The 288,358-nt window shown below is 42.6% G+C and overlaps 2 protein-coding genes across 5 annotated transcripts; both read left to right on the top strand.

Annotated features, from left to right (window-relative positions):
* The first annotated feature begins 120,609 nt into the window (after window positions 1-120,609).
* On the top strand, window positions 120,610-227,684 carry spred1 (sprouty related EVH1 domain containing 1). 4 transcript variants are annotated; one of them, XM_067991375.1, is made up of 8 exons: window positions 120,610-121,231; window positions 146,231-146,405; window positions 179,885-180,053; window positions 185,754-185,806; window positions 201,115-201,276; window positions 204,315-204,734; window positions 225,013-225,109; window positions 227,341-227,684. In XM_067991375.1, exons 1-7 carry the CDS (start codon window positions 121,206-121,208, stop codon window positions 225,088-225,090), a joined length of 1,083 nt encoding a protein of 360 aa, XP_067847476.1. In that variant the 5' UTR covers window positions 120,610-121,205; the 3' UTR covers window positions 225,091-225,109; window positions 227,341-227,684. The 4 variants fall into 4 exon arrangements, with proteins under 4 accessions (XP_067847476.1, XP_067847475.1, XP_067847472.1 ...); XM_067991374.1 differs by lacking the exon at window positions 227,341-227,684 and adding an exon at window positions 225,450-227,234; XM_067991371.1 differs by lacking the exons at window positions 225,013-225,109; window positions 227,341-227,684 and having other exon boundaries at window positions 120,612-121,231; window positions 204,315-209,159.
* Window positions 227,685-230,666: 2,982 nt separating this feature from the next.
* On the top strand, window positions 230,667-275,478 carry fam98b (family with sequence similarity 98 member B). Its single transcript, XM_067991370.1, has 8 exons — window positions 230,667-230,942; window positions 236,287-236,435; window positions 244,294-244,428; window positions 248,591-248,772; window positions 248,857-248,937; window positions 261,120-261,236; window positions 272,919-273,086; window positions 274,672-275,478. Exons 1-8 carry the CDS (start codon window positions 230,905-230,907, stop codon window positions 275,041-275,043), a joined length of 1,242 nt encoding a protein of 413 aa, XP_067847471.1. The 5' UTR covers window positions 230,667-230,904; the 3' UTR covers window positions 275,044-275,478.
* Window positions 275,479-288,358: the final 12,880 nt, after the last annotated feature.

Here is a 288,358-nt window from a genome sequence, read left to right as displayed (position 1 = left end):
AACCGGGTGACTTACCTGCCATTGTCCAGCACTGATCCTGCTGTCTTGAATTTTAACCTGCTCTTCTGAGCAGGCAGTGAGGACATCTGCCTGAAGCAAGTGGGGTCCTTCTTTAAATAAGCATATTTAAAATATGTCATTGGACACCGATCGAGTATAATCGGGCCCCGACTGCAATTTTAACTGGCCTGAATGGAGAAGCCTGTTCTGGCTTTCCCGCAGGTAAAAACAGCGGAAAGAGGATCTGGGGCCAGAAGTGGCCCAAACAGGTAGGTTTTTTTTTAACCACTCCTGAAAGTTTAGGCCTCCTCTGCGGTGGACTCACCTGCCTTCCTGAAAGTAAAACCCTCCCGAAACCCCATCCCTGTGACTTACCTGGGTATTGGCGACAGTTCCTTCGGTGCCGGCCAATGGCCTTCTGCCGCCCGAAATATCGGTCGCGCCCACCGTTTCAGGCAGGCAGCTCACCAGGGGCATGCAGATGTGGCCCAGGTGTTGGAATCGACCAGGCCTCACTCTTAAAAGGTTTGGGGTTTTGGCCCTCACCTCCCTCCCTACCTGCCCGATTCCTGCTCTGGGGAGCTTAAGTGTCACCATGTATATCTGCTCCACTTTTTTCCATGTTCTGACTTAAGTAATTTATCATTATGCCAGCTGTCAGTCATAGCACCAAAAGTAGCTTTCAAAATAATGCACACTTGTTTTATTTATCTGTAGAAAATCCTGCACATAGACAACTTTTCTAGCTTTATATACTAATCAGGATATATCCTGTGCCACTTGAATGTTAATTGCCTCACTTAATTACTGGGTAACTGCATTGCCCTGTGGATGAATTGAACATAAAACACCTAGAAGATGTTTGATTCAATTCATCCTCTTTACTGAGTTAGCTGGTCTCACCTGCTATAACAAAGCAACAACAACTTGCATTTATATAGTGCCTTTAACATAGTAAAACGTCCCAAGGTGCTTCACAAGAGCGTTATCAAACAAAGGAGATATTAGGAGCGCCTTAAAGGAGGAGAAAGAGGCAGAGAGGTTTAGGGAGGGGATTGCAGAGCTTAGGGCCTAGGCAGCTAAAAGCACAGCTCCCATGGTGGATCGATGAAAATCGGGGATGTGCAAGAGGCCAGAATTGGAGGAGTGCAGAGATCTCAGTGGGTTGCAGAGCAGGATGAGGTTACAGAGATAGGGAGGGGCAAGGCCATGAAGGGATTTGAAAACTTGGATGAGAATTTTAAAATTGAGGTGTTGCTGGACACTATAATTTCCCTCAATGTCCTAGGGCTATGGAGGGATAAAGTGGTCCACTCTTAATTGTTACTGAATTACTCCTCAAAAGTGTGCATTTGTGAGCCTTGGGTGAGGATAGGCTTGGACTTGGCTGTGATATCTTCAATGGTCAAATGACCTGAATACACTCACTCGCTGCTCATTTATCAGGACTGCTCAGTTGGTTGAGCCACTGAAAGGGCAGCTGGAGTCCATGGAAGCGTATTCCAGCAAGATTTGGTTTACTCAGGAAAGGAAGACAGAAAATGGAGAAGGGCGATAGAATTTCATGTCCTTTAACCTGCCAGCTTCAAAATCACCCATGATAACTCTCCTGGGTGCATCTGTCCACTGAGTTTTCCTTCTTTTAAATGCTTTCCTGTGGGGATCAGCCAAAGGGAACTGAACTTTCAGAACAACAAAACACTGTAGTTCCCCTTATGGATCAGTTGATAATGGTTAGGAGTATCTGAGTCATAAAGACCAGCTGTGATCCAGGTTCATACTTTGGTGATGTATTGAATGAGCTGGTCTCAGCTGGAGCAAAGGTTGGACTGTCCTAAATTAGGGAGGGGAACATCGGCAATGAGTTCCCACTGTCCAGTGGAAATGCATTTGGGGGAAGTGTGGTAAGGGTAGGATATGGCCCACCACTGTCTAGCTGCCAAATGCCCTGCCAACACTTGCTGTCGTGGCTCAGACCTAAACCACTGCCACTTAGCCAAGGTACCAAAGACATTCACTGCTCATTGAATCATATCCCAGCTTTCAGGAGGAGAGAAAATTGGCAGAAAAAGAAGGGAGACCAAAAAGTTGAAAGAAAAAGAACTTGCATTTGTATAGCACCTTATCATATCCTTGGGATGTCTGCACTTCAGAACCAATGAAATACTTTTCAAGTGCAGTCACTGTTTTTACGTAGGCAAAGGTGACAACCAATTGCACTGAATAACCATTTGAATGTGCTGACCCCAGAAAATAGCCAGAGGCCGGTTTAATGTGGCATGGGTAAATGTTATGTTTGTACCAGTCCAGTCCTGGCACAGTGCCAGCGGGACTGGAATATCTACCCCCCTGCCTACTGCTCAACTGTCAATTGTCACAGTGAAGGGATGACAAAATATATAGTGTGCTGTGTTGCTTTTTCTTTTACTTTTAATATAATTTGCTTAAACTGACAGCAATACATTTCAAAGATACTACTTCAGGAAATTTTGCATGGCAATTTACAACTTTTTAGCTGAATATGTACCACAGGTGACTTGATACATGTGTAGGCAAATCATTGATCCATATCAAGAATAACAATGGTCTAAAGGTGAAAAATTGAAGCAGTGCTGGGTTCAGTCCCTGTGAAGTATTCCAGCTTCTGACAATATGAGAGGAATTTTACTGGTAACTATTATTTTAAACCAAATACAAGCTAACCGTATTACTGGCACGTTTCAATGAATGAAAAATTGTAAAGCTGTGGGAATAACAATATAAAAATTTTAACAACAACTTGTACTTATTTGGTCCCTTTAACATAAGAAAATCCCAAGGTGCTTCACTGATAGTCTTAAGGAATATGGACTCCTAGGAGAGTTTGGGAGGGGTGACCAAAAGCTTGTTCAAAGAGATGGGTTTTAAGGTGGTTTCTAACGAAGGAGAGAGAAGTGGAATTGGGGGAAATTTAAGGAGGGAATTCCAAGGGGTAGGACTCAAGCAGCTCAAGGTTGTGCCACCATTGATGGGTGAAGGGAGGGATATACACAAGAGGATGGAATCTGAAAAAAGTAGACTTCAGAGGGGATTTTAAACCTTAGGCTTTGGGGGACAGGGAGCCAAGATAGATCAGTGAGGACTGGGGTGATGAGCAAGCAGGACTTAGTGTGGGACATATCATGTATAGCAGAGTTCTGGACATGTTGAAGTTCAGAAGTGCTGTCCTAGCAAGCAAGGCCCTATACAGAGAAATGTAGATATTGTCTGCGATAAGTGACAACTTTGGCAAAACATTCCATTCTTAAAAATGAAACTGACTTGGACTTAAGCACCTTTTTCATTCACTGACCAGTTATCAACTTTTTCAAATCTTTAAATGTAGCAAGTATAGTTATTCGAATTAGGGATTTTTTGCCACTTCACTTATATAAAGGAGACAATGGTGTATTAAAAAATTATTGGTGAAGACCCTGGTGCTAAAGAGATATAATGGCCCCAAAACTCCTGGGTGGTGGGATGGCTTAAATCAGAATTTGCACCTTTGCAGGGACAGCAATTTCTGATGGGGCCGATTTACTCCAGGGTTCCACTGCAGAAGCACTCTGGAATAAGTTCTGTTGACTATCAGAGTGTGCTGAAGAAGTGCCACCCTCTCAGTGGCAGGCACATGCAGATGACAGAGTTAGGACGGGATGACATCACCGGTCCTAAATTCTGGGACTATCACCTTCCCATCCGCCCTTGGGAATGTGCACCGTTATTTTGAATTTGCAGGGATCCATTCATCAAGATGGAAGCACGTTGTTGAAGGAATGCTGCTCAGTAAGGTTGCTTGTGGAGTCTTTTGGCTAAATCTTGGGATTCACTGCAGGTTTTGCAAAAAAAAAGCACTCTTACATTCAGGATGCCTTATGCTACTTTCTGTATTAGTCTTGGAAAGGATTCTGTTTCAAGACATTTACTGAACTAGGATCTGAGGGCTATACAGTGGGCTTCCCATTGAGAATCCCACTCTACATGATCAAAATGCTAGAGGAAAGGGAGCAGCAGAAGGCTGTAAAGTAAGCCTGATTAATCAGGCAGTATTAGAGGAGAGCAAGAGCACCCCGGCACTACCCATCCAGCAGGATGTATTGACCCAAATGCACTTTACAAGACTTGTCCTAGGAGCTCTGTCTTAGGAGGCTGCAATTTAGTCATGAAGCTTTGAAGGAGCTCTGTTCACTGCCGCAGCCAGATCTACAACCAAGGTCCATGGTACATACAGGCAATTCAGAGCATCCATTGTGTCTAATGCTCTGCCAGCATCCTTCTCTTCATGGCAGGACCCCTGAGATCATCATCCATTTGCTCTGCAGCCACATCTTACGCCTCCAGTCAACTCCAGGCTCCACTTCCACTTCTGCTTCCTTGTGCTTTGTGACTCACTACATGTAAATTCTTTATCTATACTATCTGTACCCCGCTAGGTGGGCAGGCTGCAGTGTGCAAGGGAGAGGGTGAATGACCTGGTGGGTGAGTGGTTGCCAATGTTGTCAGAGGTAGAGGGGACTGCAAGGTCTTGCTCTTCAGCAAAGTTCTCCGCTGTTTCCTGGCTTCCAGTCTCTGGAGGAAAAAGAGTACTGTTAACTTTGGTGTGCTTCAGCAGCATTCTATCTTAATCAACAACTTTGTGGATTTCTTTTGAGGAAAGTGGTAGCTAGTGAAGAGATTAAAGAATACATAGAAACATTAAGAAGAAAAGGTAGATGTCCCCATGAAACCACTGAAGGCATGAGACTCCCTTAAGTCCATTCCCAATTACCAGGCCAGAATGGAAGCCAATTATGGCCATTGCATCCTCCTCATGTAGTGCTAAATGCCGGATATTGGCTCATCCTCCTCCAGTATCCTGGCGGTCCCTGACATTGTGTGCTGTCTTCTCCTGTAAGAGGAATGCATAGTGTTAATAGATTGCTGCAGTCTCCAGATCCTGCAAACACAATCAGCCAGGTTTTATGGACTTTGTGGTGCTTTTGGTGGGTGTCAGCGATCAAGGGCCTAGGTTGTTAGGTGCTAGTATGCATTACATTTAATATGCCAAGTGATTTTGCTTCTGGGACAAAGGATATGGTGCCATGCGATACCCGAAAGAGCACTGCTTAACTATTGTTCTAGGGAATAACAATGTGTTTCTCTGTGATTCGTTTATCTGGCCTTTTATTCATTGGAAAACATTCTTACATTTGCTAGGGAGGTCATTAAACTTCTTCTGACACAGCAAGGTGATCTTGGGGCTATGGACGACCCATTCACAGCCACAACCACTTCCTTCCACATGGCCCATGCAGCTGAATGTGAAAGCCTTTTCCCTGTTGCTCCAACAAGTGCATCCTTCCATTCTCTCATTATTTACGAGCAGCAATTCCACATCAACCTCTGAAAAGTTAGAAGCTCATCTTTAGCTCCAGGCAGTTCAGACTCTCTTTGAAGAGTCTGCCTATCCTTTAAATTGCATCGAACTCCTTAAATAGGGAAGTTGGACTCTTGCTCCGCCCCCTTCCTGAATTTCTCAGGGTCCCCTGGTATTTCAGGCCCCCGTGATTCCTACACTTGTCCTGCTGGTATTATTTAAGCTAGCTGACCGAGGAATTTTTAATGGGGCAGTCTCCTCCGAATTTGACAAGGTACCCCAGGAATTTCCAGGTCGTTGTTAAATCAACAACAGCAACTTGAATTTATATAGCGCCTTTAATGTAGTGAAACGTCCTAAGGCGCTTCACAGAAGCGTTATCAGACAAAATTTGACACCGAGCCACATAAGGAGATATTACGACAGGTGACCAAAGCTTGGTCAAATAGGTAGGTTTTAAGGAGTGCCTTAAAGGAGGAGAGAGAGATAGTGAGGCGGAGAGGTGTAGGGAGGGAATTCCAATGCTTGGGGCCCAGACAGCTGAAGGCACGGCTGCCAATGGTGGGGTGAAGAAAATCGGGGATGCACACGAGGCCAGAATTGGAGGAATACAGAATTCTCAGAGGTTTGTAGGTCTGGAGGAGGTTGCAGATATAGGGAGGGGCGAGGCTATGGAGGGATTTGAATACAAGGATGAGAATTTTAAATTCAAGACATTTCTGGATCAGGAGTCAATGTTGGTCAGCAAGAACAGGGGTGATGGGTGAATTGGATTAGTGCCAGAGGACTTGCGGAAAGCTAGTGTTATTCCTATATTTAAAAAGGGAGATAGAACAAATCCCGGGAAGTATAGACCAGTTAGCTTAAAGTCGGTGGTAGGAAAGATAATGGAATCATTACTCGAAGATGTAATAGAAAAACATCTAGAGAATGAAAATATAATAACGAATAGTCAGCACGGATGTCAGAATGGAAAGTCATGCTTGACCAACCTATTGAATTTTTTGAAGAAGTAACAGAAAAAGTAGACAAGGGTAATGTTGTAGATGTAATATATTTGGATTTTCAAAAGGCCTTTGATAAGGTACCGCATTGTAGACTCAGGGGACCTATAGTAGAATGGATAGCAAGTTGGCTACAAAACAGAAAACAGAGAATAGGTACTCAGGCTTGCAAAAGGTGAGCAGTGGTGTTCCACAAGGATCAGTGCTGGGACCACTGTATTTCACAATTTACATTAACGGTTTGGATTCGGGAATCAGAAGTACAATTTCAAAATTTGCAGACGACACCAAATTGAGGGATGTAGTTAATACAAAGGAAGAATGTATCAAAATGCAAGAGGACATGAATAAACTTGCAGAATGGGTGTGCAATTGGCAAATGAATTTCAATATTGATAAGTGTGAAGTGGTGCATTTTGGTAGGAAGAATAAGGAGGCCACATATTGCTTGGATAATAAGAGTCTAAATGGGGTAGAGGAGCAAAGGGATCTAGGGGTACAGATACACAAATTACTAAAAGTTGCAACGCTGGTTATTAAGGCCGTAAAAAAAGCAAAGTAAGCACTGGAGTTAATTTCTAGAGGGATAGAATTGAAAAGCAGAGAAGGTATGTTAAACTTGTATAGAACCTTGGTTAGACCACACTTGGCGTACTGTGCACAGTTCTGGTCTCCATATTATAGAAAGGAGATAGATGTATTGTAGACGGTGCAAAAAAGATTCACAAGGATGATAACAGAACTGAGAGGATATACTTATCAGGAAAGGCTGAACAGACTGGGGCGCTTCTCTCTAGAAAACAGAAGGCTGAGAAGTGATCTGATTGAGGTCTTTAAGAATATGAAAGGGTTTGATAGGGTAGACGTAGAATAAATGTTTCCACTTGTGGGGAATCCAAAACTAGAGGTCACAAATATAAAATAGTTGCTAATAAATAGAAACTTCTTTACCCAAAGGGTGTAAGAATGTGGAATGTGCTACCACAAGGAGAAGTTGAGGCAAATAGCATAGATGCATTTAAGGCAAAACTAGATGAGTACATGAGGGGAAAACGGAATAGAAGAGTATCCTGATAGGGTTGGGGAAGTAGGGAGGGAGGAGGCTCGTGTGAAGCATAAATGCCGGCATAGGTAGTTGGGCCAAATGGGTTGTTGCTGCTCTGCAGTTTCGATGTAACTCGATGTGACTTGGTGCGAGTTAAGTTACGGGCAGTAGAGTTTTGGATGAGCTCAAGTTTACCAAAGGCGGAAGACGGGAGGCCAGCCAGGAGAGGATGGAATAGTCAAGTCTGGAGGTAACAAAGGAGCGGATGAGAGTTTCAGCAGCAAATGAGCTCAGGCAGGAATGGAGATGGATGATATTACGGAGGGGGAAGTAGGCGGTCTTGGTGACGGGGTGGATATGCGGTCAGAAGCTCAGCTCAGGGTCAAATAGATGTCAAGGTTGTGAACAGTCTGGTTCAGCCTCAGACAGTGGCCAGGGAGGGGGATTGAATCGGTGGCTAGGGAGCAGAGTTTGTGGAGGGGGCCGATGACAATGGCTTCGGTCTTCCCAATATTTAATTGGAGGAAATTTCTGCTCATCCAATACTGGATGTCGGACAAGCAGTGCGACAAATCAGAAACAGTGGAGGGGTAGAGAGAGGTGATAGTGACGTAGAGCTGGGTGTCGTCAGTGTGCATGTGGAATTGGACATTACGTTTTCAGATGATGTCGCCGAGGGGTAGTAAGTAGATGAGAAATAGGAGGGGACCAAGGATGGATCCACGGGGGATTCCAGAGGTAATGGTGGGGAGCAGGAAGAGAAGCCATTGCAGGAGATTCTCTGGCTACGACTGGATAGATAAGAATTCAACCAGACGAGGGCAATCCCACTCAGCTGGACAACAGAGAAGAGTCATTGGAGGAAGATGGTGTGGTCAACTGTGTCAAAGGCTGCAGACAGGCCGAGAAAGATGAGGGAGGAGAGTTTACCATGACCACAGTCACATAGGATGTCATTTGTGACTTAGGTAAGGGCCGTTTCAGTTCTGTGGCAGGGGCTGAAACCCAATTCGAAGGATTCAAACATGGAGTTGTGGGAAAGTTGGACACCGATTTGGGAGGTGACAACACATTCAAGGACTTTGGAGAGGAAAGGGAGGTTGGAAATGGGGCGGTAGTTTGCAAGGACAGAGGTGTCAAGAGTATTTTTTTGAGGAATTGGGTGATGACGGCAGATTTGAAAAGGAAGGGGACAGTACCTGAGGAGAAGGAACCATTTACAATATCAGCCAGCATGGGAGCCAGAAAGGGAAGTTGCATGGTCAGCAATTTAATCAACAGTTTAACAACTTGCAGGGTGATAGTTTGTGGGCAGTAAGTTCCTTCAGATGGCATCCTGTGCTCAAGTGGGACGTCTCTTATTGGCCAAATCATTTAGAGATGTCTCAAGCATGTTTTGGATTTTTTTGTCTTCACCAGCAGAATTTGAATAAGCCTCTGCTTTTATCATATTAAATTTACCTCGTTCCTTTTGCTTTTTAAAATTAATTGTTCTTAGTATGTTCATATATTATACTTGCATTAGTCAATCATTTCCTCTCCATTCTTTGAGTTTGGTTAAATATCTGAGACTCTGTGACATTTGAATGGAATTATGTCCAGGCTTTGATTTCTTTTGTGAAGCTTTCACAATGTGCATTTTCATCAGTTAAATTGATTCTGATCATCAAAAGAATATTTCTTCCCCAAATGCTCTAACTTGCAAAACCAAAGCCCTGTAGTGCTCAATCCAGCAACTCCCTTACACTAAGATATCCTTTCAAGGCGAACTGAAGGCATGAGATTAGAGACTAGAGACATCAAGAGGTAAATACTACAATAGATAAGTACTTACCCCAGAAGTTTCGCAAGTCGCTTTTATCTTATATATAAATTTGCTTTGCTGTCCCATTTACAGGGCTTCTCTGTGGGGCATTTTATAAATCTGTTTAACAAGACCTGAACACACTGGAATGATGCAACGCAAAGAACATATTGCGAGTGTGTTCACTCAGACCTATTAGTAGCAATGAGCTTATTGTGCTTAATGTCTCTTTTTAGATTGTATCCTTTTTTTTATTTTGTTTCATTTTTGCTTGCAGGGAAGTAAGAATTCTCATTCTGTGGTGAGTATTCAGATCTGAATAAATACCAGAATAAAACACTGCTTTCCAGCTCACTCAATACATTTGTATTAATGCATACATGCAGAGGAAATAACCTTTTTGAGAATTTCTTTTAAAAAATACCACCCCAGCATGACTTTTAATTGAAGAAGAAATGCTTTGAAAGTTGCCCTGGCTGAAGTGTGTCTCATTGGTTGTGAGTTGCTCCATTAAAGTAGTGGAGGTGATTGGGAGCACATATCAATTGGTGGTACCTCAGCCCATCTTTAAGCAGCAAAATGTTGGTTTATATTAGGATGACAGCCTCAAGAAAGTAAACATTTTTTAAATCACTTGTGTAAAGTGTGTTTTTTTTATTTTAAAAAGGTCACCGATTTACAGTTGAATGTACAGAGAATGATTGTCTTAGTGGGTGAATGCACCATTTGTGGTATAGATTAGTGATCAATCACACAGATTAGGAATGCCCAGTTATCTGTCCTGCTCTATACTGAGGTAGTTGATCTCAGCTGGGTTAGTTATGGAGGAGCTACAAATATTCTCCATGTCCTATAGAGGAGAAAGATCTCTCATGATACTTGTTCCTGATAACTATTCGGTGACCTATGCTGAAAAGTGCACATTTGTGTAGACACTGGGTGATGACGGGACTAGGCTTGACTGCAATGCTCTGCACAATTGAACAACCTGTCAATACTCATTGTGTAAAATCATACTTGAAGAATGGCCTCTTTAGCAAGGCTCTAGAAAGGTCCTGATGCTTATGAACTGTTCTCAACATGAATACCAGCTTCAAGTAAGATGGGGAAATTGGAAGAGAGGGGGAAGAAAGAGAAGGAAAACAATATGTGAGCAATAACAGAAGAGTTAATATTATTATTGATCTTTGTTTTGTATGAGAAAACTATGATACTGCTATTAATATAATTTTTTCTTTCACTCATTTAAGGGAATGAAATTCTACCTTAAAATCCATATTGAAATTATGAAGTCCATAGCAGTAAAGTACTCTAAAATGTATGTTTCACAACTTAATGATTTGTGCTAACTGAATTTTTACAAGTCACTGCTGCAGTCCTTCTGCCTGAACCGTTACTTTATAAAGTGTAGCTTGTAACTGAAATGTCATCCAGTACAACCAACTAAGTCGTGCTTCTGATAATATCTCCACATCTAAACTGAGATGGAAGGAACAGCAATTGAGGCTGCTCAATCTACTCCTTATACTCCTAATATTTAAATGAGAAAGCTAGAAACTCTTTCTATTTTAGCAGACTAGTCAGACATGTCCTAGAGCAGATTTTCAGATGGAACAAATATTTCAGAACAATTATGTTTAAAAATAAGAATTCCTAGTTATATAGGTCTGGAATTTGTAGTTTACTGATCAAAACCATTGAAACCATTTGTCTGCTGACATTTTAAAATTGCACCATTGAAGGGGACAGTGTCTGTATTCATGTCACTATTAGTAAGGAGGATTGTAAGATATTCATACACAGTCCAGTTCTGGGTTCATCTGCTTTATTTTCTGCTTATGACACAAATCCATGAATCATGTCTTTGTGAGAGGACTGAGATAGAATGGAAGCAAGCAACAGATAGGAACCAAGGAAATGGCTTTTAAAATGTGTAAATATTTTAACAGATCTTTCTTTTTCTGGACTTTGTACTGTTTAGCACAGAAATAAAACAAACAGTATTGCTATTTTGGACAATAGTAACAAAGACTTTGAAGTGGAAGTGCTCTTAGCAATATGTACAATTATTCACATTTTCCACTCTGTTCCAATACCATTTCACAATATGGTTATTGATATTAAACTCCTCTTTTAGATGCTGAGCATGTAATGGAATCCTGATATCCTTTTGTTTTTTTTTTTGGGGGGGGGGGGTGGTGCAGGTGGCTTCATTTTCTCAACAAGATGATAATCAGTCCCAGACTGCTGCTAAACATGCTTGTAACCTCCCACTAGAAGATACACACGAGGGCTACTGGCCCTCTGCTGGGTTCCTCCCCCTGTTAGTCTGTTTGAGATTAGGCCAATTCCCTATGCCATAGTTGTGACAGATGGGGAATGTTTTTCACCAACTTATTGGGATTGATCACAATGCAGTAATACCACTGCAATATGGCCAACATCTGTATTTATTATTTTGTGGGTACAGAATGCTCTCCAGATGGTAGACTTAAAGAAAATAAGTTGGTAGTATGATTGGGCTAATCCTGTCTCTCATTCAATATTTCTCTTGTCATGACATTTGTAACTTTTCCTTGTTACACAAATAACTATTTTAGAAACTATTTAAGAAATGTAGTGGTACATCTGAATTAAAATGATAGATTACAATGTTCAGAAGTTTCCTTAGTAAGTAATGTAATTTGAGAGGTTTTGTAGATCAACGTATTTCCTAAATCTACTTCAATATTTAACATTGAACAGCTGAAGAAAATGATTTTTTTTCTAAACCAAACATATATTTTGAAAATTACAAATAATTCAGCATTCATAGAAGTAAACGTTAACTCTGGCTAGATAAAATATTTCAAAATGCTATGAATCCCAGAAATAACAAAAATTGTACAATTTTTCTTGTATACTATTCCAGTATTCCTAGTGTAACATATCTGTTTAATTTGATTCATTCAGTTGAAAAGTTTGTAATAAAAACTCAGTGATATCAGCACCCAATGACAACAGTCCATTTTTCCACAGAAAGCATCTAGACAAAAGGTGGTTCATTAGCCTGTTGCATGAAACATCTCATACCCATTGTGTTGGGAAGTCTCTTGTCCTGGGGGCCCGGCAGGGGTTGTCTGTCAGGCTTTCCCTTCTGGGTGAGCACAAGGAGATGAAAACAGAGATAGAAATGCAAGCAATCAGACAGGCCCAGCATAGGCTGCATAGTCATTCATTACTGGTTATTTTGTTTAAGGAAAGCAAGATGACCCACTGATGGGCAATGTAGTATATTCATTATTTTGCACAATTACATAAAGATAATTTGTACTGATTGAATTAAGTGAGTCTGATGATAACTGTTGCTCTGTATGATCGCTCACATTGAAATAAAGCAGCTTGACGATTCGTATCTGGCATCAACTTACCAGGTGTTTTCTTGGTCTGCCTTCAAAGAGATTGGAGAAGCATGTGGGGACACATGAAAAAAGACAGGAATATCCAGTTCACATGAGAATGGGGTATTGTTGTTACACCAGGGTTGTGTTATCATACAATTAGTTATTGGGCAGTGTGAGTCTACTACAGCACATAAGGGGTGTACTCATAGGAGCAACTGACATCACTGAAGCCAAGAAATTATCTACTGCAGGCCTGAATTTGTAACAGATGTACTCTTACAGATTTTATAATCTCCTTGCAATAAAGGAGAAATGTCACAACTTCATAACTGAAAGAAACAAAAATTTGTACGATCTCCAATAGCAGGCCAAACTATCAAATGAATATTACCACAGTATTCCAAGTTCACAGTTTCTGAACAAGGTATCAAAAATTATTTCCACTCCAAAAAAAACCTGGAACAAATACAAAGCGAATAAAGGGAGTTCCAGTAGCAAGAATCACAAGCAACAGATGACAGTTTGACATTGCTTAAACAATGAGTGTAGGTCAAAACATGTCATAAAACCAGCAAATAAATTCCACCCAACAGTGTCACTGGGACTTAACACAATCACGGCAAAGACCAGTCTCTAACATTACAATCATACACATCTATCATTACAGCAACATCTTCATTCAAGTATATAATAGATAAATACTGCCAGAAGAAATCTCTTATGAAGTGACGCAGTAGCACTATAATCTATAAACGAACAAGGTAAATCTATAACAAAAGCAAAATACTGCAGATGCCGGAAATCTATACCTTTTTTTAAAAAAAAGAATCGACCTCATCAATTAATTTCAGAATAATATCTTAGAAGCTGACTTTTTTGTATTACAACTGCATAAAACCTGACCCATTTTTCCATTTAGAAGTGGAAATAAGGCTCATCATCCAGTTCAATCTGCTATTGATGTACAATCCAAGAAAGGGGGACCCCCTCCAGATTGGTAGGCTGGATTCCTAAATTAGTATCCTCATTCTATTGCTGTCCACAATGAGCTGTTCTTTGAACTTAGGGGAACAAGAATGAGATTGACTGGAAACTTGGACAATGGAGAAGGGCAGGCCAGAATGTTTAAAGCAAGATAGTCACCAAGCAATAAAAAAGGTGGGCTAGAAACTAACAGCTGGACCATTCAAATAAGAGCTCTGGCCTTAAATAGAGTGAGATATCAACCAGATCCAATACTCCAAGCCTCAGATATATGCAACTGGCACAATTTCTTACCGATTTGCAATTGTTAGGAATCTAGGTACTTAACTAGGGAGTGAAAATCTCAAAGAAATGATTGGGGCTAGGATGCAGACAAATATTTTACAGAGATTTACTGATTTAGTACCATTTGGGTTTGGTTTCCCACAGATTAGCTGCTATGCAGAGACTATTCTCAGCATCAGTGTCATGGCATGAATGGGCAGACGTTACTGCTCTCTCGGGATGGCAGCACATACAGGACCTCCCACCAGTCCCATCCAATGACTGTACATGCAACTGAAAGAGATCAGAGGCTGGCAGCTCATGCACCCCAGGCCTCTATGGTAGTAGGCTGAGCAGCCATAGACTAGGTACACACTGCCTTTATGGCCTCTGTCATGGGGGCCTTCACTGAAGGTGTACCTGGGTCTGCCACATGCTCCAGGGTAGATTGCAGTGAAATGAAGCTATCCATTTCTGTACCAGTTATGTAGGTAGTGGACTCCCCCACCTTGTCATGTCATCTCCCGCACAATGTTTTTTTAAACCCCTAATGTACTGTGACAGAAGCCATTGCCTTGTATGCTTTATTAATGTATATTTGGTCCTCCAGTGTTCTGTAACCATCTTTCCTTTAAAATCAGCCTCCATGAGATTTGGATCTCCAAACTTTTCAGCCAAAGGGTGATGAATCTTGACCCTCTGGCCAATAATGCCTTCCTCCTCATGTTGCACCCACAACTGCTCATGATTTGTACATAACCCTCCGAACTCCACTTTGGCTCACCCTATATTTCCCCCAGAATGGATGACCCTGTCTCTGAGCTCGTGCTTGGGAAGGATAGATTGAGTGGTGACTAATGCTCGGAAGTGAGGGTCTGGATTATTCTTCACGTACATCTGGAGGATGAAAAGAGACAGAGGTTTTCGAATGGATTGCTGAGACATAAAATTCATGCCATTTTCTGTACAAGTTGTGGCATCAATGTTTCATGATGTAATTTGATGACAGGTATTGCAGTGTATCGTAGGGTGCGAAGGAAGAGAAGCAAAATGTTAGAACAAACCTTCAGCTTTCTCACTTGTGACCAGATCCTGAGAGTAGGTGAGGAAGAAATTTGCTTGTCTCCGAAAGATTGCTAAAGTAAGTGTGCTCACACTTTGCTTAACTTTACAATATTGCCTTACAATGCAACTGAATAGCACTTCATTGCAATCTCAGTGGAGCATCACAGACAATGCACAGTTCGCTTGGGTAAATGGGCAAATTTTTCTGTGATTAAAGCTGTTTTTTTAAACCCCTAATGTACTGTGACAGAAGCCATTGCCTTGTATGCTTTATTAATGTATATTTGGTCGATCTCACTGTGTTTAGAACATTCTTAGTTACAGTTTAGCAGTACAATGTATTAATGTAAACTATAGTTGTTAAGGCTGGAACAGTGCACGTGACTTTGAAACAACCTGTGTCCACAGCAAAATAACTACCACTCGTACCTTAGGAAGGGGGGAGCAGCTAGTCAATGGCGTCAATGTTAACCAGCTCCAGGGTTCAGGGCAGTGGAATTGTTCCATTATCGGAGAACAGAAAGGTATACAAACTCCTCCCATAGGTTTTTAGGCAGGGAAATCTGTTGATCTTACTCACAGAATCAAATCTGTAAGACAGCCCATTAACCAGGCCTGCTGAAAGAAGCTGCCCCTCCCTTTCTCCGATCTACATGCTGAGTCTGTGCAATTTTCTTAACTGTACCTCAATTACTAGGGATCAAAATATCTATTTGATTGTTGTAAATAAACTGTCACATTTAGGGATTTTGGATAATTTTTTTTCCTTCATGAAAAAGATTTGGGAATGAGTTATATGTGTTTCAAAATGGTGAATTCGCACAGGTTTTTTAAAAAAAACAACACAGGTGCAGTCATTGACGTTCTGTATTAAAGCTAGACAAGCCAGTTTGTGGAATGACAGAGCTCACCATCTGCTGCAAACTGAGACAATAAGGCCCCGATATTTACGGGGAGGCCACGGGGAGGGGGGTTGGTTGTAGCGGCCAGGAACCCCAGAAATACGGGTAACGCAGAGGTCCTGCTGAATTTAATGGCAGGACCTCATTTGATCTTTTTGTCTCTGTTTCTCGGCCAGCAGCCAGCCAGATTGAGAGGTTGGCTGGCTGTTGGGCGGGAGGGCCCACGGAACAAGGCCACTGCCATAGAGCGGAGAGGAGGGAGGGACAGATCGGGGGTGGGACTGGGGGGGGTGGTGGAGAGCAGGTGGGGCTTCAAATCGCGGGGGGAGGGTTTCAGATCAGGTGGGGGGAGTTTCAGATCGCAGGGGGGGTCTTCAGATTAAGGGGTAAGCTTCAGATCGCCGGTCCTGGGGGGCTTCAGATCGCGCAGGGGAGGGTCGGCGATCATGGGGAGGAAAGCAGGTTAGCTTGAAGGGCCAGGGGGGAAGCACTACTGCTCCTCCTGATGCACAAGCAGTGTGGGAAAGGCACTTACCTGCTGGATCCAGCCGTTCTCGCCTCCCTCCAGCTGTCTGGGTTTCCCAGGGCTCAGGAAACCTGCCCACAGCCGTTAAATGTAAAACTCTGGTAAAATTTGAGGTATGCAGCCTATAAAATATTTAAGTTACTGACCCGCCTCTTGACGCCTCTCCCAACCCACCTCCATTAAAACCAGATGTGGACATAGGCGGGTTGGGGTCGGGTTTCAGAATTTTGAAATTTTAACCTCCCTCACCCCTCTCCCGCCCGTCGGGGATTAAAATTCCCTCCAAAGAGTGAATTGTCTCATCCCAGGCCTAGTAAGCCAGAATGGGCCTTCTGATTTTAAAGAATAGCAAGAGATATTTTCTGTAAACCTGCATCCCAAGGCAGGAAGGAGAGGCAGCAAATTTTATTGATAGGCCTACTGTGAATCTCTGAACAAGGAAGAAGTCAAGGGGACTGCTGTTCTGCTCACTGTGAACGCAAAAATATGGGGTAGAATTTCATATGGCCACTTCCATCAGGTGAGAAGCAGATAGAGTGAGCTTGCTGCCTGCCCAATGGAAGTGGTCTGAGTCCCAACCCGTTTTCATGGTCTTGTCTCGTTAACATTCTGTGGTGGGTTGCTGGCACTCTTGGAGCAGTTCACTGATCGGAGGGGGCAGATAATCTGGCAGCTCTACCGCGGAGCCTAGCTGGCCCAGGTAGGTTAAAGTGGGGGGAGGTGAACCCAGGGGAGGGGCTGTGGAGAGTTGGACCGCAGAGATTTGGGCAACAGGGAGGTTGATTTTTGTGGTCCAGGAAGAGATTTAATGCTCCTCCTGGCCCCACAGAAACCATTTACAAACCTTTCTTATCCACTTTTTTTGAACGACCTTCAGCCGTCCCTTTAAGGATCAGTGGTTAGGGCACAAGCGCCAAAGGGTAGAGAGTGCCCGGCGTGTGCTTTGCTCTTTGGCACATCAAACTTGCAACTATTCCAATTGGTGTCATAGGAAGCTGATTTGCATGAGCTAATGAGGGTACTGGCTGGGCTGTCCATTTCAGGGCCCCCATCAAATGGCAGAGACCCAGATGTTGGCGGGAACAGGGCAGTAAATGCTGCACTGCTATCTTGATCACAGTACTGCCCATTCTTGCCTGGCAGAGGGGATAGGAGGAGAGAGACACATGAGCAAGTCAGTCAGCCAAGACCTAACGAGGAGAAGCTCGCTCATTGTTAAATTCAAAGCCAGTCAGCATCATAACTTGTGACAATCTTTTTTTTACAACAACAGCATAGTTTTTCCTTCCCGAACATACTTCAGTCCAGCTACAAATAAGAAAAATTGCACAGACTCATTGCATATTGGAAGGAAGGGGGAAGGCGTCTTTCCAGGATCAAGTTAAGTGAGCCCACTAATAGTGATATGTGGCATATTATTATTATTTTTCTTGTTCTCAAGTAGAGTTCCGTCGTTAGTTGAACCAAGGTGATTTTTGATTATGACTGTTACTCTGTACAATGAAACCTGTAAATTATGGACACCTAAGGGACTGGCAAGAGCTGTCCTTTTTTTGCAGATATCCTTATTTTCAAAATGGTCATTTTATATACGGTAAAAATTTTCCCAACAATCTTGAAGAACCAGCTGAGATCATGATCAACACCTAATCAGCTGCAGTAATGCTAAAAACTTCGGTTTGGAAGCAGATATAACAACAAAACTGATGTACTTGTACAGTGGAACAGTACAGTGTCTTTACAACACTCTCAGATGACGGACCACATAGGGTCAGGTGTGTGATGCATCTTCTGGGTCTGCGTGGGGTCAGGTGTGTGATGCATCTTCTGGGTCTGCGTGGGGTCAGGTGTGTGATGCATCTTCTGGGTCTGCGTGGGGTCAGGTGTGTGATGCATCTTCTGGGTCTGCGTGGGGTCAGGTGTGAGCGCATCTTCTGGGTCTGCGTGGGGTCAGGTGTGTGCGCATCTTCTGGGTCTGCGTGGGGTCAGGTGTGTGATGCATCTTCTGGGTCTGCGTGGGGTCAGGTGTGTGCGCATCTTCTGGGTCTGCGTGGGGTCAGGTGTGTGATGCATCTTCTGGGTCTGCGTGGGGTCAGGTGTGTGATGCATCTTCTGGGTCTGCGTGGGGTCAGGTGTGTGTGCATCTTCTGGGTCTGCGTGGGGTCAGGTGTGTGATGCATCTTCTGGGTCTGCGTGGGGTCAGGTGTGTGATGCATCTTCTGGGTCTGCGTGGGGTCAGGTGTGTGATGCATCTTCTGGGTCTGCGTGGGGTCGGGTGTGTGATGCATCTTCTGGGTCTGCGTGGGGTCAGGTGTGTGATGCATCTTCTGGGTCTGCGTGGGGTCAGGTGTGTGCGCATCTTCTGGGTCTGCGTGGGGTCAGGTGTGTGCGCATCTTCTGGGTCTGCGTGGGGTCAGGTGTGTGATGCATCTTCTGGGTCTGCGTGGGGTCAGGTGTGTGATGCATCTTCTGGGTCTGCGTGGGGTCAGGTGTGTGCGCATCTTCTGGGTCTGCGTGGGGTCGGGTGTGTGATGCATCTTCTGGGTCTGCGTGGGGTCGGGTGTGTGATGCATCTTCTGGGTCTGCGTGGGGTCAGGTGTGTGATGCATCTTCTGGGTCTGCGTGGGGTCAGGTGTGTGATGCATCTTCTGGGTCTGCGTGGGGTCAGGTGTGTGATGCATCTTCTGGGTCTGCGTGGGGTCAGGTGTGTGATGCATCTTCTGGGTCTGCGTGGGGTCGGGTGTGTGATGCATCTTCTGGGTCTGCGTGGGGTCAGGTGTGTGATGCATCTTCTGGGTCTGCGTGGGGTCAGGTGTGTGCGCATCTTCTGGGTCTGCGTGGGGTCAGGTGTGTGCGCATCTACTGGGTCTGCGTGGGGTCGGGTGTGTGATGCATCTTCTGGGTCTGCGTGGGGTCAGGTGTGTGATGCATCTTCTGGGTCTGCGTGGGGTCAGGTGTGTGATGCATCTTCTGGGTCTGCGTGGGGTCGGGTGTGTGATGCATCTTCTGGGTCTGCGTGGGGTCAGGTGTGTGCGCATCTTCTGGGTCTGCGTGGGGTCAGGTGTGTGATGCATCTTCTGGGTCTGCGTGGGGTCAGGTGTGTGATGCATCTTCTGGGTCTGCGTGGGGTCGGGTGTGTGATGCATCTTCTGGGTCTGCGTGGGGTCAGGTGTGTGATGCATCTTCTGGGTCTGCGTGGGGTCAGGTGTGTGATGCATCTTCTGGCCTGCATTGTCAATGGGGTTGCTTTTGGAAGCAGGGACAGCGGCTGTGAGGTGATTCAAACCCTGATACCGGCATGGACAAAAAGGAATCCACTAACAATCCATCAGTCATCACGACCTTCAGACTCAGATACAGTACATACTTTGAACATTTTAAAGTGTGACGTCGGACTGTGTCCTGTGTTTTAACATGTGAAAAGGCTTGGTACATTGAAGGCTGTCCGTAGTTCATAATTTGTGAGTGTCCGTAGTTTCAAAGAGCCTCTTTTATCTGCTACAATGTAAGTTATTTGGTACTGTCAATAAGCATCTGTTTTTTGCAGGTATCCATTTTTTGGGAGTGTCCATTTATACAGGTTTCACTGTACATTCATTAGGTGTTTGTGAACCAGAGAAGCTGGTGTTTCAGTCCAGCTTCAAAAAGATTGGCGGGCACATGCAAAAAACATGGGGGCGAGTTTTTGCAGAGGTCTCCCTGCTCGTCTGCTGTAGATGGAAGTGCTGCAGGAACCCTGGGATAAATGGAAGTTACAGTGGACGAACAGGAGAACCTCCGTGAAAATTCACCCCCCACCCCATGATGTCAAGTTCAGATCACGAGGGGGTCCTATTGTTACATCCCCGGATTACGTAATTGTATAATTAGATATTGGGCCGGGCAGGCACATGCCTGAAGGTGAGACCCTCGGACTGCTTACAGGAGTGACCAGCGCCGCTGTACCCAAGCAGGCCCAAAATTTGTAACATAAACCTTGTTTAATTTTTTTTAAAATCTGCTCTGACGATTGTTAATTGTTTTGCATCACCTAGAATTCAGAGCGTTGTGTGAAGTTGGTCCTAATTTCCTCTCTAGTAAATAGGCCTTCTCCCCTTACGCAAGTTAAATCTTATACAAATTTTTGTCACAAGCACAATAAAATTATTCGTCACCTAAACTAATATTGTAACTGAAATTGCAGTCCTTACATAGGGGGTGTAACCTTCACGTTTTAAAGTGCGCCATTTTATATTTAAGCCAGAATTTTCCACATAAAAATAAAACCGCATGGTGTAAAATGGGGCAGCTTTAAAGTAAAATAAAATAGACGAGCAACTGCAGTTTCTTTACTCAAAGTAGGTCTATCTATATAAACACTTGTCACACGAGGGACAAAAGGGTTTTTTTTGTTAGTGGAAAATCAGAGTCCAGTGTAAAGAGGGTTACCCCTGCCATGTGGCTGATACCCTAGTATTGGGTCTGAATTATGATGGAAGACTGGAGAGATTTTAACTTTTCAGCTTCGAAAGGAGACAACTGAGAGGTGATCTCATAGAGGTATATAAGGTAGTTAATGGTATGAAAAAAGGGAACCTGGAATATTACTTTAAATTAAACTGTGGGAGTAGGACAAGGGGACACAAGGGTTCAAACTATTAAATGGTAATTTTCGGACTGATATGAGGATGTTCTTCACATACAGTGTGATCAACACTTGGAATGGACTTTCAAGCAGAGTGCTGGAAGTGAAAACCCTGGAATCACTTAAGAAGCAACCAGTGCAAAAATAGGGGGAGTGTACAACTCTTCTGGATGGATGGGCCAAATGGCCTAAGTCATCCATAAGTATCTTGTGAATATAGAACATTGCTTGAAGTAATTTAAAAACACTAGGGTACATTCTGTGCTCCTGAGCTTCCAGTGGAGAGTGGTGCTCTTAGTAAGAATTGGCTCTACTATCTCAACCTGGGGTGAAAAAAATAAAATTCTCCATTTGGTTCAGTACAGAACCTTACTATACATTAGTACAAGTAGGGTTTGCCCTGAGGTGAATATTTTTATTATTTTTTAATCACAAGATAGATACAGGTAATGAAGGCCATTTGGCCCATCTTAGTTAATTCTTCCATAATATAAATAACTTGCATTCTGCCACTCCCAACACAACTAGATCTTGATTGAATCTAAGGTTTTGACCTCTATTGCCATACTTGGAAGACCATTCTTCTCTGCACCATCTCCAAGGATTAAATAGACCAGTGAATGTTTCGAGTTCTTCAAAACTGTTTAAAGAAGGGTCTGAGCCCGAAATGTTAGCAGATCTGGTCTCTCTCCACAGATGCTGCCTGACATGCTGAGTGTTTCCAGCATTTTCTATTTTTGTTTCAGATTTCCAACATCTGCAGCTTTTTGCTTTTCCATGGATTGAATGTTTGCCATATGGCTTAGTGACCAAAACTGAACATAATACGCAAGATGTAGGTTGACATGGGCACTGTACATTTTTAACATGACATTTCCTGACATATACTTAGCTGATCTAGCAACATAGTTTGGAATTCCATTTGATTTGTTTATTGCTGCTCCACAGTGATTTAACATGTTACATGCTGAATCTACCATCATCCCAGATCCTTTTCCATTGCACCATCCATAGTATATGTGTGATACTCATTTTTCTTTCCAATGTCTGGTACATTGCACTAGTCTGCACTGAATTTCATTGCCACTAATTTGGTCATTTGCAGATTTTATCTTATTTTTACACCCTTGGCTGCTTCCTCTGACTCGACTTTCCTCCCCCCTCTCCAGCTTAGTTTCATCTGCAAATTTGACTGGCTTGTTTTAGGTTTCTGAATCCAAGTCGCTAACATAGATTAGGAATTGTAGAGACCACTGCACCGATCCCTGCAGCACACCACTCAGTACTTTCCTCTCCAGCTTGACTTTACTCCCATAACAAATACCCACTATCATCTTTCAGCCAATTGCTTACCTATGTAACATAAGGAAAATCTTTTTTACACAGCGAGTGGTTAGGATCTGGAATGCACTGCCCGAGGGGGTGATGGAGGCAGAGTCAATCATAGCCTTCAAAAGGGAACTAGACAAGTGCTTAAAAGGAAAACATTTGCACGGTTATGGGGAAAGGGCGGGCGAGTGGGACTAGCTGGATTGCTCTTGCATAGAGCCAGCACGGACTCGGTGGGCTGAATGGCCTCCTTCCGCGCTGTAACTTTTCTATGATTCTATGATTCTATATCCAGTGCTTTCAATTTCAGTGGCAGCCTTTCACTGAAGGCATTTTGGAAATCTAAGTACAGCATGTTATATAATTTCGTACTTATTCTATGCAACCATAAGGTCTCACTTGATGTTTTCCCCCTCCATGGGAAAAAAAAACTATAATTGGTTCCAACATTAAAATGAGATGTTACTCAAAATCATAAATGAACAAGGTTTCACTAATTGGTAGTAAAAGTTTAAAAGGCAACATTTAACACCTTTGTACTGACTTCAGCTGGAAGATAAATATACGATTTCCTTAACAAAGTTATGAGTCCTAGATTAAGTAGCCAAACCCAAGAATTTTGTTTGTAAAAAATGTCAGGGAAATACTACGTCTCAATCATTCTGTTGCGTAAGTAACTGCAGCTTTTCATCCCCTGATTAATGCAGACAGTTTTATAGTTGTACATAATAAAGTCATTTTCTAGCTGCCAATATTGTTCCACGTGTCTCCTAAAACATGCTGCAGAGAAACAGCATTTGGACCAAAGATTCATTTTGATTCTGTTCTCATATGCCCACTGTTGTATCTGCAGGGCCTGCAAAATGTAACTGCTGCAGCACAAGGAACAAAGACACTATTCAGTATGGAGAACAGCTTCCCTTCCGCACCACTGTGACCACAGAGTAGTCTGGTGCTACATGTTATCTGATCCACATAGATTCCCTGTCACAAAGAATTCAGTTTCATCATTATATTCAGTGTATTCTGCTTAAAAGCATTGTTAGAATAAAGAACCCATAAAGTTGACTATCTGTTACTTTTGACTCTTGGGTATATTGTGTTTATAAATGACCCTGTTATCTGAAAGGCTACATTTATTACTCCGCTGTTAAGCACCCTCCCCCAATCTTTGTGTTAATGGTACGTGCCAGAGTTGCAGAAGTTGTATGAAGACATTGTCTCTAATCTGGCTGCTTTAAAAATCCCATCACAAGGGTCATTTCCTGACTTTTGTGGGACGTTTCTACGGTGTCCACAAGATTCCTGTAACCTTGAGTGACTTTGCACAGCATTCTTTCATCCTGCAAATTTAAAACCATCATTATTGAAAATTGGACTGTAAATCTAAGTACACCATACATGGTCTGCATTTCCTTTTATTTCATAAATATATTAAGATCAATTTGAATTGGCCTAATACGTGTCATTTTATGATTATAGCTCTACTTTACAGTGTTTGAAATGTGAGGAATGTATTCTGTATTAATTATAGTTTTGCAAAATGTTTTAAATATCTGTTTTGGATCTTTGAAAAAGTGTAAGTGCAGTGTTAGAAATCTATGCGTACACCTAGGCTGAGAGAAAATGCTTCAAAAGTGATTGACTCTTCAGTAAGGTGGGCTTTTTCCTAAATTGCCTATTAACTTATCAAAACGTTCTACTTGATAACCTAAAGCCAAATGAACCCTCAAAAAGAGTTAAAGACACTTTTAGTACAGATGAGTATTGGGATAGGGAAAAGACTAATTAATAGGCCACAGTGGGCCTGATGCATGAAAGAACAAAACAATAAAAGATCAGTAATCATACTGGAGACACACTTGTAAACCAGCAAGTTGATTTCTTTTTCTGCTTGTCAAAATACCCCACCCTTCACCTCTGACTAGTTTGTATGTTAAGTTTTCTATTTGTATATGGGTATAGAAATAATAATATATTCCACGTAAGACACTGTTAGCTAAAATTAAAGCTCATGGAATTGAAGACAAATTATCGACCTGGTTAGGAGATTGGTTGGGCAGTAGAAGGCAAAGAGTAAGGATAATGGGTATGTACTCGAAATGGAAGGAAGTGACTAGTGGTGTCCCACAAGGATCTGTGCTGGGGCCTCAACTATTCATTATATTTCTTAATGGCCTAGATAACACAATGGAGAGCCACATATCCAAGTTTGCCGATGACACAAAGATTGGTGGCATAGGAAGTAATGTAGATGGAAGCATAAAATTACAAAGAGACATTGATAGATGAAATGAGTGGAGAAAACTGTAGGCAGATGGATTTCAACATAGGTAAGTGTGAGGTCATCCATTTTGGACCTAAAAGGGATAGATCCAAGTATTTTTTTAAATGGTGAAAAGCTAGGAACAGTGGAGGCCCAAAGAGATTTAGTGGTCCATGTACACAGATCACTAAAATGTAGTGGTCAGGTACAAAAAAATAGTCAAAAGAGCTAATGGAATGTTAGCCTTTATAACTAGAGAGTTAGAATATAAAGGGGAGGAAGTTTTGCTACAGCTATACAAAGCCCTGGTTAGATCACATCTGGAGTACTGTGCACAGTTCTGGGCACCGCACCTTAGGAAGGATATATTGGCCTTGGAAGGAACGCAGTGCAGATACACCAGAATGTTACCAGGGCTCCAAGGGTTAAATTATGAGGAGAGATTAAATAAACTAGGCCTGTAATCTCTGGAATAGAGAAGGTTAAGGGGTGATTTCATTGAGGTTTTTAGAATTTTGAAAGGAATCGATAGAGTCGATAGAGAGAAACATATTCCACTTGTGGGGGAGTCTAGGGCAAGGGGACATAACCTTAAAATGAGAGCCAGACCATACAGGAGAGAAGTTAGGAAGCATTTCTTCACGCAAAGGATGGTATAACTCTCTCCCACAAAAAGCAGTAGATGCTAGCTCATTAATAATTTTAAATCTGAGATCAATAGATTTTTGCTAGCCAAGGGTATTAAGGGAAATGGAGCCAAGGTGGGTGGATGGAGTTAGGATACTGATCAGCCATGATCTGATTGAATGGCAGAACAGGCTCGAGGGGCTGAATGGCCTACTCCTGTTCCTATGTTCCTATATTCTACAATCATCTCAAATCGAAAACAAAACAATTATTGAAACTGTAGTGATTTATCTGCTTAAACAGTGACTAGATTTCTAACAGTTGAACTCTTGTCAATATAAAAGTCCAAATGGGCATTCAACAAAACATTTGTTAAACATTATGGGATAGAGCTACCGCTTCTTTCCGTTAGTTTTGCGCCCATGTTCCAGCGCAATCGGCCAAACCAGCGCAAAAGATCGGGGAATTTTAAACGTAAGTGGTTTACACCAAAACCATTTACTTTAGGGTTCTCTGCTATCTTTTACACTGGCTTAAGATTCAGTTCACCCGGATCAGGCCCCACCCACAAAATTGGCCATGCCCCCCAAGTCCACATTGCGAGTTTCCACTGATTGCGCTGGTTAGGGAAGGCGCTTCAAATTGCGTTCAATTTCTTAGGCGCACAGGCACTAGTAGGCACGTTTTAAACATTTCTGCACATCAAAAAATACTTAATTTAGTAAGAAACTGACTAGTGTACATCAATGAAACTATTAAATGGTTCAATATAGATTTTTTACAGCCATTTTCAGTGATTTAAAATCAGGTTACTCACACATGGAGGGCTAGCTACTCTTATTAAAAATGCTTTTTTTGGTGATAAACCCATTTTCAGCTGTATTAATAAAACTGCACCAGGTTACCACTCTTAAATAAATCAATGAATATTTTTTAATGTGAAAAAGAAGGAACGATTACACTCTATTACACTGCCCGATTGAGCTGGTTCATGGAAGATTTTACGTTTGTGATTATGCAAATACATTTTAGCGGAAACATGAACTGTAACCTAAGCAATGCAATTTCGGGCGCACTTTCGTCACAAATTCCTGATTGCGTCCAAAGTGGAAACTTTACCCCTATGTGAGAGTTGATACAAAAGATTTTTTTAAATTTATATTTTCAACAAAGACAATTCTGGTTTTGTACACTCAGATTTTAAACTTGCTGGTGTTTGAATTTTTATTTTTCAATCCTTTCAACTTTGCCCTGTGTAAAACTGAAACAGTTTAAAATCTGTTACACCATCAGCCTGTGAAAACTTTAGTAAGCCTAGAATTTTCCCTTGAAGGAGGCTCTACTTTTTCTACTCACCTTATTTCTTGAGCATAGTTGGTCTTATATAGTATTGAATGGGAAAGGGAGAGGGAATGGTGTCCATGGGCTGATTATGCAAGCTCCTGGTTGCCATCTCAGAGCAACATTGGTAATGATCACCCGTCTGCACTCTCTGGTTGTATGACTGAGAAAACCAAGAAACTCCTTCTATGTATCATTTTTAAAAACTAAATAATAGTGTTAATGTCATTTTGAAGCCTTGTTTGATACTGAACTTAAAATCATGGAATTTTACAGCACAGAACGAGGCCATTCGACCCGTCGTGCCTATGCCAGCTCTCATTCCCACATAACCAGCTTTTTCACCGTAACCCTGCAAATTAGTCCTCTTCAAGTACATGTCGAATTGCCTTTTGAAAGTTCCTATGGAATCTGCTTCTACCACCCTTACAGGTAGTGCGTTCCAGATCTTAACAACCCTCAGCATGAAAAAATTTCTTCCCATTCCCGCTCTAGTTCATTTGCCAATTATTTTAAATCTATCACCTCTGGTTACCAACCTACTTGCCAGAAGAAACAATTTCTCCCTATGTACATAGAGTTACATTGAAACTACAGCACAGAAACAAGCCATTCGGCCCAACTGGTCTATGCCGTGTTTACGCTCCACACGCGTCTCCTCCCTCACTACTTCATCTAACCCGATCAGCATACCCTTCTATCACTTTCTCCCTCATGTGCTTAACCAGCTTCCCCTTAAATGTATCTGTACTATTTGCATCAGTAGATGAATGTGTGGCTGGAGAGATGGTACAGGAGGGAGGGCTTTAGATTCCTGGGGCTTTGGGACCGGTTCTGGGGGAGGTGGGACCTGTACAAGCCAGATGGGTTGCACCTCAACAGGGCCGGGATCAATATCCTTACAGGGAGGTTTGCTAGTGCTGTTGGGAAGGGTTTAAACTAGCTTGGCGAGGTTGGGAACCTGAGTGTAGATTCATTTGGGACAGAATCAGAACTAGAGATAGAAGGCAGAAAATTAGTAAGTGACTTAGGAAGGCAGAGGAAACAAAGGTTAGAAAATAAACAGGAAGGGAGTTTGGCAGTGCTTAATGGTGTACACCTTAATGCAAGGTGTATAGTGAATAAGGCAGATGAGCTGTGGGAACAGCTATGTAGCATAATGGTTATGTTACTGGGCTAGTAATCCAGAGACCTGAACTAAAATCCAGAGTCATGAGTTCAAATCCCGCCACGGCAGCTGGCGAATTTAAATTCAATTAATTAAATTCAATTAATTAAATAAAAATCTGGAATTAAAATACTAGTATCAGTAATGATGGCCGTGAAACTACCGGATTGTCGTAAAAACCCATCTGGTTCACTAATGTCCTTTAGGGAAGGAAACCTGCCGCCCTTACCCGGTCTGGCCTATATGTGACTCCAGACCCACAGCAATGTGGTTGATTCTTAATTGCCCTCTGAAATGGCCCAGCAAGCCACTCAGTTGTAAAATCTCGCTACGAAAAGTCATAATAAGAATAAAACCGGACAGACCACTAGGCACCGGACACGACAACGGCAAAGCACCAAGCCCAGTTGACCCTGCAAGGTCCTCCTTACGAACATCTGGGGACTTGTGCCAAAATTGGGAGAGCTGTCCCACAGACTAGTCAAGCAACAGCCTGACATAGCCATACTGACAAAATCATATCTTTCAGCCAACATCCCAGACTCTTCCATCACCATCCCTGGGTATGTCCTTTCCCACCGGCAGGACAGACCCACCAGAGGTGGCGATACAGTGATATACAGTCAGGAGGGAGTGGCCCTGGGAGTCCTCAACATTGACTCTGGACCCCATGAAATCTCATGGCATCAGGTCAAACATGGGCAAGGAAACCTCCTGCTGAATACCACCTACCGTCCTCCCTCAGCTGATGAATCAGTCCTCCTCCATGTTGAACACCACTTGGAGGAAGCACTGAGGGTAGCAAGGGCACAAAATGTACTCTGGGTGGGGGACTTCAATGTCCATCACCAAGAGTGGCTCGGTAGCACCACTACTGACCGAGCTGGCCGAGTCCTGAAGGACATAGCTGCTAGACTGGGCCTGCGGCAGGTGGTGAGCGAACCAACACGAGGGAAAAACTTGCTTGACCTCGTCCTCACCAATCTACCTGTCGCAAATGCATCTGTCCATGACAGTATTGGTAGGAGTGACCACCGCACAGTCCTCGTGGAGATGAAGTCCCGTCTTCGCACTGAGGACACCATCCAACGTGTTGTGTGGCACTACCACCGTGCTAAATGGGATAGATTCAGAACAGATCTAGCAGCTCAAAACTGGGCATCCATGAGGCGCTGTGGGCCATCAGCAGCAGCAGAATTGTATTCCAGCACAATCTGTAACCTCATGGCCCGGCATATTCCTCACTCTACCATTACCAACAAGCCAGGGGATCAACCCTGGTTCAATGAGGATTGTAGAAGAGCATGCCAGGAGCAGCACCAGGCGTACCTAAAAATGAGGTGCCAACCTGGTGAAGCTACAACTCAGGACTACATGCATGCTAAACAGCGGAAGCAACATGCTATAGACAGAGCTAAGCGATTCCACAACCAACGAATCAGATCAAAGCTCTGCAGTCCTGCCACATCCAGTCGTGAATGGTGGTGGACAATTAAACAACTAACGGGAGGAGGAGGCTCTGCAAACATCCCCATTCTCAATGATGGCGGAGTCCAGCACGTGAGTGCAAAAGACAAGGCTGAAGCGTTTGCAACCATCTTCAGCCAGAAGTGCCGAGTGGATGATCCATCTCAGCCTCCTCCCGATATCCCCACCATCACGGAAGCCAGACTTCGGCCAATTCGATTCACTCCACGTGATATCAAGAAACGGCTGAGTGCACTGGATACAGCAAAGGCTACGGGCCCCGACAACATCCCAGCTGTAGTGCTGAAGACTTGTGCTCCAGAACTAGCTGCGCCTCTCGCCAAGCTGTTCCAGTACAGCTACAACACTGGCATCTACCCGACAATGTGGAAAATTGCCCAGGTATGTCCTGTCCACAAAAAGCAGGACAAAGCCAATCCGGCCAATTACCGCCCCATCAGTCTACTCTCAATCATCAGCAAAGTGATGGAAGGTGTCGTCGACAGTGCTATCAAGCGACACTTACTCACCAATAACCTGCTCACCGATGCTCAGTTTGGGTTCCGCCAGGACCACTCGGCTCCAGACCTCATTACAGCCTTGGTCCAAACATGGACAAAAGAGCTGAATTCCAGAGGTGAGGTGAGAGTGACTGCCCTTGACATCAAGGCAGCATTTGACCGAGTGTGGCACCAGGGAGCCCTAGTAAAATTGAAGTCAATGGGAATCAGGGGGAAAACTCTCCAGTGGCTGGAGTCATACCTAGCACAAAGGAAGATGGTAGTGGTTGTTGGAGGCCAATCATCTCAGCCCCAGGGCATTGCTGCAGGAGTTCCTCAGGGCAGCATCCTGGGCCCAACCATCTTCAGCTGCTTCATCAATGACCTTCCCTCCATCATAAGGTCAGAAATGGGGATGTTCGCTGATGACTGCACAGTGTTCAGTTCCATTCGCAACCCCTCAGATAATGAAGCAGTCCGAGCCTGCATGCAGCAAGACCTGGACAACATCCAGGCTTGGGCTCATAAGTGGCAAGTAACATTCGCGCCAGATAAGTGCCAGGCAATGACCATCTCCAACAAGAGAGAGTCTAACCACCTCCCCTTGACATTCAACGGCATTACCATCGCCGAATCCCCCACCATCAACATCCTGGGGGTCACCATTGACCAGAAACTGAACTGGACCAGCCATATAAATACTGTGGCTACGAGAGCAGGTCAGAGGCTGGGTATTCTGCGGTGAGTGACTCACCTCCTGACTCCCCAAAGCCTTTCCACCATCTACAAGGCACAAGTCAGGAGTGTGATGGAATACTCTCCACTTGCCTGGATGAGTGCAGCTCCAACAACACTCAAGAAGCTCGACACCATCCAAGATAAAGCAGCCCGCTTGATTGGCACCCCATCCACCACCCTAAACATTCACTCCCTTCACCACCGGCGCACTGTGGCTGCAGTGTGCACCATCCACAGGATGCACTGCAGCAACTCGCCAAGGCTTCTTCGACAGCACCTCCCAAACCCGCGACCTCTACCACCTCGAAGGACAAGAGCTGCAGGCGCATGGGAACAACACCACCTGCACGTTCCCCTCCAAGTCACACACCATCCCGACTTGGAAATATATCGCCGTTCCTTCATTGTCGCTGGGTCAAAATCCTGGAACTCCCTTCCTAACAGCACTGTGGGAGAACCGTCACCACACGGACTGCAGCGGTTCAAGAAGGTGGCTCACCACCACCTTCTCGAGGGCAATTAGGGATGGGCAATAAATGCCGGCCTTGCCAGCGACGCCCACATCCCGTGAACGAATAAAAAAAAAAGTTAGACACGTGGAAGTACAATATCTTAGCTGTTACAGAAATATGGCTTAAGGAGGGGTAGGAATGGCAGCTCAGCGTTCCTGGTTACAGGGTTTTCAGACGAGATAGAGAAGGGGATAAAAAAGGAGGGGGGTGGCAATTTTAAAGAAACAATTACAGCTCTGAAGAGGGATGTTATGTTAGAAGGATCATCAAATGAGGCCATATGGGTTGAGCTAAGGAACAAAAAAGGGGCAGTCACACTACTGGGAGTGTACTGTAGACTCACAAACAGTCAGAGGGAAATAGAAGAGCAAATATGTAGGCAAATTTCTGAGAAGTGCAAAAACAGTAGGGCAGTAATAGTAGGGGATTTCAACTACCCTAATATTAACTGGGACACAAATATTGTGAAGGGTGTAGAGGGCGCAAAATCCTTAAATTGCATTGAGGAGAACTTTTTTAGCCAGTAAGTAGCAAGCCCAACAAGAGAGGGGGCAGTTCTGGATTTAGTTTTAGGAAATGAGGCTGGGCAGGTGGAAGGAGTATCAGTGGGAGAGCATTTTGCTGGTAGTGATCATAATTCAGTTAGTTTTAGCATAGTTATGAAAAAGGACAAAGATTGAACAGGAGTAAAAGTTCTCAGTTGGGGAAAGGCCAATTTTATTAAACTAAGAAGTGATTTAGCAAAAGTGGACTGGAAACAGCTATTTGAAGGTAAATCAATGTCAGAGAAGGGGGAGATTCAAGGAGCGCAGAGTAAACATGTTCCCACAAAGAAAAAAGGTGGGGCTGCCAAATCTAGAGCCCCCTGGATGTCAAGGAGCATACAGAGTAAGATGAGGCAGAAAAAGAAAGCTTATGTCAGACACCTAGAACTAAATACTACAGAAAGCCTAGAGGAGTATAAACAGTGCAGGGGTGAAATTAAAAAGGAAATTAGGAAAGCAAAGAGAGGGCATGAAAAAATATTGGCAAGTAAAATCAAGAAAAACTCAAAGATGTTTTATAAATACATTAAGAGCAAGAGGATAATTAAGGAAAGAGTAGGGTCTATTAGAGACCAAAATGGTAACCTATGCGTGGAGGCGGAAGATTTTGGTATGGTTCTTAATGAATACTTTGCCTCTGTCTTCACAAAAGAAAGGGACGATGCAGAGATTGTAGTTAAGGAGGAGGAGTGTGAAATATTGGATGGGATAAACTTAGTGAGAGACGAAGTATTAAGAGGATGAGCATCTTTCAAAGTAGATAAATTACCAGGGCTGGATGAAATGTATCCCAGGCTGTTAAAAGAAGCAAGGGAGGAAATAACGGAGGCTCTGACCATCATTTTCCATTCCTCACTGGATACAGGCATGGTGCCGGAGGATTGGAGGACTGCTAACATTGTACCATTGTTTAAAAAGGGGAGTGAGGGATAGACCGAGTAATTACAGGCCAGTCAGTCCAACCTTGGCGGTGGGCAAATTATTGGAATCAATTCTGAGGGACAAGATAAACTGTCGCTTAGAAAGACATGGTGTAATCAAGGACAGTCAGCATAGATTTGTTAAGGGAAGGTCGTGTCTGACTAACTTGATTGAATTTTTTGAGAAGGTAACAAGGAGGGTCGATGAGGGTAGTGCATTTGATGTAGTCTACATGGATTTTAGCAAGGCCCCACATGGCAGATTGGTGATTAGATACAAGCCCATGGGATCCAAGGGAGAGTGGCAAGTTGGATCTAAAATTGGCTCAGTGGTAGGAAGCAAAGGGTAATGGTCAACGGGTGTTTTTGTGACTAGAAATCTGTTTCCAGTGCGGTTCCATGAGGCTCAGTACTAGGTCCCTTGCTTTTTGTGATATATATTAATGATTTGGACTTAAATGTAGGGGGCTTGATCAAGAAGTTTGCAGATACTACAAAAATTGGCCGTGTGGTTGATAGTGAGGAGGAAAGCTGTAGACTGCAGGAAGATATCAATGGACTGGTCAGATGGGCAGAAAAGTGGTAAATGGAATTCAATCCGGAGAAGTGTGAGGTAATACATTTGGGGAGGGCAAACAAGGCAAGGGAGTACACAATAAATGGGAGGATACTGAGAGGCATAGAGGAAGTGAGGGACCTTGGAGTGCATGTCCACAGATCCCTGAAGGTAGCAGGACAGGTAGATAAGGTGGTTAAGAAGACATATGGAATACTTTCCTTTATTAGCCGAGGCATAGAATATAAAAGCAGGGAGATTATGCTGGAACTGTATAAAACATTGGTTAGGCCACAGCTTGAGTACTGTGTATAGTTCTGGCCACCACATTACAGGAAGGATGTAATTGCACTAGGGATGGTACAGAGGAGAATTACGAGGATGTTGCCAGGACTGGAGAATTTTAGCTATGAGGAAAGATTGGATAGGCTGGGGTTGTTCTCTTTGGAACAGAGGAGGCTGAGGGGTGATTTAATTGAGGTGTACAAAATTACGAGGGGCCTAGATAGAGTGGATAGGAAGGACCTATTTCCCTTAGCAGAGAGGTCAATAATCAGAGGGCATGGATTTAAAGTGATTGGTAGAAGGATTAGAGGGGAGCTGAGGAGAATTTTTTTCACCCAGAGGGTTGTAGGGGTCTGGAACTCACTGCCTGAAAGGGTGGTAGAGGCAGAAACCCTCAACTCATTTAAAAAGTACCTGGATGTGCACCTGAAGTGCCGTGACCTACAAGGCTACGGACCAAGTGCTGGAAATTGGGATTAGGCTGGGTGGCTCATTTTCGGACGGTGGGGAGACAATGGGCTGAATGGCCTCGTTATGCGGCGTAAATTTTCTATGATTCTACTCCTTGTAGTAGTGCATTCCACACTCTTACCACTCTGTGGGTAAAAAAGTTTCTCCTGAGTTCCCTATTGGATTTATTAGCAACTAGTTTATATTTATGTCGTCTGGTTTTGGACTCCCCACAAGTGGAAACATTTTCTCTGCGTCTACCCTATCAAACCCTATCATTATCTTAAAGACCTCTATCAGGTCACCCCTCAGCCTGAGCCGCAGCCTGTTCAGCCTTTCCTGATATGTATATCCTTTCAGTTCTGGTATAATCGTTGTGAATCTGTTTTGCACCCTCTCTGATGCCTCTGTATCTTTTTTGTAATATGGTGACCAAAACTGTGCATAAAACTTTGGTCTAACCAAGGTTTTATACAAGTTTGACATAACTTCTTTGCTTTTCAATTCTATCTCTTTAGAAAAGAACCCTAGTGCTTGATTTGCCTTTTTTATGGCCTTATTAACTTGCGTCGCTACTTTTAGTGATTTGTGTATCTGTACTCCTAGATCCCTTTGCTCCTCTATCCCATTTGGACTCTTATTATCCAAACAGTATGTGGTCTCCTTATTCTTCCTAACAAAATGTAACACCTCACACTTATCTATATTGAAATTCATTTGCCAATTATAAGCCCATTCTGCACGTTTATTAATGTCCTCTTACATTTTGACACATTCTTTTTATTAACTACTTCCCCCAATTTGGTGTCATTCGCAAATTTTGAAATTGTACTTCCGATTCCCGAATCCAAATCGTTAATGTAAATTGTGAACAACAGTGGTCCCAGCAGCAATCCCTGTGGAACACCACTTCCCACCTTTTGCCAGTCTGAGTAGCTACCCTTGACCCCTACTCTGTTTTCTGTATTGTAGCCAACTTGCTATTCATTCTGCTACCAGTCCCCTGACTCCACATGCCCTGACCTTAGCCATGAGTCTACAATGCGGTACTTTATCGAAGGCCTTTTGAAAATCCAAATATATTACATCTACTACGTTACCCTCGTCTACTCTTTCTGTTACTTCTTCAAAGAATTCAATAAGGTTGATCAAGCATGACCTTCCCTTCAGAAATCCATGCTGACTATTCTTTATTATATTTTTGTTCTCTAGATGTCTTTCTAGTACATCTTTGAGTAAAGATTGCGTTATTTTTCCTACCACCAATGTTAAGCTAACTGGTCTACAGTTCCCTGGACTTGTTCTATATCCCTTTTTAAATATAGGAATAACATTTGCTGTCCACCAGTCCTCTGGCACTATTCCCTTTTCTAATGAATTTTTATATATATGTAATAGTGCCTCTGCTATCTCCTTCCTAACTTCTTTTAATGTTCATCGATGCAATCCATTTGGACCAGGAGTTTTATCCTCCCTAAATGTGATTATTTTATCAATTATCTCCCCCCTTTCTATGTTAAATGTTTTAATATCATTTTTGATCTCTTCTTCTAACATCCTGCCCATCTTGTTAGACTCCCTAGTAAATGCAGACATTTTGGGCCAGATATTAGCACCCGCTATCAGGTGCGTTCCTGGCGGTGGGGGGGGCTCCGAAAATCGGGGAATCCCAGAGCGGGTCAGGAGCCCACTCCAACCCACCCACTTCCGGGTTCCCCACAGACGCGCCAACGTGCGCGCACAGCCCCCGCATGTGGGACTCCCGCAGGCAATTAAAGCCGGCGGGGTGCCACTTAACAGTATTTATCTTGCTATTTCAGGTCGTTTACAGACCTGATTGACCTGTTTTATTAGGAGGGGTGGGATTTTACAAACAACTGGGACTGTTTCCTGTACTGGGGGAAACACTCCCAGTTGAAATGGACGTGTTGCAGCCATCAGCCTGTGGCAGCTGCAAAGGTCCATTTGACAGGTGGGGTGGGAGGAGACCCTCACTCATTGCAGGAGGCCACTCTGTCACTTGGGACAAAGTTTGGCCTCCACCACCCTCCTCCTAACAATCAAATTCACCAACTTGCACACTTACCCCGGGGTCCAGAGACATGTACCTACCTTGCGGACCCCCTCAGATGTACATCTTTCGGGTGGGGGCCGCCATAGCTGCAGTCATGACCTCCTCGGAGGGCGAACAGCATCACCAGCCTCGCCGGCCACGCCGTCCACCTCTGACACGTGGAGCCCCACAACACAGTGCTGTGACATATCCACCTGCACAGCAGGAGGGACGGCAAAGGCAGAGAGAGATGCGTCGCAGAGGGCACTACCCTCGCCACAGGGTCCACAGACCGAGGCTCAGCTTCCTGGACCTCTCTGAGCAGCAGTGCACATGGAGGCTCAGAGTCACTCGACATGTAGTCGTGGACATCTGCAGCCTCCTTCATGCCGAGCTGTTCCTGGCTGGCCCGAGCACCATCTTCTTACCTGTCGCTGTCAAAGTCACCACTACCCTCAACAACTTCTCCTCCGCATCCTTCCAGGGTGCCACCGGGGACATCGCCGACATCTCTCAGTCGTCTGCACAAAAGAGCCCTGCAAATACACCTACACCCACTCTGCAGTGACACAATGGGTGGCATCAGGTGTGGGTATTCATTGTGATCCTCAGGAAAGGGCATTATTGCACAAACCAGACAGGATTCGCAAAGACATGGCAGTAGTGGTGCCAATATAATATGTGATGTGAGTTGGTCAGAAAGTAAATATAAGTAAAAACCATGACAAACCCTCAAACATCCTTGTGCATTCCCTTCATGCTCACAACACGTTTGCCTTACGCTGCCTACTGCACATATGTGATGCATGCCCTGTGGCTGAAGCACAGGTAGTGGCAGGTTGAGTGAGGATGACCGTGAAAGAGATGCATGAGAGGGTGAGTATGAGATAGAGCCATGAGATTGTATGAGGATTGGGTTGAGTGGTAGTGGTGGGATGAGTACTGGTGAGGTGAGTAAGTGCAGGTAAGATGAGGATGAGCTTTGAGTGGGTATGAGGAGTGATGTGACAGAGTAGTGTTGGCAGTGCAGAAGGAGATGTGGGGTGGGGGCGGTGATGTGGCAGACTGAGTGTAGGGGAATGAGTAAGTGTACTCACTTTGGCTGACCTACTTAGGTCATTGCAGCGCCTCCTGCACTGTATGCAGGTGCGCGATATGTTGGTGGTGCAGGTGACCTCCTCTGCCACCTTGAGCCAGGCCTTCTTGGTGGCAGAGGCAGGCGGCTTCCTCCCGCCCGCCAGGGGGAAGATCTCTGTCCTCCCCCCTCCTCCTCACCCCATCCATTGATACCTGGAGTGAGGCATCATTAAATCTGGGAGAAGCCTTCCCCCTCCATGCTGCTCCATGCTGTAATTTTTCCTATTTGTTGCAGCATCTGTCAGTGGAGGACTGCCCCTTTAAATAGAGCTCCTCCAGCTGACAGACCTTACTGCGCATGCGCAGTCCGCCCGACGCGCAGATCAGCAGTGGGGAACCCTGAAGACCAGGTAAGTTGATCCAATCAGCCTGCGATCGCGCGAGGGGCAGACTGATTTCACCGGGTGCGTTACCCACGCGCCCAATCAGCACCCCCCCACCGCCGCGAACCCGCAGCCCTGGTAATATCGAGCCCAAATTAACTATTCAGTATTTCTGCCATTTCACTGTCATTACCTGTGAGTTTATCTTATGCCTCCCTCAGTGGCCCTATCCCTATTCTGATTTTTTTCTTTTGTTATTTATGTGTCTGTAGAATATTTTACTATTTCCTTTTATATTCCTCGATAATTTAATCTCATAGTTCCTCTTTGTTTTCCGAATTGTTTTTTTGACTTCTTTTCTAACCTCTTCATATTTTCTTTTGTCTTCCCCTCCTTTATTGTTTATATACTTACAGTATGCCTTTTTCTTTAGTTTCAATTTTACTGTTATCTCTTTATTCATCCATGGTGTTTCATTATTGGCTAGTTTGTTCTTGTTTCTTGGAGGAATATATTTCTCCTGAACTCTATTGATCACCATTTTAAATATTTCCCACTGCTGTTCTATTTCTTTGTCAACATTTTTTTCCAGTTTACCTGCTCTATCAAAACCCCTCATTATTTTGAATACCCCTATTAGGTCTCCCCTTGATCTTCTCTGCTCTGGGAGAGAACAATCGCAGCTTCTCCAATCTCTCCACACAACTGAAGTCCCTTATCCCTGGAATCATCCTGTTAAACCTCCTCTGTACCCTCTCTAAGGCCTTGACATCCTTCCCATAGTGTGGTGCCCAGAATTGTACACATTACTCCAGCTGAGGCCTAATCAGTGATTTGTAAAGGTTTAGCATGACTTCCTTGTTTTTGTATTCAAGGCCCCTGTTTACAAGGCCAAGTATCCCAGACACTTTCTTCACCGCCTTATCAACTTGCCCTGCCACCTTCAAAGGTTCGTGAATATGCATCCCAAGCTCCTTCTGCTCTTGCACCCCCTTCAAAATAGTACCATTTAGATTATACTGCCTCTCCATGTTGTTCCTCCCAAAGTGCATCACTTCACACTTATCCACATTAAATTGTATCTGCCATGTGACTGCCCATTTCACCAGTCTGCTTATGTCCTCCTGAAGTCTGCTACTATCCTCCTCGCTATTTACTACATTGCCAAGTTTTGTATCATCCACAAACTTCGAAACTGTATTCCCTATACCCAAGTCCAGGTCATTTATATAAAACAAGAAAAGCAAAGGTCCTAATACCGACCCCTGGGAGACCCCACTGCATACTTCTCTCCGGTCAGAAAAACATCCATTCACCACTCCTCTCTGCCTCCTATCCCTTAACTAATTACGTATCCAAGTTACCACTATCCCTTTACTACCATGTGCTTCTATTTTCTGACTAAGTCTGTTATGTGGTACTTTATCAAATACCCCGTCAAGTCCATATATACAACATCTACTGCACTACTTTCATCAACCCTTTCTGATACTTCATCAAAGAACCCAAACAGGTTAGCCAGACATGATCTGCCTTTAGCAAATTTGTGCTGGCTGTCCATTATTAACCCATGCTTCTCCAAGTGAGATTTAATTTTGTCTTTGATAATAGTCTCTAGTAGTTTACCCACCACTGACGTTAGACTGATTGGCCTGTAGTTACCTGGTTTATCCCTCTCCCCTTTTTTGAATAGGGGTGTAACACTTGCATTGCTCCAGTCCTCTGGCACCACTCCTGTATCCAAAGAGGATTGAAAGATTGTGGTCAGAGCTTCTGCTATCACCACCCTTGCTTCCCTCACCAACCTAGGATACATCCCATCTGAACCAGGTGACTTGTTAACTTTGAGTGATGCCAACCTATTTAGCATCTCCTTTCCATCTATTTTTATCCTATCCAATGTCTCTACTCTTTCCTCTTCTACTGCAACATTAACTTCATCCTCTTCTTTTGTGAAGACAGGTGCAAATAATTCATTCAGTACCTCAGTCATGCCCTCTGCCTCCATAAGAAGATTTCCTTCTTTGTCCCTAATCTGCCCCACCATTCCTTTAACTATCCTTTTACTTTTTATATGTTTATAAAAGATTTTTTGTTTCCCGTTTATGTTACCCACTAATCTTTTCTCATATTCTCTATTTGCCCTTCTTATTTCCCTTTTCAATTTCCCCCTGCACTCTCTGTATTCTGCCTGGTTTTCTATTGTATTCTGTACCTGACATTTGTCATAAACCCCTTTTTCTGTTTTATCTTAACCTCTATTTCCTTTGTCATCCAGAGAACTCTAGCTTTGGATGCCCTGTCATTCCTCCTTATGGGAATATGCTTTGTTTGTACCTGAACTATCTCCGCCTTGAAGTCCTGCCATTGCTCATTTACTCTTTTCTTGACCAATCTTTGTTTCCAGCCCACCTGTGCCAAATCCCTCCTCAAATCATTGAAATTGACTCTTTTCCAGTTGGGTATTTCCACCTTTGATTTTTTTTTTAACTTGATGCTGAAACAATATTAAAATTGTCAGCTTACACCACATCCTGAAATCGAGTGCAACTCTTGTAGGATGTGTCTAAAGTTGATGTCCAGTGATGGTCTTCACCTTTAGACATTGCTATGTTAAGCTTTCTTGAAGTCATTTGAACAGAATGCAATGTGTCATTGGATAGAATATAAAGCTAATCTTCAGTTGACCTGCCTGACCTCAAGTCCTGTTGGTCAGAGATGCCACGTTTAATGTTTAGAGTAACTGTTAAGCATTGCTGTGGTTTGGACCCTACTCACAATATGTAGCAATGATATCCATGGCAGCAATTATGGTAGTAACAACAACCATTGCTGACCCATTCACCTCCTCCCTCCCCCCCCCCCCAAAATCCAATCTCCCCAACAGCTTGTACCTGCTGGCCAGCTCTGTGCTGAAGCTAGCCAATTTTCCACCATCCAAAACCGACGAGCTGCAACAGAGCACCCATGTGATGCCCACACCTCGCTGATAAAGGTCAATTGAGGCCCGAATTTGAAAATGCCTTGGGCCTTCTGACTGTGGCCTTGGGCGGGCGCCATGGTTACACCGCAGACTTCACACCTGTTTTGGGCCAAAGTTGAAAATCCACTACCTAACCTCTTCCAGAATGGGTGGGTGAGCTTGGGTTGTTGGAAAACAAAGAAAGAAGAAGAAAGAACTTGCATTTATATCGCACCCATCACAACCTCTGAAGGTCCCAAAGTGCTTTACAGCCAGTTAAATACTTTTTGAAGTGTAGTCACTGTTGTAATGTCGGAAACGTAGCAGCCAATTTGCATGCAGCCAGATCCCACAAACAGCAATGTGATAATGACCAGATAATCTGTTTGAGACTGAACAATTGTGCAGTCATCTTTGGTCATGTGACTTTTGGGTTTCTTGTTGATAAAGCGAAACTGCAACACTACAGCTAGGATGTAATCTTTTATGAAAGTACTCTGAAAGGCCAATTTGAGTACTTTAAAAACAATTTTAATATTTAAAAAAATGTCAATATAGGAGTGCAAAAAACAACATCACAATAAATATTGGCCAGGACACCAGGGTGAACTCCCCTGCTTTTCTTTGAAATAGTGGCCATGGGATCTCTTACATCCACCTGAGAGGGCAGTCAGAGCTTTAGTTTAACGTCTCATCCTGAGCATCCATCAAGCAACTATCTAATTGTCTTTTAAAAGAATGTACAGAATCTGCTACAACAAAAGACTTGCAAGACTTTGCATATTATTTGCAAAGACTTTGCTTGTATATTAGAGACATTAAACAAATATTACTGTGATATTTATTCATTATTACAAAGGACAGCAAGCATTATTATATCACTTCGGAGATTAAGCGTTTCTGGCCCAATGAGGAAGGAGGCATTGCTGGACTTGGTTCTGGGACAGAATTAGCAGTCACTTGGACAAGTATGGATTGATTAGGGAAAGTCAGCACAGATTTGCTAAAGGCAAATCGTGTTTTACTAACTTGATAGAGTTTTTTGATGAAGTAACAGAGAGGATCGATGAGGGCAAGGTGGTTGATGTGGTGTATATGGACTTTCAAAAGGAGTTTGATAAAGTGCCGCATAATAGGCTTGCCATCAAGATTGAAGCCCATGAAATAATGGGGGCAGTGGCAGCATCGGTACAGAATTGGCTAAGTAACAGGAAGCAGAGAGTAGTGGTGAACAGTTGTTTTTCAGACTGGAGGGAGGTGCACAGTGGTGTTCCCCAGGGGTCGGTACTAGGACCACTGCTTTTCTTGATATATATTAATGATTTGGACTTGGGTGTACAGGGCACAATTTCCAAATTTGCAGATGACACAAAACTTGGAAGTGTAGTGAACAGTGAGGAAGTTATTGATAGACTTCAAGAGGACATAAACAGGCTGGTGAAACTTAACGCAGAAAAACGCAAAGTGATACATTTCAGCAGGAAGAACGACGAAAGGCAATATAAACTAGAGGGCACAATTCTAAAAGAGGTACAGGAACAGAGAGATCTGGGGGTATATGTACACATATCATTGAAAATGGCAGGACAGGTTGAGAAAGCGGATAAAAAAGCATACGGGATCCTGGGCTTTATAAATAGAGGCACAGAGTACAAAAGCAAGGAAGTCATGATGACCCTTTATAAAACACTGTTTTGACCACAACTAGAGTATTGTGTCCAGTTCTGGGCACCGCATTTTAAGAAAGATGTGAAGTCCTTAGAATGGATGCAGAAGAGATTTACTAGAATGATTCCAGGGATGAGGGACTTTACTTACGTGGATAGACTGGAGAAGCTGGGGCTGTTCTCTTTGGAACAGAGAAGGTTAAGAAGAGATTTGATAGAAGTATTTAAAATCATGAAGGGTCTCGACAGAATAGATAGAGAGAAACTGTTCCCATTGGAGGAAGGGTCAAGAACCAGAGAACATAGATTTAAGGTGATTGGCAAAAGAACCAAAGGTGACACGAGGAAAAACTTTTTTACGCAGCGAGTGGTTAGGATCTGGAATGCACTGCCTGAGGGGGTGGTGGAGGCAGATTCAATCATGGCTTTCAAAAGGGAACTGGATAAATACTTAAAAGGAAAAAATTTGCAGGGCTACGGGGATAGGGCGGGGGAGTGGGACTAGCTGGATTGCTCTTGCATAGAGCCGGCATGGACTCAATGGGCCGAATGGTCTCCTTCCGTGCTGTAACCTTTCTATGATTCTATAAGCATCATTCTCTGAGGGAGAATTGTTCTTATCCTCAACCCTTAGACCGAACAATTTTTACAGTCATCTTTGGTCTTGTGACTTTTGGGTTTCTTGTTGATAAAGTGAAACTGGAACACAACACCTAGGATGTACTCTTTTACGACAGTACTCTGAAAGGCCAATTTGACATTTTAAAAACAATCTTAATAGTTAAAAAAATGTCAGTGTAGGGGTACAAAAAACTAACTACCTACTTATTTCTCCAGTTCAAAGTGAGAAACAACTACGTTCAGGTCTCCATGGTGACCACTTGACCTGTAATTTTGGTGATCACACAGTAATGATAAGCTAGATAGCCAAGAATGTACAACCGAGTCCAACTATGCCCAAGCATCTAGAGCTACTACTTGGTATGCAGCTTTGATAGTCACCCGATGCCAGACTGCAGTACCTCCTGCAATGGGGAAAGAGATGCCTACATGAGGAATGCTAAATGAGGAAAGCTAGGGGAGACAGAAAGATATGGTCAACTTACACTGACCATATCCAATTATTGCAGCAGCAATTAACAAACCAGAGTGCTGAGCTATACCGCCAGATCAGCAGAGTTTAAGTCTGAGGATATCATGCTGAAGCTATAATGTGCTCTAACCAGGCCAAACTTTGAATATTGTATACAATAGGCACAAGGGAAACATTTCAACAGCAGTGTAGGGAAGAGCAACGAGGTTGATCCCTAGTGCCAGATAACTAAATTATGAGAAGAAATGAGAAAAACTTGGGACTAGAAATTGGTTCGTGTCCAATTTTGGGCACAAACCCAGCAGCAACCATGACCCACTGCGCCGAAGCTGGTCGGCAGGAAGACCATGGGAAGCTGGTCCTCTTGTGTGATCAGGACACGATCGGCGGGCTGGGGGGAAACCAGTCGTGCCCCAAGAGGCAGTGCGCCAGTTGCAAAAATGAAGAAGATCGGCCAGTGAGGAGCCAACACCGGACCTGCTGTGAGTCCGGGGGAGGAGATCAGGAGAGCGGTGAGCGGTGGCCAGCAGCAGCCCACAGTTTTAATGTGGTGTCAGGAAGAGTAATCCTGCTCTTTCTGGCTCCACATTCAGGTAAGTAAAACATTTTTTACTTGCTTTTTTGGTGGCAGCCTCCAGCAATCCCTTTAAAGACTGTTGGTTTGGCTGCTGTCCGCCTGAGATAACTGACCGCACTGTGCACGGGGTGGAATTGAAAAGTTTATTTTTAGGCACTATTTCGAGTTAAAACATGACTGCAGGACAAAGGGACTTTGGTACAAATTGGTAAAACGCAAGTGCAGGAATGATCTTAGAAAGCATTTCTTTGCGCAAAGAGTGCTTAATACTCAGTAGGATAGTGAAGGGAAAAACACTGGAGCCATTCAAGAGGGTAATGTAATGTAGTGATGGGGGGTGATGATTATAGGTTTCAATGGAGGGATGTGGAAAATAGCTTCCCTTATCTGTACATATCTTTGTGAAAAAGATTGATCGTATAATGACGTACAGACTAATGAACTTAGCTTTTATCCAGTTGCTAATAACAACCGATTGCAAATTAGTTGCATGGAGGTTTTACAGTGTTGTATGCCTCCTCTCCTCACCAAAGTTCCTCACTTGTGCAGACAACGTGCACTGGCACTTGGCACACTACCATGCACTGGCAAATCATCGAGCAATGCTCTGGTTGAATCATCCCTCTCCACCCTTTACCCCACACCAATAGTCCCTCCTATTATCAGACCCTGTCCTTACACCCTCCAGATGAATGCCCTCAACTGCAACATCAGCATGGGTATTGGTATGACATCACATGGCATAGTCAAACAAACCAATCCAAAGAAACTCTGCACAGCAACAAACTGTTCAAAATGGTTCATTTTCCAATTGGAAACAAACAAATTGGAAATCTAAAGGTCACATTTGTGCAAACCCCTAGTGCCTGTCTTGAGTGCTCTTTTGCCTAATTTGGTGCTCCTACATGGGAGGTTGAAGGCTGCTGATCACCCACTGAAGGCACTTGAGATGGTTATGGTAGACGACCATGAGAAACACTGGCCTCAGAGGGCCTGGATGCAGACTGCAACATCTTGGCAGTGGCCAGGATAGTCTGGCTCAGCTGGCTGTCTGGCACCAACCATCCTAAAAGATGACAGCATATGCTTCTCCCGTGGCACAACTGTGCCTCAGCACTCCAACTGCTCGGTGTGAGAACAGAGTGCAGGAGTGATGTGACGGTTTGGAAACCCCATCCATGCTTTGTTTCATGTTTTTCAGCTTGAGGAGGTGTTGTAACTCAGAGCCAGAATGGCAGCAGTCTGAGCTTCCATCGAAGCTGATACCAAAGGCTCCGTAACTGGGGGTCCCGCTGCACGGTGCATAGAGGCGACCACACGCTCTGTGATTAACTCTATTGTTTCCATGCCTTTAGCACCTGATTTCCCACCCTCCCAATTGGCGAGCTGCCAATAAGCAGTATGAATAGTGCTGACAGTTCACCAATCATAATCCAATGAGGCACAATCACGAATTTGGCTCGTGCCTCTTGCCGACATCATCACACATGCAGAGTGGTCGCACCACCCACTTTGTGCCCATTTTTGGTACAAGTTGAATTCCTCCCCCTATGTATTCTTGCACAGCAAAGCAGCACTTCAAGGCTCTGGGCATACAGATAGGGAAGTGGACCCTCAAGCAGTTTCCTTCCCACTCCTACCTTCCATTCCTATCTGTTTCCCTTGTTTTTAAAATTCAAACTTTAAAAGAAAATAACATCAAATTAGAATGAAGAAACTGCCTATCTGCCTTTCTCTCCTCATGTTTGTCTTTCTGACCGTGTCTCTCGCTCTGTCTCACAGGAATTAGAATCTGTCTCATGGGTGACTTCACTATGTTTGATAACTGTCTCTCATCCTTTCTCTTTCTCCCTGGGCTCAATTTTGAAATGGTGGCGGGTTGGCAGCAGGGGGGTGAAGGTGCGAGTGGGGCAAACCCAAATAAACAAAACTTATCATTTCCGACCCGATCGCAACGCAATTGATGGCGATTAAAGCTCTTTCCAGGTTTTGCGCCCGGCAGCCAGCCTGTTTGTCAGGCTGGCTGCCGACAGGAGCTGCAACGTGAGGGTGGGGCGAGAGAGAGAGCGAGACGTCATCCGGCGCTCGAACGGAAGATTCGGGTGGGGGGAGAGGGGGAGGTCGGGGGAGACATTGGACGGGGTGAAGAGGGGGAGATCAGAGAGGGAGACATCGGACATTGGAGAAGGGTGGAAAGGTAGGTTGATTTTGTGTTTTAACTTCTTGCAATGGTTTTTTATTTAATTTATTTTGTTTCTTTTTGCCTGATCTGGCCCTTCACTCCTGGTCACCAGGCATGAATCGGAAGCCGCGGGAAAGCCGCCCAGGTAAGTTTAAAAATGGTTCTAACAACTACTATGTCACAAGTAAAGTGCCTTAAGTACCTTAATGAGGAACATTTGGCTCTTTAACTATCATAAAGCCGGCGGGACTTCTGGATTCAGGACGCCCGCGCACACACAGGTGCGTCCGTGGGGAACTCTGAAGTCTGCGGGTTGGAGCCAGCTTCCGAACCCGCTGTGCATTTCTGCAATTTTTGCAGCCTCCCCCGCCCTAACACACCCGCAATTTACGTGTAAAATCGAGCCCTGTGTGTCTGTCTCTCTCACAGACGTAAAAAAAATAATTAATTTTGAACTTTTCTAACCATCAACAAACACAGGTGGATAATTAATTGCCTCCAAAATTTAACTTTTTTTTTGAAAAGTGAACTAACATTAACATGAAGACTGCCTCTCTCTTGCTATCTTCCACCCCCACAAATCTTAATACACTTTCAAGTGTACAGAACACAAAACAAAATCTACAACAGGTGTGTAATCAGCACACTCTTTTTCTCTCTCTCACACACACACGACATCCACAGTGGTTTTATTTTTAAAAACTCAATATAAATTTTACTGCAAAGCTTTTGAAATGTGTCCTTTTTGTTTTTCAAAATGATTTGAAGAAAAGCTACTGAGTAGAATGTCTGGGAACTTAAAGGAAAACATATTGTCAGTACAGTTGACTGGTGCTGATGCATCCTAGGAAATTAAGCACACTGCACATGTTCAAACCGCACAACCCAAATTCAGCTCACAGAAGCACAGCTGAAGCAGTGCCACTTTGGGGGGAGGGTGTAATTACAGTACGAAAAGTTTAGTCAGTTTCCTTTATTAATGTTTTATGCCCACATTAATAAAGGAAACTGACTAAACTTTTCGTACTGTAATTACACCCTCCCCCCCAAGAACTTCTAATGGACAGGAAGTTGCCAGTAAGTGCACACAGAGGTAAGAATTTTAATCTATATAAATATAGTGTCAATCTATTAGATTTAATGCTACTTTATTTGTTTATAGTTGATTGAACATTATAACCTGGTATAAGAGTTTGAGCAGCCAGTAGTACTACAGGTTGTTAATTATATGGATGATCTTTAGGCCTGTCAGCACAATTCAATATACATGTTATATGTATCACCTTGTCAGAAAACGTGGTATAATCTTCAATTCATAGAAATGTCCACTGGATCATTTATCAACAGAGCAAAAAATGTAAATGATCTAAAACAGATAAAACTGAGACATAGAAAATATGCCTATATTTATAGTTCATCAGAGTGAGAAGAATGGAATATTCTACTTTTTGAAACCAGAATCAATATTAACCAATTTAATTGCAGGGTCAGACACAGGGTAAAACGCCTGTTTTGCTATCTCAACATGTATATATATGTCTGCGTAAACACAGTGATAAACAGGTGTTTAGCTCTGTCATCATTGCTGCTTTCAATTTGACAGCTACAACAATGGAAGCAAATCTGCCTTCTTATTGAATTTGAAATCTTTTGGTTAAGAACAATGTGATATGAAAAAAAAATTGAGTACATCACGAAATTCAGCTTTTGACCTTTCAGATACAACTAGTCCATTGTGTCTTTTATAGGCAGCATCGCATCATAACACCACACAGGAAAAAGGTGGGATTAGCTTTTTACAAATGCTTCTCTTTTTTTAGTTCCAGTTTGTATAAATATAGTGCTTAGAACAGTTTGGAGTGTCTTCTAAGTGCAAGATTATTGGGTATTTGGTTTATTCTTTAAATAATAGTTTTGGGCAGGGTCACATTTTTCTTATTAATGGAAATGTATTTATTCTTACTCTAGTCACGGCGAACTATGAGAACTAAACAACGCACTGTAATAAAAGCAGGAAATGCAAAGGTCTGTGAGCATCTGTAAAGAGTAAAGATAAGTTAATGTCAGGTACATCCCCTTCAGCTCTTCTCAGAGGGCTCTGCATTTGTAGGCCGAGATTTTCTGCTGCAGCACAATCACTAGTGGAAGCGAAGTGGGTGAGACTTCTGCCCACATGACTGGCCCACTGCTGACTGCAATGGGGTTCTATTTAAATTTTTCAGGCAGGCTCCTGGCAGTATTGCCATCTGCATTTGGGAGCTTCCCACTGGAGAAGGCACATATGGCTCCTGCTGCAGGATTCAAATGCCTGTGGCAGTTTAAAGGTTCCTTCAGGAAAAAGTAGCATTGCTGCCTCTAAGGCAGATCCAATAATAAAACTGTATAGACCTATATATCGATAACCTCACTTCTGACCTGAAGTCCTGATTTAGCTACTTGTGTTGTTTCTAGTGTCCCACCTCGCTTAGGAATGCTGGGTGCCTGTTGCATACAGGCATTCCTGACCTCCAGCGTTGCCAAGGCAGTAATGATGGAAAATGTGACAGATGATCTCATTCCATTGTTACCATCTAATTAGAGTATGCCAGGCCATATTTGGATAGGTATTTTTAGTGTCACCTGAAATTTCAAAACCAGGCAGGGATCCAGTGCAGTGAGCCACCACCAAACTTTCAGCTACCGCCTGTCCCGGTACTGGCACAAAACTGGCGAGGAATGAATTGAAAATCCTACCTTTTGTGCATTTCCAGCATTTCCTGCTTTTTATTTCATAGTTTGGGCACTTTTTTATCAATTACCACAATGTATTTTTATATAATGGAAGCGCTATCTTGACTGATATGATGCTACATTTCACTGGGCCAGTAAACATTGACCCTCAGAAAGCTGGTAACTCCAGGGAATTCCAGGTTGTCTGGACCAGCCATGTATTTTTTTTATTTTCAGTTCACACACAATAATGCTGAAACAAATATTATTACTGTAATAAAGGTATTCAAATCTTATGAGTAGCTTTATTATTGTAATATTGGCTTTTTAATTTAAAAAATCAAAAACTTTTTGTGCTCATCCTGTCTTGGCTTTGCTTTCCACTTGTTCTCTTCTTCTCTCACCTATACTTTCTATTTTAATCTTAATCCAATTCTTACTTTTATTTCATTTCCTCCCTCCCTTTTTTAAGTTTGAATTAATCTCTCATCTGTGTTGCTGTTCTTGCATTCTCCTATTCTGGATCCAATTCCACACCATCTAAGTTTAAAACAGTTCTGGGTTGACAGTTTAAAAAAAAGGCTAGCTTTTAGCCAAGTAAAATTCATGGGCCAGACACCTACTCATAACTAAGACTGATTGATAATACTGAAGTCTCCTGGGTTTCTTTAAATCCAGTGGTCAAAATCAACTTTCTGTAATGATTATTACTATTTATGGGCTAGAAATAAATCCTTAAAAATAGTCATTCCATATAATTGTTCTTCCCGTTTTATTACATTGTAATTTGTTTTAGACAGTAGGAGTGCTTAGATTGAAGACTTGTTGCAGATGTTATTTTGGGGCAATGTTAAACACAACCTACAATAGTTGCAAAAATAAGATAGTCTGAGGCTTTTCCTTTTCCAGTTCTCCCTAAAGAAGATTTCAGCATTCCAGAGTGAAAACAATTTCATCCATGCAGTTTTAATTGCTCCTAAATGTCCAGAAGTCCATGAAAATATGACATTCTGTTCAGTCACATCTGAAATATTGGCCTCGATATTAACCCCCACATGGCGGGTGGGAGAGGGTTAGGAGGGCGCTTAAAAATTTTAAAACGGGGAACGCGTCCTCGACCCGTCGCTTATGCGCCTGTTGCCTTTTGATTAACATATTTAAATTAGGTTCCCACGGTGCATGTGCCTTTTACAACACTCCTTGTGAGCCAGGGGGAGCAGGAGTGCTTCCCCCAGCCCCTCAAGGAGGCCTTTGGCCTCCCCTCTGCCGATTGCGGCCTCTCTCTCCCACCTGCCACGATTGCCGACCTCTCAGCCCCAAGCCCTGACCTCTCACTCCCTCCCAATTGTCGGGGACTGTCCCGGCTGCGGCCTCCTGCCGCTGGTTTTCCCGCCTGGCAGCCAGCCAGCCTGTCAATTTGGCCGGCTGCCGGCAGGAAACGGAAGAAAAATATTATACTGAGGTCCTGCCGTTAAATTCAGCAGGATCTCCGGTCCCCGGCATTGCCAGGTTTTCCCTGTGCTACCGTGCTCCCCCACACACTCCCCGCCTCCCCATCAATATTGGGGCCATTCAGTCTCTCAGATCTGTTCACTGTTGACATCTTTGCCCGATGCTTTTGTCTAGTTGTCTAATATTTGTAAAAGACATGTTTCACCCTTCGGAGTCAGAATAAGTTAAGAAAAAAACATCAATACAATGTTCATTGGTACAGCCTGAGATTCACTTGCTGGCTGCTTTTTGAAAAATGACTTGGTAGCAGTGCTCTGATGTGCAAGTCTAATCACAGCTACCAGTGAAAATAAACAGAACTGTACCTTCCATTATGTTTTACTTATATGGAAGCATTTTTGGTATTTTCTTTAGTTGACACAGATTGAAACATGTTTTTTGCCCCCTGCTCCAACACACTTTTTTTTTAAAACTGTTTTTTCTGCCTTCGTCTCCTAAAGGTGTTGATCTGTAGTCACATTGAGTTATATCGTGTCTACAGCACAGAAAGAGGCCATTCCACCCAACTGGTTTAGGCCAGCGTTAATGCTCCACACGACCCTCCTCCATCCCTCTTTCATCTAACCCTATCAGGATACCCTTCTATTCCTTTCTCCCTCGTGTGCTTATCTAGCTTCCCCTTAAATTTATCTATGCTATTTACCTCAACTACTCCTTATGGTAGCGTGTTCCACATTCTTACCACTCTTTGGGTAAAAAAGTTTCTACTGAATCCCCTATTGGATTTATTAGTGACTATCTTATGTTTAGGACCTCTGGTTTTGGACTCCGCCACAAGTGGATACATTTTTTCTACGTCTACCCTATCAAATCCCTTCATTATTTTAAAGACTTTTATCAGTTCACCCCCAAGCCTTTTTAGAAAAAAAGAGCACCAGCCAGTTCAGCCTTTCCTGATAAGTATGTCCTCTCAGTTCTGGTATCATCCTAGTAAATCTTTTTTGCATCCTCTCCAATGCCTCTATATCCTTTTTATAATATGGAGACCAGAACAGTGCACAGTACTCCAAGTGTGGTCTACCAAGGCTTTATACAAGTTTAACATAACTTCTTTGTTTTTCAATTCTATCCCTCTAGAAATGAACCCCTGTGCTTGGTTTGCTTTTTTTATGGCCTTATTAACCTGTGTTGCTACTTTTAGTGATTTGTGTATCTGTACCCCGAAATCCTTTTGCTCCTCTATCCCATTTAGACTTTTATTATCGCAGCAATATGTGGCCTCCTTATTCTTCCGACCAAAGTACATCACGTCACACTTATCTATATTGAAATTCATTTGCCAATTTCATGCCCATTCTACAAGTTTATTAATGTATTCCCGAATCCCAAAGTTAATGTAAGTTGTGAACAACAGTGGTCCTAGCACTGATCCCTGTGGAACACCACTTCCCACCTCTTGCCAGTCTGAGTAGCTACCCTTAACCCCTACTCTGTGTATTCTGTTTTGTAGCCAGCTGGCTATCCATTCTGCTAACTGTCCCCTGACTCCACATGCCCTGACCTTAGTCATAAATCTACAATGCGGTACCTTAGCGAAGGCATTTTGAAAATCCAAATATATTACATCTACTACGTTACCCTCGTCTACTCTTTCTGTTACTTCTTCAAAGAATTCAATAAGATTGATCAAGCATGACTTTCCCTTCTGAAATCTGTGCTGACTATTCTTTATTATATTTTTGTTTTCTAGATGTTTTTCTATTACATCTTTGAGTAAAGATACCATTAACTTTCCTACCATCAACGTTAAGCTAACTGGTCTACAATTCCCTGAAATTGTTCTATCTCCCTTTTTAAATATAGGAATAACATGAGCTATCCGCCAGTCCTCCGGCACTTTCCCTTCCCTAATGAATTTGTTTATATATGTAATAGTGCCTCTGCTATCTCCTCCCTAATTTCTTTTAATGTTCATGGATGCAATCCAACCAGACCAAGGATTTTATTCTCTCCAAGTTTGATTAATTTATCAATTATCTCCCCCCTTTCTATCTTAAATGACTTTATGGGCACGATATTAGCATCCGCTATCGGGTGCGTTCCTGGCGGGGGCTCCGAAAATCGGGGAATCCCGGAGCGGGTCTGGAGCCCGCTCCAACCCGCCCACATCCGGGTTCCCCACAGACGTGCTGACGTGCGCGCACAGCCCCCGCATGTGGGACTCCCGCAGGCAATTAAAGCCGGCGGGGTGCCACTTAACAGTATTTATTCTGGTATTTCAGGTCGTTAACAGACCTGATTAAGGAGATATTTCAGGAGGGGTGGGATTTTACAAACAACTGGGACTGTTTCCCGTACTGGGGGAAACACTCCCAGCTCAAATGGACGTGTTGCAGCTGTCAGCCTATGGCAGCTGCAGAGGTCCATTTGACAGGTGGTGGGGGGGGAGACCCTCACCCATTGCAGGAGGCCACTCCGTCACTTGGGACAAAGTTTGGCCTCCACCACCCTCCTCCTAACAATCAAAGTCACCAACTTGCACACTTAACCTGGGGTCCAGAGACATGTACCTACCTTGCGGACCCCCTCAGATGTACATCTTCCGGACGGGGGCCACCATAGCTGCAGTCACGACCTCCTCGGAGGGCGAACAGCATCACCAGCCTCGCCGGCCACGCCATCCACCTCTGACACGTGGAGCTCCACAACACAGTGCTGTGTCACATCCACCTGCACAGCAGGAGGGAGGGAAAAGGCAGAGAGAGATGCGTCACAGAGGGCACTACCCTCGCCACAGGGTCCACAGACCGAGGCTCAGCTTCCTGGACCTCTCTGAGCAGCAGTGCACACGGAGGCTCAGAGTCACTCAACATGTAGTCGTGGACATCTGCAGCCTCCTTCATGCCGAGCTGCTCCCGGCTGGCCCGAGCACCATCTTCTTACTTGTCGCTGTCAAAGTCACCACTGCCTCAACAACTTCTCCTCCGCATCCTTCCAGGGTGCCACCGAGGACATCGCCGACATCTCTCAGTCGTCTGCACAAAAGAACCCTGCAAATACACCTACTCCCACTCTGCAGTGACACAATGGGTGGCATCAATTGTGGGTCTTCATTGTGATCCTCAGGAAAGGGCATTATTGCACAAACCAGACAAGGTTCGCAGAGACGTGGCAGTAGTGGTGCCAATATAATATGTGATGTGAGTTGATCAGAAATTAAATATAAGTAAAAACCATGACAAACCCTCAAACACCCTTGTGCATCCCCTTCATGCTCACAACACGTTTGCCTTACGCTGCCTACTGCACATATCAGTAAGGCCTTCGATAAAGTCCCCCACAGAAGACTGGTCAAGAAGGTACGAGCCCATGGAATCCAGGGTGCCTTGGCACTTTGGATACAAAACTGGCTTAGTGGCAGAAGGCAGAGGGTGATGGTCGAAGGTTGTTTTTGTGACTGGAAGCCTGTGGCCAGTGGGGTACCACAGGGATCGGTGCTGGGTCCCTTGCTGTTTGTGGTCTACATTAATGACTTGGATATGAATGTAAAAGGTATGATCGGTAAGTTCGCTGATGATACAAAAATTGGTAGGGTGGTAAATAGCGAGGAGGATAGCCTCAGTCTGCAGGACGATATAGATGGGTTGGTCAGATGGGCGGAACAGTGGCAAATGGAATTTAACCCGGAAAAGTGCGAGGTGATGCATTTTGGAGGGACTAACAAGGCAAGGGAATACACAATGAATGGGAGGACCCTAGGCAAGACAGAGGGTCAGAGGGATCTTGGTGTGCAAGTTCACAGATCCCTGAAGGCGGCGGAACAGGTAGATAAGGTGGTAAAGAAGGCATATGGGATACTTGCCTTTATTAGCCGAGGCATAGAATATAAGAGCAAGGAGGTTATGATGGAGCTGTATAAAACACTGGTTAGGCCACAGCTGGAGTACTGTGTGCAGTTCTGGTCGCCACACTACAGGAAGGATGTGATCGCTTTGGAGAGGGTGCAGAGGAGATTCACCAGGATGTTACCAGGGCTGGAGCGCTTCAGCTATGAAGAGAGACTGGGAAGATTGGGTTTGTTTTCCTTGGAGCAGAGGAGGCTGAGGGGGGACATGATTGAGGTGTACAAAATTATGAGGGGCACAGATAGGATGGATACTAAGGAGCTTTTTCCCTTCGTTGAGGGTTCTATAACAAGGGGACATAGATTCAAGGTAAGAGGCGGGAGGTTTAGAGGGGATTTGAGAAAGAACTTTTTCACCCAGAGGGTGTTTGGAGTCTGGAACTCACTGCCTGAAAGGGTTGTGGAGGCAGGAACCCTCACAACATTTAAGAAGCATTTGGATGAGCACTTGAAATGCCATAGCATACAAGGCTACGGACCAAATGCTGGAATATGGGATTAGAGTAGACAGGGCTGATGGCCGGCGCGGACACGATGGGCCGAAGGGCCTCTATCCGTGCTGTATAACTCTATGACTCTATGACTCTATGACATATGTGATGCATGCCCTGTGGCTTTTTTTTTTATTCGTTCACGGGATGTGGGCGTCGCTGGCAAAGCCAGCATTTATTGCCCATCCCTAATTGCCCTCGAGAAGGTGGTGGTGAGCTGCCTTCTTGAACCGCTGCAGTCCGTGTGGTGACGGTTCTCCCATAGTGCTGTTAGGAAGGGATTTCCAGGATTTTGACCCAGCGACAATGAAGGAACGCCGATATATTTCCAAGTCGGGATGGTGTGTGACTTGGAGGGGAACGTGCAGGTGGTGTTGTTCCCATGCACCTGCTGCTCTTGTCCTTCTAGGTGGTAGAGGTCGCGGGTTTGGGAGGTGCTGTCGAAGAAGCCTTGGCGAGTTGCTGCAGTGCATCCTGTGGATGGTGCACACTGCAGCCACAGTGCGCCGGTGGTGAAGGGAGTGAATGTTTAGGGTGGTGGATGGGGTGCCAATCAAGCCGGCTGCTTTATCTTGGATGGTGTCGAGCTTCTTGAGTGTTGTTGGAGCTGCACTCATCCAGGCAAGTGGAGAGTATTCCATCACACTCCTGACTTGTGCCTTGTGGATGGTGGAAAGGCTTTGGGGAGTCAGGAGGTGAGTCACTCGCCGCAGAATACCCAGCCTCTGACCTGCTCTCGTAGCCACAGTATTTATATGGCTGGTCCAGTTCAGTTTCTGGTCAATGGTGACCCCCAGGATGTTGATGGTGGGGGATTCGGCGATGGTAATGCCGTTGAATGTCAAGGGGGGGTGGTTAGACTCTCTCTTGTTGGAGATGGTCATTGCCTGGCACTTATCTGGCGCGAATGTTACTTGCCACTTATGAGCCCAAGCCTGGATGTTGTCCAGGTCTTGCTGCATGCGGGCTCGGACTGCTTCATTATCTGAGGGGTTGCGAATGGAACTGAACACTGTGCAGTCATCAGCGAACATCCCCATTTCTGACCTTATGATGGAGGGAAGGTCATTGATGAAGCAGCTGAAGATGGTTGGGCCTAGGAAACTGCCCTGAGGAACTCCTGCAGCAATGCCCTGGGGCTGAGATGATTGGCCTCCAACAACCACTACCATCTTCCTTTGTGCTGGGTATGACTCCAGCCACTGGAGAGTTTTCCCCCTGATTCCCATGGACTTCAATTTTACTAGGGCTCCTTGGTGCCACACTCGGTCAAATGCTGCCTTGATGTCAAGGGCAGTCACTCTCACCTCACCTCTGGAATTCAGCTCTTCTGTCCATGTTTGGACCAAGGCTGTAATGAGGTCTGGAGCCGAGTGGTCCTGGCGGAACCCAAACTGAGCATCGGTGAGCAGGTTATTGGTGAGTAAGTGCCGCTTGATAGCACTGTCGACGACACCTTCCATCACTTTGCTGATGATTGAGAGTAGACTGATGGGGCGGTAATTGGCCAGATTGGATTTGTCCTGCTTTTTGTGGACAGGACATACCTGGGCAATTTTCCACATTGTCGGGTAGATGCCAGTGTTGTAGCTGTACTGGAACAGCTTGGCTAGAGGCGCAGCTAGTTCTGGAGCATAAGCCTTCAGCACTACAGTCGGGATGTTGTCGGGGCCCATAGCCTTTGCTGTATCCAGTGCACTCAGCCGTTTCTTGATATCACGTGGAGTGAATCGAATTAGCCGAAGACTGGCTTCCGTGATGGTGGGGATATCGGGAGGAGGCTGAGATGGATCATCCACTCGGCACTTCTGGCTGAAGATGGAGCTGCAGCACAGGTAGTGGCAGGTTGAGTGAGGCTCACCGTGAAAGGGATGCACGAGAGGGTGAGTATGAGATAGAGCCATGAGATTGTATGAGGATTGGGTTGAGTACTGGCGAGGTGAGTAAGTGCAGGTAAGATGAGGATGAGCTTTGAGTGGGTGTGAGGGGTAATGTGACAGAGTAGTGTTGGCAGTGCAGAAGGAGGTGTGAGGTGGGGGCGGTGATGTGGCAGACGGAGTGTAGGGGAATGAGTAAGTGTACTCACTTTGGCTGACCTACTGAGGTCATTGCAGCGCCTCCTGCACTGTATGCAGGTCCGCGATATGTTGGTGGTGCAGGTGACCTCCTCTGCCACCTCGAGCCAGGCCTTCTTGGTGGCTGAGGCAGGCCGCTTCCTCCCGCCTGCTGGGGGGAAGATCTCTGTCCTCCCCCTCCTCCTCACCCCATCCAATGATACCTGGAGTGAGGCATCATTAAACCTGGGAGCAGCCTTCCCCCTGGGCTGCTCCATGCTGTAATTTTTCCTATTTGTTGAAGCATCAGTCAGTGGAGGACTGCACCTTTAAATAGAGCTCCTCCAGCTGACAGACCTTACTGTGCATGCGCAGTCCGCCCGCCGCGCAGATCAGCAGTGGGGAACCCGGAAGAACAGGTAAGTGGATCCAATCAGCCTGCGATCGCGCGAGGGGCAGACTGATTTCACCGGGCGCGTTAGCCACGCGCCCAATACCCCCCCCCCCGCCTCAAACCCGCCGCCCTCCTAATATCGAGCCCTATATCTTTTATGATCTCTTCTTCTAATGTTATGCCCACCTTGTTAGTCTCCCTGGTAAATATTGAGGCAAAGTAACTATTCAATATTTCTGCCACTTCGCGGTTGTTACCTATGAGTTTATCTTGTGCATCTTTTAGTGGCCCTATCCCAATCCTGTTTTTTCTTTTGTTATTTATGTGTCCATAGAATACTTTACTATTTCTTTTTATATTCCTTGATAATTTAATTTCATAGTTCCTCTTTGCTTCTCTAATTGTTTTTTGGTGTCTTTTTTAACTTTTTTGTATTGCCTTTTGTCATCCTCTCCTTTATTGTCTATATACTTAGAGTATGCCTTTTTCTTTAGTTTCAATTTTACCGTTATTTCTTTATTCATCCCATGGTGTTTTGTTATTGGCTAGTTTGTTCTTGCTTTTTAGAGGAATATATTTCTCCAGAACTTGATCACCAAGTTTTACTTTCCCTCGTTCCATTCTCATCCCTTCAAAATTAGCTTTTTTCCAATCTATTACTTTGGTCTTTGTCTTACTTATGTTTTTTCAATCACTATTTTTAAACCTTATTATGTTATGATCATTATTGCCTAGATGTTTCCCTATGTTACTTCTCTTATCTGTTCTGGTTCATTTCCCATTACTAGATCCAGCAGTGATTCCTCTCTTGATGGGCTTCTCACATACTGGGTAAGAAAGGAGTCCTGTACACACTTTGAAAACTCTATTCCCCTTTCCCCACTTCTTCTTGCCAGTTTATTTGGGGTTAGTTGAAATCTCCCATGATTATTATTCAATGCTTTTCACTCATTTCATAGATTTGCCTGCATATTTCTTCCTCCAATTCCCTTCCACAGTTCCCACGGGTACTGGTGGCCATTCTTCATCTGTGAGCCTCAGCAGTGGAAAAATCAATTGACTCTATTCCCCTCTTCTCTAGGAAAGTACATTTTTCTTTTTCTGAGATATAGCAAAACATGGGGCACCGAAATGATTAAGTAATTGGATTAACAATGATCAAAAAGTTGCCTTTAACTGATAATATAGCAATTCAACACATTCAATATGTAGGAAATTCACTTATTTCTGATTTCATCATAAATAGTGAGCAGTGAAAATTTTTGCACAAATAATTGACACAAGATCACGTGCTATCCAATATTAAGGACATCAAGATTTTTCAGCATTTTATTGATTATCTCAAAACAATTTTTGAATGTCTTCAATTTATTGACCAGTGTAATGAGTTATTTGTTGTTTCATAATTGAATCTGCTCTACCAACTGTTTGCATTATTTCCAGATATTTTCCATTGCTTAATGTATTCCTAACGTATGGTGTCAATCTGAAACAAAATAGCTTGGGTTTTTATGTGGTGCAGCTTGGAATGATTTGGAGTATGTTTGCTAAGTTTGCATTCTCTGCAGCAATAAATACATTGAAATTTAACCAACTAAAGAGAGTGAGAGCAATTATATTAGTGTACTTTGATAATGGACTATGCAACTATTTATAGTCTGTGGCTGAATTGTCAAATTTTGTACAAGAAAACTGAATAGCTACCAAAATGTGGCTTGCATATTTATTTGTGCTCGACTTGCATGAAAGTTCTGTTCCAGCTATGTGTGGGTTCATTGCTTAATTTTCATATTTTACCTAAAGATTTGCATTTGTTTCTATGACATAAAAGCAACAACAGGAAATGAGTGAAATGGTTGATTTATTCGATTTAATTAGATCCTGCAATATTGTTCGGTGAAATTGCATTGCAAACCATCATTTATATAACTACTCTGAAAATCTGTGGGCAGCACATTGTGGATTAAGTGCCAAGCTGTGCCTGCCCGAAATTTTACTACTGACCCCACCAACGTTTGTGCGTTCAAGAAAAGGCCCCTTCATTTCTTACCATTGGCAGGTGCCCGTGCTACTAGAGGTCCACTTAAAAAAAATTTAAAAGAAAATTTGCTGGCAAGTCTTCAGGAGTACAAGCCAAGGACGGAGGATTGGAGGACTGCTAATGTTGTACCATTGTTTAAAAAGGGGGCAAAGGATAGACCAAGTAATTACAGGCCAGTCAGCCTAACCTCGGTGGTGGGCAAATTATTGGAATCAATTCTGAGGGACAGGATAAACAGTCATTTAGAAAGGCACGGACTAATCAAGGACAGTCAGCACGGATTTGTTAAGGGGAGGTCGTGTCTGACTAACTTGATTGAATTTTTTGAGGAGGTGACAAGGAGGATCGATGAGGGTAGTGCAATTGATGTAGTCTACATGGATTTTAGCAAGGCTTTGGATAAGGTCCCACATGGCAGATTGGTCAAAAAAGTAAAGGCCCATGGGATGCAAGGGACTGTGGCAAATTGGATCCAAAAGTGGCTCAGTGGCAGGAAGCAAAGTGTAACGGTCGACGGGTGTTTTTGCGACTGGAAGGCTGTTTCCAGTGGGGTGCCGCAGGGCTCGGTACTAGGTGCTTTGCTTTTTGTGGTATACATTAACGATTTGGACTTAAACATAGGGGGCATGATTAAGAAATTTGCATGATTAAGATAAGCCGTGTGGTTGACAGTGAGGAGAAAAGCTGCAGACTGCAGGAAGATATTAATGGACTGGTCAGATGGGCAGAAAAGTGGCAAATAGAATTCAATCCAGAGAAGTGTGAGGTAATACATTTGGGGAGAGCAAACAAGGCAAGGAAATACACAATAAATGGGAGGATACTGAGAGGTGTAGAGGAAGTGAGGGACCTTGGAGTACATGTCCACAGATCCCTGAAGGTAGCAGGACAGGTAGATAAGGTGGTTAAGAAGACATATGGAATGCTTTCCTTTATTAGCCGAAGCATAGAATATAAAAGCAGGGAGGTTATGCTGAAACTGTATAAAACACTAGTTAGGCCACAGCTTGAGTACTGCACACAGTCCTGTTCACCACATTACAGGAAGGATGTAATTGCACTAGAGAGGGTGCAGAGGAGATTTACGAGGATGTTGCCAGGACTGGAGAATTTTAGCTATGATGACAGATTGAATAAGCTGGGGTTGTTTTCCTTGGAACAGAGGAGGCTGAGGGGTGATTTAATTGAGGTGTACAAAATTATGAGGGGCCTAGATAGAGTGGATAGGAAGGACCTATTTCCCTTAGCAGAGTGGTCAATAACCAGGGGGGCATAGATTTAAAATGATTGGTAGAAGGATTAGAGCGGAAATGAGGAAAAATCTTTTCACCCAGAGGATGGTAAGGGTCTGGAACTCACTGCCTGAGAGGGTGGTAGAGGCAGAAACCCTCAATTCATTTTTAAAAAATACCTGGATGTGCACCTGAAGAGCTGTGACCTGCAGGGCTACAGACCAAATGCAGGAAAGTGGGATTCGGCTGGGTGGCTCGTTTCTCAGCCAGCGCAAACACGATGGGCCGGATGGCCTCCTTCTGTGCTGTAAATTTTCTATGATTCTATGAAGAACCTGGCCAAGAATGCCAGCCCTCTCTCCTCCACTGGGCGATTCCCACATCTACCCCTTGGTCAGCGGGTTCATTTGTTCCAACCGTATACTTGGTCTCAATGAAGGCCTGCTCCATGGAAACTCCAATGTTTGGAAGTCTTATGATTTCAAACAGCTAGTGAGCAACTTGAGAAGTGGGCCGAGAGCAGCAATCTCACCTCCGTCCCCACTCCCCACCGGCTCATCCTTCACACCAATGTGACATTGTAAAGTTTTGTTCCAGACACTGGGAGTAATGGGCTCTGAGCAACATTATCACTGTAGCAAAACCTCATGGGGAGTTCTGCAGAAATCATCCGTCTCCAAAAATGTTGAAGTGCAAATCACGATAACTATAGATGACGGAGGGAACCAATAATCAGGGATGACTGAAGGAAGCTGATTAAGTGTAGCTATCTCCCATTACAATAGTGTCATAGTATCTTCGTAGGTAAAGCACAGGAGGAGGCCATTCGGTCCATTGTGCCTGTGCCAGCTCTTTGAAAGAGCTATGCAATTAGTCCCATCCACTGCTCTTTCCCCATAGCTCTGTAATTTTTTTTCCCTTCAAGTATTATCCAATGCCCTTTTGAAAGTTAATATTGAATCTGCTTCCACCACCTTTTCAGGCGGTGCATTCCAGATCATAACAACTCGCTGCGTAAAATGTTTCCTCATGTCGCCTCTGGCTCTTTTGCCGATCGCCTTAAATCTGTGTCCTCTGGTTACCGATCCTTTTTTAAAATTCGTTCATAGGATGTGGGCATCGCTGGCAAGGCCAGCATTTATTGCCCATCCCTAATTGTCCTTGAGAAGGTGGTGGTGAGCCGCCTTCTTGAACCCCAGCAGTCCGTGTGGTGAAGGCTCTCCCACAGTGCTGTTAGGAAGGGAGTTCCAGGATTTTGACCCAGCGACGATGAAGGAACGGCAATATATTTCCAAGACGGGATGGTGTGTGATTTGGAGGGGAACATGCAGGTGGTGTTGTTCCCATGAGCCTGCTGCCCTTGTCCTTCCAGGTGGTAGAGGTCGCGGGTTTGGGAGGTGCTGTCAATGAAGCCTTGGCGAGTTGCTGCAGTGCATCCTGTGGATGGTACACATTGCAGCCACTGTGCACCGGTGGTGAAGGGAGTGAATGTTTAGGGTGGTGGATGGGGTGCCAATCAAGCGAGCTGCTTTGTCCTGGATGGTGTCGAGCTTCTTGAGTGTTGTTGGAGCTGCACTCATCCAGGCAAGTGGAGAGTATTCCATCACACTCCTGACTTGTGCCTTGTGGATGGTGGAAAGGCTTTGGGGAGTCAGGAGGTGAGTCACTCGCCGCAGAATACCCAGCCTCTGACCTGCTCTTGTAGCCACAGTATTTACATGGCTGGTCCAGTTTCTGGTAAATGGTGACCCCCAGAATGTTGATGGTGGGGGATTCGGCGATGGTAATGCCGTTGAATGTCAAGGGGAGGTGGTTAGACTCTCTCTTGTTGGAGATGATCATTGCCTGGCACTTGTCTGGCGCGAATGTTACTTGCCACTTATGAGCCCAAGCCTGGATGTTGTCCAGGTCTTGCTGCATGCAGGCATGGACTGCTTCATTATCTGAGGGGTTGCGAATGGAACTGAACACTGTGCAATCATTAGCCAATATCCCCATTTATGACCTTATGATGGAGGGAAGGTCATTGATGAAGCAGCTGAAGATGATTGGACCAAGGACACTGCCCTGAGGAACTCCTGCAGCAATGTCCTGGGGCTGAGATGATTGGCCTCCAACAACAACAACCATTTTCCTTTGTGCGAGGTATGACTCCAGCCACTGGAGAGTTTTCCCCCTGATTCCCATTGACTTCAATTTTACTAGGGCTCCTTGGTGCCACCCTCGGTCAAATGCTGCCTTGATGTCAAGGGCAGTCACTCTCGCCTCACCTCTGGAATTCAGCTCTTTTGTCCATGTTTGGACCAAGGCTGTAATGAGGTCTGGAGCCGAGTGGTCCTGACAGAACCCAAACTGAGCATCGGTGAGCAGATCCTTCTACTACTGGAAACAGTTTCTTCTTATCTACTCTGTCAAAACCGTTCATAATTTTGAACACCTCTAACAAATCTCCCCTTAACCTTCTCTGTTCTAAGGAGAACAACCCCAACTTCTCCAATCTCTCCACATAACACATACCACATCCCTGGTACTATTCTAGTAAATTTCTTCTGCACCCTCTCTAAGGCCTTGACATCCCTTCTAAAATTTGGTGGCCAGAATTGAACACAATACTCCAGCTGAGGCCTAACCAGTGTTTTATAAAGTTTTCACAAATCTTCCTTGCTTTTACACTCAATGCCTCTGTTAATAAAGCCCAGGGTGCCATATGCTTTTTTAACAGCCTTCTCAACTTGTCCTGCCACCTTCAAAGATTTGTGTATGTGCACCCCTTTTAAAATTGTACCATTTCGTTTATATTGCCTCTCCTCATTCTTCATACCAAAATGCATCACTTCACACTTATCTGCGTTAAATTTCATCTGCCATATGTCTGCCCATTTCATCAGTCTGTCTTTGTCCTTCTGAAGTCTGTTACTATCCTCCACATTGTTTACTACATTTCTTTGTTTCATGTCATCTGCAAACTTTGAAATTATACCCTCAATACCCAAGTCCAGGTCATTAATATATATCATAAAGAGCAGTGGTCCTAATACTGACCTCTGGGGAACACCGCTATATACTTCCCTCCAGTCTGAAAAACAACCATTCACCACTGCTCTCTGCTTTCTGTCCCCTAGCCAATCTTGTATGCACGCTGCTACTATCCCTTTAATCCCATGAGCTTTAAATTTGCTAACAAGTCTATTATGTAGTACTTTATCAAATGCCTTTTGAAAGTCCGTATACACAACATCAACTGCACTATCCTCATCAACCCTCTCCGTTGCTTCATCAAAGAACTCAATCAAGTTAATCAAACACGATTTTCCTTTAACAAATCCGTGCTGACTTTCATTTATTAGCTCATACTTTTCCAAATGGCAATTAATTTTGTCCCGGATTATTGTCTCTAAAAGTTTCCCCACCAATAACTTTAGGCTGACTGGCCTGTAATTGCTGAGTTTATCACACTCCCCTTTTTTGAACAGGGGTGTAACATTAGAAATCCTCCAGTCCTCTAGCACCATCCCCATATCTAAGGAGGATTGAAAGATTGTGGCCAGAGCCTTCGCAATTTCCACCCTTCCCTCAGTAACCTGGGATGCATCCCATCTGGACCAGGTTATTTTTCTACTTTGAGTACTGCCAATTTTTTAAGTACCTCCTCTTCCAATTTCACTACTACCTCCTCCTTTACTGCTACAATGGCAGCATCCTCTTCTCTCGTGAAGACCAATGCGATGTATTCATTCGCAGAGCAGAGAAGGTTAAGAGGAGATTTGATAGAAGTGTTCAAAATTATGAAGGGTTTAGATAAAGTAATAAAGAGAAACTGTTCCCATTGGCAGAAGGGTCGAGAACCAAAGGACACAGATTTAAGGTGATTGGCAGAGGAACCAAAAGCGATCGGAGGAAAAACTTTTTTTACGCAGCGAGTAGTTATGATCTGGAATGCGCTGCCTGAGAGGATGGTAGAAGCAGATTCAATCATGGCTTTCAAAAAGAAGTTGGATAAATACTTGAAGGGAAAAAATTTGCAGGGCTACGGGAAAAGAGCAGGGGAATGGGACTAACTGGATTGCTCGGCACGGGCTTGATGGGCCAAATGGCCTCCTTCTGTGCTGTACCCATTCTGTGATTGTATGATTTTGTACCTCAGCCATGCCCTCTGCCTCTACAAAAAGATCTCCTTTTTTGTCCCTAATCATTCCCACCCTTCCTTTGACTACCCTTTTACTATTTTTATGTTTATAAATGACTTTTGGGTTCCCTTTTATGTTAGCCGCTAATCTATTCTCATATTCTCTCTTTGCTCCTCTTATTCCCCTTTTTAGATCTCTGTACTTTCTGTATTCAGCCTGGTTCTCCACTGCATAATGACCCTTAGATTTGTCATAAACCTCCTTTATCTGCTTCATTTTAATCTCTATATCTTAATTCATCCAGGGAGCTCTAGCTTTGGATGCCCTTCCTTTCCCCCTCGTAGGGATGTGTCTACTCTGTACCCAAACCAACTCCTCCTTGAAGGCCTCCCATTGTTCAATTAATGTTTTGCCTAACAATTTTTGTTTCCAATCCACCTGGGCAAAATCCCTTTTTAACTCACTGAAATTTGCCCTCCTCCAGTTAAGCATTTTCACATTTGATTGTTCCTTGTCCTTTTCCATAAACAGCATTGCAGTGATGTGCATTCATGCATTCACACATGAAGGGCCCAGATTAGAGGAGGTGAAAAGAAAACAGTCACATGTCTGACCAAATACATCAGGTCCATTGCTTCAGATATATCTGGAATATTACCTGTTCTCCCATGACGTTGCTCATAGGTAGTCTAGGGTATGGAGCACTGATGTGAGATTTAGCTGCTAACCTGGCCCATGCCTTTAAAGCTATTGCTCACGTATCTCCAGTAGGAAAGTGGTCCAAATAGATAAATCCATGTAAGTGCAGCTGCTTATACATTCCTGAGGTCACTGAAAAGGCTTTGGGCTGAAAATTGCCCTAAAATTGTGACACATATCGTTGGTAGGTAGGTAACTGACTCACCCACAAACTTTTCATGCTTTTCTGGGCATCAACGTGCTTTAATTGAGACCTGCAGGAAGTGCAGCGATCGTTCCCAGGCTTCTCTGAGCTGTGAGAAGAGAAAAGGATCTCTGTGTCTCCTCCACTAATCACCTTGAAGCAAGCCATGCTGTGAGAACCAGGAAGTACAGTTCATTCACAATCCATGCAAACTAACAAGCAGGCAATGCCAGACAAAACTAGTAAATATAGAATAAAATGAGATAGAGAAAGTGAAATAAAGCGAGGGTAAGATTAAAAAACTCAGATAAAAGAGACAGAAAGAAAAAAAAGTTAAAACTTTTTAATTGAATTTTTTTTTAAATGTCCAAAAACTATTAAAATCAGGAGTAATGAGACTCCACATTTTAAAAATTTATTTTTTAGTGCCAGAGAGGTTGTTTGGCAGTCATTAATGCCACGCTATTAAAACTTAGTTTAGACAAAAAAAAAACTCAGCATACCTGTTTTGTGGTGAGATTATTTCCTTTCCAGCTGGGCAGGAGAGAAAGTTGGCGCTGGTCCATTGATTACAGCCGACAGGGTTCCTTTAGCACAAAGCTTTCAGATCATCAGTGAATTAGAAAGAGCAAGTTCCGGATTTCCACGTTTGCACATGTGCGGTTGTCGAAACTTGCCCTTCGATTTCGTCATTAATAATGGTGAGCACTGTTGGGCTCCCGGTATTTTAAAAGCAATTTCCGGCCCACTGTAACTGCTTGTATATTTCAGGTTTCAGGTCAAGAGTATCCAGGTTTCTCTTTTAAGAATATATTGCATTTTCAACATAGCATGACTGAAGCGTACCAGATAAAAGACTTGTATATCTATACCAGCAGATTCCCCCATAGATTTACTGATGGTGAAATCAGAAGTTACCATGTTCCAAGGAGTGGCTGATAGGGTGTGAAATACAGGTGCATATCTGGAGCAAAACAATTTGAAAAGGGGATTATAACAGTTATGCACAAAGACAGCAAAGCATTGCTTGGTACTTGTAAAATAAATAATTAGCATTTTCCTACTCCACTGCAGCTAGATCATTTAAAAAATGTCACATATGCATAAATATATCTATTTTATGAACAATCGGTTTCAAATTATGAATATAAAGAAGAAGGCAAATGCTATAACAATTTAGAATAAATTAGAAAATATAAATACTGGACTCTTTAGCCCCAATTTTAACTCAGGGCAGGAATCAGGCATGTAGGGGCTAGGGCGGGCAAACTGACCTTACCTCAGCAGCGAGAGTTCCAGGCAATTTTAACACTCATGCCTCAACTCCGTGCCCTCAGTCAGCTGCCTGCCTGAAACTGGCGGGAAGTGGCAGGTAGCCAGTGGACAGAAGCGGAATGCCGCTGACACGCGGATAAGTCGCAGGGAGGGGGCTTGAGGAAGGCCTCATGATGGTGGGGGTTGGGGGATGCCAGGACAAGGGAGAGCTAAACTTTCCTTGTGGGGCCCAGAGGAACAATCCTGCTCCTCTGGGCCCCACAAGGAAAGTAAAAAAAAAGTTTTAAAAACTCCTCTTCCCTCTAGGTTTGCCTGGCGAAAGAGCTACAATGGCTTCCCTGCTCAGGTCAGTGGTTAAAGTAGCAGTTGGACCCCAATTACGTCATCGGAGCCTATTTTGCATATTTAAAGAAGATCCCCAACAGGAGTACTTCCTGCCTGCTCAGAAGAGCAGGTTAAACTGGAAGATTGTGGAAAAGGGAGCAGGGCGTCAGCAGATAAGTCTCACAGGTGATTTTAACTACCCGCCTGCCTACTTTCTGCCGGATGGGCAGGGTTAAAATCATCCCTTCTGTGTGTGTGTCTCTCTCTCTCACTTTCTCTCTCTCTCTCTCTCTCTCTCTCCCCCTCTCTCTGTCTTACAGCCAGCCTCTGTCTCTGATGTAAAAATAAATACTTGAAAATAGATTTCCTGCCAAACCTTACCTCAAAAAAGATTCTAAAGTTCATGCTCCATCCTGTTTTGAAATCATTTGGAAAAATGAACTAATTTTTACCGTTATAGCCTGATGAAAGGCATTCTTCAAGTTGTTGCACTGAGAGAATCATATTGATGCATACTGAGAGATTACATGTGCTCAGACTGTAATCTGCTGGAAATTGCAGGTGCAAGTTTCACTGTTCTGTTCTGACAAAACGTCCACACCCAAAACACTTAATCTATCCTTTCTGTTTTCAGATGCTCGTGGGCCTGCTATGAATTTTCAGCACTTTCTGGTTTATTTCAGATTTTCAGCATTTGCAGTCTTTTTTTTCCTTTGTATTTGTGCCGTCACAAGGAAATGGGTGACAGATTCAAACTAGAATAATCTCTGACATGTTCAACCCTGAAAGTTTACATATTTAAAGGTACAATGGTAGAATTTGATCAATCAACATTCTGAAAATGGTCCTCGTTGCTTTCTAGCATGATTTCAGAACATTGACAATGATGGCTTTATCAGAGCCAAGTTCAATATGACATAGAAATGATTACTTTAATGTGTGGAAACAAAGCTATCTATAACATTCCAAAAATGACTGCTGAAACCAACTTAGAACTACCACACTCAACTCTTGAAACATGCCAGATTTATCACGGCTGTACAGACTGTTATATTTTATGTTAGGACTGATCATCTGATGTACACCACACTGCCTTCAGGCTTATATGCTAACAAGGAAGGCCCATTTGTGAAGAAATGTGAATTGCCTACAAAGCGGTTTACATTTAGGAAAATGTGCTTTAGTTTCTTGGGTACAAAAACATCCAAGAAAAAAAATCACCATCACTGCATGGGCTTGATGTCACTCTGACACAGCTGCATGTGCTGCTCCTCAGTGCTGTGTGTGTCCTAATTTATCATGCCATGTGTAGCACAGAACCAATTTCGATGTCAGCTACAAAAAGCCACTTTAAGATATAGGGCCGAATCTTGCTGGAAAAATAATGACATGTCAACAACGCATGTCATTATTAATGCACAAATCGGCCAGCAAGTTCAGGGGATTAAGTTATACGACTTGAGTTGTGAATCTCCAAAGCTTGCTTCTTGATTTGCCTCGCACAATCAGCATCACACAGAAACAGAGAAAAATTTACAATACAGAAGGAGGCCATTCAGCCCGTCGTGTCTGTGCCGGTCGAAAAAGAGCTACCCAGGTTAATCCCACTTTCCAGCAGTTGGTCACTGCACATGTACATCCAAGTACTTTTTAAATGTGATGAGGGTTTCTGCCTCTCCCACCCTTTCAGGCAGTGAGTTCCAGACACCCACCACCCTCTGGTGAAAATATTTTTCCTCAGCTCCCTTCTAATCCTTCTACCAATTACTTTAAATCTATGCCCCCTGGTTATTGACCTCTCTGCTAAGAGAAATAGGTCCTCCCTATCCACTCTATCTAGGCCCCTCATAATTTTATACACCTCAATTAAATCACCTCTCAGCCTCCTCTGTTCCAAAGAAAACAACCCCAGCCTATCCAATCTTTCCTCATAGCTAAAATTCTCCAATCCTGGCAACACCCTTGTAAATCTCCTCTGTACCTTCTCTAGTGCAATCACATCTTTCCTGTAATGTAGTGACCAGAACTGTACGCAGTACTCAAGCTGTGGCCTAACTTAGTGTTTTATACAGTTCTAGCATAACCTCCCTGATCTTATATTCTATGCCTTAGCTAATAAAGGAAAGTATCCCATGTATCACGCCCTTAGTCTCCCCGTTATTTTTAAGAACTTGCTCGATTTGCACATTAATTGCCCAATATAGTCTGGACAAAGTTATACCTACTATTTTTTTTCTCCCCCGAGGTATTTTCTTTTACTTCCTATTTACGTTGTGTAATTCACTGAAATTCCAGCATACAATTGGTCATTTATTTTTCTAAACTTTGTGGTCGGATTGAAGTCCTGTTACATTTATGAGCTTGTATATTATACTTCTATGCTTTAACTATTAAGTGTTCTTTATCTTCTGTGATTGGCTATGTCCCCATTGAGAACAGTCAGTGTCCTTAAAAAAAGGATTGCCATGTGCCAGATGGCAAAAATGCTGAACAAATATTTTGTTTCAGTCTTTACAGTAGAGGACACTAAGAATATCCCAACACTGGACAAACAGGGGACTCTCGGGGGGGAGGAGCTAAATACGATTAAAATCACTCAGGAGATGGTACTCAGTAAAATAATGGGACTCGAGGCGGATAAATCCCCTGGACCTGATGGTTTCCATCCTAGGGTCTTGAGGGAAGTGGCAGTAGGGATTGTGGATGCTTTGGTGATAGTTTTCCAAAATTCCCTGGACTCAGGAGAGGTCCCGGCAGATTGGAAAACTGCTAATGTAACACCGTTATTTAAAAAGGGTAGTAGGCAGAAGGCTGGAAATTATAGGCCAGTTAGCTTAACATCTGTGGTGGGTAAAATTTTGGAGTCTATTATTAAGGAGACAGTAACGGAACATTTAGATAAGCATAATTTAATAGGACAAAGTCAGCATGGCTTTATGAAGGGGAAGTCATGTCTGACAAATTTGCTTGAGTTCTTCGAGGATATAACGTATAGGGTGGATAAAGGGGAACCAGTGGACATAGTGTATTTAGACTTCCAGAAGGCATTCGACAAGGTGCCACATAAAAGATTATTACTTAAGATAAAAAATCACGGGATTGGGGGTAATATTCTGGCATGGGTGGAGGATTGGTTATCGAACAGGAAGCAGAGAGTTGGGATAAATGGTTCATTTTCGGACTGGCAACCAGTAACCAGTAGTGTTCCACAGGGGTCGGTGCTGGGTCCCCAACTCTTTACAATCTATATTAACGATTTGGAGGAGGGGACCGAGTGCAACATATCAAAATTTGCAGATGATACAAAGATGGGAGGGAAAGTAGAGAGTGAGGAGGACATAAAAAACCTGCAAGGGGATATAGACAGGCTGGGTGAGTGGGCGGAGATTTGGCAGATGCAATATAATATTGGAAAATGTGAGGTTATGCACTTTGGCAGGAAAAATCAGAGAGCAAGTTATTTTCTTAATGGCGAGAGACTGGAAAGTACTGCAGTACAAAGGGATCTGGGGGTCCTAGTGCAAGAAAATCAAAAAGTTGGTATGCAGGTGCAGCAGGTGATCAAGAAAGCCAACGGAATGTTGGCTTTTATTGCTAGGGGGATAGAATATAAAAACAAGGAGGTATTGCTGCAGTTATATAAGGTATTGGTGAGACCGCACCTGGAATACTGCATACAGTTTTGGTCTCCATACTTAAGAAAAGACATACTTGCTCTCGAGGCAGTACAAAGAAGGTTCACTCGGTTAATCCCGGGGATGAGGGGGCGGACATATGAGGAGAGGTTGAGTAGATTGGGACTCTACTCATTGGAGTTCAGAAGAATGAGAGGCGATCTTATTGAAACATATAAGATTGTGAAGGGTCTTGATCGGGTGGATGCAGTAAGGATGTTCCCAAAGATGGGTGAAACTAGAACTAGGTGGCATAATCTTAGAATAAGGGGCTGCTCTTTCAAAACTGAGATGAGGAGAAACTTCTTCACTCAGAGGGTGGTCGGTCTGTGGAATTTGCTGCCCCAGGAAGCTGTGAAAGCTACATCATTAGATAAATTTAAAACAGAAATAGACAGTTTCCTAGAAGTAAAGGGAATTAGGGGTTATGGGGAGCGGGCAGGAAATTGGACATGAAGCTGAGTTCGGATCGGTCAATGCCCTGTGGGTGGCGGAGAGGGCCCAGGGGCTATGTGGCCGGGTCCTGCTCCGACTTCTTGTGTTCTTTAGATTTGTGGTTGGGATCAGATCAGCCATGATCTTATTGAATGGCGGAGCAGGCTCGAGGGGCCGATTGGCCTACTCCTGCTCCAATTTCTTATGTTCTTATGTTCTTATGTTCTTATGTTTCTGCATGGCAGAGAAATCCAGCTTGTAACACTGCATTTTTATGTCAGCAGTGGGCACCATTCCTTTTCCTTCCGGTAGGGTGTTCTGGCCAGGGGACCACTTGTATTTAGTTACCGTGCTATAAATAACTTTCCACAGGATTCTGTCTCTCAAAAACTAATAATGGTCAGTGACATGTGCCTCGTACTGCTTAACAGAATTGTGTTCATGAGTCAACACATGAAATTTAGGACTAAAAAAAAAAGTTGGGTTAGATCTTCCCTTAATAATTGAATTCATCAACATACGGGCACTCAGCTGTCACAAAGAATTAACTCTTTTACTTCAGGAAGAAGAACTCAAGAATCCTGTGATGAATGGTAGATCTGATTTGCTGGCAGGAATGGATGCTGCCATTATGGAACACCACAATGTTGAGGCCCAAAAGTTTGACACCTTTCAAGGTTCAATCACTGAGATACAGACAATTGTGGATAATCACAGAAAATGCTGGAAACACTCAGTAGGTCAATCAGCATCTGTAGAGAGAACACGCAAGTTAATGTTTCAGGTGTAACCCTTTGTAAGAACTACAAAAATTAAAAACAAACAGTATTCAAGGATGTCAAGGCCATAGAGAGGATGCAGAGGAGATTTAGGAACATAGGAACATAGGAACAGGAGTAGGCCATTCAGCCCCTCGTGCCTGCTCCGCCATTCAATAAGATCATGGCTGGTCTGTGATCTAACACCATATACCACCTTTGGCCCATATCCCTTAATACCTTTGATTGCCAAAAAGCTATCTATCTCAGATTTAAATTTAGCAATTGAGCTAGTATCAATTGCCGTTTGCAGAAGAGAGTTCCAAACTTCTACCACCCTTTGTGTGTAGAAATGTTTTCTAATCTCGCTCCTGAAAGGTCTGGCTCTAATTTTTAGACTGTGCCCCCTACTCCTAGAATCCCCAACCAGCAGACATAGTTTCTCTCTATCCACCCTATCCGTTCCCCTTAATATCTTATAAACTTCGATCAGATCACCCCTTAACCTTCGAAACTCCAGAGAATACAACCCCAATTTGTGTAATCTCTCCTCGTAACTTAACCCTTGAAGTCCGGGTATCATTCTAGTAAACCTACGCTGCACTCCCTCCAAAGCCAAAATGTCCTTCCGAAGGTGCGGTACCCAGAACTGCTCACAGTACTCCAGGTGTGGTCTAACCAGGGTTTTGTATAGCTGCAGCATAACCTCTGCCCCCTTGTATTCTAGTCCTCTAGATATAAAGGCCAGCATTCCATTAGCCTTATTGATTATTTTCTGCACCTGTTCATGACACTTCAATGATCTATGTACCTGAACCCCTAGGTCCCTTTGGACATCCACTGTTTTTAACTTTTTACCATTTAGAAAGTACCCTGTTCTATCCTTTTTTGATCCAAAGTGGATGACCTCACATTTGTCTACATTGAATTCCATTTGCCACAGTTTTGCCCATTCACCTAATCTATCAATATCGCTTTGTAATTTTATGTTTTCATCTACACTGCTTACAATGCCACCAATCTTTGTGTCATTGGCAAACTTAGATATGAGACTTTCTATGCCTTCATCTAAGTCGTTAATAAATATTGTGAATAATTGAGGCCCCAAGACAGATCCCTGCGGGACTCCACTAGTCACATCCTGCCAATGTGAGTACCTACCCATTATCCCTACTCTCTGTTGCCTTTCGCTCAGCCAACTTCCTAACCAAGTCCGTACTTTTCCCTCGATTCCATGGGCTTCTATCTTAGCTAACAGTCTCTTATGTGGGACCTTATCAAATGCCTTCTGGAAGTCCAAATAAATAACATCCATTGACATTCCCCTGTCCACTACTTTAGTCACCTCTTCAAAAAATTCAATCATGTTTGTCAGGCACAACCTACCTAGGTCACTCATCCTGGTCACCGCTTTGCCTGCAACTTCAGACCTGACTTACCCCGAAGCACCTCAGCCCTTCACATTTTCTTTGCCTATCTTATGTCTTTACTAGAATGATACCAGCGATGAGGAACTTCAGTTATATGGAGAGACTAGAGAAGCTGGGGTTGTTCTCCTTAAAGCAGAAAAGGTTAAAGGAAAATTTAATAGAGGGGTGTTGATAGAGTAAATAAGGAAAAACTGTTTCCATTGGCAGGATGGTCAGTAAGCAGAGGACACAGATTTAAGATAATTAACAAAAGAGGGGAGATGAAGAGAATTTTTTTACGCAGTGAGTTATTATGATTTGGAATTCACTGCCTGAAAGAGTGGTGGAAGCAGATTCAATAGTAATTTTCAAAAGGGAATTGGATAAATACTTGAAAAGGAAAAAAATTCAGGGCTATGGGGAAAGAGCAGGGGAGTGGGACTAATTGGAAAGCTCTTTCAAAGAGTCAGCACAGGCATGATGGGCTGAATGGCCCTCTTTCTGTGCTGTATGATTCTGTGAATCTATGATTCAATTAAATAGGAACAAGTGTGACCTCAAGCTCCCTGTTGCTTCTGACATTAATTCCCTCTTCCATACCCACTCTGACCTCTCTGGCCTCTCCATCTTAGGGCTTCTACAGTATCCCAAAGAACCCCAATGCATGCTTGAGGAACAGCACCCTATCTTACTCTTAGGCACTTTCAAGCCCTTCGGTCTTAACTTTGACCTTAATATATGCAGGCCATAACTATAGCTTACACTTTCTTTACAGCAGGGAATGCTGGCAATGGAGAATGGGTATGTTGATGTTGGAGGGGGAAAGTTGGGTTTGGGACCCTCCGTCAGAACACTGTGCTGGCAGGAAAGTCTGCAGCCTCGGTGTCGGCCTGCCTCTCTTCCCTTCAGGTCACTCATCCTGGTCACCGCTTTGCCAGCAACTTCAGACCTGACTTACTCCCCAAGCACCTCAGCTCTTCACATTTTCTTTGCCGATTTTATGTCTTTAATTTCTACTATTATCGTTCTTCCTCTCACCTCACGTAAATATTGCTTTGGCCATTTAACCAACACCTGTTTTTCTTTTAAACACATTACCGGTCATTCTACCCATACTTGCGCTCTCATGTATGTTTTTCTTTATGTCATCTCCTCACCCCTTCCCTTTGTTCTGTTCCTATTTAAGTGTTCATTTTTCATTTTTTCCAGGTCTGATAAAGGGTTACACCTAAAATATTAATTTGTCTGTTCTCTCCAGAGATTCTGATTGACTTACTAAGTGCTTCCACCATTTTCTGTTTCAGATTTCCAGCATTTGCAGTTTTTTATTTTTATTTATAATGGACAATCAGTTGGCTGCATTGAAGTCCACCATGCAGGAATTATCATCTTCATTCACTTGGGAATGCAGCAACATAGGAACAGTCTTGCAGACGCCTCTGACTGTAACTATATCTGATGCAAGGTCAGCTCTTCAGGCAGCTCTGAAGGCAGGGTTTATAGATTTTGGAGAGATGTGAAAGTCATCAATAAGGAAAAGGTGGGCAGGCCTGAGGGCTAGCATTCAATCTGGTCTCAGCCACATTCAATGGCAGCATTCAGCTCCAGAAAAATCTAAGTGTACAGAATCAGCAACACAATAGGCACGATGTCATGTCTCAACCCAGAAATCTGCCTACTCTATCAGACCCTAAGCACTATCTTATTGCAGGGTTCAGCCCTTTAGACTTTGAGCTCTCTCGTGATTCAACTCAAGTCATTCTGTGCCCCAAGGTAGATAAATCTCAGGGACCTGATGAAATGTATCCCAGGACGTTATGGGAGGTTAGGGAGGAAATTGCGGGTCCCCTAGAAGAGATATTTGAATTATCGACAGCTACAGGTGAGGTGCCTGAAGATTGGAGGGTAGCAAATGTTGTGCCTTTGTTTAAGAAGGGCGGCAGGGAAAAGCCTGGGAACTACAGACCGGTGAGCCTGACATCTGTAGTGGGTAAGTTGTTAGAGGGTATTCTGAGGGACAGGATCTACAGGCATTTGGAGAGGCAGGGACTGATTAGGAACAGTCAGCATGGTTTTGTGAGAGGAAAATCATGTCTCACGAATTTGATTGAGTTTTTTGAAGGGGTAACCAAGAAGATAGATGAGGGCTATGCAGTAGACATGGTCTACATGGACTTCAGCAAAGCCTTTGACAAGGTACCGCATGGTAGGTTGTTACATAAGGTTAAATCTCATGGGATCCAAGGTGAGGTAGCCAATTGGATACAAAATTGGCTTGACGACAGAAGACAGAGGGTGGTTGTAGAGGGTTGTTTTTCAAACTGGAGGCCTGTGTCCAGCAGTGTGCCTCAGGGATCGGTGCTGGGTCCGCTGTTATTTGTTATTTATATTAATGATTTGGATGAGAATTTAGGAGGCATGGTTAGTAAGTTTGCAGATGACACCAAGATTGGTGGCATTGTGGACAGTGAAGAAGGTTATCTAGGATTGCAGCGGGACCTTGATAAATTGGGCCAGTGGGCCGATGAATGGCAGATGGAGTTTAATTTAGATAAATGTGAGGTGATGCATTTTGGTAGATCGAATCGGGCCAGGACCTACTCCGTTAATGGTAGGGCGTTGGGGAGAGTTATAGAACAAAGAGATCTAGGAGTACAGGTTCATAGCTCCTTGAAAGTGGAGTCACAGGTGGATAGGGTGGTGAAGAAGGCATTCAGCATGCTTGGTTTCATTGGTCAGAACACTGAATGCAGGAGTTGGGATGTCTTGTTGAAGTTGTACAGGACATTAGTAAGGCCACACTTGGAATACTGTGTACAGTTCTGGTCACCCTATTATAGAAAGGATATTATTAAACTAGAAAGAGTGCAGAAAAGATTTACTAGGATGCTACCGGGACTTGATGGTTTGACTTATAGGGAGAGGTTAGATAGACTGGGACTTTTTTCCCTGGAGAGTAGGAGGTTAAGGGGTGATCTTATAGAAGTCTATAAAATAATGAGGGGCATAGATAAGGTAGATAGTCAAAATCTTTTCCCAAAGGTAGGGGAGTCTATAACGAGGGGACATAGATTTAAGGTGAGAGGGGAGAGATACAAAAGGGTCCAGAGGGGCAATTTTTTCACTCAAAGGGTGGTGAGTGTCTGGAACGAGCTGCCAGAGGCAGTAGTAGAGGCGGGTACAATTTTGTCTTTTAAAAAGCATTTGGACACTTACATGGGTAAGATGGGTATAGAGGGATATGGGCCAAGTGCAGGCAATTGGGACTAGCTTAGTGGTATAAACTGGGCGACATGGACATGTTGGGCCAAAAGGGCCTGTTTCCATGTTGTAACTTCTATGATTCTATGATTCTATAAAACCTGTGGTTCATAGACCTCTACCAATGGCTACCTCAACCCCACATGCCAACTTGGCATATCTTCCTTCCAATGTGGTTCCTTCCTCCAGTAGTACTGCCATCATGGGAAGGAGGAGCACTCAGAGTTGTTCTGTTGCAAAAAAAGAGTAGGCTTATGGTAACCACTTAATCAGCCCAAGTCATCACACCAACAACATTAGCTCTATAGTTTAAAAGATCCTAGCAGTGTCATCGAATCATAGAATGGTTACAGCACAGAAGGAGACCATTCGGCCTGCCAAGCCCGAGTTGGCTCTTTGTAAGAGCAATCCAGTTAGTCCCATTCCCCTGCTCTTTCCCCGTAGCCCTGCAAATTTTTTCCCTTCAAGTATTTATCTAATTCCCTTTTGAAAGCCATGATTGAGTCTGCATCCACGTTCTTTCAAGTAGCACATTCCAGATCATAACTATTTGCTGCGTAAAATAGTTTTTCCTCATGTCGCCTTTGGTTCCTTTGCCAATCACCTTAAATCTGTGTCCTCGACCCTTCAGCCAACGGGAATAGTTTCTCTTTATTTACTTTATCTAAACCCTTCATGATTTTTAACACTTCTATCAAATCTCCTCTTAACCTTCACTGCTCTAAGGAGAACAATCCCAGCTTCTCCAGTCTATCCACATAACTGAAGTCCCTCTTCCCTGAAACTATTCTAGTAAATCTTTCCTGCACCCTCCCTAAGGCCTTCACATCCTTCCTAAAGTGTGGTGCCCAGAATTGAACACAATACTCCAGTTGTGGCCGAACCAGTGTTTTATAAAGGTTCAAAATAACTTCCTTGCTCTTGTACTCTATGACTCTTAATAAAGCCCAGGATCCCATATGCTATTTTAACCGCTTTCTCAACCTGTCCTGCCACCTTCAAAGATTTGTGCATGTAGACCCCCAGGTGTCTCTGTTCCTGCACCTCCTTTAGGATTGTACCATTTAGTTTATATTGCCTCTCCTCATTCTTCTTGCCAAAATGTATCACTTCACACTTCTCCGCATTAAATTTCATCTGCCATGTGTCCACCCATTCCACCAGCTCACCTATGTCCTCTTGAAGTCTATTACTATCCTCCTCACTGTTTTTCCAAGTTTTATGTCAACTGCAAATTTTGAAATTGTGCCAAAAAAAGCAGTGGTCCTAATACGGACCCCTGGGAACACCACTGTATACCTTCCTGCAGTCCGAAAAACAACCGTTCACCGCCACTCTCTGTTTCCTGTCACTGAGCCAATTTCGTATTCATGCTGCCACTGCCCCTTTTATTCCTTCCATGGGCTTCAATTTTGCTGATAAGCTGTCATAATCTTTAAACAGTGGCCCTGATATTTACGGAGAAGCCGGGAGGGAGTGGGGGGCACTTCTCTGTGGCCAGGAAGCTGCCGAATTTAATGGCAGGATCTCATTAGCATTTTTTTACTCCATTTCCCGCCCGGCTGTCGGCCAAATTGAAAGGTTGACCGGCTGCCAGGCGGGAAAGCAGCGGTACACAGTCCCCGGCAGTCGGAGAATATCGGGGTTTGGTGGTGGTGGGGGGGGGGGGGGGGAGTTGGAGCACAGCAACGTGGAGAGAGGGAGGGCGAGATCATTGTGGGGGGAGAGGAGACTGATCACGGAGCGGGAGACTGATCGCGGGGACGGAGAGATCGTGGGGGGAGCGTCGGAAGATTTCGGGGTGGGTCGGCCGATTGCGGCAGAAGATTTGCTTGAGGGACCCTGGAAGCAGTCTAAAAAGCACTTACCTGCTGCATCTGGCAGCTCTCTCAGCTCTTTAGCTGCCTGGTTTCGCGAGCCCTGGGGAAACCCAGCCCGCAGCTGTTAAATTCAAATGTTTGCCATGATCTGAGGCGCGGAGTCTCATATAAATATTAGCATTATGGACCCGCCTCTCCAGGGCGGGTTACTTGGCCGCCCCGAACCTGCCGTGGATAAACCAGAAGTAGGCCCGTTCGCGACGGGTTAAAGTCGGGTTTCACATATTTTCCAATCTAATCCCCACCACCACCCGTCCGTCGTGGGGTGAGGGAAGAGGGTTGGTTAAAATTTCCCCCAGTGTTTCTGAAATGTTTCAAAAATTCATTTTTAATACTTGCACCTGCAATCTTTGCACCTTTACATAATTACACTTTTGAAACTCCAACAACAATATTATTGTAAATATCAGGGTGATATTTTCCTTCTGAAAATCAGGCCCAGTGGAGGAGCTATATCCTTGTTTGAAGGAGAGGGCCTCTTCACACTTGCCTCTAATCACTGCCGGCCCTAATGCTACACAACGTGGCTGTTGTCAATTAAGAGTTGGGGAAATGGTGCAAAAATAAGGATGACTCCAACATTTCTATAACATCTTAATTTTTGTTCCCATAGAGGATCAATTTAAAAGTACCATCTGGCATTATTATTTTAAATTAAATATTTATTCCCAAAACAAGTGGCAAAGCAAATCTGCAGTATTTGTTCGTCATTAAATGAATAAACATGGGCTCCTAGTCACCTGTTCCAATGGTGATAGATTGACAACACTTGCATAATTACACAAGGACATTTACTCTGATCCAGCATGTTGTGAGTCCCTCATGTTGGTGGATAAATGTACTTAGATGTTGTTTCTACTCAGTATTGCTTGCCACAATTGTTTTTATAGGACTGCCAGTAAAAACATTGGAGAAAAACAAATAGGTCTAGAAACCGGATTGCACCCGAATTGGACACATAATCCCAGTGCAGCACACACTGCACGTGCCTAGTGAGGGCGGTGGCAGGTCCACGCGGAATTGGTCCACTGGCATAATGGAATATTTTACCCCTGTAAAACGCCATGGTGCCAATGCATTTCTAGGCCACATTGTGTAACTGGATAAATTAATCATCACAACCCTACAGCTGCATTTTTACATCGTACGCAAAAAATTCTAAATTTTTCGAAATGATTCCATTGGGTCAATTTTCCTAGTTCCCGCTTTGAATAAAGTCAGTCAGTGCTAAGCAAGTCTTCCATCTTCCCTTCAGTACTTGCTCATTAGGTCTGCAGCAACTTAAAGGGGCAAGCAATTTTTTGAATGGTGGCAGCAGCTGAGAAAAATGTCTGGGAGTAGTTCTGGCAGCAGAAAAACACCAGCCTTTGAGGAAAAGATAGTTGACGTTTTTCTGCAGCAAGACTTACTCCTGTTTCCCCACAATGGCTGTCAGGTCAGCCGAAGAGTGAGTCAGAACATTTGGCAGATTGGTGGTTGATCAAGTAAATGCCAGTAGCACGTGGAGAGTACTTGGGTCCAGTGTTGGAGAAAGTTCAATGGCCTCACCAGGAGTGGCAAGGTTGGAGACTGCACTGCAACCTTACAGTTATGCCAGGCAAAAGACTACCTCGACGAACTGTTCCCTCCCACTCATACATTCTTTCTTTTGATATTAATCTTGATTCCAATGGGTGACCTCAGGCTGTGGTGCACAAATCCCAATACCTCCCTTTCTCAACACTAACACCTTCAATGGAAGCCTCACAGGTACAGAACTCTGTCAATTCTTTCCACATACAACACCTGCATTCTGTCTGTTCCTGTCTTCCCAACACTTACAGTTAGTACCCTGATACATGGCTTTTGGTACATATCATGCCACCAATGTTAGCTACTCAGTGTATGCCTTTGCTTTTGTAGGATAAGGCAGTACATACCGAGAGAAAGGATGACCATGGTAGGAGGACCAGCCAAGTTGTTTCCTCTCCCCATTTTTGAAGACAGGCTCTTCAAATACAGGGATGGGACTTTGAAGAGGAAGCAGGAGATGGGGAAGCAGCAGACCTGTCCCTAACTCTGGGTTTGTACCACACTTATTCTTCTTTTATTCGGCATCCTATTCAGTTAAGCAAAGGGGCCCAGCCTTGAACAGAATGTTTACTGCGCACCAGCAATTGCTGAATGTATTGAACAGCCTGCCAGGGAGCTACTGCCACATGTCGAAGATGGTGGAGGAGTCCGCTACCAACTTGTGTTGGGTTCTGGTGCATGGAATCAACATTCTGCAGTCAACAATGGAGCGCGTATTCACCTCAATGGACGCTGCAGCTGTGTCCTCCTTGCAGGAGTAGTAATCCTGCTACTAATAGTAGCATCTCACAGGGATGTTCATACTGGCAGCATGTAGGCTCTGGGCTCCTCCTTTGAGGTCCCGTGGAAGAGGTTGGTAGGAGGAGGGATGTCCTCTTCCCAACAAGCGGCAGGAAATCACCGCACCATGATGCTCAGCAGCAGTGAGCGCAGGTTGCAGAACACGTCATTATCAGGAGCATTACCCCCAGAACATGGCTGTAGCATGCAGCAAACCACAAGGAATCTGGAGACTCACTCAGGGCTATACTGCAGGACTCCATCAGATCAGTGTAAGCACCAGAACCTTTGTTTGAGGATGTCTACAGTTTGCTCATTGAGAGCTCTGGTTTGAGTGTGGCTCTTATTGTACTGGTGCTCAGCGTCGTTGCCCGAGTTCCTGACAGGAGTCATGAGTCAGGTGTAGAGGGGATACCCCCTGTCTCAAAGGAGCCAGCCTGGTTAGGGTCGAAGACAGGGGGGATTGAGGACTGGCACAGTATGAAGTTTTCATGACTACTGCTAGGAAACCGGGCACAGATCTGCATTATTCGCTGCCTGTGGTCACAGACCAGCTGATCATTCAGGAAGTGTAACCCCTGGCTGGTTCTTGAAGGGGAGAACGCAGGGCAACATGTGTGCAGTCAATGAGGCCTTGCACCTGGGGAAATCCAGTGATACAGGCAAATCCGAGAGAGCTCTCCTCCTGATGAGTAGCCTGCATTGGAAAGGTGACGTGTTGCTGTCTCCTTGCGGAGGGCATCTGTCACCTGATTGATAGCCAATGGATGGAAAACTGACTGATGATGCTTAAGTTAGCTATTGCAGGAATGAGACTGGCATAGAAGTTGAGAACCACTGTCACCTTCATAGCGACAGGCAGTGCTGTGTATGCTCTGGTGTTTGGCTCCAATTGCTGCTGTAACGGGTGAAGTAGGTCACTGATTGCCTGCTGAAGTGCAGCCTGCTCACACACTGCTCCTCTGTCATGGTCAGGTAAGACATCCTGTTCTGGAAGACTCACATGCTGTAACGCCTCCTTGGCCCCCTTTGCCCTCTTCATCATCTTCTTCGACCCTCCACAGGTCTGTGCTGCTGTTGTCGCTGCTGGGACAGCCTCAGTGTTAATCCCAGCAACATACCCATCTTTTCCAGAATTTCTGCAGACAATGTAGTCAAACGGTGCAGCAGCAGCCAAAGGTCAGCTCTCCAAATCCTAATTGTATCAACAACTGCCAAAACTCAGCCACAACAGCCAAAAAATGGCTCCAAAAATCCCCAGCAGCTAAAAATAACCTTTCAGTGACTTCCCTTAATGGAAGTGGGGATCCCTTTAAATATCGTTGCTTCATCCAACTTCCCAAGTGTTTACACCATGGTTTTCTGGGCGGGTATAAGAATGAGCGAATCCAATGCTCCCAGGCACCAACTTCCCAAAGGGGTCCTAATACAAACGCAGGACATCTATTTCCATATTTTAATGAAGCCAGTGTTCATTTCAGGCGGCTACCAGTGACACCTTATGAGTGCCTTAACCAATATGGCGGCCACCACTTTTTGTGCGCACTTCTGACACGGGGTGTCCCACCGCAAAATTGGTCAGTGGGACACCAATTTCGAGCTCGAAAACTTGTCGAAATGCAAAGGAATTTCTACCCCTGGTATCAGTCAGCTGCTTCATGTAGAATGACTGATGTTGCTGATATCCCCTGTTGCAGCCTGGAAGGAGCCAGAATCAAAGAAGTTGAGGGCCTGGGTCACCTTGACTGCAACAAGCAACACAGTGCCAGCTGTGGCAGTGGTTTGCAGATCTTGTTGCAGGAGGTGACACAGGTTTGCGACAGCCACCCTGGAGAAGCGCAGCCTCCTTATGCACTGCTCCTCTTAGAAGTGCGGGTCTGTAACTCTGGGCATATACAACCTATTGGGAGGGTAAGGATGTCTGCGAGCACCCCACCTCTTCTGTGGTCTCCCTACAGCTGCACCTCCATCCACCTTCCACCTGCTGCAATTACTCATCTCCCTCTAGCTAGAATCAAATGGCCAAAAGGGTTCCCATTTTTGGAAAAAGAGTGCGGCCAGTGCGCGCTTAATATTCCTGAAGGTCGTCCAGCCACTACTAGCAAAAATCAGTGATTCTGCACCCAGAAACAACTGAGAAATACAAGAAAGGTGGCTGCCAAGTGTTTGCTGTGATTTAAATCATAGTAGGTGAGAGTCCCTTTAAATGCCACTGTAAGGGTTTTGGAAGAAGCAATGGCATTGCTGAATCACATGAAAATGGCGTCTGGGTCCTAATCACGTTATGGGACCCTCATTTAAATATATTCATTAGGCTCCCGTCTGTTTCTGGCAGGAGTGCTGAGCACCTAAATCAAGGCCTGCTCGAAAATCGCAACAGGTTAACAAATTCCGCCCCCGCCCATCCCCAATTTTTGTCCCACTACTGCTTCATTCATACTCAAAAATGGGACGTTAAGCAGACGAAAATCGGCTCCTCCATTTCTTATCTCCTTGTTTTGCCTATCTACTGCTCTTCACTAGCCGTTTCTTTTACCCCACATAGACTTTGGAGAAGCTGTCAAAGATTCTGATAGCCATACAATATTTGGAAAGGCTGCCAAAAGATTTTGCCATGAAGCCATTTACTTTTAAGTAGTTGCACCCCTTTAAATCTCAGTCGCTGCCCTTTAAGGATTGCTAACGTGTCAGATATTCTGCCTCATCTTATGGTGAGCTCCCAGCGTATGACCCAGTGTAGGCAGGGAGCTCATTGTGCACATGAAATGAGACCTGACTTCAAAAGTAATCAGCTAAAGTTTGTCGCACACCAGTTCCACAGCTGGTGCTGGAAAATGTATCCTATTGTGTCTTCTATAAACTAATACAACACCATATCTGTGCAATCATACCTTAACTTCATGAATATATAAACAGTACACACTCAAATCTTCACAAGGAGCTAAAAGCATTTCCACTTTCACTCTTTAATAACTGTTCTTGCCTAGAAATACACTTATTTTGTTCGAAGGGGCCTGCTTTAAACACCAAGCTTTGCATATCTATGAATGGATTTCACTAGCTTTGATAAAATCCAAAATAGCTGCTCAGAATGAGTTTGTAGCCATGTAACTTCAGTTTCTTTTGATCCATGTATGAATTTGCGCTTTAAACTGTTGTGAGCTGCTAATTTTGTGCATCCCAGAGCTCACAGATGCTGAAGTACTAAATAAGCTAAGATTCCAGACAATGGTCTTCTTATGTTTCCACGGTGGAGAGGAGAGTTTTATATTGGGCCGGACTTTGCTGTAAAAATAACTGTGAGGCTAACAGCACTCACCGTTATTTATGTGCAAATCGGACAACAACTTCTGACAACCACACACGCGCAGTCAAACACGGGAATCCGGAAGTTGCTGTATGAGATGCCCTGCTCCACCAATAGCTGTGCGAAAATGGTATCTCACTGGCTAGCTCCCTGTTCAAATGTGTTGAATGGCGTGAAGTTCCTGTACCGACGTTGCAGATATGGACAAAACTCGCCAACAAAGTGAAGTCAGCATTTCAAGTCTAAGTACCATTTTAGCAGCTTTTAAGTCTTAATTACTGCTATCAACGTCTCTGGCACTGAAAATTAACTTTTACAAGTGTGGAGTCTCATTCCTTCAGATTTTAATTATTGTTGGACATTTAAAGAAAAAGTACATTTTTTTTACTTTTTCTTTCTGTCTCTTTTATCTTTGTCTCTTAATTCAGTCTTTCTTTCCTTCTCCTTATTTTGCTTTCTCTACCTGATTTGACATTGAATTCACTATCCTAACCTACACTTCCCGGTTCAGACTCTGCGTTGTTATTAACGATTCTTCAATCTAATTGCTTAAGGAGATACACAGCTGCTTGCCCTGTTCACACAGGTCCCAGATGCCCTGTAGAGGACGCCATGCTGAACGTGCCATGCCAAAGTTCATGGAAAGTTTATGGTAAAGTGCAAGTCTAATGAACAGTTTGCCGCTCACAACAGAATCCGGCCCAATATTTGTGGTCTAACCTCGAAAATAATGATTATGGCAATTTGTGTAATTTTTATACTTCAAAATAATATCACTGCTTTGATTGGCAGCCTTAACAAAGAAGTAAGATTTTAAATGCAGAGGATCTATCTGTGTGCTTTAATTCTTTTTGAGTTTCTGAAAAATATTCAAACTCAAGGGGGTCGATTTTTGGATGGCCGAGCGGGTGCGTTGGGGGCGGGGAGGCTCCTAAAATGGCGGAATCCCGGAGCAGGTTCGGAGCCCAGTTCCAACCCGCTGACATCCGGGTTCCCCAATGACACGTTCAGGTGCGCACGCAGCTCCTGCATGCAGGACTCCCACCGGCAATTAAAGCTGGCGGGATACTACTTTACATTGTTATTTAGATAGTTGAGGTACTTGACAGACCTCATTGAGTGGAGATTTTGGCAGGGATGCAATTTTGAAGGATCCTCAGCGTGTTTCCTGTGCTGAAGGAAACAGTCCCAGTTGGAGTAGACGTGTTTCAGCCAGCAGCCAGTGGGAGATGCAAAGGATTTTTTGACAGGTGGGGGGAAAACCTCATTTATTGCAGCAGGGCACTCTGTCACTTCAGACAAAGTTTTGGCTGCAACACCTTTGTCTTTCCACTCAAAATTAATTTATACCCTAAACTCTGCTGTGCAAACACATTTACCTACTTTGCAGACCCCCTCAAACTCACACCGTCAGGATGGGGGGCGCCATAGCTGCATTCATCACTTCATCTGAGGACGAGCAACATCACCAGCCTCGCCAGGCAAGCCGTCCACCTCCGCCACGTGGAGCTCCACAACACACTGCTGCGCCACAGGCACCTGCACAAAATAGTAGGGTGACCCAATGGATGGCATCAAGTGTGGGTGTTCATGGTAAACCTCGTGAAAGGGACTTAATACACAAGCCAGTCAAGAATGGCCAAGACGTGGCAGTAGTGGTGACAATAATAATATTTAATGTGCCATTAACAAAAATCAAATATAAATAAAAAACATGACAAACCGTCAAACACCCTTGTGTATCCCCTTTATGCTCACAAAACCTTTGCCTTACACTTACACGTACTCCTACGTGGTGCTTCCCCTGTGGCTGCAGCAGAGGTAGTGGCAGGTTGCTCTTGTTCATGTCCTGACCGATTAAATGCTTTGGTCCTACGCCCTCTGGGTTTCGGTGCCCATGAGGGCCCCTCCAAAGATGCTCCACCTGCACCTGTGCAGGGGCAGACTCGACCACCTGGAGAAGAGGCAGCATTGCGGGTACTGGTTGAGAGGGGGCAACGCGTGAGACGTGGGAGCGCTTTGAGTGGCGTCCCCACTTCCACGTCTCCTTTTGCCATCATCCCTCTCCTGGGCCAGGCCCATGTCACTCCTACCACCCTGCTGGACGAGAGTTTGGATGACATGTGTGAAGCCTTGTAAGGCCAGTGCTAGTTTATCTGCCTGCCTGTTTAAGGCGGTAGAAAGTTGTTCACCCTGAGTCTGAAAGGCCATTGTCAGGGCCTCAATGAACTCATTGGTGAGCCGTGCTTGAAGCTCGTTGGAGACCAGCCTTCCCACCATCACAGACATTCCCGCACTTACCCGCGACACTATCTCAGAAATGCCCTCACGTCCCTGTGACAGTATCTCAGAGATTCCCTCCTGTACCTGTGCCACCATTCCACTCATGCAGGAGTTGGACTCCTCCATCCTCTGCGCGATTGTGGAGAGTGCGTGTGGCACCTGTTCCAGCGCTTCGCCAATGTGCTGCTGGCCCTCGATCATTCTCCTTTTAAAGGATGGCCCCAAGGGTTCAGCCTCTGTGTCCAGCTGAGCAGAGCCTGGAGAAGAGTGCTCCCACCGACGCGGACTATCCACAGCTGCCCCTGCCACCAGTGTCTGCTCATGCTCACGTGTGTGGTAACTCACCAGGTGCGACCCCAACTAACTGAGGATGGGGACCGACCGAGGTGTGTGTATCTGCACTGGTGGATGGCTTGCTCAGATGTGACGGTGCCCCATCAGAGGCCAGAAGGTCCTCTGAGGAATCACCCTCTGCCATCACGGCGGTCGCTGAAGACCCTGTAAGAGAACAGCAGGCAATATTAAGCATGATGACAGATGTTGAGGTGCTGAAGATGGCAAGGCATGTTAACATCATTTGCTATTGTGAGTGCTGAATGTTAAAGTTCTGTCACCAGCCATTTGTCGGGTGGCAGTCTCAGCATCCCCGACGGACAGGCACTCAAGGGTGCGGCTTAGTTCAAGAGCCTCCTGCTCCACTTCAGTGAGGACGACCTGATGTTGCAGCCCCGCTCCTGTCTTCGCCCTCTCCCGTGCATTCTGGGCTCTCTTCTATAAGGGGAGAAAATAGAAAGGCGTGAGTGAGGGATGGTGACGTGGCCATCCGCTGAATGCATTGGTTTGGGTGAGGTTGACCGTGAAAGAGATGCATCAGAGGGTGAGTATGAGACAGCAATGAGATTTCATGAGGATTGGGTTGAGTGGTAGTGGTGGGATGAGTACTGGGGAGGTGAGTAAGTGCAGGTAAGTTGAGGATGAGGTTTGAGTGGGTGTGAGGAGTGATGTGATAGAATAGTGTTGGCAGTGCAGGAGGAGTTGTGGAAGACGGAGTGTAGGAGAATGAGTAAGTGTACTCACCTTGGCTGACCTAGTTATGTCACTGAAGCATTTCCTGCACTGTGTCCATGTGCGGGAGACTTTGCTGCTGCTGCTGACCTCCTCTGCCACTTCGAGCCAGGCCTTCTTGGTGGCAGAGACAGGCCACTTCCTCCCATCCACTGAGTAGAAAATATCCCTCCTCCTCCTCACCCCATCCAGTAGGACCTGGAGTGAGGCATCGTTAAATCTGGGAGCAGCCTTTCCCCTGGTCTGCTCCATGCCGTACTTTTGGTTATTTGCTGCAGGAGCAGCATTGGAGGACTGCCCCTTTAAATAGGGCTCCTCCAGCTGACAGCCTGCGATGCGGGTGTGCAGTCCGCCCACTGCGCAGGTTGACGACGGGAAACCCGGAAGCCACAGTAAGTGCCTTCAATTTACCTGCGATCGCGTGGGGAACGGACCGATTTCACTGGGCAGGTTACCCACGCGCCCAGTCGACCCCCGCTGCCATCCCACCTCCCTGGTAATATCGGGGCCAAGAACTCAACATCTGTATTCCCTGTAATATTTTCTGTGAAGGGTATGGCCAGAAACACTTCTGTTTCAAGAGACTAATAAGAAGCTGAAAGAGGAACTGACTTTTTAAGCGGGCACTCTACATGTACGTGTTGTAAATTATTACTTTGCTGCATAATATTTGCCTAATATTTTTCTACTAATTTCATAATAATTGTATTACAGTCCCCATCACTTAAGATGTCCGTGTATAAATTGGGTGATCATTTATATCAGCCAAAAAGCGCTAACCATTTTTCATTTCCATTACAGTCAGTTACAAAGTTGCCGCTTACAGCATGTTAAGCGCTCTGGGTATTTTGGGCAGAAAGAGGTATGTACTCAAGAGTTGACTGCTTCAATAAATAAGCTTTATTATAAATGCTACAAATCGATGGTGTTGACTATGATTAATTAATAATGATATTGTTTAATAAGTTTATCCAGTTATTGTGTTGAGAGTGTTCAGTTTCGCTCCTCTCAGATCTCTTTCCCTTCTGCTGGCTCTGAATCCCCATCAACTGGCTCCTTGACCCCTCCTCTCCCAGCACAGCTGTGGTTTCCTTCCCTCTGAGAATGCTCACCATGCCAATTCTTCCTCTGTGGTCCAAATCCCAGTACACTTGTGCTCATTTCAAACTCACAGCGGTTGGGATCTCAGCTGCCAGACACCATGAGGTCGTTACCAGGCCTGTCCAGTGCTCCTGCTGCAAAGTTCAAGTGTGTGGACCTCAGGTGAGAGCATTGGGATTTCCCCACACTGTAATACTCACTGTCAAGCGTTTCCCCTTTAAACCATCCAAAGCGTATAGCAGGTAAATCGCCAACGAGCCCGCTATAAGCAATGAGGACTGTAGTCATTTTAGGCTGTAAGAGGCCAGTTTAGTGCATGATACAATTAATATATTTGCATTTCAAGAGACTTTAGATATAACGGGAGGTTCTGTAATGCTACACTCCCAGTGGGGAACAAAGCTCACAGGAAATGTGGGTGGGAGCCGTATCTCCAACCGACTCTCCTTGTGAGTGTAGCTGACCTGCTGAGAACACAGAATCGCAGAATGACCTTTATAGTGTGAATTCTGCATGAAGTAATATATCACAATCGGAGTTAAGTGTTAGACTCAGGCTACGTTTCGTTCTGAAAGACAGTTTGCAGATGGTGAGGTATGCAGTCTGCTTAAAAAAATGTCATCAAGCTGTTTGAGTGAAAAAATATTTGGTAAAGCTGAACACCTGGAATTTCTGTAGAGGTTCTCCCAATCTCCCACCGTAACTTTGGCAGAAACCCTGGAGAAATGGTGTAACTGGCTAAAAATAGCTATCCAGCCCATTAAACTTCAGCCATGTAGTACCCTAACTCTCCCTTCCAGCATCCAGCTGCATTTTGAACATCCCTGATCTATTTACCTCAACTAGATTTTTTTTAATGTATAGAGCCATTTTCACAAAGGTTAGCCAAGATCTCTATTTTATTTCCAGACATCATTTTTTTTACATTTTTTTTAAAGGAGCTGATAAGAAGTCCTCCAAGAATCTTTTCTGTAGTTTCATTGAAAAGGGACGATCTACCTACAATAACAATGGGTAACAAGTAACAAGAATCCACGGAACGTGATTCCAGCCCATTTGTGCCATACTGGAGTCTCAGCTCAATCAGTGTACTGGCTTTCAGTCTTATGCCAAGTCCCTTACGTGCCAGGGAAGCAGGGATTCCCAGTGTAGGAAGACCCAATTCCCAGTCCTGCCTCTTCTGCGTCAGAAGCCTTGTAAGAGACGGCAGAGGCTCTTCCTCTTACAAAGCCAAGAGGGAATTACCAATTCAGGTCAGGACCCGGCATATCCAGATCCCGCCTTTTTCCAAGCCATTCTGCCTGACTCCCACTAGAGTGGGAATCCAGCAGAATAGCTGAGGAAATTTGACTCAAAAGGTATAATAAACAAATACTGACTGTAGTTTTCAGGCAGTGAACTAAATCTCTACCATTCAGGCTACAGAGGTAGCTATGTGTATAATAATATACAACCCCTTAGGTTTCAGACATAAAACACTATCACCTCTAAAAAAAATATTTTACCACTATGGCCACTTTGACACTTGTATAGTGGAAACAGTAATGTCTTTATAGTTGTAGCCAAAAGCATGCATTCGTTTTCTATTTTAACTCTTTGTCTTATCTGTACAGGTTACTCAACTTCAGAGCAAATCACACAACAGAAATATTACTTAAGAGCAAACTTTGACCCATTAACATTTTTCCATTAAATCCCTATGGCACTACATTAACCGCAAGGTTTAGCATATTAAAACGGCCAAGCCCGTTTGTACGCAACACCAACTTACCACAAATAAGAACTTCTTAAAAAGTGAAATACGCACAACGCGACCCCAACCCGGCGTACACTCGTTCGCTGCCTTTTTACTGCGACGGATTTCAGGGCGTCTGGGTGTACTGCTGTGGAGAGGCGGGATACTTAATTAACATATTTAAATCGGGCTCCCTAGGTGCAATTTGCCGATTTGAGCCCGATTTCAAATTTACTGCTGCTGCACCGGTTTCTCAGGGGTCGGGAAACTCGGCAGTGAAAGGGAGGCAGGAGTTGCCGGTTCCATAAGGTAAGTGCCTCTTTCAGCACTCCTGGTGGGCCCTCATGGAAGCCTTTGGCCTCCCCCAACCCCAATTGCCAGCCTCACTCTCCCCACCCGGATTGCCGACCTCCCCCTCCCCCCAGCCCCGATTGCCGACCTCCCCTTAGCCCCGATTGCCGACCTCGCCCCCAGCCCCAATCGCCAGCTTTCCCCCCTCCAGCCCCGATTGCCGACCTCCCCCCAGCCCCGATTGCCGACCTCTTTCCAGCCCTCCTGATCGCGGGCCTCTCCCTCTTCCTGAGTGCCAGGGACCGTCCCCAAGTGTCCCCGACTGTGGCCTCCTGCTGCTGGTGTCCCTTCCTGCCCGCCGGCCAGGCTGTCCATTTGGCCGGCTGTCGAGCAGGAGATGGACCTACAGAATGTTAATGGGGTCCTGCCATTAAGATCAACAGGACCTCCGCACCCCTCCGGCCTTGCCAGGTGCTTTGGCCATTTTCGGCTTCACTGTCACCCTTCCTACCTTCCAATAAATATCGGGGACCATGGAATTTTAGGATAATCAGACATAAGCAAGGAGAAGGGATTGGAAGCCAGATAGAAAGACACAATCCTGGAAAAGAATTGAAGATCGAACAGCGACTCTCGTTAAAAGAGAAGAACCAGAACCTATGTGAGTGAAATATGAATGCTGAGAAAAGTGAAGTGAAACAGGGACAGAGAGAAACCGGCCCAGACAGGGGAACTAATGCTGGAAAAATGCTCAAAAGGTTTAATGAAGGAAAATTAATCACCATTAAGGCCTAGTGATTTGTTTTAAAAAGAATGAACAGTGTCTCCAGCTGAGAAACCCCTTAGAAAATGGTTCCTTTTAATCTTTGTGGATTGCATTACTCAACCTTCACAACGTGCTAACCTACAGACTAAGCTTTATAAAAATAAATTCTAGAAATGTGAGTACTGTTTGTTTGTAAACAGTTGGAATTTATAAAGATCTAAGTCATATCCAAACAGTATTTTATGTTTGAACTTGAAGTAAACTTAATCTGCATTTACATTATACAGCTGCCCTACAATATAAAGGAAGCACCAGTGCTGGCTTAACGAGCCTGTAGAGCCTAACGATGTGATGTGTGTTTTTGCACTGCTAGCCTTCCTCAAAAACACGGGAGGGCCTGTGACCAGAAAACTAAAGTTGCAATCACAACTTTTCAACTATTCCAGTGCTCCCCTTGCATCGTTACAAGTAATTAATGCAACTAGGTAGTAATTACATCACAGGAAGGAGGCCACCCGGCCCATCAAGCCTGTGCCAGTGAGTGTGTCTGCAGATGCACAACCGTTCTGATGTTCAAAGTAATTTCACTGTAACAAAACTTTCATTTATTTGCATAGTGAATCAAGAATAGAATCTTTTCACTGTTAACACAGTTTTACAGCAGATCGTACTTTTCTGACAATATTTGCCACATGATGAGTTGTGTATGTCAGACAAGCTATCCACGAGATACTGAGGAGAGGGAAGGAAAATCAGAGGCCAAACCAAGCCATGCTGCTCTAATGTACTCTTCGTGGCTGATAGAAAAGAGATCCAGGAACAGATTTGCATCCTATATTTTCCTTCAGTGAGAGTGCAAGGGGTAAGGCACCTAAAAGGAATAAGGAAATAAATTACAAGACAGGGAGAAATCAGAAAAACAACCTCAGAATGGTGTTTCATTATAACAGAGCTCGCAAAATCCGTTCTGCGTAATAATCTAGATACAACAAAGTGAAAAATCTAGTCACATACTTCAAAAACATTACCTTCTAATTCCCTAATGTACCTCAACCTATTCCCAGAAACCACAATCCCAGTCTCATCCTCATCCTGTTTACAGTACCGGTGTGTGTAGAGACTGAAAATAGGAACCCATACGGCAAAACTTGGCAGCAGTTGGAAATATTTACTTTGGAGAGGCTCAGGCTTAGAGAGGATATGATTGAGGTTTTTAAATGAAGGGATTAGATTCAGTCCAATAAGATAGGTTATTTTATTAGATAGGGATGGTAGAACTAGAGGTCATACCGATTAAGTCTGTAGGGAAAGAGTTAGGTTAGATGCCAGAAAAATATTTTTTTTTTTGCAAAGAGTCATTGCCCTCTGGAATGAACTTTTGAGACATGTGGTGAGTAAGGGGTTCCTACAGTCTTTTAAAAAGGAACTTTGCACAAGTTCCTGAGAGAAGAGGACATTGCCACTTATAGGGGGTAAATGGTTAGTTACCTGAGATTGTGATGCATCATGAGCATCTGATCTTCTAGATCTTGCTTTATTGTATTAGGGAGTCAGAGAAATTTCCCAGAATTTTTACTGAATTGATAACAAGATTTTTTTCCTCTGTATTTTTGCCTCTCCCAGAAGACAGCACTACTTGGGCTGGGAGGACATGTGTGAGGTTATACCATCTATTGGATGGGGCAGGACTTGGTGTGTCTAAACCTTTTCTAACCCTTCTTTATGTACATTCATAAGTCCATGGTGTTAGAAGAAGATGGGAAATTAAATGACAAAACTCACCAGCAGCAGCAGAATATAAAAACACAATCATCAAAAGTTTTGGCAATAACCAAAGATAACAGTCAACAAAGCTATATGGCACAATATGAATATGAGGTAAATGTTATCACCACAGTTTTATATAACACGACAATCATCTGGGAGCGTGTGTTCCTGTTTTAGAGATTTGATGATTTTATAAAATCCTCAAGCTTCATTTCATTGGTTTATGACAGCTCCAGACCCACTTAATTATGTAACTGCCTTATAATTTCAGAATGTCCCATCATAATATCTGAGTGGGTGGAATATTTGCTGGAAAATTGCGACCCATACCTTGCATATATAGCAGAAAAAACACCAGCATGAATTCAGGAGATTCTGAATATGGAAGCTTCTACCTTCCTCTCCTCTATGTGACTCTTAGCAAAACAAACGGTTCTCTCCAGCACCCTTCAGGGACTTTTTCTGATCTGCAATGTACATGATCTGCTGTAAAATCTAGAGACCAGATGAGGAAAAGCCTACAAAGAGCAAAGTCTATGGGCAGCTTCCCAAAATTGCAAACATTCTGGGCAGGGCCTGAAGCCCAAATTTGGCACTTGAGTTGCTTTTCATTTTTGCACACCTGCCAAAATGTTCCTCTACACGTGCATCACCATTTTCATTGGTCAATCCTCCATGGCAGACAGTTACAGGCGTCTGTGGCTGAAGTCACAGTATCAAAGATAGGTGCCTGTCTTTTATTCAAAACTACATTTTATTTTTAATTATTTAGTGGTGAGTGCTAGCTGTCCAGTGGAAAAAGAGTGAATTGCATTTGTATTCCCTGCTGGTTAGGTGGTGAGTAGGTGTTTCTTCCCTAGTGGGCTAGCAGTGTTATGCATTTTGTATGTGTACATATAAAAACAGATATTACAATATATTTATTTATATATATATATTTATATAGATAGAGATTTTATATGTGTATATATATATATATGTATATATATCTAAATAATATAATATAATATGTAATAACCATATCTCTCAAAATTTCTCCGGGCCTCACCACGACACCAAGATGCAAGATTGCCACTCGTCCCGAACTCAGCAAGCCGCACCCACACCCCGAGTTGAAATCGGGGCTCTAGAGATGAAAAGATAACGGGCCTTAAATTGGGCAGCATAGCGCCCCTTGTTTCAGCGCTACGCGGCATCTCGAGGTGCCAAGTTGGCGTCTTGGCTGTGCATGCACGTTTCCAGCGTGACATGTGCCGGACGCCATCTTGGTATAGGAGTTAGCACATGTGCAAATACCGAACACCAGCTGCATGTAAAGTAAGGAGAAAATGGATACAATCAATGTGCAACACTGATTTAAAATGATAGACACTATTTTGGCACTTAACGCTCAACTCAATGCACAGTCTTAACCCCGACCATCTGTACGTGTCTTAGAGTGCCTGGAGGACCCCCACCAGCACTATTTAAAGGGACCATGCAGGATTTAAAGATTAGTGGCTGGATTATTGCTTCTGGCTGCCGAGATGTTTGTAACTGTTTTTGGAGGTCTCCGATACTTAAATACTAGGATGTGGGGACATAGCCTAACATTTAGAACCAGGACATGCAGGAATGAATTTAGGAAATGCTTCTACATGCAAAGGTTGGGACAAGTTTGGAACACTCTTCTGCAAACGGCAGTTGATGCTAGCTCAATTGTGAATTCTAAATCTGAGATTGATAGACTTCTGTGAACCAAGGGTATTAAGGGATATGGGGCTACGGCGGGTATATGGAGTTAGGTCACAGGTCCGCCATGATCTCATTGAATTGTGGATCAGGCTTGAGGGGCTAAATGCCACTGCCACTTGCTGCTTCCTGATATGCGCCACCTTCTCCTGCAAGATAGCGGGACGTGTGTCTAGGTGATGTGCCTGTCATGGTTGAATAGCTGTCAGTGTGTGTGGCCTGTGAGTTGTGGGTTGGCGGCTTGCAACAGTGGTAATGTGTAAGGGTGAGAGGAAGCATCTGATCGGAAGAGTTGAGTACTGATGAAAAGAGTTTGTTGGTACGTGGGTGATAGGGGTATAGTGCATGGAGCAGTGGATGCGGCTAAAGGTGCAGTTGGTAGGAGGCGCCACTTGACAGTTGACTTCACTCACCTTGACCACACGTGTCAAAGCATTGAACTTCTTCCTGCACTGCATCCATGTTCGTGGTGCCATGCGTCTGGCATTGACTTTGTCCTCTACTGCCTCCCACTGCCTTTTGGACATATGTCTGCAGGGCCTCCTGCCCCCTCCCCCCCCCCCCCACCCACTGCGGATATAGGATATCCCTTCTTCTGTCCACTTCTTGCACCAAGGCCTCTAGTGCATCATCAGAGAACCTTGGTGCACGCATTCTCGCAGGCCTGGTACAAACTCAGATCAGCAGATTGGTGAGGTCTGGCATGCAGATTGGAGGATGTGGAATTTAGTAGTGCGCAACCTTTATTCAATGTTTTAACATAATTCCTCAGTGTGTAAACATTGAGATGGGACCTGCATCTGTGTTTTACGTGTGCGATGTCTGATCTCCTTTCAGACTCCATGCAGACAGCAGACTCTTATTTTTATCAAATAACAGATACCGCCTACCTTTAAGAGATTTTAAGAGCCATCCTCCCTTTAAGAGATTGGGGCTCCCCCTGCTGGTGGAAAGTTCAAATTGCATTGAATTGACGTGCAAGGCCTGGATCTGAACACAGCTTGTGGGTGAGTACTGAGGCAGGACAAATTTCTCGTCCTGCCTATGCAGGGAGACATTGGGCCTGGGTTAATAGTGGATCACGCTACCTCCGCCCAATAATAGGCCCTATCGAATTTTTCCTCCCACATTTTAACACATTAGATTACCCAATCTTCCTGAATGGCTGCTTTTCTTGACCACTGCTAAATTTATATTTCATTTATAGCCTTGACCCCTTCAGGAGTCAGCATTACATGATTCTTTGGCAAGATTTATCAAAGACCCACAAAGTCACAATGTTGTGGAGCACGTATCATACCATAATGATATACTGCAAACATTGAAAAAAGTATTGGTTCTGCACTGGTTGAACAATGAAGGCAACATGCTCAAGGTGTACTAGATCAAACTCAAAGCAGACCAGTGCTCATTGCCTTGAAGTGGCATTTGGAAAGGTGTTATCAGCTAATGTTTACAATCATAACTACTGTCATCTGAAAATGGATTTTAGCAAAACTGTTCTGCAAAATGGTCAACTAAGGAAAATATTGTGATGTATGTGTTAACAACAGTGTCTGCACTTTAAGAGCAATTCATTGATTGTGAATCACTTTGGAAAATCCAGAGCACGTGACAAGGTGCTATATAAAGGCAATTTTTTTCTTTAAACCTGCCATTATAGAGAACCCAGTCTATCATGATCTTCTCCTCTCAATCCCAACAGATAAGTGTGTTTGTATATATAAATATGAACCTGTATTAATACTGTAACAGCCTATAAAAATCACCTGAAGGCATTCTCAATGATAATCATTAGCGACAGAATTAATTGTAAAAACAAAATTGTCATAATTTTTTCAGATCAAATTTTCTCCTCTTCCTTCCCGAAGGTACTAAGTCGTGCCCTCCGGTAACTTGCCTAAGTAGCCATTCTTAATGTGTGAGCTAAGACATTGACGGGTAAATTTTAACTTTAGGATGAATGACCGTTGGAGCGCATTGGCTGCCCACCCATTCCGGGATGCAAGAGGTCGGAGCCATTTTGAGGCACAGGCCTCGTTTAAGTAGAACCGGGAGCCAAACTGACGTCTCAAAGCAGCGTCCCGGTTTGGTGCCTTTGGAATTGCGGCTGGTTCCAATGCTGATCCAGCCCAAAAGTAGGTCCTTTGAAGCAGTTTGGGGGGGGGGGGGAGCAAAGCAGAGTGGGGAGGCGGACCCAGGCTGGCAGCAGCCCTCAGTATATATAACTTGCAAAAAGTTTTTGAGCCATTTTCAGCGTGGCCAACAGTGGTAGCCTGCTCAATGCCAGGACCAATGAACGGAGTGTGCGTGGCAGATGTTCCATCCATGTGTCCCTTAGAATAGCAATCAGGGTCTAAACTACATCATAGGGCCCCGATTTGCTACCGCCTAGAGACCAACAGCCTGAAACAGGCGGGCACTCGACCGCCCGTGGGAAAGCGCCTTTAAAAATGGTGGCGGCCGGAGCATCAACGTTGACAAGGTTATGAGGCCATTACTGCCTTGTTAATGCTGATTTCAACAAGTTAAAATTGGGTCGTGTGGTGGCAAATTGTGGAGAACATCGCACCTAAGCTGATCCAACCCCCACATTTGTATTTTCTAGCAAGCGTCATTGGATAGCACTCTGGAGTGGGAACCCTGCCTGATGTTTTCCCCTCCCTAACCTGGGCACCGAAGCCAATTGTAGCAGATGGCTGCTGCCCTTGCTGCGATCAGTTGATGATGCCAGAAAATTTGCATGCACATAAATAGGGGCACATTTCACGATTGGGCACTCCTGGTGAAGACTAGTGCTTTGTAGGGACTGCTTGTTAGGAAATTGCGGGGTCAAAGACCTTGATTTTCCATCCATTTAAATTAATGGATGAAAAATCAGACGTTTGGAAATCATCGGCCCACAATCAGTATTCCCAGCGACTGCCACTCCTCACCGGGAGAACCTAATCAGGGAATGAGCCCTACGATTTACACTTTTCACATCACAAATAGTCTGCATGTTCACAGAATGAAATGCTCTTTTGTTTCATCATATAATTTTGTTTTGTGGAGAAGAGTGCAATTAAACATGTGTGTGGACAGCAGCATGCAGGTACCTTAAGAAAGTTACAAATCCCTCCATGGCCTTGCTTCACCCTTCCCCTGAAACTTCCTCCTTCTTTATATCCCAGCTCACACCCGCTGCTTCTCTTTGTTTAGACTCCTGTGCATTACCCCTTCCTTCCACTCTCCTCCACCATCAAGCTTTTAGCCATTACGGCCTTGCTGTCAGGATTACTCCCTCTAACCCCTACTCCTAATTCATCTTCCACCTTCAGAAGCCTCCTCAGAACTTATGTCTTCAATCTCACCTTAGGTCACCTCTACTAACTCTTAGAAACATAGAAACATGGAAAATAGGAGCAGGAGTAGGCCATTCAGCCCTTCAAGCTTGCTTCGCCATTCTATGTGATCATGGCTGATCCTCTATCTCAATACCATATTCCTGCTCTCTCCCCATACCCCTTGATGCCTGTTGTGTCTAGAAATCTATCTAGCTCCTTCTCAAATATATTCAGTGACTTGGCCTCCACAGCCTTCTGTGGTAGAGAATTCCACAGGTTCACCACCCTCTGAGTGAAGAAATTTCTCCTCATCTCAGTCCTAAATGTCCTACCCCGTATCCTGAGACTGGGACCCTTCGTTCTGGACCCCTCAGCCAGGGAAAACACCCTCCCTGCATCCAGTCTGTCTAGCCCTGTCAGAATTGTCAAATTGTCAAATTGTCAACCCCAGTCCATCACCGGCATCTCCACATCAGAATAACAATTGTCAACCCCAGTCCATCACCGGCATCTCCACATCAGAATTTTATATGCTTCAATGAGATACCCTTTCATTCTTCTAAACTCGAGTGAATACAGGCCGAGTTGACCCAATCACTCCTCATACGACAGTCCTGCCATCCCAGGAATCAGTCTGGTGAACCTTCGCTGCACTCCCTCTATGGCAAGTATATACTTTCTTAGGTAAGGAGACCAAAACTGCACACAATACTCCAGGTGTGGTCTCACCAAGGCCCTGTATAACTGCAGTAAGACATCCTTGCTCCTGTACTCAAATCATCTTGCATTGAAGGCCAACATACCATTTGCCTTCCTAACTGCTTGCTGCACCTGCATGTTTGCTTTCAGTGACTGGTGTACAAGGACACCCAGGTCCCTTTGTACATCAACATTCCCCGATCTATCACCATTTAAATAATACTCTGCCTTTCTGTTTTTCCTTCTGAAATGGATAACTTCACATTGATCCACATTCTACTGCATCTACCATGTATTTGCCCACTCACTCAACTTGTCTAAATCGCCTTGAAGCCTCTTTGCATCCTCCTCACAACTCATGATCCCACCTAGTTTTGTGTCATCAGCAAACTTGGAAAAATTACATTTGGTTCCCTCATCCAAATCATTGATATATATTGTGAATAGCTGGGGCCCAAGCACTGATCCCTGCAGTACCCCATTAGTCACTGCCTGCCACCCCGAAAAAGACCCATTTATTCCTACTCTCTGTTTCCTGTCTGTTAACCAATTTTCAATCCATGCCAGTATATTACCTCCAATTCCATGTGCTTTAATTTTGCACACTAACCTCTTATGTGGGACTTTATCAAAGGCCTTCTTCCAGTTCTTGCTCTGTATCCTATTTTCTCCTCTTGTGAAGCAACTTACATTGAAAGTGCTATACACTATGTGGGCTCAATTTTATGGGGAAATTGCGGGTGCATTGGGGGGCGGGGGGGCTCCAAAAATTGGGGAAATCCCTTTTGGGTTTCCCGCCGACTTCCAGGTTCCCCATTGACGCGTCCAGGTGCGCAGGCGCCTCCTGAATGCGGAAGTCCCACCGGCAATTAAAACTGGCGGGATGATACTTTACACAGTTATTCAGGTACTTTAAGTACTTGAGGTACTTAATTTTCTACAGATTTTGGCAGGGGTGTGATTTTGAAGCATCCTCAGCGTGTTTCCCGTGCTGTGGGAAACACTTTATATTGCAACAGATATGTTTCAGCCAGTAGCCAGTGGCAGATTCAAATGCTTAATTGACAGGTGGGGAGAAAAGGTCATTTATTGCAGCAGGGCACTCAGTTATTTCAGACAAAGTTTTGGCCACAAGATCTTTGTGTTTGCACTGAAAATTCTTACTTTCCACTCAAAATTCTGCTGTGAACAACATATTTACCTACTTTGCGGACCCCCTCAAACTCACACCGTCAGGATGGGGGGCACCATGGCTGCATTGACCACTACATCCGAGGACGAGCAACATCACCGGCCTCGCCAGGCACGTTGTCCACCTCTGCCACATAGAGCTCCACAACACAGTGCTGCGTCACAGGCACCTGCATAAGAGCACAGAGGGCAACAACAGAGAGAGCGATGTCACAGGAGGCACTACCCTCGCCACAGGGTCTACAGACCGAGGCTCAGTTTCCTGGACCTCTCTGATGAACAGTGCATATAGTCGCCAGGTAGTCGCGGACATCTGCAGCCTCCTCTATGCCGTGCTGCTCCCGGCTGGGTCGAGCAGCATCTCCTTATCTGTCAAAGTCACCAATGCCCTCAACTTCTTCGCCTCAGGATCATTCTAGGGTGCCACCAGGGACATCGCCGGGGTCTCTCAGTCGTCTGCACACAAGTGCATAAGGAAGGTTACCAACGGCTTTCTTCGGAGGGCCTCGCACTGCATCAACTTCCCCATGGACGACCTCAGCCACACGGAGAGGGCAGTGGGATTCCACTCTGTGGCTGGCTTCCCACGGGTGCAGGGTGCAAACGATTGCACGCATATAGCAATCAGAGCATCCCCACATGAGCCAGGACTGTTCATCAACAGGAAGGGGTATCACTCCATCAACACTCAGTTCGTTTGTGACCACCGCAAAAGATTCCTTCACATGTGCGCCAGATTCCCTGGCAGCTGCCACGATTCCTTCATTCTCTGGGAATCCAACATCCCGCCCCTCTTCCACGCACCAAACACCCTTAAGGGCTGGCTCCTTGGGGACAAGGGATACCCCCTGCACACATAACTCATAACACCTCTGAGGAACCCCATCACTGAGCAACGGTGTCGATACAACTACAGCCCACATTGCCATCAGGTCTACAATTGAGCATGCTATAGGGCTGCTCAAGATGTGATTTTGGTACCTTGATCGTTCTGGGGGAGAGCTTCAATACGCACCAGACAGAGTGGGAAGCATTATAGTCGTGTGTTGTGCCCTGCACAAAGTGGTACAACAGAGAGGGGTGCCACTTGAGGAAGCCCCAAGCACACCTGCCACCCACATAGAGGAGGAGGAGAAGGAGGAGGAACCCATTGGCAGAGCAACGGCTCACCTGGCTGCTCGTGAGGCCAGGGAGTCACTGATATGTGAATGCTTCTCCTAACATCAGACAGTGTGAAGAGTCCAGTCCTCACACCACCGGATAGAGCAGCGCCCACACCTGCCCCCCCTCCCCACCCCTCCCTGGATAAAACAGGCCTGCAACTACACATATACCCAATGAAGAGTGACCCAATGGGTGGCATCAAGTGTCGCTGCTCATGGTGAAACTCATGAAAGGGCCCTATTACAGAAGCCAGTCAAGAATGGCCAAGACGTGACAGTAGTGGTGACAATAATAATATTTAATGTGAGTTTAACAAAAAGCAACTATAAATAAAAAACATGACCAACGTCAAACACCCTTGTGCATACCATTTGTGCTCACAAAACCTTCGCCTTTCTTTTCCGACTACTTCTACGTGGTGCTTCTCCTGTGGCTGCAGCCGAGGTAGTGGCAGGTTGCTCTTGTTCATGCTCTGACCGATTAGGCACTTTGGGCCTACACCCTCTGGGTTTTGGTGCCCATGAGGACCTCTCCAAAGACTGCTCCACCTGCACGTGTGCAGGGGCAGACTCGGCCACCTGGAGAGGAGACAGCATTGCGGGTACTGGTTGAGAGGGGGGCAACGGGTGAGATGTGGGAGTGCTTTGAGTGGCGTTCCCACTTCCACGTCCCCTTTTGCCATCATCCCTCTCCTGGGCCAGGCCCACACCACTTCTACCACCCTGCTGGACAACAGTTTGGTGGACATGTGTGAAGCCTTGTAAGGCCAATGCTAGTGTATCTGCCTGCCTGTTTAAGGTGGCAGAATGTTGTTCACTGTGAGTCCGAACGGCCATTGTCAGGGCCTGAATGGATTCATTTGTGAGCTGTGCTTGTAGCTCAATGGAGGCTAGCCTTCTCTCCATTGCAGACATTCCCGCACTTACCCGTGACAGTATCTCAGAGATGCCCTCACGTCCCTGTGACAATATCTCAGAGATCCCCTCCTGTACCTGTGCCACCATTCCAGTCATGCAGGAGTTGGACTCCTCCATCCTCTGCGCTATTGTGGACTGTGCGCGTGGCACCTGTTCCAGCGCTTCACAAATGTGCTGCTGTCCCTCGATCATTCTCCTTTTAAAGGATGGGCCCCAGGGTTCAGCATCTGTGTCCAGCTGAGCAGAGCCTGGAGAGGAGTGCTCCAACCGACGTGGACTCTCCACAGCTGCCCCTGCCACCAGTGTCTGCTCGTGCTCACGTGTGTGGTGACTCACCAGGTGCAACCCAACTAACTGCGGACTAGGACCCACCAAGGTGTGAGTATCTGCGCTGGTGGATGGCTGACTCAGATGTGACGGTGCCCCCTCAGAGGCCGGCAGGTCTTCTGAGGAATCGCCTTCTGGTGTCACAGCGGTCTCTGAAGGCCCTGTAAGAAATCAATATTAAGCGTCATCACAGATGTGTCATGTTGCGATGAGCATACTGAGGTGCTGAAGATGGCAAGGCATGTTAACATCAATTCATATTGTATGTGCTGAATGTTAAATTTCTGTCACCAGATGTTTGTTGGGTGCCAGTCTCGGCGTCCCTGACGGACAGGCACTCAAAGGTGCGGCTGAGCTCTAGTGCCTCCTGCTTCACTTCTGTGAGGACGACTATCTGTTGTGGCCCCCCTCCGGTCCTCGCCCTCTCCCGTGCATTCTGAGTTCTCTTCTATAAGGGGAGAAAGTTCAGACGCGTGAGTGAGGGATGGTGACGTGGCCAACCGATGAATGCATTGGTTTGGGTGCGGCTGACCGTGAAAGAGATGCATCAGAGGGTGAGTATGAGGCAGAGCCATGACATTGTATGAGGATTGGGGTGAGTGGTAGTGATGGGTGAGTAATGGGGAGGTGAGGAAGTGTTGAGGAAGTGCAGGTATGTTGAGGATGAGCCTTAAGTGGTTGTGGGGAGTGTGTGATAGAGGAGTGTTGGCAATGCAGAATGAGTTGGGGGGTGGGAGCGGTCATGAGGAAGACGGAATCAGTAAGTGTACTCACTTTGGCTGACCTCATTTGGTCATTGAAGTGCTTCCTGCACTGGACCCAGGTGCGGGAGACGTTGGTGCCGATGGTGACCTCCTCTGCCACCTCGAGCCAGGTCATCTTGGTGGCAGAGGCAGGCCATTTCCTCCCGTCCGGCGGATAGAACACATCCCTCCTCCTCCTCCTCGCCCCATCCAGTAGTGAGGCATCGCTGAATCTTGGAGCAGCCTTTCCCCTGTGCTGCTCCATTGTGGTGTGTGGGTGTTTGCTCAGGAGCAGCCATTGGAGGACTACCCTTTAAATAGAGCTCCTCCAGTTGACAGCCTGTGATGCGGGTGCGCAGTCCGCCCGCTGCGCAGCTTTCGGACGGCAAACCCAGAAGCCACGTTAAGTGGCTCCAATTGACTCGCGATCACGTGGAAAACGGACATTTTGTATCGGGCAGGTTACCCACGCGCCCAATTCCCCTCCCACCCCGGCTGCCATCCCGCCTCCCCGCTAATAACGAGGCCTGTAAGTTGATAGGAAATCCTGCAAAACAATAACTCAGATAGCAAAGAAAACATACCAATTTCAAAACATTTGGCCACATGCCAGCGCTGGATTCACGTTCGAGCTATCTACTCCAATTCCATTTCACTGCTGTTTCTCTACACCCTTTCATATTTTTCAACTGTTTATCTAACGCCCCTAAATCTAAATGTTATGATTGACTTGGCTTTGGCTGCTCCCAACAAAAATATATACACAAGGCACTGAAATCAATTCCCTTTTGGCAAATATCTTGTGTTTTTCCCTTCAAAATATATATTCATCGGTCTGCTAGCTCGAAGAAAATGAACTGTCACACAGTTTCTCCTCTGCCTTTATTTCATCCTCTCACACAATGTTTGTCCTTATTTTTTTTTAACTGCATTGTAAGAAAATGTATATAATAACTTGATCTTTTGGCCAGTGCTACATGTTACCTAAAAAAATGTAATTGAATACAGTGGAATACATAATGCCTATGATGTCATTAGCATGAATCACTCCTAGTATCATAGAAGGTGAATACAACAGTCAGCCACACTGCTATCAAAAAAAGCTCTATTGACTAAATATTGACTCCGAATAATCCTTTCATTCTTGGTGCAGATCGATTATTGTATTCTTATCCAATCAAATTCCTTGGTGCATTTGCTGATTCACAAGCTCCATGAAATTACTGTAGAGACATGCAGCAAGAATATGTCTTCTTCTGTTGTCTTTTGACTCATCAGCTCTGCCCAGAAAGTAGTTTTCAGTCATTCTTTAATAATCGTATGCCTGGCTTGACAAATATACTATAATTAGGTTTTGCGACTAGTTGAGCTCAATGGCAGTAATTAACTCTGGAAAACTGAAGGGAAATTAGCGATGGATTGCGATAAATCATGTAAACCCTCTCACTAATTAATATAATTCATTGGTACAAAATCGCTTTTGCACAGAAGCTCTGTATCAGCATAAAGTCTAGCATCAGAAATCATACATAGCACAAATGCAAGGCTCAAGCACCAAAGGAAAAGCTTAGCCCTATATAGAAGTTATGAGTCATTCTTTATAGCTTATAACAGGAGATGCAGAGACCTTTGCAGTGTGACACTACTCAGACAGCAATGTACAATTACACTCTGAGATCACTCTCTGACTAATATAATCTGCTCCAATAAGTCAGTGGGCAACAGTAGAAACTTTACCCAAATGAATTTTAGCTTGTTGCATTCAGAAGTCCAATAGTGTGGAATCTGCAAATAAAAAGATTTTTACCTCCTGCACAATTTTATGGTAATGTTCCAAAAATATAAAGCAGAAACTCTAATTCTTACTGGAAGTCCTCCGTAAATTATTTTAAATCTTGGAGGACAAAATAAATAAAGAACTTGCATTTATATAGCACCTTTCACGACCTCAGGATGTCCCAAAGCGCTTTACACCCAATGAAGTACAATATTTCTGAAGTGTAATCACTGTTGTAATGTAGGAAACATTACCATTTCTCCAACAAAAGTTTAAACATTACTTAAAGAATATTTAAAGAATACTAGAGGAAGATTTATTTGTGCTAAATGTATCAAAATTGTAAACCCATTAAATATAACAATTTTGTAACACAGTGTACAGAGGAAATCTTTTCCCATATGCTTTGAATCTGGACATTTACAGAAATTTGATGAACCAGATGTTACATGAAAAATGTGTTTTGAAGCTGAAAAGGGATAAAAGGTCTTCTGGGAATTGCATGTTGAATGTATTTTCCCCAGAATTTTCATTTGATTTCTTTTCCCAAGTACAAAAACTCCTAGCAAGTGGAAAGCGTTTTCCACAATTGCATCACCACATCTGAAGAAAATTCCAATTTAACATGAGACATGCTTATCATTTAACAAAAGGAGGTCTGCATACAGTTTCAAATACCATCAGTAGTGACATGCTACATTTTAGTTCTCCATTGAACAGAAATGAGAAATGCTATATTTTTGCTTTGCCATATCTTTGTGCTGGCTGCTTTCAAATCAATTTTTGGAAATATGATTACTATTTCAGAGGTTAAGAAAGAAAACAACTAAATGACTCGTTGCATGATTCTTGTAAGTTTTATCTTTTTTTCAGAATCATGAATGGGAAGACGGCTTACTCAATGGCATCATATTGTGTACATCTGCCTTTCAATAAAAAGAAAAAAAAGGACAAAGAAGTTAGAACTTTTTTTGCTTGTCATGGCAAGTAATGTACGTGCTAAGAAATGGAACTCTGTTCCACTCTTGGCACTATATAAGGAATAAGATGGGCCAAGAACAAAACGTGGAATAGACCCTTCTATTTCACCCCAATACTATTGTTTAATCCCCACTCTCGAAAAACTGCTCCGCACCTTCATCAGTGTGAATTTTCATCACCACTGAGCTCTCAGTGAGATTGCTAATTCAGCAGCAATTGTGCTGATTTATGGTTGATTATGTGCTGTGAACTTGCACCAACAGTAAATTGGGTTGAAATCATTCAACTCCACTTCACTTTGCATCCATACAACCACCAGAGAGACGAGACTACATCCCATTAGTCTCAGTTAAATCTACATACTTGCAGAGGGAGAGGTCAGCATTTAATCCACTGTGCTATCTAGTCCTCCAGAACTAGGAAGTTTAAACTCGGTATTCGCTTTTTATCTTTTAGTTTGCCTTTTAACCTTCTACAAGTATGTAAAAAGGAAGAGATTAGCGAAAGTAAACGTGGGTCCCTTAGAGGCAGAGATTATAATGGGGAATAAGGAAATGGCAGAGACATTAAACAAATATTTTGTATCTGTCTTCAAAAACCATACTGCAAATAGTGGGGAACAAAAGGTCTAATGAGAGTGAGGAACTTAAAGTAATTAAGATTAGTAAAGAAAAAGTACTGGAGAAATTAATGGGACTAAAAGCCAAAAAATCCCCTAGATCTGATGGCCCACATCTTAGAGTTTTAAAAGAGGTGGCTGCAAAGATAGTGGATGAATTGGTTTTGATTTTCCAGAATTCCCTAGATTCTAGAACGGTCCCCGTTGATTGGAAGGTAGCAAATGTAACCCCGCTATTTAAGAAAGGAGGGAGAGGGAAAACAGGGAACTATAGGCCAGATAGCCTGACATCAATAGTAGGGAAAATGCTAGAATCTATTAAGGAATAGGGCACTTAGAAAATCATAATATGATTAGACAGAGTCAACCCGGTTTTATGAAAGGGAAATAGTGTTTGACAAATCTATTAGAGTTTTTGAGGGTGTAACTAGCAGGGTAGATAAGGGGGAACCAGTGGATGTAGTATATTTGGATTTTCAAAAGGCATTCGATAAGGTGCCACACATGAGACTGCTACAAAAGATTGGGATTGGGATTGGGGGTAATTTATTAGCATGGATTGAGGATTGGTTAATGGACAGAAAACAGAGAGTAGGAATAAACGGGTCATTTTCGGGTTGGCGGGTTGTAACTAGTGGGGTGCCGCAAGGATCAGTGCTGGGGCCTCAGCTGTTCACAATGACTTAGATGAGAGGACCGATTATAATGTATCCAAATTTGCTAACGATACAAAGCTAGGTGGGAAAGTAAGCTGTGAGGAGGATGCAAAGAGGCTCCAAAGGGATATAGACATGTTAAGTGAGTGGGCGAGAAGGTGGCAGATAGAGTATAATGTGGAGAAATGTGAAATTATCCACTTTGGTAGGAAGAATAGAAAAGCAGAATATTTTTTAAAAGATGAGAGATTCAGAAATGTTGGTATTCTGAGGGATTTGGGTGTCCTTGTATACGAATCACTGAAAGTTAACATGCAGATACAGCAAGCAATTAGGAAGGCAAATGGTATGTTAGCCTTTATTGCAAGCGAGTTGGAGTATAAGAATAAGGAGGTCTTGCTGCAATTACATAGGGCTCTGGTGTGACCACGCCTGGAGTACTGTGTACAGTTTTGTTCTCCTTACTTGAAGGATGTACTTGCCTTTGAGGGGACAAAGGTTTACTAGATTGATTCCTGGGATGAAAGGGTTATCCTATGAGGAGAGATTGAGTAGAATGGGCCAAAACTCTCTGGAGTTTAGAAGAATGAGAGGTGATCTCATTGAAACATATAAAATTCTAAGAGAGTTTGACAGGGTAGATGCTGAGAGGCTGTTTGCCCTGGCTGGAGAGTCTAGAACTAGGGGTCTTGGTCTCAAGATAAGGGGTCGGCCATTTAGTACCACGATGAGGAAAAATTCCTTCACTCAGAGGGTTGTGAATCTTTGGAATTCTCTACCCCAGAGGGCTGTGGATGCTCAGTCGTTGAGTATATTCAAGACTGAGATCAATAGATTTTTGGCACCAAGGGAATCAAGGGATATGGGGATAGGGCAGGAAAGTGGAGTTGAGTTAGAAGATCAGCCATGATCTTATTGAATGGCGGAGCAGGCTCGAAGGGCCATATGGCCTACTCCTGCTCCTATTTGTTATGTTATGTTAACCAATGCAAGTATTCAAAACTGTCCCATTTATGTACAATATGGTTGTAAAAACTATAAACAACAGCAAGCAATTATTAACCATAAGGCAGTATTTAATTATAAGTTTTTGTGGCAGTATTACAATCCCAGAATTCAACTCTTAATGATTTCTCAATAGACTTGAATCAATTATTACCTTCAACGTGAACAATATTAAACATGAATGATATAGACTGCAATGACCATCAATCATTGTCAGCAAAAGAAAAATAATGACTAAAACCACACCCAGGAAATTGGCAGTGTATATTACAAAAGGAACGATAACCCTGAGTGATTTCAAGACTATAATCTCATCTCAGGGTTCCAATCACAAATGTAAATGTTTATATTTGCTTTACTGCAACATTTTCTATCCGATCGTCAGCTGTCAATGACATGGTGCAGCTGTAATAAGGATATCAGTGAAGGTATTGGTAAGATTCTTTCTAGTGGTTCATGATCAATATTCTGGCTTCTTTGCATCACTGACAGGGTAATTTATTCAATTTTTGTATTTCTCCTCCTTTAGACCATTGACACCTAGCATCTTCTGTTGTTGAGATGATTGGCTGTACATCTGCTTCTGAGCCTTTTCCAATGCCACTGTATAACCAACGTACTGAGTCGTACAACACCAGGTTATAGTCCAACAGCTTTATTTGAAATCACAAGCTTTCGGAGCTTTGCTCACCTGACGAAGGAGCAAAGCTCCGAAAGCTTGTGATTTCAAATAAAGCTGTTGGACTATAACCTGGTGTTGTGTGTTTCCTTACATTCGTCCACCCCAGTCCATCACCATCATCTCCGCATCACTGTATAACCAGTCAGTCGAATGTATTTGAGAGTGGCTAAGGTTTCCTGGCTCTTCGATTCTATGGGGGGGAGCTTTAACCCCCAAAAGCGGGTGGGTTGGGGGCGGGTGGAAAGATATAAATTTTTTAATTCTCAAACCCAACCTCAACCCGCTTCTAACGCGGCCACTTCCAGTTTTAACGGAGGCAGGTCGCACATTATCAAATGCTAATGAGGCGCACTTGTAGAAATTTCACCAGGGATTTAAACATAACGCCTTCAGCTCGGGTTTCCTGGGGCTCGGAAAACTCCTCTGTGAAACGGAGGCAAGAATGAGTGGCACTTCATGGGGATGTTTAAACTTCCTATTCCCTGATATGAATAAACGCTCAGTGCTTACAGCTGCTTTCTCAGTTCCCTCTGGCAAAGGTTTTGCTGAGAGTTCTTGTGGTGAGACACGTGTTGCAGAAGTTTGGAGGTTTTCAAATGGACAAAATCAGGATGGAGGGCGCCATCGGTGCTTTCAATTAGAATTCAGATGAGGAAGACAACCACCATCCACAGCAGCAAGGACGTGCAGTGGTGGGAGCTGCAGGTGCACAAGAGAGAGGAGAACAGAGAGGAGAGCAGGGTGGAGAACAGCAGAGTGGAGAACAGCAGAGAGGCGAGCAGAGTGGAGAACAGCAGAGAGGCAAGCAGAGTGGAAAACAGCGGAGAGGAGAGCAGAGTGGAGAACAGCAGAGAGGAGAGCAGAGTGGAGAACAGCAGAGAGGAGAGCAGAGTGGAGAACAGCAGAGAGGAGAGGAACAGAGAGACTGAGGTTGCAGGAGGCACTATCCACATAACAGAGTGTATGGACAGAGGATCAGCTTCCTTGACCTAGCTGAAGAGCAGTGCCTCCGCAGGCTGAGATTATCACGTCAGGTGGTCGCTGATATCTGCAGCCTCCTACAAGAAGAGCTGCTCCCTACTGGGTCTGGTGGCCATGCTTTGCCAGTCGCTATCAAAGTCACCACTTCCGTCAATTTCTTTGCCTCTGGCTCCTTCCAGAGCGCCACTGGAGACATGTCGAGGGTTTCTCAGTCGGCTGCACATAAATGTGTAAGAAAGGTCGCGATGGGTTATTTACCAGGGCGTCAACTTATGTCAACTTCCCCTCCTATGACAATAGCCAGAATGAGCGGGCAGTCGGATTCGTGTCTCTGGCTGGCTTCCCACAGGTATATGGTGCCATCGATTGTGCACACGTGACAATCCGAGCACCGCCTGACCAACCAGGTGAATTTATCAACCGCAAGGGACTTCATTCCATCAATGTACAGCTGGTGTGCAACCACCAGAAGAGGTTCATGCAGGTGTGCGCCAAATTCCCTGGGAGCCGCCATGATGCTTTTATACTGCGGCAGTCCAACATTCCAAATCTCTTCCTCCCAGGAAACAGACTTAAGGGCTGGCTTGTATGTGACAAGGGATATCCCCCTCAAACATGGCTAATGACACCTGCAAGGAACCCCACCAATAAGGCGCAAGGGCAGTAAAGTGGGAGTTACATGACCACCAAGTGTGTCATTGAGCAAGCCAGCGGCCTATTGAAAATGCACTCATGTGCCTAGATAGGTCTGGAGGTGTCCTTCAGTACTTGCCAGCGAGGGTCTCCAGAATCATAGTGGTGTGCTGTGTTCTGCACAACATTGCACAGCAGAGAGGATTAGAGGTGGAGGACAACCAAGACCCTCATCAATCATCTTCTGATGATGAGACCATTGAAGAAGAGGAGAACGAGGAGCAACATGAAGATGGGCCACCCATCGTCAGACCAGCCACGTACATTGCTGCCCGGGATGCCCTAATGCTCGACGGTTCAGTTAGTTTGTCAGACTGCAAACAATAAAAAATGAAATCCTCCGCCACCCAACCCGCCATCCCAACCCCCCACCCCAACTTTGCATAAAACAGTCCTTCAGCTAAGCATACACCCATTGCACATCCCCCAATGGGTCCCGTCATGTACTCACATTCATCATGGAAATAACTGAAATGGCGAGCTGACGCAATGATGGTAAGATGGGGGAAGTGTTCCAAATCATTACATTTTATGTGCCATTATAAAAAAAAGGAAACTTCACAACATGACATTTTGTCAAACACCCATGTGCACTTCCTTGGTGAATTACAATTGCTTTCCACTACACTTCCTACCACTTCTACATGGTGAATCCCCTGTGCCTTCAGCAGAGGTAGAGGCAGACTGCTCAGATCCCTGCTCTGACTGCTGAGATGCTTTTGGCCTATGACCTCCGTGTTTTGGAGTCTGTGAGGGCCCCTCCAAAGACTGCTTCTCTAAATCTGTGCAGGGGTAGACTCGGCCATCGGGAGAGGAGGCAGCATTTCGGGTACTGGCTAGTGGTGGTGGTGGGGGGGGGGGGGAACGGGTAAGACGTGGGAGTGCTTTGAACGGAGTTCCCACTTCCATGTCCCCTTTTGCCATCATCCCTCTCCTGGGCCAGCGCCACATTTTTCCCACCTCAGATGGAATGAGCTCCTTTGAGAAAACGTCATCAGGCATGTCCCCAGACTGTTGTTCTACGCGTGAAGGCCCTGGAACTCAGAAGAAACAGAAAGGAATTAGTCCTGGCAAAGTAATAACCTTGCCAGTCAGCATACTTAGGCTTCTCATAGTTCAGCAAATTATGAAATAAATGCACTGCAGCTTGGTGCAGATCAGTGACGCATTGTAAGGCCACGGATAAGGTATTTATCATCTTGTTTAAGGTGGCAGACATCTCCTGCACAGCTGTGGTCATGGCCTGCATAGACTTATTTGAGAGCCATGCTTGAAGCTCCACGAAGGCGGCTGCTCTCTCCATGGCAGACATTCTTGCAATTACCTGCGACACCAATCCACTAATGTTGGAGTTGGATTCCTCCATCCTCTCCGTTGTTGTGAAGAGTGTGCATGGCACATCTACCAGTACATCGCAAAGTTGCTGCTATCCCTCTATCATTCTCCTTCTCAACGATGGCCCCCAGGGTTCATTATCTGTGTTCAGCTGAGCAGAGCTTGGAGAGGAGAGCGCCCCCCGACGCGGACTCTCCACAGCTGTCCCTGCCGCCAGTTTCTGCTCGTGCTCACTTGTGAATTGTTAATCACCAGGTGAAAACCCAACTAACTGTCTAACTGGACCCATCGAAGTGCGAATATTTGAGCGGGTGCATGGCTGTACCTCCTGTGACGGTGCATCCTCAGATGGAATGAGCTCCTTTGAGAAAACGTCATCAGGCATGTCCCCAGACTGTTGTTCTACGCGTGAAGGCCCTGGAACTCAGAAGAAACAGAAAGGAATTAGTCCTGGCAAAGTAATAACCTTGCCAGTCAGCATACTTAGGCTTCTCATAGTTCAGCAATTTATGAAATAAAGTCAACATGTATGTCAGAGATATTTTTAATTCTGTCACCAGGCATCTACTAGTTCCCAGTTTCTCCATCTCCAATTATCAGGGATGCAGATGTGCCACTTATCTCCATGGCCTCCTCCTCTGCATCTGTCAGCTGCACAATTTGTGGCCGGCCACCTCCAGTCCTCTCCCCCTCCCTTGCGTTTTGCGCTCTCTTCTCCTACAAGGGACGAAAGAACAGACCTATGAGTGACTGTACGTTACCTATTCATCCGATAGATGCAGTACATTTGGTGAGGGTGACTATTAGGCAGATACATCACATTACATAAGGATTGGGGTGAGTGGCAGTGGTGGATGGATAAATGGAGAGGTGAGGAATTGCATAAAAAGTAAAGGATGGGTGCACTTGAAACTTAAGTGGGAGTGAGGAATGATGTGATGGAGTACACTAGGCAAGACAGAGTGAGTTGTACACCACAGGATGTAGGTGAATCAGCAAATGTACTCACTTTTCCTGACTTGGTTAGGTCATTAAACCGCTTCCTGCACTGGATCCAAGAACGGGATACAATGCTTCTGCTGCTCACCTCCTCAGCCACCTCCAAGCACGTCTTCTTGAAGAGAGCAATAGGTGTCTTCCTCCCATTGCTGGTGTAAAGCTGCATCCATTAGTAACTTAAGGGAAGTATCATTAAATCTCGGTGCTGCCCTTGCTCATCCTGAATCCATCTTCAATAACTCTCACCATCTCCTTCCAAAACCTCCTAGCTCCTCCAAATGCCATATTTACATTGGTCCTTTAAATAGTGGAGTTTAGATCACCTTATGTGGGTGCGCTTCACGCCCCCTGACGCAGCTTAGACATGTGAAACCTGGAAGTTAAATTATAATTAGGCAACCATGTTGAAATCGCACGTCCCAACCCACTAAATTTACTTCCAGGTTTCACGCACGGAACCTGCCTCTGCGTTAATATCCAGCCCTATCTCTCTGTGGGAAGTGCCTGGTTTCTGCTTGGCCTTTCTCCATAATGTCACAGGATGACATCAAAACACTTAGTAATGAGTAACAAGCCAGAATTAATTAATAATCTGGCAGTAAGAGAGCATCTTGCAAACAGTGACCATAATATAATAGAGTTTGACACTAAGTTCGAGAAGGAGAAAGATCACACACTAACCAAGGTTTTAAACTTACGTAAGGCTGACTTCGAAGGAATGCATTGTAATCTGAGCACGTTAAACTGGGCTGAGCAGATAACAGCTAAACCTACAGACAAACAGTGGGAGGTATTCAAAGAAGTATTTAAAGAAAGAACTTGCATTTCTATAGCGCCTTTCACGACCTGAGGACGTCCCAAAGCGCAGTACAACCTATGAAGTACTTTTGAAATATAGGAAAGGTGGCAGCCAATTTGCACACCGCAAGGTCCCACAAACAGCAATGAAATTAATGACCAGATCATCTGTTTAGTGATTTTGGTTGAGGGATAAATAGTAGCCAAGCCACTGGAGAGAACTCCCCTGCTCTTCTTCAAATAGTGCCGTGGGATCTTTTATGTTCTCCTAAGCGGGACGACGGGGCCTCGGTTTAATGTCTCATCCGAAAGATGGCACCTCCGATAGTGCAGCACTCCCTCAGTACTGCACTAGAATGACAGCCTAGATTTTGCACTCAAGTCTCTGGGTTTGAACCGACAACCTTCTGACTCAAAGGCAAGAGTGCTACCACTGAGCCAAGGTTGATACCTTAGTACAATACATTTAGTACAATACAATACCAATATATACCCCTAAAGAGCAAAATTTCCACTTGTGCAGTCAAGCAATCATGGTCAACATGTGAGGTAAGATGCAGTATAAAGCTAAAGGAAGTGATTTACACAAATCCCAAGAAAAGTGGTAATCCAGTGGACTGGGAGAAATATAGAAAACAACATAGGAACACAAAGAAAATATTAAGAGCTGCAAAAAGAGAATCCGAATAAAAACTTGCAAGTATTATAAAGACTAATAGCAAAAGTTTTTATAAATATATTAAGTGTAAGAGAGTAGGTAAGGGAGATATGGGCCCATTAAAGACAAACGCAGGTGATACAGTAATAGATAACAAGGTAATGGCATATTTATTAAACAAATACTTTGTGGGTAATTTTAACCCCCCCCCCCCCATGACAGGTGGTTGAGGGTTGGGGGGGGGGGGGTTAAATTGTTAGAAATGTGAAACCTGACCCCAACCCCCAGCGGAGGCGCCTACTTCCGGCTTTACTGCGGTGGTTTGGGGTCGGCTGAGTAACCCGCTCTGAAGAGGCGGGTCAGTCATTATAATATGTTAATGAAGGTGTGTTCCTCAGATTTTGGCATTTGAATTTAAGGATTGCGAGCTGGGTTTCCCAGGGCTCGGGAAACCAGGCAGCTGAAGGGAAGTGAGAACTGTCAGATCAAGCAGGTAAGTGCTTATCCAGCACTTGTGGGCCAGGAGGAGCAGGAGTGCTTCCCCACCCCCCGCCCCTCAAATACATCTTCTGCCCCGATCCACTGACACCCCCACGATCTGCTGAACTCTCCTGCGATCTCTCCCCCCTCCACAATCTCTATCTCTCCTCACGAGATCTCAATCTAGCCCCTCCTGCGATCTCTCCTCCCCCGTGATCTCTCTCTCTCCCTCCCTCCCTTCCTCCTTGCTGCCGTTCTCCAAGCTCTCCCCCCACCCCCCCAACCAGCCCCCAATCATCTCAATTGTCGGAGACCGTCCCAGTGGTCCCTGGCTGCTACCTTCTACTGTAGGATTTCCAGCTTGGCAGTCAGTCAGCCTTCAATCTGGCCGGCTGCCCAGCAGGAAGTGGAGTAAAAAAATTCTAATGAGGTCCTGCCGTTAAATTCGACGGGACCTCTGCATTCCTGGTATTTCCAGGTTTCTTGGCCGTTGATAGGCGCCTCCACTCCTCCTCCCCCCCAACTCCCCATAAATATCAGGGCCTTTGAATCTGTTTTCACGGTACAGGAAGATCAAATATCAATGGTAGAAGGGAAGCTAAAAATAAATCAAGGGGAGGAGCTTACTGTATTCAATATTAGTAAAAAAAAAGGTATTGAAGAAAATAATGGGACTTAGGATAGATAAATCTCCAGAACCTGATGGTTTCCACCCCAGGGTATTAAAAGAAGTTGGTGAGAAAACTGCAGAAGCATTTGTTATAATCATTCAAAGCTCTCTTGATTGAGGAATTGTGCCGTTAGACTGAAAAATTGTTAACGTCACTCCATTATTTAAGAAGGGTGGGAGAGAGTAACCAGGTAATTACAGGCCTGTCAGTTTAACATCAGTTGTGGAGAAGCTACTAGAATCTGTCATTAGGGATAGATTGATTGAGCACTTGAACAAATATGAGCTGATCAGAGAGAGCCAGTGTGGCTTTATTAAAGGTAAGTCATGTCTGACTAATCTAGTTGAATTTTTTGAGGAGGCCACTAATAAGGTAGACAAAGGAGTGTCTATGGATGTTATCTATATGGACGTCCAGAAGGCATTCAATAAGATTCCACACAAAAGATAATTGGCAAAAAAGAGAGCGCACGGAATTGGGGGTAGGTAGCCTTTTGACTTGGGTTGGGAATTGGTTGGGAAGTAGGAGACAGAGAGTGCAGATAAAGGATTGGTACTCAGATTGGCAGAATGTGACAAGTGGTGCTCCTCAGGGATCTGTTCTGGGGCTCAACTTTTCACCATATTTATTAATGACTTGGATGAAATAATAGAGTTGTATATCCAAGTTTGCAGGGGACACTAAATTAGGAGGGACAATAAGTAGTACAGATGGCAGATGGAGTTTAATGTGGGCAAGTGTGAGGTCATCCACTTTAGACCAAAGAAAGATAAATCAAAGTATTTTCTAAATGGTGAGAAAATAGGAACTGTAGAGGAGCACAGAGATTTGGGAGTTCAAGTACACAAATCATTTAAAGCTGGTTGACAGGTACAAAAAGCAATCAAAAAGGCTAATTGAATGTTGGCCTTTATTTCAAGGAGGCTGGATTACAAAGGGGAGAAAATCCCCTCCCTCCTCTTCCCTTCCCCAACTCCCCTTTCTTGCCTTCCCTCTCCTATTTATCTCCTCTTCCTCTTCCCGTTCCCCCCACATTGGTTCCATAATCCCCACCCTCTGACTCTGTTTGACCTGCAAAATTGATCTGGCATACCATGTGCATTGCCATGGAGATCAACTCATATATTAAAAATCTTACATCTGCATACACTTCATGTAAGTTTTTTCCATCATAAATGAATATATCTGCATTTATAATGGAAACTGCCTATGTAAACATTCCCACAGTGGAGGTGCCAAATGGGTACCACTGGCAATATGGTGTACTTACAGTGTGACAAGTTTACATAGACAGCTTCGATTATTAGTGTGGACATAAGAATCTATAATGTAAATATAAAAATAAGGACAGAATACATAACATTAAAATGGGGACTGAATTACATATGTACAATCTGGCCTTATTGTTCCCCAGCCTCTAACGTCCTTTACCTGAAGACTATATTTAGTCTTACTCTGCGTGTGCAATGTCATGGGAGATCGACTAGTATGTTATATGTTTGCAAGAACGATACTGGGGCTCATAGTCAAATACTCCAACACAATGTAACTTAATTGTTACAAATTATATTCCTCCTTTAACAAGCCTTACACTGTGGGTCCCATCGTATTTGCATATCTTTCCCCTACAATTCCATTCTTAATCCTCGTCTCCTGAAAGTGGTGACTCACAGTGGGGTACAATGTACTGAGTAAACAATGGCAGATGGAGTCTAATGTGGGTTGTGGGCAAGTGTGAGGTCATTCACTTTAGACCTGAGAAAGATAAATCAGAGTATTTTCTAAATGGTGAGAAAATGGAAACTGTATAGGAGCATAGAGATTAGGGAGTCCAAGTACACAAATCATTTAAAGCTAGTTGACAGGTACAAAAAGCAATCAAAAAGGCTCATTTTGATGGCAGCCCTTTGGCACATCACATAAAAGGACATTCTTCATGAGTATGGCTGTAGAGTTACTGTTGAGGATATTTGGTTTTGGAGAACATGACAACTGAGCCTGATTCTGTCCCTTTGTGATATATACACGTGAACTTACTAAATAAATCAATACTTCCCTTTACATAATGCCTTCTCACATTGAAACATTTCAAAGTGCTTCAAATAATAAATTAAGTTTTTTTTTGATGACCAGTAACTATCGTTATGCAGGCAAACTTCCAGTTGATGTTGATCAAGTATGAGAATCCTGGCCAACTTTCCTAGCTAGATGACTCTATAGCCCTGACTAAAGATTGGCTAACAAAGCACAGGCCAGAGGTCAAATCTGAGATCTTTGTGGTATGCATGGCTCAGTAGCACATTTGCAGCACATCTAACAACTGAACCACCAGGGTCTCTACTGGACCTCGATTATAGTCAGTCAATGAACTCAAACCTTGATGAGATGATCCTCGATGAAGAATAAGTTCTCTCGTCCCATGAGTTAGTAATAGTGAGGTTCAACTGTCAACGCTCATTACTAATTTATGGTTGTTCTTTACAGATGTATAGATAACACAGAGAATTTTTCTAGATTTTATATATTTTTAAAATATGGTCACTATGCAGCGCTGTGTGTGTCTAATCACTAATGAGCTGACCTTGCCAGATAATTTCAAGGACTGCCTGGTTGTCTGTTGGGTGTTGGATGATTTTCCAGCATGGGGGCGAGGACTATGGGGCAGGGAGAACCAAGACAGGGTGCCAGAAGAAGGACTGGGCAGTGATGGCCAGGATTATTTTTTTCTTTTGTAATACAGCCTCCCTTTCAGCACCTGTTCCAAATAGGCCCTGTGCAGCTAGAGTACTGCTCAGGCACTCCAATTGTCTAACTTAAATGAAAGTCATGGCAGGGCCAAATGAACCTTGGACACAGTTTGTGCGCTTTTTCCACCAACATTGGGCGCATTGAAGGTCTCAGGCCCATCATAATATTATCTGCCCCATAATATAATATTTTATCTTATATGATTATGTGAATAAAGTACAATACAAACTGCAGACAGCTACAGAATTTCATTTTTACTGTATGCTCTTTGTGAAATAATTTTAATCATTTAAGAATTTCAACAATGCAAAATAAGGTTAAAATGTTTTAAAATGTTAGCTTTTTACTTTTTCATTGGTCCATTTAGTGGGACTGTAACATATGCATGACTTCTTGGCCATATCCTATATGTAAGCTTTTAGTGCAGCCTATGTGACTTCTACTCCTCAGGACTGGCCTGAGGAACCATGAAGAAGAACAAGAGGGAAACAGGAAGTGGGCAAGTACAGAAGCTTCAAATCAGACATTTGATTATTAAAGCCACTCCCAAATCTGGGAAGGCACTTCCAACACATCTTTCATTCACCTAGAAAGGATCTGAGAAATAAATTGTTGTTTGATAGGCATTCCTCTCTCATGTCTACTCTCCAACCCCTATCTCTCTATTGCAACCTTTCTGATCTTTCTCTATTTTATTGATTTGACTTTGATCAATGTTCCTCTGAACTTTCCTCTCTTTTTCCTTCTAAGATCCAAATGTGCTATAGTACACATTCTTCTTCATCCACACATCTCTGTGGTGTTGAAATGAAGACTATTTGCACAGCTTTCTACTTTAGTTCATTCTTTCCCAGACTAAAATGATAGAACTCTTGACTTCCCTCAATCTTCCCTTCCCTTCCAACAATCTTCATGCTTTTAAGAACCAACCTTGGTGGAGATCATTTCAATACGTCTCGGCCCTTCACCATAGTTTCTTAATAAATTAAAATAAATGAAGCTTTTTTACAATTGTACAATTCTATTCAGAAATTAAAGCTACCAATTACAAATATTCTCCATAGTGAATATTACTAAAAATATATACATAATGATTGCTAAGAAAAAGAGTTGAAAGATTTACACTTCTAACTGACCTGATGGAGCAATGTACCACTGTGCCATGGGATGCAACTATGATTTTTCATGTTTTGAGTTCACAGTCTCTACAGATGCCATGTGCTTACCCAGAGGGAGATAGAAAATTTCAGAGGACATGTTATTGCAGATCACTTCCCAGCAACATGTTATCTTGTAACAATGACAAAGATGTGAGAAGAGGCCATCGAGCTAAAGTATGCATTGAAAGATCCAACAGTGGGAGAAAGAAACTTTAATAACAGGGGAGAAATATGCAAGCGATAGACATTAGTTTGCTGCTGTCTGCTAGTTCTATATATTTGAATAGGCTAATATTATATTACTTTTTATTACTTTGTGGGCATCAGAATATTGGATCAGAATTGGTGCATTATTTTACCATCCAAAACAAACTCCAGAAACCCATTGTTTGTGGAATAATATTCCCTATTATTATAATTTTGTTTTCTCTCATCTTTGCTAACCCTTTTGCTCAACTGAGAGGGTAGGCAGGCTACTTGCTCCTCAGCCAAGACAGCTCCGAGTTCTTGAACTGATTTTGAGGAAATGCATGAGAGCTATGTTAGTTGATGCACCCTACATTTCCCTCAGTTTCTGTGGTAAAATAGCCTCCACTAGACAAGGAACTGATCATATAGGGAACCAAAAGGGAGAACCCACACCTTACTATGGTGTGGTACAGCGTGTTACTGCACCAATTAACTCATTCATGAAAAAAAATCATTCAGTTTTTCAGATTTCAATCTTAGTTGTTTTTTTCACACTCAGAAGCCTCATTGGCTCATATGAAATAGCCTGAGGATCTGTTTGTCTATTACCTTCTGATTATTCTGTCATTTCAGGTCTACGTTAGTGAGTTAATACTTTCATGTCTTTTGTTTTTATAGTATCGAAGATCAACATAGGCGACTTTCAGAATAATATTAATATGCAAAGAACTACAAAATTCAAAAATATATAATCTAATTTCTGTTCCCTAACTAGTCAATTGCAAAGTTAGAAAATGTATTTTATCAAAAGAGCAAATTAGCATCATAAGCTATTTCAGCACACACACAAAGCATTTTTGAACGAAAATGCTTTTCAAACTTTTGGATAAAGATTGTCTGGAAAGAACAAACTTCAGCTCTTCGTACTTCTGACAAATGGTCTTTTAGTAATACTTCAAAAGTCATGCAATGTGATTTCAAAGTTGTCTATATAAACAAGATTGTTAAACGGAGCTGTGAATTTGAAAACGTTGTTTCATATTAAATGGATTAGCAGAAAAACGGTTTGTTTAAGCCACTACAATATGCATTCTGCTTCGGGCTGGCTGCGTTCCCCAGTTCCTGAGCTCTCCCTGTACAGCGATGCAATGCAACCTCACTCACATTCAACTCAGCTCTACTGTATGTGTATGTGTGTGTGCATATCACTGCGCGCTCTCACAGGCTCCGGGGGGGAGAGAGAGAGAGAGGGGGGGGGGGGGGGGAGCGCGACCTATTTCCATATGGGAAAAAAGATTTTTCTTCATCACAGCCCACCAGGGTGGATTTGTTTATGACTCACAAACTTACCGACCCAGCTCGAATCAGATGCAAAGAAATCAACATGGACAGTTTGCAATAAGAGATGAGTTGGTGGAGTGGAAGGATACGAATAACAAAGTGTGCGTGTGTTGGTCATTGCTTCCGCCCAGATGATTTTTTTTCCTCTCCCTTCTCTTGTCGAGTGAAAAATGGAGTGAAAGCGGGGATGGAGACTCGGAGCGGGAGCGGCAGCCGGACCCGGAGCGGACCACCACCACCACTACCAGCGGCGGAGGAGGGGCCGAGGAGCGGGGACTGAACCCGGGCCACTTTACACACACAGAGAGAGAGGAGTGCGGAGCGGAGCGGGGCGAGAGTGCCGGTGCCGAGGGTCTCTGCCCACCCGCCCGGTGTGTTGCTGGGCACCCCTCGCCCACCAGCCCGCCCTCGGGTTGTTATTGCTCCCCCCCGAGCCGCTCTCTCTGCTCACTGCCCGGCTGTGCTGTGCTGTCCCTGTCCCCCCCCCCCCCCCCCCCCGGGGGCTTCTCTCTTCTCCTCTCCCCTCCCCTCCCCCCGGTGAATCTCCCCCCCCCCCCCCCTCCTCCTCGACCTCCGGTGTGATGTGGATACAAGCGGACGAGGTGCTGTCCGGGCGGCGGGGAGCAGCCGCCACACCATGAAGGGGATGCTGATGAGGATTAACGTGGCCATGATCGGAAGCCGGTGAAAGATGAGCGAAGAGGCGAACCCGACCGAGTAAGAAAAACCAATGACCGAGGGGCTTGTCTCCCCCCCCCCCCCCGGTTTTACTCCTTCTTCTTCTTCCCTCTGCGTTGTCACCGCCCCGGGCCTCGCACTCTGACCCTGGTGTTGGTGTGAAATGGCCCGGAGAATGAGCAACGTTTGGATCGGGGAGGGTCTCGGTCCCCCTCTGTTTTGATTTTGTTTCCCTCTGTTAGTGGTGTAAACCCAGATTCTCTCCCTCTTTTCATCTCTAACAGCCGATGGAATGAGAAAGGAAAGAATCATTTACAAACGGCCAACCTTCTCTCCATGAATTGTATTTTTGAGCAGACTTCGAGATTTTTTTTTGAGACACACGGTGGAAACGACAGTGAGCGACTGTGTGTATAGATATATAATACATATAGAGAGATCTATAGGTACATAGATATATGCATAACTATATAGAGATAGATATATAATAGATGTCTACTGTATGTATATATAAAAAAGATGTGTCTATATATATATAGATAGTTATATCTATAGATATCTGTATATATGGGTACATCTATAGATATCTGTGTATATATGGGTACATCTATAGATATCTGTATATATATGGGTACATCTATAGATATGTGTATAGATAGGTACATCTATAGATATCTGTGTATAGATAGGTACATCTATAGATATCTGTATATACAGAGAAGTACATCTATAGATATCTGCATATACAGAGAAGTACATCTATAGATATCTGCATATACAGAGAAGTACATCTATAGATATCTGCATATACAGAGAAGTACATCTATAGATATCTGCATATACAGAGAAGTACATCTATAGATATCTGCATATACAGAGAAGTACATCTATAGATATCTGCATATACAGAGAAGTACATCTATAGATATCTGCATATACAGAGAAGTACATCTATAGATATCTGCATATACAGAGAAGTACATCTAGATATCTGCATATACAGAGAAGTACATCTATAGATATCTGCATATACAGAGAAGTACATCTATAGATATCTGTCTTTACAGAGAAGTACATCTATAGATATCTGCATATACAGAGAAGTACATCTATAGATATCTGCATATACAGAGAAGTACATCTATAGATATCTGCATATACAGAGAAGTACATCTATAGATATCTGCATATACAGAGAAGTACATCTATAGATATCTGCATATACAGAGAAGTACATCTATAGATATCTGCATATACAGAGAAGTACATCTATAGATATCTATATACAGAGAAGTACATCTATAGATATCTGCATATACAGAGAAGTACATCTATAGATACCTGCATATACAGAGAAGTACATCTATAGATACCTGCATATACAGAGAAGTACATCTATAGATACCTGCATATACAGAGAAGTACATCTATAGATACCTGCATATACAGAGAAGTACATCTATAGATACCTGCATATACAGAGAAGTACATCTATAGATACCTGCATATACAGAGAAGTACATCTATAGATACCTGCATATACAGAGAAGTACATCTATAGATATCTGCATATACAGAGAAGTACATCTATAGATATCTGCATATACAGAGAAGTACATCTATAGATATCTGCATATACAGAGAAGTACATCTATAGATATCTGCATATACAGAGAAGTACATCTATAGATATCTGCATATACAGAGGAGTACATCTATAGATATCTGCATATACAGAGGAGTACATCTATAGATATCTGCATATACAGAGAAGTACATCTATAGATATCTGCATATACAGAGAAGTATATCTATAGATGTGTGTGTCTATACAGAGAGGTGTATCTATAGATGTGTGTATATATATATATATATATATATAGAGAGAGGTATATCTATAGATGTGTGTGTTTATACAGAGTGGTGTATCTATAGATTTGTGTGTATATAGAGAGGTGTGTATATATAGGATTTGCCGCCTGCACATCACCAAAGGTTAATGAGCCACCCAAATTCCGAAACAGAAACATCTCTGGTGTTACCTCTGGTCTGGTCTGTTTTGTTGTGTATTCAGGGGCCTGATCTGGTTTTCCTGCCTGTCCGACTCTCCTGAAACATTTCCCCACACTTTAACCGAGAAAGGCAGGCCTGGCCGTGCGGTGGGTGGGGGTGCGGGTGCGGGTGCTCGCTGTGCGCTGCTCCCCGGGCCGGGCCTTTTTAATTTGGGGTTGGAGCCGGTGTTTTCATGTCCAGTGTGTGTGTGTGTTTTTTGGTTCCTCTTTTTACCCCCCACCCCACTCTCTGCCCCTCGCACCATTTGATTTAGGAACCTGCCCTCCACGGACCGGAGTAAAAACATCTTTTAACTATAACTCGGGGGGGGGGGGAGGGGTCTCTTATTGTGTGTTTGATCGACCCTAAGATCCAGTGTTTTTATTATTTGAGTGGTGCGAGGGTCTGGGGGTTTTTTTTTAATGTACGTGGAGACGGGCCCACTACCGAACGTCAGGCTCCTGCTCTCCCGGTGAGCCTCTGTGCTCGATTATATTTTAATTCCTCTAACTCGTGAAAGACGTTTGGTGAAAGTTTGTTTATTTTTGTTTTGTTTTTTTTGCTCGGGTGAATTGATCGCTATTCGGTGAGATTCCCTCTTTGCGGTGATGCCAGTGACCGGCCGACCCAGCCGCCATGTTTTTTCTCAATCATTCACATTTGCATACCGCATTTTCATTCATAAAAATATATATATATATATATATATTTATATAAAAAATCCCCAAAGCCTGGGAGAAGGGGCCCCTTCAGGCGATGCCTAAATCGCACGCTGCCCTTGTCGCATCCGTTGTTGAACGCGATGGTATGATTTCGAAATCTTTAGTTTGAAGAATCGTGTGAAAGGAAGGCAACTTCCAGTTGCAGAAGACGTTCAGTCGGTGAGAAATATTAGCTTGGGAGGTGCAGCCGTCACGTGATCGCCCCATTCATAAAATACCTGTTGTCCATTCACAGCCCTGATACTCTCGCATTGTACACTTGACAGTGGAGGCACATGAGAGAAGAGCCAGCACTGGGACATCTTTTGCCAGACAATCTACTGTTTTGTAACAATTTAACAATAGCTAAGAAGGTATATCCTGTAACTCTAGATGTGTGAATGGGTCTACAGAGTACAGTACGTCATTTTGACCTGTGCTTTGGCAATCAAAGAAAATGAGCTTTCAGTTTGCAAATTTATGTTTGGTGATTCATTTCCAAAATGTGAAACTTAAGTAAAACTGTTGCCATGTCTTGTATTATAGCATATTACCAATTTGCTACAGAATTTTTAACAATCTGTATATTTAGAATATGTGCAGATACTTTTTTTTTTCTAAATTAGCTTTTGTCAGTAATGTGTCCCCACCCAGCCCAATGCAAATACTTGTTAGAGTACTTGTGTGTGTCTCTCTCTTTCTCCCCCAAAATCTAGTTTTCTGCACTCCAGGAGGTGCTAACTCTTTCTGGGACATGGTCCCCTATGTAGCAAATGCTGAGCAGTATATTGCCCATTGATCATTTTTCACGTGTCAGCATGCCGTTTAACCATGGGACATATCGCTGCTAAACTCAGTGTTGTCTACACATGCACTTCCAGCAAGAGTAACTATGGCAGTGATTAGGAGTCTGGAATTTTTTGACTTCCATAGTCCTGGACTCTTTAGGTCACTTGTTGCTCCTCTACTGACCTGACTGAGATCAGCTAACTCAATATATAGATTAAGAATTGAATGAGGGCCTTCATGCTATTAGTGACTCAGCAGCAAAGAGAGGTAGGGGTGATGTATTTATGCACCAAGCCAGTGTTCATTTTACTTGTGCATTGGAACAGTTGTTTCAGTGGCTTACAGCTGTATTGTCATTAGGATGTCAGTGAAGCATATGACATTTTCATATTTTGCACTATGCCCACTTAAACTGCACCATAGTTATAGATTTTGTCTGTAGATAACAGTTTAAACTTGTAGCATTAGGTGCTGGTAGTGGTGAAAGTCACCTAAGAGTGCGTTCACCCTATAACTGTAGCACTGTGAAGCAGTTTGGCTTTGAACAACAATGTAGTTAAAATGTAAATATAGTCCAAAACTCACCCAACTTACCTGTAAGGAAGTGGACTTGTACTACTCCTTGGAGATAGTGCCACTCCACTTCACTTCAGGTCTTGACTCCTGATTTCTGCACCGCTGCTAAACCTATTGTTTGAATGCACAGCAAGATACTGAATTAAGATTATTGCACAACATTAAAAGTATGTTGGCTTAGTTTGTTTTTTTCTATATCATAGGTCTTTTTCAATAGGCTAAATATAACTAATGATTGTTTACTTTTGAGACCCACTATGAACTGGCAAATTGTACAACAGAATGGACTGAAGTGGAATAGACTTGCAAAAAAAAAATCGGACTCAAAATTAAATGTTTAATTATACATATAAGCCATAACTAATATAGTTAAATTAGTTGATGTGCCAAATTGTAATGAACTGTCTAAGCTGCTGCAACCACCTTTTATTGATGGGACTTTCAGTGCTAAACCAAATTAGGCTGTTTACAATCCCTTTTCAGTTTCCAGTTCTGTCTTCAATATTTGATTTTTTTTTTAAATGGATGCTTCTAATTTGTTAGTTATGTGAGGCATGTAACCTCAGCACAGAATTGAACTATTAAGAGGAAATTCTTTTTAAACTTGTTGGGTAACTACACTATCATACTGTAGTGGAAGTGGTTTAAAATGTAACGTATGTGTTATAAGGGCAGAAAATTAAACTAGAAATGGTGAGAATAGGCTCAGTAGCCATTGCTTTATTTTACAACTCAGTGGAATAAATCTATTCACTTTGACAATACTGAAATTTTACAGCTTGTAGGATATTTACATTTGTAAAATTGTGAAACAAGATGGTTTCAAGTTGATCATGCAAGTTCACAACTTCAGACTTTCACATTGGACACTTCAAACATCATGCCAAGGAAATTAAATTTTTGTCTTATATTTAAAAATCCCATTTGTAATGGGGTGTTTTAAGAGCCGCAGATAATTACCATTAAATCTCAAAACACTGGGTATTTCACCCACCTACTATCTTCTCAGACACCAGCTGTTCTGAACTTGAAACAAATGGTTATTGCAATTCAAAACCGCTTCCCCTGATACCAAATGAATGTGCCCAAATGTTGCGTAGGACATCCGCTTTGATATCATCTTTGTGTTCGTAGTTTAGTGGTTGACCTTTCTTTGAACATACCTAAATATGCTGAAGGCTCTAGAAGTTCACAGCTACTTGGGAGAACTGTGGGCAAAAATCTTTTCAGTAAATTACTTGCTTTAAAAAAAGGAGAATGAAAGCTGGATGTAGTAGATCCATTCAGTTGTGGCCCTTGTCGTATTTTTTTTTAAAACTATTTTTAACTTCAAAAATCTGAGGTAATGCAGCTTTTAAAATTAAAATATCCTTACAGAATTCATATCCTGCTCGTACCTATGTTAGATACTAACAGAAAATTCATCTCTTGAGGTACATGTATATTTAATGTCATTTACTTAAACAAGAATGATTCTAACATGACTCATGCCCACAAATAACCCCATTTTGCTGTTTACAAAGATATTACCAGTTTTGGTTTTGTAAATTAGTTCCTAGGATCCAGCCCTTTGGCCTGTTTGCAGTGGCTTCTTCTGCTAGCATTGGGTTCACAGAGCATCCATCTACACTCATCCCATTTGCAGTTCCTATTTTAATATAAATCACAACAGGCAGAGCTGTCATTTTATTATGCATAGTTCTTTAGCTTGTGTTTAAAAGGTCTAGTATGATAGTATATAGTTTGTAGAAAAATTGTAGGTAGCATGCTTCCTGAGAACCTTTGATTAATTTGCACTCAATGTAAAAGCAAAACTTTTAAGATATAGCATTCAAGATCCTCTGACTAAAGAGTGGTAATTTTCTTTTAAGTATACACATACACGACTGTTCTAAAATGGGCTTTAAAAAAAATTCTGTTTACAGGAAGTTGGTATGGTGAGATTCCCAAGGGCTATGATTTCAAAACTATTACCCATTCGTTTTTAGAAGCAGTGAAAGAATGATGGCCTTTTTTATGAGCGAGAAATTTCTTAGTAGACTTTTTGGATGTTTCAAATGGATTTTAAAAATGTTTGAGAAGTCACAAGATGATGGCTGTGACTCACCCACTGTAGTCTTTGCTGTATTTAATTTGAATAAGTGTATTGGGTGTTCTTTGTGATAGCAGACCAGTTATCCTGCATCTCAATTTCTGCATGATTATGATTACTGTGAAAGACTTTGTCTGCTTTCATTCGCCAATAAAAGTACATTCAGTTTGTAAGCTGAATTTTCCATCCTATGAAACAAATAGAAGTGCACTATTCACTGAACTGGAAATGTACTGTATCTTTTCCTCAAACTGCATTTTGCAAAGAAAGCACAATTGGGGATAGTGCACTATCAGGGGTGCATTCTTGATATCCAAACATAATCATCAATATAGTGTTGGCTGATTTAGAAAAGGTTTATATATTGAGTGCTGTACCCAGAAACACGCTAGGAGATTTTGTTCTGTGAAATATACATTGAAGAAAATAGTATATTATCATGGCTGCTGCCCTTTCCAGTGGTGCACCTTATAGATGTGTGGGATGCTGTATTTGTTAAATTGCACTGCAGGTGATAGATTAAATTCTTTTTTTTTTAACAGGCAAAATGTATTCATTAGGCTTGCAGATGTGACAGAGGAAGTAGGGAATTTTAGTTCTTTTTTTAAAATCATAGCTAATCCAGCATTTCTAATTGTAAAATCTAGTGTATAAGTCGTACCTGTGCATTTCCTATTACAATAGTGAATATATTTCAAAAGTACTTCATTAGTTGTAAAGTGCTCTGGGATATCCTGAGGTCATGAAAGACGCTATATAAATGCAAGTTCGTTCATAGTTTTAAGTTTTCTAAATATGAAAGTGCAACTTGTACACTGGGATAATATATTTGTCAAATTAGCAACTTATCAGCTCGTTTGAATAATTATTTGTAGCTACCTGCGCAGCCTTGGCTTTGTTCAGTGATGTGGAAAATCTGGCCAGCTGGTCAAATGGCGGGAAGTCTACTGTCATCACACGTACCTGAGAGTAAGGCAATTGTAGAGTTTTATCCTGGTGGTGTTGATTGAGGGATAAATGTTGGCCAGGACACAGGGAACACTCCCATGCACTTTTTCCAAATAGATTGATAGCATTTCCTTATAGGTGACATTGCAGTGAGAAAGACTCAAATAATCTTATCCACAAATATATTGTGCTAAAAATACATTTTTTGGAACTCACACTTAGAAGCACGATGTATCCTTGCTTAGCCATGGCTTCCTTCTTTCAATTTCTCCACTCCCTTCCCCCCTCTCCCCCACTGCTCCTTTATTTTATGGAACATGGGGGTGCAGGCTGAGACAAAGCTAAGCAACTAGATCTTTCCTTGTCTTATCTCATGCTATGAAGATGGCTATTCTGATCAGGTATGAATCTTATGAGGTTTTAGAAGTTAAGGGCTGATTTTCTGCTCCAGGCTCAATTTAGGCTTTTCTGCCTAGCTGTTGGTATGAAGTTAGCCAGCAGCACAGTGAGCTCACTGTACCAAATTTCAATAGTCAGCTCATTTGAATAATTATTTATAGCTACCTGCCCAGCCTTGGCTTTGTTCAGTGATGTGGAAAATCTGGCCAGCAGGTCAAATGGCGGGAAATCTACTTTCATCACAAATACCAGAGTGCAAGGCAGTTGTAGAGTTTTATCCTGGAGTTTGTTTCTAAAACAGTGACCTTACCTTACAAAATAGGTAGTTAGAAGAATGAACAAACTGGCATTTATAATAGTACAGTACCAATGAATTACTCCTAAAATATAGTCAAACAGGGCAGCCAATTTGCACACAGAAAGGTCCCATGAATAGCAATGAGATAAATGACCAGAAAATCTTGTTTTGGTGGTGTTGATTGAGGGATAAATATTGGCCAGGACATAGGGAACACTCCCATGCACTTTTTCAAATAGTATTATGGGATCTCTATGCGTCCAACTGAGCAGACAAACACAGCCTTGGTCTCATCTGAAAGGCAGTATCTCCAAAAATGCAGCACTCCCTCAGTGGCAGTCTGGAGTGGGGCGTAATCCCACAACCTTCTGACTCGGGCAAGGAGTGCTACCACTTGACATTTGGCAATTTAAAAATTAACCATTATTATTTGGTAAGAATTATGGGGAAACTATTTTTGCAGACCAGATTTAGTGACTATCTTCTAGAGCTGAAATATCCTAGCGTAAGAAGCTTTTGACAAGTCACCCCATCTTTAGCCATGGAACTATTCTAAAGTCCTCTTGTGTAATGTGTAAAGGAATGCTATAATGGTGTTGGGAATGGAGCTGACCATCTGGCAATTGTCATGATGCTCTAAAGTTCCTTTAGATTGATCAACCAGAAGCAGTATGTTAATAGTGATCTGGTATATTAAACATCTGTCATGGGGTGTTCTCAAGGTTATGGTTGCCACAGCAATTTAATTACTTCAAGTAGTGTAAAAAGGCCATTGTATGTCATAGTAAAATCAACATTGGCTCACGTGCTGATAGGCTGGTTATAGATTTTTATGGGTTCAAAGTTTTGAACTTCTAACTAAATTTCATTACATAAGGCTTATAATTGCAGGCTGCCTTGTGTCCTGATTGTCTTGAGCTCAAAGTTGCATGTTGTACAGATATTGAATATTTCAGTATTATTTTATATATAAATTGTTAGAAGAAATTTAAGCAAAAATGAATCCCTCCTTCATATGGTTTACTGGTTTAATATACTTATGGGACCTGCCGAATGTATATGTTTATATTATGGGCACAAACAAATGTGAAAATTGCAGATTAAAAAATAGGAATGAAAGAAAGGCAGACTAGGGTATTGTCACCTAATGTCCTGCTCTCAGAGCAGTGAGGAAAAATCACTAGCTATGACAGTTAGGAGCATAGGAACTGCTTATAAATTGGTTTAAGTCTGTGATTGCAAGGGAACTTTAACACATGACTTTCCGAAGTGTGCCATTGAAATAAATAAGGAGAAACTGTTCCCATTGGCGGAACCAGAGGACACAGATTTCAGGTGATTGGCAAAAGAACCAAAGGCGACATGAGGAAAAACTTTTTTACACAGCGAGTAGTCATGATCTGGAATTCGCTGCCTGAAAAGGTGGTCAAATGTAAGGAATCTTACAACACCAGGTTATAGTCCAACAATTTTATTTTAAAATCACAAGCTTTCGGAGATTATCCCCTTCGTCAGGTGAAAAGGTGGTGGAAGCAGATTCAATTGTGGCTTTTAAAAAGGAATTGGATAAATACTTGAAGGGGGAAAAAAATTTGCAGGACTAACTGGATTGCTCTTACAAAGAGTCGGCACAGGCTTGATGGGCCAAATGGCCTCCTGTACTGAATTCATTCTGTGATTCTAAATAGAAACAGCTGTTTAAATGTTCAAATGAGTTTTTGATACCTGTATAAATAACGTAAATAGTTCCCATAAAAGGTAATGTTGAGTGCAACCCAGGAACAAATGTCAGTAAACCATGGTTTGTCCAGAAAAAACAAATGTTTTGGAAAGGTTGGAGGTTCTGAAAACTTTCACAAAATGTTACGTTTCCATTCAACAACAAAATTTTGCTTGTATATAGTGCCTTTTAAAATAGAAAAGTTCTTCACAGATGTGAGGAATTGAATGCTACACCGAACAAGGAGAGGTGACAAATGTTTGGCCAAAAGAGGTGGGTTTTGAAGAGGGTTTTCAAGGATGAGAAAGGGATGGAGAGGCAGAGGGGTTTAGGGAGGTAATTCCAGAGAGAGGGATGTAGGCAGCTATGGGCATGACTGCCAATGGGACTAAGGGAGGAAGGGATTAACAAGACTCTACAGTCCGAGGAATGGAGAGTCAGTTTGGGGGGTGGGGGGCTGTATTGTAATAGGCTAAAGAGGGGGAGGGGCAAGGCTATGGAAGGATTTAAAGACAATTTTAAATTTAAGGTGTTGGGGACTGGGGCTAATGTAGATCACTTTGGTTGATGGATAAGTGGGCTGTGGTGTGGGATATGATCCAAGCAGCAAAATTTAGGATGAACTTGAGTTCAAGAAGGGTGGAGGATCAGAGGTGAACAGGGAAAACTTTGAAGTAACTGACTCTTGAGATGATGACGGCATGTATGAGAGTTTGAACTGTGGATGGGCTGAGGTAGTGATGTAGGAAGTAGGTGACCTTTTGTAATGGAAATGATTTGGGTTTGGAAACTCAGCTCGTGGTTGAGCAAGCCACTTGTTTTGTGAAGTTTGGTTTGGCTGGAAAGGGAACGGGGTGGAATTTGTGACTAGTCTCAAAGACAATAGCTTCAATCTTCCCACTGTTTTAGCTGGAAGAAGTGGAGATTCAACCAAGACTGGCTGTCAAGCGAGCAGTGCAATAGTACAAAGGTGGTGGAGAATTAGAGCTGGTTATCATTGATGTACATATGGAAGCTGACTCCATCTCTATAGATGTTGCCAAGGGTAGTGTGTAGATGAGGAAGAGCGAAGAAGCCAAAGATAGTTCCTTGAGGGACTCCAGAAGTGGTGGGGTGGGAAGAGAAGCCATTGCTAGAGATGTTCTGGCTAAGATCAGATAGATAAGAGTGGAACCAAGAGCTGCAGTCCCTTGGCACTGGACAGCAGAGGAGAAGATTGGAGGCAGATGGAGTGGCCGACTGTTGAAGGATGCAGAGAGGTTGACAAAGGATAATGCATTGTGGTCTCAGATGTAATTTATGACTTTGGTTAGGGCCGTTTCAGTGCTGTGAGATGGGCAGAAGCTGGAATAGTCGGATTTAAACAGAGTTGCAAGAGAGGTGGGCACGGAGCTGGGAGGTAACAACATGAGCAACTTGAGAGGAAAGAGATGTTTGAGATAGGGCAATAGTTAGTGAGGACAGAGGTTGAGGGTGGTGTTTTTGAAGAGTGGGTGATAACTGATTGAAAGGGAGGGGGACAGTGCCTGAGGAGTTGGTTAGTATGGGGGCTGGGGGTGTGAGCTAGTGGGAGGGTTATTTGTCTTGGAGTAAGGGGAAGGCAGCTGAATGGATGGCCTCTATCTTGGTGTTAATTTTGCAGTCATTACCAAAAAGGTACACTGTTTCATAGTTCTGAAACTTCTGTACACACATTTTCTCTTGCGTAATCTATTGCATTAACTGGTAGGATAGACTATTTAAAATACATTATATATCAGCTTATGGGAACCTTATGCTATGGTCTGAATTTTAATGCAACCTAAATGTGAGCATGCGTGAGCCACTTGATGTTCAGATGTCTTCTTTGGTAAATCTTGCTTGCAGCTGCCTGTTGCACTCTTAAAACTTAAATAATTGTGCAAAGAGTACATGAATGGGCCGAAGTGCACACATACTGTGCGCTTCAAAAAATGTAACTTTTTTCACAGTTTCTAAAAACTATTTGGGCCAGAAATCGCTCCGAGTGGTGAGGCAATGCTTACCTCCACTCCTGCAAACAAAATTAACAAAATTACTGTGGGCTCTGTGGCGTCGAATTGCTTGAATTTGAACTTTAAAAAAAAATTGTGCACTATCAACGCAGCCTCTGAGCAGCGTGAGTTGTCGGGGCTGGGAAAGTCTGAGGGGAGAAGACACGCCCACAAAATCTGTCAGGAAGAGAAGTCACGCCCACAGATTCAGCCTGCATTGCTCACACAGGATTCTTTCATTGAAAGTCTGTATTCTGTATGTAATTGTACATAAAAATGTAAAATAAATTGTATTTAAAAAATTTTTAATGACCAAAACTACTAAAATAAGGAGCAATATGAGAGTCCACATTTTTAAAAGTTAATTTTAGTTGTTTGGCAGTCATTAAGACTTAAAAGACTGTTAAAACTTAGTTTAGACCTGTATTTTTAAGCATATCTGTTTGGTGGCGTAATTAGTTATTTTCCAGCTGGGCAGATAAGCAAGTTACCACTTTTTCAATGATTTCTCTGATTGCAGCGTGCAATGTCCCTTTAATTTGAAGCTGTCGTATCGCCGGTGAACCACTGGGAACGAGTTCCAGATTTCCGCCTTTCACTGCGCAATGTCAGAACTTGCTCTTTCAATTCGTCACTAACAACGGAGAGGGGTGTTGAGCTCCTCCATTATTTCGGGAGCAAGTTGTGCCCCATTATCGTGCATGTACTGGTCTTTGTATAATTCAGTTTGTGTACACTTTGAGCGCTTGTATGCACTTTGTTGGGTTGTAACAGGGACTTAAGTAACAGGTGGATTTACCTGATCAAAAAGTGGGTGGTAAGAAGCCAGAGGTCTCCTCTCCCTCAACCAGTTTCCTTTCTGTCCCCTCCTCCCTTTCTGTTTGTTTCCTTCCAAGGCTTTGTTTGCTTTCAAAGTTCATCTTTTTAAAAAAACATACATATGCTAGTAATTAGCATCTCCATCTTACAGGTGTAAGGAACTAGCTATTACCCTTTCTAACTCCCAGCAAAAAAAAACTGGTGGATAATTAGTTGGCTTCAAATCCAACTGGAGTTTTCTTTTCAAAATTGAACTAACATTAACATGGGGTCTCTTTTTTTTCCCCCCCCTTTCTCTTTCCCCACCCCACTCCCAGCTTAATACAACACAAAACAAAAGCTGCAACAGGGCCGTTTTTAAAAAAATTCAATACTAGTTTTGCCTCAAGTTTTTGTTATGTCCTAATTTTTCAAATTTATTTGAAAAGCTACTGAGCACAAAGTGCTAGAAGTTAAAGAAAAATATTCCATTCATAGAGTTGTTACTGATGCATTCTGCACTATCCAAATTCAGCTCAAAAAGATTATGTTTGAATGGTATAGTTGTAAACTATATAGGTTGTGATGCTGAACACCAAAGATTATATTGTACAGTTATTAGTCATACAAAACTGCCCCAACAACCTACTATTTTATTAGGCCAGTTAAAATTCAGCAAGAGTCCAAAAAAAATGTTCTAGTGAATGTGTGACATCCGTGTGTAATCGCTTCTGTTTTTGTCTGCTAATGTCAGTCCAGGCGATGGCAAAAACTATTTTTGTAACACATGATTGCTTTCCAGTCAGTCATGTTTGGGGTTTTAGGATAAGGGTGTGTCTATCCACATAGAATACACTACTAGCCATATGACTTGAGTTGGCACAGTTGGAGATGGATTTTCAAAGTAAATGTCATCAAAATTCTTTGAGCACTTTTTATAGTTCCATAAATACTAATGGGTCACTAATTGAAATATTATAGGGCTGGTCTTCTCTAATTGCATAATTCCATAAAATTCAACAAACAGCCTCATTGTACCTTCCAGTGGATCAAGTCATAATGGTCTGCTTTAGATATAATCCACTGTTATTACTCTTTTGAGAATGTCTGTGGCACCACATCCAGTTGTCATTAACATTCCCTTGGGAGTCTGTTTCAAGAACAGTGCAATTTTTTTTTAAACATTGCCATTTTTATCTTTTTGTTGAAAATGTATATAATAAACACCTGCTGTGGTAGGAGTAATAATTCTGAAATGTTGGTTCTACTGATGTCTATAAACCAAAAAAAGCAGTTTATATGGTTTATCAGAACCAGTCAATTGAATTTGTTTTTGTTCTGTACCAGAATATCCACCACCTTCTGGCATACTGAGGAGTGCTTTTGCAAATGAAGATGAAGTACAATAAGAAATTCAGTTAAACATATTTAATAAAGGTGCATTCGCATGCTATCTTTAATGTTGCTTCAAAGGGTACAGTAGCCGAGTGGTTGTGGTACTGGTTTACCAACCCAGAGGTCCTGAGTTCAAATCTACCTTGGGATTGAATGCAATAAATCTGGTAATTTGTGGACCAGTACCAGAAAATGACCAGGAAATTTGCCAGATTGTTGTAAAAACCCAACTGGATCACAAAGGGAACCTGCCACCCCTACTTGGTCTGGCCTGTATATGATTCTAGTCCCACACTATGTGATTGACTCAACACCCAGAGCAATTAGGGATGGGCAATAAACATTGCCTTGCTAGTGCAGCCTATATCCCAAGAACACTTTTTTTAAAAAAAAAGCTCAATTCGTGCTTCACAATGATGCTAAAGATTGTGTATCATCCGGGTCAGTGGCAGATCGAAGGGATCTGTCTCAGATTTCAGATCCGAGTTTGGGACCCAATGGAAAAAGTTCACCAGGCTGGGGAGGAAAAGACTTTTACCCTGAGATAAAAAAGTTAAAAGTAAGTTTAGTACCTCAAATTTACCTGTCTGAGAATGTGCCTCACGATATCACAATAACGCCACCAAAGGAATCCCCCTGAGCTCAGATCGGTTCAGGAGATGCCTGTTCTGGGAGTGATTTTGTTCAAGTTCAATCGATGGAGTATGAATGTACTGCAACTGATCAGATTTGTGAAGTTACCAGCCTAGTGTCATATCTTGTGTTAGAGAGCTCATTATGTTCAAGGAAACAATGATGTTCAGGTCTATAGAGCTTATGGGTCTTATCAGAAATGCTTAAAATGCTTCCGATAAGTTTATCAGTAACTTCCACTTTTCAACTATTTGGATTGATTACATTTGCTAACCAAGAACCAGATACAGAACTAAAGTGGTGAAGAAACAGAACGTAGAACATCAGCTACAGTTTGAATTCAGTGATTGTGATGTGCTACTAGAATTTTTCTCCTCTGCCCCGCCATACTCTTGTTAACATCACAGTAATTGTGCACAATTACTAACAACCTGCTATAATGCCATTTAAAGTGACACTGACAAAAGTAAAAGTTATATGTTACAATAAACTAAATGTGTAAAATGCTTGGGCTCCTGTGGTGCCCCAGGCTGCCAGGTCAAAAAGAAAAAGTTTCCTGGGTGTGTTGTCCAGGGTGAATGTTGATTTTGAACTCTAGTTTTCAACCCCATTGCCGTAACCCATGTGAAAGATCATTCTCTTTGTCTAGTCAGGCCAGTGTCCTCTATTAAACTTATGACTGGACTAATAAGCAAGAGAACATAAGTTCAATTCCCACCATGGCAGTTTGTGAATGTGAATTCATTTTTAAAAATCTGCAGATAAAAAGCTGATATCAGTAAAAGTGACCATGAAGCTGTTCGATCAACATAAAAACTCAACTGGTTTAATAATTATGTGGAGATGCCGGTGATGGACTGGGGTTGACAAATGTAAGGAATCTTACAACACCAGGTTATAGTCCAACTGTTTTATTTGAAAATCACAAGCTTTCGGAGGCTTTCTCCTTCATCAGGTGAGCGAGGTCACCTGACGAAGGAGAAAGCCTCCGAAAGCTTGTGATTTTCAAATAAAACAGTTGGACTATAACCTGGTGTTGTAAGATTCCTTACAATGGTTTAATAATGTTCTTTTAAGGAAGGAAACCTGCAGTCCTTATCTGGTCTGGCCAATATGTCACTCCAGTCGCACACCAATGTGGTTGACTCTTAATTGTCCTCTAAAGTGGCCTAGAAAGCCACTCAATTGTATCAAACCGTGCAACAGTTCAAGACCACCATCTTTTCTGGGCAACTAAGGATAGGCAATGAATGCCAGCCTTGTTAGCCAAGCTGCCAACCCAAGAATAATTTTTTTTTAAAAATTGGTTCTGGGGCCTTTCTAAAGTTGGTTTTACTATTCTGCATTAACTAATTACTAAATGATGTATGAATATTAAATAAAATAATCATTATTTAAAATATTAGTTCATTGTGGGATATTGAGATCTGTCAGTGACCCTGTTAACACACCATCTTTAGCTTCATTGTCAATGCTGACCCCACCCCAGATGTTGATAGATGATTCAGCAATGGTAATGCCGTTGAAATTTATGCAGTGGTGTTAGACTCTGTCTTGTTCGAGATGATCATGGCTTGTCAGTTGTGTGGCACAAATGTTATTTATTACTTATCAGCCCAAGCCTGGATGTTGTCTAGGTCTTGCTGCATACAATCATGTAGTGCTTCATTATCTGAGGAATCGCATATGGAGCTGAGCACTGCAATCATCAGTGAATGACCTTCATGATGGAGGTAAGATCATTGATGAAGCAACTGAAGATAGTTGGGCCTAGGATGCTGCCCTGAGAAACTCCTCACCTTAAACCCCCCCCCCCCCACCCTTATAAAAGGGGTCATAAACACACTAAATTATTTTTTTAATTAAAAAGAGTAAACTTTGAGTAAAAAAAGAACACACTAAACAATTCTTCTTAATTGGAAAAAAAGAGAAACTCCTGCAGTGATACCATGGGGCAGAGTTGATTGGCCTCCAACAACCACCAAACAAATGAGCAATTAATGTGACCTTGCTTTTTTAAATTTAAACCTTTTTAAAAAAAATAAAGGCAGAGGTGGGGGTGTTAGGTACAAATGTGTCCCTTCACTGATGACACTGAGGCAACCCATGTTAATGTGACCTTGCACTTGCCTAATTGATAGCATATGTTGCAGTTTTATTTTAACCTGGTACAGGTGACTTTCCATCTTCTATTCAAATAGAATTTCAGCACAGTAAAGGTTAGTAGAAATATAGACTGCTTTTTAACTGCAGTCGGATTGTCTAGGTTTCTTCAGAACTCTTGCCCATTACGTTTTTTTAAATCTTTAGAGATTGACGTTTATCTTTGTTATAAACTTGAAATTAATACAAAACTTAAATTAAGTTTTTGTGGGCGGATGTGATATTTTCCAGTGGTCAAAATTGAAAATGTCTTCAAATACGCTCTCATATACCCACTGGTCATCAAATAGTTTGGCTTGCATGTCCGGCCTATACCATTTTTCCATTTTTTATATTGACAGTTGGTGGAAGCTGCTAGAATGCATTGGAGATTTGGATTGAGAGTTGTGTTAATTTGTATTGGCAGGAATCTGAATTTACACATACTCTAAAGTGAGCCTCATTTTATGTTGCTGGTGGTTAGAACTTTAATTTTGATGAATGGCAAACAAAGTTATGTTTATGGAGAAATCCTGCGTATAATTATGCCACAACTGACCTGGAAGTGCTGTGTAGTGACTATGGATGCAGAAAGTAAAGGGGGAAAATATTTCCTGTCCAGGGCACCAATGTAACTTGTTTTGGTGATCAAAAATAATTGGAAAGGCATGCTATTTCATGATCAGACCACCTGTGAGTATTAACTGAAAATTTAGTTGAAAAGGCCAGCACCTATGCTATAATGCTGTAGTAAGCATAATGAAGCTGTGTATGTAAATTATATATAACACTAAATTAGACAACCGTTTCTTAAAATATTTGAATGTCAAACAATGGGAAAAAAATTCTAAATCCTGTTGTACTCTGTGTGCTTGTACAATATTGAAGATTGTAGGAACTTTTTTTCTGTTAAAATAGATGCTGAGCATGCAAGAGCAAACCTGGAGTGTTCATTTGTAGTTATCTCATTGGAATGCTGCTACAGGTTTCAATTTACTGAACTGCTTTATTTTGAACATAAGTATAGCTTTATCTACTAATGGATTTTCAGCAGTACATATGGATTGAGGGATAGTAAGAGGACCACCTTTTCAGTTTTATTTTTGTGCAGTCCCTAAAATAGTCAGTATAGTTAACTTGAAACTTGTTCAGTACAATTATGGTTTTAAGGATTTCTGGCAAAATGGACTTTAATGTTCCCCAAACTCAATACTATCTTTCCCTTGTTTTGTTTTTGAAGGTGAATGCCTTATAATTTGTTTCTTGAGTTCTGAGATTCTGGTTAGTTCTAACTATTACTACAGTATAGTTGTAATTTGTACAGTGCAAATATCTAACTTGGATTTGTGTGTGTCTTTCTCTCCCTGTCACCACCATTAATTGGTAAATTCTTCATTTGGTTTGGCACTGAGCCCTACAGACTAGGGCCTTCTCTCTTGTATGCTGTTTGCTGATCTTTTGTATCATGTTAGTGACCTCAGCTCCTGATGGACAGGTCATCTACAGCCAATGGTGACCCCAAAGTAAACCTGTTGTATTCACAAAGACCGTTGGCAGGAAGAGCCATAATTACTGGGATTTCCCAGTGGCTGGACATGAGTAATCCAACAAGTTTACTTCAGGGTTGCAGTTTGCTGTAAGACCTATGTGTAGGAAACTGATGGCATTGTAACTAGTATAAAAGCAGTTTTAGTGTTGGTTTGGAGAGGATGGAGGATAGGGCAGGCATGAGACAATGTTCCAGGATAGGTAGGAAAAAGTTGCCAAGTTGCCATTGCTGGTTGTTATCCTTGCTAGAAGTGCTAATGTGTAAATGGGTGAGGACAAGGATGGGGCTTAATCTTAATGCCTCCATGGATAAACAGCATTTAATGCAATTTAATTGACATGAGTTTTCATAATTTAACAAGCAAATTCCTCTCTTTTCTCTCTTTCCCCCCATTCCCTCAGAAGATGATAACATGCTCGGGTACAGTGCTCTTGGGTTGTAAGATATCTGTACACTGTTGACCAAGTTTCTTCACATATGAGCCTAAAGAAAGTGTAGGTGGCATTTGATTGTTGGGGCATCACAGCTGAACCTGATCCTGTGCTTACCTGATGTCCATAGATGGACACTTTCAAATGAGTCACTGGTAAGCGATCAGTAGTGGGAAACCTGGCTGAATTCCCCATCCTAGCTGGGGATACTGAGATAAGCCAACAACATATTACCCTGGGAGCTCTTGGTGTACATAGCAGTTTTCTTATCCACTGAACTATCAAGGGAGCTCTATCCCATTTATTTATTTTTATATTTTTTTTTAAAAAAAGTTATTCTGATAATTTTTGGGTTGTACTGCTGCTTTCACATTGTTGTGGTCAGCTTGCTTGCAGATCAGCTCCAGTAGGGACAACAACTTACATTTCTTTAATGCCCTTCAACTATAGAGACACGTCTCAGCATTTTACAGGGCAGACAACAAGGAATGGACTTTGAGCAGAGGGGGAAAAGGAAAAAGAGAGATTGGGAATAAAAGCGTGGTTAAAGAGAAGGATCCCGTAGAAGGCTTTTGAAAGCTGGGAGATTGAAGACAAGGCAGCAGTGTCGAGGGGAGGAAGTCCCAGAAGGCAAGAGCATAGTGGTTGAAGGAGCAGTTGCTTGAGGGATTGGGGAAAATAAGCTCATGATGAAGCAAAAAGTGTGCACAGGAACATATGGCTTGATGAGAGGCCATGGATAGATTTGGTTAGGGATCATTGTCAATTTGCTGGGACAAAAAGTGACAGTAGAGCTTGGCAGGGATGGGTGTGTGGGCTTTTTTGTGAATGACGAATTGAACTATGGCAATCTCGATGAGTTTCAATTAGTTAAGGGTGGAAGAGGACATCAGGGAGAGGTTTAGAGAAATCAAAGACTTTGCTAATAATAATAAGAACTTGCATTTATTTAATATCTTTAGTGTAGAGAAACATCCCATGGTGCTGCGCTGAGGCGTAATCAGACAAAAGTGGACACTGAGCCATAGAAGGGGATATTAGAAGGGTTGACCAAAAGCTCGATCAAAGAGATGGATTTTAAGGTGGGCCTAAAAGGAGGCAGAGAGGTTTAGGGAAGGAATTCTAGAGCATGGGGCCTAGATGGCTGAAGACACAGCTACCAATGGTGGGGCAAAAGTAGGGGGGGGTGCGGGTGCAGGGGGTGCAAGTGGTCAGAGGCAGAGGAACGAGGAGTTCAGCGGGGCCTTGTAGTACTAAAGGTTACAAAGATAGAAGATGTGAGGTCTTGAATGGATTTATATATGACAATGAGAATTCTAAATTGGAGGTGTTGGGTGACCAGGAGCCATTGTAGGTCTGTAAGGACTGGGGTGATAGATGAGTGAGCTCTGGTGTGGTACAGGATACAGGCAGCATGAGTTGACGTTTAGAGGATGGGAAGCCAGCCAGGAGAGCATTGGAATTGTCGAGTCTGGAGGCAACAAAGGCCCAGATGAGGGTTGCTGAGGCGGGGTGGTGGCAGGTGATGTTACAGAAGTGGAAGTAGGTGGCTTTTGATGGAGGAGTACAAAGAATCAGAAACTCCACACGGCGTCAAATGGAATTTTAAGATTGTGAACAGTCTGGTTCAGCATGAGACAATGGCCAGGGAGGGGATGCAATGGGTGGTTAGAGGCAGGGACCAAAGACAATGGCTTCAGTCTTTCCAATGTCTAATGGTGGGTAATTGCAGCTAATCCGCGTTTGGATATTGGAAAATATTCTGACCACACTGAGGCAATGAAGGAGTCAAGAGGTAGTGGAGATGTAGAGCTGGATATTATCAGCATACATGTGGAAGCTGACCCCATGTCTTTGGATGATGTCACCAAAGGGCAGCATGAAGAAGAGGGGGCCCAGGATAGGGTAGTCCCTCTGAGTTGGACGGAAGGTAATCTGCTGACCATTCAATTTTTTGGGAATAGGGTTAAGGGAAGGCGTGCTTGGGCCTCAGCTACTTACAATCTATATTAATGACTTAGATGAAGGGACTGAGTGTAATGTATTCAAGTTTGGTGACAATACAAAGCTAGGTGGTACACTAAGCTGTGAGGAGGACACAAAGAGTCTTCAAAGGGATTATAGACAGGTTAAGTGAGTAGGCAAAAAGGTGGCAGATGGAGTATAATGTAGGGAAATGTGAGGTTATTCACTTTGGTAAGAAGAATAGAAAAACAGAATATTTTTTAAATGGTGAGAAACTATTAAATGTTGGTGTTCAGAGAGACTTGGGTGTCCCCGTACAAGAAACACAAAAAGTTAGTATGCAGGTGCAGCAGGCAATTAGGAAAGCAAATGGCATGTTGGCCTTTATTGCAAGAGATTTGGAGTACAAGAGTAAGGAAGTCTTATTACAGATGCACAGGGCTTTAGCGAGTCCTCACTTGGAGTACTGCGTACGGTTTTGGTCTCCTTATCTAAGGAAGGATATACTTGTCTTTGAGGCGGTGCAACGAAAGTTCACTAGATTAATTCCTGGGATGAGAGGGTTATCCTATAAAGAGAGGTTGAGTAGAATGGGCCTATACTCTCTGGAGTTTAGAAGAATGAGAGGTGATCTCATTGAAACATATAAGATTATGAGGGGGCTCGACAGGGTAGATGCTGAGAGATTGTTTCATCTGGCTAGGGAGTCTAGAACTAGGGGGCATAGTTAAAGGATAAGGGGTCAGCCCTTCAAGACTAAGATGAGGAGGAATTTCTTCATGCAGAGGATTGTGAATCTTTGGAATTCTCTACCCCAGAGGGCTGTAAATGCTGCATCATTGAATATATTCACGGCTGAGATTAATACATTTTTGGACTCTGGGGGAATCAAGGGATATGGGGATTGGGCAGGGAAAGTGGAGTTGAGCCATGATCTGATCGAATGGCTGAGCAGGCTCGAGGGGCCGTATGGCCTACTCCTGCTCCTATTTATTATAGATTAGGGTTTTGTCACGTGACTTGTCCAGCAACTGCTGAAATGTTTCACTTGGTACAGTTGTAGTCAAATCATCATCCAGCAGTGTGGTATGTAAACACTAAATGTGGAATGTTTTGATTTTGAGATATCCTTAATAAAAATTGCTTTTTAACAAATACTGTGAGTTTGGTTTGTGCTTTTACTTTTTTTTAAAAATGCTTTTTACCAGTACCCTGTCAGTTGAAGAATTTTGACTGCTTAAATTTGCTATTTAAAACAGCCAGTTACCATACTTTTGTAAAGTGCAATATCGTGGAAAGCAAAATGCCTGAAGTGTTCAATCTGATGCAAAATATTTAATTTTGTAGTAATAAGAATGAACAAAATTGTGTCCATAAAATGTCCAATTAGTGCTTCATCCAGCTGTCCCAGGCGTCAGTGCAAATGCAGTTAGGACATTGTGGGTAATTGAATGTAATGGTTTCATCAATAAACCCTGGTACCACTGCATTGAAATAGCAGTGCAATTATTTTACTTCAGTTCCTGATTTACTGGAAATGCTGAAAGCATACTAAATTAGTGATGTGACCTTTTCATGCCTGGCCAAGTGGCTGGTGTGTAAAAGTCAGGTTTTGGACAGTGCTTGGAAGATGATTGCCTCTTGTTCTTTTCTGGTTTCCTGGTCCTTCATTGCAAGCACAACAGGTGTTTACATTGTAAAACTGGATAATTGAAAGAGAAGAAATTCGTTACATGCAAAACGAAAAATCTAGTATTAATGGTTAGTGCTCTAAATTGCATCGACTGCATGATTTATCTTCTCACCAGACAGACTAGCTGAGAGAGTGAATTAAGTACTGGACTAAATCAACAAGTAACACATATAGAATAAACTTTGAGGAAAAGGTGGATTAGTAAGTATGGGAGGTAAGTTAGAAAGAAAGACTTGCATTTATTTATATAGTGACTTTCATGACCTCAGGACATCCCAAAGCGTTTCACAGTCAATTAAGTTTTTTTTTTAACGTGTACGCTGTGTTATGTAGGAAACGTGGCAGCCAATTTGCACACACACACAGCAATGAGATAATGACTAGATCATCTGTTTTTGGTGATGTTGGTTGAGGGATAAATATTGGCCAGGACACCGGGGAGAACTCCCCTGCTCTTCAAATAGTGCCATGGGATCTTTTACCTCCACCTGAGGTGGCAGACGGGGGCCTCAGTTTAACATCTCATCTGAAAGTTACACTATGCCATAGACTTCCTTTAGTTATTATAATGAAAATGACAAACCAGAAATCTAATGTTCAGACCCTTGCCGAATAAAACTGCTTTTAAATTATTGAACTGATCGCTAAACTTGGTTGATTCCTATTTTTAAATATGGACTCTAAGGAGCTAGAGTCCCATTATCACAGTAACCTATGTTTTTTTTCTAAAATTACATGAAAGTTCCTGTAAATCAAATGGGCCATAACTTGCCTATTTTCAAAGAAGATAAAATTCATGTTTTGGGACTGTATGCCAAATCATTCTACACCAATTGTTTAGTCAGTGACTTGAAAGCATTTTATATGGTTTGAGATAATCTGATACAAATTTCAGGTTACCTAAGATTCTAATTGTATATGTTTGTGTCAATAACAAGATTTTGCAGTAATGTTGGCTAATGACAAAATGCTGCTTCTACTATCACTCCAATTTGAATGCATGAACACGTTACTTGAATACACAAATGCTAGTGGAAAACTATTCTTCCCTCTCCTCATATCATTTTGTTTTTGACTCAATTTGTAAATGTCAGAAAAATACGTATGGATAAATCTGTCCTAAAAGTAATGCGGTTTTTACTAGACTTTGACCATTGCATGAGTGAAAATTAAATCTTTGAAGGAGAAGGCAATGTGTAGCTAGGGATCGAAGAAACCAGCAGAGAAAAGAGAGACCACGCAGAAATGATAAATGGCCATTCACCCCATAAAGTTCATTCTGATGCTTTCACATCAATTACCAAGGTTGACCATTTTGTCCCCTGCTCTTGCAATGCCAAACTTGTATACAGTATTTCCCAGCAATTGAGGAGACAGAAGAAAGGAAAGAGGGGGGAAAACTGGAAATCTCTTGAGTGGTTTATACAAGATGGAAAAGGAAGATACCTGAGCGGATATATTAAAGAAGATTCTTTTTCTTCTTTTCCCCCACCCACAAGTGACAGCACCTTAGTGCCTCCACTCTTTACAGCTGCTGAGATGGCTTAAAATGTTTCAGAGGCCCATGTATAAAAGAATATTTCTCTCCAAACTCACTTTTATAGATGAGGTTATTTTGAGGAAATGGATGCATCAAAAGCTTCAAACAGATGGGTGAATGGAAAATGATTGTCCAAAGTTGAATACTGCATTGGCAGCAGTTTGTATACAATATGTAGCTGTTCATGCAGTACAAAGGGGTTTTGAAATAATTTAGACAGAAATAGATTCAAAATATCCGTCGCTTTGTGAATTTCTATTTGTTCAAGTACTATAAAATCATAATTCTTGTATCCAACTATATAGCAATTTGCAAAATCAAAATACTGTGGATGCTGGAAATCTGAAATAAAAACAGAAAATGCTGGAAACACTCAGCAGATCAGGCAGAATCTGTGGAGAGAGAATCAGAGTTAACATTCCGGGTTGATGACCTTTCAAGATCATCAACCTGAAACATTAACTCTGTAGCCATTTGCAAAGATGCTATCACCTTAGCGAAATAAAATATCTTGTGGGGAAGGAAACAGTATGGAAGTGTTAACTTACCAGTGAAAGGTTTGCCAAGTTCCAAAAATAAAACAAGGTAACATTGGTTCTAATCTTTTTCACAGTTTTATGTGAATGCCACTTATCCAAATTAACCGGTTATCTGAACCGGTTGGACCTCTCACGCCCCCATTAGATATCCATTTCTGTGCTGAATTAATATTTCATACAGTACAATATTGGAATTAATAGTGAGCAGTTGCCTAAATTATTCACTTATCTGAACAGGGGTATTTCTTGAACTAATAAGTGTCTGAATTATGAAGCTGTAGTAAACTCATTTCATTATGCCTGATCAAATTACAATGTGACATTTAAAAGTCTAACCAGTTAAATTTTTAATTTACAACTGTACATTGTAGTATGCTGTGTATCCACTAAAATCTGACTGTAAAGTTTCTTGTAAAATGGTCTGTTTCGTGGTGTGTTTTATAATTACTGCAAATTATATCTCTAATTTTTTTTTTGAAAGAGATGTTGCCTGGGCAGCATAGTGATCAAATTCAATTCCCCCCTCTGCCAATATTCTGATCTCAGCCATGTTGCTGTGGGGAAGTGCTGGAGAAGGTGCATAAGGAGGACAGTTAACTCTCATGTACTTCCTAGCCACTGGTGTAGAGCTGTATTGTTGGAGGCTTGGGAGTGAGTCATAAGCTTGGTTTGTGCATAAACTGGGAAGAAAATGTGGATGGGGGTAGGAAACAGAATCTCTCTTCTGGGAAGAGGAAAAAACAAAATTTCTGCCTTCTTTTCACAGTGATAGTTACTTTGCACGTGTGCGAGCAGTGGTGATGACCCGTGATGACTCGAGTGGAGGATGGGTGCCACTGGGAGGGGGCGGCCTCAGCTGTGTCACTGTCTTTAAAGTTCATCTGGATGAAAGTGGCTGTGATGATTTTCTTATCCACGGAGAAAGGCTCCGGGACAAAACGGTAGGAACTGATTTTTAAAAAATTATATAGTAATTTGTATTAATCTGTAGTCATGTGCTGAAACAATAATATTCAACATCTAATGAGTTATTAATAACATTACAGTGGATGGGGAGGGAATAAAGCCTCCATTTGCTGTAATCGGAATACATCATATATTTTTGTGGGTGTGTGTATATATATATATATATATATGTATGTATGTATGTATGTATTGTGTGCTCTTTGTGTAATGCTATTTTGTCACGCCAGGGAGGTTTATATTTTCTGTATACAGTCTACTCCTGTTAATTTAAAGTTCTTCATTTTTAAAAAAAAATCTAATTATCCAGTGTTGCAGATTGGACAATTTTAATAAAACAGCACAAGGGTATTATTGCATGATTTTAATTCAAATTGAGCAACTTCGAATTATGAAGCGTGGATTGTACTTTCATTGCCCTTGCCATTCAATCCTCCCAGCTCTGGAGATTTTTGATTTCAATGTAAGTGATGGTGTGATGCAGTGCACCTCATAACTTTCCCCTTCTGTTTGTTTTATTTTTCTCCTTGCATGATCTCTTTCTATCCCCATCATCTGAAAATTCAGCCCACCAGGCCCAATACCTCTCACCCTTCAGACACTACATGTATCTTGAAAATTACATGGGCCCCCCCCCCCCCCACTGACGGCCATTCTTGCAACCAAAAAGTTGGTCTTCGGGCTCTGCCACCTGAAAATGTGACCTCTTCCGTTAATCCACCCTCCAGCGGTCTCCAGGCCCATTCCCTCCCTCACCTTCCAGACACCACCTGAGGCCCAAAAAGTCACCCAGAGCAAAAAGACGGAGGAGAAAAAGCAGAGAGAGGAGACATCTTAAAATGATGAGAAAAATGCAAAAAGGGAACACAGAAAAAACCAGAAGAGGAACGGAGCAAGAATAACCAATTACACAGAGACACCAGGCAGACAAGTGTGTGTATGAATACATACATATATACATATTCATAAATGATATATTGAAAGTATTGCGTATACACTGTGCATTTCCTGTATCACTTGCTTCCTCTTACACTTCCCACCCCCGTACCTTTCCGTGTTGATGATATCCCTGTTACAAGGCTACGTGTCTGCTGACTCACAGAGTAACTCCACAGGAGATATGCTAATAATTAATTAAAAGTTTTGAGTCTGGCATGCACTTCCTGTGTCACAATTTAGTCATGTCTGGGTGTTGTGGCTCCCTGAAATACTTGTTTACAGCATTTCTTAAATAGCTTTTCTCATACCCTTCCTTCTGAGACTCCTGTTTTGCCACTGTGATCAAATCTTTTCCTTGGTCACTCCTGATTGGTCCACAAGCTCTCCTACTGCCAATTGTGTTAAAACTTTTTTAAAAATCTAATTTTGAATCTTTTTTACTTCCAGTTTCTTTTTGAGCATTTTTTCATTCAATCAATCAATTTATTGCCAGCCCACTCCTACTCAGGCTGCTATCTTATTAATTCATTCATGCCCAGCTTGTCTGTATGCTCCAATTCTTGATTTTTTAAAAACAAAATTGTCATTTTATTTCCTTTTTTAACTATTGAATCTCCCTTTTATTTAATAAGCCCGTTCCCAGCAAACATTGCTTTTATTTATGTTTAATTAATTTACTTGGGGGAGAGGAGGGGACCCCATTCTCTCAACCCCACCCAAGGTTTACATTGGTAGCTGACTAGCGAAGATTGATTTTATTTATTTTGTTAACTTCTGGAAAAAACATTCAGGCAGAAGGCCAGTTTTATTTAATTACTTTAGTTAAAGCCCATTCTGAACACTTTTTAAAGCTGCCAACACCTGACCTTTAATTTCCCAAAGCCCATTCTAAGGCTGAAGGCCACTTTTATTTATTTGGGAAGTGCTTTGTTTTCTATTGCCTGGCAGCCTGCCATGTTGCTGTTTTAATTTATTAGTTTGGGTGAAAGCATTTCTTTTCTGCTACTTTTATATCTAATACATCAATTTGGGGAAGCCCTCTTCCTGTTGTTCATGGTGCCTTCTAGTCCATTGAGCTGTTAATTAATTTGAGGGAAAGCCATTCATCCTGTCTCCTTATGGCTCCCTACGTTCACTTAGCCCCTGTTTTTCTCAGGTTCTCCATATCCATTCTTCCACCCAACTCTACTCCAGTTATATTTATTTCAAACTACATCCTTCAGTTCTTTCCCTTCCTACACTCTGCATCTATCATAAGACCATACGAGATAGGAGTAGGAGTAGGACATTCGGCCGCTCGAGCCTGCTCCACCATTTAATGAAATCATGGCTGATCTGATTTTTACCTCAACTCTACTTTCCCACCCTTTCCCCATATCCTTTGACTCCCTTGCTGATCAAAAATTTGTCTAACTCAGCCTTGAATGTATTCAATGACTCTGCCTCCACAGCTTTTTGGGGTAAAGAATTCCAAAGATTCACAACCCTCTGGGAGAAGACATTCCTCCTCATTTCAGTCTTAAACCGGTGACCACTTATTCTGAGACTATGCCCCCTAGTTTTAGATTCCCCCATGCGGGGTAACATTCTCTCAGCATATACCCTATCAAGTCCCCTCAGAATCTTGTACATTTCAATAAGATCTCCTCTCGTTCTTCTAAACTCCAATGAGTATAGATCCAACCTGTTCAATCTTTCCTCATAAGACACCCCTTCCATACCCGGAATCAACCTAGTGAACCTTCTCTGAACTGCCTCCAATGCAAATATGTCCTTCCTTAAATAAGGGCACCAGAATTGTACGCAGTACTCCAGGTGTGGTCTCACCAGCACCCTGTACAGTTGTGTAGCATGACTTCCCTGCTTTTATGATCCATCCCCCTAGAAATAAAGGCCAATATTCCGTTTGCCTTCCGGATTACCTGCTGCACCTGTATGTTGACTTTTTGTGTTTCATGTATGAGGATACCCAGATCCCTCTGTACTGCAGCATTTTGTAGCATTTCTCCATTCAAATAATATTTTGCTTTTTTATTTTTCCTCCCAAAGTGGATGACTTCACATTTTCCTACATTATATTCCATCTGCCAAATTTTTGCCCATTCGCTTAACCTGTCAGTATCCCTTTGCAGACACTTTGTGTGCTCATCGCAACTTGCTTTTCCACCTATCTTTGTATCATCAGCAAATTTGGCCACAAGACACTCTGTTCCTTCATCCAAGTCATTGATATATATTGTAAGTAGTTGAGGCCCCAGCACTGATCCCTGCGGCACCCCACTAGTTACAGATTGCCATTTTGAAAATGACCCTTTTATCGCAACTCTTTGTTTTCTGTTAGTTAGCCAATCCTCTATCCATGCCAGTATATTACCCCCAACACCATGAGCTCTTATCTTGTGCAGTAATCTTTTATGTGGCACCTTATCGAATGCCTTTTGGAAATCCAAATATACTGCATCCATTGGTTCCCCTTTATCCACCCTGCCCCTTACTCCCTCAAAGAACTCTAATAAATTTGTCAGACATGATTTCCCCTTCATACAATTAAGGAGAGTCAACATGGTTTTAATTTGAGTCTCCAAATGTCCTGCTACTGCTTCCTTAATAATGGATTCTAGCATTTTCCCAATGACAGATGTTAGGCTAACTGGTCTATAGTTACCTGCTTTCTATCTCACTCCCTTCTTGAATAGGGGTTTTACGTTTGTGGTTTTCCAATCTGCTGGGACCTTTCCAGAATCTAGTGAATTCTGGAAGATTACAACCAATGTATCCACTATCTCTGTAGCCACTTCCTTTAAGACTCTCTGATGCAAGTCATCAGGTCCAGGGGACTTGTCAGCCTTTAGACCCATTAGTTTACCTAGTACTTTTTCTCTAGTGATAGTGATTGTTTTTAGTTCCTCTCTCCCCTTTGCCCTTGATTTTCTACTATTATTGGTATGTTATTAGTGTCTTCTACTGTGAAGACAGATACAAAATATCTGTTCGATTCCTCTGCCATTTCCTTGTTTTCCATTATTATTTCCCCAGTCTCATCCTCTAAGGAACCAATGTTTACTTTAGCTACCCTCTTCCTTTTTATATACTTGTAGAAGCTTTTACTGTCAGTTTTTATATTTCTTGCTAGTTTACTCTCATCATTTATTTTCTCCCTCATTATTCTTTTAGTCATCCTTTGCTGATTTTTAAAGTTTTCCCAATCTTCGGGCTTACCTGTAATCTTTGCCATGTTGTATGCTTTTTCTTTTAACCTGATACCATCCTTTACTTCCTTAGTTAGCCATGGTTGGTTCACCCTTTTTGTGGCGTCTTTCCTCCTCACAGGGATATATTTTTGTTGCGAGTCATAAAATAACTTTTTAAATGTTTGCCACTGCTTATCCACCATCATACCATCTAATCTGTTTACTAGTCCACTTCAGTCAATTCCACCCTCGTTCCTTTATAATTGCCCTTATTTTAGTAGAATACAGTAGTTTCAGACCCAAGAACCTCGCTCCCAGACTGGATGTGAAATTCATCTCCCCCACTTCCCAATTCAATGTACTGCACCATGACTGCTTTCACACCTGATGCCCATTTTCAAATGTTTCCCAACTACCCAGCTTCCATATAGTTATTGCCTCAATATCTCCAACCCAAAAACCAAGCTTCTCACTCCCCACCTTAGCTGCCTCCTCTTTCAATACTTAGTACCCACTACCCTCAGTAACTCATACCCATTATCGTTTCTCATATGCTACCTACAACCCCATTATTACTTACTTCCACCATCAAAATTCTTACCACGCCACAACGCTCATCTTGATTATTGACTACCCTAATTCCTCAGATGTGTGTTTCCTCTATTCTTTTTTCTCCTTCACCCCAAAAATCCATCAGGGCTGCGCACATACATGCCCTCGTGCACCCTTGCTCTCGTGCATAAGAACATAAGAAATAGGAGGAGGAGTAGGCCGTCCAGTCCCTCGAGCCTGCTTGCCATTCAATCAGATCATGCCTGATCTTCGACCTCAACTCCACTTTCCCGCCCGATCCTCATATCCCTTGATTCCCTTAGTGTCCAAAAATCTGTCGATCTCAGCCTTGAATACATTCAATGACTCAGCATCCACAGCCCTCAGGTGGAGAATTCCAAAGATTCACAACCCTCTGAGTGAAGAAATCCTGCTCATCTCAGTCTTGATGGCCGACGCTGTATCCTGTGATTGTGCCCCCTAGTTCTGGACTCGCTAGCTAGGCGAAACAATCTCTCAGCATTTACCCTGTCAAGTCCCCTCAAAATCTTATATGTTTCAATGAGATCATCTCTCATTGTTCTAAACGCCAGAGAGTATAGGTCCATTCTACTCAACCCCTCTTCATAGGACAACCTTCTCATCCCAGGAATTAATCTAGTGAACCTTTGTTGCTCCGCCTCTAAGGCAAGTATATACTTCCTTAGATAAGGAGACCAAAACTGTACGCAGTATTCAAGGTGAGGTCTTACCAATGCCCTATACAACTGTAGTAAGACTTCCTTACTCTTCTACTCCAACCCCCTTGTAATAAAGGCCAACATGCCATTTGCTTTCCTAATTGCTTGCTGTATCTGCATACTAACTTTGTGTTTCTTGTCCCCAAATCCCTCTGAACACTAACATTTAATAGTTTCTCACCATTTTAAAATATAATCTGTTTTTCTATTCTTCCTACCGGCATTTTTACAGCTTTCACAAATAATAGCCACAGTACTCTCAACCTACAGTATTTCTTAACCATCAACTACTCACTATCCATTACTCTGTCTCTACTACCCTTACCCCAAAATATTTTAGTTTTCCCAATTTCTCACCACTTTCCCCCCCCACCCCACCCCCCAAACTATTTACTACCATGCAGTACACCTCACTTTGCAACTCCCACAGCACTTCCCAAATTAATGCCATTCCAACATCCCCATCCCAAAAACTGTATCCTCTCACTTAGACAGCAGCATGAGGAACACCAGCACACCATGCCTGCTTCCTTTTATAATGCACAATGTTCTCCAGCTTTCCAATGGCAAAGCAATGAGAGATCCACGAGTAATACATTAGAAGTTTTATAGCAGTCAATTCTTGTGTCATTTACTCCCTGTAGCACTTTCCCCGTCACACTTTGTTAGCAGGACTAGCCATTCATGGAGGATGCTTTTGCAATCCCTGCCATCCATTTTCCAAGAAGCAAAAAGTGCAAACTGAGCTTTGCTGTTTCAAAGTTTAAAAAATAAAACTTTTTAAAGCAGTTATATGTTTACTGTTCCACAGAGGCACTGAATGGAATCTGCATATTTATTTATGCTGCTGTGATATTATTTAAAGAAAAGAGTGTTTATTTTTCTGGGAACCAATGGTAAAACACTTAATTCAATGTTTGCATAAAGCTTAGAAACTTATACTGCCAGGATTGGAGCACCCTTCACTCCCTAGTGCTGTCAGATATGTGTTTCTTTTTTTTTCTTCTTCACCTCAAAAATTCACCAGGATTACCCTACTTCCCGCAACCGCACTCTCTCCCCATTGCTGCTGGATACCAGGGCCATGATTTTATCCCTGAAGTCGGGGGAGAGGGGGGGGGGGGGGGGGAGGGAATATCCGGGTTGGAGCTGGGATTCCCTCCCAGCTCCAACCTGGCAAAAAACGTGCCCAAACCAGACCCATCTTGGTGCGTGCGCTTCAGGAAGCCGGAAGCCGGAAGACCCGCCAGCAATTAAAGCCGGCGGAACGATATTTAAACCCACAACTAACGTCGTTAAAGTAGTTGAAATGGTGATTTATGTTGTTAGTGATGCAGGGAAACTATTTCAACGCTGCCTCAACGTGTTTCCCGTGCTATGTGAAGCACGCCATGGGAAAGTAGGTGGGTTGCAGCCGGCCGCCATTTGGCCATCTAAATCCCAGATGGGGGCAAAAGGTGAGTTATTACAGCAGGGCACTCAATTCTCTCAGACAAACTTTTGGCTGGGAGTTCTTTGTGTTTGGACTGAGCATTCTTGGTTCACAATCAGAATTGTTCTGTTTACACATATTTACCTACTTTTTGGACCCCCACAAACTGACATCAGGATGCGGGGGGCGCAATGGCTGCATTCACCAGTACATCAGAGGAGGAGGAATATCACCATCCTCGGCAGGCATGGCATGCAGTTCCGCCGCTTGCAGTTCCACAAGACAGAGGTGCACCACAGGGACCTGCACAAGAGCAGAGAGGAGAACAACAGAGGGCCCGACGACACAGGAGGCACTAACCTCGTGAGAGGCTCTACAGACCAAGGCTGAGCTTCCTGGACCTCTCTGAGGAGCAGCCTACGGAGGCTGAGAGTGAGTCGTCAGGTGGTTGCAAACATCTGCAGCCTTGTTCGTGCAGAGCTGCTCCCGGCTGAGCCTGGTGGCATTGCATTGCCCATCACTGTTAGTGACCACTGCCCTCAACTTCTTTGCCTCCGGATCCTTCCAGGGCGCCACTGGTGACATCGCCAGGGTTTCTTTCGTCTGCCCACAAGCGCATACGACAGGTCACCACCAATGGTTTGTTTCGCAGGGTATACCACTACGTCAACATCCCCACGGATGATATCAGCCAGGTGGAGAGGGTAGTGGGTTTCCACTCTCTGGCTGGCTTCCCATGGGTACAGGGTGCAATTGATTGCACACACGTAGCAATCCGAGCACCTCCACACGAGCCAGGACTCTTCGTCAACAGAAAGGGATATCACTCCATCAACACTCAGCTCGTTTGCGACCACCAGAAAAGATTTCTTCACGTGCCAGATTCCCTGGCAGTTGCCATGATTCCTTCATTTTGTGGGAATTCAACATCCTGGCCCTCTTCCACGCATCAACAGACTCAAGGGCTGGCTCTTCGGAGACAAGGGATACCCCTGCACACATGGCTCATGACACCTTTGTGAAACCCCGTCAGCGAGGCACAGTGTCAATACAACGACAGACGTGGTGGCGATGTGACTGTCATTGAACATGCGATAGGACTGCTGAAGATGCGATTTCGGTGCCTGGATCGGTCTGGGGGAGCGCTTCAATGCGCACCAGCGAGAGTGGGTAGAATTATTGTCGTCTGTTGCGTCTTGCGCAACAGAGAGGGTTACCGGTGGATGAGGCCCCATGCCCTCATCCACAATCCACATCTGCCATCAACATTGAGGACGACGATGAGAAACCCGTTGGCCGAGCAGTGGCTCACCTGGCTGCTCGTGAGGCCAGGGAGTCACTAATATTTGAATGATTCTCATAAGGACATCTGCAGAGTGAGGATAGTCCAGTCCTCAGACCACCTGGAATGAACACCACTAAAACCAGCCTCACCTTCTCCCCCCATCCCCGCACAAAACAGTCCTACAACTACGCATACACTCACTGTAAACGCACCCACTGGGTGGCATCGAGTCTCTCCATTCATGATGAAGCACATGAAAGGGCGCTATCACGAAAGGGACTCAAGAATGGGCAAGACATGGTAGTAGTGGTGAGAATACTAACATTTAACGTAAATTTAACAAAAAACAAATATAAATGAAAAACATAAGTCTGTCAGGCACCCTTGTGTATACTCTTCGTGATCACAAAACCTTAGCCTTTCACTTCCTACTACTTCTATGTGGTGCATCCCCTGTAGCTGCAGCAGAGGTAGTGGCAGGTTGCTCATGTTCATGCCCTGACTGTTGAGATGCTTTGGACCTATGCCTTCTAGGTTTTGGAGCCCCTGAGGGCCCCGCCAAAGACTGCTTCTCCTGCACCTGTGCTGGGGCAGACTCAGTCACCTGGAGAAGAGGCAGCATTGTGGGTATTGGTTGAGGTGGGGGGGGGGGGGCGCAGCAACGGTTGAGATGTGGGAGCGCTTTGAGTGGTGTCCCATTTCGCCAGCATCCATCTCCTGGGCCAGGGCCACATCACCCCTACCACCCTGCTGGACAACAGTTTAGAGGACACATGTGATGCCTTGTAAACCCACTTGTAAAGTATCTGTCTGCCTGTTTAAAGAAGCGGAATGTTGTTCACCCTGAGTCCTCATGGTCGTTGACAGGGCCTAAATGGACTCATTTGTGAGCCGTGCTTGAAGCTCAATGGAGGCTAGCCGTCTCTCCATCGCAGACATTCCTGCACATACCTGTGCCAGCAGTCCACTAATGCAGGAGTTGGACTCCTCCATCCTCGCTGCTTTTGTGGAGAGTGTGGGTGGGACCTGTTCCAGTACCTTGCAAATTTGCTTCTGTCCCTCGATCGTTTTTCTTTTTAAAGGATGGCCCCCGGGATTCTGCGTCCAGCTGAGCAGAGCCCGGAGAGGAGTGCACCCACTGACGCGGACTCTCCACAGCTGCCCCTGCCACCAGTGCATGCTCGTGCTCACTTGTGTGTGGTGACTCACCAGGTGCCAACCCAACTAACTGACTACTAGGACCCACCGAGTTGTGAGTATCTGCGCTGGTAGATGGCTCACCTAAGATGTGACGGTTAGCCCTCAGAGGCCTGGAGCTCCTCTGAGGAATCGCCCTCTCCCGTCACTTTGGTCGCTGATGAGCCTGTAAGAGAACAGAAGGCAATAGAACCATAGTAAAAGTTACAGCACAGAAGGGGGCCATTCAGCCCATCGTGTCCGCGCCGGCTCGAAGAACAACCAGGTGCCCATTCTTATCCCACCTTCCAGCACCCAGTCCGTAGCCCTGCAGCTTACAGCACTTTAGGTGCAGGTCCAGATATTTTTTTTTTAAAGAGTTGAGGGTCCCTGCATCTACCACCAATTCGGGCAGCGAATTCCATACACCCACCACCCTCTGGGTAAAAAAGTTTTTCCTCATGTCCCCTCTAATCCTTCCACCAATCAGCTTAAATCTAAGACCTCTAGTTCTTGAACTCTCCGCTAGGGGAAACAGGTACTACTCTATCTAGGCCCCTCATAATTTTGTACACCTCAATCAAGTCTCCCCTCAGCCTCCTCTGCTCCAAGGAAAACAACCCCAGCCTATCCAATCTCTCCTCGTAGCTGCAATTTTCAAACCCTGGCAACATTCTTGTAAGTCTTCTCTTCATTCTCTCCAGAGCAATTACGTCCTTCCTGTAATGTGGTGAACAGAACTGCGCACAATACTCCAGCTGTGGCCTCACCAGCGTTTTATACAGTTCCATCATTACACCCCTGCTTTTGTATTTTATTCCTCGGCTAATAACGGAGAGCATTCCGTATGCCTTCTTCACAACCTTATCTACCTGTACTGCCACCTTCAGGGACCTGTGCACATGCACTCCAAGGTCTCTCACTTCCTCTACCCCTCTCAATATATTCCCTTTTACTGTTTGCCCTCCCTAAGTGCATTACCTCACACTTCTCCGGGTTGAACTCCATTTGCCATTTTTCCGCCCACTCCACCAACCTATTGATATCTTCTTGGAGTCTACAGCTATCCTCTTCACTATCAACTACATGGCCAATTTTTGTGTCGTCTGCAAATTTGCCAATCATGCCCCCTACATTCAAGTCCAAATCGTTAATATATACCACAAACAGCAAGGGACCCAACACTGAGCACTGTGGCACACCACTGGAAACGGATTTCCATTCGCAAAGACATCCATTGACTTTTACCCTTTGTTTCCTGTTACTGAGCCAATTTTGGATCCAAATTGCCACATTTCCCTGTACCTTTCTGACCTGTCTGCCATGTGGGACCTTGTCAAATGCCGTCCTAAAATCCATGTAGACAACATCCACTGCACTACCCTCATCAATCCTCCTTGTCACTTCCTCAAAGAATTCAATCAGATTTGTAAAGCATGACCTACCCTGAACAAATCCATGCTGACTATCCCTGATTAAACCATGCCTTTCCAAGTGACAGTTTATCCTATCTCTCAGTATTGATTCTAATAGTTTGCCCACCACCGGGGTAAGACTGACCGGCCTATAATTGTTCGGCCTTTCCCTCGTACCCTTTTTAAACAATGGTACTATGTTTGCAGTCTTCCAGTCCTCCGGTACCTCCCCTGTATCTAGTGAGGATTGGAAAATGATCCTCAGAGCATCCGCTATTTCCTCCCTGGCTTCCTTCAATAGCCTAGGAAACAATCCATCTGGCCCTGGTGACTTATCAACTTTCAAGGATTCCAGTTCCTCCAGTACTTCCTTTCTCATTATGTTTACCTTATCCAATATTTCACACCTCTCCTCTTTAACTACTACGTCCAGATCATCCCTTTCCCTTGTGAATACGGAGACAAAATATTCATTTAAAACCCTACCCACGTTCTCTGCTTCTACACACAAGTTACCCTTATCATCCCTGATAGGTCATACCTTTTCCTTAGCTATCCTCTTGTTCTTAATGTACTGATAAAACATCTTTGGGTTTTCTTTAATCTTACTAGCAAATATTTTTTCATGTCCTCTCTTTGCTTTCCTTATTTCCTTTTTTACGTCATCCCTGTACTTTCTATACTCCTAGGCTTTCTGCAGTATTTAGTTTTCTTTTTCTGCTTTATCATGCCCCGTATGCTTCTAGACAACCAGGGAGCTCTAAATTTGGCAGTGCCACCCTTTTTCCTTTGAGGGGACATGTCTGCATTGTACCTGTAGAATTTCACTTTTTAGTGCCTCCCATTGGTTTGCCACTGATTTCTCCAAGTAGTTGTGTCCAGTCCACTTCTGCCAAATCACCTTTTAGTTCTGTAAAATTTGCCTTCCCCCAATTTAAAACGTTTACTCCTGATTTAACTCTGTCCTTTTCCATAATAATGCTAAAACTAACTGAATTGTGGTCACTATCCCCCCAATATGGTCACCCACTGTCACTTCACCCACTTGCCCATCTTCTTTTCCCAGGACTAAATCTAGAATTGTATCCCCTCTTATTGAGCTTGTCACATACTGGCTAAAAAAAAGTTCTCCTGGACACTGATCAAGAATTTTGCACCCTCTGTGCCCCTCACACTGTTTGAATCCCAGTTGATGTTCGGGCAGTTGAAGTCCCCTACTGTTGTTGCCCTCTTTTTGCATTCAGAAATTTGTTTACATATTTGTTGTTCTATCTCCCTTTCGCTATTCAGGGGCCCATAGTACACTCGTAGTAGTGTGACTGCCCTTTTTTTATTTCTTAGCTCAACCCATATGGCCTCGATTGATGATCCATTTAGCATATCATCCCTTCTCACAACTGTGTAATTGATTCTTTAACCAATAATGCTAACCCCCCCCTCCTTTTTCGTCACCCACTCTATCCTGCCTGAAAACTCTATATTCAGGGATATTGAGCTGCCAATTATCCCCCTCTTTAAGCCAGGTTTCCGTTATAGCAATGATATCATGCTGCCATGTGTTCATCTGTGCCCTTAGCTCATTTGCTTTGTTTGTAATACTCCTTGCATTGAAGTATATACCCTTTAACTCCGTCAAATTTCTGTGCTGAACACTATTTAACCTTTGCTTCTTTTGCCTTTGAGTCGCTAACTACATCACTAACTGCTTTTCTACAATATTAAGAATCATTACAGATGTAATGTTGCGGTGAGCATACTGAGATGTTCAACATGCCAATTATTATTAACATCAATTCATGTTGTGTGTGATGAATGTTAAAGTTGTGTCACCAGACGTTTGTGGGGTGCCTGTCTTGCATGTATATCTGTTATTGTAATAATTATGTGCAATGCATTATCAAGGCTACAGGCTTATGTTGAACAAATAAGTCAAATTCCTCCATTATATTCTGGGATGTTCATTAGTGCTTTAATTGAATTCCATGACTCTGGCTATTATTTGTGAACGCTGTAAATATGCACAAGAGCAAGGGTGCGCGAGGAAGAAGAACGTGCAAAAGAAAGGGAGTGATTTACCAGCGTTTTTAATTTTTTTTTTAAAAATCCCGTACTTTTTCAGGACAGGCACTCGACAGTGTGGCTGATCTGCAGGGCTTCCTCCTCCGCTTCTGTGAGGACCACTATTTGTTGTGGCCCCCCTTCAGTCCTCGCCCTCTCCAGTGTATTTTTGCACTCTCTTCTCCTTCAAGTGGAGAAAGTACAGACGTGTGAGTGAGTGATGAAGTGGTCAGCCGATGAATTGCTTTAGGTGAGGCTGACCATGAAAGAGATGCATCAGAGGGTGACTATCAGACAGAGACACCACATTGGATCAGGATTGGGGTGAATGGTAGTGGTGGGTTCACAAATGGGCAGGTGAGGAAGAGCTGAGGATGTTAATTAAGTTGAAGATGACCCTTAAGTGGGTGTGAGGAGTGATGTGATGGGGTAGTCTTGGCAGTGCAGAATGAGTTGCAGGGGGGAGGGGTGATGTGCACCATGGAATGCAGGAGAATCAGTAAGTGTACTTACTTTTGCTGACCTAGTTAGGTCGTTGAGGCACTTCCTGCACTGGACCCAAGTGCAGGAGATGTTGCTCCTGCTGGTGACCTCCTCTGCCACCTCAAGCTAGGCCTCCTTGATGGCAGAGGCAGGGTGCTTCCTCCTGTCTGCAGGGTACAATATTTCCCTCCTCCTCCTCACCCCAGCCAGCAGCATCTCAAGTCAGGCATCACTAAATCTTGGAGCTGGCTTGCCCCTCTGCTGCTCTATTCTGCCTAGTTCCTCCTTTGTCTAGCAAAAGCCATTGATGCAATGGCCCTTTAAATACAAACACTCCAGCTGACAGCTGGTCATGCGGGTGTGCAATCCGCCTGCTGCGCAGCTTTCAGACGGCAAACCCGGAACCAGCGTTAAAGGCCATCAATAAAGTCGCGATTGCGTGGGGCAAGGTAGGGATTTATTTTTTGGGTGTCCCACGCGGCCATTGGCCCCTTGCCCCCCCCCCCCCCAACCCCAGCTGCCATCCCACCGACATTAAAATCATGCGCTGGGTACCTACCAGCAGTCTAGTACATCTTGACTTGTACCCTTGGTGTTGAAAAGGTAGGGGACATTTTTTTTAAAAAATTAAAAACAGTGGTAAATCAGTCCTTCTTTTGCACGTTCGTTCTTCCTCGCGCACCCTTGCTCTTGTGCATATTTACGGCTTTCACAAATAATAGCCGTGGAATTCAATGATTAAAGCGCTAATGAACATCCCAGAATATAATAATAAAAGAATTTGACTTATTTGTTCAACATGAGCCAGTAGCCTTGATAATGTATTGCACATAATTACAGTAACAGATATGCATATAATAGTGCCATTATTGTCAGAAACATCCCACACAGAGGAGGGAGAATAAATAAATAAGGGAACAGACATGAACCATTGGGTTGAGGGTGGGGTGGAGGGGAGGGTAAGGGGAGGGATTAGGATGGGTAGTTGAAATGACTGGTTTTGAGAAGGTTTTTAAATGTGGAGAGTTGGAGTGATATAGGGGAATCCCATAGTGTTGGGCTAAGGCAACTGAAAGCTTTGTCACCAATGGTGACGTGAATAGATGGGCATAGCATAACACCCCTATTGTATCATGGGATGCCTTCTATAGAAGTGATGTTGATCACAGTATCAGGATATACTGCTTTATAATGGTAAGCATGTTATGCATTGTAAGATGCAATGTATTATCAGGGCCACTGATGTACATTACTGAGCAAATCAAATTCGGTTTTTATTCCATTTTTCCTGGTGCTTTGGGGTTAACTTTATAGATTTTTATTCAGTGAAAACCGTAAATAAATGGCCCTCTTTTACAATAGTGGCGATAAATCAAATAATTAGGAGCACTGAGTAGGGAAATGAATTAATTATGGTGGTGAATCAAACAAATTGAGGTATGGAACAGGGGAAAAATTAGTTTAATTATTAGGATTAACCAAGTAAATTGGGGTGGGAAATGGGGCAAGAAAATAATTTTGAAATAGCAGGTGTCTTCTGTGGTGTGGACTTCTTGGCCAGCACATGCTACAATGGTGAATGAACTAAACGGGGCTATAAATAAATTAATCTTCTCGGCCAGTGTGGGCAGTGGTGGTGAATCCAAGAAACTGAGTCATGAGAAATGAACATTTTATTGGAATGAAACCATAAATGGGAATGGGGTAAAGAACAGTGCAAGAAATAAATGAATGAAATAAGAGGCTTCTCTGTGCCAGACCGCCAATAATGGCATCAAAGCAGACTTCTTGGGTTGTGGCAGTGGGGAGATAAAGAGAACATTAATTATTCATTGCCCTGTTATGTTAATATTTTCATGAAATAGTAGGTTTGGATAGTGGTGGAGGCTCCTCGCACAGCAGAGAGATAAATAAAATGGAACAGGGAGATAAATAGAGGAAAATTTGAGTTAATACTAAAAGATTAATGGAACAAGCTTCTCTGGTGAGATTAATCGGAAGGAACAAAAGTTTAGATTGAATTCAGATTGCATGAAAAGTAACTTGCAAATTGAGCTGGTGATATCTGTTGGTCTCAACAAAATTAGAATAAGTAAGAAGAGACTTGGTCAAATGGACAGAAAGACCAATGAGAATTAAATGGAAGAAAATAGCTCTTAGGCTGTTTTTAAAAAGAAGTACTTCGAAGCATGGCTGAGACAGCTTGACAGCGAAAATATGACATCAGATGCATATCTCCCATGGTGAATTGGAGAACATGCAATTTTATAACACTAGGAATGTTATGGATTACCAGGGCCACTGATTAGTGGACTGAATTGTGTATTTGAATCCTTGGGTGTCTTTGTTCGTACTCACCTTTCAAAGTCTGTCCATTAAGTGTATAGTCCCGTGCCTTGTGTTTTTTCTCCCAAATTGTATTACTTCACACATGGAAAAGTATGGGCTAATAAATGAAAGTCAGCATGGATTTGTTAAAGGAAAATCGTGTTTGACTAACTTGATTGAGTTCTTTGATGAAGTAACAGAGAGGGTTGATGAGGGTAGTGTGGTTGATGTGTATATGGACTTTCAAAAGGCATTTCATAAAATATCACATAATAGACCTTGTTAGCAAAATTAAAGCCCATGGGATTAAAGGGACAGTGGCAGTGTGGATATAAAATTGGCTAAGGGACAGAAAGCAGAGTATTGGTGAATGGTTGTTTTTCAGACTAGAGGGAAGTATGCAGTGGTGTTCCCCAGGGGTCAGTGTTAGGACCACTGCTCTTTTTGATATATATTAATGACCTGGATTTGGTTATACAGGGTATAATTTCAAAGTTTGCAGATGACAAGAAACTCAGAAATGTAGTAAACAATGTCGAGGATAGTAACAGACTTCAGGAGGAGATACAGACTGGTGAAATGGGCAGACACATGGCAGATGAAATTTAACGCAGAGAAGTATCGAGTGATAAATTGAGAAGGTTGTTAAAAAAAGCATATGTGATCCTGGCTTTATTAATAGAGGCATAGAGTACAAAAGCAAGGAAGTTATGCTAAACCTTTATAAAACACTGGTTAGGCCTCAGCTGGAGTATTGTCTTCAATTCTGGGCACCATACTTTAGGAAGGATGTCAAGGCCTTAGAGAGGGTGCTGAAGAGATTTAGTAGAATGGTGCCAGGGATGAGGGACTTCATTTATGTGGAGAGACTGGAGAAGCTGGGGCTGTTCTCCTTCGAGCAGAGAAGGTTAAGGGGAGATTTGATAGGGGTGTTCAAAATCATGAATAGTTTTGACAGAGTAAATAAGGAGAAACTATTTCCAGTGGCAGAAAGGTCAGTAACCAGAGGACACAGATGTAAGGTGATCGGCAAAGGAGCCAGAGGCGACATGAGGAAACATTTTTTTACGCAGCAAGTTGTAATGATCTGGAATGCACTGCCTGAAAGGGTGGTGGAAGCAGATTCAGTAGTAACTTTCAAAAGGGAATTGGATAAATACTTGAAGGGAAAAAAAATTGCAGGAGAATGGGACTAATTGGATGGCTCTTTCAAAGAGCTGGCACAGGCACGAATTGCCGCCTCCTGTGCTGTACCTACTATGATATGATATGTCCATGTTAAATTGCACCTGCTACCTGCCCATCCATTCGACTAACTTGTCTATGCCTCCCTGAAGACTTTTACAGTCCTCCACACTGTTTGCCAAACCTCCTAATTTTGTATTGTCAGCCAATTTTGAGAATGTTTTTTATATTCATATATCATAACATACCCATTCACCCTCTGTGTCCTGCCTGTCAGCTAGTTTTCTATCAATACTGTTACATTTCCTCTTGTAACATATGCCAAAGTTTTTCTAAAAACCTCCTGTAATATATTTTATTGAACACTTTCTGAAAATCCATGTGCATTACATCAACCTCATTCCCATTATCCAGTCGGTCATTTCTTCAAAAAAAGATTCTGTTAAATTTGGTCAAAAACGACTTGCCTTTAACAAATCTGTGCTGGCCGTCCTTGATCTAACCCATATATTTCTAAATGTTTACTAATTTGATCTTGAAGTATAGATTCTAAGAGTTTTCCCACAACTGATAAGACTAGTTGTTCTATAATTACCTGGTTTATCCTTCTTTCCCCTTCCTGTTACAAGAACTACTCCCCTGTCGCATGGCACAATTTGCATATTTAAGGAGTATTGAAAAATTGAACTTTTCAAGGAAATTGGTGTACAGGCAAAGGGAATGCAATGGAGGGTGAATATATGGATTTTAAGATGTCCTATAAAAGCCACGCAAGAGAATTGTTACAGAAATTAAGGCACGTGCAATTAGAAACTGTAGCTCCATGGACAGAGGGGTGGCTGGGAACAGGACAGGGGTAATGAATATTTTCTGGACAGACAGGATGTGGTTTGTCTTGGGGACCTATGGGACTTATTTTGTCACAATTTGCATAAATGGTTTGAATATGGGCACGAGGAATAATATCAAAGTTTGCTGATGCCAAATTAGGGGCTTGACAAACTGAGGAACATTGCAAGGCAGATTTGCTGTGTGGGTGGATCAGTGATGTTCATTGCAGAGAAATGTGAAGTAATAAATTATGGGGAGAAAGAACAAAGAAATAGTATACCCTAAATGACGAGATTAACAGTGAAAGAACAGAGAGGGTGCAGATACATAGAGCATTAGAAGTGGGAGTGCCGGTAGAAAAGGCCATAAAGACAAATGAGGTTCATAGTCTTTTCTCATCTTGCAATTGCTAAGGTCCATCTAATTCATCTTCTAACAACCTGTTGCATCATACAGTGATAATGGAGTTGTTGATTAATCATGGCAATCAATCTCTTATTCATTAGTCTATAACAGACCCAGAAGTGACACAAGGAAAACCCCAGTGGTGGAGAGCTTTGGGAACCATAGGTCCAAAGTCACTTTCTTCTTAAGCATGCTACACTTATCACATGTCTCAAATTACTCATATTCTGATTCCCCAAATGTTATTTTCTGGATTTTAGATATAGGGGCATTGAATACAAAAGCTAGGCAGTGATGTTGATTTTATACAAAAATTTGTTAGGTCACAATATTGCATGAGGTTCTAGGCATCCCATTATGGAGAGGTTATTAAAGCCATGGAAAGGATATCTGAGAGATTCACTAGAATGCTACCAGGAATGACAGGTTTTAGTTATAAAAGACTCACATAATTAGGGCTTTTCTCCCACTGGAACAGAGAAGGTTAAGGGGCAAACAAATCTAATATAGATTTTCAAAATTATGAACAGTTTTGAAAAGGTAAAGCGAAAGATTGTTTCCACTGGTTGGCAAAGCAATAACAAGGGGGTATAAATTTAGGATTGACATAGAAAATCAGCAGAGGAAGTTAGACTTATTTTACAGCATTGAAAGCTTTACCACAAAGGCCTATTGAGGCAAAGACTGTATCATGTAAAAGGGAATTGGATTGGATTTGAAAAAGGATATACAAGGCATCAGTATTGGAGTAGATAACTGGTTAGGAGCTAGCACTGGCACAGGTACTATGGACTAAAGTCCTCCTCTGTGCTGTAATTTCTACAATTCTGCATTACATGAGAAGCATAAGGTTTGTAAAGTATTAATTTGCAAGTGTTTTGCCACCAAATGATCCTAGTGTACTTAATAATTAATTTATATCAAGACTTGATATTTTTGAGATTCTTATCAATGGGAGAATACTGACCCATCCTGGCCCTTTTTACCATTCAAAAGACCAAGTCCTAAAGGACCTAATTTATACATATTATACAGTACATCTCTAAAAGGCTACAAAACTCACTTTCACAGGTTATAAGCTGGACTGACCAAATGTTCTTAAGGGGAAGTTAGAATGTGCTTAAGGTTATTTGTAGTGCCTCATTTGTGTAGGCTCAGTTCTAAAATCTGCATAGAAAAAATAATTTAAAAAAAAATCTGTCTTGAGCTTTTAACATTTCTTTGCAAACTGGATCTTCTGATCTAGAATGATTAAATCTGGCACTTTTGTGTTCTCAATTTATCACATGCCAGATTGGGGGGATGGTGGTTTGTATTTTTTTGATAGTGTGCACTAATCTACTACTTCTCTGGTTTGATTCTTGAGAGGAACAAATGTGTGTAATGGTCATCTGCTTTTATTTGATGGATATACTCTTCGCATCTAAAAAGTTATCCTAAAAAAAAGCATATGCCAAGTATTGGACAGTCATTCTGTAGACAAAAAGATAGTCTGAAAATCCCACTTTTTTAAAAAAAAAAGGAATAGCATAACTGGGTACAACCATAACTAGGAGAGGATCCATCAAAATTTAGTCTGATATTACTGAAAGAAATTGTACTGTAAATGTGACCCAATGGGCATTGTACAGATTTACCATGTCTTAATGCATGCTGCAGTAAGTGACTGGTAGCTCTGTACAAGGGAGAGAACTCCATAGGTATAAATTGTGTATGAAGCTTCGCCAGTGGAATTCTGAGACTTCATTGGATTCATTCATAATGTTGATTAGCAGCTGCAATACCCCTGGTGTTTTTTTAAGTGCTAACAACTCATAGTGCTGCTCCAATCATAATCTTAGAGACATTCATAACCCATCAACACCTCTGATGATGGAGAGTATGGGTTTTACCATGCCATTGGTTTGCATGAACTTAGATTGTACTGAATCCTGGAGCAAAAGTGGAATTTCTATGGACGTATGTGTATTTTGCAGAACTCTGAAGTTGGTGACAGTGACAAATACGGCCAACCTTTCCTGAAGATACCCACTTATGTGCCTTGTTTCTAGTCATTGTTGATAGATGTTTGCACTAGTACAGATTATATGTAATAACTTGGCAAAGGAGCTTCAAATTGGTCACTGAAGAGAGTTTTACAGTGTTTCATAGATGTGACTGAGTAACATCAATCAACTTTTCTTGACACTTACTGACTTGTTCTTCTTGACACTGGAAATATACTGATAATTTGCCTGCCTGCAGGCTACTGTTCATCTTTCAGATGAAATTTAATCATTGTGTACAAAGTGTTGTCATCATTTATTCATTTGGATTCTTTATGCCCTCATAGATAAAATTGTAGGATTATGAATTCTGATGTCAAGTTTGTGAAAGGAGTTTGAAAAATAGGGTTTCTTCTCTGCTTAGGTGCAGTCATGACTCTTAATCTTGGTGGTGAACTTGAATTAGATGTAGGTTACGCGGGCAACATTGACCTGACGATAAAGCTACTAATACAATTTGACATGGGTATCTTTAGAGAAGCTACGGTTGCTTTCCAGGATGTTATAACATGCTACTTTGCGTGGTTAAAAATCTTCAGCTTGCTGCAATGCTTATAGGCTTTTTGGAAAGCGGTTTATTTGGGGACCAGGCCAAAGCAACTAATGAGAGATTTTAAAAAGCACCATCAAAGCATATGAGAAATGCCAGTTATGTCTGTGAAGTGACCACATCATCAGATACAGCATTAGGCTGTATTCAGCCATGAAACGTTCATCCTTTCGGACCACTCTGGAGGGGGGTAAGAGTCCATTCCCAGGACTTAATTGTCCATACTACGATCTTGGGGAGGGAAGTAGAAAGGCTGCTACTTCTATTCGTCTTCACCTTGATCCAGTGAATCCCAATCACAATTTCCCTGTTACCGGAATAGACTACAAGGAGAGAGGGTGGGTGGGTGATGGGGTGCTGCTTCTCCCCTTCACAGAGCAGCACCAAATTTCTTCAAATGCATGGATGATGGAGCCCTCAAAGGAGGATTATGCTTATCACTATGGCTTGGGTTTTAAAACCCTGTTTTCCCATTCAATGATTAGTAACAGATTATCCACTTCTCACTACTGAGCAAATAGCTGTGACCAATGAAGTTCCTTCGGGGTGGTCTGTTAACTCTGCTGATGGTAATATAAAGTCTGAATTATGTGGAATAACAATGTTTGGAGAGGGAAGTCATTCAGAGATGCATAGGTACATAGCAACTAAACTGATGGATAATGCATTGCATTTAAAATAGAGAAACATTTAAGGTAATGTGTATCGGTACTGAAAAGAGGAAACTTAATTAGTGACGCAGATGTTGGAGTTTTTAAGGAACTGGGAAGGGAACTAAAAAAAAAATTGAAATGACTTATGACTGGAGTAGCAGCTGTCAATTGTAGAATAGACTGTCACCTTGTGCAGTAACTGTGAGCTGCTTCAGATCGTTCAAGACAAGTGCCATGTCCCTGATTGTATCCCTCCACTCCCTATTAAAAGGCAGCATCAATGTAGGAGAGAGCTGAGATATGTAGAGTTAAATGATGGTACGTTAAACAGACTGTACTTGAGGAATAGTAGACCTAAAAGTGAATCTTGTTTCCTTAATTATAGCAAATGAAATATTTTTCAGAGACATATTTTCAGATAGGATTATTGATGAACTGTTAATCCTCTAAAATTATTTTTAAAAATTCTCCTATCTGCATGGATGTTCTTCGCCATCCTTTGACATTGCTTGCCTCTGGTAAAACCATTTTTGAAACAGTTCCTGGAAGGCATTAGTGTTTTGGTTGACTAGCCCACTAATATTTTTCTCTCTCTCTCTACCTCATCCCCTTCAGAAAAATCCTTTGCCTCAGTTAGTACCTTCCCCATGCAGTCTGGCTAAGTTTTGAAACTGTGGGTAACCACAAGGGGAGAATCCCATGTCCTGACATTGCATGTAGTGCATCATTATGCTGTACATCTGGGCTGCAGCTGGAATCTTTTTGATGTGGTCTAAAATCATTTCCTGGCAGAGGCTGGAGACAGGAAGCTCATCTTTAAACCAAGTGTAGATGTAGAGAAAAGTTCATAAAAGACTGTCAGGTAAGGAACACTAGGGTTCAGAGATAATATCTTCTACCACAAAGTCTCCAATGAATTATTTAACCTAGTTCCTAAAGTTTGATGTGCCCTGTACTAAATCTAGATCAAGTGTTTAGATTTGATCAAATGACTAATCTTTGAGAATAGAGGGAAGAAATTCTATGTAATGTTCCCAATTTATTAATTTAAGCATAAAGGATAAGATAGGGCATGAACTAACAAATATATTAAAAATAGTCTGCTTGTGGCCTAACTGCAGAACTGTTTAAAGATAATACTTGAGTGATCTATGATTGTTGAGTGGTGAATTGAATATTGGTAGTATTAATGGCCTGCTGCCACGTGACATGAAACTAGGCAAGCTTTGGTATTTTGATAAACAAAGCTCCATATGTTCCTTTTGAATATGGTTCAGTACTGACCACTTGTTAAGCTAAATGGGCATTAAAGTATAAACAATGACTATATATGACATCGAAGACCTAAACAGGGTTCAAACAAATAAATTCCCCAGGAGTAGGTGGTACTTAACCCAAAGTAGTGAGAGACATAAGAGAGGAGATTTGTGAAGCACTGACCATCATTTGAGGAAGTCAGTGGATGCAGGGAAGATACCAGAAGATTAGAAACAGGCTAATGTGTCCATATTGAAAAAGGGTGACATAATAGAACCATTAATCATGCTTCCATTCTGTGTCAAATAATAGAATTGATTATCAGGAGTAAATTCCTGTAACCCCCGGGGTTCAGCATCTGTGTCCAGTTGAGCAGAGCCTGGAGAGGAGAGCGCCCACCGACGCAGACTCTCCACAGCTGCCCCTACCACCAGTGTCTGCTCGTGCTATCTTTTGTGTGGTGATTCACCAGGTGCCAACCCAATTAACTGACTACTAGGACCCACCGAGATGTGAGTATCTGCGCTGGTGGATGACTCACTAAGATGTGACGGTGGGCCCTCAGAGGCCAGGAGCTCCTCTGAGGAACTGCCCTCTGAAGGGCCTGTCAGAGAACAGAAGGCAATATTAAGCATCATCACAGATATGTCTAGTTGCGATGAGCATACTGAGGTGTTCAACATGCCAAGCATTCTTAAGATCAATTCATGTTGTGTGTGATGAATGTTAAAGTTGCGTCACCAGAAATATGTGGGGTGCCAGTCTCAGCGTCCCTGACGGACAGGCACTCAAGGGTGTGGCTGATCTGCAGGACGTCTTGCTCTGCATCTGTGAGGACCACTATTTGTTGTGGCCCCCCTCCAGTCTTTGCCTTCTCGTGTGCATTCTGAGCTCTCTTCTGCAATGGGAGAAAGTACAGACGTGTGAGTGAGTGATGGTGAAGTGGTCAACCGATGAATGCATTGCTTTGGATGAGGCTGACTGTGAAAGAGGTGCATCAGAGCGTGAGTATGAGACAGAGACATCACAATGGATGAGGATTGGGGTGAGTGGTAGTGGTGGGGTGAATAATGGGGAGGTGAGGAAGTGTTCAAGAAGTGCATATAAGTTGAGGATGAGTCTTAAGTGGGTGTGAGGAGTGATGTGATGGAGTAGTCTTGGCAGTGCAGAATAAGTAGGGTTGGGGGGCGGGCGGGTAGTGACATGGAACACGAAATGTAGGAGAATCAATAAGTGTAATTCACTTTTCCTGACCTAGTTAAGTCATTGAAGCGCTTCCTGCACTGGACCCAGGTGCGGGAGATGCTGCTGCTGGTGACCTTCTCTGCCAACTCGAGCCAGGCCTTGATGGCAGAGGCAGGGCACTTCCTTCCGCCCCGGAGTGAAACACTTCCCTCCTCCTCCTCCTCACCCCGGCCAGTAGCTGCTGCAGAGAGGCATCATTGAACCTTGGAGCATCCTCGCCCCTATACTGCTCCATATTGTGTGTTCTTGGTGTTTGCTGCAGCAAAAGCCATTGGAGCAATGGTCCTTTAAATAGAGCCGCTCCAGCTGACAGCCTGTCATGTGGGTCCGCAGTCCACTGCGCAGGTTTTGGACGGCAAACCCAGAAGCCACATAAAGGGCCACAAATTAACTTGCGATCACATGGGAAATGGTAAGATTTTCGTAGTCGGGTTACCCGTGTGCCCGTTGACCCCACCCCCCTGCCATCCCACCGCCCTTTCAAAATCAAGGCCAAGTACTCTGAGGAGTTATGTCAGAGTGGGGAGAAAATATTCAGTGGAGCACGCCCAGGGCTCGTGCTCGGACCATCACTATTACTGATTTACATAAACAATCAACAAAGCCAATATTTATTTTTTTTATTATTCGTTCACGGGATGTGGGCGTCACTGGCGAGGTCGGCATTTATTGCCCATCCCTAATTGCTCTTGAGAAGGTGGTGCTGAGCCGCCTTCTTGAACCGCTGCAGTCCGTGTGGTGAAGGTTCTCCAACAGTGCTGTTAGGAAGGGAGTTCCAGGATTTTGACCCAGCGACGATGAAGGAACGGCGATATATTTCCAAGTCGGGATGATGTGTGACTTGGAGGGGAATGTGCAGGTGGTGTTGTTCCCATGTGCCTGCTGTTCTTGTCCTTCTAGGTGGTAGAGGTCGCGGGTTTGGGAGGTGCTGTCGAAGAAGCCTTGGCGAGTTACTGCAGTGCATCCTATGGATGGTACACACTGCAGCCACAGTGCGCCGGTGGTGAAGGGAGTGAATGTTTAGGGTGGTGGATGGGGTGCCAATCAAGCGGGCTGCTTTGTCCTGGATGGTGTTGAGCTTCTTGAGTGTTGTTGGAGCTGCATTCATCCAGGCAAGTGGAGAGTATTCCATCACACATCTGACTTGTGCCTTGTAGATGGTGGAAAGGCTTTGGGAAGTCAGGAGGTGAGTCTCTCGCCGTAGAATACCCAGCCTCTGACCTGCTGTTGTAGCCACAGTATTTATATGGCTGGCCCAGTTAAGTTTCTGGTCAATGGTGACCCCCAGGATGTTGATGGTGGGGGATTCGGCGATGGTAATGCAGTTGAATGTCAAGGGAAGGTGGTTGGACTCTCTCTTGTAGGAGATGGTCATTGCCTGGCACTTGTCTGGCGCACATTTTACTTGCCACTTATGAGCCCAAGCCTGGATGTTGTCCAGGTCTTGCTGCATGCGGGCTCGGACTGCTTTATTATTTGAGGGGTTGCGAATGGAACTGAACACCGTGCAATCATCAGCGAACATTCCCATTTCTGACTTTATGATGGAGGGAAGATCATTGATGAAGCAGCTGAAGATGGTTGGGCCTAGGACACTGCCCTGTGGAACTCCTGCAGCAATGCCCTGGGGCTGAGATGATTGGCCTCCAACAACCACTACCATCTTCCTTTGTGCTAGGTATGACTCCAGCCACTGGAGAGTTTTCCCCCTGATTCCCATTGACTTCAATTTTACTATGATGTGGAGATGCCGGTGATGGACTGGGGTTAACAATTGTAAACAATTTTACAACACCAAGTTATAGTCCAACGATTTTATTTTTAATCCCACAAGCTTTCGGGGGCTTTCCCCTTCCTCAGGCCCCGCCTGAGGAAGGGAAAAGCCCCCGAAAGCTTGTGGGATTAAAAATAAAATCGTTGGACTATAACTTGGTGTTGTAAAATTGTTTACAATTGTTAACCCCAGTCCATCACCGGCATCTCCACATCATGGCTACCATCGACACCACAAACTGCCGGCTCACAGTGGAAAGGATATCCAAGAAGATCGCGCATTTAGACACAGACATCAATTTTACTAGGGCTCCTTGGTGCCACACTCGGTCAAATGCTGCCTTGATGTCAAGGGCAGTCATTCTCACCTCACCTCTGGAATTTAGCTCTTTTGTCCATGTTTGGACCAAGGCTGTGATGAGGTCTGGAGCCGAGTGGTCCTGGCGGAACCCAAACTGAGCATCGATGAGCAGGTTATTGGTGATGTGGAGATGCCGGTGATGGACTGGGGTTGACAATTGTAAACAATTTTACAACACCAAGTTATAGTCCAACGATTTTTATTTGAAATCTACAAGCTTTCGGAGGCTTCCTCCTTCCTCAGGTTATTGGTGAGCAAGTGCCGCTTGATAGCAATGTCGACGACACTTTGCTGATGATTGAGAGTAGACTGATGGAGCAGTAATTGGCCGGATTGGATTTTTGAACGACATAACCAAAACAGTAGAATATCAATCAGAGGAGGTAATGAGCAAACTGTATAGTGCTCTGGTCAGAATAACATCTTGAATAATGTGTCCAGTTCTGATTGGCGCTCATTTTTTGGCATTCAATTACTGGGGGCAGTGTAGAGAAGAGCCCTAAGGCTGATCCCCAGTGTCAGTAGTCTGAGTTACGAGGAAAGACTAGAGAGACTTCAGGTTTTCATCCAGGAAAGGGGGTGTCTCCAAGATTATCTTTTAGAGAAATACAAGATTGTTAAGTGTATACAAAAAGTTAATCTGGAATATTACTTTTAAATTCAATTGTGGGAGTAGAACTAGGGGACATATTCAAACTAGTAAATGGTCATTTTAGGAGATTCTTCATGCAGTGATCAACGTGTGAAATAAACTTCCAGATAAAGTGGTGGAGGTAAGAACCCTGTAATCATCTAAAACAATTGGATGCTGCATTAGAAAAACATTAGAATCCTTCAGGATGGATGAATTAAGATGGGGCGAATGGCCGCGCTCATTCGTAATTATCTTCATGAAATAGGGTTAGGTAAACCTTTCTTAATTTCGAGGAAGGAGCAGAGACGGAACAAATTTTGGTATCATTTAAGGGATGTGTGTTTGTGAACAAATGGAAAAAAATTTTGCCAAACACTTTTTAATTTGATGCCCCTTCAAACCTGAACATTGATATTGAATTTTGTGTTCATTCTGTTAATGCTTCAAATTATCCATGTTTACATTGTACCTGCAACTATTAAAACAACCACCGCCGTTAGCTTTGTTTTTTTGAAGGGTCCCCATCCGAAACGTCAATCTGCCTCCTTTCCCCCCTCTTCCCCTCTTCCTCTCCCCCCCCCCCCCCCCCCCCCTGCCAGTCCTGTACAATGGTAGGCCTCATTCTGAAGTTACTTACTAAAGTCAGCACTTAGGTCAGAGGGCTGCAAAGTGCCCAAGAGAAAGATAAGATGAGATTCTTCCAGTAAAGCTCAACGCAAACTTCAAGAACAGTGTAGGAAGCCATGGATGTACAAAAAAAACTGTCGTGTTTACAAACCAGATAACCTGATCTTGTCCCGACAGTTCACAAGTTGACAAGTGCATATCATCAAAGTTTTTAAGACAGATTTTCTGTCCCTGCTATTTTGTTCATTTGTCTTCTGTTAATGGTATGACTTGAAAGGAACTTGACATGCATTTATCTTTTTACAATGTAGTGGTTGCACACAAACTACGCTTGAAAGTTGAATTGTCTTTTCTATTGCTCTCACCTTACAAACGGTGGCTCCACTGAGTCTGGCTACAATAATCACTCCAGCGCTACTGCCTTTCTGTTATGTAGACAAGTTCTTGGGTTTTGAAACATCATCTGCATTAGTTTTCACATGTATGCTGACGACACTCACCTCTTGACCCCAACCCCCTTTCACGCCTCTGTTGTTCAGACTGCTTGTCTGACATCTAGTTTTGGATAAGCCACAATTTCCTCTAGCTAAACATTGGCAAGACCACAGCCATCATCTCTCAACCTTGCCACAAACTCCACTCCCTTTCCTGGCCACTGTCGTAGGCTGAACCAAACTGCTTGTGCCCTCAATGTCCTATTCAACCCCGAACTGAGTTTCTAACCCCATATCCTTTCATCACTAGGACCATCTACTTCCATGTCTGTAACAATGCCTGCTTCCACCTCACCATAGCCCATCTCCTACTGGAAACTTCATCCATACCATTGTGCTGCCAGATTCGACTTCTGCTTTCCTGGTCAGTCTCCCATTCTCCACCCATTGCAAACTCCAGCTCATCCAAAACTCTACCTATATCCTATCCCGCACCAAATGGCATTTACTTGCCTACCTTGGCTCCTGGTCCCCCAATGCCTGCAATTTAAAATTCTCATTGTTATGTTTAAATCCCTTCATGGCCTTGGCCCTCTCTAACTCTGTAACCTCCTCCAGCCCTACAACCCATCCTCCCAAACACTCTGTTTCTCTGACTATGGCCTCTTGTGCATTCCTCCCTTCACCTAACATTTGGCCACTGTGCCTTCAGCCACATGGGGTCCACACTCTAGAATTCTCTCCCTAAACCCTTCCGTCACTCGTAAAGTTTGGCTGCAACTTAATAAAATCTTCCTTATTTGTTCAACTCTTGAATACAGATAGGAAATTCACTGTTCCCATGAAGAAAGAACTTGCATTGATTATAGCACCTTTCATGACCTCAGGACATCCCAAAGTGCATTACTGCCAATGAAGTACTTTTGAAGTGTAGTTACTGTTATAATGTTGGGAACTGCGGCAGCCAATTTGTGCACAGCATGGTCCCACAAACAGCAATGAGATAATGACCCAATCATCTGTTTGTGATGTTGGTTGAAGGATACATATTGGCCATGACACCATGGGTAAAATCATTTGGGACTCCGAACTTTATGCTGTGCATTACTCAAGTGACTTCCCCATTCTGCTTTATATGATGATATATTCTGGCCTTTGGTCTGCTTTCATTGCTGGCTTCAGGAAAATGTTTAGTATTTCTGTTTTTGTTTCTGTTTTACAGTCCAGCTCTTCTCTCCAGTCTCAAATTCTGCAGTGAAGTTTTGCTGATTTTTTTTTCTCTGTGAATGTTTTGCAAAGATTTGTTGCCAATTACTGTTATCTTTTTTGGAGGATATCCCTGTGCTGGTATTTGCTCCATTGAGGCCTCCCTCCGTCAGTACAGTTCTGATTTGCCTCTTGGCTCTTCATTTACACGAGCTCTTCAATGCATGACACTCAAAACTGGTTTTGAAACTGCCGCAAATGTGTAAATTTTGCTTGTTAGTTTAAAGTGTAGTTCAAATGGTGGCTCCTGTTCCAGACGTCAGAAGGCTCCTTTGATCCTCAATCAGATTGAGCCTTTGTGTTCAATTGCTAATAGCTGTATACTTATCACTGCAGCAGTTCATGTGATCTGAACAAACTAATTGTAATGTCCAGCAAACATGTGATTTGAGTAAACCGTCAGACAGAAATGGATGTTTGGATGTAATGGTGTGAATTTTTGTCAAGTTTTAAACTTGTTGAATCATTGAAAGAAGCTTCTGTTTTATCAGTTTTGGTTTAGTTAAGTTTTGTCTGGTCACCAGGCTTCTAAGAGCAGAGTATTTAAAAAAAGTGCTGGTGGTTAGCTTCTGAAGTTCTCAACAACAGAAATGTGCTGGAAAGACGACTGCCGCAGTAAATTATCCAGGGCTTTGACAAATGAATGAAACAGCGGAAAGTGTTTGAGACTTTATGTTTTTACGCAGTGATTTCTTACAATCTTATTTAATTGAAAATATTTTCACCAGAAAATCTGTTCTGTGATTAATATCTGTTGTAAATTGCCTACAATTGTGTAGCACAAGAATAGGTTTAATCCAGTAAGAATGTTACTGCAAATTGGGTTATTGTTAAGCCTCAATTTGGGGAACACTGCAAGGACAGATTACTGAAAAGATGCAGCTTCTGGATTATAGTTGAAAAGATCCACTTACAGGAACACCTGAAACTATTGAGACAATTACTGCCCCATCAGTCTACTCTCAATCATCAGCAAAGTGATGGAAGGTGTCGTCGACAGTGCTATCAAGTGGCACTTACTTACCAATAACCTGCTCACCGATGCTCAGTTTGGGTTCCGTCAGGACCACTCGACTCCAGATCTCGTTACAGCCTTGGTCCAAACATGGACAAAAGAGCTGAATTCCAGAGGTGAGGTGCGAATGACTGCCCTTGACATCAAGGCAGCATTTGACCGAGTGTGGTACCAAGGAGCCCTAGTAAAATTGAAGCCAATGGGAATCAGGGGGAAAGCTCTCCGGTGGCTGGAGTCATACCTAGCACAAAGGAAGATGGTAGTGGTTGTTGGAGGCCAATCATCTCAGCCCCAGGACATTGCTGCAGGAGTTCCTCAGGGCAGTGTCCTAGGCCCAACCATCTTCAGCTGCTTCATCAATAATCTGCTCTCCATCATAAGGTCAGAAATAGGGATGTTTGCTGATGACTGCACAGTGTTCAGTTCCATTCGCAACCCCTCAGATAATGAAGCAGCCCGTGCCCGCATTCAGCAAGATCTGGACAACATTCAGGTTTAGGCTAATAAGTGGCAAGTAACATTCGTGCCAGGCAATAACCATCTCCAACAAGAGAGAGTCTAATCACCTCCCCTTGACATTCAGGGACATTACCATTGCCGAATCCCCCACCATCAACATCCTGGGGGTCATCATTGACCAGAAACATAACTGGACCAGCCACATAAATACTGTGGCTACAAGAGCAGGTCAGAGGTTGGGTATTCTATGGCGAGTGACTCACCTCCTGAAGCCCCAAAGCCTTTCCACCATCTACAAGACACAAGCCAGGAGTGTGATGGAATACTCTCCACTTGCCTGGATGAGTGCAGCTCCAACAACACTCAAGAAGCTCAACACCATCCAGGACAAAGCAGCCCGCTTGATTGGTACCCCATCCACCGCCCTAAACATTCACTCCCTTCACCATCGGCGCACCGTGGCTGCAGTGTGTACCATCCACAGGATGCACTGCAGCAACTCGCCAAGGCTTCTTCGACAGCATCTCCCAAACCCGCGACCTCTACCACCTAGAAGGACAAGGGCAGCAGGCACATGGGAACAACACCACCTGCACGTTCCCCTCCAAGTCACACACCATCCCGACTTGGAAATATATCACTGTTTCTTCATCGTCACTGGATCAAAATCCTGGACCTCCCTTCCTAACAGCACTGTGGGAGAACCGTCACCACACGGAATGCAGCGGTTCACGAAGGCGGCTCACCACCACCTTCTCGAGGGCAATTAGGGATGGGCAATAAATGCTGGCCTTGCCAGCGATGCCCAGATTTAAAAAAAAAAATAATCCTATTAAAAACTCAGAAGTTGTAATGGCATATTTTGCTTGAATGACTTGTACCCCACACTTAACTCAATGCCATGCAGATCTGTTATTTGTTTGGGGGTCTGTCAGTTGTCAAACTTTCAGACTAAGCCAATATTGTGAGAAGAGAGAACCTTCTGACTCTTCCGATTGGGCCTCCGCTGATCACTGTTTATAATTCCTCTCTACTTTCTATTTTAGACTATTTGTTTTCTAATCACTATTGATCTCGTAAGCATTCACTCTGGCTGTAAATAAATTGAGGGATTTTGTCAAATATTTTCTGAAATGTAAAATCAATTACATTGCCTTTATCCAATAATTTTGCATTCTCAAGAAATTTCTCCAATAAATTTATTAGTTGGGCCTTTTTTATTGATGTGGAAATATTTTGATATATATTAGAGGCTTTAATGGAACAATAAGAGCACAATAAGGGAGCAAAAAAGGTGAAGCTTCAAAATTAAATTGGACTTTTTCTCTCGCCCTCTTTGCTTCCCCAATTTCTCCCCCCACCCACCCTGAAAAAGGAGAGTATTTTTGCTTTGGGGTTTTGAAACTTTTAGCAGTATAGAATATTAACATAATCTCCATTGAATTGTGATTTAGAATGCTATGTGCAATTTTGGTCACCACTTGAATCGGAAAGGGTATGGAAAAGAGCAGGAAGACTGATCTCGTAAAGCAGCTTGGCTAGGATGAAAGATTGGAGAAATTTAAATTGTACAGATAAGAAAGTAGGAAGTTAAGGAGGGAACTCACTGAACAAGTATAGCTAGTTTGTCAATAAAACTCGGTATTTTTATTTGATTGGGCTGATTGTATGAAGAGATTTTATTTCTTCTCTCCACCCCCTCCTTCCTCTTCACCCCCATTATTTTATAGCCCTTGCTCTCTGAAACGAGTGGAGCACTTTGCCCCCAACAGGGCAGATTGAAATGCAACAGATGAGTCACAGCCGAGTCAGAAGAGCAAGACCTTGTGGTACACAGGTAGAACCTCACAGCTGACTGAAATTCAACAGGCAAGGATGAAAATCAACATGAACTGTAATGATAAAGTCAGAGTTGTGAGATTGAGCTGCTGCCTTTACTTTAAATGGGCTGCTCAGTTTGTTTAAATGATCTCAATTAAATGTAACAGCTTACATTAATATAGTGCCTTTAACATGGAAAAACTGCACAGAAGCATAATCAGGCAAAAATCCAACGCCAAGCCAAAGAAAGAAATATTAGGAAGAGTGACTACAAGCTTGGTCAAAGCGATGAGTTTTAAGGAGGGAATGCCAGAGCGTAGAGCAGAGGTGGCTGAAAGCACAGTCACCAATGGTGGGGCGAAGGCAATTGGTGGGGGCGGGGTTGCACAAGAGGCCAGAATTGGAAGAACGAGAGTTCTCGGTGGGTTGTAGGGCTGGAGAATGTTACAAAATGGGGAGGGGCGAGGCCATGCAGGGATTTAAACATGAGGATGAGAAATTTAAACGTGAATACTCTTATTTGCAATAGAATAGTTAACTGAAATATTTCTGCTTTTTGTTTCCAAAATTATATCTCTGTTCCTTATGCTAGATAAAATCTGGTTAGAACTAAAATGATATTTTAGCCATTAATGGTAACAATTTCTAAAGGTTCAAAAAATGGGTTTCTTCTGCAGTCAGATAATTTAGATGTCCTTCATAACACTCTGATCGTCTTTGAATTACAATATTCGGTATGGTTTGAGGCCTCTTTAATCCCGAGCTGTTGTAAACCAGTTAACCTATAATTCATTGAATAATACAATTGTATTTTTAAAATTACTTTCTAAAGAATATTATTCATGTATTATGACTGCATCGTGCAATTTATAACTTATTTAGCTAACAGCCTGCAGTGAAATTCAGGCAGAGGTTACACAGCTTCAGAATTACTGGACAGATATGGTCAATCCTAGTGGGTACTGTAGGTGACAGTCATCAACAGTAAGATACTGTGATTTTCATGGTATCAGTTTAAAAACTGTTGGATGCTGGAAGACGAGGCTGATCGCAAATGTTTTATTTACATTATACAACTTTAAAAGTTGGTTTGATGTGTTTTGTTCAGTTGAAATTGTAATCTGGAGCTCTAGTTTTTTCTTGCAACTGTTTAGAATCTATTGCTAAATACAATGGGATTAGAATAGCTTGAGTACAGGTGCAGATTGCACTTAGTTTCCTGGTTGTGAACATATACGGTGCATGTGTTGTAAGTTCGTTTTAAAATAAACCCTTTTTTTACTATTTTAATGTGCAGGTGGTTTTGGAGTGTGCCCTGAAGAAGGATCTAGTTTACAACAAGGTTACCCCAATATTTCACCACTGGAAGATAGACGATAAAAAGTTTGGACTTACCTTTCAGAGTCCTGCTGATGCTAGAGCATTTGACCGTGGTATTCGCAGAGCTATTGAAGATCTTTCAGAAGGTACAGGCCCTTATCTGTATAAATAGTGGCATTTTAGGCAATTTATGACCTTGATTCACTTGTGAAGTATCCTTGCAGAAAACAAATACTTCTGGAAAAGCTAAAGTCTGCTTCAAATGCAATATGTACCTTTCAATCACTGGATAAGGCATTCCTAGCATGGGGAGGCGAGGGGAATGAAATATGAAGCTTTCTCGTTTTTTAAACCCCTTCCTTCCCCAAAATAAAAATCAACACCCATTTGGGTTGATGGATACCTTTTACTTGTTAATCCACAGAGCAGCAGTGACATCTGAACACTGGAGATGGTATGCCTTTCTGCTCGTCAAGCTTTCTGTTTAAAGGGTAATATCAGCAGTTACTGTACATGGCCATGGAAAGAAGGGAAGGGCAAAAATAGAAGATAATTTTGTTTTATATGTGTTGTAACAATCAGGACACTGATGCAAGCGTTGACAATAACGTGCAAAGTTAGATTAAAAGATAGCGGGTAGGTGTTTGAAAAGAGCATGCAAGAAGACTGCTTACTGATGACCTTGTTGATAGAGGCTCAAACTTCTCATTTTATTAGTGGCTGCCATCAATTTGAATTGACGGGGGATGTTCCATTGTCATAGACCCTATAATTCTGAGGCGTACCTAACAAATGACGCAGGTGAAAATTGAAAAAAACTGTTAAATTGACCAGTGTTTGGTGCAAAAAAATACTCACTCAAGCCTAGTGGACAGGAGTTAACAGCAAAAAGCAATACAAGGCGGTTTCCACAAGCACCACTAAAAGAGGTACCAAATCTGAAGACAACAAACAAAAAGGTTTTGCAGGCAAAGGAAGCCAACTTTTCTGGCTATTGGCAGGCTGAGCAGTTTGCCTGGGCAGGCCTGCAAAGCAGCAGTTCTGCAAAAGGCCTGTTTTGCAGTTTCTCTAGCCACTGGGAGAAGGTACATCAATCAGATGAAAACTGTGATTAATGTAAAAATACAGTGCTTCTCTGTTCCAGTTGCTGTGGAATTCCCTGTCGCCTTTTTGCCCTTTCTCTTCCCCCGACAACTAAAAAGGCACCCTCTCGCCCTCCCTAATAAATACCGCTTAAAAAAAAAATTAGCAAATGCCTGCACAAATTAACAGAAACTTTGAAACATACACAAAGTTTTAAAAGAATTGAAAAGTAAAAGAGCACAGAGGAAAAGAGGAATGAATGTCTGATTACTCTCCTATGAAGCGCCTTGGAACGTCTTACTACACTAAAGGCACTATATAAATGCAAGTAGTTGGAGAGTAGCAGAAAGTTACAGGCAGAAGGGATTAAAAATAGGATGCTGAGGAATTAGGAACAGTTGACGAGCAGGGAGCGGGATAATCTAGAAAGAGGGGATGGTAAAAGATACCTAAATAAAGAGAAAATATTACAAAAACTAGGCAGGGAAGAGAAAATAGTAGATAGACAGAGATGCAGAAAAGTAGGGATAGAAACACCCCAAAAACTGAAGGAAAAAGTGAGAAAGAAGATACCGAAACTACAGATTTGTTACTATATTCACATGTTTTTGTAACATTTTCTCTGTCTTCAGAAAATACAGAACCTGCTGTTTGATTAGAATAATGTTAGGTGAAGTTGTGTTCTCTCAAAATGATATACATTTGTGTGGTGTGCTTTATTTTGATAAAACCAAGATATTTGGGGACTACTTTTGGGCTGGTTTTAATGGTTATTGGGCTAAGATTTGAAAACTTGGCAATTACGTAACTGTTTGGAGAACTGGGAATGGGGGCAGAGGAGCTAGACTGACTCCTTGCGGGGGGGGGGGTGGAGAGAGGGAGAAAACACGTATGGGGAGAGGAAAAGGAGAGGCCTTTTTAGGGATGAATTTTTGGATGGAGGGAACACTGATGTGGAGGAAGAGAGATCCTATTGGGAAGTATGAACGAGAAACAGAATTCCTTGTTGAGTGGGAAGGTGAAAAGAGAAATGGAGACCGATTCCCCGTTGCAGGAGGTGGCGAGAAAAAGCTTGTGGAGGGTTGCAATACCCCGTTTGGGAGGGGGAAAAGAGAGAGGTAGCTTGTTGACTGGAGTGGTGGGCAGGAGAAAGAGAAAGGAGGAAAAAAACCCTGTTGCTGCAGGCATCACTTCTTTTGAGAGTGGAAGAAATGACTATGATTTGGGTTTAACAGGCCCAGATTATAAATTGCTACTGAGCAGAACAGGAAATTCACTAGTGCCTTTTTTAAAAAAAGAAATTCTAAAGAGGAACTTCAAAGAAGAAAAAATGAAGATAGTTTCTACTGCTGTTACGTACATACTTCTAATCTTCTACTAGCAGGGGCTAACTGTCAGCATGGACTCTCTTTTATAACACTTTTGGTTGTTAGTTTAAGGCGGGTTAATTCAGATCATCTTGGGTGGTGCTAAGTGCCAACACTTCTCGTCAGTTTGGCATTGTCTAGCAAATATATGTAACTCCCTTTTTTAAACAAAAATTAAACTATTAAGTTGATGTTTTGATGATCACAACTCTGTTCACTTTTAGTGTTTAGCAGCCATTTCAGTAACTAATAAGCAATTGTTTATGGTATGTGCACTTTCAATGGGGAACTCAACCTATTTAAGACAACTTTCAATAAAACCTGAACCTTCTGCCAAATGCTCTCAACCACAAGCAGCTGTGTTGTAGAGGAATCCAGCTTGTCTGTTTTTTTTTTGTTTTGTCACATTTTGTGTATTTCTGCTTATTTGGCTTCAGTTGTGAATTATTTCCCTGTAATAATGCTCCCATGTGATAATTGTAAACAATTTTACAACACCAAGTTATAGTCCAGCAATTTTATTTTAAATTCACAAGCTTTCGGAGATTTTCTCCTTCCTCAGGCAAATGTGATATATATTATTCAAAGTACTGGGTTGGAATGTACTGTTGCAAGTAGTAATTGATGCAGAAAATAGCTAATTGGTCAGCAGTTCACAGAAGAACTAATAATTTGTTCCACCATAACTTATTACCATGGCAGCATAAAGTTGTAACAGCCATTCTGTGGAACATGAAATTAATAGAATATTAGCAATACCAAATGAAAAAGAAAATATGACTACTTGCTTGCCAATAACCTTTTATATCTTGGGTTTTTTCACGATGCTCAAGTAGGCAGTTTCATTTTTGTTAATTGAGCTGTCAGCAGCTATGATGATTTCTTCCTCATTGATGCAACTAAGTACTTATAACATAGTTTGGGTGCTACCGTATAACTTTAACATGACAAAGGTCACCAATTTCAGCCACTGATTTGGAAATGTTAAGTTTCCCACCAATTGATTTGAAATAAATTGGCAACAATCACTTGCACTGTGGACATAATTTATTCAGCACCTGAAATCACTGACATGATTTCAGATGTTAAAATGGAAAACAAAATATTTAGATTTTTAAAAATCAGACATTGGTCTGTGGATGGAATGGGTCTAATTGTTCACATTATCCTGTTATATTTCCTTACCCATTAACATGTGCCTGCTGTTTTGTTTTAAAATTAATATTGGGTTAAGAATATCTTTTTGGCAACCTGGAGCCATGCTGCATCATAGCAAAGCTGTTTGTAGAAAGTTTTGTCTTTCTCATTAATGAGAGCTGAGGCCTGTAGACCCACTTGTGAAGCCATGTTTCTCCTCTTGCAGTTATATAGGGAGCTGCTTATAGGGAGCTGCTTCTTTTCGTACTTTATTGAATTTAGCTTGCTAGTCGCTGTTTATTTGACTGGACTGTGCACGTGACTCTTCTAGTAAGAGTCACTGGACAGCAAGCGGGAACAAGAACCCTGACTTTTTTTGCCTCATAGTCTTAAGAACACGAGGCATTTATAACAGCCTCCCTGCTGAAATCCACTAACTCGGGGAAACCCAAAGATTAAAATCTCTGACCTAGACAGTGAACTTTCCAACTGAGCATTTGGGGAGCCCTGAATCAACGTTTCTAAGCAAGAAGGCTATTTTGATGAATTTTTAGAAAATACCATATTACAACTATGAAAATCTCAAGAGTACTGAAGTATTTTTAAAATATTTTGCTTAAAGGTATCACATATCACACCAAGAAACGCTCCATTTGATAGACTGTGTTCGTATGATTCATTACCTCTTCACTTTCATCCAAAATTGAAGTAAAGTACTTTGAATGTAGCCCAGCAAGAACTACATTCACAAGAAAATGTCACCATACAGTAGCCAGTGGTTATAATAGTGGATTGGCAACACAGGGATCATATCTTCATATCCCATCATGGCAAATTGTGAAATTGAATTCAAAACAATCCAATAATTTGTGAGCTGGCATCAGATAAATTACCATGAAAGCTGCTGGATTGTTGTAAAAATCCAACAGGGTCACTAGCGTTCAAGGGAGAGGGACCTGTCGCCCCTGCACCCTACACATGACTCCAATCCCGACTATGTGGTTGACTTGTTAATGCCCTCAGGGCAACTAGGGGTGGACAATAAATACTGCTTTGTGTCACCCACATCCCAAGAAGAAGAAAAATGAATAGGCAAAACAAAATAAGTGAAACATCACCATGATTGTATTCCCTTCCTCTTCCCCCACCCCTGTTCAGTGTTAGAAGCTGTATGTCTTCACAGCATGGCTGCTCAAAGTTGAGAGGAGCCATGATGTGGAGATGCCGGTGATGGACTGGGGTGGACATATGTAAAGAATCTTACAACACCAGGTCATAGTCCAACAGTTTTATAGTCCAACAGCTTCACCTGACGAAGGAGAAAGCCTCCGAAAGCTTGTGATTTTCAAATAAAACTGTTGGACTATAACCTGGTGTTGTAAGATTCATTACAAAGTTGAGAGGTTTCTGCAGGTGAATTAACTATTGAAAATTGTCTCTTAAATGGACATTAGAACTTCCTTCAATTTCAGCATTCTGTATATTGAAGGAAATGTAGAAGTTCCCTGGTAAGTGTGGGATAATAAGGTAATTGCTCACTTTTTGGATATAATCTTGGCTACCAGGTTGCAGCCTCCTTCTCTAAACAACATTCATGCCCAATGCAAGCTAAATAATATTTTCAAATATGTAATATACAAAGGGGAAGATGTGTGTTGCAGAATTTTGAACTTTTTCAATGACCATGCATCCCTTGATTTCACTCATTCCATTATCTGGTCTGATGTGAAACATGACTTAATTTGAAGGAATAGGATTTCATCTACCTTCTCCTATGTTACTCCTGTCTCTCTTCAGCTGGAAAAAATGTCACCCTTTTAAACTAAATTTTGTGTTCTTGATTGCATAAACATCTATCAACTTTTATTTAGACTGAACATTGCAAGAAAACTTTGTTCTGACTTGGGCCATCAACATTTTAATTGCAGATTTGATAGTACTTCTTTCTGTAGAATGTGTAATTCATGGTATGGATTTTGTGATGAGCACTTTTTGCTGATGGTTTCATTTTATTTGTCACTGTAAAATGTAACTAAAGGAAGTGCCAGAAACCTAAATACCAGCAGCCTTTTGCATAGCAGTTATTGAGAACTTTATCCATAACCATTTAGCTATTGTCTTCCCAACTGCCAATTTTTTTTAGGGTGAGTTGGATATAATTGAGAGCATACACTTTTATTGTAGATTTGAAACTTTAAAGAGTGAATACTGGTGGTGAAATAAGTTGGAGCCTGATAACATCAATGCTTTATTTGTCAGCAGGTTGCCAAGAACCTTTCAGTGAAGCAGCAGTTCCTGATGATGGCTTTCAAGTAAGTAGTACAAAGAAACGCGTAAATTGATTTGATTAAGGCCATCACTATCAAAGCTTTCCAGAGCAGGTATCTGTTTGATCTGCTCTGTAATAACAGTGAGAAACTAACCTATTGCTATGGAACTTGAGGAAGAACACATTATTTTGGTGGATTGTATAGAATATTTCGGAATTAAATAATGTCCAAGTAGATGTGGATGTTCTTTTTGCTCAGTCATTAAAATGTATTAGAGTTTTTAATGCCATTAAAGTTTTTTTAAAAATGCTTCACAGCATTTCTCCCTTTGTTATTTAAATCTACCACAAGCTTTCTGTGGTAGGAAATGACATTACTTTAAATGGATACATACCTGAGAGTAATGCTGTATTGAGATACAGGATTTCAGAAGTTCTTTGAGAACATGATCTTTGGAACCACTTGACTGTATTGGTTCATACACAATTTATTGTAGCACTTATTAGGGGCTTGTGGCCTTAATCTGTGATTGCAAAAGGGTTGCAATTAGGATTAATGAGGCAGATTACTACAAACGTCAAGTGCTTGTTGATATGTGTACATTGTTCTTGTGTAAATTTATTCTGGAAAGCACTTGTAGGAATGCATTTTTAGAAGCTTCGTTAGGCTTAAAGCCAGTTGACCATTTTTGCTTCAAAAATTACATCAAATTTTAAAGATCATATTTTATTCCTCACAGTTAATATGTCAGAAATTTTACATAGATTAAAAGGAAACTCGTCTTTAGGGGGAAACACTTTTCATCAAAATACTTCCATTTAATACTGAAAAACAGCAGATTTATCAAAATGAAAGCCAATCTTCTTACTTGCCGAGAGGAATAAGAGGTCGGGTTTCCCTCCCTGCTGGCCTGCTCCTGACATTATCAACAGGAAATATTATAAAGTGCCTCATAGAAAACAACGGAGACCACAACTTCAGAGAGGTCCAGGAGCCTAACAAAGGTTGTGGAATCCTGGGAAAGCACGCTGTCAGCAGGGGATGCAGAGTATCCGAGTACTGGCATGGATTTCTGGGTGCCTGTAGAATTATACCCCAGCAAGAGTCGGTACGCTCAGGAAAAGAAAAGATTGGCAAAAAAAATTAAGTTACACTATGCTAAATGTGGTAAAAATAAAATTACCATATACTTTAGGCTGGAATATAGAGTTGAAGAAATCTATGGCTGGCATAAGTCTGTGGATCTTGGCATACATAGGCAGATTTAGTCTACTAAGAGAAAAAGTACCATAGCTTTCAATCTGTGTCAAGCTATTGATTCATGCATGTGGCTTACACCCATGACTGTTCTTTCTGATGTTAGTTCATATTCTTAAAAAAAAAGATTCTTTGAAAACTTAGCAAATGACATGTATTAAGTAACTTGCCTAAATGATTAATGGTGTTAGTTACTTTGTTCTTCCCTTCTGATTTTTTTTTAAAAAATTGCTGCACAGAGTTCATTGGTTTACTATAGAAGGTAATTGAGATTTCTAATTCATAATACTAACCAAAAATAAGCTTTGCAGGCAGGTGTATTGGCACAGCTGACTGTCAGCGATCTTTTGTGATGTGTTGAGGCTAAAATGGAAGTTCTAAGATTTCTGGCTGTCGGCATAGGAAAGATGAGTAATACATTGGGCAAAATATCAGTCTAAAATTGTCAACTTTGTTCTTTTGCCCCAGGCAACGTTTTGACTAACTCCTTTGTCAGTATGAGGCTGTCCAGCATTGCACCAAAATTTTGAAAGACCTATGATTTACTAGCAGTCTGAAGTGGTTTTGCTTTAGGCAGGCAGGATGTATGTTTTAATGGGTTGCACAGCAGACAAAGGTAATCTCTACTTCTGAGGGCATATCATCTACCTTAAAATTGTTGCATTAAGAAGGAAAGGACGATTTTAAAATCCCATATGCAGTACTTAACCAGTGTAACTTTCTAAATACTTAACTTTCTTTTCACTTTTTATCTGATTGCTGCATCATGATTAGAAAGATTACAATAGAATTATCTAATTGTCTAAAATACAAAGATGATAGCTGGTTATCTGTCATTGTCAAGTAATGGATAAGTTACTGAAAGTGCTAATACTTGATAATATGACAAAGGAATTAAAGCTAATAGATCGTTAATTTAACTGTGTGGTTTCATTTTATACATTCCATTTTATAAAAGCCCAAAATGAAGATGATAGGAAAGATGCTGCAGGTATGTAGGAGGTAGGAATTGCAGATAACCCTGGGGAGGGGAGGGGTTGGTGGAACTGTTGGAAGGTGGTCCTCAGGTTTTGGAGCAGGAATCAGAGTGTGGGAGTAGGAGAGAGAGAGAGACAGACAGAGACGGACGGAGAGGTTGTGGGATGTCAGAGCACTGAGAGGAACTTGGTAATTGGACTATGGAGTATTGGGTACCAGGGCCTGGTAAGAGCAGCATAAGGGTGTTGGGTTATGTATGGCAGCACTGAGGAGAAACCATTGGGGTGGGAGAAGGATCCTGGGATATGGGAGTATTAGGTGCAGCATTAGCGTAAGAATGGACTTTTGGATGTGACTGCTTTGAAGGAAGGGGTTGCTTAATTTCAGTATATTGTGAGAGGGTTTGTGGGGTTTTGCTGACCATTGAGTTGATGAAGGTTCTTTTTAAGGTGGGTCAGCATTAGGAACAGGGAGAAGTCATGGGTACTTGGCTTCTAGAGGTGAAAGCATTGAGAGGTATCAGGAAGGAAGAAGATATGGGTGCTCGGGGAACGGATAGGGTCCAATCGCAACAGAGTAGGGGCAGGGATTTCTACAAGGGGTTACGCAAGCCGTAACTTGGAGAAACCTGAATTTTAAAAATACAGTTGAATATTTTCAATGTTTGCCCAAGTCATTGCTGGGAGAACCGTTCTAAGTAATACTTCCCCTTCTGCCCTTTCAATCGCTTCTCTATCCTTCCTTGAGGACTGGTGTTAAGGCTCAGGATCTGGTTTGGGGGGTGGAAATACGGAGGAACCCCTTTCAACTAATCCCCTTCATGACCGAACCCCAAGCTGGCCTCAAGATCTGGTGTTGTGGATTGGGGACAAGTAATTGTACCTGGGCATGTTTCCTGAGCAGACTATTTATTTTAAATAATAGATTTCCCTACTCTTGGAAATGACTTCCTTTCAAAAAATCCCCTTCACTTTCAAAACTAGTATCAATTTTGAAAGCAATGAAGAACTTGTATCTGGCAAGTAAGTTGTGGGGGGGTTGCTGTTGAGGAAGAGGATCATCTGGTTGTTGGCAGGGAGAGGAGTTGGTGGCGGAGACTGGGTGGGGGGGGGGGGGGGGGGGAGGGATTTTAACACGAAAGAATGGTTGTGATGGGGGCGGGTGGGAGATTAAAAAAAAATAGTTTTTTTGAAGTGGGACCGCAACCTGGCTCCAAAGCGCCCACTTCCAGATTTAACCCAGGCACGTTTGGATGTGGACGCACATCCGAAACTGGGAAGTCCCGTCCCCACTTAGTGACGGTGGGCGGATTGTTAAAGGGGCAATGTTACTCATTGTGATAGTTGAGGCACTTAATTCTTTGTGTATTAAAAAGGTAAAATAAATTGAACCTTACCTGCACCGGTTTCCCATCACTTTCAATTCTCGTCAGGTGAAAGCAGGTGAGAAGGGACGGATCCATGAGTTGAGTATCTATTTATTGCACTGCTTGTGGGCCCATCCAGGGCCAACGAGCTCCCCTGGCGCAATTGGACCCATATGACCGGCCACCCCACCGCCCCCCCCCCCCCCCCCCCCAACCAAATGTCCTCCACGGCCCCCCACGATGTCCTCCATCTGAAGATGCGGCCACTAATGGTGGTGGCGAATGGGGGGGGGGGCAGATGAACACGCAACCAGAGTCGGAGGATTGGAGATTTCTTTGAGGGTGGTTGTAGGGATGGAGGAGGGGCAAGACCATGAAGGGATTTAAACTCAAGAATGAGAATGTTAATATGGAGACATTGAGGATCAGGAGCCAATGTAGGTCAACGAAGACAGGAGTGATGGGTGAGTAGGGCTTGATGTGGAATAGGATTTGGGCAACACAGTTTTGGATGAATTGAAGTTTACACAGGGTGAAGGATGGGGGGGTCTGCCAGGAAAATTTAAATAGTTGAGACTGGAAGTGACAAAGCATTGAGGGTTTCAGCAGCAAGTGGACTGAGGTAAGGGCAGAGGCAGGCGTTGTTATGGAGGTGAAAGTCGGCAGTCTTTCTGATGGCGAGGATATGGGGTCGGAAGCTCCACGTGGGATCGAATAGAATGCCACGGTTGCAGAAAAGTTGGGGGGGGAGAATTGCGGACAAGAATGAAAAGGTCAACTCATTGAAACCCGTCCCTTTGGGACCCCAGCATTCCCATTTTGCATCTTCTGCATTTTTTTGAAGTCCCTAATGTTTTTGTCTCTACCATGCTGCTAGCACATTGTTCTAAAAGAGTTATGGCTCTAAGTATATTTGTTCTATCAATTTTAAAAGTATTTACTAACTTGTGCCTCAAATTTAAAATTCTCATGGTCGTATTTAAATACCTGCATAGTCTCGCCCCCTCCCTATCACTGTAACCATGTCCAGCACCACAAAGCCCCTGCTCCCCTCGAACTCTTGGTTCCACTGACTCTAGCTTCTTGTGCATCCCATCCCCCCAACCCCCCCCCCACAACAACCACCACCATTGGCAGTCATACCATCAGTTGCCTAGGTCCTGAGCTCTGGAGTACTCTCCCTAAGCCTGTCTACCTCCCTCTCCTCCTCTAAGATCTTCCTTAAAACTCATCTCTCCCACACACCCCCACCTTTGCTCGGTGTCCATTTTTTTGATTATGCATCTGTGAAGCACTTTGGGGCATTTTTCTACGTTAAAGGCGCTATAGTAGATAATATTTTAACGTTATCAGTCGAGATATGTTGCTTCAGTAAATTCGTTGTATTCATATAGTGTATTACTAAGCTTGTGCGTAAGTCTCTTAATTCATACGTTCCACAGTGAAACAAGCCCAGTGAAATACGTTACCTGCTGTAGCTAAAATGTGGAGACATGGAAAGCCAATAAAATTTAAGCGAGTTTGCATTCGATGTTAGCTTTGGTTCCCATCAGGTTAAGATTTCAGATTTCTCTTTTAATGTTGGTCTTTTTGTGATCTTTCTTCTCAAGTGTACTTACCTATGAGGGATTTTAAACTTCACCATCTGTGGATGGTTTTGGAAGGTGATGAGATACAATGGTCGGTTTTCTGATCACTTCTGATATTCACCTGTGTGCTGTTGGCACCCGTCTGACCGATTTATGTGCCTTTCCCATCTGATTAGGTAAATTAGGCTGACTCTACAAAATGTGGGCAAGTTCGTGGCCCAAATTGGATCTGGTTTTGCGAGTTCAACAGGGACTGCTCTCAAGGAGTGATGGGTAATATTAGAGATACGGAGATCCAGCGTAAGCAGTCTTAGCCTGTATTTGCTGTCGGTAATGTCCACATTACGTCCATTTGTCGGGCATAAGGTGAGCTTTACTGATGAATGAGCAAGTTGATCTATCCTATTGTGTCCCGTTGTGTGTAAAGATGGTGAGGGTTTTGAAATTTCAGCATTCAAAATCTGTTTGTATTATTAAGTGCATGGATATTGAGTTTGCTATCAAAGTCCACGCCATAACGTGCAATCTATCTGAGGCTGACAGCTGGATCCATAGTTTGAATTTGATTTTCTTTCAAAATGATCATTTAGCCTTGGTGGTGTACAGCTTTCTTAATGGAAAATGCAGTTATTGTCCTTGTTTTTTTTCTTTGTCAGCTTTCTGTATCTGTTAAAAAGATACTGGGAGTTTTAGATGGAATATATAACATCATGCAGATTGTACATAGAACTTAGACTCATCATTTTTTTTATACAGGATAGTTATGACTACTATAATCTGGTGTACTTGAGGGAAAACTAGTAAATTGCAAATTAGAAAGACAGACTAAGTTAAAATCTCATTGATGAAGAAATCTTAACCTTTAATCTAAATGAATTTTTGGTACCTTCTGCCATGCTATTTGAATGAAAGCTAGATTTAGCACTTAAATGAGTAGTTTGGGAACTGTTTCGTCTGAGCTGAGCACATTTATCTTTCTGGCTTACTTTCACTTCAAGCTCTTAAACTCTTAGATCCTTTTTATATTAAAATATACTAGGAAGTTTAAACGCTGACTTAACCAACTCATCAGTTGATGTTTTATTAGATAAGCAAACTTTTAATATCATTTTTGAAAATTGGACATTGCAAACGGTTACCAATAATCTGAATAAATATTTGAATTTTATGTTAAATTACTTAATTAGAATGTGCGATAGATTAGTGCCTATTCACCAATCAATCTGCTAATATTGAAGTAACATGATTCTTTACATTGCACAAAATAACTAACCTTGTTTCAAAGCAAGTAAAATAAAAGATTCCAAAGACTGAAGGGAAGTGTACTCCACTAATCTTTCCTGTTACTAAATTGTGTCAAGAGCTAAAATAAAAGCAGAACATTTTTTTGGAAGCTGTTAATGATTTTCTTCTTGAACTTAAGTCTGCAGAAAGGGGAAAGGGAAGAAGGTCTAATACTTTGAAGAAGGGGAACTGGGTCTGGATCCCATTTTCTCTGCAGCTGTTTTTTGTCCAACTTTTTGCAGCTGGAGTTGATTTTATTACTTTACCCATCATCCATCCGAACCATTTTAGTACTTTGAAGGAAAAAAAATCATAGGAAACATCTCTTAGCAACCACAGGACAGTAATTACTATAACAGCAGCTGGGAGAAAACCAGATTTCCGTTTTACATAAAAGCTGCCATGGGTTGCTTTTTACAGACAGAACTCGCCAACCTTTGTCAGAGCAGAGTAATGTAGTCACAGAATGTGGGTGGTGGTTGCAGTTTTTAATCACTCAGCTGCTTTTTCAAAATTTCCATATTGCAGCCTGCTAGGCATAAACTGCGATTATGCATTATGCAATTCCAGTTTGCTAGATGTAAAGAGATTGAGAATTTGGAAATTTGGGCTTAATTTGATAAACAGGAAATGGGCCCCTTGCTAAGGTAGTGACATTATATAAAAAAATGCAAGTTTAAGAAAAGTTTCCAAGAAAATGGATAGGAATGAGTGTTATAACATACTAAATACTAGTTAACCAGGTTGTAAACTTCTGTGTAGTTTGAACTATTTCTTCAGTTAATCAACATTGTACAAAGCAATCAAAGTTCTGAGCTTCTTGCATAATAAGGCCACAGGCCAAGTCATTAAAGCACTGGAGTTGTTTCCTGAAGATTCTGTCTATCAGTGTTTGTTATTCTAATTATAGCTTATATATGTTGATTGAAGTTTTAAGACTTTTTTTAAAGAAAGAAAAATAAATTTTGAACGTAGACTCTAAATTTAAACATTAATCTGCCCTGGTTATGATGCAGTAGTTGCATACAATAAATGGAGTGATATATATCTTTGCAACTTTTAATGAGTTGCCTCGTCGATGTGTCTTTTGTTAGTTGAAAGCATTGCTCAGATCTCAGCCAAGATGACTAGGATTGAGGGGCGGTGGGGGGGGGGGGGCGTTGCGGGAGAAGGAGAGAGAATTGAAATTGGCAAATTTTCATGTCTCTTTGAATTTTAATAAAGATTGATAGGGTAAAGTGAGCTTCATCTCATCTCATGCTTGGTTCTTTTCGTAAATGGAAATTATGGCAAATTAGGTTTTGCCTGAGTTGGAATTTTTAAATTTAGAATATTTCTGTGATGCTAGATTGAGCATTTTTTTCCTCTAATAATAAGCTAGCAGTCTGGAATACGCCTTAAAAGTGTTGGTGTTCATTGACTATTCGGTGGGAGGATCTTTGTGTACAGTTAGTCTCAAACATTGTAAGAAGGTGGCTCCTTACAACACTTGAGGGTCCAGGTGTTGTTTCAGTCTATTCACACAGCGAGGAGTTTAGCTACAGCAGATGCATTAGAGCCTCCTGCTTCTACATCAGAGGGTAGGTGTTGCCTCAGGATAGCAACTGAGATTGATTGTTTGGTGGGCTGAGCCCCTATCACATCAACTTAGAGCCCTTGCCCTCAAACACGCAGCAGCAAGAAGTTGTTTGTTTTAAAAGTCTGAACCAGCTGAGCGCTGAAAAGAAAAGCAAAATACTGCAAATGCAGGAAATCTGATTATAAAAACAGAAAATGCTGGAAACACTCAGCAGGTCAGGCAGCATCTGTGGAGCGAGAAACAGAGTTAACGCTTCAGGTCAATAACCTTTCATCAGAACTAGCTTTGAAAAGTGTAGCTAGTGAAGTGAGCCCATGTTTAGAGAGCTGCAAATCGCATCTTTTATTATTTTTCTTTATTATTTTTCTGAAGAACTGTACTGTAAAATAGACCAGTATGATTTTTTGAAGCTCTGCCTGCCTTGATGGTGCTTTTCGTTCTACTCTCCTTAGCGAAAATAATTCATAAAGTAGCACGTGGTACATTTCAATAGCTGATATACAACAACAACTTGCATTTATATAGCACCTCTAACATAGTAAAACATCCCAGGGTGCTTTACAGGAGCATTATCAAACAAAATTTGACACCGAACCACACTAGGAGATATTAGGACAGGTGAGCGAAAGCTTGGTCAAAGAGGTAGGTTTTAAGGATCTTTTAAAGGAGGAGAGAGAGGTGGAGAGGTTTAGGGAGGGAATTCCAGAGCTTGGGGCGTAGGCAGCTGAAAGCAGGTCCACCATTGGTGGAGCGATTAAAATCGAGGATGCACAAGAGATCTCAGAGAGTTGTAGAGCTGGAGGAAGTTAGAGATAGGGAAGGGTGAGACCATGGAGGGATGAGCATTTTAAAATTGAGGCGTTGTTGGATCGGGAGCCAGTGTAGGTTAGTGAGCACAGGGGTGATGGGTGAATGGGGGACTTGGTGCGAGTTAGGATACGGGCAGCAGAATTATGGATGAGCTTAAGTTTATGGAGGGTGCAAGGTGGGAGGCAGGCCAGGAGAGCATTGGAATAGTCAAGTCTAGAGATAACAAAGACATGGATGAGGTTTCAGCAGCAGATGCACTGTGGCAGGGGCAGGGACGGGTAATGTTACGGAGGTGGAAGTAGGTGGTCTTGGTGATGAAGAGGATATGGGATCAGAAGCTCAGCTCAGGGTCAGATAGGAGGCCAAAGTTGCGAATGGTCTGGCTTGGCCTCAGCCAGTGGCCATGGAGTCGGTGGCTAGGGAACAGAGTTTGTGGCAGGGACTGAAGACAATAGCTTTGGTCTTTCCGATATTTAATTGGAGGAAATTTCTGCTCATCCAATACTGGATGTCAGACAAGCAGCGTGACAAATCCAAGGCAGTGGAGGAGTCGAGAGAGGTGGTTGTGAGGCAGAGCTGAGTGTCATCAGCGTACATGCGGAACTTGACGTCGTGTTTTCAGATGATGTCGCCGAGAGGCAGCATGTAGATGAGAACTAGGAGGGGGCCAAGGATAGATCCTTAGGGGACTTCAGAAGTAATGGTGCGGAAGTGGGAAGAGGAGTCATTGCAGGTGATTCTCGGGCTACTTCTGGACAGACAGGAATGAAGCCAGGTGAGGGCAGTCCCACCCAGCTGGATGACAGAAGAGAGGCATTAGAGAAGGATGGTGTGGTCAACCGTATTATGGGCTGCAGACAGATTGAGAAGGATGAGGAGAGATGGTTTACCACGGTCACAGTCACATAGGATGTCATTTATGACTTTGATAAGGGCCGTTTCAATGCTGCGGCAGGGGCGGAAACCTAATTGGAGGGATTCAAACATGGAGTTGCAGGAAAGATGGGCACAGATTTGGGAGGTGACAATGCATTCAAGGACTTTGGAGAGGAAAGGGAGGTTGGAGATGGGGCGGTAGTTTGCAAGGACAGAGGGGTCAAGGGTGGAATATTTGAGGAGGGGTGGTGATGGCAGATTAGAAGGGGAGGGGACAGTACCTGAGGAGCAGGGGTTCACAGTTGCAATGCCTGGGATGAGGTTATTCATCTAGATATTGTGCAGAAAAGGGTGCACTCTGGATCATAGCGGCATGAGGTCTACCTGCAGGAGTAACTAATGACACTGATCCAGAGAAAATATCTAGTGCAAAAAACCTAAAGATTGAGAAATGTACATGCATTGCCACACTAGCAACTTAAAAACATAATTTGCTGTAAACTTCTCAAATTTGCTATGGATATCTTAGAAACTAATGCACTATAGTAAAATCACACTTAACCCAATATCCTTTACTGTTGTCCCAATACACTTCTTGTTTGCACTTGATTCATCATCTCCATTGCTCCCACCGTGATCACCACAAGGAACCTCTAATCCTAGTGTTAATTAACTCAAGATCTGTTCTCCTTGCAAGCTTAAAATCTGTAGTTGTACTCCTGAGTGTTTTCCACAGTTCAAATGGGTGTGGCATGAAAATTTCACATGCACATCATAATGTACTAATGAAATACTTGCAACACGACTGATGTATGAACCCATGTGTGTTCAAGCCTTGACCACCTCTAAATTAAAGCAGAACTACATCCCAGTGGTGGAAATGCTCATTTTGTATTACTAACATCTTAATTTAACAATGAATGAAAAACCTTCTCAGCTGTTCCTTATTCCCTTGTCGGAGCACTCTATGTTCATATTCATTTTTTTAGAGCATTAATTAATATAGTCCACCTGTGTTACCAAGATTTGCTGAGAATTATGTGTAAATGACCAGTGTAGCCTGTAGTCCCAAACCTATTCCAATGGTCTTATCAATTGTAAACAATTTTACAACACCAAGTTATAGTCCAGCAATTTTATTTTAAATTCACAAGCTTTCGGAGGCTACCTCCTTCCTCAGGTGAACGATGTGGAAATGGAAATGAAATTTCATTTCCACATCGTTCACCTGAGGAAGGAGGTAGCCTCCGAAAGCTTGTGAATTTAAAATAAAATTGCTGGACTATAACTTGGTGTTGTAAAATTGTTTACAATTGTCAACCCCAGTCCATCACCGGCATCTCCACACAATGGTCTTATCGTTTGAGATGAGCTACACAAAGGAGCTGAGTCTGCAGCAATATGACAACAGAATTGCTACCTGAGTGACTTAAATAAGCAAGCAGGGTATTTGGCATCTTGGGCTTAGAAACAACAGAGGGGATTTCAGTGATTTAAGTAATGAACGGAATAGCTGGTTCTGGAGCTCCGGTTCCTTTTTAATGCTCCACCAAGTTCTAAAGTGAATTTCTTCTGATTCTGCCTTTTTAAAAATGGATATGGTAGACATCTGTACATCTATGAATACTGATCAGGATTGTTTAGCATTATAGGAAAAGCTTGCTTATTTTGGGAGTTGCTATCCAGTCAATAATGGCAATCTAATGTACGGATTTTGTTTCTCATTCACTACTTTCTTTATTGCTTTTATTTGCCTCAGTTCTTCTATCTCTAAAGGTTGAGTGTTCCAGTTTTATCCTAATGAAGGCAGAATTGATGCTTATTATTACTGAAACTATTCTGTACCTTGCAGCAATTATAAAGTAGCTTCACTTGCTAAGTAAATAATTCCACCGATATAAGCATGAGACCTCTGGATTATTGGTAGTCTGCTTGAAGGAGCCTAATGACTATGTAGATGCAAATAGGTCTTACAAAAGTTGGCATTCTTTGACAACATAATGCAATCAGGATTTTGATGGCATAAAGGAACCTGTGCTAGATTCCTGCTGTGTTGAGACACGTATTCTTAACCAATGCGTTTCACCACTTAATTTTGTCTTGTGTTCACCATGCCCTCCAGGTTTTATTTCTATTTTCTGTCTTCTTTGCTTTCTCACTGCCCCTCCTTCTTCAGCACCCCCACCCCAAAACCATACTGCCATACACTGTCACATACAAGAGTGAGAGAAATGACCTTTTTCCCATGTTTTTGCTGATTCTGATTCAAATAACTGGCTAGATGTACCTGCATGCATGGAAGTTACAACACAGAAATAAGCCATTTGGCCTAACCAGTAGTGTGGTTTGATTTGCCCTCCTATTGCTATCTTGCCTTTTCTTGCCACCTCCCTTAGATTACTTGGCTGTAATTGAGAACTGTGTGGTGGGGTGGGTGGTGGTGGTGGTGGGTGGGGGGGGAGGATGGAGAAGAAAAAGTAGTTTGATACCATGCCTTGTGAATAAACACCTAATTTTAGCTTGCATTTTACATAGAATGCACATGCTGGCACAAATTTCTTATCTACTATTGAGCTTCGTCATTTAGATTTACTCCTTTTACAAGACCAGTCTGGCAAATTGTAGGGATATGGCAAGTTGTGAAAGAATGCATTTTGATCTCCTCCTTCCAGTAAACCACGCCTACAAATTATATTTATAAAGCACCTTTAACAAAGAAAAATGTCCCAAGGTGATTCAGAGCCAAGAAGATTTAAGAGAGACCTGATAAGTCTTCAAGATTATGATAGGGAAAAAAAAATAGTGACCTATTGTTTCCACTGATCAGCAAGGCAGTAAGAGGTCACGAATTTAAGGTAATAAAGAATTAAAGGGATGGTTAGAAAAAAAATTCTTCAGAGTGGTTAGATTGTTTCAACAATGATTTGTGGCAGGGAATTCCACAAAGTCCATAAATTGTTTTAAAAGGGTTTAAAAAGGCAAAGATTGGAGCATGGGGAGCAAGCAGGAGAGTGGGATTAGAGTAGCTGGGTTGTGGAGAAACTCATCAGCGCACATTTGATAAGCCAATGGCATGTTCCTCTGCTGTAGTAGTCTATGATTCTAGATTCAGATAATGGGCCATTCAATGCATTTGATCTCTTCCAGAATACCAGCCCTACTGTATTTTTATTATAACATCTAGCTGCTGAATAAATCTGGAGGTAGAGTTTCTGCTAGATTGCGTTGGTTTTATCTGCGCAATCCGCCCAAACTAGTGTAAAAGATTGTTTTAAAATTGTGGAAAATCAAGCACAATTTACATCAGGCATAAATCGAGTTTCCGCAATTTTTTGCCCTAGTTCAAAAATCATCACACCCGAAACCTGCCGTGCCCTCAGATCAAAACAGTGTGGATGACGAGTTTCCACTGATTGTACCTGTTTGTGGCCATTCTAGGAGGGTCTTCAAATTAAGCTAGTTTCCTTAGGTGCATAGGCACCGGTAGGCACGTTTTAAACGTTTTTACATATTAAAAAAATAATTAATTTACCATCAAAGTAGTAAATGGTTCAGTATAGTTTTTTAAGTCATTTTCAGCGATATAAAATCAGGACACTCACAGGTGGATACTCATTAAAAATGCTTATTTTTTGTGATAAACCCATTTTCAGCTGTATTAATAAAACTGCACCAAGTTACCACTCATAAACACATCTTAAATACATCAATGAATATTTTTTATTGCAAAAAGAAAGAAAAAATAAATGATTACGCTCTATTAAGCTGCCGGACGTTGTGCTGGTTAATGGAAGATTTTATGTTTGTGATTATACAAATGCATTTTAGCGGAATCTTGAACTGTAACCTAAACAACGCTATTTTCGGGTGCAACTTGCACCCAATTACCGATTGCACCCAAAGTGAACACACTACCCCCTGGTGTTTTGTCTCCAACTGTCTTTCCTGACAACCCTTTCCACTGTAAAGCATCATCCGATACCATTCTGGTTCCTATCCTTCATTTCCGTTAAAAAGTTTTATTGCACAGACTCCTGGCAACAATAGTGTAATACCAGTGTTATGACAGGCATTGTTAATGAGTATGATCTAACAGTGACTCATTCCTTTTCCCACTATTACTTGTGTGCTGTGTTGAAGTGAGATTCCATTCATATTAATATTTTTATTAACCTTGTGGAATGGGTTCAGTTATGAAGAGGTATGTGGCTGAGGTGATATTTTGTTTAGGACCTTTCTAAAAGTCTGTGTACCCAGTAACTTTTACGTGATTCGTTTTGCACTCTTCTTCCTAATGGAGAAGGAAGTGCTTGGCACTTATAGCAAGTTCCTGATCTTGGCTGGGAAATTATGTGAGCTACTTTACCCAATCTTACTAATTCCCTTGTAATTGAGCAATGTTGACTATGTTTCATACTTTGCAGATAAATAAGGTGTAAATGCAGATTGAGCTGTGTACATTAAATTGGCAGCGTTAAACTTTTGAATACAGACAGAAGATTGACACTAAAAACATACAAGTATTGTATGATGGAACTAAATAGATTCCAAGAATGCTACTGTTCTGCACCTCTATCCTCTGGCACATGTGCTGAAGTAAGATTTCTAGCAGCCCATCAGTATACCCGGCTGCCCACCTACTGGAACAAATACTACATGTGGACATGGCTAATGAGCCTGTCTCGTTCCCCCATGCCTACCAAAGGACCCTTTTAATCTGCCACAGGTGATTTTCTGCTCACTAATGGGCATGCTCTAAATGAGTGGCTCATTCATGGCAGGAACTTTCCCACAAATTTTAATTTGGCTGTCCCTGGAAAGATACGTAGGGTTAGCACACAACAATCAGGCGTGTGCTAGCACACCGCAAGGGTTCCTACTCCCAATCAGTATCCAGTAAACCTGCTGGAAGTGCATGTATGTGATTATTTGAGAAGAGGATCAGCCTGTGAGAACAGCTGTAATGGTCCACACTATCGGCAATAGTCTGCCAACAGATGCTGCACTGGGTTGCATGTGCAGAATGGCCACTTGGCGATATGACATAGGCTCCCTGTCCAACAGTACCTCAGTGTAAGTTGCCACCTTCAGCTGTAGAAATGTAGTGATAAAATCAGAGGGAAAATAAACTGCAAACAATGCAGATGTGAGCTATTTCAAATCTCTAGGACATTCAAAATGATTATTTTAGACTTCAAAAATACATCCTCTGAGCAGTGTTGTTCACTAATTCTTTCCTCACATTTTCCATTCAACTTCAGTTTTACTCAAAGTTTGCAAGAATTCATTTAGGTTGGTTACAAAAGAAAATTAAAAATGGTTATACGATAGCTTTGTGCTAAAACTTAAATTTGATATCAAATTGTTTAATGCAAGCAATACAAATGTACATGTTTTCTATGCTCACGGTGGAACCATATAGGATTTCTAATGTATTTTACATAGTTAGAGTACTTCAATGGAATGTTTGTAGGAATTCAGTTACGATGACCTCTGGTGGTCAGTGTGAAAAGTACCATATTATGGTTGCAGTTTGAAGTCGCTGATTCACCAAAGATGCTGCTTGCCTTTCAAAAAGTAGAGTAATGAAGGATTTTTGTATTTTTTTCAGCCTCCACGAGAAAATGATACTAATTCTTTAATAAGAAAAGAGAGAATTTCACGACACGACACTGTAGTGACCAATGAACCTTGCAGAAGCTGCTATGTTAGAACCCCACCATTTGAGGAATTCAGTTCTCGAAGATTGTATTTTCCTGCTCAGCAGAATCAGGTAATTTTTCACTTTTGCATTTTTAAAAAAGTACACTTAAAATTTTTTTTTATTTATTCATTCATGAGATGTGGGTGTCGCTGGCGAGGCTGGCATTTACTGCCCATCCCTAATTGCCCTTGAGAAGGTGGTGGTGAGCCACCTTCTTGAACCGCTGCAGTCCGTGTGGTGAAGGTACTCCCACAGTGCTGTTAGGTAGGGAGTGCCAGGATTTTGACCCAGAAATGATGAAGGAACGACGATATATTTCCAGGCCAGGATGATGTGTGACTTGGAGGGGAACGTGCAGGTGATGGTGTTCCCACGTGCCTGCTGCCCTTGTCCTTCTAGGTGGTAGAGGTTGCGGGTTTGGGAGGTGCTGTCGAAAAAGCCTTGGCGAGTTGCTGCAGTGCGTCTTATAGATGGTACACACTGCAGCCACGGTGCGCTGGTGGTGGAGCGAGTTAATGTTTAAGGTGTTGGATGGGGTGCTAATCAAGCAGGCTGCTTTGTCCTGGATAGTGTCGAGCTTCTTGAGTGTTGTTGGAGCTGCACTCATCCAGACAAGTGTAGAGTATTCCATCACACTCCTGACTTGTGCCTTGTAGATGGTGGAAAGGCTTTAGGGAGTCAGGAGGTGAGTCACTCGTTGCAGAATACTCAGCGTCTGACTTGCTCTTGTAGCCACAGTATTTATATGGCTGGTCCAGTTAAGTTTCTGGTCAATGGTGACCCTCAGGATGTTGTTGGTAGGGATTCTGCGATGGTTATGCCGTTGAATGTCAAGGGGAGGTAGTTAGATTCTCTCGTTGGAGATGGTCATTGCCCGGCACTTGTGTGGCGCAAATGTTACTTGCCACTTTTCAGCCCAAGCCTGGATGTTGTTCAGGTCTTGCTGCATGCAGGCACTGACAGCTTCATTATCTGAGAGGTCACGAATGGAACTGAACACTGTGCAATCATCAGCAAACATCCCCACTTCTGATGGAGGGAAGGTCATTGATGAAGCAGCTGAAGATGGTTGGGCCTAGGACACTGCCCTGAGGAACTTCTGCAGTGATATCCTGGGGCTGAGATGATTGGCCTCCAACAAACACTGTCATCTTCCTTTGTGCTAGGTATGACTCCAGCCACTGGAGAGTTTTCTGCCTGATTCCCATTAACTTCAATTTTACTAGGGCTCCTTGATGCCACGCTCGGTCAAATACTACATTGATGTCAAGGGCAGTCACTCTCACCTCACCTCTGAAATTCAGCTCTTTTGTCCATGTTTGGACCAAGGCTGCAATGAGGTCTGGAGCCGAGTGGTCCTGGCGGAACCCAAACTAAGCATTGGTGAGCAGATTATTGGTGAGTAAGTGCCATTTGATAGCACTGTCGACGACACCTTACATCACTTGGCTGATGATTGAGAGTAGACTGATGGGGCGGTAATTGGCCAGGTTGGATTTGTCCTGTTTTTTGTGGACAGGACATACCTGAGCAATTTTCCACTTTGTCAGGTAGATGCGAGTGTTATAGCCGTACTGAAACAGGTTGGCTAGAGGCGCGGCTAGTTCTGGAGCACAAGCCTTCAGCACTACAGCCAGGGTGTTGTCAGGTCCTATCGCCTTTGCTGTATCCAATGCACTCAGCCGTTTCTTTATCACGTGGAGTGAATCGAATTAGCTGAAGACTGGCTTTTGTGATGGTGGGGATATCGGGAGGAGGCCGAGATGGATCATCCACTCGGCACTTCTGGCTGAAGATGGTTGCAAACGCTCCTGCCTCGTCTTTTGCACTCACGTGCTGGGCTCTGCCATCATTGAGGATGGGGATGTTCACAGAGACGACTCCTCCCGTTAGTTGTTTAATTGTCCACCACCATTCACAACTGGATCTGGTAGGACTGCAGAGCTTTGATCTTATCCGCTGGTTGTGGGATCTCTTAGCTCTGTCCCTAGCATGCTGCTTCTGCTGTTTAGCATTCATGTAGCCTTGTGTTGTAGCTTCACCAGGTTGGCACCTCATTTTTAGGTACGCCTGGTGCTGCTCCTGGCATGCTCTTCTACACTCTTCATTTGAGCTGCTAGAACTGTTCTGAATCCATCCCATTTAGCACAGTGGTTGTGCCACAGAACACGTTGGATGGTGTCCTCGGTGTAAAGATGGGACTTCGTCTCCACAAGGACTGTGCGGTGGTCACTCCTACCAATACTGTCATGGACTGATGCATCTGCAACAGGTAGATTGGCGAGGATGAGGTAAAATAAGTTTTTCCCTTGTGTTGGTTCTCTCGCCACCTCCCGCAGGCCCAGTCTGACAGCTATGTCCTTCAGGACTTGGCCAGCTCGGTCAGTAGTGGTGCTACCGAGCCACTCTTGGTGATGGACATTGCAATCCCCCACCCAGAGTACTTTCTGTGCCCTTGCTACCCTCAGTATTTCCTCCAAGTGCTCCTCAACATGGAGGAGTTCAGATTCAGTACATGAAATTTTAAAACGTGAAACCATTTTATGGAGATGAAAATGGATAATGTATTTTTGAATTTTAGGTATTTAATTTTTCATAATTAAATTCTGAATGTTGGACTGTTTCATTCATAATCTGGACGTTTTACCAGAATAAAGCACATTATTTCCTGAAGAACTGATCTATATAGTAAGAAAAAGCGTAAGACCTATCTACATTGAAAAATACACCACAAATGAAAATTTTGGTGAGCTTGTGCTCTAATGTGCATCTTTACAAAGCACTATTTGTTTGGGTTCCTAATAGTCTATTATAATGAGGATGAATGACAGTAAATTTTCTCAAACTTTATTTGAATTTCAGAATCTTGAAACCTGAAAGCTTAGTGGCCTCTCATTCATTCACTCCTACAAATAAAGTGCCTCAACCAGTAACTGAGATATCACCATGCTTGCACAAAGGAATTATCAAAATTAGTTCTATCTGATCCACTGGATAAGATATTCTAAGCATTGGTTTCTATTAAAAATTGATTTTGTCTTGAAGTTTTATAATTCAACTATACGGTTTTGATTTCCTCTAATAAGAAAACTTTAAATCTCTTTCAGGTCATGCTGAAATCAACTAGGCATGTCAGTTTTCAGGATGAAGATGAAGTAGTGAGGATAAATCCTCGAAAGGATATATTGATTAGGGGTTATGAAGACTACAGACATCCCATTGTACGAAAAAATGAATTGGAAACTGAAGTAGACTCATATGTGTGTTTCAAACCTGAATCTAAAAAACACGATTATGTATATCCTTCTGTGGAAGGGATTGATTCTGATCCCATTAAAGATTCAAAAGGTTCTATTGTATTCAAAGCACAGCCATCCCCTTCACTAAAATCAAAAAAATCCAAGCGAAGGAAAGAGGATGGAGAACGTTCTCGTTGTATATATTGTCGAGACATGTTTAATCATGAGGAGAACCGGAGAGGACAGTGTCAGGATGCTCCAGACCCCATCAAGAGATGCATTTATCAAGTGAGCTGCATGCTGTGTGCTGAGAGTATGCTCTACCACTGCATGTCGGACTCTGAGGGAGATTTCTCTGATCCATGCTCGTGTGACACTAGTGATGACAAGTTCTGTTTGCGATGGCTAGCACTTATAGCCTTGTCTGTCATTGCACCATGTATGTGCTGCTATCTTCCTCTGAGAGCGTGCCACCACTGTGGTGAGATGTGTGGATGTTGTGGAGGGAAGCACAAAGCAGCTGGATGATGTGACCAGTCTGGAGCCAAGCTGTGCTTAATTGTTCCTCTCCAGGCAGCATTAACCCTGAGTCTTGAGGGTTTTGGCCCATTGGTATTTAAAACCAGCACCAATTGCAAAGTTGTGCAAGTTTCCAAAGCTTGAGGAGAAGAAGTGGTGTGTTTTAAATGATCGTGACACTTCATAAGGCCACCGTGTCTAATACTTTGCATGGCACAGCCTAACTTTAGAAGGTTTTGTGAAGCAGAGAGTTCTTTGCTTTTTGGCTGTTCACAGTGAATACTGTATGTGATTATGCAGAAGGGATTCATTTTGCAGTTTTGTACATTGAGTTGGCTATGGGGTCTGGTTTCTCACATGAAGCTTTTACTGATTAGACTCGAGTATTAGACTAAAAGCACTAGGTAACAGTTTGATTTTTGTTCAGAAAGATTTCAACTTGTTTTAGGCTTTAGTTCTAATAAGTATTTACATACTGTGTGCATTTACAGAATCACTTATCTGGCAGTGCAGGTGAATTTACTGTCTGAATAATTAAAAATTATTTAATACATGTAAAGTGTCAAACTCTATATAACTAAATTTGAAATATGGCTTGTACCTTCGCAATAAAACCATATACCATTTTATTTCTGTCAAGAAACAAAAGATTTTGACATATAATGGACCCATAGATGCATCTTTTATTTTTAATTAATTGTAATATGCATGCTTACTATTCACACATGATTTTGCTTCAGTTTGAACTTTTTTTCATCTTCCTCTCTGAAGCCTAAAAGTTAGTGACTGATTTTTATTGTGGTGATTAAGCACATTCTGATTTTTTTGTGTGTATGTGAACCTAATTGCAAGCTAGTGGGATATTTTTATTTTTAGATATCTTAAAAACACTTCTAATATTTTTGCTCAACCAGCAAGTTTTCTGATGGTGGTCCAAGAATATCAAATGACTTATAACATTGAATAACTGGGAATCATGTTATTAAAAATCTAAAGGGTAGAGTATAAATCAATTCATGTATTTCAGACCTATCTTTGTCTGTACAACCTATCAGAAACAGTGTGGATGTAATTTTGGAAAAATGCAGGTTTAATTTGTAAATTAAGTGTACTCTAGAATATTTTATGCAATGATAATACTAAGCTATGCTAGTTTAATTTGTTATCCTGGGATTATTAAGTGAATGCTTTTAGTTAGTTAAAACAACCACTCGGTGCTACATTTCCCTGGACATATGCTTACGGGCATATCCACATTTTCAGTCTGGAGTGGATCATGTAAATGGACATGGTTTATATTTAAATGTCTATCTATAGTACATAGGTATGCATAGGTGAGATAAATGTTGGACTTTAAATTCACGGTGGGGGGGGGTGGTCATTGGGTGTGCATTTTAGACTTGCAGGACCCATGCTTAAACTGTACACAATGGAGATGGAGAAAATTTGAGCCTGAATGGATTAAATTCTTGGACTCAAAATAGAACTATCTATTTTGCAACTTTTAAAAATTATAATTAGTTGGGGACATTCTTTGCTTTGTGCAGAGCCTGTGGTTATAACTAGTCGAACAATATGTAGAATAAACCAAAATATTTAAATTAATTAGTGCACAAGGGCACATTTGATTTTTATACATTTTCTATGCACACCTTTGTACCCAATGTACATGTCTGTGACTATGGAGGGGAAAATCAAGCCCTTGTGGTTGTGCCAGGGCAATCTTAATCCTGAGATATAATGCTTCTAAATTTTATCATATTTATTCACAAGAAAATTGCATTTAAAATTTAGGACTTTGTTGGTAAAGTTGGTTGCCCAGGTTCTAATTTTTAAATATGTAAATAAATAACCCATTTGTAAGATACTCCACATTAGAATGCATTGATATTTATCAGCTGTGAGTAGATGGAATGAACTGACAGCATTCTGTACATAAGCCGACTTTGAGTATTATTTCACATTGAAAAGTAGAGGCTAAAGATATGAGACTTAATTTTAAAAAAGAACTTGTTTCTAGTTTTGTACTTAATAGCAGAATGGCTTCACTAGGAAAATTGTGTGGTGATGGGGACAGTTCTGTTTCATTTTGCTGTTTGACTATTTAAAGGTTGTGTGTAATTCTTCATTATAGGAATCCATCCACATGCTTATGAACTTTGATTTCATCGGTATTCTGCACATTGGGGAACTCAATAAATTTTAAATTGCGCTTAGAGTACTCACACATTGTCTGCGGTTCCCTGCTTATCTTATTGTATTTGTATTTCTACTTGCAAGTTTTCATTGTCCAAGTTTTGGAAAACTGATTTCCGCTGTTCCATTAAATAGCTCTTAATTTTCCTGAACCTTTTGTAAGGACTGCAAGCTACCTGAGGAAAAAGATCTGATTGTCCTGTTCTGACAACTGCAATTATTGATGTCTACTTATAGACAGGCATAACTAAAGTGAAGAATCTTTTCAGTCCTAGGGTCAGAACGTCTAACTCTGAAAATTCAGTGCGCACTGTTCGGAAGATAAAGTTACTATCAGATGCTATGATCCAGTACATAATCTTCTGAGAGGAAACTCTCAATTCATGGGATTTCAAAGGATTCAACGGGCTTCCACATTTCATCCACTGTGGCTTTTCATGTGGACATCTGGACCCAGTCTTATTCTGTGCAGGAATTCCTGAAGATCTTGAGTACTTAAAGGTTTTGTGTTTTCCTGCCTTCTGGGGTCTGGTCAAGAACATGTGGTGTAAGTCAGCTTGTCAGTCTGCCAGTAAATGGATAGTATGAAATACCTAAATCTGACTGAATCCTTTTCACTTTCCCATATGTTGAGCTGATAGTCATAATATAGATTACAGATTGAATAGTGAATTGAAGCCAGATTCTTCTGCAAGCCCTATATTCCTAGCTAGCAGTATATAGATATGAATCATCAACTGCCACGCTGTATGTAGTAAATCTTAGCCTCAAAGTTTCTAATCCTTTTGCTTTTGGATCGATGTTCCTCTGCTCGTGATTGAATAAGCATTTTTTGTAGTACACTTTCTTTGTGAAAGTGAGCTGCTGCGCAAATCTGGTGGATTTTTACATGCACACCAAGTGCTTCGCTTTCTGCTCTGATCGTGTTTGGATTTTAAGTTCAATCAAAATTTGTCTTCCTTTCTTCTCCCTTTTGCACCCTTCCCCATGTGCAGATGGGATCAGAGTTTGTAACTATTCTTATGAAGACCCTTCTTGTAAACAAAAAAAGTTGCTCTCATAATGAAAACCATTTCCTACTCAATTTGGAAATAGTATTTTACTTGCCAGTAGACTGTTAAACATTAAGTAACTCTTAATGTATACTTAAGCTGCTTTTATTTTTATGATTTATTTTTTCTTTTGGGGGGGGTGGGGGGAGGTGTGGAGGTGGAGGAAAGATCTGATAGTGCTTGTATTGTGGAATGTAAGAAGGTGTGACTACCCCCAAGAGAAGAACTTGCTGGCTGAAGCAAAGTGTTTTGTATGTTGTAATAGGTACACTTTGATCTTAGAATGATGAGGCACTACTAACAAGTATGGTACATCTCCTAGCCATGTACTGTAATTTATATGCAATGTATGCTTTATGGATTTAAAGAGCCCAAAAGGCATGCTAATAACTCTAATTGTAAAGGAATTGACCCCTCTGAGTACTGAAAGTGCATAAATGCACTGAGAATTGCCATGTTGTTTTGTTCTACTTCCAGTTACTTTTTTTTAATGGCTATGCTCTTTTTAGAATTTGAGACATTAATAGAAAACATTAAGCTACAGAGTGCTTAGTACCTAGAGGGTTTTTTATTTTTTCCTAATATTGCCTATTGTTTGCTTAGTGCCATTTGCTTGATACCCAGCCAACTTCCAAAAAGTGCCTCGCTTGTACATTTTTAAAACTCCATTTAAATCTAACTGCAATTGTACTTGTTACATTTTGTTTTTAGGTATTTTTTTATCTGTGTTGAAAGGATACCAAGTATGTGATGTACAATTTAGTTTAATAACTCCTGCCATAGGTGTAATTTCTTAAATGTATGAGGGTGTAGCTTCTTCATTTCTTGAATATATATATAATGTAAATATGCATATAAGTTTGTAACTGATTTTGTTACATCATACACTTGTAATTTGACATATCAAATAACTATCATAATAAAACAGTAAGTTTTAATTTCTTTATATTCTGTCAGTTGTAATATTCCCTCATGCCAGAGTGCTACCCAAAACAGCAAGCAGTTGACACCATGTGCAAGGTATGTTTGATACATTTTACAGAAAGATGCTCAATCAACAGTCTTGCAACTTAGAACCAGGTAGAGCTCCAGAAATGATTTGCTAAATTAATTACTGCACCTTATTCCAAGTGCATAGTATTAAGATTAACAGTTAGCATGAGAACAACAGTGTAATGTTAAACTGAATATAGTTAACCAAGTTTCACAACATTTTGCAGATGAATAATTGTGAAGAAAAATGACTCAGCTCTGAGGGGCATTCAACCTATGACAAACTAAAACTGATCGAGATTCCCTCCATAACAGAGAAACTTTTTTTAAAAAATGCTAGTGATCAAAGAATGGGAATGGCCCAAGGGTTACCGAAATCTCCTTTACAGAGAACAAAAATACAGTCTATTCTAGTTACAGTACCAACTGTTGCTAGGCCAATATCTCCCACTGGGATTTGGAGAATCCTGCAACTAAATACTGTTGATAATATCGTTGAAATGGAGACCACATTCTTTGGAACTTATCATTGTAGCTAGAAAAAGTACATCGCATTTTATAGCGCAGACACTGCCTGTTCAGCCCAACAGATCTATGCTGGTGTTTTATGCTCTACATGAGCCTCCTCCCACCTTACTTGATCTCACCCTATCAACATATCCCTCTATTCTTTTCTCCCCCATGTACTTATCTAGCTTCCCCTTAAATGCATCTATGCTATTCGCCTCAACCACTCCATATGGTAGCGAGTTCCACATTCTCACCACTGAGTAAAGAAGTTTCTCCTGAATTCCTTATTGGATTTGTTAGTGACGATCTTGTATTTATCGCCCCTAGTTTTGGAGTCCCTCTTTCCCCCCCCCCCCCCCTACAATGGAAATATCTTCTCTACATCTACCCTATCAAACCCCTTCAGAATTTTAAAGACCACTACGAGGTCACCTCTGTCTTTTCTTTTCTAGAGAAACGAGCCCCAGCTTGTTCAATCTTTCCGGATAGTTGTACATGAATCTCTCTGGCTGGACTGTTCTCCATAATCATCTAGATCCAGGTAGCTTGTATTGGCAACTGTACATTGAGCCAGTTAACCAAAATGCATCTCAACACAGGAAGATTTATTGGACATCTTGCTCAAGTGATTTCGACTGAAGTGCAAGCAAACAGTAGGTGCAGATCAATTAAATCCTACTGGTAGCTTTGATTCTTCTAACCACAACAGCCCAGTAGCGTTGGATAAAGACAAGTGGAAAAATATGGTCACAGTCACTACTAATGCTCCACACATCCATGAGGTACAGATAAGTTCTAACAGTGTAATTCTACTGAGGCCTATTACAGTATTTTAGCAATTATGGTCATGCAGAACAAAGCAGATTTGTGTTGCTCATCAATAATGTTGGGCCTCTCCCTGTTCCCAAGTATGAGTGGAGCTTACTAGTTTCATATAAAATCATTTGAGATTTTGACTAACTGCAAAAGTGACTGGTAGGAAAAATTAGAATTAAAGCACCTCGTTTAAGCAGAGTAGAGGGAACTTTACTTTGCATCTGTCTATGCTCTGCTTGACTGTGGGCATGCTCAGTGGAATGTCAAAAAATTGTTCCATTCCTCAGCATTGACATCCTTCACTCTTAAGTGCCAAATTCATTAAAATTCAAGGAAACAACTTAATGAGAGAAGCTTCTCCCTTGCCAAACCAAAGAAAATGGGGTCATTAGTGACTTTTGTTGGATGTCCACCTCAGGCCTGAAGTGATGGATGTCGAGATGATTTAAAAATTACCATCTTCAAGTTGTTTTGAGATTTATAGAACCAAATAAATCCTGTATTAAGCATTCATGCGAGGCACCTTAGGCCATTGCCTCGTAAAATCCAAAAACTCTGAACAATTGTTCCAAGAAAAATGTTGAGCCTGCTCGAGAGGCAATTTGAGTAATAATCCAAGTGGGATATAAAAAAAAAAGTGCGCCTTTGCACCTCGGGTGGAGTCCAGGTTTGAAATTGCAACACTGTCAAAAGGTGAAAATGCATATTTACCATCTGTTCTTGGCAGATAGTGGACATTTTCTTAAACCAACAAGCATCTAAACTTTTCTCCCCCAAAAAAACATGTCCTTAAAAAGTACATTGCACCTCATGATTGCCCATGTAAATCATCCTTTGTTAAATGATACCCTTGCTGTTTACTGCCTGGTGGCACCTACAGTTTTACCACATGGGGGAAAATGTTCATGTCTAGAATTATTTGATTTGGCTGAGGTCTGCCCTCTGAATTTAAGGTATGAATGAGCGTCAAGAAGGTAAACCCAATGAAACTGCTATAGTTGGTGCTTTTGTACAATTTCTAACCATTAATTTATGGCCTACAAATTGTGTATATTTTAATAGGCCAACAAAGCCAATTCTGCAAACTAGTAGAGATTGAGGGAAAAACTAATTTAAAAACAATAGTATGTGAGGTATCTGTTCATAAAATACTCATCATCCCTCTCATGCCCGTAGTGATAGTTTAAAAAAAATTCCAGGGAAGATATAGTAATATCCTCCTTCTGGTAGGATCTATTGATGTTGAGTTGTCTGAGACAGTGCTCTGGCTACTCTGCTCTTTGTTCTCACTTTCCCCATGTGCATTGTGCTACTGATCTCTCATTACATTAGGAGTTGCATTATTGATGTTTGGAGGAACGACTTCTTGGAACCTCTTCATATTGAAGAAGGTTCTCAGTATAATGAATGGCTGAGTAGGCTTAAATGTTTCTGAACCCAACAATATCCAAGATGGGTTCTCCATCTGGAAATATTACTGCCATGATTAAATCAATGCTGGTTTGAACCATTTCTAAGCTGTATGGCATTGCTTCCCTTCCCAACTATTGGTTTAGGACACAATCTTTCACCCAGTCTTTTTCTTTCAAAACACCAGACATATAGATAAGCATATCTATATAGGTAATGTTCAACAATGGTGATAGCCCTTGTAATCTACCCTCCTACTTTTATGATAGCATTAAAACTTTTGCACTAGTTATGGGTGTAGTGCTGGTACAGAAGAGTCTTGAGAAGCAGTGATGATTTTGTCCTTCCTGGGAATGTGCATAGCTCGCTCTATTTTAAAGAACTGTTTGGTGTCTGAATGCAGTTGGTATGTGGTTGCCCTAAAGACTTCCTTCCAATCTCTTACAAAGAAGCACAGCTACCCACTTTTGTTTGGATACATCATGGCCAGTACCAGTCGTTACTGATACATCAGTGATTTTAAACTAGCCTTTTCTGGAAATTAGTTGCAGGATAGTTCAGCTTCTCCTACTGATATGGGTGGATATCGTATGCTTGCTGGCCACTTCATTTCTTGCAGTGCTTTTAATTCTGCAAATACTTACTTGGCTCTCTTTGACACCAAAGAAAATGTCAATACTAGTGTAAATTTGATTGGGGTGTGCTTTGGAATCTATTGCTACTTTGCTAGATTTCTTGCATAAAAAGAGGATCTCAGGGCTGTGCTGCTTAGCTTTGACCACAAACATCCCTGTTGCAGTGATTAAACCCAGGCCTACTCTGAACCAACTTTATCAAGACAGTGCTTCCCTTCTTAATGACTATTACTTTAAAGTATTTTTTTAAAGCTATTCAAGTAGCTGAAGCCTCTTTTGGAAGTTTTGGCATAATTTGCAAAATGATGACATGTTCCTTAGAAAGCTGCAGTCATGAAAGCTAAGCGGAAAAAGCATTCCTGTGACTGAGGTTCAACGACAGAATTTGGCATAAATTGGAAATTCCAATTTATGCTAGAACTTGAAGCACTCCCATGAACTGTTATAAACAAATTGAACAATTGTTGGTATGTAACTTAGAACACCAGAAGCCAACAGTGAGATGGCTCTCAGAAGGTTTGAACTGAAGTATCCATGTTTGATTCCTGTGGGTTAAAATTCCACTAAAATTAGCAATAAATTGGTAAACATTCATTCGAAATTACTGCTATTTTAACGTTAAAGGTTGCAATAAAATAGCAAACCAAGGAATTTCACACACAATAAATGCAGTACAAATATTGTGCAATGGCATTTCAACCGTTAGAACCATGGAAGCACCATAAACATTTACAGCACAGAATGAGACTGTTTGACCCATTGGGCTCAATATTAATGCGAAGAGGGGATCTGAGCGGGGGGGTTGGCGATAGCGGTGAAAAAACACTCAACGTCGTGGGAATGTCCAATTTCAACAGGGATGCTTTATTATTTTACTTCTGGGTTTTGCATCTCCACTGTGCGTGAGCGGGCGTGATACGAACCCGCATAACGCGATTTCGCCTCGACTATTTAAAGGTCCACTGCACAGATGCGATGGTGGAGGAGGTTTGGAGTTCTGTGGATTGTGTTCAGTTAAGTAGAAGTTGAGAACTGGAATCAAGGAACGCAAAGGCTGCGCCCAGATTCAATGAGGCGTCCCTAGATACACTGCTGGATGCAGTAAGGACGAGGAAGGAGGTCCTCTTCCCTAACAATGGAGAAAATAGAACCTGCTGCCAAAACAAAGGCGTGGTTGGAGGTGGCCCAAGGTGAGCAGCAGGACTGTTATGACAACTTGGAACCAGTGCAGGAAGCATTTTAATCACCTAATAAGGTCAGGAAAGGTGGACAAAGTTGCAGATTCACCTACATCCTGTAGTGCACCCCTCACCTCGTCTTGTCAATCATACTCAATTGACATAATTCCTCACACCCACTTAAGTTTCAGCAGCACCCATCGTTGTGTTTCAATGTTCTTCCTCACCTCCCCTTCATCTACTACCGCCACTCACCCCAGTCCTTATATAACTGATACGACCTCAGTCAGCTCCCCTGCTGCTCAGCAAATATCCTCAAATGTATGCCAGTGCCGCTCGTGGTGCATCTGCCTGATAGTCACTCTCACTGAATGGACTGCATCCATCGAATGTACAGCTACTCATAGGTTGGTCGTGCCCCTTTGCAAGAGAAGAGAGTGTAAAATACAAAAGAGAACCAGAGGCGGACCTCCACAGATCATGGACCTCAAATGCCAAAACGGGGCTTTTGGACGTAAGCGGCATATCAGCATCCCTGAGCATTGGATATGGAGAGACTGGGACTTCGTTGCTGCAGGGTGACAGAATTAATCTCTCCGACCCACACCTCCTAAAAGACTACATCATCTTGACTTGAATTCAGCACTGAATGAATAATGATCACCTTAATCATGCTGAGTTGCAACATTTTTACATTCCCAGGACTAAATCATATCCATCTCTTCTCTCCTCCAGAGACATCATGTGAAGAACAGCAACCCCCGGCCTATGCAGACTAGGATTTCTCAGTGGAGCTCATTCCTCCTGAGGGTGCGCTGTCACAAGACATATGCAAACCAAGCATCAGCGCAAATACGAGCACTTCGGTGTGTCGTGTTAGACAGGTGGGTTCTCACCTGGTGAATCACAGTTCACAAGTGAGCATAAGCAGAGCGTGATGGTAGGGACAGCTGTGGAGAGTCCACATCTCCAAGCTCTGCTCAGCTGGACATCGATGAAAAGGAGAACGATAGACGGACAGCAGCAAATTTGCGAGGTGCTGGCAGTGGTGCCAGGCACATTGCCCACAATAGCACAGAGGATGGAGGAGTCCAGCTCGAGCATTTATGGATAGATGTCGCAGGCCATTGCAAGGACGTCAGCCATGGAACTTCAGTTGCGGCAATCAAATCAGTCCATGCAGGCCCTGACCACGGCTGTGCAAACTACGGATGCTAACATTTCTGCTGCCTTAAGCAGGATGATAGATACCTTAGCCTCACAAGGCGTCACTGATCTGCTCCCCCCGCAGAGAGATGGGAGTGATGTGCCGCTGCCCCAGGAAAGGGATGATGGCAAAAGAGGACATGGAAGTGGGGACCCCACTCAAAGCACTCCCACTCAACCAGTACCCAACATGCTGCCTCCTCTCTCGATGGCCAAGTCTGCCCCTGCACACGTGTAGGTGATCGTCGGCTGTGAGCATCTCAGAAGGCAGACTAGGGATCTGAGCAACCTGCTGAAGCCACAGGAGCAGTAGGGAAAGGAAGAGAAAAGCTTTGTAGTACAGCAAGGATTTGCACATGGGTGTTTGAAAATGTTGAGTTAGTAAGTTTCATTTATTTATTTATTCACATAATTTGCACATGATGTTAATTTACACCACTTTCCCACATTCACCATTCTTGCCTGCCACGTGTCAACTCGGGTTTTCAGTTGCTTGGTGATGAATGTGAAGACGGGGACCAATTGCTGACCTTGCTAGCGACGCCCACATCCCATGAACAAATAAAAAAAAGTGCAATGGGCGATGGTTGCTTATAAGACTGCTTTGTGTCAATTGGGGTGTGGGGTGGAGGATGTGATAGATACTATGGTCCCGCGTTAGTGACTAACTGATCCTTTGAGCTATTAGGGCAACCCTGGCATCCCGAGCAGCAATGTGAGTGGCTGATCTGGCATTGGGTGCCCCATCTTCATCCTCATCAGATGAAGAGCGCTGAGTGGCTCGTTCCTCCTCCACCTTTAGTCCTCACTGCTGTGCAATGTTGTGTGGAACACCGCACGCCACCATTATCCTAAAGACCCTCACTGAGGAGTACAGCAGGGCTCCTCCAGACTTGCCTGTCCAGGCACCTGGAGTGCATCTTGAGCATGTCGATGGCTTGCTCGATGACACATCTGGTTGTTACATGGCTGGCGTTGTCGCACTCTTGGGGCCATTGGTGGGGTTCCTCAGAGGTGTCATCTGCTAGGTTTAAAAAGGTATCCTTTCTCATCTAGCAGCTACCCCTTAAAAGGTGATTCCAGGTACAAACAAGTCTGGGATGTTGGACTGCTGCAGTATGAAAGCATCGTGTCAGCTCCCACAGAATCTGGCACAGACCTGCATGAGCCTCTTCTTGTGGTTGCACACCAGCTGAACATTGGTGGGATGAAATCCCTTGCAGTTGACGAATGCTCCTGGTTGATCTGGTGGTGCTCAGATTGCCACACATGTACAATCGCTGGCATCCTGTACCTGCGGGAAACCAGCCAGCTATGCGAATCCGAGTGCCCACTCATTCTGGCTATTATCATCACAGAGGAAGTTTACATACCTCCCAGCCCTGACAAACAATCCATTAATCCATCCTTATACAGTTATGTGCAGCCAATTGCGAGACCCTCAGTATATCTCTGTAGTGCCCTGGAAGGAAGCAGACACAAAAAAAATTGAGGGTGGTGGTGACTTTCACAGCTACTGGTAATGCCTGGTCGCCAGGTCCAGCAGGGAGCAGCTCTTCTAGGAGACTGCAGTTGTCTGCCACCACCTGATGTGACAATCTCAGCCTTTGGAAGCACTGATCTTCAGAGAGATCAAGGAAGCTGATCCTCTGTCTGTACACCCTGTTAGGTGGATAGAGCCTCCTGCCAACTCGACCCCTTTGTTGCTCCCCTCTCTGTTTTCCACCTGCAGCTCCCTCCACAGCACGACTGCGCTGCTGTGGATACTGATTGTCTTTTCCTCATCTGAAGTCCAATCAAAACCAGCCATGGTGCCACCCATCGTGATATTCTCTGTCAACACTTCCAAACTGTACAAATTCGTCTCTCACACCAAGTACCATCTCCAAACCGTTTCCCAGTGGGAACCAAGAAGGAAGCTCTGAGCGCTGAGCCTTTATTCATATCGGGAATCCTGAACTTTAACCATCCCCATGAAGTGCCCCTCAATCTCTCCTTTTTTACTGCCGAGTTGCCCAAGCCCTGGGAAACCTATGCAGGAGGCATTAATTTGAAATCACCGCCAAAATCTCCAGAAAAGGACCTTCTCAAATATTATAATGACTGACCCACCTCTCCAGAGCAGGTTACTCGGCTGCCCCAAACCCGCCACGGTTAAACTGGAGGTAGGCGGGTTCAGGTCGGGTTTCACATTTTAACAAGTTAACCCCCCCCCCCCCTTCCATAGTGGAGGGTTAAAATTCCCCCCATCGTGTCTGTGCCAGCTCTTTTGCTAGGGCAATCTAAAACTAATCTTCCTCTGTTTCAAATGTTTATCCAATTTTTCCTTAAAAGATTCAAAGATATTTGCCTCAAATATTCCCTGTGGCAAAAATGGCATATTCCAACGACCCTCTGCTATCAGAAATTAGTGCCAATTTTAAGTTGATAGTGCCCCCCACCCCCATCATTGCAGCCTAACCAGAGGAAATAAGTTTTCTCCATTTACTCCATCAAAACCCTTTAAATTTTAAAACCCTTGTTAAATCTGCCCCTGACCTTTTCTGCTGTATTACAAATCATCCCAGTATCTCAAGTCTCTCCTCATAACTATAGTTTCTCATCCCTAGCATCATCCTAGTGAACCTATGCTGTACCCTCTCTATGGCTTTAATGTCCTTTCAATAATACAAACACATATGAACAATGACGGACAGGAAAAGATCTCTGGTCCTTCCAACATGTCCCATACAATCATGATACCTTGTGTATCACAATAAATATACTCCCCACCCCACACCATGTGATCTCCTGGGAGAGGTGAAAAACCAGATAAAAACCCAGGCCAATTTGGGGGGAAAAAAAATCTGGGAAATTCCTCTCCAACCCCTTTGGCAATCGAAACTAGTCCGGGTGATCACTCTGGCCCTGATAATTCTATGCATTACATTGCCTTCTTTTTGTAAGGGGTGATCTTCGCCCCAGCCAGAAACAGGTCTAGCTCTCACTTGAAGGAATTCAGCCAATCGGCATCCACCGCACAAGTAGGCAGTGTTCCAGAGGTCCACTATTCCCTGGGAAAAGAACCACCTCCTGACATCTAACCTAGATCTGGCCTTGTACAACTTAAAATTGTGACACCTGGTCCTCCCTAATGTATTTAATTGGAACAAACTGTCAACTGGAACACAATATATTCCTTTCATCATCTTATAAACTTCAATCAGATCACCCATAAGTCTACACTTCTCTGAAGTGTAGAGTCCCAGCTCTTTTAGCTATCTTGATAATCAAGATGCTTTAAGCTGGGAATTAGTCCAGTGGCTCTCCTCTGCACCCTTTCCAAAGCCTCAATTATCACCCACCATGTGAGGTGATGAAAACTGGACACAGTATTCCTACTGAGGCTTGGCCAAGGTCTCGTACAAGGCCAAAATAGTATGCTTTGGCTTAGTCAATTGTCCTATAAATGCACCCCAGCACCTTATTTGCTCCAGCTATCGCTTCACAGCATTGCTCATGAACGTTTGGAGACCTATGCACTAGAATGCCCAGATTTCTTTCTTTCTCCACCTGCTTTAATGCTTTTCCCTGAAGGGTGTATGTATGTGGAACATTTGCCTTGCCCGCATGCATAACACTACACTTCTCCAAATTAAACATCATTTGCCAGTTACGAGCACAATCCCCCAACACATCAAGATTCACCTGAAGCAGTCGAGCATCATCTACAGTCCTGACACTCGCACAGATCTTGGCATCATCTGCAAATTTGCAGATTGTACCCCCAACATCTACACCTAGATCATTAATGAAAATAATAAAGGCAAGAGTCCCAGCACTGTGGGAGAACCTTCACCACACGGACTGCAGCGGTTCAAGAAGGCGGCTCACCACCCCCTTCTCAAGGGCAATTAGGGATGGGCAATAAATGCCAGCCTCACCAGCGACGCCCACATCCCATGAACGAATAAAAAAAAACACCACTGGTGACCAGTCTCCAAACAGATCCAAATCCATCTATAACTACCTTCTGCTAGTTCTCAATCCAGCTCAATATATTACCTCTAATACTAGAAGCTTCGATCTTGCAGAGAAGCCTCTTGTGCAGTACCTTGTCGAAAGCTTTTTGGAAGTCCAAGTAGACAATGTCTACTATGCCTCCCTCATCCACCATCTTAGTAACTTCTTCAAAAAATATAATCAAATTTGTTAGACATGACCTTTTTTTTGAATCCATATTGGGTGTCCACAGTATGTCCATCTCTATCCAAGTTATCATATATTACATCCCTAATGACTCCTTCAAGCATCTTTCCCATTACTGATGTCAAAGTAATGGGCCTATAGCTACCCGGGTCAGTCTTGTCTCCTTTTTTAAAGATGAGGACTACATTAGCCTCTTTCCAGTCTACGGGAACCGTCATAGAGCGCAGTGAGCTATTAAAAATATTGTCAAGGGGCTCGCTCAGCATGTATTCCATCTCCCCGAGGACTCTCAAATGGATTTCATCCAGCCTGGCTGCTCCCATCTATTTTCAGTTTCTTAATTCTAAAACAATATGTTCATCTATGTTAATATTACTAGTTTTATTATTAAATTGTAGTAGTCGAGTGTCCTCTTCAAGAATGAAGACCGATGCAAAGTACTCATTTAATATTTCTGCCATACCCAGTGAGTCCTTAGTAACCTGTTCTTAAGCATCCTTCAATGGGCCAGTACAGTCTTTGACAGTCCTCTGACTCTTCACATAACTGAAAAAGCTTTGCCCATTAAGTCCACAATTGTCCACAATCCTCTTTTCCATTATCCAAGGACTTTTGAGGCTTTAGAAATCTGTTTCCATAGTAACTCATCATGTTCAAGTGTCTGACCTGGGGGTCCATACCCCAGCTGCACCCTAAGCTGTACACAGTCCTATAAATGTGATCTAATCATTGTCTTGTACAATGTTATCATAATTTCTTTGCTCTAGTGTTCTCTGCCCTATTTATAAAACTCAAATTACTATTGCTCCTTGTCTTAGCTTAATCTACCTGCATTCACATTGTCAATGAATTACGTATTTGCTGCTAGGTCTTTCTGTTCCTCCATATCCTTCTTTGTCTTTCCATCAGGTTTATACTCCCACTCCTTGTTTTGCCTCCCAAATGCCATCATCTCACACTTAAATTGCATCCACCACCTGTCTGCCCAGTCTATTACCTGATGATCTCCTGAAAGGTTTTACTGGCCTTGTTGTTTGCCAAACTCCCTACTCTTGTTCCATCAGCAAATTTACATGTGTGACTGAAAATGCCATTCCCCCTCTTGGCTACTGTCTCAGGCTGAACCAGACTGTTTGCAACCTCGGCGTCCTATTTGCCCCACGCTGAGCTTCCGACCACATATCCTCTCCATCACAAAGACCATGGGCTTCATTTTAGCACCCGCTATCGGGTGCGTCCCTGGCGGGGGGGCTCCGAAAATCGGGGAATCCCGGAGCAGGTCCAGAGCCCGGCTCCAACCCGCCCACTTCCGGGTTCCCCACTGACCCGCCGGTGTGCGCGCGCAGCCCCTGCAGGTGGGAATCCCGCAGGCAATTAAAGCCAGCGGGATGCCACTTGAAAGTATTTATGTTGCTAGTTCAGGTCGTTTACAGACCTGATTGAGCTGTTTTATTAGGAGGGGTGGGATTTTATACTGAACTGAGACTGTTTCCCATACTGGGGGAAACACTCCCAGTTCAAACGGAGGTGTTGCAGCCAGCAGCCTGTGGCAGCTGCAAAGGTCCATTCGACAGGTGGGGGAGACCCTTCACCATCGCAGGAGGCCACTCCGTCACATTGGACAAAGGTTGGCCTCCACCACCCTCCTCCTAACAAGAAAATTCACCGACCTGGAACCGCAACCCCGGCGTGAGGACACACTTACCTACCTTGCGGACCCCCTCAGATCTACACTTTCTAGATGGGGGCCGCCGTAGTTGCAGTCATGACCTCCTCGGAAGGCGAACAGCCTCACCAGCCTCGCCGTCCACCTCTGACACGTGGAGCTCCACAACACAGTGCTGTGACACATCCACCTGCACAGCAGGAGGGAGGGCAACCGCAGAGAGAGATGCGTCGCAGAGGGCACTACCCTCGCCACAGGGTCTACAGACCGAGGCTCAGCTTCCTGGACCTCTCTGAGCAGCAGTGCACATGGAGGCTCAGAGTCACTCCACATGTAGTCGTGGACATCTGCAGCCTCCTTCATGCCGAGCTGCTCCCGGTTGGCCCGAGCACCATCTTCTTACCTGTCGCTGTCAAAGTCACCACTGCCCTCAACAACTTCTCCTCCGCATCCATCCAGGGTGCCACCAGGGACATCGCCGACGTCTCCACAAAAGATCCCTGCAAATACACCTACACCCACTCTGCAGTGACACAATGGGTGTCATCAGTTGTGGGTCTTCATTGTGATCCTCAGAAAAGGGCATGATTGCACAAACCAGACAAGGTTCGCAAAGACGTGGCAGGAATGGTGCCAATATATGTAATGTGAGTTGGTCAGAAATTCAATATAAGTAAAAACTATGACAAACCCTCAAACACCTTTGTGCATCCCCTTCATGCTCATGACACGTTTGCCTTATGCTGCCTACTGCACATATGTGATGCATGCCTTGTGGCTGCAGCACAGGTAGTGGCAGGTTGAGTGAGGCTGACTGTGAAAGAGATGCACGAGAGGGTGAGTATGAGATAGCGTCATGAGATTGTACGAGGATTGGGTTGAGTGGTAGTGGCGGGATGAGTACTGGCGAGGTGAGTAAGTGCAGGTAAGATGAGGATGAGCTTTGAGTGGGTATGAGGGGTGATGTGACAGAGTAGTGTTGGCAGTGCAGAAGGAGATGTGGGGTGGGGGCGGTGATGTGGCAGATGAAGTGTAGGGGAATGAGTAAGTGTACTCACTTTGGCTGACCTACTGAGGTCATTGCAGCGCCTCCTGCACTGTATGGAGGTGGGCGATATGTTGGTGGTGCAGGTGACCTCCTCTGCCACCTCGAGCCAGGCCTTCCTGGTGGCAGAGGCAGGCCGCTTCCTCCCGCCCGCCGGGGGGAAGATCTCTGTCCTCCCCCTCCTCCTCACCCCATCCATTGATACCTGGAGTGAGGCATCATTAAACTGGGAGCAGCCTTCCCCCTGGGCTGTTCCAAAGGGCTGTAATTTTTCCTATTTGTTGCAGCATCTGTCAGTGGAGGACTGCCCCTTTAAATAGAGCTGCTCCAGTTGACAGACCTTACTGTGTATGCACAGTCCGCCCGATGCGCAGATCAGCAGTGGGGAACCCGGAAGACCAGGTAAGTGGATCTAATTAGGCTGCGATCGCACGGGGGGCAGACTAATTTCGCCGGGCGCATTACCCACGCGCCCAATAGCCCCCCCGCCACGAACCCGCAGCCCTGCTAACATCGAGCCCCATCTCTATGATATTGCCTGTCTCTGGCCCTGCCCCAGCTTTTCTGGTGCTGAAACCCTCATCTATGCTTTCATTTCTTCCAGACTTGACTATGCCAATGCTTTCCTGGCCAGCCTCCCATCTTCCACTCTCCATAAACTTAACCTCATCCAAAATTTTGCTGCTAGTATCCTAACCCCTACCAAGCCGTCCTCACCCATTACCCCTATGCTTGCCTGCCAAGTTTCAGTTCACCATCACCACAATTTTAAAATTCTCATCTTCATGTTCAAATCCCTCCACGGCTTTGTCTCTCCTATCTCTGTAACCTCCTCCAGTCCTACAATGCTCCAAGAGCTCTCCAGCATCCAACTCTAACCTCTTGTGCAATTCCCACTCCCTTCAACCCACCATTCGCAGCTGTGTTATCTAGGTCCTAAGCTCTGGAATTCCTTCTATAAACCCCTTCAACCCTCTCTCCTTCTTTAAGACTTAAAACCTACTTCTTTGACCAGGCTTTTAGTCTCCCATCACTAATATCTTCTTGTTTTGCTTAGTATCAATTTTTGTTTCCTTAGGCTCTTGTGAAGCCCTTTGGAACATTTTCCTACTTTAAAATTACTATATAAATGCTAATTGTTGTAGTAGAAGGTCAATCTGCCCTTTGTTGGGAGTGGTGCCTATAAGAAATCACCTCAACTATTTCAATTGTTCCATTACCTCTATGCCAAGGTGTTACAGAGTGAATGCTGCAGCTGTATATCATTATTCCTAATGGCTGGCCTATCTGAGCCAGATTAATTCTACAAAAAAGCCAGCCAGGTGCAATTATGAGTGGCAATCTTTTATACCCATAAAACCTGAACTCAAGTAACTTGGTTCTCATGGCAAAGGATGTCCCATACGATTTGCTTTGGAGAAAGTGTTTGATTAACAGCTCTTTACCCAGACAGAGAAATATATGCAGCAACTTTAGACCAGTTCACCAATTCTTCTTATACTGTGTACTGCAGCCTGTGAGAGGTGAGTATGCAAAGTCTCCCTGAGGGGTTCAACCTCACATATAAACTTTGCAGGCACTGATTCACATTCATTGCTAGAAAGGAAAGGAAAGGAAAGTAAAGCAAAGCAATATATCTTTTATTACTTGGTGAACCCAGCAGTAAGCTGTGTAGATCTTCTGCTACTGTTTTAATGATTATTTGTAATAAATCTGATGGCTTATAGTCTAAGCCACATGGTCTGACAGAGGGCCCAAGCATAGATACAGAGTGATTATTCTTCTGTTATGTGAAAGCTAGGAGGATATGAGGGTGTTAGTTCCAGTGAACAAATAACAATAATAAGGATGTCCTATTGGATGTTTACATCAGGCCATTAATTCATAAGGAGTGAATGCTTTCTTTTTGAGTGGTCCTTTTGAATTGAGCAGATGAGAAATATCCAGTGAGCACTAAAACATTATAATAGGCAGCACTGTGTGGGTGGGGGAGGTGTCCTGAGAAATTTCAGCAGTGGCAAAATTCATGGCTTTAGTTACATCAGAAGTTCTGGGTTTGGCAGCACTAGGATGGCAATTTATGCTTTACATTTTGTTAATTCACATTTCTAGGTCTTTCCATTTGACTGCAAGGATGAAGGGCTGAAGAACAGCAATATTTATGTATACTAATATTTTTAAATACTAAGAATTAAAAAAGCAGATGCTTTCTCTCTGTCTTTTTCTGAGGAAGAGTAAATAAACACACACCTGCTTTAATAAAAAGTAAACAACAACTTGCATTTATATAGCACCTTTTTAATGTAGTAAAATGTCCCAATGCACTTCACAAACAATTTGACACTGAGCCATATAAGGAGATATTATTAAGCTTGGTCAAAAAGATAGGTTTTAAGGAGTGTCTTAAAGGAAGAGAGAGGTTTAGGGAGGGAATTCCAGAGCTCAGGGCCTAGGCAGCTGAAGACACAGCTGGCAATGGTGGTGTGATGAAAATTGGGGATGCGCAAGAGACCAGAATTGAAGGAACGCAGTGATTTCGGAGGGTTGGTAGAGCTGGAGGAAATTAGAGATAGGGAGGGGCAAGGCTATTGAGGGATTTGAAAACCAGGATGAGAATTTTTAAATCAAGGTGTTGCTGGATCGGGAGCCAATGTAGGTCTAAACTAGATAACTTTTTTTTTTAAATTATCTCTACACCCAAAAATGAATGCTTTCCATTTTTTTATATGTATGTTAGATTTTAGGTCTTTAAGTAGATATTTTCTTCATGCTTACTGCCAAAACCCACTCCCAGAAGCAAGTCCTCACTCGATGAGAAGGAGTGTTGCTTTATCTGCATTATATCTGATAATGTAGCAGCTTAGGGTTTGTATAGAAATCCTGTCTATATCACAAGTCGTCTCATGATCGCCTAAATAAAGGAAAGTGATAGAATAAATACTTGAAAGCAGTCTGTTGCTTAGGCTAGAGACTACAGAACAGGTTTATTAATAACAGATAAACAGCATCAAAGACAATACAGTTGTTTATACTATTTTACAGATATCAACTGCTCCTCAATTATAGAAAACAATAAACAGGTAAGATACTTCACTAATACTTTCATTTAAAAATAATCTTGAGTGCTTTACATGTTCCTTTTTATCTCCTAGCCTTCCTCTTTTGATGGCCTCATTGGAAGGGATGTACTGGGATCACATTCCCTGAAATATATTCCTGGTATCCTTTGACCTTCAGCCAAGAGCAAAGGTAAACAAAAAATTGCCAGCTTTATTGATTGAGAAATGTAAATGTATTTAAAGATGCAAAAAATGTCTGCACGTCAAGGATTCTCTCCTGGAATCTCAGCAGTTTCCATCTAATAAATATTGGTGACAAATTTATTTGTCACCTAGTTGCAAAACTCATAACTGAATTGACTGACCATTTCTCCTAAACAAAGCAAACATAACAAAAGCAAAATATTGGAAATCTGAAATAAAAACAAAGTGCTGGCAATGCTTAGCAGGTTAGGCAGCATCTGCAGCGAGCGACAGTTAACATTTCAGGTCAATGACCTTTCATTAACTCTCTCTTTCTCTCTCCACAGATGCTGCCTGGCCTGCTTGAATGTTTCCAGCACTTTTTTTATTTCAAACAAATAATAAGGTTGTAATTAATATTAGCCTATAAATGAATGCCTTTCTGACAAAGAGTTGGACTTCTGTTCCTGGGCTGTTGTGTAATAACTAGCCTGGCTTATTTCTGTAGATGAATCTGGATTTAATCCCAAAGGTACCATAAAGAAGAGCCAGAACAAAGTAATACACCATGGACAAAATATTGCAATTTGTTAACCATACTTTGTATTTTTTTAAAAAAACATTTAATTTTGCTTTGAAACCCACAAATGATTCCTGAATTTGTTCCATCGATGCATTTCAATCCCCTGGAAAGAGGGGAGAGGAGGCAGGGCTTACAATCAGCAACTTCTGGCAGTCTCTGGCCAGTATTTCTACCAATCATAAACATTTCCAGAATACTTTTTAAATAAACAGTTTATCTCATAAGAATCTTAACTTGGTTTATATTGGGATTTTATGTCAAATTAACAGCAGGTGCTGGGACACTGGTGTTATGAAATAAATATTAAGGAAACAATAATAGTTTTAATGTGAGACTTTACCTGGTGGTAAAGCTTTTAAAATGCACTTCAATCGGTTTTCAAATCATTTAGCAAAAAAAGAAACCTATTACACCATGAGGAAATAGGTTGTAAAATTCCTCCATAAGAGTAAAATTATCACACTTTAATGAGGGGGGTCTAATTATAACAGTTAAAATCGTGGAATGTTTTCACCCACACACTGGTAGGAATACCATGTAATAGAATTTATCTTATCCAGTCACTATGAACAGGAACCATTTTATAAGATAAACACTATTCAGTTGTGTTTCAATCTGAACTTGATCAGCCATCAAAATGGAAATGCATGCACCAATAGCAGCACTAACTTACATTGCACATTCAAGTGGAAAATATACAATTGGAAATACATTTGTGTTGATAAAGTCCCTTTTTATATGAACTTGTAGAAATATGAACAATGAATCTCTATATTCAAATAGAAAATAGTCCACTGACTACAGATCTGTAATCATACCTTCAACTGGCGATTTATTAAGTCCAACAATGTTGTGCAGCATATTGTGAATATTTGGTATATTTTCTGCTTATCAGCTGTTGGTTATAGCTTGATAAACTCATCCTAACTATTCCTTGGGAGCTGTCTACATGGGCAAAGAATGAGAAAACCAATTCCATAGATGGCATGGTTAGAGATTGCTGCATTGATACTAGTTGGCTTTTGTTTTGTTTGTAAAGCAAGTAGGAACCATTTAAAGTAAAATGCAAATACTGGAAATCTGAAATAAAAACAGAAAATGCTGGAAATACACAGCAGGTCAGTTAGCATCTGTAAAGATAAGACTGCCTCTGATGTTCTGGATGTGTAATCATTTGAAATGCCACTTTTTTTTATCTTTACAGATGCTGACTGACCTGCAGTCTTCCAGCATTTTCTGTTTTTATTTTAGAAACCATTAACATAGACTGTTTTGTCTTGAAAACAATCAATTTAAGGTAAAGGATTTTCTGTTAAATTAACCATCACTTTAATTTGATAAACTTTGTTCAACCTTTCCTGTATCCCAGTAGAATTTAAGGATATTATAGTGAGGGTCATTACTGTAATTAGTTAACTAAATTGACACAAGGCCTCATGTATTCTCCTAATATCAGAATTGTGGAATAAACATTCTATCAGACTGTGCGAGTAAGGTTATCACCTGACTGGTTTTTGAACGAGTTATTTGGAAGTTTCCAAAATATGAAGTGGACAGTACACTAAAAATTTGTTAATAAAAGTCCATCTCTCCTATCCCTTCTGTCTTATGTTGTGGTGGCATTAAATCTTAAGTTTTCAATTAATTTTGATCAGCAAGGGAAGCCTCAGAACTGAAGCCATGATTCTCCCAACCTTCACCAGTCTTGTCTTTTTCGTGGAACCTGCCGTCTTATTGATACCTTCCCAACCAGCTCCTGACCACTCAACTATCCTTCCTCAACCCAGTGCTTACCAACATTAACTACATTATCACTGACATTGCCTACAAAACAACAGTGACTGCACTTCAAAAGCAATTAATTGACAATGGAGTGCTTTGGGACATCTTGAAGACATGATAAGATATGTTGTTTGAATATAAGTTTGTGCTTGTTTTTCTTTTATTAGTTTCTCCCTCTCCTCAGGCATTGTTCCTCACTTTGCTTCTTTTTAAAAAGCATGCCCCTAGCTTACACCCTGCCCTCTCCAACTACTGCCTATTTCCAACCTCCCTTTCTTCTCCAATGTTCTGAAATGCAACCTTACCAACCAACTCTGTGCTCACTACTCCCTGTTAGTTTCTTTAATCTAGTATCTATGCTACACACAGCGCTGAAACAAAATTACCAATGCGATTCAGTGTCATTGCAATTAACACTCCTCATTCTTTTCAACCCTTCTGTGGCCTTTGCCATCAACCAAAGCATCCCCCTCCAATGCCTTTCCTCCATATTCACTTCTGTGGCACTGTCTCTCATGGTTCTACAACATTGTCAGCACCTTTCCTGCAACAGGCTTTTCTTTCAGTGCTCACAGTCACTTCTGGTATTCCCTAAGATTTCATGTTTGGCCCCCTCCTATTCATTTATATATTGGTCTGCGGTGACAATATCTGTAAATATGAAGTCAACTTTCACGTTTAAGCTGACTATACTATTACCACTCTGAATTCTATGATGGTGTTGTTAGATTACTTGGAATACATCAAGCCGGAATATTTTTCAACATCAGAAAACCTGAAACTATTTTAGCCCTCACCACAAGATATTTATGGAGGAAATCATCCATCCAGAAAATATCTAAAGTCCCCCAATTGCAGCATCTAACTGTTTCTTAAATGACTTGAGAGGTTTTTTGCTTCCAGTACTCTATCTGGAAGTTCATTTCAAGTGTTGATCACTCTTAGTGTGAAGAAGTACTTCCTGATATCAGTCTTAAATTTACCTTTTGCTAGTTTGAACCTACTTCCCTTTATCTATTCTTGCAGTTTAATTTAGAGTAACATTCCAGATTTTATAATTTTCATTCCCTTAGCTATCTTGTATGCCTCTATGAAATCATTTCTTTAGAGGCCTCCTTTACAGGTGGAAACTTAGGTTTCTCAAGTCTTTCCTCATAAATCAGCTTCATGGCTCTTATCTGCATTGACTCCTGCTTGAGTATATCTCTTGTTTCTTACCAACCAGAACTGGACATACTACTAAAGGTGTGGTCTGACAAGATGCTGTACTATTTGATCACAACTTCCTCTGACTCACTCTACTATTTTGCATATGTAATTAAATATTCTATTGGCTTTGTCCTAACCATGATCCTATCCTCCTCCTAAAGCCAATAAAATATTTAACTACATAGTCAAAGCAGTAGAATATAAGCTAGAGGAAGCCCACTCAAGCTCAATATAATGGTACACAACCTCAGAACCCTGCTTGACCCTGTGCTGAGCTTTGATCCCGCATCCAATTCATTACCAAGACTGCCCTCTTCCACAACTAAAACATCACCTTCATTACCACTGAAAATCTCTTCTGTACCTTTGTCGCTGCCGGATTCAATGTTAATGATTTGCTCACTGACCTCTTGTGCTAAACCCTACATAAGAGAAAGAACTTGCATTTGTATAGCACCTTTCACGACCTCAGGATGTCCCAAAGTTTTTTTTAGTGTTGACTGGAAGTGCAGTCCGAATGATGCTTGATTGCTTTTTTGTGTTTTAGGCCCCCCTTTTCTAAGGGGCGGGGGGGGTTAGGCTATGTTCATGTGCAGAAAACCAAAAAACCTGAAATAAGTGTCAAATTAAAATTTTATTATATCGGTCCAGGATGCACTCCAGTCCCTGCGGTGCCCACCAGTCACGGAAAGCCTCAAGTGTACCGGCAGACGCCGCATGCTCCCTCTCCAGGGCCACCCGGGCGCGGAGAATGCCACGGAAGAGAGGCAGACGGTGGGAGCGACCACCCCCATGGGCCATGTCTAACCTGGACCTGTGGATAAAGATGTCCCAAAGTGCTTCTCAGTCAATTAAGTATTTTTGAAGTGTAGTCACTGTTGTAATGTAAGTAAATGTGGTAGCCAATTTGCACACAGCAAGGTTCCAGAAACAGCATTGAGATAAATTACCAGATAATCTGTAATAAACTCCAACTCTTCTGGAACTCCACCACCTGCATCCTATCTCGCACAAAGCTCCACTCACCTAACACCTCTCTTTTTGTGGAGCTCCACTGACTTCCCTTCTCCCAAAGTATCAACTTCAAATGTCGCATGCTCATTTTCAGATTCCTCCGTAGCCTCGTCCATTCCTACCATTGCAACTTTAAGCCTTATGCTTGTACCTTTTTGGTCTTCCAATGCGGGTTTACTGTGATTTCTCCTCTCTCTACCTGCTTGACTGCTAATGGCAGTGCCTTGAGGTATCTGGCCCCATACTCCCATTGAAACTCCCTCCTAAATCGCTTTTTGTTGCATTTCTCTTCATCTTGAAAATACTCCTCAAAATCTAACTCTTTGACAGTGTCTTTGGCTACCTCTCCTGCTTGGGCCCCGTACTTAAAACTATGAAAAACTTTGGGAAGTTTTGTGCAATTCCAAATGCTATTTAAGTGCAAGGTGCCAAATTTTGAACTTGGCAATGCAAAAGTTGTCATCCTCAAGCACAAGCTTCCTGTCTCTACAAAGTGTCCTTCCCTGGTGTACTAAATATGAAGGGGTGTGGTTAGACAGTGTCTTTTCACCTCCCGTGCTAGGATTCAGCTCCAGCATTGTCTGCTCGCTGCAAGGGCTCTATAAGAAATGATATAACTGCCCCAAAAATCTCCCTCAGATGTGCTGTTTTGTGGGGAAATGGGGAAAAATGCCGCAGCAGTGTAGTACAGTGTATTCTTCTGAGATTGCACACTATTGGTGTAGGGAGTTTTACTCTGCAGCTAGCTGTGATAACCTTGATCTGGAAATGCTTGTTGCTGATACTGGATGGCCAAAAGGGAAATTGTTCCATTCTCCAGCACTAGCATTTAAAAAGATCCTATTGGACTTCTGAGGGCGCATTACACCCAAAATGTCTTTTTTTAACTATTGTATTTCCAGCTTTTTTTTTGTTGGATTAATTATATGCAGTCCCATCTCCCCGCCGCTGGGAGGGCGCTGTCTTGGGAAGTCAAAAAGTTTTAAGCAGGGAGAGGTTTCCTTTTCCTTTTTTTATTAAACAAAGGAGCGGGAGGAGGTTTGAAAGAAGCGAATCCAGTAAATTCACAAACAGCGAGAACTGGAAGTCGCCGAGCGGCGGCTTGGTCTGTGCCCGGGGTCGGTGCTTTAGTTGGATTTGGTCCGGTCAGGCCTGGCCCGGCCTAAGTTTGCAGGGTGCCGGCACGTTAATTTTCTAATCCCCGGCCCCTCACCATGGAGGACGACGTCCTGGACATGTTGGATGCTTTGGGGTAAGCCTGAGATCGCTTAATTTTACACATAGCCGGTGTGATTTGGTTTTAATTTATTTGATAAAAATGAAGACGGAAAGAAATCAAAGGGATGATGAGCCCGGGGTGACGCTCGTTTCGTTTTTTTTTTAAAAAAGAGGAATGGGTTCATAGAATGTACAGCACAGAAACAGGCCATTCGGCCCAACTGGTCTGTGCCGACCGTTTACGCTCCACAGGAGCCTCTTCCCACTCCTCTTCATCCATCTAATCAGCATATCCTTCTATTCCTTTCTCCCTCAAGTGTTTATCTAGCTTTCTATGCTATTCGCCTCAACTACTCCTTGTGATGGTGCATTCCACATTCTCCCCAAAAACTGAGTAAAGAAGTTAGTTTAGTGCCACAAAATGTCTGGGAGCTTGTGTAAACTATAAGATACTGTTGCATCTTGTAGTTTTTTTTCCAATTTGTTTGATAATAAAAATCTCCTGTTTTGTGCGGTTATGATAAAATCGGGGTAGCATTTGAAAGTCTGGCTTTGTGCCTGATTAAATAACGGATCAGTGCAGGTGCTGAAATGCATGCCATTAGTGATACTCTATAATGCTTTATTAAAAAAAGTTACTGAGATGTCAATTGTAAACAATTTTATAACACCAAGTTATAGTCCAGCAATTTTATTTTAAATTCACAAGCTTTCGGAGGCTTCCTCCTTCGTCAGGTGAACGATGTGAAGGAGGAAGCCTCCGAAAGCTTGTGAATTTAAAATAAAATTGCTGGACTATAACTTGGTGTTGTAAAATTGTTTACAATTGTCAACCCCAGTCCATCACCGGCATCTCCACATCATGACTGAGATGTCAGTATACTGTGGTGTTCACCAGGGGTCAGAATTAGGACCACTGCTCTCTCTGATATATATATATTAATGACCTGGACTAGGGTTATAGAGGGTGTAATTTCAAAGTTTGCAGATGACATGAAACTTGGAAATGTAGTAAACGACGTGGAGGATAGTAACAGATTTCAGGAGGACATAGACAGACTGGGGAAATGGTCAGACACATGATGGGAAATTTAACACTGAGAAGTGTGAAGTGATGCATTTTGGCAGGAAGAATGAGAAGAGGCAATATAAACTAAATGGTACAATTTTAAAGGGGGTGTATGTAGACAAATCTTTGAAGGACAAGTTGAGAAAGCATTAAAGCATATGGCATCCTGGGCTTTATTAACAGAGTCATGGAGTACAAAAGCAAGGAAGTTGTGCTAAACCTTTACAAAACACTGATTAGGCCTCATCTGGAGTATTGTGTTCAATTCTGGGCACCACACTTTTTAGGAAGGATGTCAAGGCCTTAGAGAGGGTGCAGAAGAGATTTACAAGAATGGTGCCAGGGATGAGGGACTTCAGTTATGTGGAGAGACTGGAGCAGCTGGGGTTGTTCTCCTTTGAACAGAGAAGGTTAAGGGGAGATTTGATAAAGGTGTTCAAAATCATGAACGGTTCTGACAGTGTAAATAAGGAGAAACTGTTTCCAGTGGCAGAAGGGTTGGTGACCAGAGGACACAGATTTAAGGTGATCGACAGAAGAGCCAGAGGTGACATGAGGAAACATTTTTTTTATGCAATGAGTTGTAATGTTCTGCAAAGGTGATGGAAGCAGATTCAATAGTAACTTTCCAAAGGGAATTGGATAAATAGTTGAAGGAAAAAAATTACAGGGCTACGGGGAAAGAGCAAGGAAGTGGGACTAATTGAATAGCTCTTTCAAAGTGCCGGCACAGGCACGATGGGCTGAATGGCTTCCTCCCGTGCTGTACCTACTATGATATAAAGTCAGTTGGTAGCTCTTTCACCTGAGTCACAAGGTTGTAGGCTTACGTTCCACTCGAGTTGAGCATAATACCTGACCTGACACTTCAGTGCAGTACTATGGGAGTGCTGCACTGTTGGAGGTGCTGTCTTTCGGATGAGAAGTGTCTGCTGTGATTATGGGCTCAAGTCTCTGGAGTGCGGCTTGATTTCCCCCCCCCCCCCCCCCAACCTCCTGACTCGGAGATGAGAGTGCTACCACTGATCAAGACTGACACCAATTTTTTTTAACCACTCCCTCTATTCACTTATTCTCTCCCTTTTCAATTACTCTTGCTCTCTGCACTTGCTTGCTCTGTTTGTTCTCGTGCACTCTACTCTTTTCTCTCTTTCACCCCCCACCAAAATTAAGCAGTTCATAAATGTGAAACTTTGAGTGGGAAAAATCATTCTGCCTCTTATTTTCAAATCATTTGTGATTGATCTATAATCACCGGTATTTCACCCTACCAGCATAACTCAGAATGGTCCCTTGAGACACAAACCAAGTTAGGATGGGCACACTCTAATTGTACTGCTTAATGTTTTTCAGAAATCAAATGGTCATAATGTAAGAATTTCACTCACCCACCTTGAGGTTTTACTGAAATCCTTAAAAAGGGTAAAAATTTGTAGTACGGATGCACAAAAATTTAACACCCACCATTACACTTTACTGAAGTTGTAATGATAATACTGGGGGCTAGGAATTGCCACCTTTTGATCTTAAGTAGATTTCAATTACTTACAGTATAGACTGCAGTATTCTACCCACTATAAGGTAGAATGCCATAAGGCTGTAATTCCTAGTGTTGTGCTTCTAACCTTTTTTAATAAGTTCAGAATAGCTGCATAATGTTTGAAGTTTCTGGTATCCTATAGCTATTAACTTGTGAAAATTTCTGCTACAGCTCTGCTTACCTCTCCCCTAATTTCCTTATAGAAGGTAAGTTTAGGGGATATTCCTTTGCTGTATATAATCCCACCTAGTTATGAAACTTTTAATTCCCCCCCTTAAAGGAATTTAAAAAAAATATTCCCAGAGAGCCTACATTTCAGCTTCATAAGCCCCTTCAGCTGATGTCAGCTATGTGCTTCATATAATTGAACAGTGGCATTCAAAGCACAAAAAGATGTTGCAGTCTGCTTGATTATGGAGCCCATATCTAAAATCGGTTTGAGTGGCAATGTTACATGTCTGCAGAAGGTCATGGAAATATCAGTTGGGGGGGGAAAAAAATCAAATTTTTCCTACAGGTTAGACTTTTTTTGAAAAAAGTTAAAATATCCAGTTAAGTGACATACTTTACTTTGCCAATTTTTTCCATTCACTTTTCCTTTGATTTGTAATGACTTCATATGTAGTACTGCGATGCATTTTGTTTTGGTTATGAGTATTCAAATACACTTTTTTTATTCGTTCATGGGATGTGGGCATCGCTGGCGAGGCCAGCATTCATTGCCCATCCAGGCAAGTGGAGAGTATTCCATCACACTCCTGACTTGTGCCTTGTAGATGGTGGAAAGGCTTTGGGGAGTCGGGAGGTGAGTCACTTGCCATAGAATATCCAACCTCTGACCTGCTCTTGTGGCCACAGGATGTTGATGGTGGGGGATTCGGCGATGGTAATGCCGTTGAATGTCAAGGGGAGGTGGTCATTGCCGGGCACTTGTCTGGCACAAATGTTACTTGCCACTTAGCCCAAACCTGGATGTTGTCCAGATCTTGCTGCATGTGGGCACGGACTGCTTCATTACCTGAGGGGTTGCAAATGGAACTGAACACTGTGCAATCATCAGCAAACATCTCCATTTCTGACCTTATGATGGAGGGAAGGTCATCGATGAAACAGCTGAAGATGGTTGGGCCTAGGACACTGCCCTGAGGAACTCCTGCAGCAATGTCCTGAGGCTGAGATGATTGACCTCCAACAACCACTACCATCTTCCTTTGTGGTAGGTATGACTCCAGCCACTAGAGAGTTTTCCACCTGATTCCCATTGACTTCAATTTTACCAGGGCTCCTTGGTGCCACACTCGGTCAAATACTACCTTGGTGTCAAGGGCAGTCACTCTCATCTCATCTCATCTCACCTCACCTCTGGAATTCAGCTCTTTTGTCCATGTTTGGACCACGGCTGTTACGAGGTCTGGAGCCGAGTGGCCCTGGCGGAACCCAAACTGAGCAGGTTATTGGTGAGTAAGTGCTGCTTGATAGCACTGGCGACGACACCTTCCATCACTTTGCTGATGATTGAGAGTAGACTGATGGGGCGGTAATTGGCCAGATTGGATTTGTCCTGCTTTTTGTGGACAGGACATACCTGGGCAATTGTCCTTGTTGTCGGGTAGATGCCAGTGTTGTAACTGTACTGGAACAGTTTGACTAGAGGCGCCGCTAGCTCTGGAGCACAAGTGTTTAGCACTACAGCCGGGATGTTGTTGGAGCCCTAGTCTTTGCTGTATCCCGTGCACTCAGCCGCTTCTTGATATCACGTGGAGTGAATCGAATTGGCTGAAGACTGGCTTCTGTGATGGTGGGGATATCGGGAGGAGGCCGAGATGGATCATGCACTCGGCACTTCTGGCTGAAGATGGTTGAAAACGCTTCAGCCTTGTCTTTTGCACTCACGTGCTGTACTCCGCCATCATTGAGGATGGGGATGTTTACAGAGCCTCCTGCTCCCGTTAGTTGTTTAATTGTCCACCACCATTCACGACTGGATTTGGCAGGACTGCAGAGCTTTGATCTGATCCGTTGGTTGTGGAATCGCTTAGCTCTGTCTATAGCATGTTGCTTCCGCTGTTTAGCATGCACGTAATCCTGAGTTGTAGCTTCACCAGGTTGGCATCTCATTTTTAGGTCTGCCTGGTGCTGCTCCTGGCATGCTCTTCTACACTTCTCATTGAACCAGGGTTGATCCCCTGGCTTGTTGGTAATGGTAGAGTGAGGAATATGCCGGTCCATGCGGTTACAGATTGTGAATTATTGAGCTCTATTTCCCACATTTGGCTCTGTGCTCAACTCTTTAGTGAAAATTTTGAAAAATCTTCTAAAATTCTGACAGTTTCCTCCTTTGCTATCTTCTGTTACTTTCATCGGACCTCAGTAAGTTTTGCAAATACTGTGACCGTTCCCAGAAGAATGCCTGTGATCCCTGTAGTGTTTTTGTCCCGTTTTCTCTGCTATTCTGGAATTTGAAGATCAGTTTTTACATTACTTTTACAAGTCTTCTAATCGTGTCTGTTTCCATAAAGCTGTAAAAATTCTGTTTTATTCCTGCGATAATTTTTCTATTTAAAACTAATTCGACCCAAGTTTTGATATGTGCTTTCTACTTCTATTCATCAGTTTTTTTATTATTTGTTCATGGGATGTGGGTGTCGCTGGCAAGGCCAGCATTTATTGCCCATCCCTAATTGCCCTCGAGAAGGTGGTGGTGAGCCGCCGCCTTGAGCCGCTGCAGTCCGTGTGGTAAATGGTATCTCCATTTTCTTTTTGATGCAGGTACAGTGGACCCTTGATAGAAGAAGCAGCTCTTTTGAAAGCAGTTGAAACTGGGCCATCCTCTTTAGAATTTACTGAACTCTGTGTGTGGTTAACTTCACAAATTAAAATGTTGTGTCATTTGGAAGAAAGTATAAATGCTACTACCAGTAAGTACCATCTAGTATCAAACCTCTATTGTTCAAACGCTGTGCTTTCCCCCTCTTCTTCCCCTCTCCTAAGAAAAAATGACCATGAGACCAGACAGGCATGTTCCATGGCCCTGTAAATTCCTCAAAAAAAAATGTTTCTGGGTAGTGTTTAGCTTGAAGTTTCACTCCATATGCTCTCTCTGAGGAGAAAATAATTACTTCTCATTATATGTAAAATCTTAGGTAAGAACCTGTGTCATAGTGGTTTATGTATCCTTGTAATGGCTGTATCATAACTTTTTAATTGGGAAGTTCAATTAATATTTTGGCAAAATTATGTCAAATTCTGAAGTTGAAAATTATCCTAGAAATGATACTCAGTTAGTCCATGTTTAAATATAGACAGAAGCTGATAGGATCAATTTACCCCTACCAGTTTTACATCCAGTAACATTGGCTAGGTGAAGGCAGCTTAAATGTGATTTTAAATTAATTGCTACAAGAAGCAAGACTTCTTATCAATCTACTATCTTCAGTAGAATCCCCTTTCTCGAGGGGTGGAGCAGAATAGAAACGTGGTAATTTTGGGGATTCAGTAATTGGAGGGATAGATAGCATCCTCTGCAGTAACGAATGAGAGTCCCGAAGGGTGTGTTGCCTATCTGGTGCCAGGGTAAGGGATATCTCGAAGTTGCTGGAAAGGTATCTAGAAAGGGAGGGGGAAAATCCAGTTGTCATGGTCCATGTTGGGACAAACGACTTAGTAAAGAACAGGGAGGAGGTGCTGCTGAGGGAGTATCGGGAACTAAATTAAAAAGCAGGACATTGAGGGTAATAATCTCTGGCTTATTACCCAAACCAGGTCCAAATTGGCATAGGGACAAACAGATTATGAAAGTAAATATGTGACTGAAGGATTGGTGTGGGAAAGAGGGGTTCCATTTCTTAGGACACTAGGACAGGAAGGAACTGTATCGCTGGGACGGGCTGCACCTTATCCAGAATGGGACCATGGCCCTAGCTGAAAGCGAGCTGGAAGAAATTTAATGAAGAGGGGAGAGAGCTCGGGCAGAAATAAAAGTGAAAATTGCCTCAAGATAAGACAAAGGGAAGAGAGCAAAGTCTAGATCTTCAATAGTGTTAAAGGTAATGTAATATAAATACTTACGATTCAGGAAAAAAATATGGAAAATAATAACAAAATAACTGATCATTCAACAGCAGTAATGAAAAACAAGGAATGTGATGTTAAAATGTGAGGAAAATAGCATCAGGACAAAAGGGCAGGGTAGGTTGAGTCTGTTGCCCAAATAAGAGTTTTATGCATTAATGCACGTAGCATAAGGAATAAAACAAGTGAATTAGAAGTGCAAATTCAGCTTAAAGGGTATGGCATAGTGGCCACCACTGAGACCTGGCTACAAACTGGGCATGACTGGGAGATAAATATACCAAGCTTTATGGTCTTTAGAAAGGACAGGGAAATTGGAAAAGGGGGAGTAGCAATAGTGATAAAGGACGCTATTACAGCATTAGAAAAAAGGAGCTATCAGTAAGAGTGAGCAGGCAGTAGAAACTCTGGGTAGAATTGAGTGACAGAAAAAGATGGAAGATTTTGACCGGAGTTGTCTGCAGACCTGATAGCAGTGATAAAGTAGTGGGATGCATAAACGTGGAGATCAGAGATGCTTTTTGCAAGAACAAAATAGTTATAATGGGAGACTTTAATTTTCACACAGACTGGGAGAAGCAGAACAGCCCAAAGGCAGCAAATTTCTTTAGTATATTTGAGACAGTTTTCTGGAACAATATGTTCTTGAACCAACAAGAGAACAGGCCCTATTAGATTTAGTGATGAGTAGTAAGCCTGAATTAATCAACAATCCAATGGTAGGGGAACACCTAGCTAACAGTGACCATAGCATGATTGAATTCGATATTATTTTTGAAACTACGGTTTTAAATTTAGGTAAGGCAGCCTTTAGAGTGATGAGGCAGAAATTGACCGTAGACTGGGCAGAACTATTAATGGATAAAACTACAGATAAACCGTTGGAGGTGTTCAAAGAAGTATTTGGTAGAATACAAGACCTGTACATAACCACTAAAGGGCAAGAGCTCTGCTTGTGTAATTAAACAACCTTGTTCAACAAGAGAAGTGAGAGATAGTATAAAACAAAGAGAAAGGGCTCATACAAATGTTTAGAATAGTAGAGATACAAAGAACAGCAAAGGGACTACAAAGGAAGTAGTAAGAGCTGCAAAGAGGGAATACGAGAAAAAACCTGCGAGGGATATCAAGGACAATACTAAAAGTTTTTACAGGTATATTAAGAGGATGGCTAAGAGTAATGTGGGCCCCTTAAAGACAGACACAGGTGATACTGTAATAGAAAATCAGAAAATGGCAGACATATAAAGGATGAGGATAAAGTACCAGAGATATGAGGAAAACTAAAAATAAATCAAGGAGAGGAACTTACTAGATTTAATATGTTTTTTTAAAAAAAGATGGTAATGGAGAAAATAATGTGACTAAAGAGAGACAAATCTCCAGGACCTGATGGTTTGCACCCCAGGGTATTAAAAGAAGTAGGTGAGGAAATTGTATATGCTCTAGTCATCTTCCAAAACACTCTTGATTCAGGAATTGTCCTCTTGGGTTGGAAAATTTCCAATGTTACCCCATTATGTAAGAAGGATAGGAGAGAAACTAGGAAATTATAGGCCTATTAGTCTAATGTCTGTTGTGGGGAAATTACCAGAATCTGTTATTAAGCAAGGAGTGACTGAGCACTCAGACAAATATGAACTGATCAGAGAGAGCCAGCATGGATTTGTAAGGAGTGATGTGGGAAGGAGGGGTTCCATTTCATGGGACACTGGCACCAGTACTGGGACAGGAAAGTGCTGTACTGCTAGGACGGGCTCCACCTGTACTGCAATGGGACCAGAGTCCTAGTGGAAAGGATAAATAGGGCGTTGCATAAGGCTTCAAACTAGCAAGATGGGGGGAGGGATCTGGTAGCAATAACAAAAGCTTAAAGATAAAAGAAACAGGAGATGAGTGTAAAGATCAGAACAAAGTAAGGAATAAAGATAACATGAACGGTCAAGGAACAAATACAGTTATAAAACAGAAGTATAAAAGGACTGTTAAAAATAAAGTAAAAGGAACAACTATTAAAGATGAATTAAACTGCCTGTACAGCAATGTACACAGCACCCAAAATAAAAAGGGGGAACTGGAGGCAATAATCCGTGGTGAAGAACTAGATATAGTAGGAGTAACTCAAACATGGCTACGTAAAGAACAGGATTGGCAACTCAATATTGCAGGTTATAACATAATCCAAAAGGATAGGGAAGGAAGAGGATGGTGGAGTAGCTGTACTAATTAGAGATAACATAATGGCAGTAGAAAAAAGGGACATAACTAACAGAAGGATAGAAACAGAATCCATATGGATTGAAATAAAAGATAAGAAATCGACCACGCTAATAGTGGTATACTACAGACCACCTAATAGTGGAAAGGAAGTGGAGGAAGAAATATGTGAAATGAGTTAAGGACATAGAATAATAATCATGGGAGATTTTAATTACCCCCAAATAAACTGGCACGAAGAGGTAGGTAAAGGGGTACAGAGAATGGAGTTTTTACAGTGTGTGCAGGACTCCTTTCTTACCCAGTATGTAAAAACCCCAACTAGAGAGGAAGTATTGCTGGATCTAGTAATGGGAAATGAACCAGAACAGATAAGAAAAGTAGGGCAACATCTAAGCAATAGTGATCGCAACATAATATGATTTAAGACAAAGATTGAGAAGGACATAAGTAAGACAAAGACCAAAGTAATAAATTGGGAAAAAATATGATTTTTAGGGGATGAAAATGGAACTAAGGAAAATAAACTGGAAAAATTTACTGACAGAGATAGAACAGCACTGGGAAACATTTAAAACGGTGATCAATAGAGTCCAGGATAAATATATCCCACTAAAAAGCAAGAACAAACTAGCCAGTAATAAGACACCATGGATGAATAAAGAAATAAGGGCAAAATTGAAACTAAAGATAAAGGCATACACTAAGTACATAGACAACAAAGGAGAGACTGACAAAGGGGACAACGAAAAGGTTAGGAAAGAAGTTTAAAAAAAATTAGGATGGCAAAGAGAAACTACAAAATTAAATGATCGAGGAATATAAAAAGAAATAGTAAGGTATTCTACAGACACATAAATACAGACACAGAAAAATCAGGAAAGGATCACTAAGGGATACACACAATAAACTCTCAGCAAATGGCAGAAATATTAAATAATTACTTTGCCTCACTATTTACCAGGGAGACTAACATAGTGGGCATAACATTAGAAGAAGAGATCAAAAAAGATATAAAGTTATTTAAGATAGAAAGGGGGGAGATAATTGATAAAGTAATCAAGCTCGGAGGATAAAACCCCTGGTTGGGATAGAGTGCATCCACGAACACTGAGAAGTTAGGGAAGAGATAGCAGAGGCACTACTACATACATATATAAAAATTAATTAGAAAAGGGAATAGCGGACAGCTAATGCAATTCCTATATTTAAAAAGGGAGATATAGACCAATTAGCTTAATGTTGGTGGTAGGAAAGATAATGGAATCCTTACTCAAAGATGTAATAGAAAAACATCTAGAAACCAAAAATATAATAAAGAATAGTCAGCATGAATTTCAAAAGGGAAGGTCATGCTTGACCAACCTTATTGAATTCTTCGAAGAAGTAACAGAAAGGGTAGATGGAGTAATGCAGATGATGTAATATATTTGGACTTTCAAAAGGCCTCAGATAAGGTACTTCATAGTAGACATAAGACTTAAGGTCAGAGCGTGTGGAGTTGGGACAAATAACAGAATGGATAGCAACCTGGCTACAAAACAGAAAAGAGAGTAGGGATTAAAGGTAGTTATTCAGGCTGGCAAAAGGTGGGAAGTGACGTTCCACAAGGATCGGTGCTGGGACCACTTGTTCACCCTTTACATAAACAATTTGGACTCTGGAATCAGAAGTACAATTCCAAAATTTGCAGACGACACCAAATTGGGGAGGGGTATAATTAATACTGAGGAGAACTGCAACAAAATACAAGATAACATTAATAAACTTGCAGAATGGGTGCCTAATTGACAAATGAATTTCAATATAGGTAAGTGTGAGGTGGTACGTTTTGATAGGAAGAATAAGGAGGCCACATACTGCTTGGAAAATAAGAGTTTAAATGGAATAGAGGAGCAGAGCGCTCTGGGGGTACACTTACACATCACTAAAAGTAGCGACACATGTTTTAAAGGCCATTAAAAAGCAAACAAAGCACTGGAGTTAATTTCTAGAGGGATAGAATTGAAAAGCAGAGAAGGTATGTTAAACTTGTATAGAACCTTGGTTAGACCACACTCTGAGTACTGTGAACAGTTCTGGTCTCCATATTATAAAAAGGATAGAGGCACTGGAGAAGGTGCAAGAAAGTTTTACTCGGATGATAACAGAACTGAGAGGTTATACCTATTGGGAAAGATTGAACAGGCTGGGGCTCTTTTCTGTAGAAAAGAGAAGACTAGGGGGTGACCTGATAGAGGTCTTTAAGATTATGAAAGGGTTTGATAGGGTAGACATAGAGAAGATGTTTCCACATGCGGGGGAAACCAGAACTAGGGACCATAAAATATAAGATAGTCACTAATAAATCCAATAGGGAATTCAGGAGAAACTTCTTTACCCAGAGAGTGGTTAGAATGTGGAACTTGCTACCACAAGGATTAGCATAGATGCATTTAAGGGGAAGCTAGATAAATACATGAGGGAGAAAGGACTAGAAAGATATGTTGATGGGGTTAGATGAAGAAGGGTGGAAGGAGGCTCATGTGGAGCATAAACACAGCATGGACCTGTTGGACCGAATGGCTTGTTTCTGTGCTGTAGTTTCTATGTAAATGGTAAGTCATGTTGAACCTATTTGAATTTTTTGACTAACGTGGCAGATAAGGGAGTGTCTATGGATGTTATTTTTATGGATTCCCAGAAGGTATTCGATAAGATTCCACACAAGAGACTTCTCAAAAATGAGCGCACATGGAATTGGAGGCAAGCTATTGAAATAGATAGGGAATTGGTTAGAAGATAAGAGATGGAAAGTAGGGATAATGGGTATGTACTCAAAATGGCAGGATGTGACTAGTGGTGTTCCCCGGGGATCTGTACTGTAGCCTCAGCTTTTCACTATATTTATGAATGACTTAGATGAAGGAATAAAGAGCCGTATATCCATGTTTGCTGATGACATCAAGTTAGGTGGCACAGTAAATAGTTGCAATGGGACATTGATAGATTGAGTGGGCAAATCTGTGCAGATGGCGTTCTATGTGGGGAAGGATAGTGGAAATCTGGAACTCTTCCCCCAAAAAGCTGCTGAGGCTTGGTCAATTGAAAATGTCAAATCTGAGTGATTATTTTTTTTGTTGGGCAAAGGTATTAAGGGTTATGGAACCAAGGCGCTATATAAATGCAAGCTGTTAAGATACAGATCAGCCATGATCTAATTGAATGGCAGAACAGCCTCGAGGGGCTGAATGGCCTACTCCTTTTGCTATATTACCTGTTTTTAAGGCTTATTTGTCAATTCCTGTTCAGTTTGATTTGGTGCAGTTCTATGAATATGACCAGTGAATTTTGATATTCCTTAATTAAATATAATGGTTGATTGTTTTAAAGGTTCTTATAAATTTGCTATCATTAACCCTAAATCATTTAAAATCCACTTTCTTCCCCCATCCTTTTTCTGATGTGTTTGTGACCATTCTTCTTGTGTGATGGTGAGAGTGCAAACTACACAACCCTGGAGGGGATCACAGCCAGGCCAGACTTGTCCGCGCCTTTGCGTGTCATGCATGCATCCATATATACACCTACATCATAAAATATTTTTCCCCTCCTGAGTTGGGTTCGTTATGCACCATGTGATCTTATGGGCTTCAATGAGATTATCTGACTTGTTTGACTATGTCAGCATCAAATATGAATTATTTATATACAATAATAGAGGAAATCTTACCGAATTGAATAATATATAACATGCTATAACTTTGTTTGAAATTAAGATTGGACTATTGAGTTTTCAAACATAATGTCAGTTATCTTGTCAAATTCAGCAAGTAGTAAAAAGGAGTTACACATTCAAACTAGTAAAAAATCAAATTTAAGACTCCTATCAGGAATTTCTTGTTACCATACAGAGTGACCAATTCATGAAATGAACTTCCTGTTAGAACAGTGGGGTTGAAAACAGTGAAATTATTTTAAAAGCCACTTGACTGCAGTAGGGGGAGTGTTGTGGCCTTTTTGGATGGCTGAGTTAGGTCGAGACAAATGCTCGCCCTCATTTTATGATTTGAGGAGTCATCAATCAGCTCTGTGTCCTACAGGTCAGGGTTAATTGTTCAGGACTGAAATGTGTATTAGTGTTGTACATGACAGATTTGTCAAATTTTAATGGAACAAATGTTATAAATTTTCAGTACATGGCATTAGATCAGCTAGAGCTAAGTGTCCTGATAGATAGCAGACAGAGTTAGTGGCATAGGTTGGAATCAGAGCTGCTTGTCTTTTTTTACAGCTGCCATTTCTGAGTGAGTTTTGTCTGTTCACGAGATATATTGCTTTGGTACCATGGTGCTATAAAATTGGTGGGAGAGATTTGTGACCTAGAATATCCTGCTTTCTAGGGTAGATTCAGCTTCTTGACAAGTATTAAAGGAAAATATATGCATTATCTTTCTCTCTACTTATTTTGTCATAAATTTTTAATTCTACTGGCTCTTGCTATTTAAGGTGCAGATGATGTTGAAAGCTTTCTGCTGGAGATTAATGGCTTCCTAAAAGAGATGTCTTGCCCTTATTCAGCGCTTCTCACAGGAGATTTTAAAGAGAGGCTAAAAAAGAAGGAAGACTGCTTAAAACTTCTGTGTAAGTTAAATTATTATTCTTATAGTTGATATTTTCCATGAATTTGTTATAGGAATTGCTACTGGAATCTTTTGTTGCATTTAATCAGTAAAATTGTTAATAGCATACGGCAAAGAAATGGATGTGCAAAGTAAGTTGTTTTAGAAGTAGTAATACTGTTTGGCAGCACTGTGTGGTACTTTCATCTGAAGCGTTTTAAGGCTATGCCTGACTCACCACCATTCACCACAAGATGTCCCCAAAATACTTTGTTACAAGAATTCAGAGCAGTCTTTGACTGGAGCTTTGAAGAAAGGATCTTTTGCTTAAGCAGCCACATGGTAACTTTTCAAAGTGGCTGTTCTTCACTTGTTTACCTAAATACGAAATTGACAGGCAGGAAAACACCAGCTGGTCCATCAAGCTTGCCTCATAGTGAATGTCAACATGCTGTTTGACTGTGGAGGCATCACACCCAAGCGTGATCATGTCCTCTCACCATCCAAATGCATGCTGTCCAATAAGAGTCACTGGATAGCAATCAGGATGGGAAACTTTGTTGATTTTTCCTTTTACCTCGCCCCCACTTTTCTCAGTCGAGGAGGAAAGACACGATCTGTGGTCAGCTATCTCAACAAAACCGTAACCAAACTTGAGACATCCTAGTCTATATACCCACTACTCCAGGATCATCCTGCAGAGCAAAGATAATCCCCGGCTTTGTTGCTCCAGGACCAAACTTGTCCTTAAACTCCTCCATCCTCCCCCCCCCCCCCCCCCCCAACAATGTTGCAAGGAGCTTGTGGACATCTTTATCACTAAGATTCAGACCACTTGTTTAGCTGCCTCTGCTGCTACCTCCATCCCCCCCCCCCCCCCCCCACATAGCCATGAACCTGCGCCTTTCTCTAGTTTTCTCCTATCTCTCGATATGCCGCCTTCAAACTCATCTTGTGCATGAGGCCCATCTCCTGCTCCTTTGGCTCCATTGCCACTAAACTGATCATCCAACTTCCCTTCCTGGCCCAAGTACTAGCCGACATTGTAAACGGTTTCCTCTTGGGTGTTGTCCCCCTACCGTTCAAAACCCCCGTCATCACCCCCTCCTCAAAAAAAAAAAAAAATCCACCATGATCCCTCTATTCTTGCAAACTACCACCCAATCTCCATCCTCCTTTACATCTCACAGGTTCTTGAACGTGACATCGCCCCTCAAATCCGTGCCCGTCTTTCCCGCAACTCCATGTTTGCTCTCCAATCGAGTTTCTGTCCCTGAAGTACTGAAACGCCACAAATCAAAGTCACTAATGACGTCCTCTGATTGTGATGCGTTATCCCTTCTCGATCTTCCTGTGGCCATTGACATTATTGACCACACCATCCTTCTCCAATGTTTTCCCTCCATCTCCTAACTCAATGGGATTGACCTCACTTCGTTCCAGCCTTACCTATCCAATCACAGCCAGAGCATCTCCAGCAATGGCTTTCATTCCTACCTTCATATCATTACCTCTCGAATACCCCAAGGATTTATCCTTGGCCCACTCCTCTTCACCGTCTACATGCAACCCCTTGGCAACATCATCCGTAGGCATGGTGTCAGTTTCCACGTATGCACTGATGGCATCCAGCTCTACCTCTCCTCCACCTCTCTTGACTCCTCCACTGCTTCTGTGTTGCCAGGCCGCTTGTCTGATATCCTGTCATGGATGAGCCCCAATCTTTTTCCAATTAAATATTAGGAAGACCGAAACCACCATCATTGGCCCCCACCACAAAACTTGGTATCGCGCTACCGATTCTGCAGCTATTGAACAAGACTGTTTGCAATCTCAGCATCCTATTCGACCCCCAGCTGAACTGCCGACCCCACATCCTCTCCATCTTCAAAGACCATTAACTTATACCTCCATAATATTGCTCGCTGTAGCCCATCTGCTGCTGGAACCCTCATCCATACCATTGTCACCTCCAGATTCGAATATTCTAATGCTCTCCTGGCTGGCCTCCCAACTTCCACCCTTCATTAACTTCAGCTCATCCAAAGCTCTGCTACCTGTAACTATCTCGCATCAAGTCCCGCTCACCCGTCACCTCAGTCCCCAACGCCTCTAATTTAAAATTCTCATCTTCGTGTTGAAATCCTTTCATGGTCTTGCCCCTCAATATTTTTGCAACCTCCTTCAGCACCACCCCACCCCCCCCCCCCCCCCCACTCCCGAACTCTCCGCGTGCATAATCCCCTCCGCCTTTACCCCATCATTGGCAGCTGTGCCTTCAGTCATCTAAGCCCCATGCTTTTGAATTCCCCCCTCAGACCCCTCCCTCTTTTAAGGCTCTCTTTAAAATCCACCTCTTTGATCAAACTTTTAGTCACTTGTCCTAATATCTTCTTTGGCTTAGTGTCCATTTTTGTCTGATTATGCCTCTACGAAGTGCCTTAGCACCTTTAACTTAGAAAAATGCCCTATGTAAAAGCAAGTTGTTGTATTAGACCATACTGTGCATCTACTACTAATCTGTTGGGGAACTTTCTGCTCTGAATTAGCATGTGTGATGTTTTTATTTTAAACGTACCAAGTTTACAAGAAGGAAGGACTTGCATTACCATAGTGACTACACTTCAAAAGTACTTCATTGGTTGGGTAAGGAATTGGTTGGGAAATGTGAGACGGAGTAGGGATAATGGGTACATACTCAAATTATCAGGATGTGACTAATGGTGTCTCCCAGGGATCTGTACTGGGGCCTCAGCTTTTCACTATATATTTATAAATGATTTAGGTGAAGGAATAGAGGGCCCCATGTCCAAGTTTGCTGACGACACTAAGTGGTACAGTAAGTAATTAGTGTAGATGGGAGTAGAAAGTTGCAAAGGGACATTAATAGATTAAATGAGTGGGCAAAACTGTGGTAGATGGAGTTCAATGTGGGGCAGTGTGATCCATTTTGCACCTAAAAAGATAGATCACAGTATTTAACAGATGGTGAAAAGCTAGGAACTGTGGGAGCAGAGTTTTAGGGGTTCAAGTACAGAAATCATTAAAAGCTGGTGGACAGGTACAAAAGATAATTTAAAAAGGCTAATGGCATGTTGGCCTGTACCTCAAGGGGGCTGGAATACAAAGGAGCAGAAGTTATGTTACCGTTATATAAAGCGCTGGTTAGACCCCATTTATTGTACTACGTTCAGTTCTGGGCACTGCACCTCAGGAAGGATATATTGGCCTTGGAGTGGGTGCAGCGCAGATTCATCAGCATGATACCTAGGCTAAAAGGGTTAAATTATGAGGACGTGTTGCATAGACTAGGCTTGTATTCCCTTAAGTTTAAAAGATTAAGGGGTGATCTAATTGATGTGTTTAATATGATTAAAGGAGTTGATAGGGTAGATAGAGAGAAACAATTTCCTCTGGTGGGGGAATCCAGAACAAGGGGCTTAACCATAAAATTAGAACCAGGCTGTTCAGGGAACACTTTTCTCCCAAAAAGCTGTTGAGACTAGGTCAGTTGAAAATTTCACAGCTGAGATTGATAGATTTTTGTTAGGCAAGGATATTCAGGGTTATGGAACCAAGGTGGGTGTGTGGAGTTAAGATACAGATCAACCATGATCTAACTGAATGGTGGAACTGGCTCGAAGGGCTGACTGGCCTACTCCTGTTCCTATATGCCCAAAGCGCTTTGGGGCGTCCTGAGGTTGTGAAAGGCACTGTATAAATGCAAGTCCTTCTAAGTTTACAAAGCAGAATTAGTTCTAACTAAACTTTACCTAGAATTGTTTTTTATTTAAATGTTTTATTTTATTTTTTTAAATCTGTGGAGAGTTTGCAATGTGCTCTGCTAAATATTGATCCTCTGCACATATTGTCTGGTACACTATGCTGGAAATGTGTTTGTGATAATGAACAGAACTTTGCTTTTTTTTTCTCAGCACAAGATGAATTTTGTTTGGAGCATTTAGTCTCCTGTAGTAAAATGAACCTGCCTTATTGAAGAGCAACTAATAAGGCGTTGTTGCTTTAATAAATAAAATATATGAGGCTAAAGTAAATTAGCTGCTTAATTTCCTCTCCAAAGGAAATTGACAACTGTTTGCTTTGATCAGTACATTTTTAAATATATTAACTACAGACTTGTTAAAAAGGTACAAGGCCTCTTGTCTATATCTGTTTGCTTCCAGTATATCTGTCGTCTGAGCTTCAAACTGCTAGGATCCTGCACTGTAAATCCCCTACCGTGTCTAAAGCTGAAGACAATGAAGAAGTTCGTCGGGAAATTAAATCTATCTGTACAACACTGGGTTTGCCCTGTCCTGTATCTGGTGCTGCCGATGCACAGTTATTTCAGACTGTAGAGGAAAAGGTTTGTGCTACAGTTTATTTTTCTCAATACCTGATGTTTATTTGCTCCATTGGAACCACTTCTAAATATATTTTGTTCTCTCAGGTGAAAAATGTTACTTCCAAAATTCCAAAAAACCATGTGGGAGAACCATTGCTGAAGCTAACACTAACTCCTGACCACTGGGTAAGGGACTGCTTTTAAGAAAGAAGAAAACACTTCACATAGAATGAATTATTTTGAATTGCAGTCACTGTTATGTGGGTAAACATCGCAGCTATTTTGTGCACAGCAATATCGCTCAACCAGCAATGAGATGAATGACCACTAAATGTGTTTTTGATGGTGCTGGTTGAAGGCAGAATATTGGTCAGGACACTGGCAGTTAACTGTTCCTCTTTGCATCGGGCTATGGGATTTTTAACATCCACATAAATCATAGGAACCTTGCAAGTGTCAGCCTGAATTATATGCTGAAGTTTTGACCTCAAAGTTACCAATGAGCCAGGCTGACACTTGAGCTTAACTATATGCCTTAACTAGTCTAATAATGAGCTAACATCAACGGTATTAAGCAGCAAGAGACTGGTGCACAGCAAAGAGTCAGCAGAGTGTGGAGTTTAGCCTCGATTGGTATTTAGCCTTGAGATGCAGTTGGCCTAAAACTATATTTGAGGGGTTAAGTCACTATATTGTTAGGTTTGGTTTAGTTAGACTTGGAAGAGAAAAGTTTGATTTAATATGCAGGAACAGCTTAAGGCCTCTAATGTACGGCACCTGTGTGACATGATAGGAACTGGATGTTTGTCTGAGATGACTATATATGCAGGAAGTGTCTTGCACTGTTTGCATTCGAGCTCAAAGTTTCTGAAGTTGAAAGAATCTGCATTTGTTATATAGCTTTTCACATCCTTGGGACATCCCAAAGCACTTCACAGCCAAAAAGTTACTTTTGAAGTTTAGTTGTGTAGGCAAACATGGCTGCCAACTTACACACAGCAAAGTCCCACAAACAAGATTGAGATAATGACCAATTAATGTGTTTTGGTGGTGAGGGGTGAATGTTGGCCAGACACCAGGAGAAACTCCCTGCTCTTTGTTGAAAACATGCTGAGATTTCTTTTAAAGTCCATCTGATGTGGAAAATGAGGCCTCGGTTTAACTTCTCTGCCTAACGACGACATTTCCAACAATGCATCACTCCTTTAATCCACTGAAGTGTTGGCCTAGATTTGGGTGGAGTGGGACTTGAACCTGCAACTTTTTGACTTGGAGGTGGGAGTGCTACCACTGAACGAAATTGACAAAAGCAAAGTCTGCAGTACATTCAGATATATGGTTTCTGCTATGGCATTCTGTAGATATAGCACATGAATATATTGTGTAAGAACTTCAGAAAGAAAGAACATACATTTATAAAGTACCTCATTACATCTCTCAAATGTTCCAAAAAGCTTCAGTTGCAACGAATTGCCAATTGCAACTGTTACTGTTATGTAAACTTTAAATGGGCCATGTTTAATACAAAGCCCTTCCTATAGGTCTGCATTTATTTGTGTTAGTGTACAGACTGATTTAGATATTTGTTGTACATTCTATTTGCACAATTCAGCGTTTTATTTTTTATGTTCTATCATAGAAAACACGTAAAGATAGAAGCTGTACATTTCTTATCATGCCTTATCACTTCATCTGTAACATTGCTAGGCTATCTGTTAGGTAATGATGGAAAACTATGAGCTCGGTCCTTGTTTCAAATTTTTTAAATGGTGGCGATACTAGGTAAGTGCACTGTCTGTTGCAGAACTTAACCGTACAGAAATCACCCAGGTTTGGTCATAGCCGGGGCAGCAGTAGTAAGTAGCTGGGGCAGTAGTAGTATTGGGAACGCAGTAGGAGTGCTGCAGATGACCTTTGCACCCTGGATCCCTGGATCACCCAGGGATCTTAAACTGATTGTTGGCCAGTGTTAATGTTTCTGTAGGACAGGATCTTGTTCGGCAGCGATGTACGCAGTGGACAAATATTCTTCCAAAACTTGCATATGAAGAATGGCGTCTTGTGTGTGGCACTGGCACCCGTGAAACTATACTGCTGTATGAAGTAATACCTTCAAGGGAGAAAATTGGGAGAAAGATAAGGCAATGAAATCTATTAATGCAAAGAATTTTTAAAAATCTAGTTTTTAATATAGCCCTTCTAAGCTGACATTTTTTAGTGTCTTGCAGATGTTAATTTGAAATCTTTTTAATATGTGAATTTCATGCTTTTCAAAATATTAGTGGCAGGGTTGTTTAGAGAGCAGAGTATTTCATAAAAGCGTCATGAAAACTGTTGGATACTAAAAAAAAAGGTTTCATGGAAAAAGAGGCAGAATATTATCCCCAAACAATTGTAAAATTACAGAATCCCATGTCATAAAAACTGAATTTGTCTGATATTCAGGTTAATGGTGACTGAACAACAAACAATATTTCCGTTGTATATTTATTATAGACAACCCCACTGGTTTTCTGTTTTCAAGGAAAATGTGGTGTCCCAATTACAGTCCCCAAAAAAGTGGTTTCAAATCCAGAATCCCATGTAATAAATACAGAATTTGATCTCACTGTAAACAAGTGCCTGCAATTGTTGCCTGGTATTCTTACAGAAAAGCAAATGTAGGCATCAAGATGGAGGAAAGGATTGCATGGTAGATTATACCAAATCAGGGAAATGTGTTGCGGAGGTTAATAATTTGGGAATTGTCATTGTTTTAAATTTATTTTTAAATGGTGATGTCAGTTGCAGTAGTTAGAATTTAGCCTGTAGTTTTATTTTTATGAAGATGGTATTGTACCCTAGATTGTTTTCTGCTGAATCTGACTTCAGTATTACATGTCAGTTTCCATATCTGGGCCTATTGCCCATTCCAATATAGATCATCTTGGAAATAGCTGCAGTATGACAGATGGACTTAATGGATTTATTGAGTGTACAGTCATCAGTAAGTAGTTCGTTTGGATTGCTTAGATTACTCTACAAGGACATAAATGAATGGTGGGCAAGTTGTATTAATTGCTATATCTGAGAGCTGATGGATGGCCAGTAGTGCTTCTATGGCTGTCAGTGGATAGCACTCTCACCTCTGAGTCAGAAGGTTTTCGATTCAAGTGCCATTCCAGGGACTTGAGCACAAAATCCAGTGCAGTACTGAGGGAGTGTTGCACTGTCGGAGGTGCCGTCTTTTGGATGAAACGTTAAAACCGAGGCCCCGTCTGCCCTCTCAGGTGAACGTAAAAGATCCCATGGCACTATTTTGAAGAAGAGCAGGGGAACTCTCCCTAGTGTCCTGGCTAACATTTATCCCTCAGCCAACACCACTTTTTAAAAAAAAAAATTATCAGGTCATTATCACATTACTGTTTGTGGGAGCTTGCTGTGCGCAAATTGGCTGCCGTGTTTCCTACATTACAACAGTGACTGCACTGCAAAAGAAAGCACTTCATTGGCTGTAAAGTGCTTTGGGACTTTTTGAGGTCATAAAAGGTACTATATAAATGCAAGTCTTTGTTCTTCTATGAAAGAATGACTAGATCTAAAGTAGTTAGTGAGGTCTGTATTTGCATATACAGCTGCAGATCTTGTGTACTGTGGATATGAGACACAATTTATGTTCATATGCACAATCCTGTGTCAGAGAAGCATGTGATCAGTTGACCTTTCCTCCTTGAATCCAGATTGAGAGTTAATCTAGAGAAGAGAGTTCCTGGAGTTGATGAATCTTGTATTTCATGATAGATTGAATAACTTTGTTCAAATGTGTTGAGGTCAGATGGGTTTGTGGATGAATGCACAAGGGAGGGAGAAGACGACAAGTTGAGAGAGAAACGTTTTTGCAGACTTCACCGTGCCAATATTTGTAGCTAGAGCGTCACAAGAGGACAAAAGGTTATTTTTCTCATGCTCAGCTCAAAAAGCCATCAAGAAAGAGAGCCTTAAAAAAAAACACAATATTTGCTCCAGAATTTAGGATTTTGCTGCAACAAAGGTAAGTGTACCCACTGCTGGCACCTTCTAGACATGTAACCGCACACGAATCGAGGTGGTGTCCATCTGACACCCTGACCTCCTCACGGGTACGGTAGCATAGTGGTTATGTTACTGGATTAGTAATCCAGAGGCCTGGACTAATAATCTGGAGTCATGAGTTCAAATCCCGTTACGGCAGCTGGGGAATTTAAATTCAATTAATTAAATAAAATCTAGTATCAGTAATGGTGGCCATGAAACTACCGGATTGTCGTAAAAACCCATCTGGTTCACTAATGTCCTTTAGGGAAGGAAACCTGCCATCCTTACCCGGTCTGGCCTATATGTGACTCCAGACCCACAGCACTGTGGTTGATTCTTAATTGCCCTCTGAAATGGCCCAGCAAGCCATTCAGTTGTAAAATCTCGCTAAATAAAGTCATAATAAGAATAAAACCAGACAGACCATCCAGCATTGGACCACTAGGCACCGGACACGACAAAGGAAAACCAAGCCCAGTGGACCCTGCAAAGTCCTCCTCACTAGCAACTGGGGACATGTGCCAAAATTGGGAAGAGCTGTCCCACAGACAAGTCAAGCAACAGCCTGACAAAGCCTACTCACAGAATCATACCTCTCAGCTGACGTCCCTGACTCTTCTGTCTCCATCCCTGGGTATGTCAGACTGGCAAGACAGACCCATCAGAGGTGGCGGTACAGTGATATACAGTCAGGACGGAGTGGCCCTGGGAGTCCTCAACATTGACTCTGGACCCCATGAAATCTCATGGCATCAGGTCAAACATGGGCAAGGCAACCTCCTGCTGATTACCACCTACCACACTCCCTCAGCTCGTGAATCAGTCCTCCTCCATGTTGAACACCACTTGGCTGAAGCACTGAGGGTAGCAAGGGCACAGAATGTACTCTGCGTGGGGGACTTCAATGTGCTTTACCAAGAGTGGCTCAATAGCACCACTACTGACCGAGCTGGCCGAGTCCTGAAGGATATAGCTGCCAGACTGGGTCTGCGGCAGGTGGTGAGCAAACCAACACGAGGGAAAAACTTATTTGACCTCGTCCTCACCAATCTACCCGTTGCAGATGCATCTGTCCATGATAGTATTGGTAGGAGTGACCACCGCACAGTCCTCGTGGAGACAAAGTCCTGTCTTTGCACTGAGGACACCATCCAACGTGTTGTGTGGCACTACCACCGTGCTAAATGGGATAGATTCAGAACAGATGTCGCAGTTCAAAACTGGGCATCCATGAGTCGCTGTGGGTCATCAGCAGCAGAATTGTATTCCAGCACAATCTGTAGCCTCTTGGCCCGGCATATTCCTCACTCTACCATTACCAACAAGCCAGGGGATCAACCCTGGTTCAATGAGGAGTGTAGACGAGCATGCCAGGAGCAGCACCAGGCGTACCTAAAAATGAGGTGCCAACCTGGTGAAGCTACAACTCAGGACTACGTGCATGCTAAACAGCGGAAGCAACATGCTATAGACAGAGCTAAGCGATTCCACAACCAACGGATCAGATCAAAGCTCTGCAGTCCTGCCACATCCAGTCGTGATTGGTGGTGGCCTCTAGCCAAGCTGTTCCAGTGCAGCTACAACACTGGAATCTACACGACAATGTGGAAAATTGCCCAGGTATGTCCTGTCCACAAAAAGCAGGACAAATCCAATCCGGCCAGTTACCGCCCCATCAGTCTACTCTCAATCATCAGCAAAGTGATGGAAGGTGTCGTCGACAGTGCTATCAAGCAGCACTTACTCACCAATGACCTGCTCACCGATGCTCAGTTTGGGTTCCGCCAGGATCACTCGGCTCGAGACCTCATTACAGCCTTGGTCCAAACATGGACAAAAGAGCTGAATTCCAGAGGTGAGGTGAGAGTGACTGCCCTTGAAATCAAGGCAGCATTTGACCGAGTATGGCACCAAGGAGCCCTAGTAAAATTGAAGTTAATGGGAATCGGGGAAAACTCTCCAGTGGCTGGAGTCATACCTAGCACAAAGGAAGATGGTAGTGGTTGTCATCTCAGCCTCAGGATACTGCCCTGAGGAACTCCTGCAGTGGTGTCCTTGGCCCAACCATCTTCAGCTGCTTCATCGATGACCTTCCCTCCATCATAAGGTCAGAAATGGGGATGTTCGCTGATGATTGCACAGTGTTCAGTTCCATTTGCAACCCCTCAAATAATGAAGCAGTCCGTGCCCGCATGCAGCAAGACCTGGACAACATCCAGGCTTGGGCTGATAAGTGGCAAGTAACATTCGTGCCAGGCAATGACCATCTCCAACAACATAGAGTCTAACCATCTCTTCTTGACATTCAACGACATTACCATCGCCGAATCCCCCACCATCAACATCCTGGTGGTCACCATTGACCTGAAACTTAACTGGACCAGCCATATAAATACTGTGGCTACAAGAGCAGGTCAGAGGCTGGGTATTCTGCGGCGAGTGACTCACCTCCTGACTCCCCAAAGCCTTTCTACTATTTGCAAGGCACAAGTCAGGAGTGTGATGGAATACTCTCCACTTGCCTGGATGAGTGCAGCTCCAACAACACTCAAGAAGCTCAATACCATCCAGGACAAAGCAGCCCGCTTGATTGGCACCCCATCCACCCCCCTAAACATTCACTCCCTTCACCACTGGCGCACTGTGGCTGCAGTGTGTACCATCCACAGGATGCACTGCAGCAACTCGCCAAGGCTTCTTCGACAGCACCTCCCAAACCCGCGACCTCTACCATCTGGAAGGACGAGCAGCAGGCACATGGGAACAACACCACCTGCACGTTCCCCTCCAAGTTGCACACCATCCCGACTTGAAAATATATCGCCGTTCCTTCATCATCGCTGGGTCAAAATCCTGGAACTCCCTTCCTAACAGCACTGTGGGAGAACCTTCACCACACGGACTGCAGCGGGTCAAGAAGGCGGCTCACCACCACCTTCTCAAGGGCAATTAGGGATGGGCAATAAATGCCGGCCTCGCCAGCGACGCCCGCATCCCATGAACGAATGGGAAAAAAAATATTAGGACCAACTTGGTTTCTTCAGATGCGACTCTGTGGCACCTGATACTCCACATTTCTGGTTCTCGCCTGGCCACCATTGCTTGTGCTCAGAAGCTGAGCATATCCTGGATTGCTTCCAGCTCTACATCGCACTGCCTCCCAGCCCCCACCTCCCCCATGAGTGTTTCCAGTCCCCCACTGGTTCCAGCCTCATTTCTCCCCTTACTTCTCTTGGACCGCCTCAGTGCTCTAGTCCTTATAGCTCCGTTCTTTGCTCTGCCCTCAATACTTTCAGCCCTCTATTTCCACTCTGGTCCCAGCTTCCATCCAACTCCTAATACAACTACCTCAAGTACCATATCAGCCACCATCCCCCCAACCCCCCGAAGCTGCATTATCATCCAGCTCCGCCTCCCTGTACTCTGCTACCATCCGACCGAGTATTCCCTAGACCTTAATGCTCCCACATTTCATTTTCCATTATTGCCTCCAGGTCCTATCCACCCCACTCCTTCAGGCTGTGGCTTTTTTCCTCCCACCCTTGAACTCCGATTCCACACCTTGCTTATATCTTACCACAATATATCTTACCACAATCCCCAGCCAGCCCCACCTTCACAAGCACTCATGTTACAACATTTCTCTGACTGCCTCCTCTGCCCCCACCTCCAACCTGATGTATGTTGCTTCCCATCTTCCTGTCTTTACAACAATGTAAGGAAGTAAATTAGTAAAGGAATGTGCGATAGAACCAGATGCACACACTGAAGATATACAGAGAAGAGAGGAGACTAAAGGAAGCAGAAACAGGCAGAAAGTGAGACAAAAGAATTGAAAACTGCAGTTGAACAGAGTGGTGCAGATGCTAGTGATGTAAATATGTGACAACCATAAGAGAGAGACAGACATTAACAAAAAGAACTGCAGAGTGGGAAAAGTCACAGGTACAATTATGGAAAGATATAGAATTTCTCCTTGAGCAATGCCATCGATATCAGCTATATTATACATTGTTACATGCTGTAACTCTCCTGTTACAAAACTGCATAACTGCTGACTCATTCGTGAACACCACATGACATCCATTTGTGTTATATAATAGTGTTGCATGATATGATCTTGTCTTCATGAAACATCTTCTCCAATTGAGCAACATCACGAAAAATAGCATTGTATCCAAAATAATGTAAAAGAATGCATTGAAACAAGGAGTAGCTGTATTTTTTTACATTTTGGATATGATTTCTCTGCCTAGCTAGTTTGCACACCATCTGACATCAATTTTCTCTCCCTCATTGTACTCATGCTAAAACAATGAGTATTAGCTTCCTGACTGAAAAATGAAACTCTTATAAAGATTTTTGATATCCTGTCTGTTGATCTCTTTGGAGGAATTGACATTGAGTAGCTGCTGAACCAAGTATTGTACAAGAGATGAATTAACATGCACTATCCTTTTCCATGGTGGTATTAATAGCTTTTCCAAACAAGTTACTCTTTCCTTCCCACTTTTGCCCCCACTCCAATTGTATAATATAGCACTCATTGTTTAAAGAATGTATTTAAAGTAAAATGGATAAGAAAAAGAATTGTGCTGATGATGGCACTTGATCTATAATACCTCATACAATAGTTTAATATAGGAGTGCACCTACCCTATTGCAGGAATCACATTTGTTTAACACACCAAATATCCATTATGACACCTCTAAGTGAGGTTACAAAGTAATGCGTAATTATTAGCTGTTTTGAGTTTTAAACTGATCTGAACAGTGTCCTTGCTTCAGCCAGTATAACTTTTTTGCCTTCTCTTTCCTCTGCTTGTCTCATTATTTATTGACCTTGTCCGTTATTATATCTATCTTGTCTTAATTTAATTCTCTTATCTTTTAGTTCAGGCCTGTGTTTCCTTTTCATCTTCTCATTGTCTTTCATCATTTTTGATGCTGCCATTTCCAGAACTATTGTAAATCACTAGCTATATGCAGATCACAATGTTCAAAATCATTAGTACAGCATACGCCTCATAGTAAAAGTACGTGTTCAACAAGACTATGGCATTCAAAACGTCCAATGGGGTTTTGGTGTAACTCCACATACAACTCTAATTAAACTCAAAGCTATGGGAAATGGCTGAAGGAGAGGAAATTATGGGGAAGAACTTGCTCCCAAAATAACGGAGGAGCTCGAGTGCTCTACGTTTTTAATGGCGAATCAAAGGAACAAGTTCCTGGGTTTGCATGTGTACAGTAAAATGTGGAAATCGTAAACGTGCTTGTATTGGTTCGCCGGCGATTTGACTGCTGCGAATTAAAGGGCTACCACATGCTGCAATCATTGAAATCACTGAAAAATCGCAAACTTGCTCATCTGCCCAGCTGGAAAGTAACTAATTAAGCCACCAAAAGATACGCTTAAAAATACCAGTTCTAAACTAAATTTTAAAAGCGCGGTTATTCTTAATGACTGCCAAACCAACTAAAAATTAAATTTTAAAAATGTGGAGTCTCATATTACTCATAGTTTTTGGTCATTTAAAAAAATTAAAAAGAATTACATTTTTTTCCAAATTTTTCCTTTGTCTCTTAAATTCGATCATTCCTTTGGCATTTTATTTTTTAAAAAATTAAAATTTTTTATTTACAATGACTTCCAGAATACTAACTTTAAATGAATGAAGTCTGCTTGCTTGCTTGTGGGCCTGACTTCTCTTCCTGACAGATTTTATGGGGGTGTCTTCTATTCTCACAGACTGCTCCATGCGCATCAACTTACCCTGCACAGAGGCTGGGTTGATAGTGCACAATTTTTATAAAAGTTTAAAACCAAGCAAGTTGACACCACAGAGCCTGCAGTAAGTACATTCGTTAATTTAATTCGCAGGGACTACAGCGAGCGTTGCCACACCCCTTTGCGCAAGTTCTGGCCCAATGAGTTCTTGCTAGAGGAGTAATATTGTAGTTGGGGTGGGGGGGAAATAATGAGTCGAGTACCTCAGGGCTTGGTGCTGGGACCATAACTGTTTCTAATTTACATAAATAACCTGGATTCGGAAACTCAATGAAAAGTGGTCAGATTTGCAGATGATAGCAAATTGGATGGGGAGGTGGAATCATAAGAAGCAGCTCAGAAATTACAGAATGAATTGGACAATCTTTCTAAGTGGGCAGAACAATGGCAGATTAAATTTAATACGGAAAATGTAAAGTGCTAGACATGGGAAACAAAAACATGTAATGCAGGTACTTCATGAATGAAGTTGAAATTGCTAAGGAAGTAGTTGGAAGGAGGAGTCTTGGTAGATTCAATGCTAAACATGTCCATCCAAAGCAGAGCAGCAATCAGAGGCCAATATGATGTTGAACTGCATAGGTAGGACAGTAGAATATAAGTCATAGTAGATACAGCACAGGAGGAGGCCATTCGGCCCATCGGCCTGTGCCGGCTCTTTGAAAGAACTATCCAATTGGTTCTATTCCCCTGCTCTTTCCCCATAGCCCTCTAAAATTTTTTCCCTTCAAGTATTTATCCAATTCCCTTTTGAAAGTTACTATTGAATCTGCTTCCACCATTACAACTCGCTGCATTAAAAAACGTTTCCTTGTGTCATCTCGGGCTCTTTTGCCGATCACCGTAAACCTGAGTCCTCTGGTTACTGGCCCTTCTGCCACTGGAAACAGTCTTTCCTTATTTACTCTGTGAAAACCGTTCATGATTTTGAACACCTCTATCAAATCTCTCCTTAACCTTCTCTGTTCTAAGGAGGACAACCCCAGCTTCTCCAGTCTCTCCACGTAACTGAAGTCCCTCATCCCTGGCACCATTCTAGTAAATCTCTTCTGCACCCTTGCTAAGGCCTTGACGTCCTTCCTAAAGTGTGTTGCCCAGAATTGAACACAATACTCCAGCTGAAGCTTAACCAGTGTTTTATAAAGGTTTAGCATAGCTTCCTTGCTTTTGTACTTCATGCCTCTATTAATACAGGAGTACAGGAGCAAGGATGTCTTACTGCGATTATACAGGGCCTTGGTGAGACCACACCTGGAGTATTGTGTGCAGTTTTGGTCTCCTTACCCAAGAAAGTATATACTTGCCATAGAAGGAGTGCAGTGAAGGTTCACCAGATTGATTCCTGGGATGGCAGGACTGTCATATGAGGAGAGATTGGGTCGACTCGGCCTGTATTCACTCGAGTTTAGAAGAATGAGAGGGGATCTCATTGAAACATATAAAATTCTGACCGGGCTAGACAGACTGGATGCAGGGAGGATGTTTCCCCTGGCTGGGGGGTCCAGAATGAGGGATCTCGTTCTCAGGATACGGGGTAGGACATTTAGGACTGAGATGAGAAGTTTCTTCACTCGGAGGGTGGTGAACCTGTGGAATTCTCTGCCGCAGAAGGCTGTGGAGGCCAAGTCACTGAATATATTTAAGAAGGAGCTAGATAGATTTCTAGACACAAAAGGCATCAAGAGGTATGGGGAGAGAGCGGGAATATGGTATTGAGATAGAGGATCAGCCTTGATCATATTGAATGGCGGAGCAGGCTAGAAGGGCCGAATGGCCTACTCCTGCTCCTATTTTTTATGTTTCTATGTTAATAAAGCCCAGGATCCCATATACTATTTTAACAGCCTTCTTAACTTGTCCTGCCATCTTCAAAGATTTGTGTATGTGCACCCCTAGGTCTCACTGTTCCTGCACCCCCTTTAAAATTGTACTATTTAGTTTATATTGCCTCTCTTCATTCTTCTTACTAAAATGCATCATTTCACAATTCCCTGCGTTAAATTTCATCTGCTATGTGTCTGCCCATTTCCCCAGTCTGTCTATGTCCTCCTGAAGTCTGTTACTATCCTCCACATTGTTTACTACATTTCCAAGTTTCATGTCATCTGCACACTTTGAAATTATACCCTGGATACCCAATTGCAGGTCATTAATATATATCAAAAGGAACAGTGGTCCTAATACTGACCCCTGGGTAGTTTGTAATAACTTCAGAACCAAGCTTTGCGGGAGTACCATCACCACAAGAACTACGGCAGTTCAAGAAGAGCCACCACCATCATCTCAGGAGTAAGGATGAGTAATAAATGCAGCTGTACCAGAATCACCTGCATCCTGAAAATAGATTTTTTTTAACCCAATTGTTTATGCAGATTTTTTTTTTGAAGTATCCCTTGGCTGCATTAACTGCTCAGCTGAGCTGCTGTTGGACCCCCTGTATTTAATGGGCCTGCATAACATGTAACATGATTTAACTTATTTCTCTATCAATAGTAATCTGTATTTTTATCATCTTTCTGCTCAGGAGAACCTTTTGGCAATAAATGCTGCCCTCACCAGTGAGTATGAGTGCCGCAGAAGAATGTTGATCAAACGTTTAGATGTGACTTTCCAGTCATTCGGGTGGTCTGACAAAGCCAAGGTAAGAGCCGAAGTCTAAGGATACAGAAGGTAATATACCTTGAGGCAGCTCCTTGCTTTTGCAGCCTGGCTCCCAAAACCTGATTCAATCTGTGACTGCATTCTAACTTTCAAAATTGAGAATTCTGTTTGGTTATGCACTGTGGATTCAAGTAGTATATAAGTACTAAATAAATGTAACGAGTAGGGTGTTATTAAATTAATCCAAGAATGCTTGAAATATTTTGTCATTTCATGTCAGCATGGGGGTTTATTGAATATTTTTTGAAGTATTTTCTGGGAAAGCTAGAAAGGTGTGAAGGGTGTTGATCACTTACAAACTAATTTAATTGTTGGGGGTGGGGGGGGAATAAAGGAGAGGTGAGACATTTGGAGGAAGGAGTTGCTGTCTGACTACATTCCTCGCTCCTAGTGACTGGCTCAGAGCAGCTCTGGTGGAGGCATAGGTGCAGGTCACCTGAGTGGTCTGGAAAAGGTAGAAAAATGGAGGGTGAAATATGCATTAGGATTAAAAAAAACTCTGAAATTTTTCTTTGGTGCGACAAAGCTATTAATTTGCAGTTTATTTAGAGAAAGTCCAAAGAAATACATTTCTAAAGGCAGCTCTTGTTTGAATTTAGAAGTTTGTCTTTAGATGTTTACAAAATATAATATTTCTAGATGGAATTAATTATGTATTTTAAAATTTGCAAAGAAAATTAAGTACTCGAAGATGTGTCCAAAAATTGCATTTAGATATGAGAAGATGTACGATAGATGTTATTTTTCCTTGACTCATCGAAAGGTAGTTGGACTTCCGTTATCTGCCATGAGAGGTCGCCCTCTGGTGGATAATGGAAATTGACACATAATCCAGGCCGGGTTGGAATAAGAAGTAAACAATTTTACAACACCAAGTTATAGTCCAACAATTTTATTTTAAAATCCACAAGCTTTCGGAGGCTTCCTCCTTCCTCAGGTGAATGTGGAAATGAAATCCTCGAACCTTTCGCATTTATAAATCACAGAACAATGCCTGGTGATTACAGATAGTCTTTTCAACTGCCCGTTGCCAAGGCAACCAAAGTGTTCAGACAGATAGGTGTTACCTACAGGGCCACCGAATATACAAATGGCCAGAACTAAAAAAACAGATGATGTGGAGATGCCAATTAAAAAAAGAGTGACAGAGGCAGAAACATAGAAACATCCGGAAGGAAAAGACAGCAATTGACCCGTTATATTAAAAACAGATAACATTTGTTTGCTGGTGGGGTAACGTGTAGCGTGACATGAACCCAAGATCCTGGTTGAGGCCATCCTCATGGGTGCGGAACTTGGCTATCAATTTCTGCTCGACGATTTTACGTTGTCGAGTGTCTCGAAGGCCGCCTTGGAGTACGCTTACCCGAAGGTCGGTGGCTGAATGTCCTTGACTGCTGAAGTGTTCCCCGACTGGGAGGGAACCCTCCTGTCTGGCGATTGTTGCGCGGTGTCCGTTCATCCGTTGTCGCAGCGTTTGCATGGTCTCGCCAATGTACCATGCTCTGGGGCATCCTTTCCTGCAACGTATGAGGTAGACAACGTTGGCCCAGTCACAGGAGTATGAACCATGCACCTGGTGGGTGGTGTCCTCTCGTGTGATGGTGGTATCTGTGTCGATGATCTGGCATGTCTTGCAGAGGTTACCGTGGCAGGGTTGTGTGGTGTCATGGACGCTGTTCTCCTGAAAGCTGGGTAATTTGCTGCGAACGATGGTCTGTTTGAGGTTGGGTGGCTGTTTGAAGGCGAGTAGTGGAGGTGTGGGGATGGCCATAGCGAGGTGTTCGTCGTCATTGATGACATGTTGAAGGCTGCGGAGAACATTGCGTAGTTTCTCCGCTCCGGGGAAGTACTGGACGACGAAGGGTACTCTGTTGGTTGCGTCCCGTGTTAGTCTTCTGGGAGGTCTTTGCGATTTTTCGCTGTGGCCCGTCGGAACTGTCGATCGATGAGTCGAGCGTCATATCCCGTTCTTACGAGGGCGTCTTTCAGCGTCTGTAGGTGTCCATCGCGTTCCTCCTCGTCTGAGCAGACCCTGTGTATTCGCAGGGCCTGTCCATAGGGGATGGCCTCTTTGACGTGGTTAGGGTGGAAGCTGGAAAAGTGGAGCATCGTGAGGTTGTCCGTGGGCTTGCGGTAGAGTGAGGTGCTGAGGTGCCCGTCTTTGATGGAGATTCGTGTGTCCAAGAAAGAAACTGATTCTGAGGAGTAGTCCATGGTGAGCTTGATGGTGGGATGGAACTTGTTGATGTTATCGTGTAGTCTCTTTAGTGATTATCTGCCGTGGGTCCATAGAAAGAAAATGTCGTCGATGTATCTGGTGTATAGCGTTGGTTGGAGGTCCTGTGCAGTGAAGAAGTCCTGCTCGAACTTGTGCATGAAAATGTTGGAGTATTGGAGTGCTAATTTGGTCCCCATGGCTGTTCCGTGTGTTTGGGTAAAGAACTGGTTATCGAAGGTGAAGACATTGTGATCCAGGATGAAGCGGATGAGTTGTAGGATGGCGTCTGGAGATTGTATCGTATCAGGCAACGGAACCCTGTGTGAGAACCTCTCTGGATACGTCGAGGGCATCCTGAAACCCATCGTACAGGGAACCCCCAGCTTCTGTCGCGACACTACAGACTTCCTACAAAAACTCAGTACCCACGGACTAGTTGAACCAGGAACACTTCTCACCACGATGGACGTCTCGGCACTCTACACCAGTATCCCCCACGATGACGGCATCGCTGCGACAGCATCAATACTCAACACCAACAACAGCCAATCTCCAGACGCCATCCTACAACTCATCCGCTTCATCCTGGATCACAATGTCTTCACCTTCGATAACCAGTTCTTTACCCAAACACACGGAACAGCCATGGGGACCAAATTAGCACTCCAATACTCCAACATTTTCATGCACAAGTTCGAGCAGGACTTCTTCACTGCACAGGACCTCCAACCAACACTATACACCAGATACATCGACGACATTTTCTTTCTATGGACCCACGGCGAAGAATCACTAAAGAGACTACACGATAACATTAACAAGTTCCATCCCACCATCAAGCTCACCATGGACTACTCCTCAGAATCAGTTTCTTTCTTGGACACACGAATCTCCATCAAAGACGGGCACCTCAGCACCTCACTCTACCGCAAGCCCACGGACAACCTCACGATGCTCCACTTTTCCAGCTTCCACCCTAACCACGTCAAAGAGGCCATCCCCTATGGACAGGCCCTGCGAATACACAGGGTCTGCTCAGACGAGGAGGAACGCGATGGACACCTACAGACGCTGAAAGACGCCCTCGTAAGAACGGGATATGACGCTCGACTCATCGATCGACAGTTCCGACGGGCCACAGCGAAAAATCGCAAAGACCTCCTCAGAAGACTAACACGGGACGCAGCCAACAGAGTACCCTTCGTCGTCCAGTACTTCCCCAGGTCGGAGAAACTACGCCATGTTCTCCGCAGCCTTCAACATGTCATCAATGACGCCGAACACCTCGCTATGGCCATCCCCACACCTCCACTACTCGCCTTTAAACAGCCACCCAACCTCAAACAGACCATCGTTCGCAGCAAATTACCCAGCTTTCAGGAGAACAGCATCCACGACACCACACAACCCTGCCACGGTAACCTCTGCAAGACATGCCAGATCATCGACACAGATACCACCATCACACGAGAGGACACCACCCACCAGGTGCATGGTTCATACTCCTGTTCCTGGGCCAACGTTGTCTACCTCATACGTTGCAGGAAAGGATGCCCCAGAGCATGGTACATTGGCGAGACCATGCAAACGCTGCGACAACGGATGAACGGACACCGCGCAACAATCGCCAGACAGGAGGGTTCCCTCCCAGTCGGGGAACACTTCAGCAGTCAAGGACATTCAGCCACCGACCTTCGGGTAAGCGTACTCCAAGGCGGCCTTCGAGACACTCGACAACGTAAAATCGTCGAGCAGAAATTGATAGCCAATTCCGCACCCATGAGGACGGCCTCAACCGGGATCTTGGGTTCATGTCACGCGACACGTTACCCCACCAGCGAACAAATGTTATCTGTTTTTAATATAACTGGTCAATTGCTGTCTTTTCCTTCCGGATGTTTCTATGTTTCTGCCTCTGTCGCTCTTTTTTTAATTGGCATCTCCACATCATCTGTTTTTTTTTAGTTCTGGCCATTTATTTATTCGGTGGCCCTGTAGGTAACACCTATCTGTCTGAACACTTTGGTTGCCTTGGCAACGGGCAGTTGAAAAGACTATCTGTAATCACCAGGCATTGTTCTGTGATTTATAAATGCGATAGGTTCGAGGATTTCATTTCCACATTCACCTGAGGAAGGAGGAAGCCTCCGAAAGCTTGTGGATTTTAAAATAAAATTGTTGGACTATAACTTGGTGTTGTAAAATTGTTTACAATTGTCAACCCCAGTCCATCACCGGCATCTCCACATCATGGAATAAGAAGCACACTGATCAGCTATTGATGATTGGCAGAGCTATCCTTAAATCCTATTTCTTTTCAATTTTATTATTGAGTTATTCTGAAGCTGACAAACAACATGTAATGAGAGCCTTGCTTATGAAAATCCTTTGCTTCTCTGGTCAGTTGATCAGTGCATTCCTCTTGTTGATTCTTGTGATCTTTTCCTTCAGATGTGCCTCCAATTGCCACCATTGCCATACAATACATTTTATATCTTGACTGCCTGGATACTGGTGCAGCTCCCTGCCCGCAATGATTATTGGTGTTAATTAAATGGTTACTAAGCACATTCTGTGCTATGTGTCGCTTGAGATTAAAGAATCTGTGCTGCCACTTAAGTTAATGTGCTCCACACACTGCCATTTTAAACATTGTGTTAAACCTACTGGTTACTGTACCAACTGGTAATTTTCTCCAGAGTATTGGGATGTGGTTGGCAGCACAGATCCTTCAAATTAATGAGGAATGTGTTATAGATTCTTTAACTGCCTTTAACCAAGAGCACAGATCGTTAACAGCCTTTTAACTAAAACCATTGTTTCACCTCTCTTCGCCCTAATTTCCATGCGCGGCTAGCATATGCAGATTAGCATTAATATACTTAAAACTAGTGCAGGTAAAACAATTGTTGCTGCATGGTTTAAGCATCAAAGCGAAATGGTTATGACCAGTGTCATTTCAATTAAAACTCGCTTATTCTGTTAACAGGAGTGAAACAATATTTCTTAGATGCCTTAAGCCACTTGTGGTACCTTAAGACCAGGTCGCAAGACGGTCCTAAATGCCCTGCTCTCCCACATTTAAGATTTATTTTTTAAATGCAGCCAGCCTATGCGTACATTGATGTCGGCATACGTTTCTGCACTCCTCCATTTCTGACCTCTTGCGCATCCCTGATTTTAATTGCTCCACCATTGGGGCTATGTCTTAAGCTGTCGTCTAGGCCCTAAGCTCTGGAATTTCCTGCCTAAATCTCTCCGCCTGTCTACCCCTCTCTTCTTTGTCGTTCCTTAAAACTTACCTCTTTAACCAAGCTTTTGGTCACATGTCCTAATATCTCCTCCTTTGGCTCGGTATCAGTTTTTGTCTGATTATGGTCCCGTGAAGCGCCCTGTTTTACTACGTTTCAGGCGCTATATAAATCCAAGTTGTTATCTTAATCCTAGCTCGCCGTGCATCCTCGAGTCTTTGGCTATCACGTCAATAACAAGTAATGTCCATGGATTTGTTCTGTAGTCTCTTAATTGGATTTAAAATGCATCCTTCTGCAGTGTTTTTCTGAAGGATGGGCACCAATTATGCGGCAGAGTGAAAACAACCCTGTCCTGTAACATTGTACTTGCTCAATTTAAAATGAAAGTAATGAACAAGTTCACATTATGCACAAAATTCTTGAATGGTATAGCCATGAATCTAATTTTGTAATTTTGTTTGCTTTCAACCTTCTGTGTATAGCTTGTAAAATGGCTAAATTATATTGCACTATTTAAAGGGTAGGGTAACCGGTTGATGTTGATCTAGACAAAACCTGTCTGAAAGATTAATGCTCAACAACAACAACTTGCATTAGGGTTAGGGTTAGGGTTGCATTAGGGTTAGGGTTATAGTGCCTTTAATGTAGAAAAACATCCCAAGGCCCTTCACAGGAACATAATTAGACAAAAATTGACACCGAGCCAAAGAAGGAGATATTGGGATGGGTGACCAAAAGCTTGGTTAGTGAGGTGGATTTTAAAGGAGAAGAGAGAGACGGGGAGGTTTAGGGAGGGAATTCCAGAGCCTTGTCCCTATATGACTGAAGGCACGGCTGCCAATGGTAGCGCAGAGGGAGTGGCAGAAGAGGCAGAGTTGGAAGAACGCACAGTTCTCTGATTGCTTTTGAGCTCGAGGAAAGTTAGAGATAGGGAGGAGCGAGGCCATAGAGGGATTTGAACACTAGGATGAACATTTTAAAATCGAGGCGTTGGTGGACCGGGAGCTAATGTAGCTCATTGAGCTTGTGAGTGATAGATAAGCAGGACTCATGAAGAAATCTTATTGGATAATTTAAAGTTGCTTTTATACTATATGAGACCTATGTAGTCCTGCTGACTCCCAATGTGCAGGTAATCCACAGCTGCTGGTAAGCCCAAAGTAAACTGGCTGGGTTTGCAAAACTGGCTGCTGGAAAGACCTAGTTTTTGCTTGCTACCAGTTTAATGTATAGGCTAAATTTACTTAGTGGTTACTGCATGAGACTGGTGCATCAGGAGCCAATGGCACTTGTTACAATCCAAAAACAGCAGAGGTATTAGTTCTGCTAACAAACATCTTTTTCAATTATATGTTAAAGAAAAATGTACTGTCAAATCCTTGAGTATATAGGTCATTCTAAATAAAGTTGCTGATGGCAGTAAAAAATATTTTTAGATTTTAACTTTATTATGTAATTGGAAGTGATTTGGTTGATACTAGCAATGTACTGCTGCAGAATCAATATACATTTAAACAGCTCCCTATTTTGGCATAAGTTATTAAACTAATCAGCAATTGGCATTGTGTTTTGCACAGTGATGAACCGAGTCCTGGAAGTCTTTTGAAGATTGCGATAAAACAAAACATTTTAAAGTGTATGATACAGATCAATAATTAAAAATCTATAAAAGCCTTACAGTTCAAATGTTTTAGCTTATCAAATTTATAACATTGAGCTGTGCCGCCTTGTGACCCAAAATACTAAGTTTTAACACAGCGACAGTAGAAGGCACTACCTCCAATGGATGCTCAATTAATTTGGGTTCTCACCAATCTGCAGGAATTTTTGCGGAAGTTGGGAGACTAGCAGATCTTGCTGTAGGCAGCAGCTTTAACTGTTTGTTTAGCTTTGACTTTTGGACAATTCAAAGACATTATTTCACTTGTGCTAAGCAACTGATAATTGTGCTTTAGCTGCATGGCTTTGAGCAGTATATATAATTGTTTCACCTATGCTTATATTTACATTATTTCTGGAGACAATCTTTGTAAAAGCAATTCACAAATTAATCATTCTAATATTTTTGTAGAAAATTAGTGGCTAGCTAGCCCTTATTTTTGATTTATGGTATTTGCCTCTTCATGTTGAAATCCCTACGTGGCCTCATCTCACCATATCTCTGCAACTCCCCATTTCTCTGACTGGCCTTTTGTGCACCCCTCTCACCCCACCATTGGTGGCTTTGTCTTCAGCTGCCTGGGCCCCATGGTCTGGAATTCCCTTCCTAAATTCTGTCTCTCCACCTCTATCCTGTAAAATCCTCCTTTAAAAACTCATCTTTGACCGAGCTTATGGTCACCCTTCTTAACATCACCTTCTTTAGGCTCAGCGTCCATTTGTTGACTATGTAGCCTTGCCTCTGAGTCAAAGGTCATTGTTTTAAGCCCCATTCCAAAGAATTGAGCACATAATGTAGGCTGACACTTCAATATTGAAGAAGTGCTGCATTGTCAGGTGGTATCTTTTGGATGAGATGTTAAATCAAGGCATAAAAGATACCATGGCACTATTCCAAGAGCAGCAGGAAAGTTCTCCTAATTCTCCCGGCCAATATTTATTCCTCAACCATTATCTCAAAAACTGGATTATCTAGTAATTTATCTTTTTTCGTTAGGGTTAGGGTTAATATGCAAATTAACTACCATATTTGCCTACATTACAACAGTGACTACATTTCAAAAATGTTTCATTGGCTGCGAAGTGCTTTGGGATGTCCTGAAGACATGAAGGTCACTCTATAAATGGAAGTTAGTTTGTTCTGTGCATCTGTTTGTGTATAAATGCAATTTACCGTATTTTAAATGAACTGTGACATTGTACTAATCTAAAATGCAGACTATTGTTTACTTCTGTACTGTGAAAATTTATGTCTATATAAGAATATATAAAAATAAAATATATCAAAATTGATCTCAGAGAAATTTCATATTCAGCTACTTTTTGGATTTTATATTTTTGAGGAACAATAGAAATATTAGCCCAGGAAACCATTGTACCTATGCTGAGTTCGTATAACTATCTATTCTAGCTCCTTTTCCCTGCTTTTTTTTTCTTCCCACGTATCTCCCTTGCCAACATCATTTGCAGCACCGAATTTCTGCCTCCTCTGGGCCCCCTCCATCAATGCTATCTGCTCAACTACTCCCTTGCTTTTACCTTCAATGACCCTGTCCCTATCAAGTTCCTCATGGTGGTCCTACCTATTCCCCCCCCCCCCCCCAACCCCGGCAATTGAATTCGCCCAGTCCAACTTCTACACCCTCAAGTCTGAGGACCACAGACTTGAGCACATTTGACTCATAGTTGCCCTGTCATTCACTGTCAGGTCTTGCTGGTCCACTGTTTCTTCAGAATTGCTGCATCTCCCTCTCCTCCTAAATGTTCCTACTACATCCAAGATTATCCTTGAGGGTAAGGACAGTCTTAAAATCCTTTTAGTAACAAACTCTATCCCCACTCCCCTTTTGCCACACCATCTATCCTCATCTCCAATAACGAGTAAGAGAGGCTGATTTTTTTTTGTCTTGAAGATTGAGACTATCTGGCTCCACCGCCCCCAACAGCAGTCTCATATCACTATGTAATTTCCCTTGTTCCCATCTCCTCCATGAGACCAATTTCCTGTGTCGACTTAAGTCCTGACCACACAACTACCTTTTCCTTAACCTAACGCATGCTGAAGTTTTCAACAGTTCCCTTTCATCAGTTATTTTCCTAGCTTTCAAAACTTGTAATCACTTCCTTCTCAAAAAGCCCAGCTTCACCCTCTCCAATTACCACCCCATTTCTAAATTCCCTTCCCTCTCCAAGTCTGCAAATGATTAGTCGTTGCCAAAGTCTGTATTTGGCTTTCCTATCCTTCTCTGTTCAAATCACTTCAATCCATTTTCTGCCATGCTCACAGTACCAAGAACACCTCGGTCAGAGTCGCCAACAAAATCTTTTGTAATTCAACTTGCAATTCTTCCTTGTGATCTTCTGTCTCTGAGCTCCACCCTCCTCCACAATCTTTCTTCCATGGTCCACCTCTGTGGTACTACCTTTGCTTGGTTCCATTCCTACATCTCCACTGCTTCTGTTGCTTTTGGTGGCCACGCTGAGTCTCCCAAAGTTCAATCCATGTCCTGTCCTATTTCTGATTTATCTGATATCCCCTGCAGCAGAAGTATCCATTGGCATGGAGTCAGCATCTGTATTTGTCAATGGCACTCGGCCGTACCTCTCTGCCATCACCCGTAACTCCACGATTACCATTGTCCTATTGGACTCTGTGACCGACATCAACTCGTGGTTGAGTCAGAACGTTATCCAACTTAACTTTGGCAAAACTGAAACCATTTTGTTCGACCTTTGCCAAAAACCTTTGTATACTAGCTGCCCTGCCCTCTCCTCCCCAATTCCCATTCTATCTGTCTGCCCAGCTGCTCATATGAGCTGAGCTCAGTGGTGCACAACATCAATATCCTGCTGGACCCTGAGCAGAGATTCAAACTCCCAAATCCTATCATCACTAGAACCGCCTAGTTCTACTTCTGCAACATTTCCTACCTCTGTCCTTATCCCCAGTACTGCTCAAACCGTCATCCACACCTGTCAGCTCCAGGTTCAACTTCTCTAGTTCTGTTCTCATCGGCTTCCCAATCTCCAACCTGCAGAAGTTCCAACTCACCCAAAACTGCCCACGTCCTATCCATACTAGTACCTACTGCTCTGTCACTTTGACCTTGCCAACCTTTACTGGCTCATTTTTATACACATTAAATTCAAAATCCTTGTCGTTCAGAATCCTTCCATGGCCTTACCTCCCCATACTCTTGCAAATTTCTCCAGCCCTACATGCCAACCCATGCTCTCTGAACTTCCAACATTCTCAACACTTACCTGTTTGACTGTTTTGGTCTCCTTTATCCCTGGCCCAAATCTTCTGCAATTCAACAGTTATTCTTGCTTCTGTGAAGCACCCGTGGGATGTTTTTACTATTTGAAAGCACTGTATAAACTCAAGCTGTTAAATGACATGACTGACTGGCTATTCTTATTCTAATAATCCCTTGCATGAAAAATGCCTTCCTCTCCTTTATGCTTTTAATACTAATCCTTGGTTTGTTCTCCTTTTGCCGTTATTTATCCTCTTCAACATTTTCATAATTTTGATCACCATTTCCCCTTGAACATCTTTGCTCCACTAAATAAAGCCCATGCCTCCCATCCCTGTTATCATTTAGTGAATCTAAGGTGCACTTTTTTTTTCTTGTACCCAATATTCTTTCTACAGTCTAGTGCTTAAAATTACACACCATGCGCCAGCTGAGGCCTACCATTGTCTTGTATGTATTCATTATCACCTTGCTTTTTATTCATTGCCTACATATATAAGACCAAAAATCCTATTTGCCACCTGCATACCTAGTTTTGAAATCTCTATATTTGCACTTTGAAATTTCATTCAGAATTTGATGTTTCAATTGACTTTTTCCCAGAATGCATTACTTCAGACTTGTCTGTGAGCTGCATGTGTGCCTCCTCCTTTATTCTCTACACCTTATTGTGTTTTCCCTCACAGTTTGCCTTTCCTTAATTTGATATCAACAGCCAATTTTTCTCCGTGTTCAAGTCATTTATGTATATGTAGAAAGAAAGGTCCCACCTCTGATCCTTGGGGTGCACAACTGACTACATCTCTCCAATCTGAGAAACATTCGCTTGCTCCTATTTTATTCTTTATATCCTTTAGCTATCCCTCTATCCATGTTGTAACCTTACATTTAATACACTAGACTTTTTTTGAAAGTTTTATGCTGCTTATTCATAAAAGACCCACCCTCCGATGCTAGGGTCCATTCTATGATTTTGGAATTACACCTCCTAGCTTAGAAAAAATGGGGACCAGAGTCATGCATACCCTTTAGCCTGTAACATGCTTATTTCCTGTAAATTTAGCTAAACTGCTTCCAGTTTAACTAGTCAGTCTTTCAACTTAGCGCTATTGGTTTTGATTTATTAAAATGGAAACATAAGCCAACAGTGTCCAAAATTTCAAGAAACAATTCTAATCAAGAACAACCAAGAATAGGTACATTGAAGTTGGCACTCAAAAAAAAGTTATAATTAGCAATTATGGAAAAATGAAACTTTTCTTTTTTAGGCAAATACAGACAATATGGCAAAGGTCTATCAACCAAAGAGACACACTTTGCCCCTGAAATCTACTGTATCTCTAGCACATCTTCTGGCTGCCCGTGAGGACTTATCCAAGATCATAAAGACGAGCAGCGGCTCCTTAAGAGAAGGGACATCCTGTGCCATTAACAAGGTAGGGATGGTTGTATTTGAGCACACGTTTACTTTTGAATTTGGACAATATTCTTTGAAGTAATGCATTACTGCAGGTGGTGCAGTGGAACCACTAAATGCAAGAGGTAGTTTCACACTTGTAATTCCATATACGACTTTTCTCATTGTCAGGGAAGTACTGGACATAGGCCAGTTGCTTCTCCCACAGGGAGGAGAAAATCATCAGGAGAATAATTTAGGGTCATTCTTTCTGAATAGGAAGATTTTTATTTGTGTTTTTTAAAAATTCAACACAGATAATTCGGTTTAGTTTGAGGATATGGCTAATAAATCACTTTTTATATGGGCATCAAGTAATTGCAACTGTGACTGAACATTTGAAACCAAATTGATGTTAGAGCTCATATGTAAGATGGAAAAGGTACTATACTGAAGTTACAGAATCTGAGTGTTATAAAAGGAAGATACCTGTATATTTGGCATCCTTTGATCACCCCTTGCTATTCCGTTTTATGATTTTAAAACCGCTAATTACAGGCAGACTGGGATCAGATATTTTTGCGTAGAACTTACTGATGTGACAAAACAATTCGAGTGACACCATAAATGAATTGTGCTGTCCATAGCCCACTATCCTCAGGATGCTGTGGACAATCAATTTGATGCATTCAGCCAAGTTCAAAGATTCAATACGTAATATGACTGTGCAGTTGAGTGATCAACATTTGGAGAATTTTACTACTAACTTGTAGCATAGTATTTTTTTGAAGATAAAGGCATTTTGAAATGTCATATTTTATTTGAGTGATCATTTCAAGTATTATTTTTCAAACTGGTGGAGCATTGCTAATGGATCATGGGAGCTGTCCAGATGGAACGAGTAAACCGATTCAACCTCATTGAGCTGAGCAAATGACATGACCCCTAATTATTCAAAACCCAAGTGCAAGTTCAACAGATGACTTACAAAATAAAGGTCAGAGTAACCAGCACCCATCCTGTCAACATACTGAATTTCTTGAATCATTTTGTTAGCAGAAAGTAAGGATCCTTGTAACTAACAAGTGCATAAATTTTAGCTGGGACTCTCTGCCTACATCTCTGGTCTTTTCTACATGATTGTGGATCACCCAGAGTTGCTTACAGCAAAGATCAGAGTTTCAGTTTCAGGACTCTGTCTTCCCCTTCCCCCTCCCTTTTGTACTTGATCGTGAAGTTATAGTAATTTCATTGTCTCTTCAGATACATTCCATTCTAAATCCTCCTCTGTATCATTATTCTTTTGAAAGGACAAAATAGAGAAATTAGATATCTGTACAAAGAGATAATTGTACAATATCCTCAAGAAGAAATATATTAGACGACTTGTAAAATATTCCAAATGAGAAGAGTGTCGCCCACGTTATTGGTAAAGACTCCTGCATAGGTGGCAAGGGCGTGCACCTGAAATGGGCCTCAGACCCCCTATTTCCTTATGAGAACAAAGTTTCACTAGTGAAAAAATATCTGATCAGTACTGTAATGCCTTGCTTTGGATCCTTTAAATTAAAATAGACCCACTCTGCTGTTTTCACTACACATTTAAATGTGTTTTTCTTTGTTAGGTTCTGATGGGGAGAGTGCCTGATCGAGGAGGTAGGCCATCTGAGATAGAAGCACCACCACCAGAGATGCCACCGTGGATGAAGAGACAAGATGGAGGGAGAGGTGGTCGTGGTGGTGGAGGAGGAGGTGGTCGTGGTGGAGGTGGTTGGGGTGGTGGCCAGGGAGGTGGGGGTGGCAGGGGAGGTGGAGGGAGAGGTGGAGGTGGTTGGGGCGGAGCAGGAGGCCAAGGAAGTGGGGGTGGTTGGGGTGGAGGAGGAGGTCATGGAAGTGGAGGTGGCTATGGAGGGAGAGGAGGAGGAGGCTATGGAGGGAGAGGAGGCTATGGAGACATGGGAGGCTTTGGTGGAAGAGGAGGTTATAGACGGTACTGAATGGACATTACTATCTATTGCAAGTAGCTGAATACAGTATGGATTCTTCCAGTTACACTCATTGCAGTTAATGCAACAATGTGTGATGTTTGAATCTGCATCTGTAAATGATTATTTTACCTACGCGAGTTCAGAAAGAATACAACATACTGTTGTCCTTTTAAGGTACATAGATGTTAAAAGAAATTTTTGTTTTATATAACTGCTTATGTGTACAAGAACTAAGATATAGGTTGTTTACTACTGGAAGCAAAAAATCATTTTTTAAGTGTTCATTGAGAAAGTTCATTGTTATAACTTCCTTTTTTATGAGAATGTGATTATTAAAAGTATTTTACTGTGGGAAATGTTGGGAGGTTATGAGGAGCTGTGACCAGTTGAGAATTTTTTTTAATATAAAGATTTTGGATGTGAATAAAAATGAAATAACTACTGGGATTTTGTATGATTATGATTTTTGTTTTGAGGTTTAAATTTTGATGAATGAATCATTTAAATTTGAAGTGCTTTGGTAGCACAGCAGTTATGATGCTTGCCTCACTTTGTACTGGTCAAGTGTTTTGATTTCAAAGGAAATTGTACTTGTCTGCCTACCATTCACATGATGAGTTATTCCAGTTCTGGCCTGGCTGTAAGTTGGAATGACGTAACACAGAATAAAGATACTTCTCTTCCTAAGTGGGCATGACTGTAGATAGTAATCCACAAAAAATGAGACCTCACTCACCTGTGTAAGGTAGAGAGTGACTTTCATACATTTGAAACAGCAGGCCGATTTTCTCTTTGCATGTATAATTGGAGACCTTGGCCCCCACATGAATGGGTCATTAACTCCAGAGTGAGTGCATGTTTCCATTTCAAAAATTGCATCCACCTATAGTTTTTAGCGATGAAAGAAAGTTGTATCTACCTATCTGTTTTTATCCGTGATTTAAACGGGTACATCTAGTACGGGTTCGACAAGAGAAAATGCAACTAAAACTTCCCCACTAAGTGGCATCAGTCTCTCTGCCCATATTCCACAGTTCCATTTTTGCTATCTTGCTGGCAATTTAAGTGCCTACAAAAATCCATCTATGTGGATAATCCAACTTCTTAGCAAAGTCACTGAATTTGGGAGCATCACAACCATAAAGAGCAAGAGACTTCATTACCTTAAGCCACATGTGAGGCAGAAGTTTATGAAAGTCAAGTGGGCAGAGACTTACTACAAATGTTAAAGGAGCTGGTTGCTGAGAAAGCTGGAGTTGGAGTCCTTGTGCTTTGAAGATAAATAACTAGAAGAAAAAAATACATTGCCACCTGTAATATAAATCATAATATCTACGCCCTCACTTGCAGTTCTCCAATCTTCTGGAAGATAGACTGATTAGCATTTTAGTGAGATGAGGCTAAGTCAAAAATCATTAAGCTGGTTTATATTGCAGTCATTAAGTGAATGTAGATGCTATAGCAAATCTCACCTTAATATAATTTAACTTTAGTCCTTCCTGGTAAATAATAAAAATGCGTTACATCATTCTAATTAGATGTACAAGTAACACTTACTTTGGTCTTCCTTGAGAACCAAAATTTAACTGAAAAGCACATTTTAGTATAAATTACCCCCACCAAGACCCTTTTCTGTGGGGAGAATGGTCGAAAAATCCTAAAATGTGGTAGTAAACGTAGTGAGTGTTAACTGGCTATTGTAGCAAAGAAGACAAGCCTGACCTCGACAAGCATATAGTTTCCAGGAAGGCTCAATGCATAGCAGTTGGGAAAAGAATCCTGGCTGACTTCTCACCCCTGCCACCCAGATGCAATGATGCCAGTTGTAGAACTCTCATTTCCACCTTGGCTGAGCTCAGCTAACTTGGCAAAGCCAATGGATCAAAATGGACTGTTTCTTGTTTTTTATGCTTTGATAGGACACCATTCTGTGCAATTACCCATTGAGCCATGAGAGGGAGCCCGAGCCATGAGAGGGAGCCCCAGCCACTGATTTCTGCTTAAAAGTTCAAGATGTAGCCAAAGAATAAACAATGTTGTGCTGCACTTTTTAACTAAAGTCATTTGTACTGGAAGAGACTTGATTTTTGGATTCAGTTTTTCTTCTTTATATGGGATTTCCTTTGTAACTTTGAACATTTTAGAACCTATCTTTGCCTTCTCCTTAAATGGAAAGTTTCTAGTCACGGGTCTTGAAAGTATGCACATTGTCTTTTTTTTTGCCCCTATTTAAAGTATTTTTTTCTGCTTGCCACACATTTTTCCAGCTGAAAGGACAGGCAGAAAAGCTGCTCCCAGGTTTTTGTCATTACAGACGTAGTTGCAAGGTTATAGATGCGAAGTACAAGGGGTGCTCTCACTCCTCCTTCTGGGTAAGTACTTTGCTTCATTCCACAGCACCACAAAGAGGGTATAAGCTACAGTCAGGAAGTTAATGTGTGGTGTGAGGAATTGCATAACTCTGAACTGTTATCCTAACATGTCAAGCCACAGTACTTGATTCCCCCAGTCTGGCGACGGGGTCAATGCTGCACGGGTGCAGTACTGAATCATATAGACCAGGAAGGTCTCAGGTTTTCATATTTGATCTGTGCTGTGTTAGCTGAACCCGGCTAGGCGAGGGTGGGAGTGCCGAAATTGGTTTCTGTGTCCCTTCTACAGAATGTCATCCGGTGATCCCTGCTGGAAGTTGTCCATATGTGGATATTGGTGAGGACGGAACTTGGCTTGTTGTGGTGATCTCAATGGTCAGATAGCCTGCTGATGCTTTCTAAACTTGTAGATGAAGAATGGCTACTTTCTCAAAATACTGGAAGACTGCTGGTGCCCAGCAGGAATCACCACCTTTTGTGAGGAGAAGGGAAAATGCAGATAGGTGGCTTAATTTGTCACAGTTTAGGCAGGGTAAGTTACTCTGGGCCTAAAAGCAAATTTATGTTTAGCTATACACTGAATTTTTATACATAGATTAAGGGTAGAGGTAAGGATTATACTGAATTCAGCCAAGGGTTATTCTAAGTGAAATCAGTGAACACTTATACATTTGCTTTTTTGTATGCGTTACTACGTGTTAAGACTTGTACAGCATTCTGTGTCAATCAATGGTAGCACTCTCACCTCTGAGTCAGAAGGTCGTGGGTTCAAGCTCCACTTCAGAGACTTGAGCACATAATCTAGTCTGACACCTCGGTGCAGTACTGAGGGAGTGCTGCACTGTTGGAAGTGCAGTCTTTCAGATGAGATGTTAAACCGAGGCCCCATCTGCCCCCTCGGGTGGATGTAAAAGATTCCATGGCACTATTCGAAGAAGAGCAGGGGTGTTCTCCCTGTTGTTCTGGCCAACCTTTATCCCTCAACCAATATCACTAAAAACTGATTATCTGGTCATTATCACATTGCTGTTTGTAGGGTCTTGCTGTTTGTGTTTCCCTACATTACAACAGTGACTACACTTCAAAAGTACTTAATTGGCTGTAAAGCACTTTGGAACGTCCTGTGGTTGTGAAAAGCGCTATATAAATGCAAGTCCGTTCCTTTATCCCTGATGAATTTAAAATGGTAATTATTTCAAAACTAATGTACTTTTTGTAAAATTTGTAGCATTGTTGTACATGCTACACTGTATTGGAGCTCCCAGAAAATAGAAAAACATAATTTATTTAAGTGTCATCGTTCAATGATCAATAAAACTTGTCAAATATAGCCAGTGTAATTCACGAGAATTTATATTCCTAAAATGTTTTGGGATCATAAGAACATAAGAAATAGGAGCAGGAGTAGGCCTTATGGCCCCTTGAGTATGCTCCACCATTCATTAAAATCACTGCTGATCTTTGACCTTAACTCCACTTTCCTGCCCGATCCCCATATCCCTCGATTCCAAAAATGTATCGATCTCAGTCTTGTGGATACTCACCAATTGAGTATCCACAGCCCTCTGTGGCATAGAATTCCAAAGAGTCACAACCCTCTGAGTGAAGGAATTCCTCCTCATCTCAGTCCTAAATGTCTGGCCCTTTATCCTGAGATAATGTCCCCTAGTTCTAGACTCTCCAGCCAGGGGAAACAGCATCTACCATGTCAAACCCTCTTAGAATGTTTCAATGAGATCATCTCTTTCTTCTAAACTCCAGAGAGTTTTGGCCCATTCCACTCAATCATTCCTCATAGGACAACCCTCATCCTAGGAATCAATCTAGTGAAGCTTTGTTGCACTGCCTCTAAGGCAAGTATATCCTTCCTTAGGTAAGGAGACCAAAACTGTACACAGTACTCTAGGTGTGGTCTCACCAAAGCCCTGTACAATTGCAGCAAGACTTCCTTACTGTTGTACTCCAATCCCCTTTCAATAAAGGCCATCATACTGTTTGCCTTCATAATTGCTTGCTGTACCTGCATGTTAACTTTGTGTTTCGTGTACAAGGACACCCAAATCCCTCTGAACACCAACATTTAATAGTTTCTCACAATTTTAAAAATATTCTGTTTTTCTATTTTTCCTACCAAAGTGAATAACCTCATATTTCCCCACATTGTACTCCATCTTCCACCTCCTTGTCCACGCACTTAACCTGTTGATATCTCTGCATCCTCCTCACAGCTTACTTTCCCACCTAGCTTGGTATCGTCAGCAAACTTGGATACATTACACTCGGTCCCTTCATCCAAGTCATTAATATAGATTGTAAATAGCTGAAACCCAAGCACCAATCCCTGCGGGTTACATTTGCTACCTTCCAATCCACAGGGACCATTCTAGAATCTAGGGAATTCTGGAAGATCAAAACCAATGCAAAACCTCTGCAGCCACCTCTTTTAAAACCCTAAGATGTAGGCCATCAGGGGCAGGGGATTTGTTGGCTTTTAGTCATATTAACATTTCTAAACTTTTTCTTTACTAACCTTAATCACTTTAGGTTCCTCCCTCTCGTGAGACCCTTGATTCCCCACTATTTCTGGTATGTTTTTGTGTCTTCTACTGTGAAATAAATATTTTATATCTGCCTTAACGTCTCTGCCATTTCCTTATTCCCCATTATAAGTTCTCCTGTCTCTGCCTCTAAGGGACCCATGTTTATTTTCGCTAATCTTTTCCTTTTTACATACTAGTAGAAGCCCTTTTTTATATTTCTTGCTAGTTTGCTCTCATTCTATTTTCTCCCTCTATCAATGTCTTGGTTATCCTTTGATTTCTAGAACCCTCCCAATCCTCCGACTTACTACTCTATTTGGTAACGTTGTAAGCCTCTTTTAATCTAATACTATCCATAACTTCTCTAGTTAGCCATGGTTGGATCACTTTTCCTGTGGAGCTTTTATTTCTCAAGGGTATGTATATTCGTTGGAAATTGCTTATCTACCATCATATCTTTTAATGTAATTTCCCAATCTACCTTAGCTAACTTGCCCCTCATTCCTACATAATTGGCCTTGTTTAAATTTAAGACCCTAGTTTTTAGCTACATCATTCTCAAACTCAATATGAAATTATATTGTATCGTGATCACTCTTCCCCAGAGGATCCTTTATTATAAGATTACTAATTAATCCTGTCTCATTACACAATACTAGATCTAAAATAACCTGTTCCCTAGTTGGTTCCTCAACATATTGTTCTAGAAAACTGTCTCAGATACATTCCTGAACTCGTCCCCCAAACTACTTTTGCCAATTTGGTTTGCCCAGTCTATATGAAGATTAAAGTCCCCCATTATTAATTACCCTTATTACATGCTCCTCCAATTTCCTGATTTATACTCTGTCCAACACTATAACCACTGTTAGGGGGCCTATAAACTACTCCCACCAGTGTTTTCTGTCCCTTGTTATTTCTTAGCTCCACCCATACTGATTCTACATCGTGATTTTCTGAGCTAACATCCTTTCTCATTATTGCCTTTATCTCATCCTTTATTATCAAGGCTATACCCATCCTTTTCCATTTTGCCTATCTTTTCTGAAAGTCAAGTACCCTGGATTATTTAGTTCCCAACCTTGATCACCCTGCAACCACATCTCAGTAATGGCTATTAGATCAAACACATGTATTTCTATTTGTGCCATTAATTCATCTATCTTGTTACGAATGCTTCATGTATTCAGATACAGCGCCTTTAATTCTAACTTTTTACTATTTTTCCCTGTTGTGACCTTAGTCACTAATGCCCTATTGCTACTCTGTTCTACAGCCTTGACTTTTTTTAGACCGATAAATTACCCTTACCTGTACCCTTCACCACCCCCTCTCCCCCTCCCCTGCTATTAGTTTAAAGCACTGTCTCCTGCCCTAGTTATTTGATTCACCAGGACACTGGTCCCAGCCCAGATTAAATGGAGCCCGTCCCTACGGAACAGCTCCCTTCTTCCCTAATACTGGTGCCAGTGCCCCATTAATTGAAACCCCTGCTTCCTACATCACTTTTTCAGCAAAGCATTTAGCTAGCTAATATGTTTGTCCCTATGCCAAATTGCCCTTGGCTCAGGTAATAATCCAGAGATTATTACCATTGAGGTTCTGCTTTTTAATTTGGTCCCTAGCTCCTCAAACTCCCTCAGCAGAACCTCATTCCTACTCCCTTTGTTGTTGGTTACTATGTGGACCATGGTAACTGGATCCTCCCCCTTTTTGGAAAGTTCCATTGATTACCATCTTAAAATTTGCATATGGGTCAATGAGTTACCGTAACTCAAAGGTTTTCCCTATGTACACAATACTATACTGTTATCAGTAGTCAAATCAGTTTTGATGCAATTGAAAGTATTTTTAGTAATGCAATTAATATGTTTGACTATATTTCAAGCTGCATGTCCAAATAGTTCAGTTAATCTACCTTACAAAGTAATTGATTGTGTGCAGCTCTGTCAGATGTTTTGACATGAGGCTCTATCTATTATTTATAATATATATATATATATATATTTTAATTAGAATAAGCCAGGGTAATTTCAGTAGGGGGACTAAACTAATCATCAAATTAGAGCTTTTCTACCTACTTGTTGAGGTGTTTAGTCTAACACATGCCTCTAGTAAAGATGAAGAAATGTTCCATTTTCAGGTGGAGCTGTATAATAGTTTAGAAATCACTTCTGTTTTTAGTGTTTGGTGAAACCTTCTACTGTACATGTGCAGTTTATTTCTCACTATCTGCAGGATAATGTAGGAAGTGTAGTCCGAAACTTAGGGTCAATTTTTTTCCCCTTAAACAAGCACACATGGGATCACTGCCCATTTTGCATCTGGTCCGTATTTACAGTGGGTATGCCCGTGCACAGCAGGGAGTGGTGGTCAGCAGCTCAAAGATGCTTTAAAAAACTTCGAGCCAAAACAGTACAAAATGAACGGTTGAAAGCAATCATAAGTATTCCTTTTCTCAGTTAACATTGAAATCACTCAGATGCAGGCTAGGCTTTGTGCCACAGGTTCTTCCACTGACATATTTTGCATCAGTCCTGGGAATGTGATTCTATATCCTCTCCATTACAAAAGCTGCCTACTTCCACCTCTGTAGCATCACCCATCTTCACCCCTGCTTCAGCTTTGCTGCTGAAACCCACATCCATGCTTTTTGTTACCTCCAGACTCAACTATTCCAATGCTCTCCTCCTTAAATTTGAGCTCATCCAGAACTCTGCTGCCCATATTCTAACCCGCACTAAGTCCCATTCACTCATCACCCCTGTGCTCTACAACCTACATTGGCTCCTGGCCCACTAGCGCCTCAATTTTAAAATTCTCATCCTTGTGTTCAAATCCCTCCATGGCCCCTCTCCTCCCTATCTCTGTAACCTCCCCCAGTCCTACAATCCTCTGAGAACTCTGTGTTCTTCCAACTCTGGCCTCTTTGTGCATCCCCCACTCCTTTTGCCCCACCATTGGCAGGTGTGTCTTCAGACGTCTAGGCCCTAAAGTCTGGAATTCGCTCCATATACTTCATCTCTCGTCCTTTTAATCCTTTAGTGAAAACTTATCTCTTTGACCAAGCTCTTAGTCACCTGTCTTAATATCTCCTTATTTGGCTGTGTAAATTTCTGTCGTCTTATGCTCCTATGAGGTTCTTTGGGACGTTCCTACGTTAAAGGTGCTATATCAATGCAAGTAGTTGTTGTTGAATGTGAACAATGGGCTACCTTAGGAATCCTGTAACTTTGATGTTTTTGGGAGAAGAAGCAATAGAGGGATGCCAGGCAGCTGACATTTCAGAATGTGTGAACTATGCACACCTGCTATTACCCTGGCACTCACTGAAACCAGCTGAGGGACAGTTACATGGATTTGACAAGGAACTTTGTGTGGGTGGGCTCTGATTCACCTGGGACAGAGTTGTGTGTCCCAGCTGCAATCTGACCTGCATCCAAACTACAACAGCTATCAGTGGCTGTGTAGCTCACTTCAGCCCTTACTTTTTATGCCTTGGGCTTATTGCAGGCAGGTTGCATTACTGCTTTATTGGACAAGAACCCTGCAATCCCTTCTGAGACCCACCTCAGGCAGCACACTCTCCACTTTGCCAACCATAAAGGGTTGGCTGCTGGGCCACTTCATAGAATCATAGAAAGGTTACAGCAAGGAAGGAGGCCATTCGGCCTGTCAAGTCTGTGCCAGCTTTCTGCAAGAGCAATCCAGCTAGTCCCACTTCCCCGCCCTATCCCCGTAGCCCTGCAAATTTTTTCCCTTCAAGTACTTATCCAGTTCCCTTTTGAAAGCCACGATTGAATCTGCTTCCACCACCCCCTCAGGCAGTGCATTCCAGATCATAACCACTCGCTGCGTTAAAAAGATTTTTTTCTCATGTCACCTTTGGTTCTTTTGCCAATCGCCATAAATCTACGCCCTTCGGGTCTTGACCCCTCCGCTAATGGGAACAGTTTCTCTATCTACTCCGTCCAGACCCTTGATGCTTTTGAATCGCTATCAAATCTCCTGTCAACCTCTGCTCTAAGGAGAACAACCCCAGCTTCTCCAGTCTATGCACGTAACTGAAGTCCCTCATCCCTGAAATCGTTCTAGTAAATCTCTTCTGCACCCTCTCTAAGGCCTTCACATCCTTCCTAAAGTGCGGTGCCCAGAACTGGACACAATACTCCAGTTGTGGCTGAACTAGTGTTTTATAAAGGTTCATCATAACCTTGCTTTTGTACTCTATGCCGCTATTTATAAAGCTCAGGATTCCGTATGCTTTCTTAACTGGTTTCCCTATCTGCCCTGCCACCTTCAACGATTTGTGCACATATACCCACAGGTGTCTCTGTTCCTACACTCAGTTTAGAATTGTACCCTTTAGTTTATATTGCCTCTCCTCGTTCTTCCTACCGAAATGTATCACTTCATACTTTTCTGCATTGAATTTCATCTGCCACGTGACTGCCCATTCCACCAGCCTGTCTATGTCCTCTTGAAGTCTATCACTATCCTCCTCATTGTTCACTACCCTTCCAAGTTTTGTGTCATCTTCAAATTTTGAAATTGTGCCCTGTACACCCAAGTCCAGTCATAAATACATATCGAAAAAGGAATGGTCCTAGTACCTTTGCTTTTTTTGGGGGGAAGACCACTGTATACCTCCCTCCAATCTGAAAAACAACCGTTCACCACTACTCTCTGTTTCCTATTACTTAGCCAATTTCATATCCATGCTGCCACTGCCCCCTTTATTCCACCGGCTTCAACTTTGATGACAAGTCTATTATGTAACACTTTATCAAATGCCTTTTGGAAGACCATAAACACCTCATCTACCCTCTTACCTCATCAAAAAGCTCAATCAAGTTGGTTAAACACGATTTGCCTTTAACAATTCTGTGCTGGCTTTCCTTTTTTTAATCCACACTTGTCCAAGTGACTGTTACTTTGGTCCCAGATTATCGTTTCTAAAAGTTTCCCCACTACTGAGATTAAACTGACTGGCCTGTAGTTGCTGGGTTTATCCTTAAACCTTTTTTTGAACAAGGGTGTAACATTTGCATTTCTCCAGTCCTCTGGCACCACCTCCATATCTAAGGAGATTATGGCCAGTACCTCCACAATTTTCACCCTTGCTTCCCTCAGCAACCTAGGATGCATCCCATCCGGACCAGGTGACTTGTCTACTTTAAGTACAGTTAGCCTTTCTAGTACCTCCTCTTTAGCAATTTTTAGCCCATCCAGTATCTCAACTACCTCTCCCCTTACTGTTACTTTGACCGCATCTTCTTCCTTGGTAAAGACAGATGCAAAGTACTCATTTGGTACCTCGGCCATCCCCTCTGCCTCCATGCATTGATCTCCTTTTTGGTCCCTAATTGGTCCCACCCCTTCTCCTATTACCAGTTTACTGTTTACATGCCTATAGAAGACTTTTGGATTCCCTTTTATGTTAGCTGCCAGTCTATTCTCATACTCTCTCTTTGCCCCTCTTATTTCCTTTTTCACCTCCCCTCTGAACTTTCTATATTCAGCCTGGTTCTCACTTGTATTATCAACCTGACATCTGTCATGTGCCCCTTTTTTCTGCTTCATCATACGCTCTGCCTCTTTTGTCATCCAGGGAGTTCTGGTTTTAGTTGCCCTACTGTTCCCCCTCGTGGGAATGGATCTAGACTGTCTCCTCATCGTTTGCCTTTTGATTGCATATGGTGTCCCTACATTGGTTTTCCTTTGTGCTTCATTTCACCCTGCCCCCAAGAGACACAGTACTGAAACGGCCCTTATTAAAGTCACATGGACTTTGCCCATTAGGCTTTCAGGTGAGCTCCAAGGCTTCTTTTAAATTTCTTTTATTTCGTTCCTTGATTTTTTTTTAATGGGGTTCAAAATTCATTCTGTGCAATTATTATCTAAGCCAGTTCTGATGAAAGGTCATGGACCTGAAAGGTTAACTCTGTTTCTTTCTCCACAGATTCTGCCTGACCAGCTGAGTGTTTCCAGCATTTTCTGTGTTTTTTATTATCTAAGCCATACACCTAACATAAAGTTGGTCATCAGAGGGTCTAATTTCCTCTGTAGGCCAGGTAAAACTATAAAGAACTTGTAGCTTGACTCAATTTCCGTTTACGGCACTGTGTACCCTTCTTGCTATTGTTTGATAACTTCCTGTAATTCATAAGCTGCTGCACCACTTCCTCTGCAAGGGATCAATGTAAGTTGAAGAAAGTTTTGCACGTACTCAGAGGCTGGTTTATTAAGTACACTCAATGTCCAGTTTCTATATAGGCCAAATATATATAAGCTTATAATGGTCTGTATTTTGTTGTGAGCGGTGAATGAATGGCGCCAGATCAGGAACTGCATGTCGCTCGATACATTTGAATGGGGAGCCAGATGGTGCGATGCTGTTTTTGCGCAGCTTACGGAGGGGCAACGCATCTCAGACAACAACTTCCGGACTTCTGCATTTAACTGCGCATGTGCGCTTGCCGGAAATTGCTGTCTGATTTGCGCATAAATAACAGTGAGCACTGTTAGCCTCACCGTTACTTTCACAGCAAAATCCGGCCCATTATAACCTTCTGAAAAGTAGATAATTTTTAACCGTAATTCCTTTATCTCCCATTTGGTCTTCCTGAGGCACGCACCTTTTGAAGCTCTGAGCTGCTACAAGAGACATGTGAAGAACAGCACAGGGATGACTGCACCTTATTCAATCCCTCGATGTGGGCAAATGTCTGTTAGCATGGTGCTTCCTCACAGTGATGCACCTCAATTAAGGGTGGAAAATTAAACCCATTTCCCATTACTGGAATAATCCCTCAAGTATCTTATTTATCGAAAGAAAGAGATTCGCATAGTAGTTCTGCAATTTATTGCTACATATTTCCTTATACCAAGTTATGCTGTCCATTTTATAACAACACAGTTGTACTATGAATGCCAAAATTTCCTTGAACTATTTTCATATTCCAAGGTAATTACTGGAACTGTTATTCCTGTGAATTGATTTGAATATGTAAAGTGTAAACATTCTGAACCCACGTCACACAATAGCAGTCATGTTGCCTCCAGCTGTATTGGAACCACGAAGAAATATTTAAAATGTATTCAGAGAACAGTGGTGACTTACATTAATCATCGGGGAAACCCATTAAAGAGACACAATACTGAAATGCCCTTGTCTGCAGCCTTTGACATGGTTGACCACAGCATCCTTCTCCAACGCCCCTCCTCCCTCATCCAACTGGGTGGGACTGCACTCGCCTGGTTTCATTCTTATCTTTCCAGTCATAGCCAGACAATCACCTGCAATGGCTTTTCTTCCTACTCCTGCACAGTTACCTCTGGTGTCTCCCAAGGATCTTCCTTGGCCCCCTCCTATTTCTCATCTACATGCTGCCTCTTGGCGACATCATCCGAAAACACGTCCGGTTCCACATGTACACTGACGACACTCAGCTCTACCTCACCACCACTCTCTCGACCCCTCCACAGTCTCTCATTTGTCACACTGCTTGTGTGACGACCAGTATTAGATGAGCAAAAATTTCCTCCAATTAAATATAGGGAAGACCGAAGCCATTGTCTTTGGTCCCCATCGCAAACTCGTTCCCTAGCCACTGACTCCATCCCTCGCCCTGGCCACTGTCTGAGGCTGAACCAGAGTGTTCACAACTGTGGCGTCCTATTTGGCCTTGAGATGAGCTTCTGACCACATATCTATTCCATCACCAAGACCGCCTACTTCCACCACCGTAACATCACCCATTTCCGCTCCTGCCTCAGCTCATCCGCTGCTGAAACCCTCATCCACGCCTTTGTTACCTCTAATCTCGACTAGTCCAATGCTCTCCTGGCCTGCCTCCCATCTTCCACCCTCCATAAACTTGAGCTCATCCAAAACTTTGCTGACCATATCCTAACTCGCACCAAGTCGCATTCATCCATCACCCCTGTGCTTGCTGACCTACATTGGCTCCCAGTCCGAGAACGCCTTGATTTTAAAATTCTTATCCTTCTTTTCAAATCCCGTCATGGCCTCGCCCCTCTCTGTCTCTGTAACCTCCTCTAGCCCAACAACCCTCCGAGATCTCTGCGCTCCTCCAATTCTTGCCTCATGCGCATCCCCGATTTTAATCACTCCACCATTGGCGGCTATGCCTTCAGCTGCCTAGGCCCTAAGCTCTGGAATTCCCTCCCTAAACCTCTCCACCTCTCTCCTTTAAGATGCTCCTTAAAACCTACCTCTTTCACCAAGCTTTTGGCCACCTGTCCTTATATCTCCTTATGTGGCTCGATGTGAAATTTTGTTTGATAACGCTCCTGTGAAGCGCCTTGGGAAGTTTTACTACGTTAAAGGTGCTGTTTAAATGGAAGTATTGTTTGGTCATCGGAATAACTATGACAACATCACATTCT

The sequence above is a fragment of the Heptranchias perlo genome, chromosome 10 (genome assembly GCF_035084215.1).
Source record: "Heptranchias perlo isolate sHepPer1 chromosome 10, sHepPer1.hap1, whole genome shotgun sequence".
Lineage (NCBI taxonomy): Eukaryota > Metazoa > Chordata > Chondrichthyes > Hexanchiformes > Hexanchidae > Heptranchias > Heptranchias perlo.
This window is presented reverse-complemented; position numbering and strand designations above follow the sequence as displayed.

What these genes read in the sequence shown, in the direction of transcription:
- spred1 (XM_067991371.1), top strand. Translation starts at nt 121,206, where the DNA reads ATGAGCGAAGAGGCGAACCCGACCGA. An exon ending in AAAGGCTCCGGGACAAAACG is followed by an intron (nt 146,406 to 179,884) that starts GTAGGAACTGAT and finishes TTTAATGTGCAG; the next exon opens with GTGGTTTTGGAGTGTGCCCT. An exon ending in TTCCTGATGATGGCTTTCAA is followed by an intron (nt 185,807 to 201,114) that starts GTAAGTAGTACA and finishes TATTTTTTTCAG; the next exon opens with CCTCCACGAGAAAATGATAC.
- fam98b (XM_067991370.1), top strand. Translation starts at nt 230,905, where the DNA reads ATGGAGGACGACGTCCTGGACATGTTGGATGCTTTGGG. An exon ending in AGACTGCTTAAAACTTCTGT is followed by an intron (nt 244,429 to 248,590) that starts GTAAGTTAAATT and finishes GTTTGCTTCCAG; the next exon opens with TATATCTGTCGTCTGAGCTT. An exon ending in CATCCTGTGCCATTAACAAG is followed by an intron (nt 273,087 to 274,671) that starts GTAGGGATGGTT and finishes TTTCTTTGTTAG; the next exon opens with GTTCTGATGGGGAGAGTGCC.